Here is a 250121-nt window from a genome sequence, read left to right on the forward strand (position 1 = left end):
TAGCCTGGCCTCTTTAAATCTTTTATAATTCTGAAATAGTATGCCTTGATGTTGGATATCAGACATGGAAGAGGAGTTCCAGTCAAATATAACTAATGAAAAATATAACAATTTCAATAAACGGTTAAAATTTAAAGATTGTATATTTTTTTCTGATAGGCCTCACACTGCTCAGTGTGGCACAGAACAGCCCAAACACACAATATCAAGAGGTCAGAGTTCATGATAGAATTTTTTTCTGGGTGATGATTGGATCAGAACAAATTGTGAAGATCAGTAAGTGTCAAGCACTCATACAGAAGCCAGAGAGACAGAAAATATTTCAAAATATATTTGGGCAATACATTTCTTGATGGGCTATATAGTCGAGATTAATTTCCTGGAAGATCTAAAAATCTGTTCAAGGTAAACAGGGAGCAAGTGTGACGGGGTCCTGAATTACCCCTATGAACTGTGCTTTTGAAAAGAGAGTGAGCTGTGGAACACAGACACCTTGTTAAAAAGAGAGAGAAAGAAAGAAACTAAGAGAGAGAGGCGAAGACCGCTCACAGTTTGTTTATACTTTCTACAAGGACACGAGCAGATTCCATGTTCTTACAGAGAGAGAAGGGAGGAGCCACTTGATGGACAGCTAGTATTCAGCATGGTGAGATAAATAGGACAGCTGTTAGACCTACAGACACATGGTTTTGGACACTGAATGAGCTTTGTTGTGCCCACAGAAAAGGTGGGTTTTGGAGGATCGATCAATGGCTCTTGTAGTGTGAAAAGGGTGTGACGGGTGTGGAGTTATTCGTGTCCAACCCTTGCCCGGGTTGATAATTCCACCACAGAAGAACAGTCCCCTTTGTTGTGGTCAGTTGGTGACCTCTAAAGGAATTCAGAGGACAACGGGAAGATCGATGGCATCAGCTCACTCAAAGACTCAAATCTCTCTCTCTCTCTCTCACTACTCAACTCAATACCACGAACTGAACTGAACTTTACTCATCATTGTAAGACTATCTATTTACCCCTAGACTTGAAGAAGCTTGGTTTTCATATATTTCCACACTTATGTATAATCATTGCGAATCTGTTTGATTTATCTGTATTTATATTACTGTATTGTGTAGTTACTAATAAATACCATTAGTTAATAGCAATACGGACTCCGAAGTGTTTTCCATTTCTGCTGGTTCTTTAACCAGTCACGGGGTACGCGACACAAGAAATAAAGTGAAATTGAGGCTAAGATCTTATCAGCCTCAATCTATCTAAATGGTACGGGAAGCTTTAAGGAGCTTTTGGTCCACATATTCTCCTTTTAGTCTGCTCATTATTAATACAGTTGTGACTCAATCATTAGGATAATTACTTTGCTGTTAATAAAGCTGTGGAATCAACCCCTGCCTAAACCTTTAGCGAACAAGGACATATCCCTATGAGACCAAGTGAGTGCTGCATTAGTGATCATTTTAATCTGAGGAGCTAGACATCATTGAATTGACTCATAAATTTTATAGTATTTTCAAAGATTAGCAAGTTTTTCTTGTGTCTTCATTCTAAACTAGATACAATCACAGTAGTTCACAATGATTAATTGTTTCAGAGTTTTGTGTTTTCTTTTCAACCCTAAAAAAAAGTTTACTGGCAGGAAATATACTGCTGATAGAAACTTTAATAAAAAATAATTTCCTACATACACTGGTACAGCAGTTGTAAACAGATATTAAAAATGCATTATGGATACAGGATTCACAAAAACTTTAAAATAACAAAAGTAAAATCTTTGAAAATAAAGTTAGAAACGGCAACAAATACTTTATATATCAAGTTTGAACACAATAATTAGAATAGAGCTTTCAACATTAAACATTCATCTGGACAGTACGTTTGTGCAAGCGTGCTTTCACTCAATCAAACATACAGTATTCACTAAATTAAAGGCACTGAAGTATACTTGTACAAGTTAAACAAAAACAGGTTAAATATCTCTGTAAAACCAAATCAGAGCACACTAGATTGTCCCATTTTAGAATTCTTCTTCCAGAGAGTGCCTTTCTGTAAATATATTATTCCAAATGATCTTAAGAAACACTGCAAGATTTGTAGGTGTAAGATAAAAAACGTGGGATAGAATAAGGCACCAGATTTAAGTGTCACGAGGCAATTAAAAATAATAGATGAAAGTCAGAACTACATCAAGAGATCCAAATATTCCTATGTTTAGCCAGAAGTGGCTACTTTCAGCTCCCCATCACCGAATGAAGGTCATCCATTGATGAAAAGGCTCCAGAAAGAAATGAACAATAAATCAGTAATTCAAATTGCAGAGAAACAAACAGCATCAAGTATAACATAGAATATGTATGCTAGAGGGTCGTGAAACAGGAGTAAATGGATACACCATTATTTTCCTTAGATTCAGGGGCAGCATCACATCTACAATGACAAACTGGAAAATCATTTTGAAATTAAAACACAAGTACGCAAGCTTTATAAATGGATGCTGTAGAAGAAAGTAGCACATTTTTATTTTTTACCATAATCTTTAACAACCACTCCTACAATAGTAGGAAATTATTTGTGTTTATAACCATATAACCATATAACATATAGTCATAGTCATACTTTATTAATCCCGGGGGAAATTGGTTTTCATTACAGTTGCTCCATAAATAATAAATAGTAATAGAACCATAAATAGTTAAATAGTAATATGTAAATTATGCCAGTAAATTATGACATAAGTCCAGGACCAGCCTATTGGCTCAGGATGTCTGACCCTCCAAGGAAGGAGTTGTAAAGTTTGATGGCCACAGGCAGGAATAACTTCCTATGATGCTCAGTGCCGCATCTCAGTGGAATGAGTCTCTGGCTGAATGTACTCCTGTGCCCACCCAGTACATTATGTAGTGGATGGGAGACATTGACAATTACAGCACGGAAACAGGCCATCTCGGCCCTTCTAGTCCGTGCCGACCTCTTACTCTCACCTAGTCCCACCGACCTGCACTCAGCCCATAACCCTCCATTCCTTTCCTGTCCATATAGCTGTCCAATTTAACTTTAAACAACATCGAACCTGCCTCAACCACTTCTGCTGGAAGCTCATTCCAGACAGCTACCACTCCCTGAGTAAAGAAATTCCCCCTCATGTTACCCCTAAACTTTCGTCCTTTAACTCTCATGTCCTGTTTGAATCTTCCCCACTCTCAATGGAAAAAGCTTATCCACGTCAACTCTATCAATCCCCCTCATAATTTTAAACACCTCTATCAAGTCCCCCCTCAACCTTCTACACTCCAAAGAATAAGGACCTAACTTGTTCGACCTTTCTCTGTAACTTAGGAGATGAAACCCAGGCAACATTTTAGTAAACTTCCTCTGTACTCTCTCAATTTTATTGACATCTTTCCTATAATTCGGTGACCAGAACTGTACACAGTACTCCAAATTTGGCCTTACCAATGCCCTATACAATTTCAACATTACATCCCAACTCCTATACTCAGTGCTCTGATTAACAAAGACCAGCATACCAAAAGCTTTCTTCACCACCCTATCCACATGAGATTCCACCTTCAGGGAATTATGCACCATTATTCCTAGATCCCTCTGTTCTACTGCATTCTTCAATGCCCTACCATGTATGTCCTATTTTGATTAGTCCTACCAAAATGTAGCACCTCACATTTTTCAGCATTAAACTCCATCTGCCATCTTTCAGCCCACTCTTCTAACTGGCCTAAATCTCTCTGCAAGTTTTGAAAACCTCCCTCATCATCCACACCACCACCTATCTTAGTATCATCTGCATACTTACTAGTCCAATTTACTGCCTCATCATCCAGATCATTAATATATATGACAAACAACATTGGACCCAGTACAGATCACTGAGGAACACCGCTACACACCGTCCTCCAATCTGACACACAGTTATCCACCACTACTCTTTGGCGTCTCCCATATATCCACTGCTGAATCCACTTTACTACTTCTATATTAATGCCTAACAATTGAATCTTCCTAACTAACCTTCCATGTGGAACCTTGTCAAAGGCTTTATTGAAGTCCTTAAGGACAACATCCACCGCTTTACCCTCGTCAACTTTCCTAGTAACCTCATCAAAAAATTCAATAAGATTTGTCAAACATGACCTTCCATGCACAAATCCATGTTGACTGTTCCTAATCAGACCCTGTCTATCCAGATAATTATATATACCATCTCTAAGAATACTTTCCATCAATTTACCCACCAATGATGTCAAACTCACAGGCCAATAATTGCCAGGTTTACTCTTAGAACCCTTTTTAAACAATGGAACCACATGAGCAATACGCCAATCCTCCGGCACCATCCCCGTTTCTAATGACATTTGAAATATTTCTGTCAGAGCTCCTGCTATTTCTACACTAACTTCCCTCAAGGTCCTAGGGAATATCTTGTCTGGACCCAGAGACTTATCCACTTTTATATTCCTTAAAAGCGCCAGTACTACTTAAGTACGAAAACCTTTAAAGTAAGAAAATTAGGCAGAATTGAGAGCCCAGTTTCCTGGAATATACTTCCTGCAGAACACAAATCTATCTACTTAATAACATCTGTGGACTAAGCTAACGAGTTATACAAAACACTCTACTCCATGAACCATCATGTTGACTCTAATTTTGGAATTTTTATCAGAACAATTAACTCATTTTCCCAATTATTGATAATTAATCTGTTTCAGATTAAAAATGGAGCATAATGGATGATCCAATAACATTCCTCTCATCTGTACTTGAACATCAACATGCGGGACAGATTTAATAGACTCTACTGTCATTTACAAAAATTCAAAACAGTAATTGTATGACTAAATACTGAATGAAAATTAAGTTGTTCATATCAAGTGGACATGGACAATCTCAATTAACAAACTGCATGGGAAAGAATTGAAAACAATTAACTGAATCATGCAGGTTTCTAAAATGCATGTTAAGATTTTTTTTGAAGCAGAAGTATTTGACACAATCTCTTTTTGGATTTTTGTAGTGAATTACATCTTGCCTACCCCTTTAATGTTGAGGAAACACTGCTTATGGAAGGAAAATTCACCCAAGCCACCATAAAACAAAGTTAAGATTAAAAATGAGCCACTAAATATATGACACGATTTATTACTTAACAAATTTTAAGAGAAACCAATACAAAAGAACAAGTATTTTAGTGGTAATGCAACATAATACAATTTTAAAAAGTTAGTTCTATCTACATCAATCTGAAATGTTAACTGTTCTCTCTGTAGATGTTGCCTGACCTACTGAATTTTTCCAACATTTTATATTTCAAATTAAGTTGTTTCTTAAATACACTTCATTAATGTACATCACCACTTATAACTAATTCTCAATTGGTCCCAGTCGATCTTTTAACAGAGATACTTAATCTCATAAACCTAAAGAGATCATAACCAAGCTGGATTGTGTCCTCATCTAAAAGCAGCAGGAAACCTGGGTAATGTTCTTTCCCTTGGTCAAAGAGCATGGATTGCAGCATTCTTTCAGATATCATTGCTAAAGTCAACTAATTTTGGAGAAACAAATGCTCAAATCTGGGATCACTTGCTCTCTGTGATATTGGCAGTATTGCTTCAAGGACTTGCAAACTCCAGATGCATAACGATACAGCATGTTAAATTATCTATTTTTCAATTAATTCAAGGGGCTTGATTACTATCTTAATAGCAAGGTTATTACTTTTCTAGTTTCACAGAAACTGGGATTAACTATAAAAACTGAATTCCTACATTTGATTGCATGCAATAACAGCAACAATAGACTGAAATCAGTCACCATAAATCAGAACAAACTTACATGCTGTTTGATGACCAAGACGCCTCATTTCTGTGTGAAAACTCTGCAAACAATTATATAGAGCAGGTGCTTATCCACAGAAACAAGTTTTGAAATACACAACAAATGGTAATTTGTAGATAGAAATAGAAATGTTGTCAATTCAGTTGAAACCATCGGAGAAAAAGCAAAAAATTGGGAAACAGTCAAAGCACTTATAAACATATTACAGTAAATCAAATAATTGCGAAGAAAAACAACTTAGGAATAGAGGTAAATGTTAAATATGAAATAACATTATAATTACCTTTAAGATCGGCTACAGTATGAAGAGTTCACAAATCACATAATGAGAAATAACAGAGAATTAAATAAAAAAATGAAGTATGATGTACATGTATTGCCAACCAAGATAATTTCTAAAAGTATTTTCAACACTGTACTCATGGAAAAGCTTTTCTGTTCACACAGACTTCATTTAGTACTTCAGATTAAAGCAAGTCTGGGAAAGAAATTATTTAGAGCTGGTTCCAAAAAAAAGCCTCTCTTTGTCTTTATTTGGACAGAATGACAGACTGCTACATTTATAGCACGGGCTCTATTTTGATCTCCAAATCAATAGAATTTGCAGAAAGCAACAAAGATAATTACCAAGCCAACCAAAAAATAAGGGTAATAAAAATGGGTATATTCTACAGGGTCAGGGGAACGATCGTGCAATTGCAATCAAGAAGTTATTACCTTATCTACGTGATTTTCTATTTGGTTCTGTTAGGTTTCTAAAACTTAACAAATAACATTTATCTCCCAGGCATTAAGCCGAAGGAACCAAGCTCATCTCAATACTCATAAGTTGTTAGACCATTTGAATTTGAATTGTTTTTTTAATTATAAATAATTTGAGGTTACAAAGCATGGCATTTTGTTTCAAATGGAAAATGCAAAATTCAGATTTTCTAGAGTCAGTAAAAAGCAGCTAATTATTCAGTAGTATGGTATATTTGGCAATGTTTGTTTCTAATTTTGAACAGTTTCAAAAGATTGTACAACATAGGCCATAACTTCAACTATGATTAAAGAGAGATTGGAATGCATTTCTTCGCCAAGAAATCACATGGTATTATAAAATGAATTGCTTCTTCTATTTTCTCTGGTTACTTGATGGACTATCTCATATAGATCGTTCATGAGAAGTCAAGGAATACAATTCATTGTCACTCTGGGTAGGGTACTGGTCCATTTCAAATGAAGGTGTGCAGATAAAATTATACACTGCTCTGTAATCTCTGGATCAGCAACATTATATTTGGAAGGAGAAAACACTGTACAATATTCAGACTGAATGTCAGCCAACGAGGACTTTCTGCTCCAAAACAGAGCTGCAGGTTTTACTTGATTTATTTAGCAGCTATATGAAGAAAACCTGTTCTCTTTGCATGTCTGTTTCCTCAGAGATTTCTTTTCCACCTCATTTTCTCAGGAACGCTTTGCAACAAGCGATTCTCTGTTCATCTGGAGTGATTTAACTTGATAAATGTTTAGCCTCAGAAGCTAAGTTCAGACTTTCAAGTTTGGAAAGGGAATGAGATTACTTCAAATAGTTTGGTCCTGTCTGCCACCCTTGGGCTTCAAGTTCCTGCATTCACAATTCAACCACACCAGGTTGTTCTCAAATACTGTGAAGACTTTCACTGCTGGAGCTACAAGTCAAGCTTGAAGAATGAGTGGATGATGAGAGAGTTGCATAGATTTGCTGCTAATGTTCCTTAGGAGGAAACTAGAATTTTATTACTTGAGAAAACATCTACACCTTGCACATGTGCCAGCCATGAAATTAAAGCCATCACTGTGGCTTCAGCCAACATATTGTTCTCTATGTTCTCACAATCCTTTATATCTACACCACTGGTTTATACACAGTCATAATCAGGGAATCACTCTGTGGAAATACAGCTTTCCAGTTTTGAGAATTATGACTCTGCATATGTTTGTTTAGAGACCTTAGAGAAACTAACCTTTCCAACTCTTTGGTATGTTTCCTTACCAAGCTGGCCTTTAGAAGTTTGAGGATAGATTCTTGTTGCTGCTAAGTACCTTTGGATTTTTGATGTTTCCTTCTGGTTACATATCAGATTTTTAAAGTCATCCATTGGCTTGGTATTCTTAGTCTCATTACTGAAAGAATGAGCTCTCTCTCTTGATTATCCTCTATTAATTGTCTGCCTGCAACTACAAACTTGCAGTTCTCCATAATCCCTGCAGTGTTATCCTGTACATTTCCTAGAGATAAATCATTACTATTTCACATATGTAATTAATATTTTGCTTGTTTGTCAACCCTCAAATCTATTAAGAAGGGTTCTGATAGTCATGTCTACATGGATCTATTACTGGCAATTGTTTTAATAACTGGTGCCTTCCAGATTGTGAAGCCATATCAACAAAACATTCAGCTTGGAAGTCCTCAGTTCATTTTTTGTAGCTGTGATAAGTCTTTATTGTTTCTTGCTGTTCTCTTTGTTCTTAAAACTTCATCTGCTTCTGCAGCTCCATGGAATTGTGTTATTTCAAAAATGCATTAATGGCATCAGAACTAGAACTGAGAACCAGCGATTCTATAACGTAACATGGTTTTGCTTCATTGGGAATTCCACAAAAATCCAGAAGTACGGGACTCAATTTGCTGCATCTCCTTAGAGCTTGTGCCACATTCTTGTGCTGTATAAAAGTTTCTAGAATGGTCTTTGAATTGCTCACACGCAAGTTTATTTATGGAGTCTAAGCAGTCCAAAGTAAATTTATTAAGGGGTTTCACAGAGTTTGCCGTTTCATTAGTAGTAATAGCCTGGAATAAATTTAAAACATTGCATTGTTTAAAATTATTCAGAACGAATGAGAAAACAGTAGGTGAAAATGATGATTCATTACTCAACATTTCACAAATACATTTTAAAATAATGGGAATAAACTAAGGTGTTTTAATCTAAAGTACTATTAATACGTTTGTCCCAGGCAAAATAACCCAGCAAAATTAATATATCTAGAGATTCACAACTGCAGAGAAAATCTTCCTGGTCTTGGACAAAAAATAAAACCAGGGCTCCCACTACATTTGGAAGTTATGTTTGATTTTCCACTGAGGCAGCAGCCAGTAAATTCTAAATCTTTAGTTTTGGTGTCATCATGTCTCAAATATATTACCTCTATTATAAGAATGTAGGTACAGTATCTACAATTTTAAACACAAATCACATTCAACAATCCTCAACATGTTGCATTTTTTTGGGAAAATAATTGGGAGATGTTGAAGTCTCCATTTTGTCCCGTCTTTTAAGTACTGGTTCCAGAGGAAAATTATTGTTTGCTATACAGTAGCCTAATGAGTCATGTGACCTATCAGATCAATCAGTGTGGTAAATAGAGTGTTCTGTTTCTGAAATGAATGGTAGTGTTACAAAGAACAATGCTCCTTCAAATTTACTTTCCCACACCGAGAATTAGAGAGGACTCAATAGGGTTTGTAACATTTATGGGGATTATCAACTAAGACTGAAGAAGCTTTCTACAAGTACAGAATTCATTGATTAAGGATGTAGCCAAGTGTCAAAAATCACATTGAAATTGATGCAGCAACTTAAGTGGTAAAAATGCAGAACAGTAAATCATTCCAGATTTAAGTAAGGTCTGGGTTAAATTCCTGTTAGTCATAAGATATGAGTTCTAAGATCACACATGTAAAACCGAATGGCAAATTTTGTTACACAGGCTGGAGTATCAAGCCAGTTCGACTCACTGCCTTCTTCAGTGGGAGTTAATCATTTTTTTCCTAATATAATTAGGTTGCCAGAATTTTTTATACTCCTACAATCAAGATTTGCATTAAGATTGATATATATTCTTTCTGGATGACCATCACATTGCTTATCCATCTGCAGGCCAATAAACAATAAAAGTTTCAAACCCTCAACAAAAGATTTAGTTTCCGGCACTACAATTTAACTCTTCAGTTGTTATTTTTTATATAATTGAATGAATCTGATACTAAAATATAGTGTATCTAGTTCAGTGGTTCCCAACCTGCAGTCCTGATCAAGTTACACCTGAATCACCCTGTTTTATTACAAGTTCTTTATGGCCATTACTCAAGAGTTGTATGTGCAGTAATGGCCAAATAATACGCAGTGAGTGAAGAAGATGGTGGAGTACGAAAAGGGTTATCATCCTTTTATTATGCACACTTACTTCATCCCCTTCCAAAAACGTTCTTGCAGTATTGTTGTTATTGCTAGCATTGTCTTTATCAAGATGATTTTCAACAGTTACTGTCATGTCTGGCTCCTGTACATTTGTTAAATTTGAATCAGTCTCCAGGTTACTTTCTCTATTAGGTTCATTAAGTGCTATATGATTACCTTCAGTGTACACACTGAAGCCCAGGGCATTTTCATTTTCTTCTTCTGACTCTTCTACTGCTGTAAACATTAAGAAAGAACTTCCTTGCTGACTTTCACGGTTGTAAGGGTCCTGAAACTCAGATGACAGAAGTTCCTCAGTTTCACAGAAACTATCTGTGTGAATGAAATCTATGTTCATTCGATTTCCATCTCTTCTCACCTCAACTTGGATTTGATCCAGTTTCCTCTGCTGTTTAACATAGGCATTGTCTACAATGGGATCCAAATGACATCTTAAGAAGCAATTTGAATTATTTGGTTCACTTTTATTTTTGTTAGTTTCTATTGAATTCTGAGGTGGCTCAGTGCCATTTTTTTCCTGCTTTCCATATCTGTGACGATTTCCCTTATTAACACTGCTCAAATCACAGTGAGTAGATATTCTGGTGCTCTTGAACCATGGATCTCTCATAGTTTCCTCCAAGTTGCTTTCAGAATTACGCCGCCATAATCTATTATGTCAATGTTTACTGTTCAAAAAAAAGTGCGAGAAAGGTGTTAGCTATGGGATCAATATAAATAAAATAAAGCGTTTTGGCATGAGGAAAGATGAATAAAAATTTCCATCTAGTTTTGTTTTTACTTAGCTGATCCAAAATGTTTTACAGTTAATAATGTATTAGCCTGTATAGTAAATACCACAGCCAATTTACAAACATCATTCAGATAAATTGATCTCTCACTTAGAGAGAAGCAATTTCTTCAGTCAGAGCACAGTGAGTCTGTAGAATTCATTGCTACAGAGGCCAACCCATTGGGTATATTTAAGGGAGAGATTGATTGGTTCTTAATTGGTAAAGTGGTTAAGGGTTAGAGGAAGAAACTGGGCGAAAGGATTTTAAAAAATTAGTCCCAGTTGAATGATAGCACAGATAATGGGCTGAATAGCCTAATTCTACTCCTGTATCTTATGATCCTCCCGGGATCTTTTGCTAACACTTGTAATTTTTCTCATTGATCCTTGAAACATGTACTAATGAAATAGCTTCCATTTATACCAAGTGAGCTCTTTATCTTGTATCAGATATCCTCTCAACCTTTCCTCCAAAGAAAGCAAACTCACTGCAATTTGTAACTGAGATCTCTCAGCATCATTCATTTTGTAACTCTTATGCATACTTCTAAAGGACTTTCATTTCTTTTTCTAAATATGGTATCAAAATTGGGGGAACTACTCCAGTGTGACCTAACCAGCGTTTAAAAAGATTTGAAAAAAGAATGATGAAAGAGAGACATTAGAGGAGACTTTTGCCACTTGAGTCTGCTCCATATTCATGACAAATATGCCTGCTATTTTGCCTCTATACCACTTTCATGTAGTAACCTCATATCCCTTGATTCCTTCAATATCCAAAATTCTAAGAATCCAGCTGGAATAAATGCCAAAGCATCCACAGCCTTAAGAAAATGTTGAAGATTCACTCCTCCCTTCCCATACATCTCCTGAAGAGCCAATGCCTTGCTTTGAGACTACTCAACCAGGTAAAATAACATCCATGCTTCTATACTTCCAAGCCTTAATATATATTTTTTTGATTTCCATGAGATAAGCTCTCATTCTTCTAAAAAGGGAACAGGACTAATTGTTCCTCATTGGACAGACTCTACTACCCATCTGAGGAATCAACTTTTTAAAACGTTCATTGATCTGTTTTGCAGTATATCTCTTCTTGCAAAGGAATATCAGAGGTATACACAATAGTCACATGTGGCTTCACTTGGGCTCTATATATATATATACAAAATGTTCAATTGAGTATTTCTGCTATGAGGACCAACATTATGTTTGTCTTCCTACTTGCATACATACTAACTTTCACTGATTTGTGCAGGATAAGAAGATCCCTCAGTAGCAGCACCATTAAAAATTTTAAGAATTAACTATACTACAAAGGTGCAAAGGGACTTAGGAGTCCTTGTGCAAGACTCTCAGAAAGTTAATTCACAGTTTGAGTCTGTGGTAAAGAAGGCATTGCAAAGTAGTCATTTATTTCAAGGGGAAGAGAGTTTAAAAATAAGGAGATAATACTGAAGCTTTATAAGACACAAGTAAGGCCACACTTGGAGTATTGTCAATAATTTTGAGCCCCTTACCTCAGAAAGAATGTATTGTCATTGGAGAGAGTCCAGAGGAGGTTCACAAGGATGATTCTGAAAATGAAGGGGGGGGGGGTTAACATATGAGGAGTGCTTGGCAGCTTTGGCCCTGTACTCACTGGAATTTAGAAGAATGCCTGGGGATCTCATTGAAACCTATCGAATGTTGAAAGGACTAGATAAGGTGGATGTGGAGAGAATGTTCCTTCTGGTGGGGTATCCAGAACTAGAAGGCACAGCCTCAAAATTGAGGGGCGACATTTTAGACTGGAAGTAAGAATTTTTTTTAAGCTAAAGATTGGTGAATCTGTGGAATGCTCTGCCATAGGCTGCGGTGGAGGTCAATCTGGGTATATTTAAGGCAGAAGTAGTTAGATTCCTGATTGGTTGGGGCATCAAGGGATATGGTGACAGGACAGGTGTATGGGGTTGAATGGGATCGGGGATCAGCCATGATAAAATGGCGGAGTGGACTCGATCAGCTGAATGAACTAATTCTGCTCCTATGTCTTATGGTCTACCATGCTTTTCTATTTTGTTTACTAAATGGATGACCCAACATTTTCCATAGAATTCCATATTAAAATGTGCTCTTTCTCCAGCATCATTTTTTCAGATTTCCAACATAAACTTCCAAAATATAACGGCCTCCACCTCATCTGGAAAAAAAATACAAGGGTGGGTCAACCCATATAATTTGAATAATTCTAAGCATCAACCCACATAATTTGACTCATTGTCAGCAAGAAACTTTGACTACCAAATAAGGGGCTGATGACATTACCACCACTACTGTACTAACATTTAACAATTACATCAGTCACATCAAGTACTTAAATAATAGGCAAGAACATACAAAATAGGAACAGAAATGAGAAATGTGACTTTTTAAACATTCTCCACTATTTAAGATTATCATGACTGATCTGAGTATTAGTCTTCAAATACTATGCTGTTAATTCTTTCCTCATTGAGGGCAAATTATCCAGGTATTAGTCCAATAAACCTCTAAGCAGCTTCCAACGCATCAACATCTGGAAAACAATGCCAGAGAGGTAGTAATGGGAGACAACAAAATAGCTGATGAACTTAGTTGGCATCTTGCATCAGTCTTCACTGGTAGTATGGTGTAAGTTCCAGGTGTCGGGGGTCATGAAGTGTGTGAAGTTACCATCACTAGCAAGAAGGTTCTTGGGAAACTGAAAGGTCTGAAGGTAGGCCAGATGGACCCAATGGTGTACACCCCAGGGTTCTGAAAGACCTGGCTGGAGAGATCGTGAAGGCATTGTTAATGATCTTTCAAGAATCACTAGATCCTGGAATGGTTCCAGAAGACTGGAAAATTGCAAATATCACTCTGCTCCTTAAGAAGGGAGAGAGGTAGAATAAAGGGAACTATAGGCCAGTTAGTCTGACCTCAATGGTTGGGATGATGTTGGAGTTGATTACTAAAGTCTCAGGGTACTTGGCAGCACATGATAAAAATAGGCAGAGGTTGGTAGATTCTTGATTGGTCAGGGCATGAAGGGAAAGGGGAGAAGGCAGGAGATTGGGACTAAGAGGGAAAAGGGATCAGCCATGATGAAATGGCAGAGCAGACTCGATGGGCCAAATGACCTAATTCTGCTCCTATATCTTATGGTCTTATTTCTTCTGAAATATGGAGTACAAAGCTGAGCATTCAACTTCAGGTGTGGCCTGAATCCAAATTTCTCCCATCATTGGAATTCACTATTTTCCCATACAAAGTCAATAACCTCACAGCTCCCTATGTATGCATATGTCTTCTTATTTCATCTGTTTTTTTTATATTCTTTAAGATTTGTAATAAATCTGACAAAACTTTCTCTTTCATAATATCAGACTACGTAATTTTACTAACAATAGTAATAGCTTAAGGTTTCACATGGGGTGCGAGTAAATGGTTCAGTGGAAAATGAATCTGTTAAGAAAATTAAAGGAAAATAATATAATATTTTTGTCAGACCAGTAATCTCTCAACATTTCATGGCTTATTTTGGGTACAAAAAAGCCTTTGCTCTTCATACAAATACCCAGATTTTCCCAGCAGTCTGAATCAAATAACTTATTTACAAGGAAAATCTTAGCAATTTTGATACTTTACAATTAACATATTATTTTCCCATGTCCTAAATATATTCTCAACCCCCAACCTGTTACCTTGCAAAGAATGCACTAATGCTCCCCTCATGTATTATTTAAGCCCAGTCATTACATAGGCCAAGTACAAAGATTTGTGTTTACATCTCTCCCAGTTGGGCTCTCAAAATATGGTGAACATAAAGGCATAGGTTCACCTATGGTACAGAAGTTGAAAATTCATCAAATTGGGAGTTTCAGCAAATTTTCAATGATAGCAACTAAGCATGAATTAGAAATTCTACAGATCAACTATATAAATGAACTGGAGAGTGATATTAAAAATAGGAAAGAAGGGATATAAATACAGTGGATTTTGGTTAATTGGGCCATCAGTTAATCGGGGCAGCTGATTATTTAGCTGGGTTCCCTTCATTTATTTGGGACACTATGCTGCTTAGTTGGACTGAAGACTTGCTAAATAGTTTCTAACTAGTGTCAGTCACATGCAATTGTGTGGCCATTAGACACTACACAATGCTTAGAGCAAACAGTTTTTAAATAGCCTCAATTGTGTGTGCTTTTGTTCAAAACGCAGAGATTTTTGGCACCAATGGATGGCGAGAAATAAGCAGCTAGACAATTTAGAACTGTTTTGCTCACTGTGGATTCAAGCATTCAGGCTTGGAGATACAAGAATTGGGGAGTTGAAAATGAAATTATTTCACTGCTTCAACAAGATAGGAACTACAAAGACTTTGAAAGTATTAACAATCATCTTGAATGCTACGATGAAACTGAAAATTTGAAGGATGCAATCATCAAAATTATTATGAAGGCAGTTCATTTTCTGCACTAGGTGCTTGTGCATATTTATTTATTTTACTGTCAATCAAAAGCAAGCATACATGGCAGTGTACAGGTACAATGGATGAATTCCTCTGTCAGTAACTATTAGGAACTGAAACAGTTTTATGGTTTTATAGTAGCATTCATAACGTTCTAATTTGTTCTCAATTTAACTTAAAAACATAGAAAACCTACAGCACAATACAGGCCCTTCGGCCCACAAAGTTGTGCCCAACATTTCCTACCTTAGAAATTACTAGGGTTACCCATAGCCCTCTATTTTTCTAGGCTCCATGGACCTATCCAAAAGTCTCTAAAAAGACCCCATCATACCTGCCTCCACCACCGTTGCCAGCAGCCCATTCCACGCACTCACCACTCTCTGCGTAAAAAACTTACCCCGACATCTCCTCTGTACCTACTCCCAAGCACCTTAAACCTGTGCCCTCCTGTGGCAGCCATTTTAGCCCTGGGAAAAAGCCTCTGACTATCCACACAATCAATGCCTCTCATCATCTTATACACCTCTATCAGGTCACCTCTCATCCTCCGTCGCTCCAAGGAGAAACGGCCGAGTTCACTCAACCTGTTTTCAAAAGGAATGCTCCCCAATCCAGGCAACATCCTAGTAAATCTCCTCTGCAAACAACAGGAATTCTGCAGATGTTGGAAATTCAAGCAACACACATCAAAGTTGCTGGTGAACGCAGCAGGCCAGGCAGCATCTCTAGGAAGAGGTGCAGTCGACGTTTCAGGCCGAGACCCTTCGTCAGGACTAACTGAAGGAAGAGTGAGTAAGGGATCCAACTTTCAAATCCCTTACTCACTCTTCCTTCAGTTAGTCCTGACGAAGGGTCTCGGCCTGAAACATCGACTGCACGAAATCTCCTCTGCATCCTTTCTATGGTTTCCACATCCTTCCTGTAGTGAGGTGACCAGAACTGAGCACAGTACTCCAAGTGGGGTCTGACCAGGGTCCTATATAGCTTCAATATTACCTCTTGGCTCTTAAACTCAATCCCACGATTGATGAAAGCCAGTACACCATATGCCTTCTTAATCACAGAGTCAAAGCAGCTGCTTTGAGCGTCCTACAGACTCGGATCCCAAGATCCCTCTGATCCTCCACACTGCCAAGAGTCTTGCCATTAATACTATATTCTGCCATCATATTTGACCTACCAAAATGAACCACTTCACACTTATCTGGGCTGAACTTCATCTGCCACTTATCTGGGCTGAACTTCATCTGCCACTTCTCAGCCCAGTTTTGCATCCTATCAATGTCCAGCTGTAACCTCTGACAGCCCTCCACACTATCCACAACACCCCCAACCTTTGTGTCATCAGCAAACTTACTAACCCATCCCTCCACTTCCTCATCCAGGTCATTTATAAAAATCACGAAGAGTAAGGGTCCCAGAACAGATCCCTGAGGCACACCAAAGGTCACCGACCTCCATGCAGAATATGACCCGTCTACAACCACTCTTTGCCTTCTGTGGGCAAGCCAATTCTGGATCCACAAAGCAATGCCCCTTAGATCCCATGCCTCCTTACTTTCTCAATCAGCCTTGCATGGAGTACCTTGTCAAATGCCTTGATGAAATCTATATACACTACATCTACTGCTCTTCCTTCATCAATGTGTTTAGTCACATCCTCAAAAAATTCAATCAGGCTCGTAAGGCACGACCTGCCCTTGACAAAGCCATGCTGACTGTTCCTAATCATATTATACCTCTCTAAATGTTCATAAATCCTGCCCCTCAGGATCTTCTCCATCAACTTACCAACCACTGAAGTAAGACTCACTGGTCTTAAAAAACCATAACTTATTACTCAGTTAAATTGTAGCTTGGCCTTTTCATATCTTTTTAACTATCTCCATGAAACTTTGGCTAATTCAGGCAGCCGCTTAATTGGGCCAAGATTTACTGGTCCCAATGTGTCCAATTAACTGGAATCCATTGCATTATAAATTCTATTTTAGCAGCAGTGTCATTTCATGAAAATGTACTATTGATGATAATTGTGTTTACAGTTTGCTCCAGAATTAGCTATTTACCTAGCATCTAAAATGCCTTCATATTCTGCAAGCTGCTTCATGAACCCTGCATTTGGCTGTGTGATACTCCGTTTCTCTTTCACATATCTGTAGGCCTTTTCAAGTGACCACCTGTATTCCTTCATTGCATATGCAATGACAGTTGATGCAGACCGACTGACACCCATTTTGCAGTGCACCAGACACTTGGACCGGCTGTTCCTGAACACAAAAAAGGTTTAGTGTAAATAGCAGCTTAAGAAAAGTGCACAAATATTTACCACTTTAAACTACAATTGGTATAGGATAGAAGTCAATGAACACAGTGATGAACAGACAATAAATGATCAATAACATTAAACAGCAAGTTTCCGAATATTTTCTAATCATCAATATATACTTAATGTTGACTTTAAGAATAGTTTAATTTCTATATGATCACTACTTTTTAAATTATACTACCCGTAAACAAGTTAAGATCCAACTTCCAAGCAGCAAGAGTTACACAATACAGGTGTCCCCCACTTTTCAAACGTTTGCTTTACGAAACCTCACTGTTATGAAAGATCTACTTTAGTTCCCTGTTTTCGCTAACAGAAGGTGTTTTCACTGTTACAAAAAAAGGCAGCGCACTGAAAAGGTAGCGCGCAAAAAAAATCAGCACGCAATAAAAGGCAGCGCGCGCCCCGAGCAGCTGCTCTCCCTGGATTTGGAACTGCGTTCTTGCTGGCATTGCTTAAACACGTGCCTGTGAGCAGCTGTTTGCAAGATGAGTTCTAAGGTATCGGAAAAACCTAAGAGAGCTCGTAAGGGTGTTACACTTAGCGTAAAACTAGACATACTTAAGCATTTCAATCGTGGTGAACGAAGTAAGGACAAGGTGAGTTTGGCTTGTGGAAGTTGACAAAGATGATGTTGAAGAGGTTTTGGCTTCCCATGACCAAGAACTGATAGATGAAGAGCTGATGCAATTGCAAGAGGAAAGGATAACAATCAAAACCAAATGCAGTAGCGAAAGTGAAGTCGTCCAGGAACTGAACATGAGGCAACTGCGTGAGACTTTCGCTGCAATGATTAAGTATGACTTTAATTTTGAAAGGGTACGTCGGTTTAGAACATATTTGCAAGATGGTTTGAGTGCTTACAAATAACTATGACAGAAAAATGCGCGAGGCTCAGCAATCAAGCAAGCCTTCCACATCACCCACAGCAGACGATGAACCTCGACCTTCGACATTGAGGCAGGCAGACATAGGAGAAGATGACCTGCCTACCCTCATGGAAACAGACGACAAGATGACACCCCAGTGTCCCACCACCCCAAACCCCGAGCCACGGACAGATACCGATCTGCGGAGAATGCAGCAGCAGCTGGGAGGCACCCTGCACATCTTTAAGAAAAAAAGCCGAAATAAACAAGCTAATTAATGAGGTGCCGCCTGGCACGTAAATGTCAGCCCAGATCAGAGACGATTGCCGATTGCGTCGCCTCTGATCTGGGCCGACATTTACGTGCCGGGCGGCACCTAATTAATTAGCTTGTTTATTTCGGCTTTTTTCTTAAAGATGTGCTGAATGTGTCCCGGGCACCGCTGGACTGCTGTATCCTTCGCGGATCGGTATCAGTTTGCTGGCCGGAGGGTGGGGGTCACTGCATCGCCTCAACCTGCGACGACTCAGCCTAACACCCCATCATCAGTGTGCTCGCTGTCTTCCCGATTCCCGTGATACTACACTGTACATACATTATTTCTACTTTACATCGGCTGTGTATTTTTACATGTTATTTGGTATGATTTGGCAGCTTCATAGCTTAAAGGTTACTGGAGAGCGCTTGCACGTGTTTTTGCCAACAGCGCTTGCGTGAGATTTTCACTACAAGGAACAGTGCAGGCAATTATTGTAGAAAAGTATTTCTACTTTATATAGGCTGTGTATTCATCATATCATTCCTGCTTTTACTATATGTTACTGTTATTTTAAGTTTTATGTGTTATTTGGCACAATTTGGTTGGTTATTTTTGGGTCTGCGAATGCTCACAAATTTTCCCCATATAAATAAATGGTAATTGCTTCTTCACTTTACGACATTCCAGCTTACGAACCATTTCATAGGAATGCTCTACCTTTGGATGGCGGAGAAAACCTGTAGTTAACATGACAATAGGCATTTATTCAATCCTTACCGGTGGCATTTCACAAACCATATTATGATCATATTCTTTATAAGGCAACCTACTTCTTCAAAGTTCCACTCCAATTATACAAGAATATGTCCAGAAATATAATAATTGTTACAAACTGCTTCTACTCAGATGCATTTACACATGTCAAGTTTTTGGTGGTTTAAACTGGGCAGCACGATTCATCCGGACTAGTTGAACGCATTTTCTGCATAATCTCTGGAAATCCTCTAGATGCTTTTCTACTCCACAATCTTTTAAACAAATACAATTAACACCTTCAGGAAAGTGTGAAAACTCAACTCAAACACTGATTTACGTGATTTACACTAAACTTGTTTCCCTGTGAAATTTAAAGATTAAATGTTGTTAAAGCAGGAAGTGAACAACAGATGAATTATAGAATACAACAAATCACTCCATAATTCAGGAACCTTCAAATTATATTCCTTCCCCATCCCCAGTTTTAGAAAGAAGCCCTTAAGCTATTGTATTCAGTAATGAATCTATTTATCATCATCATGTGCTGTGTCATATGACATGGCGATTATGGTCTTTCCACGACCATGAATTTTTCTACTGAAGTGGCTTGCTACTGCCTTATTCTAGGCGGTGTCTTTACAAGATGGGTGACCCCAGCCATTCAGAGATTGTCTGCCTGCTGTCAGTGGTCGCATAAGTAGGACTTATAATATTCACCAGCTGCTCATATGACCATCCACCATCTGCTCCCATGGTTTCATGTGACCCTGATCAGGGGACTAAGCCCAAAGGTGACCTGTGGGCTGGCAGAGGGAAGGAGCACCTTACACTTCCTTTAGTAGGGATGTATCTCCATCCTGCCACTATTAATAGCTTTTCCAAATACTTGTTATTCACTGGTCTAAGAAGTAGTCTTAGAATTCACCAATAGTTCTCAAACCACAAAGTAAAATTTGTTATCAGAGTACATACACATCACCACATATAACCCTGAGATTATTTTTCTTTTTCTGCGGACATACTTGGCAAACCTATAGAACAGTAACTGTAAACAATGGACAACAAACTGAGCAAATGCAGATATAATAGCAATAAATACGCATGAATTAACAAGTTGAAAGAGTACTTAAATGAGTGTAGTTATCCCCTTTTGTTCAAGAGCCTGATGGTTGAGGATTAGTAACTGCTTTTGAACCTGGTGATGCCAATCCAGAGGCACTTGTACATTCTACCTGATGACAACAGCTAGAAAAGAACATGGCCTGAGATAGTGACACCCAGGAATTTAAAGTATTCGTCAAGGTATTTTTTGAGGTATTCTCACCTAATATCATGAATCTATTTTCATGTTTCCTCAACTACAGCAACTATTATTGCTTATAGTACACTGAATAATTGATAAATCCAAATTAGCTTTAACATGCACAAGCAACAGATTCACTAGTTACTTTGATCCTGTGATCTGTAATTGAATGATTATTTTTGCCATCATAAAAAATCTGATCTTCTACCTACTTGGCTTTTGTTATGAAGTGATACGTGTCATTCCAATATGCTAGTAAGTCTGTAGAGTCCTCGTCAAATACCCGTATATTGTGGTAACAGAACAATCCAGGAAAGAAGTTGTCTACTTCTCTGGTTACATTTAAGATGTACCCAACACTGCAAAGACCAGAAAAACTGTTGAGAAATTTCTGAATAATCATTTTGCTTCTAAACAATTGCTTCAATGAAGAACCAGCCACTTCACTGATACAGTGTGACATACAGCAATTACAAGTTTAGATACATTAGATCTTGAACCAAGATATCTAGAAAATGGGAACAGTACCAGCGTGTGACTACTCAGCAGATGGGATGGCACAGCAGCAAGGGGGTGGCATGGTATTGTAGCCGCTAGCGCAATGTTTTACAGAGTGCCAGCTGTAAGATGGAAGTTCCAAAGGCATACAGGTTAGGGTTAGGGAATTGTGGGCATGTTATATTGGCACCAGAAGCATGGCAACACTTGCAGGCTGCAATATTAGCTGATTCGACTTGATGTAAACAACACCGTTCACTGCATGTTTCGATGTACATACAACAAATAAAGCTAGTCTTTCTTCTTTATTCAGAATGCTGGACCTTCCTTTGTACATGCTCTAAATTTGCTGAACAGCTGTTTGTTGCTTACAATTACTTCAAATACCCTGTATGGGGGGGGGGGGGGGGAGAGAAATCAGGAGTTCCTACAAAGTTTGTATGTGATCGTGTATACAGTTAATGAATGTTCACTTATTGGATCTTTGTTAGTCTGAAGGATTTTGTTTCATAAAATTTGTCATGTGCTTCAGTGAAGGCGAGGGGACACATTTAGATTCTCTTTCACACACAGGCTCATGAAAACCAGTAACACTTAACAATCAGTTTGATTGAGTTAATGTAATCTGTCTAGTCAACAAGATACAATTGATTTAAAAATCTCCCAGGTCTCTGCATTCTGCCATTTTGAGACAATTGCTATTAGATGAACAATTTATAGCTTTCAGCTTATATAATTACATCTAGATGTTATAAGTATAGTTTAAAATTTATTTTTTTTACAGCATCTCTACTGAAAGGAGATTGACTATATTCTGACATGTTTTCTTCTAATGGTAATTGACATTGCCCATGAAAATCAAGGATTTATTCTACCTCCTGTTATATGAATTTTCACATAAAATACTTTCTTCAGGAAACTGACCCCTTTCTTAACCAGGGAGAGCTGTCATTCATTTGCAGATGGTAATGGTCTCTTATACAGGTAAAATGTGCAAGAACTATTGTATCTCTGATTCCCCACTGTTTTTAGTGTCAATTAATAGAAAAACCAAGTTTTAAGAGCTGATGCAGCAACTACAAAGTGAAACTTGAAAGTATCCTCTTTTTTTTTTGCCCTTACCCAGTAGCCTGAAGCTCCTCCAAATCTGAAGCATTCCACTCCGAACCCTAAAATGACAATGACTACAATCACTCTGAAATATAAGAATTATCTTCAAGAGAACTATTTTAATCATTGCACTAAGTCACAATGTTATTCAACAGATACTGTAAAAATATCAATACTCATTCCTGTAACTCAGTTAGCATTAGACATGCTAGAAGGTAATTTTTATAAATTAAGTTTTTCATTATAAAGTTCAAAGTAAAACTTATTATCAGAGTACCTACATGTCACCACATACAACCCTGAGATTCTTTTTCTGCAGGCATACTTAGCAAATTTATAGAACAGTAACTGTAAACAGGATCGGTAAACTGTAAACAAACTGCAAGTGCAGATATAAGTAAATAGCAATAAATATCAAGCATGAATTAACAATACAGAGTTCTTAAATAAGTGTAACTATCCTCTTTTGTTGAAGGGTAGTAACTGTTCTTGAACTTGGTGGTGCAAGTACTGAGGCACGTGTACCTTCAGACTGATGGCAGCAGTGAAAAAAAGAGCACGGCCTTGGAGCTGACGATCTTTGATGATCGATGCTGTTTTTCTACGGCAACATTTTGTGTAGATGTGCTCAATGGTTGGGAGGGTTTTACCCATGATGTACTGTGCAAAATCTACCAACTTTCGTAGGATTTTATGCTCAAAGGCATTGGTGATTCCATACCAAGCCATTATAGTGGCATTAGAAAATTTTCTTGCTTAAGAGTTTTATTATATTAAGGTAGTCATCAAACCTACACCTGGCTGCAATCCAGACAATGCAAGACATAGTTATTTAAATATCCTATTTCAGGAACACGTGCTAATAGCAGACACTCTTAAATGTATCAGTGTAAATGAATAATAATCCTTAAAGATTTCAGCATTTTTTGGCTCCTCCAATTGTTTAGATAAATATTGTTTTATTTAAATCAACCGAAGTACATATTATCATTAAACTCCACTCTTGTAATAAAAACTAGCACTGCTAAATCTGCTTTTCTCTACTTAATATTTCTGAGTGTGTGGTCAGGTGAATTCCTCCAAGATACCACTAAAATAACAATTTGCATTTATATAATGCCTTTAATATACTGAAATATCTCAGGATACTTCACAGCAGTGTTATTGTCAACTTTTGTTTCATAAGGTATGACAGGAGACATTCAGGTACAAAAAGTTCTAAGGAGCATCTTAAAGCAATAAAGACAGTGGCACTTGGAAACTGACTGATTACATTAATGTAATGGCAGGAGCAATATTTCAACATATTTTCCCCCACCAAAGCTAAACCTGGTGTAGGATGGAGTCCCCATTGTTGTTAATTTCTTAGCATTCAATAAGCAGAGAAAAAGTGCCTCAATATCAGGGCAGGTTACGAATACAATGTCTCCCCAAACAACTGACCTACACTTGCTGTTATGGTCTATTATTCATATTAATTGAGCATCAGTCCAATTATTCCCTGCCACTTCACCTAGTACTCCTGTACGTTTGCCAAAGTAACCTATATTTGATCCCATCAGGTTCTGTAGATAGCTGCTAGCCAACTGTAAGGTACTGCTCAGGACACCTCAAACATATGTGCAGTGTGATCAAACACTGAACTCTGAGATGAGATGGATGTCAGTTTTTTTGCTAGTGAGTTGAGGGGAGGGGGTGTGGGTGGAAGGACCAGATGCACTGAACTTCTGTCCCTTTGGCTTTACTCTAGGGTTGCTGGTGTAAGAACCACAACCTCATACACTTGAATGGGATTACAGAATTTGTGAAGAAAGGCAAGTGGAAGTAAGTGGTTTACTTAATATTTTAATTACTTCCTGACAATGGTCAAGCTTTTTTGATTTTTGACTCCCCCGCCCCACTACAATTACCAATTATTTTAATCTATATGAACTGTTTAGAAATGTCTTTGATTTCCTAAAATTGATGCAGTACTCAATGGTACAGAGGGGATTCTTGGTTGAGTCTCCATGTCTGGAAAAGGATGGTGTGGACAAGTGGTATAAATACATTTAAACAAAATCAGTTTACTTGTAACTTGTATTAGGCACTCAATGATTTTAACCACACATATGAACATGTTAATATGGTTGCATTTCCTAATACATTTGATGGATTCGCAACTGGTATCACTTGTTTCAACTTAGACAATTCTACATAATATCAGTAATTTGCAAAACTTATGAGAAAGACAGGCTCAGTTTTTGAACTTGCATAGTAGTACGTATTGATTCTAAAGATTTAAAAAGCTGTTATGGCAGAATGTGTGTGTGCGCAGCTTTAACTGTAGTGAGTTATAAATAGCTAAAGTTGATTCTTCATTCAGATGTTGACCAACCTTTCCAGTTTTTTCTAGATTTATCAATTGTTCATTCACATTCAGGAGCAGATATGATAGCCAAAGGACCTGTTCCTATGCTGTACTCTTCTGTTTTTGCTGAAGAGTGTAATTCTTGTAATTGGCATTTTTACAGGATCAGAAGATGAAGATTTTAATATAAATTTGAAACCACTCCCCTTATCATATGCTTGGTATCAACAACTATAATCAGAATTACTGTTCTTTGTGCTGGTTGGACTGGTGGACATATGTTATCAGCATACATTGAGCCATTTCTAATGGTCTAGTGCAGGGGCTGGCAAACCTTTTGCCTCTGTGGGCCGGATCACATACTAATGAGCGGACAGTAGGCCAGATAAATGCCATAAAAACTTGAAATATGGAAATTATCCATTTAAATACATCTAGTTATGTTTTGCCTCAAATTAATGAATAAGACATGCTAGAAAATCATTTCTGCTTAACCAAGGATGCCAATTAGTAATCAAAGAACCCAGTTTAGTTTTTCTGTCCCACCATTGCCGGTGCCCCATCAGTTGTGATGCCAATTAGCTTCGACACATTAAGTTTCATTTCTGACATCATTTTCAACAAAGCTTCAAAAATGTCTGCTCCAGTAACCGTGTCCTTCATAGGAGTTAATTGAATAAACTCTTCAAAAATTTGAAAAGTTGTGGTCACTCCTCGCACAAACACTGCAAGTTGAGCAGTGTCTCTCAAGTCTGTACTCTCATAAAGCGCAACTGAAAAAAAAAGCAATTCCTTGCAGGATTCCCTTAAACAACTTTTAACATCTGCTGACATTTCCTCAACTCGCCGTGTGATCGTTCTTGCTGACAGGCTGATAGATGCAAATAAAGATTTCTTCAGGACAAATAATATCCCCCACTGCCAGTAAACATTCTTTGACAAACTCTCCATTTGTAAAAGGTTACATCTTTTCTGCAATACGTTTTGAGACTTCGTAGCTGGCACGGGTATTTCCTTCATTTTCACTGCTTTTTTGGCACTCAGCGTCTACCTTCCTGCGTTTTGCATTCATTGCCATTGGAATTTTTTTCTTTGATTTTTATTTCGAAACGCGAGTTATTCAACAAATATTGTAGCACATGTAAGTATCTGGATTTAGCGTGGATTTCTTGTTAAAACACAGTGATACTGTTTCTGTTCACAAATTTGAACAATCCCATCTGAAAACCTGTGCGTGCACGAACAGTATCTAATACATATTAATAAGGTAGTCTGCCTTCCTGTCATTTGTATATACCAGTGTTTGGTTTGGAACAAAACGGAACCTGGGGCCAGTGTAACAAGACGCCATGCACGTCCATCAGTGTGGTCGCGTGAAACACTCAGAATAAGGAAAAATCGCTCACGGGCCAGTTAAGTATAGTATCTCAATATTTGCTCGTGATGGCCTGCCTAACCCTGGTCTAGTGAGTTCCTCCAGCATTTTGTGTGTGTTGCTCAGGTAGATGGATTTTATCTGCTTGTAAAGAGCACATTCAGCAATTCCATGGAATAAATCAGAATATTCTAGCTGTAAAACAACAAATTTCACATCATATAAGACAGCAATATTAAACATGATTCTGAAAATGAAAATGGGGCAAGAATAGCTTTTGGAAGGAGGGTAATAGTGGATATGCTGTGAAAAAGGGCACAAATAGTCACTTAAAATGAGTGGGGTGGCAGCAAGTATCTGAGGTAATTCATTATCGCTGGAAATATCAGAAATGTATTCTTCTAAAAGTGATTTGGTACTGAGGTAAACCTCTTGGCAATTAAGCAAATCTGCAGAATAGCCAAGGAAAATCCTTACCAAATAAAGATGATCAAATATTAGAGAAGCTTTATCCATTTGTCCTAAAATGATGAGCATTTCATTATCAATAAACCCTTTGTATTCTTTCAGGTTGCAATTCATTTGTTGTTCTAACTCATTCCGAATCTGGAAACAAAAATATTTGGTTACAGCTACCATAGAATAATATACATATTTCATTGTTTTGTTTGTTCTCACTCTCCTTCCTACCCCAACAATACCATTTCAAAGACTGACAAGCAGAAATTCTTTGTGCATGAATATAAAGCAATGAACTTAAATGTAGCGAGTAACCTCAGCTGAGCCCAAGTGGATCTTCACCATCCATTAGTTGTATACTTTCCACCTGAGTACTGTACTGTGATTACATTGGGCAATTGGATTGATTAGATCCCTTCTCCAGTGAAGATCACTGGAAGAAAACTGCCATGCCTAACTATTGTTCAAATGAAATCAGCACCCTCAGCAGAGACCAGAAATTAAGATTTACATCTTTGCATCTGTAAACTGTCTAAGTAACACACAAGGTCATTGAAACTTTACACGTAAAGTGTGCATTTTTTGTTTCAAGATTTAAGTCCTCCTTCTTTTTGAATCTGAAATACATGGAAACAATGCGCGCCCTGTGGTCTGCAATAGTTCTTTGATAGAACAATCACAAACCAATGTCGTTATCCTCTTTCTACATTTTCCTCCTTTCCAAATACTAATGTACTTAAGATGTTTCAATGGAAACTTTTTTCTAAATGTGCAGAAATTCCTCCAGAATAATTTTGTAAATTAATGTCAGTAACTTAATATTATGGCAAAATAATATTTCTGCAATTTGAAGAAATGTGTTTGTATCATTTAATTTCTTACTTCTTTAGAAGTGACATTTTCCAAATCTTTGGTCATCATTATGCATCTTAATTTGTTTGCTATTAATTGTTCTGTTGGTTCACTCTCCATTGGTCTGTAAAAGATGTATACAAGTAAACATTAAAACATCTATTTTGCATGCAATCCAAAATACAACATATTCCGAATGAAAACAGAACAGAGGTGTCACTGGGTGCTGTACTATATTATGTGGCATAGACTGTTTTCAGTTTTAATCCCAGTCTACCTATTTCAGCTTCATGGATAGGACAGTGAAAAACAAGCAGCATTGCCACTCCTAAAGTTACCCAATGGTGGTACAATTTCAACTAGACCACATAAAAATATTCAAGACTATTAACACTTTGAAGCTTAAATCTTCACTCACTTATCAATAAACATCAGGGGTGAATCAGCCCGCATGGACTGCAGATCTTGCATTGTATTCCATTCATTAATACAACTCTGCTCCGAGTTAATGCAGCTCTCATAGTAACTGGCCCAAGTCAAAGCAATTCCTGATGGATAATAATTGTACCTACGAGCTATTTCACAGGATTTGTGAAGAACCTGTAGTGTTGACCTTGAAAAGAAAGATAAAAGATGTGCTTTAAACTTTTAGCTCTGTAACTTTGAAAATACATGTTTTACAGAAGTCATCTTCATTCATAGCTGACTTAGAAAGGAAATCTTCCTATCCATGGTCCCTTGCAAAATAAAATTGAAGTCTTGTATCTCCTTAGAAATTATTCTATTACTGAGCTGTTCTATGTTAGCTTTATCCCCCTAAGAGTCAATGATAGGTTCAGATAAGTTACCAAGTTTAACAGTACAAAGAAATTGTTGCAGCTGTTCATCTGAGTGCTTTAGAAATTGTGCTAGTGCATCAGCTTTAATTTCTCCCTCAATCTGCTAAACTCTATAACCAAAAAAGTTATCCTTTTAGTAAGTACCAATATAGATTTGAAGTAAAGTAGATTCAAAATGAGAATCACATCAATTTTAAAGATTTTGCAGTTTACACAAATACATACAGTATAATTGGTTACAAGATGCATAGGCGAAAGTTTACTCAGGTTTTTCCCTTAAGTACACTAACTCTATCATGATAATGAATGCTATTCAGACTAAATCAAGTGTCTTTCCCTCTAATATCATTTAAAGTATCAGGCTAAAAAAATTTAACTGTATAATAGACTAATTTGCAGGACACCAGAAATGTCTAAGCACTTCCAGTTGTGTCTATGAAATGTTCCATCACCGGAGATACAAGGAACTAGGTCTTCCCAACTGTCTCTGGATTAGGATCACACAGTGAAGTATTTATCTTTCTTCATTTCGGTGAATTCCTATACTGCACTGACTGCCCCTGCTCACAATAACCTCCTCCCCACCCCCAACCAAATAATCTTAAGGCTAGTCTCCTAACCCTCTAACCTTAAGCAAAGGTGATCGGGCAATTTCTTTGATTCAGCACTGGTCAGGTTCCAAGGTTGCTTGATGAGAGATTTTCAGCCTGTATTACTTACCACATGGCTTGTACAGAGACTGGCTTGAAGATAGGAATACGGTCTGCTGTACTCACACTGAACCCACTGAAACAAAAAAAATTCATGAAACACTATCCAGATCTCATGGGATTTTATAAAACGCCCGAGTCAATCTTCAGAGTGTAATTTCTGAATTAGTTACTGTGAACAAATATATCAAAGTAAGTTTTCAGTCGTTTGTATGTATTCCTTTTGTACTTAAATGCAAAAAGCACAACTTTTATTGAAGTTATTCTAGTGTGAAACAAATGATTAGCCATTGAGCTCCCTTTTCTACATATCTGGTAGCCACCAGATGTTTTGCATTAAGTAAAACTGTGACTCTAAGTAAACGCTCAGCACACAATTTATGACCTTCTAAACAATACACCAGTAAGAATAACTTTGGTTAAAGCACTGAGATCAAGTTGTGGAGTAAACAGATTGACTTTAGACTTACAAACTATGGATAGTAGTGTTTTGCAGGAATGTGTGTTTTTGGCCTCCAGCTCTTTAGCAATTGAGATTAATCATTTGGGAAAAGGGACCAAAATACTTCCAGATTTGACCTGGGTTCAATCTTAACCTGTTTGAATTTCTCACATTTTGTTACGACTGTGTGGGTTTCTCCTGAGTAGTCTAGTCTCCTCCCACATCTTAGAGAACTTGGGAGTTGCCAGATTAATTGGCAATTATAAAGCATTCTTTATCTATTAGAGAATGGTAGAACTTCAGGGGAGTTGATGGGAATGTGGGGAGAATAGAATGGGATCAATGTAGGATTAGTACAAGTAGGCTTGGGTGCCTAATAGTCAGCATAGACTCTGTGAGCCAGAGGACTTGTTTCATGCTATATGTCTCTGTGACTCAAGGAAGTGTTCAAACAATAACAGCGTTAACATGGAATGATTAGATGTTAAGCAATGTTTCAAATTATTCAAGAGAAGGACAAAATCACACAAAATGAAAGCCACTCTACAAGATTTCCTTCTAGCTCTGAGATCTAAACTAGTTTTACAAATCAATAATGTTAACAGGGATAAATAGTTTCTGATCCTGACTGATCTCCTGGCCTCAAAATCATAACCAGGAGCTGAGATCTCAGTTGCCAGGTAGCCATCAAGGAAGATAGAGTTATACCTCAGCAAAACTTGGCAGTATTGATGTTACCTGAGAAACAGCTTTACTTATTAAAATTCTGAGTCCACTTGCAGCATCTCTGTAAGAAAATTCTCTCAGTTTCTGCATGTGTGGCCAATGGGGAAACTCAATCTTTCTTTCCCAGTTTTGAACATGCATCTTCGGCATGAAATGTTTATGTTTTCTCAGCATTTTGTACTTTTATACTGAGGTCCAGTGGTAGTCCTCTATCACAAAGATTAGAAATGCTCTTTAGGCCAAACTATTAAGTCAAATCTACAGCACAGGTTTATCTGATGGGAAAACATTTCAGGATTTTACAGATACTTTAAAAAGTTGATCAATAAAATATTGAGTGAATTTCAGTTCAGAAAATTCTGAGTAACGGAAGCATTTTTAAAATTACCCTCAAAACTGATGGAAACCACCAAAATAAAGCTAATAGATGAAGTACAAAGGAATTATTTATTTTTAAATGCAGAATTGTAGGTAAACAAGTGGATACCAATAATGCCATATTGAGTACACAATTAACGATTTCCATTATTTTCCTTGATCAATAACAAATCAGAAAACTAGTTCCTTACCCATCTCCATCCAAGTGAATTTTTGTATCACTCCAAAGAGGAAGGGTCATTCCTATTGTGCAAGTATTGCTGAAGAAAATTAATGACCACCGTTAAAATATTTTTAGTTTGCTGAGAATTAATGTATCTTGTTAGAATGTCCTTCTTAAGCTGTAGAAAGCATTTGTTTCAATGAGACAAACAACCTTAATGCAAATTGCTGTAGTGTTGCTGCACCAGAGACTAACTAGTTTCAAAGTATGTGCTACAGTTGACATCTCCCCAATCTTCCTTACAACCACACTGCGTATAAACTGAGGACATGTCTAAGATTAGGCAGCAGTTTGTTAATATAACCTCAATGAAGACACAAGAGACTGATGCTGGAATTGAGATGAAGACACAAAACACTCGAGGAACTTAGCATATTAGGTGTCATCTATGGACGGAAATGGACCATTGATGTTTTGTGTCGAGAATCTCATCTGGACTGCTGGATCCTTCATCGACTGTCCATTTTTTTCCCATTGATGCCCCCTGACCTGCTCAGTTTCTTCAGCACTTTGTGACTTGCTGAACTTCATTAATCCTTTATTCTTCTTTTCAGTACAGCAGTCAGAAAGAGAATAACGCACTCTGCAAACATCTTAAATCACAGAAGTTTGCAGCTTTTAACAAATATTGTATCCTTGGTACTACAGGACAGCCATCCAATACAAATCCTATTCCCTTGCACGTTTCACACACAGCTCTGTATTTTCTCTACTTCCAAAAGTCACCCAATTTCTTCTTATAAAATCTGTCTCGGTGATAAAGTATGATGGTCTAAGGTTGCCCTTGGTAGGCTTGTATATAGTACTTCAGGTACTTTTGAATGTAATGAGGACTTCTGTTTCCCTTGTCCTTTGGTAGGAAAAAAGAATCTTCAATTCCTTTCTAATCCTCAGTTAGCCAAACAACTTACTTAACAAAATATTAAAACACTTCGAAAGAAATATTCTCTTGGGTCTCATTAATCTCGTCCTTATTCTTTATCACCAATTGCACTGCCACCCATCCTCACCTCCTGCACAAGTACCTACTTCATACCTTTCTTTGCTTGCAAAATCAATTCCCAGAAGAATATTCTCCTCTGTATCCTGATGTCCATTTGTATACACAATCACCATATAACGGATTCGATCAGCTGACATGCTTTCCAGACGTACGGCCTGGGTAGAAAAAACATTTCCAGATGGTTTCACCAAGAGGTTGATTAAAGCAGCATTTACTGTATCCAATGTTCATCTGTTTTGGTCCCTCAAGCATTGTAAAATGTTGAGAAGTTATTTTAATATCACAACTGTATGGTTCACCAAGTTTAATAATATCTTCCCGAGCATTCGCATATTCTATTTGTGCCAGGAGTTACTAAATAGCACTCAGGTATAGGAAATTCAATCACAAACAAGAGAAAATCTTGTTTTTCTTGTTTGCAGATGCTGGAAATCCAGGCAACACACACAAAATGCTGGAGGAATTCAGTCAAAATGGTGACTGTACTTTTTTCCATAGATGCTGCCTGGCCTGCTGAATTCCAACAGCATTTTGGAATCAAACAAACTTTCCTAATCTGTATGGTTCATGAATTCGCTGTAAAAAGTGTCCCAAAGTGGTGGAGGCTCAACATTGGCAAAGCAAAAACGTAATGGTCCAAGAATCTAGTCCAGTGGCAGTTACAAACTAATGTTAAGAGGTTGAACAGCTCATTGGTTACTTAGAGACTTCTACTTTATTTACTTTATTTTTTTAAACAGATACCAGTACTGTGCAATCTAGGCACCCTAGATTTTTTTAATATGAAGTTTGTTTTGGATTTTTTTGTCTTCTGCTTTAGTGTCAGTAGAAAAGAGCAAATTTTAGATTTCCAAACATTCATTTTCCAAAAAATTAAATGTTACAGAAAAATATTTGCATTTTGTTAGAGGAAGTAACATGTAAGTAATAGAGCACTTTTCAATGTGGTTATTTTGTAGGCATGATTAAACAAAGATAACAAACAGGTGTTAATGATCAATGATGTAATGAGTCAAATGAACTAAACTGATCAACTGCAACAGAAATGGGTGCAGAAGGAATCAAACTGGGTGAAGGACAACAAAACTAAAAGCGTAGGTGTGGCAGTTGTGACAGTTTAACCTGCAAATCATCAATTCTTACACCAAGCCACGAGTGAGCATATCAACAAGGCATAAGGTGGTCATCCTGCATCAGCCAGGTTTCTCCCAAGAAGTTGTTTAGAGACAGACAGGAGTTTCAAGATGTGCCATGCAAGCTCTTCTGAAGAAGCACAAAGAAATGGGCAAGGTTGAGGACCAGAAATGCAGTGATCAGACACAGAAACTGAATGCAGCAAACAAGAGATGCATCAAATCGACATCCCTTCTAAATTGGAAGAAGTCCAGCACTGCTGTCAGCTCTGAACTCACAGAAACCACTGAAACTCAAGTACACCACTCTACAGTCCAGAGAAGTCTTGTCAGAAGTAGTCTTCATGGAAGAGTTGCTGACAAAAAGCCCATTCCTCCATGTGGAAACAAAGCCAGGAGATCCACCTATGTACAAAAACACAAGACTGCAATGCTGAACAATGGCAGCAAGTGCTCTGGACCGATGAGGCAGATTGTTCGTAGAAGAGCTAAGAGAACTACATGGATGAGTGTCTACAGTCAACAGTGAAGAACAGTGGAGGTTTCCTGCAGGTTTAGGGCTGCATTTCTGTAAATAAAGAGTTGGTGATCTGGTCAGAATTAATGGAATTCACAATGCTAAGAAATACAAGCAGATTCTCATCCATTATGCAATACCATCAGGGAGGTGTCTGATCAGTCCCAACTTCATTCTGCAGCAGCACAATGACACCAAGTACACGGCCAAGGACATAAAGAACCATCTTCGGTGAAAAGATCAGAGTTCTGCAACATATGGTATGGCTTCCACAGAGCCCTGATCGCAACATCATCAAGATTACATGGAGAGACAGAAGCAAATGAGACAGCCCAAGTCTGCAGAAGAATTGTGGCAAATTATCCAAGATGCTTTATAAGCTGATTTTCTTATAAAACTGCACAACAGTGTACCTAAGAGAATTGTACTTTTTACTGCTCTTTATTGTAATTTTTTGATACTTAGAAACTTTTTGTTTCATTATTTTTAAAAGCATCTTCGCTTTAGTTTTATTAACATGTGCCTAGGACAGTACATGTACATAATGAACATTGTACATAAAAAGCTATAAATGATGCTTGCTTTCATCTGCTGCACAAGAATTTCATGTCTAATCTTTCTGTTCATATTTCTAATCTTTCACTAAATAACCTTTCTTCCTTTTTTTTGCCAGATAACCTCACATTTAAGCATTTACCATACATTTGAACAATCAGTTAATCTGTCCAAAATCACCATGCAGCCTCTTTGAATCCTCCTCTCTCTCCCACTGAGCTTTGGTTGAGATATCATGTACAATTTCCTTATCTACATCATTAACATGTGCCATTTATCCCTTTGGCCCCAGTAATCAGTTAGCAGCTCTCTTACCAGCTTTATCCTGTCTTCAGGACGAAGATGGTTGATCATTACTTGAAGATGTAGCTGTAAATCTCCTGCTTCAAATAAAAAAAGCACTGAGAAATACATTTTCAGATATCTTTACTGACAATTTAAAATGGTGATACCTTTGAAAGAATAGCCACAAAAAGAAATGCCTTGATTACACCTTGAAAGTTATCAATCATGTGCAGACAACCTTTTCCCTACCAACTCTGAATTCATATACCTGCATCTCCTCCATTTCCCAAACATCCACACTTACCCCATCTTCTTGCCGCCTTAACAGTGATAGAGTTCCTCTTGTCCATAAGATAAGATACAGAAGCAGAATTAGGCCATTTGGCCCATCAAGTCTGCTCCAACATTCCATCATGGTTGATTTATTATCCTTCTCAACTCCATTCTCCTATTGCATTCTTCTATTGCTAAATAATGTTGAATTACCTTGTTATACACAGCCACTGGGAATACAGTGTTAGAAAAGTACAGCATAGGAACAGGCCATTTAAACTGCCTACTCCCATCGGCCTGCTCCAGGACCATAGCCCTCTAAACCCCTACCATCCATGTACCTATCTAAACTTCTCTTGCTCTTGAAATTGAGCTTGCATTCACCACTTGTGCTGGTAGCTCCTTCCATACTCTCATGGCCCTCTGAGTGAAGAAGTTCCCCCTCATGTTCCACTTACAGTGTTCACCCTTCACCCATGACCTCTACTTGCAGTCCCACCCAACCTCAGTGGAAAAAGCAAGTTTGTATTTACCCTATCTATACCCCTCATAATTTCGTATACCTTTATCAAATCTCCCCTCAATGTTATGTTCCAAGGAATAAAGTCCTTGGTCTGTTGTACATAAAGATGGCATTTCTTTGTAATTCTGATTTTTTAATTGACTTTCTTTTTCTTGATGACTACCATTATAAGACACTCTCTGTTACTGTATTAAATCAATGAACAATTACAAGTGTTACAAATCAGCAAAACAACCAACCCAGAACTGAGGCTGTCAATGAGAGTGTTTAAAAAGTAGAAAGATACACCAACCTCCCGATAAAATTGTGGATATTTTAAGTTAATTCTCATGTATAACTGAAATCTATCTACTGGCATCTATGAGAATTGAGAGCATAGAACTTTTCCCGATCAGAAAATTTCAAGATAAACGGAGCACATTACATCACATCAAAGTCTCATCTTTTCAAGTACATGTGCCTTGGCAGCTTTGGCCATTCCCACTCCAGAGACAGGCTTGTCGTCTTATCTGAAGCTCTTTCAACTTTCTGTGCAAGCAAGTTGACAAATGACAGAACAGTCTGCATTCTGAACAATCTTTCATGCTCATCCACAGAGCTAATTTCAGTTCCTCTATTGTCAGACCAAAATGTACCTTTGAAACAGATTTCTGAAGGGCTCTTGAGCAATTTGTAGAGTCATGGAGTACTACAGAACGGAAACTGGTCCTTTGGTCCAACTGGGCCATCTTTATCACAGCGCCCTCCCAGCTGCGTGTACTCAGCCTATAGCCCTCCAAGCCCCTCCCCTCCATGTATCTATCCAATGGTACCCACCTCGATGACTTCCTCTGGCGGTTCATTCCAGGTACTCCCTACCCTCTCTGTAAAGAAGGCAATGTCATGATAATCATTGGGAATTTTAACATAAAAGTGGATTGGGAAAACCAGGCCAATACTGTACCTCAAGAGAAAGAACTTGTAGAATGTCTAAGGGATGGTTTTTAGAACAGCTTGTTGTTGAGCCCACTAGGGGATTGGGCTGTTGTGCAATGATCTGAAGGTGATAAGAGAGCTTAAGGTTACCAACCCATAAGGTGCATCTTCTGAATCCAAAGCATCCAAGACATCGTCCACAACTTCTGAAAGGGAGCTACCACCAAACATATCTTTATCTCCCCTCCCCACTTTCCACAGAGAACACTCCCTCTGTGAATCCCTTTTCCATTCATCCCTACCCACTAACCTCCCTACCTGGCATTTATCCCTGCACGATGCCAAAGTGCTGCACCTCCCCATTCACCTCCTTCCGCACCTCCACTCAAGGCCCCAAACAGTCCTTCCAGGTGAGGCAACACTTCATGTGCAAATCTGCTGGTACCATCTACTGTGTCCGGTGCATGCAGCCTCTTCTACATTAGCGAGACCCATCACAAATTGGGGTACCGCTTTGTTGAGCATGTCCACTCCATCCGCAAAAAGTGGAACTTCCCAGTGGCCAAATTGCAATACATTGGTCCATGGCCTCCCCTTGTGCCAAGATGAGGTCACCCTCAGGGTGGAGAAGCAACACCTTATATTCTGACTGGATGACTGGATAGCCTCCAATCTGATGGCATGAATATCAATTTCTCCTTCCAATAAAAAAAATCCCCCCCCCTTCTATTCCTCACTCTGGCCTCTCACCCACCTATCTTATCCTCCTGCTCCTTCCCTTTCCCCTACAGTCCACTCGCCTCTCATATCAGATTTTACTTATCACCTTCTAGCTATCCTCCTCCTCCCCCCATCTTTTTATTCTGGCATCTTCCCCCTTCTTTTCCAGTCCTGAAGGAGTGTCTTGGCCCAAAACATCAACTATTTATTTCTTTCATTTTCAATTATGCCTGACCTGCTGAGTTCCTCCAGCATTTTGTGTGTTTCTCTGCTTCTTCCTTTCCTTTTCTCCTTTTCAGTTGCTAGGTCAATAACCAATATGCACTTCAAACCCAGTGACTCCTACAGCTAACTTAACTGCACCAGCTCTCAAACTTCCTGTAAGAGCTCCATTCCATTCTCCTGTTTTCACCAGCTCCATTATATCCATATTTGTGACCACACTGCATCCCAGATGTTTCCCTCTTCCATTCACCATTATCGAATCAGCATTCAATCATTTACACTCTCACCGACTCTCCTTCCGTAGCATAGGACTCTTCCTGCATCCTGAAGCAATTGTTTATTCCACAACTGCCTAACTCACTCATCTACCTCTACTAAAAAGCACTTCTTTTTATGCAATTGGAGGAGCTAGAGAGTGTGCAGAGTGATTCACAAGGATGTTGCCAGGACCGAAGAGCTTAAATTTGGAGAGATTAGATAGGTTGTAGGTCTGTTTTCCCTGGGATGAAGAAGACCGAGAGGTGACAAGATAGCGGCAAATACTAAAATTATAAGAACCAGGTAGATAACCATTGCCTGCTTTCCATGGTAGGGGAGTCTAAAATCTGAAGGCATAGGCTTAAGATACAAGGGGGGAGGTTTAAAGAGGATCTGACGAGTTTGTACCTGAAATGAGCTGCCAGAGATGGTTGAGGCAGAAAAAAAAACATTAAAGAAGCATCTGTACAGATACTTGAATGAGTGATGCTCAGAGGTACATGGAATTAATCCAGTCAAGTGGGATTGGTATTGACAGGCACAGTTATCAATAAAGATGCAGTACACGGAAGACCTGTTTCTATACTGTACAAATCCAAGTTATCCCCTACTGCAGGTTAATTTCACAATAGGTTAAAGGGGCATTGAAGATGTGTGAGAGAGAAAAAGTTGCAGGGGTATAGAAAGATTAGGAGAGGAGAAATGTCTAATGATAGAGCTCCCGAGAAATATTATGAGTCACCTGGCCTCCTTTCATGTGATTATAGGATATTGACTTAACAATAGGAAAAACATTGAAATCTATACATCTCCCACTGTGATGTATAAGCCATATTTCCATATTTGGAAAATCAAAGCTATTACATTTGGATCTTGCCACTGATTTCACTCATCTCCCTCACAAGTGTTTGAACCAGATGGCTTATAATATTTACATATATTCTACCTGATGCTGAGCTGAGATTCCAACTACAGATCTTTCCATTAAGATCAACTACAGCCACTTCCACTTTCTTTCCTGTTTTTCATAATCCATCCAGTGATGAATCTTCATTCTTTACCATCTTCTTTACCTTAAATGATAAATTTTCTTTACTATTAGGCATCTCTTTCAAACTTTATCCAAATGTCTACTACCTCTATCCCAACTTAACCATATAACAATTACAGCACGGAAACAGGCCATCTCGGCCCTTCTAGTCTGCGCTGAAATCTGACTCTCACTCTCATCTAGTCCCACCGACCTGCACTCGGCCCATAACCCTCCATTCCTTTCCTGTCCATATATATATATATATATATATATATATGTATATATATCGACAACATCGAACCTGCCTCAACCACTTCTGCTGAAAGCGTGTTCCACACAGCCACCACCCTCTGAGAAAAGAAGTTCCCCCTCATGTTACCCCTAAACTTTTGCCCTTTAACTCTCAACTCATGTCCTCTTGTTTGAATCTCCCCCTATCCACGTCAATTCTATCAATCCCCCTCATAATTTTAAACACCTCTATCAAGTCCCCCCTCAACATTCTACACTCCAAAGAATAAAGGACTAACTTGTTCAACCTTTCTCTGTAACTTAGGAGATGAAACCCAGGCAACATTTTAGTAGATCTCCTCTGTACTCTCTCAATTTTATTGACACCTTTCCTATAATTCAGTGACCAGAACTGTACACAATATTCCAAACTTGGCCTTACCAATGCCTTGTACAATTTCAACATTATGTCCCAACTCCTATACTCAATGCTCTGATTTATAAAGGCCAGCATACCAAAAGCTTTCTTCACCACCCTATCCACATGAGATTCCACCTTCAGGGAACTATGCACCATTATTCCTAGATCCCTCTGTACTACGGCATTCTTCAATGTCCTACCATTTACCATGTATGTCCTATTTTGATTAGTCCTAACAAAATGTAGCACCTCACATTTTTCAGCATTAAACTCCATCTGCCATCTTTCAGCCCACTCTTCTAACTGGCCTAAATCTCTCTGCAAGCTTTGAAAACCCACTTCATTATCCACAACGCCACCTATCTTAGTATCATCTGCATACTTACTAATCCAATTTACCACCCCATCATCCAGATCATTAATATATATGACAAACAACATTGGACGCAGTACAGATCCGTGAGGCACACCGCTACACATCATCCTCCAATCTGACACATAGTTATGCACCACTACTCTCTGGCGTCTCCCATCCAGCCACTGCTGAATCCATTTTATTACTTTGATATTAACACCTAACGATTGAACCTTCTGTGTGGAACCTTGTCAAAGGCCTTACTGAAGTCCATACAAACATCCACTGCTTTACCCTCGTCAACTTTCCTAGTAACCTCATCAAAAAATTCAATAAGATTTGTCAAACATGACCTTCCACGCACAAATCCGTGTTGACTGTTCCTTATCAGACCCTGTCTATCCAGATAATTATATATACCATCTGTATGAATACTTTCCATCAATTTACCCACCACTGACGTCAAACTCACAGGCCGATAATTGCTAGGTTTACTGTTAGAACCCTTTTTAGACAATGGAACCACATGAGCAATACGCCAATCCTCCGGCACCATCCCCGTTTCTAATGACATTTGAAATATTTCTGTCAGAGCCCCTGCCATTTCCACACTAACTTCCCTTAAGATCCTAGGGAATATCTTGTCCGGACCCGGAGACTTATCCACTTTTATATTCCTTAAAAGTGCCAGTACTTCCTCTTCTTTAATCGTCATACTTTCCATAACTACCCTTCTTGTTTCCTTTACTTTACACAATTCAATATCCTTCTCCTTAGTGAATACCGAAGAAAAGAAATTATTCAAAATCTCCCCCATCCCTTTTGGCTCCGCACATAGCCATCCACTCTGATTCTCTAAGGACCAATTTTATCCCTTACTATCCTTTTGCTATTAATATAACTGCAGAAACCCTTCGGATTTATTTTCACCTTACTTGCTAAAGCAGCCTCGTATCTTTTAGCTTTTCTAATTTCTTTCTTAAGATCCTTTTTACATTCTTTATATTCCTCGAGCACCTCATTAACTCCAAGCTGCCTATATTTATTGTAGATCCCTCTCTTTTTCCGAACCAAGTTTCCAATATCCCTTGAAAACCATGGCTCTCTCAAACTTGTAACCTTTCCTTTCAACCTAACAGGAACATAAAGATCCTATACCCTCAAAATTTCACCTTTAAATGACCTCCATTTCTCTATTACATCCTTCCCATAAAACAAATTGTCCCAATCCACTCCTTCTAAATCCTTTCGCATCTCCTCAAAGTTAGCCTTTCTTCAATCAAAAATCTCAACCCTGGGTCCAGTCCTATCCTTCTCCATAATTATATTGAAACTAATGGTATTGTGATCACTGGACCCGAAGTGCTCCCCAACACATACCTTCGTCACCTGCCCTATCTCATTCCCTAACAGGAGATCCAACACTGCCCCTTCTCTAGTTGTTACCTCTATGTATTGCTGTAAAAAACTATCTTGCACACATTTGACAAACTCCAAACCATCCTGCCCTTTTACAGAATGGGCTTCCCAGTCTATGTGTGGAAAATTAAAATCTCCAACAATCACAACTTTGTGCTTACTACAAATATCTGCCATCTCCTTACAAATTTGCTCCTCCAGTTCTTGGTCCCCATTAGGTGGTCTATAATACACCCCTATAAGCGTCACTACACCTTTCCTATTCCTCAATTCCACCCAAATAGCCTCCCTGGACGAGTCCACTAATCTATCCTGCCAGAGCACCGCCGTCGTATTTTCTCTGACAAGCAATGCAACACCTCCCCCTCTTGCTCCTCCTATTCTATCACATCTGAAGCAACGAAATCCTGGAATAGTTAGTTGTCAATCACACCCCTCCTGCAACCACGTTTCACTAATAGCTACAACATCATATTTCCAGGTATCAATCCATGCTCTAAACTCATCCACCTTTCTTACAATGCTCCTAGCATTAAAATAGGTGCATTTAAGAAACTCTCCACCTCTTACTCTCTGTTTATCCTTAATGGAGCAAACAACTTTCTTATCTTTTTCTTTCTTGTCCCCTACATCTTTGGTCTGAGTGCTCCTGATCTCTGTCCCCTGCCTATCCTCCCTCACACACTGTCTACCAGCTTTCTCTATTTGTGAACTAACCTCCTCTCTCCTAGTCTCTTTAATTTGATTCCCACCCCCCAACCTTTCTACAAACCCCATTTCCAGAAAAGTTGGGATATTTTCCAAAATGCAATAAAAACAAAAGTAAAATGTTAATTCACGTGAACCTTTATTTAACTGACAAAAGTACAAAGAAAAGATTTTCAATAGTTTTACTGACCAACTTAATTGTATTTTGTAAACATACACAAATTTCGAATCTGATGCCTGCAACACACTCAACAAAGGTTGGGATAGAGGCATGTTTACCATTGTGTTACATCACCATTCCTTTTAATAACACTTTTTAATCGTTTTGGAACTGAGGATACTAATTGTAGTAGATTTGCAATTGGAAATTTTGTCCATTCTTGCTTGATATAAGACTTCAGCTGCTCAACAGTCCGTGGTCTCCATTGTCTGATTCTCCTCTTCATGATGCGCCATACATTTTCAATAGGAGATAGATCTGGACTGGCAGCAGGCCAGTCAAGCACATGTACTCTGTGTCTACAAAGCCACGCTATTGTAGCCCGTGTAGAATGTGGTCTGGAATTGTCCTGCTGAAATAAGCATGACGTCCCGGGAAGAGACGTCGCCTTGATGGCAACATATGTCTCTCTAAAATCCTAATATACACTTCAGAGTCAATGGTACCTTCACATACATGCAACTCACCCATGCCGTGGGCACTGATGCACCCCCATACCATCACAGATGCTGGCTTTTGCGCCTTTCGCTGATAACAATCTGGATGGTCGTTTTCATCTTTGGCACGGAGAACTCGACGCCCATTTTTTCCGAAAACTAGCTGAAATGTAGACTCATCTGACCACAGCACACGGTTCCACAGTCTTTCAGTCCATCTGAGATGAGCTCGGGCCCAGAGAACTCGCCGGCGTTTCTGCATAGAGTTGATGCATGGCTTCCTCCTTGCGTAATACAGTTTCAAGTTGCATTTCTGGATGCAGCGACAGACTGCGTTGAGTGACAATGGCTTTCCAAAGTACTCCCCAGCCCAGGTGGCTATAATTGTCACAGTACCATGATGGTTTCTTAGGCAGTGCCGCCTGAGGGCGCGAAGATCACGTGCATTCAACAGTGGTTTCCGACCTTGCCCTTTACGCACTGAGATGTCTCTGAATTCTCTGAATCTTTTCACAATATTATATACTGTAGATGTTGAAAGACCTAAATTCTCTGCAATCTTGCGTTGAGAAATGTTCCTTTTGAACTGACAATTCTCTCACGAATTTTGGCACAAAGGGGTGAGCCACGACCCATCCTTGTTTGCAAAGACTGAGCCTTTGATGGACGCTACTTTTATACCCAGTCATGATACCTCACCTGCTACCGATTAGCCTGCTTAATGTGGGGTCTTCCAAACCAGTGTTACTTGAATATTCTGTGCACTTTTCAATCTTATTTTAACTCTGTCCCAACTTTTGTTGAGTGTGTTGCAGCCATCAAATTCTAAATTTGTGTATGTTTACAAAATACAATTAAGTTGGTCAGTAAAACTATTGAAAATCTTTTCTTTGTACTTTTGTCAGTTAAATAAAGGTTCACGTGAATTAACATATCACAGATTTTTGTTTTTATTGCATTTTGGAAAATATCCCAACTTTTCTGGAAATGGGATTTGTAGTTTAAAGTCACCTCAGTAGCCCTCACAAAACTCCCTACCAGGATATTGCTCCCCTTAGGATTCAAGTGTAACCCGTCCTTTTTGTACAGGTCACACCCGCGCCAAAAGAGGTCCCAATGATCCAAAAACTTGAATCCCTGCCCCCTGCTCCAGTCCCTCAGCCATGCATTTATCCTCCACCTCATTGCATTCTTACTCTCACTGTCGTGTAGCACAGGCAGTAATCCTGAGATTACCAACTTTGCAGTCCTTTTTCTCAACTCCCTTCCTAACTCCCTATATTCTCCTTTCAGGACCTCTCCCCTTTTCCTACCTATGTCATTGGTACCTGTATATTCCACGACCTCTGGCTCCTCTCCCTCCCACTTCAGGATATCTTGGACGCGATCAGAAACATCCCGGACCCTGGCACCAGGGAGGCAAACTACCACCCGGGTCTCCTGACTGCGTCCACAGAATCGCCTATCTGACCCCCTAACTATCGAGTCCCCTATTACTACTGTTTACTACTGCCCTCCTCTTCCTTTCCCTACCCTTCTGAGCTACATGGCCGGACTCTATGCTGGAGGCATGGCCACTGTTGCTTCCCCCAGGTAAGCTGTCCCCCCACAACAGTACTCAAACAGGAGTACTTATTGTCAAGGGGCACAGCCACCGGGGTACTCTGTAGTACCTGACACTTCCCCTTCCCCCTCTTAACCGTGACCCACTTGTCTGCCTCCCGTGGCCCCGGTGTGACCACCTGCCTGTAACTCCTCTCTATCAACTCCTCACTCTCCCTGACCAGACGAAGGTCATCGAGCTGCAGCTCCAGTTCCCTAACGCGGTCTCTTAGGAGCTGCATCTCGGCGCACCTGGCGCAGATGTGGACGTCCGGGAGGCTGGGAGACTCCACGACCTCCCACATCCAGCACTGAGAACAACAAGCTTCCCTCACACTCATACTTCCCCCCTCCTCAAATAACAACAAAAAATGAATACCAAACCTTCCTCGCCTCGCCCGTTTCCTTGCACCATTTCTGAGAAAAAGTATTGCACCAAATAAGAGTCACATATTTGTATTTGATAATTTGCAAAACATTGATGAACAGGTTAAAAAATGTTTGGTTTGTGAGCAAGCTGATTCCTTTTTACAAATTTTCAATATCATCACAATTTTGTGTCATGTCGCATAATGTGGGCGATCAGGATCTTGACCATGATTGTTCTTGCCAAACTTTTCTGCAGAAATGGTTTGTCATTGCCTTCTTCTGGGCAGAGCCTTTTTGGTGTCAGTGGTTGCATAATGACTTGTGATATGCACTCACTTCTCATATGACCATCCACCACCTGCTCCCATGGCTTTATATGGCACTGATTGGGGGTGGGGCTACACAGGTGCTACACCTGGCCCAGAGGTGACCTGCAGGTTAGCAGAGGGAAGGAGCGCCTTACATCTCCTTTGGTAGAAACATATCTCAATAAATTTTCATACAACCAGATTATAATTATCTGTACTGATCTGCTGCCTTGGGAATGTCAACATGGCTCTGGAATATAGAATTCAAATTCTTTACATTAAACCAGATTAATATCCAACTACAGGGCCAACTGTCTCACCTGGATCTAGTGCCATGGTAACATTGTTCTTGATAATATATTAGCTTTCATTTATTTAGCCAAAGTTTGTAATAATTCATACTAATACTTCTATGCTGCCAAAGTGCTTCTCCAAAAATGAATCACAACTTTATCAAGCTGAAGGAAACTAAAATTCCATTCTCCTCCCACAGATTCAGTACACTTCCTGCCTTTTTAGTCAAATGCAAATTTAGAAGTTCAGCAATCTGATCCGAAGCATTTGAAAATTAAATTAAATATCTTAACCAGATCTATACTATTTACACATCACGAAGAAAATATTTTTTCTGGCAAATCACAGTATTGGTAACTTAATAAACTAGCTGTCTTGTTTAACTAAAATAGGGCTTAGAAGAGTTAAGAGCTTGATTAACTTACCTGCATATTTATGATGATAGTGACATCGTGACACCTGTGTGCTGTTGCCCTGCTGTAAAAAAAGGGCTGCACCCTTAACTGTGAAGAAACTGTCACTGAGACTGAATAAGAAAAAGAATAAATAGATAACTGCATAAAATTTCATTACAAATTTTCACCACTCATTTCTTGAAGTTATCTAGTCCTGAAGGTGTACAGAACAAAGGGCTAGCTGCTAACTCTCAACATGCAGAAATAGATTTTGTTTGTCATCCTAAAATTGGGAGCAATAGTATTTTTTTGAATAGAGGAAGCAGCATATTGTTAATGCAGTAGTATTGTGATACATCTTACTTTTTGTAATTGGGCTATTGATGTTATTAATATTACAAAGCTACTTAAAACTGAAAACAAAATTTTGTGCCCTAGAACTCATTACTGTTCAGTAAAAAGCTAGCCTGCAATTGGGAACAAAATTGTCTAGAATAAAAAGAGTGATATAAAAAGGGTAAAGCTCTGGACTATACAAGGAGTTGCTTCCAAAGAAACTTCCAAAACTGCTGACAGCCGATTCAAAATAAAGCAATTAAAGACGAACACAAATCAAATGAAAAAGTCCAAAGAGTTACTCCGATGTTATCATCTCTGGGCTTAAAGTGCAATTACTAACACCTATCATGATCCAATACATAACTCCTTCATAACTTTTAACAGGAATAATATACAAAACTTGCTGTTGCCACAATGGTTATTGACATGCAATTTCACCTCACACTTTTCCAGAATGTATTAATCATAAACTTAATTTTATAGCTACAGACAAAAAATCCTGATATTAAACTGTTAAGCATCATTTGGAAGGGATTTTATTGGACCCATTTAAAATGTTTTTTTTTGACAGGAAACATATTTAACAAGTATGAACAACTCCTTCCAAATGGTAGCTATTTACAAACAACAGGAAAAAACCTCAACTACAGTGAAGTTTCCAAGAATATATTGCTTTGTTAAAGCCACTTGCAATTCATATATTAATGTAACTCATTACTGCATTATAATGGTAATACAGGCCCACAATCCCTTATCCAAAATTCTGAAATCCAAAAAGCTCCGAAAACCAAATCTGAAGTTTTTTTTGCCAACAGGTGACGTCACTCAGGTGTGACGTGGCAGCATTAGCAGAGGCCACCAGACATCAGCTGTGACTCAGCGCTCGTACTGGTTACACGTGCATTTGCTGTTCACTGATATTTTGTGTTCATTCAACACACATAAAAATTGCTGGTGAACGCAGCAGGCCGGGCAGCATCTCTAGGAAGAGGTACAGTCGATGTTTCGGGCCGAGCCCCTTCGGCAGGAATAACTGAAAGAAGAGATAGTAAGAGATTTGAAAGAGGGAGGGGGAGATGCGAAATGATAGAAGACAGGAGGGGGAGGGATGGAGCCAAGAGCTGGGAAGTTGATTGGCAAAAGGGATATTAGAGGATCATGGGACTGGAGGCCTAGGGAGAAAGAAAGGGGGAAGGGGGAAGCCCAGAGGATGGGCAAGGAGTATAGTGAGAGGGACAGAGGGAGAAAAAGGAGATAGAGATAAAAAAATTAATAATAATAAATAAATAAAAATGAATGACCACCTTGGGTTGATTTGGAATCGAAAGCTGTGAAACAATTTTACTCAACTTCCGTTATTAGGAGCTTCTTTACCTGCACAACTAGCCAAAACTTCTAATCTAAATTTATATCCTATGATTAAACAGTCATTACGAATTTGGTACCAGTTTCGTAACTTTTTTAATCTCAAAAAATTTAACCTTCTTAGCTTAATTTATCGAAATTATTTATTTAAACCTTCACTTAGTGATCCTCCCTTTTTTCTTTGGAGGAATAAAGGAGTCTATTCCTTTATGGATCTGTTTCAAGAAGGCCAATTGATGTCTTTTGAGAAATTAGTAACTAAATATTCTCTCTTGTACTCACATTTCTTGCAACATCTTCAGGTCAGACATTTCTTACAAGAATATTTAAGTAATTTTTCATATATACAAGATTCTGACCTGTTAGACATTATTTTAAAAGTGAATCCTTTAGTGAAAGGTTTTATTTGGAAAATTTATAATTTACTATTACAACAGTACAATTATCCTTTACTTAAGATTAAGCAAGATTGGGAAAGAGCGCTTAACATGACCTTGATAACAGAGGATTGGTTGCGAATTTTAAAGTTGGTTAACTCTTCTTCGATTTGTGCCAGTCACTCTTTAATTCAATTTAAAATTGTACATCATTACTATTTGACAAAGGAGAGACTGTCTAAAATATTTCCTAATGTTGATAGTCAGTGTGATAGATGTAAAACTGAGACAGCTGCATTGACACATATGTTTTGGTCGTGTTCTGTATTGAAACAGTTTTGGAAATCTATTTGCTCTACAATTTCTAAACCTTTAAAAGTTAATTTACAACCTAATAAATTGACAGTTTTGTTCGGTATAATCCCTCAATATAATCATGGTATTTCTATATTAGACCAACATGTAACTGCATTTGTTACATTATTGGCCAGAAGGGCTATTTTATTGAAATGGAAAGATGCCTCTGCTCCCACTTTGATACAATGGTTCTCTCAGGTGATGTTACGTCTTAGTTTGGAGAAAATCAGAAGTCAAACTTTTGATCCTCGATTTGACTTTGAGTAAAGGTGGGGTTCTTTGGCCTGCTACTATCATTTGATTTGAGTTAATTAAGATGGTCCCCTTCTGATTCTTGTTTAAATGGATTTGAGTTGGCGGATTGACGTTTTTCTTTTATGGAAGCTTGTATGGCGTATAGCTCCGGGGTTGTGCTCCCAATGGTTTTTTTTCCGTTTTATTTTCTGTTAGTAGGGTTTTTTTTGTTTCAGTTAGTAGGGGTTCTTTTTTCATTCTTTTTTCCAAAAAAATAGTTCTAACATACATAAATAATGGATGGGGTACGAAGAGGAGGTGGGGCATTAACAGAAGTTAGAGAAGTCAATGTTCATGCCATCAGGTTAGTATAGTATAGTCGTACTTTATTGATCCCGGGGGAAATTGGTTTTTGTTACAGTTGCACCATAAATAATAAATAGTAATAGAACTATAAATAGTTAAATAGTAATGTGTAAATTATGCCAGTAAATTATGAAATAAGTCCAGGACCAGCCTATCAGTACAGGGTGTTTGACCCTCCAAGGGAGGAGTTGTAAAGTTTGATGGCCACAGGCAGGAATGACTTCCTATGACGCTCTGTGTTGCATCTGGGTGGAATGAGTCTCTGGCTGAATGTACTCCTGTGCCCACCCAGTACATTATGTAGTGGATGGGAGACATTGTCCAAGATGGCATGCAACTTAGACAGCATCCTCTTTTCAGACACCACCGTGAGAGAGTCCAGTTCCATCCCCACAACATCACTGGCCTTACAGATAAGTTTGTTGATTCTGTTGGTGTCTGCTACCCTCAGCCTGCTGTCCCAGCACACAACAGCAAACATGATAGCACTGGCCAACACAGACTCGTAGAACATCCTCAGCATCGTCCGGCAGATGTTAAAGGACCTCAGTCTCCTCAGGAAATAGAGACGGCTCTGACCCTTCTTGTAGACAGCCTCAGTGTTCTTTGACCAGTCCAGTTTATTGTCAATTCGTATCCCCAGGTATTTGTAATTCTCCACCATGTCCACACTGACCCCCTGGAGGGAAACAGGGGTCACTGGTACCTTAGCTCTCCTCAGGTCTACCACCAGCTCCTTAGTCTTTTTCACATTAAGCTGCAGATAATTCTGCTCACACCATGTGACAAAGTTTCCTACCGTAGCCCTGTACTCAGCCTCATCTCCCTTGCTGATGCATCCAACTATGGCAGGTTGGAGGCTACCCAGACGGAATATAAGGTGTTGTTCCTCCAACCTGAGTGTGGCTTCATCTTGACAGTAGAGGAGGCCGTGGATAGACATATCAGAATGGGAATGGGACGTGGAATTAAAATGTGTGGCCACTGGCAGATCCTGCTTTCTCTAGCGGACAGAGCGTAGGTGTTCAGCGAAACGGTCTCCCAGCCTGCGTCCGGTCACGCCAATATACAGAAGGCCGCATCAGGAGCACCAGACGCAGTATATCACCCCAAGTGAAGTGTCGTCTCACCTGGAAGGACTGTCTGGGGTCCTGAATGGTGGTGAGAGAGGAAGTGTAAGGGCATATGTAGCACTTGTTCTGCTTACAAGGATAAGTGCCAGGAGGGAGATCGGTGGGAAGGGATGGGGAGGACGAATGGACAAGGGAGTTGCGTAGGGAGTGATCCCTGCGGAAAGCCGGGGGGGGGGCAGGGGGAGGGAAAGATGTGCTTAGTGGTGGAATCCCGTTGGAGGTGGCAGAAGTTACAGAGAATTATATGTTGGACCCGGAGGCTGGTGGGGTGGTAGGTGAGGACAAGTGGAACCCTATTCCTAGTGGGGTGGTGGGAGGATGGGGTGAGAGCAGATGTGCATGAAGTGGGAGAGATGCGTTTGAGAGCAGAGTTGATGGTGGAGGAAGGGAAGCCCCTTTCTTTAAAAAAAAGGACATCTCCTTCATCCTGGAATGAAAAGCCTCATTCTGAGAGCAGATGCGGCGGAGACGGAGGAATTACGAGAAGGGGATGGCATTTTTGCAAGAGACAGGGTGGGAAGAGGAATAGTCCAGGTAGCTGTGAGAGTCCGTAGGCTTATAGTAGACATCAGTAGATAAGCTGTCTCCAGAGATAGAAACAGAAAGATCAAGAAAGGGGAGGGAGGTGTCGGAAATGGACCAGGTAAACTTGAGGGCAGGGTGACAGTTGTGTTCACTGTTGACTTCGTGTTTAATTTCACTGTGAAAATGTTAAAAAGAGCTGCAGATACCCCTATGGGTAACAATGAGAAAAAGAGAAGGAAGCATCTATCATTATCAATAACGCAGAAAGTGGAGTTATTGCAGAAGCTTGATCGTGGTGTGTCTGCGGCGTCTTACTGAAGAATATGGTGTCGGAACTACCACTGTATATGATTTAAAGAAACAGAAAGACAAGTTACTTAAGTTTTATAGTGACAGTGACGTTCTACGTTTATTCCAATAAGTAATTTACCATGTGTTTGATTTGGTTCACTTGAAGCTGTATATTTTTATGTTTTAATGTTTTTGTTGAAATAATTTTTTTTTGTCATTATTCCCTAAACAATACAGTATAACAACTATTTACATAGCATTTATATTGTATTAGGTATTATAAGTAATCTAGAGATGATTTAAAGTATACGGGAGGATGTGCGTAGGTCTGGAGCTCCACTGGGTCCTAAAGTCCACCCGCACTGAGACAGATTAAATAAGGGACTTGAGCATATGTGTTTTTTGGTATCCGCGTGGGGTCCCGGAACCAATAAGGAGGGATTCAAAAATCCAAAAAATTCTGAATTCTGAAATGCAACTGGCCCCAAGGATTTTGGATAAGGGATTGTGGACCTGTATAGTACCTACCTTGATCATATCACGATATCACTCACCATTCTCCTTAATTATTTTGAAAAGTTATGGAACGACTGAATTATTTCATCACTTTAAATTTATGGAGGATGGTCATTAGGAGTAAACGTGTTAAGAAATAATTTCTTCTTCCTCCTAATATTGTGTATATTTCTTTGGTTTCAAAATGTAATATTTACTGTGGCTAAAATTCCATTTTCATTGCCGATATTAATTACATAGGATATACTTTTCTCAGGGGTGTAGGAGAAGGCAAAAAGAATATGTGAAAGACAACAGTTTACTCTTCTCATTTCAGGCCTATAAAATAAATAAATGACATTTTCTTCTTCTTCCCATATTTACCATACTCTGTCTTCATTTACTTCATCGGTAACATTTCACTTTTGTTAACTTCACTCATATCCTCCAATTTGAAACAGCATTGCTGAGTTCAACATGCAATTGTTACTACAACATTAAGACAAAAACCAACCTGAAAGTATTATTGACCATTGCCAGTTTTTAATCTTTTATTATATACATTGCAAGTATATTGTTTTCACGCGTGCAAGTAATTTATATGAAAGTTGCGCACATAGCAAGAATGGTTTTGCAGAAACACACCGGTCCATAATTTATATTGGAAAACACTGCATGAGAAAGCATCTGTGTCTGTGTCTCCACCTAGTGGCCAGAAGAAGAAATACATAAATTACACGAAGACGTAAATTAAATACACAGGGATGAGGTTCATCTAAAATATTTCAAGATGGCTGTACATGGGACAAAAGTGTAATTTAAGAAAAAGGATCCAGTGCTTTCCCAGTGTTTATGACGAATAAACTCTTTGAGCTTCCAGCCAGATACAGGTATCGATTTTAATCCCTTACTCACTCTTCCTTCAGTTAGTCCTGACGAAGGGTCTCGGCCTGAAACGTCGACTGCACCTCTTCCTAGAGATGCTGCCTGGCCTGCTGCGTTCACCAGCAACTTTGATGTATGTTGCTTGAATTTCCAGCATCTGCAGAATTTGTCATCAAAATGCTGGTTAAAAATCGATATCTGTACCTGCTGGAAGCCCGAAAATTTAATTTGTAATTTAAGAAATTCATGTTCATGGCTACAAGGCTCCTTTTAATAACCAAATAATTGTGTTATATGCTGAAGAATATGTAATTGGTAAATGGTACAAGATGCTCAGCAGAAGACTGAAAACAAAACATATGCATTTTCACTAGTCAACAATCAAATTAATAAATTATAGACAAATGAGATCATTTGTTCTGTACACATAAAATATTTCAAGCACAGCACCTGATTACATAGTAATTAACAACAAAAATCCATTCATGCATGTTAGTATAAATTAATTATTCAGGTTTTCATCTTCATGCACGCAAAACTGCATGTAGGCAAAATTTTACATACCAGCAAACCATATACTGAAATGTCATTAATGAAGCATTCCAGAAATAAATGGCTGGATTGTTATAAAGTACTGCGTAATGACCATTATGTATGTATAATTACTTACCTGGTTTATACCTCTGCAGTGCAATGAACCAATGTTAAAATTGATTTTCCTTCTGTGATCCAGCAGTACCAATACCCCTCGTCTCTGAACTAATTTCTTGCTTGATTCCTTTTTAAAAATGCAGCTTCCCATAAAACTATGATGGAGCTTTATGATTAAGACTGGAAATATATAACCTTTTTTTCAAATACAGTTATGTTTCAGAAGCAGTTAAGTTATCCACTTGGATTTCAGAAAGGAATTTATCATTGCCCTACACAGGCAGAAGTTTATTATGGATGGATGGGAACACATTAAAATTGACTGACAAACTGTTGGTTGATTGATGACAGTGAGTAGGAGCGCATGGACAAATATTTGTAGACATAGGAGAAGAATCAGGCCATTCAGCCCATCGAGTCTGCTCCGCCATTCCATCTTGGGTGATCCCAGATCCCAGATCCCACTCAACCCCATACATTTGTCTTTTCGCCATATCCTTTGATGCCCTGACTGATCAGGAAAATATCAACTTCTGCCTTAAATATACGCAAGGACTTGGCCTCCATCGCAATCCGTGGCAGAGCATTCCACAGATTCACCACACTTTGGCTAAAATAAATTCCTCCTCACCTCTCTTCTAAAGGATCACTCCTCAATTTTTAGTTCTGGATAGCCCCATCATAGGAAACATCCTCTCCACATCCATCTTATAGTCATAGTCATACTTTATTGATCCCGAGGGAAATTGATTATTTAGTCCTTTCAACATTTGATACGTTTCAATGAGATTCCTTGCATTCTTCTAAGTTCCAGTGAGTACAGACCCGAAGTTGCCAAATGCTCCTCATATGTTTAATCCCTTCATTCCCAGAAACATCCTTGTGAACTTCCACTGGACTCTCCAATGACAACACATCCTCTCTGTGATACGGGGCCCGAAACTGTTGATAATACTCCACGGGCAGCCTGACTAGTAACTTACTAACGTCCAGCATTATCTCCTTATTTGTATATTCTATTCCCCTTGAAATAAATGCCAACATTGCATTTGCCCTTGTGACAAGAATACACATAGATAAGATGTTAGCTGTCCTGTGTGATCAGCAGTTGGTCTGCCACCTGTCTTCAGGAGAGAGAGAGATAAGGAAAACAATGGAGCAGCATTTGGAGATGTGTAATGAAGGGACGGCAGAGAGAGTAACAGAAGGAGGGAGCTGTCAAGAGCGGCTCCTCCTTTGAACCCTGAACTGTTTGAAGTGATGGACAGGCGATACCCCAGCAGGGGGATAACAAGGGACAGGTTCGCTAAGGCAGACACACACGACACCCGAGGTAACAAGACCCTGGAAGCGGTGCGTCTCTCACAAGTCGGTGGGAAGTACCGGGCCATAAACGCACAGGGTGGAAAGGCACGATCGGCGGGAACCTGGTGTGTGTCCACCCTTGCCTGGGTGCCAGGTTCAGCGCAGGGAAACGATCGTATCTGGAAACGGAGGGGTCACGGTCGGTGACCTCAGATGACATCACAAAGGACTCGCCCGAAAGCTGACTGCAAAGGTCTGTCTGGAAACCTTGAATATTCATTCGTTTTGCTCTCTCTCTCCTTCCCCCCCACTGTCCATCTCCCACGGCCGCGATTACTGCGAACTGAACTGAACTAAATTGAACTGAACTTTGCGTCACTTTGAAACTGGTCATTTACCCCTAGACAACGATAGAGCTTGATTAATCCTGTTATCTTAATTCTGTGTACATGTGTGTTTATCATTGCTGAACTGTTGCATTTATTATCCTTTTGATTAGAGTACTGTGTTGCTTGTTTCTTTAATAAAACTTACTTAGTTCTAGTAATCCAGACTCCAACTGAGTAATCCATTTCTGCTGGTTTGGCAACCCAGTTACGGGGTATGTAACACCCTCTTTACCACAGATGCACCCCGTAACTTAACATTCTGGGAGTCTTGCATGACAACTCCCAAGTCCCTCTGCACCTCTGATGTTTGAACCTTCTCACCAATTAGATAATTGTCTGCACTATTGTTCCTTTTACTAAAATGCATTATCATACATTTCCCAACACTGTATTCCATCTGCCACTTTTTTGCCCATTTTGCCAATTTGTCTAAGTCCTGCTGCAACTGCATTGCTTCCTCAGCACTACCTATCCCTCCACCTACCTTTGTATCATCTGTAAACATTGCCACAAAGCCATCAATTCCATTATCCAAATTATTGACAAACAATGTGAAAAGTAGCAGTCCCAATACTTACCCCTGAGGAACACCACTAGTCACTGGCAGCCAACCAGGAAAGGCCCCTTTTATTCCCACTCAATACCTCCTACCTCCACTCAGCTATTCTGCCACCCATGCCAGTATCTCTCCTGTAATGCCACAGGATTTTATCTTGTTAAGCAGCCTCATGTGTGGCACCTTATCAAAAGTCTTCTGAAAATCCAATGACATGAACCGTCTGTCCTTTGTCCACCCTGTTTGTTACTTCCTGGAAGAACTCAAACAGATTTCAGGCACGATTTCCCTTTACAGAAACCATGCTGACTTTGACTTATTTTATTGCCAGTCTCCAAGTACCTCAAAACCTTATCTTTAATAATACACTACAATGCTTTCCCAACCACTGAGGTTAGGCTAACTGGCCTATAATTTCCTTTCTTTGCCTTCCTCCCTTCTTAAAGAGTGGTGTAACATTTGAAATCTTCCAGTCCTCCAGGACCATGCCAGAATCAAATGATTCTTGAAACATCATGATCAATGCATCCGTTATCTCTTTTGTAACCTCTCTCAGGACTCTGGGATGTAGTCCATCTGGTCCAGGAGACCTATTCACCTTAAGACCTTTGAGTTTCCCTAGCACTTTTTCCTTTGTAATAGCAATGGCACTCACTCCTGCTCCCTGACACTCACAGACCTCTGGCACACTGCTACTATCTTCCACAGTGAAGACAGATGTAAAGTACCTATTAAGTTCATCTGCCATTTCTTTGTTCCGCCATTACTACCTCACCAGCATCATTTTCCAGTGGTCCACTATCAGCCCTCACCCCACTTTTACTCTTTATATAACTGAAAAAGCTTTTGGTAACATGCTTTATATTATTGGCCAGTCTGCCCTCATATTTCATCTTTTCCCTTCTTATAGCTTTTCTAGTTGCCTTTTGTTGGATTTTAAAAGCTTCCCAGTCATCCAACTTCTCACTCACTTTTGCTACCTTATATGCCCTTCCCTGGGCTTTTATGCAGTCCTTAACTTCCCTTGTCAGCCACGATTGCCTAGCCCTGCCATTTGAGAACACGTTCTTCTGTGGGACATATCTATCCTGATTCTTGTGAACCATTCCCAGAAACTTCAGCCATCCCTACTGTGCTGTCATCCTTACCAGTATCCTCCTCCAATCCACCTGGGCAAGCTCCCCTCTCATGCCTGTTTAATTCCCTTGATTGCATTACGATACTGATACATGTGGGTTATGCTTCTCCCTCTCAATTTGCAGTATGAATTCAATCATATTATGATCACTGCCTCCTATGGGTTCCATTACATTAAGCTTCTTAATAAGATCTGGGTTATTACACAACACCCAATCTAAGATAGCCTTTCCCCTCGTAGGCTGAAGCACAAGCTGCTCTAAAAAGGTATCTCATAGGCATTCAACAAATTCCTTCTCTCGTGATCCGACACCAATCTGATTTTCCCAATCCCCTTGCATACTGAAGTTCCCCATTACGATTGTGACATTACCCTTATTACATACCTTTTCCAGCTTCCTTTGCAATCACAACCCCACATCTTGGCTACAATTTGGAGGCCTATATAAGATTCCCATTATGGTTTTTTCACCTTTGCAGTTTCTTAACTCCACCCACAAAGTTTCAATATTCCTTGACCCTCTGTCACATCTTTCTAAAGATGTAATTCCATCTTTTACCAACAGAGCCACACCACTGCCTATGCCTTCCTTTTGATACAAAGTATATCCTTTGATACTAAGCTCGCCACTATGGCTTTCTTTCAGCCACCACTCAGTGATGCCCGCAATGTCATACTGACCAATCTCTTATTGTGCCATGAGCTTGTCCACCTTATTCTGAATGCTATGCATATTTAAATACAACACCTTCAGTCCTGGATTCTTCACCCTTTTGAATTTTGCCTCTGAGGTACAATTAACTCTTTGCTCTATCCGTATTTGTCCCCAGTCATTGGCTGGTCCTTCCTTACATTCATGTAACACCCATCATCTACTTGTAAACCTGCTGGCTCATTCTCAGCTCTATCATACTGGTTCCCATCCCCTCTGCTGTATTAGTTTAAACCACTCCCAACAGCTCTAGTAAATCTGCCTGCAAAAATATTTGGTGTGAGTCACATAAAGGGTAGTCACAAAGTCGAATGCTAGTGTTGGTGATGTTTTGTTTGTTATAATTGACTAAGAGGAAGGAATTTATTCAAGCCACACACACTTCTGGTTTAAGATGGCTCTACCAAAGGCATGCAACAGCTTACTGGTAGTTTGAAAGGCAAGAGATCAGACTAAAAACATTACTTACAACATCTTTTCTGAGGCAAATTGTAGTGAACTATTGCCGCAGATAGTGAGGAGCCAGGTGGAGGCGAGGCTGGTTCGGGGGAATGAGCTGTGCTAGGGCATTGCAAAATGCAACATGTTCGAGCCAGGGTCGCAGACAGGGTTGGTATTGCTGCCAGGAATGGAGTGAGCAATTTGGAGAGAAGTTGATGCGGTAGTTTTGATGTCCATCCACCTAACCTGGGTGCGAGGTTGAATCACTCCAAATGCCGAGGCGATTTGGTGAGATTGAGAATGGCTTCGTGCTGGAAGCCCAAGTGTATTGTGGCACCAAGGTCCAGGTCCTAGAGCAAGGCACTACTTAGACAATTTAAATACCGGCATAGGTAGTCTGGAAGGCTGAGTGTCAGGAGCAGAGGCGGGGGTCAGGCTGATTTCACTTGCTCTCCCCTGTATGTTCATTCCTTTCTCAGTGGTGCCAAGTATGTGAATTAATCTGACTGCTATGCCTTTTTTGCCCCGCCGGTGTGATGAACTGGCACCATGGTTTGGGCCTACTCCGGCTGCTCTGGGAGTGGATCTGGGGACTCAATCTAGTTTGGAATGCTGTTGGCTTGCTTCTATTGTTTGCAAGATTTGTGCTTTTCTTCTCTCTCTCTCTCTCGCTCTCTCTCTGTCTGTCTCTGTCTCTGTGCAGTGGTTTTTGGACTTCCTTTTTTAAAAAAAAAATTGGATTATTTGGGTTTCTTGCTTTGTGGCCGTCTGTAAGCAGACAAATCTCAAAGAGTATAATTTATATATTCTTTGAACATACATACAGTGTGATACTGGGAGCAGTTCAAATAAAGGATGCCAATGTGTACAAATCAAAAAAATATTTACTCGCATTGATGGATACAATTTCATATGAAGAAATGTATCCTTGTAAGATTGGAAGAGGAGATGCTGATGTGAATATATGACTGAAGATTCAGAGTAGGTACCTAATATCAACCTTTCCAAGCGTTTAAAATAGCAAACAAAATGTTGACATGTATAGAGTGGCAAATCATACAAACCCTAGACGCAGAGATTCTGCAGATGCTGGAAATCTTGACAACACATACAAAATGCTGGAGGAACTCAGTAAGGCAGGTAGCAACAATAAAGGGAAATAGACTGTTGATGTTGCAGGCTGAGATTCTTCCAAAGATGCTGCCTGACTTGCTCAGCTCCTGCAGCATTTTGTTAGTATTGCATATAAATCCTATGGTATAGCTGTTATAGAGTTGCTGCTACAAAGCTACAGCAACCTGAGTTTGATCCCTATCCTTGGTGCCGGCCTGCACAGTTTGCATGTTCTCTCTGCGTCACATGGGTTTCCTTGTGTTGATCTATTTCCTTCCCCATCCAAAAATATGCTGACAAGTTAATTGGACTCTGTAACTTAATTGCTAGTGTGATGGGTAGTAAGCAGATCAAGGAGGATCTGTTGGACATGTGAAACAGAAAAGGCTTAAGGGAATAGGTTAAACGGGAATGTTTTAAAAAGAGGCAAAGACTTAATTGTCTGATTAACCTCCCTCTATGTCATGAGAAAATCTATTTCAAAGCTATACTTGGGCTTAGTGAGTAGCATGTGCTGTTTGTGAACCAATTTTAAAAAGGCCATTGGAGTGTCCTGAATCCAACAGTGAGGAAAGATTTAACTTAAAAAACAATGGACTACGGTAGAATTTTAAAGCTATGGAATGTTTAATTAAACTGGATCGAAGTTTTGCAAGTATATACTTCATAATTATCCTTCCCAGCTCAGTTCAGCATTGTCCACCCAATTTAAAATTTCCCTTTTAAGTGCACCTCTGAAAAACTTCAATATTGTCATGTAAAAGAACTGTATAGCCAATCTATGATAAAAGATAATCTATTGTTTACCCTTTTAATATCCATGAAACTCAACTTGTAGCATTGCAGATTTTGCTGTTTGTGGTTTAGAATTAAAATTATTTTATCTCCAAAATTAAAAAATGTTCATTATATGACTTTCCTAAAAAGGTGTGTGCTAGAATTTAAAACCATCAAGGCAAGCATGGCCTTACATCTGCTTGAAGGATGAGTAAACAGCAGATTAAGTATTGCTAGCAATTACTATTACTTTTAAACAAAGGAATAAGCAATTTGGTCAGACTACCAGTGAAATTGAACAAAATACAAATCAAATTTTTAAACAAATCTTCAAAAGAACTTAATTTGGGATTAGCTTTCCTCTGTAAAAGTTAAATGCTACACATACTGCTGAAATGTGACGATTCCAACATTCTACAATACTCACCTATGTTGTAATCTAGGATCACCATCACTTCCAACTTCCTATAAGAGAAGAAAACTATTCACAACCCTTGAATACCAAGGTTTATTTAAAATACTCTGATAGAACAGGATTGATATATCTCAGCCTTTCGTAAATACTACCTACTTATGCAAGCAGCTCTTTATATTATTGCACTTTCAGTTGAAACAATTTGTACCCAGATACTTTTCATATCTTAAATGTCCAGCTCCTGCTGACACATTGCGCCTCAGTCATTCCCTTTCACACTGAAGTCCATTTTTTGCCACATTACTTATTCTGTAATCTCAAAATGAGACTTTTCAGACTACAAAACAATGGATGGTTTGTGTTATAACATTGAACATTTGCAATAAATAGACAAAATAATTTTACAGTGCATCTTTATGAGTAACAGATTGAGAAAATTTCCATCTTGGATTTTCATCTTAACTTCCTGAAACAACATGTGTGAACATTTCTCAAAGGTTTTGAAAATTAATCCTGGTTTATCTTAAAAATTTAAATAGCTACCAAAATTATGTTTATGACTACAATAGATGTCTGAATAAATAAGAAAATACAGAATGATGATAATTTCAAGACCAAGGGCACATTGTGCATATTTAGAAGGCTGGCAAATGATACATTTCTAATAAGGTGCTTTTGTAACTTTTTTCTTTACAAGATTAACTTATTTATTTGCACACAGATGGAATTAATTATACAATTAAAACTTCAATACAAACACAAGTAAGAGTTGAATATGTACACAAGATGAAAAAAAATTCTATGATATACAGCTATCAGAGCCACCAAAACTTCACAACTTCTGAGCTTCTAGTTACCTATTAAGTGGAAGTTATAAAAATTCAGTTTTGAATTTCAGTTAGCACTGAAGGAGGAAAGTCCTTTAAAAACAAAAGCAGTTTATAATTATGAAAAAAGTTGCACACTTGTGCAGAAAGAGGAAGTGGAAGCTAGTTAACAGCTCATTCAGACTTACCACAAGCATTGATAGGTAGATAACTTCTTGTTGTATGATACTATAATTTAAAACACAAATGAAAATCTTACTTGAAAATTGACACCAAAATGCATCAGTGGAGAATGTTTCCGATCAATGACTCTTCACAACTAAGAAAAATTAGAAACCAACTTTTCCTGATTCAAGTGAAAGGTTGTAGATCTGAAATACCACAGGAACTCCCTGATCTCCAAAGCATTTCTAGAATTTTGCATTTTATTTCAGATTTCCAGTATCTGCACTTTTAATTTGCTTTTTAATATTGATAAAGTTGGGTGCAAAACTTCGTGCAAAAGGATCCAGCTTCAAAGTTGAAAATAAATTTATTATCAAGTACATATGTGTTACCTTTACAACCCTGAAGTTCATTTTCTTGTGGGCATACTCAGTAAATCTATCAATGAAAGACCGCACCAACTTGGGCATTCAACCAATGTGCAAAAGACAACAACCTGTGCAAATGCAAAAAGAAAGCAATAATAATAAATAAAATAAGCAATAAATATTGAGTACGAGATGAAGAGTCCTTGAAAATTAGTCCACTGGATGTACGAACATTTCAGTAATGAAATTGGGTGAAGCAAGTGAAGTTGAGTGAAGTTATCCCCTTTGCTTCAAGAGCCTGATGGTTGAGGGGTAGTAACTGTTCCTGAATCTAGTGGTGTGAGTCCTGAGGTTCCTGTACCTTCTTCAAAATGGTTGAGGGGTAATAACTGTTCCTGAACCTGGTGGTGAGAGTCCTGAGGCTCCTGTACCTCCTTCCTGATGGTTGAGGGGTAGTAACTGTTCCTGAACCTGGTGGTGTGAGTCCTGAGGTTCCTGTACCTTCTTCCTAATGGCAGCAGTGAGGAGACAGCATATCCTGGGTGGTGGGGGTCCTGATGATGGATGCTACTTTCCCGTGACAACACTGTGTAGACGTGCTCAATGGCGAGGAGGGTTTGACCCGTGATAGACTGGGCCGTATCCAATACTTTTTGAAGGATTTTCCATTCAAAGGCATTGGCGTTTCTATACCAGACTGTGATGCAGCCAGTCAATATACTCCCTACTGCTCACCTATAAGTTTGTCAACGCTTTAGATGTCATGCCAAATCTTCTAAGGAAGTAGAGGTGCTGCTGTGCTTTCTTTATAATTGCACTTATATGCTGGGGCCAGGACAGGTTCTCCAAAATAATAACAGAGGAATTTAAAGTTGCTGACTCTCCCCACCTCCGCTTTCCTGACGAGGACTGGCTCATGGACCTCTGGTTTCCTTCTTCGGAAGCTCCTTCGTCTTGCTGAAATTGAGAGGTTGTTGTTATAGACCACTCAGACATATTTTTCAATCTCCATTCCTACATACTGATTTGTCCCCACCTTTGATTCAGGCTATGACAGTGGTGTCGTCAGCAAACTTGATATGACATTGGAGCTGTGCTTAGCCACATGGTGATAAGTGTAAAGCAAGTTGAGCAGGGGCTAACTAATCACACAGGCTTTAAGTGCAATTGTGCTGATAGAAATCATGGAGGAGATGTTGTTGCTAATCTGAACTGACTGGAGCCTGCAAGTGAGGAATTTGAGGACCCAATTTCACAAAGAGGGATTGAAGCCAAGGACTTGGAGTTTATTGATTAGTTTTGAGGGGATGGTAATATTGAATGCAGAGTTGTAGTTGATAAAGAGCATCCTTACGTATGCATCTTTGCTGTCCAGATGTTCCAGGATTGAGTGAAGAGCAAATGAGATGGCATCTGCTGTGGACCTGTTGCTCTGGTAGGCAAATTGGAGCTAGATCCAATTCACTTTCCAGGCAGGGTTCATCAACCACCTCTTTATACCCTTCACCACTATGGATACAAGTACTACTGGATGATAGTTATTGAGGCAGATCACCAAAGTTCTTCTTCGACACCACTATAATTGAAGCCTGCGTGAAGCAGGTGAGTGTCTCAGACTGCCGAAGTGAGAGGTTAAGGATCTCAGTGAACACTCCAGCCAGTTGATCAGCACAGGTTTTTAGTACTGGGCCAGGTATCCCGTCTGAGCCGAACGCTTTTCGTGGATTCCCCCTCCTGAAGGCTGCTCGCACGTCAGCCTCAGAGACTGAAATCACAGGATCATCGGGGGCTGTGGGAGTTTGCTATAGTTCTTCCAAGTTTTGACAGTCGAAGTGAGCGTAGAAGTCATTGAGCTCAGCTGGAAGTGAACCCCTGTTGTCGCATATGTCGCCTGATTTTACTTTATAAGAGATGATAGCATTCAAGTCCTGCCACAACTGTTGAGCATCCTTCGTTGATTCAAGCTTAGTACGGAATTGCCACTTTGCCCATGAGATGGCTTTCCGGAGATCATACCTGGACCTCTTGTAACTTTTTAGTCACTGGACTTTAATACCTCAGATCTGATCCTCAGCAGATTGCGGATCTCATGGTTCCTGCAGGGCATCTAGTTGGGGAAGACTGAATGATTTTATGGGGATATATTTATCCACAGCTGTTTTAAGAAAGTCCATGAAAAGCATGGTGTATTCATTCAGATCCACAGATAATTCCTTGAACATGGCCCAGTCAACTGACTCAAAGCAATACCGTGGCTACTCCTCTGCCTCCCACGATCAAGTCTTTGCTGTCCTAATATCTGGAGCTTTTCCCTTCAGCCGCTGCCTGTACACAGGTGGAAGGACAGCCAAGTGATCAGATCTACCGAAATGCAGTCTGGGCATGGAGCGGTAGGCATTTTCTATCTTAGTATAACAGTGGTTGGGCAGCCAATATTCGTTGCCTTACTTTTTGGTCTTTCTTTCAAAATCAGTCTGACTGCCCAAAATGGGTGGCAATGGAGTTGAACTCCCACAAGGATTTCTCCATTTCCGCACTTCTTGGATCCGTACTTCCTTGTCATTTGCCTAAACTAATTGTTAATCCTTTCATTAGACATACTCTGAGAGTAAGGGCTCAGTTCAGAAAACAGTATGGTCTTTATGGTTTCTCCCTCTATAGTCCTATCTTTCATAATCATCTTTTCCGACCTTGGAGGGTCTGACACTCTGAGCCAATAGGCTGGTCCTGGATTTATTTCATAATTTACTGGCATAATTTACATATTACTATTTAACTGTTTATTACTATTTTTCTATTACTATTCTATTACTATTTATTATTTCCATGACTATTACTATTTACTACTAGTAGTATTACTATTACTATTTCTATTACTATTTATTATTTATGGTGCAACTGTAACAAAAACCAATTTCCCCCGGGATCAATAAAGCATGACTATGACTATGACTATGCAAGATTTAACATTTCATGTCTGGTACAGAAAGGGCATTAGGCGTTTTGAAGATCTTTTCATAGACAATTGTTTTGCAACATTTGAACAACTGTCTGCAAAGTTTGACCGATCTAATACTCATTTCTTTAATATCTTCAAATTAGACATTTTATTAACCCTTTAATACCAAATTTTCCTGAGATGCCCAGAAAAAATGTTGTGGACTTGTTTCTTTGTATAAACCCATTGGGTAAAAATTTAATATCTATTATTCATGATAAGTTAGTGACCTTGAGGCCTGCCCCCTTTGATAAAACTAGAACTGCCTGGGAGCATGATTTAAATATTTCTCTGTCCGACGAGATTTGGGATTTAATTCTTGAGTCAGTTAACTCAACTTCTTTATGTGCTCGCCACTGCCTTTTGCAGTTCAAGGTTGTACATAGGGCTCATATGTCTAAAGCCAAATCATCGCAGTTCTATTCTGATATTAGTCTCTTTTGTGACAAGTGTATAGTGGGCAAGGCTTCACTTATCCACATGTATTAGGCTTGTCCGAGTTTGGAGAAATTTTGGAGAGATGTCTTTTTAAACTTTATCCCATATCCTTCATTGCCACTTAGAACCTGACCCTTTGGTTGCTCTTCTTGGCATTTTGGATGAAGTTGACACGCGTTTGTGTCCGACTAAACGGCAAACATTATCCTTTGCCTCTCTTCTGGCTAGATATTTAGTTCTTCTTAGGTGGAGAGATGTTGCCCCACCCACCCATGCTCAATGGCTTAGAGACATTATGTCCTGCTTAGACCTTGAAAAGATTCATTATTCACTTCTTAATTCAGATATAAACTTCCATAAGGTGTGGGGACTTTTTCTTGATTATTTTCATAACTCATCTTCAGATTAAAGGTTTATCTTCCTTTTCCTTTCAGTGATTTAGTCCCTTACATCCAGCTTTCTTTTTTGGTTAACTTTTATGGTTTATTTTTATGATGTGAAATATCTTATAGTTTAGGTAGTAGGCAATACACTTTTTTTTATATTCACAGCTCTGTGGTGACAAAAGCTCTGATTAACTTTTCTTTATATCGTAATGGTTGGCTTGGAGTGCATAGTGGGAGGGTGGGGTGGAAACTAACTATATGATTTTATTTTGGGTGCTTTTTCTTTACTGTTATGAATTGTACATCAGACACGTTGGTTTTGCACTGTATAAATCTCCTTTCTGTTGGTGTTATTTTTGTTTCAATGTAGAAACTCATAAAAAATTAATAAAAGAAGTATAACAGTGGTCTCGGGTGTTGGGAACTCTGTTGCTACAGATTATATGCTGATGGTAATTGGGCAGGGATTTCTTCAAACAAGCCTGTTTGGAGTCTCTGACTACAAATTGAAATGCGCTGTTTCTTATTTGGAGATAGCATTGTGCAGTATCATGAATGCTTGATTATAATCGGCCACTGGTGATATGTAAGCAACGGTGAATCACAGATGAGAACTCCCTAGGTAAATAGAATGTATGGCATTTGACCATTAGGTGTTCCAAGTCAAGGGTTCAACAAAACCACCACATTAGAGCACCACCGAGAGTTTATCATGAAACACACACTTCTACCTTTTGCCTTTTCTGATTCAGCAGTTTGGTCCATTCTGTAAATCAAGAAACCTTTGGGTCTGATCGCTGTATCAGGTGAGATGGAAGAAAGCCAAGTTTCACTCAAACATAGAACATAAATATCTCTTATTTCCCTCTAATACAGCAATCTTGACCTCAGGTCCTCAATTTTGTTCTCCAACAACTGCACATTTGCTAACAAGATGCTAGGTAAGGTGGGGGGGGGGTCTCATCCCTCTGCATTTCAGCCTGGCTTGAAGACCCCAGCCTCCTGCCTTGCTTCCGGCCATGGCGACAAACTTTTGCCCTCTTAAAGGTGACACATCTGCTTGGTCCACCAAGCCCTTCAGAAGATTATGAAATCTGCATATCATTAAGTTAATTTAAAAGTACATTACATGCTACAGATTGCAGTGAGAGTAATTCAACCGTATATTTAGAAGTACTGTTCGTAATTCGCAGAATGTCGCCTTGGGTCACCAGCCCCATCTTGCTAAAACACCATGAAATTAAACACCACAGAAAGGAAAACTAGGAAGGAGAAATTTTTGAATGGAAAGATGGGAAAAGAAAAGAATAAAATAGAAAATGATTTTAATACAACTTCATACATTAATTCTCCTGGAACTCATAATACTTTACAACTCATGAGAGAGAAGCGAATAAAGCTAACGAGGAATTCTGCAGATGCTGGTAATTCAAGCTACACACATCAAAGATGCTGGTGAATGCAGCAGGCCAGGCAGCATCTCTAAAAAGAGGTACAGTCGATGTTTCGGGCCGAGACCCTTCGTCAGGACTAACTGAAAGAAGAGCTAGTAAGAGATTTGAAAGTGGGAGGGGGAGAGGGAGATCCAAAATGATAGGAGAAGACAGAAGGAGGAGGGATGGAGCCAAGAGCTGGATTGATTGACAAAAGGGACCTCCCCCTCGTAGCCCATCTATTATTTATTTATATACACACATTCTTTCTCTCTCTCCTTTTTCTCCCTCTGTCCCTCTCTCTATACCCCTTGCCCATCCTCTGGGTTTCCCCCCCTCCCCCTTTTCCTTCTCCCTGGGCCTCCTGTCCCATGATCCTTTCATATCCCTTTTGCCAATCAACTGTCCAGCTCTTGGCTCCATCCCTCCCCCTCCTATCTTCTCCTATCATTTTGAATCTCCCCCTCCCCCTCCCACTTTCAAATCTCTTACTAGCTCTTCTTTCAGTTAGTCCTGACGAAGGGTCTCAGCCCGAAACGTTGGCCGTACTTCTTTCTAGAGATGCTGCCTGGCCTGCTGCGTTCACCAGCAACTTTGGTGAGCGAATAAAGTTATGTTGTTTTAAGTAGTACAATTTAAATTTATTTAACAATGAGAAAAAATTACATCAGAATAGGCTCAATTCATAGAATGAAAAAAACCATAGTTGGATATGTTATTAATTAAAAGGAAGTGCTAATAGGAGTAAATCAAGTAGAAATCAAGAGAATGGGAGGAGAAAGAACGGATAGAAAACAGTAAGCCTTTGGAGAAATGGAGAAAAACAATTTTTCTTAATCTCAGTAAAGATTTCTTTTTTATACGTCAAAACAACATTGATTAGCTCAAATATGTGAAACGGAATTATGTCATTTACCAAAACAATTAGGTAAAGCCCATAAACCCTAACAACCAAGCCCTGGGTAATAACTATTAGCTCTCTGTGTACAAGAGAAACCACTTCAAGCTTGTTGGGCCCATCTCACATTTCCTTTGCGTTCTATGGAATTGCTTCACACTACCTTGGCAATCTTTCTTACCTTTCATCCCTCCACAAAATTCTGAATTCTTCCATACCACCTTACATGCTCCAATATTGTCAACAAGTCTCTCAGTAATTAGATTCTTCAGGAAATCACTCATGCCAACTATTTCTCCACATAATAGTTCAGGATTCCCACACAAGGGAATGGTTTGCAAAGTCCCAAATGCAAAAAGGTCCTAATCAAATCAAGTTTAATTATCATAGTCATACTTTATTGATCCCGGGGGAAATTGGCTTTCGTTACAGTTGCACCATAAATAATAAATAGTAATAGAATCATAAATAGTTAAATAGTAATATGTAAATTATGAAATAAATCCAGGACCAGCCTATTGGCTCAGGGTGTCTGACCCTCCAAGGGAGGAGTTGTAAAGTTTGATGGCCACAGGCAGGAATGACTTCCTATGACGCTCTGTGTTGCATCTCGGTGGAATGAGTCTCTGGCTGAATGTACTCCTGTGCCCACCCAGTACATTATGTAGTGGATGGGAGACATTGACCAAGATGGCATGCAACTTAGACAGCATCCTCTTTTCAGACACTACCGTGAGAGAGTCCAGTTCCATCCCCACAACATCACTGGCCTTACGAATGAGTTTGTTGCTTCTGTTGGTGTCTGCTACCCTCAGCCTGCTGCCCCAGCACACAACAGCAAGCATGATAGCACTGGCCACCACAGACTCATAGAACATCCTCAGTATCGTCTGGCAGATGTTAAAGGACCTCAGTCTCCTTTGACCAGTCCAGTTTATTGTCAATTCGTATCCCCAGGTATTTGTAATCCTCCACCATGTCCACACTGACCCCCTGGATGGAAACAGGGGTCACCGGTACCTTAGCTCTCCTCAGGTCTACCACCAGCTCCTTAGTCTTTTCCACATTAAGCTACAGATAATTCTGCTCACACCATGTGACAAAGTTTCCTACCGTAGCCCTGTACTCAGCCTCATCTCCCTTGCTGATGCATCCAACTATGGCAGAGTCATCCAAAAATTTCTGAAGATGACAAAACTCTGTGCAGTAGTTGAAGTCCGAGGTGTAAATGGTGAAGAGAAAGGGAGACAAGACAGTCCCCTGTGGAGCCCCAATGCTGCTGATCACTCTGTCGGACACACAGTGTTGCAAACACACGTACTGTGGTCTGTCAGTCAGGTAATCAAGAATCCATGATACCAGGGAAGCATCCACCTGCATCGCTGTCAGCTTCTCCCCCAGCAGAGCAGGGCGGATGGTGTTGAACGCACTGGAGAAGTCAAAAAACATGACCCTCACAGTGCTCGCTGACTCGTCCAGGTGGGCGCAGACACGGTTCAGCAGGAAGACGATGGCATCTCAACTCCTAGTCGGCGCTGGTAGGCGAGCTGGGGGGGTCTAAGTGTGGCCTGACCATAGGCCGGAGCAGCTCCAGAACAAGTCTCTCCAGGGTCTTCATGATGTGGGAGGTCAATGCCACCGGTCTGTAGTCATTGAGGCCGCTGGGGCGCGGCATCTTCGGCACAAGGACGAGGCAGGACGTCTTCCACAGTACAGGTACCCTGGCATAATTTACATATTACTATTTATGGTTCTATTACTATTTATTATTTATGGTGCAACTGTAACAAAAACCAATTTCCCCTGGGATCAATAAATTATGACTATGACTATTAATAATGATGACGTCCTGAATGCACTTCTCTATGTAGCCAGTCACAAATCTCACATATATTCATCAACGTTAATGTAATGGTCGTAGTAGTCGCCTCCCTGAACATGTTCCAGGACATAATCAAAGATCAAAGGTCAAAGGGAAGCACAGAAAGCAAGCCAGGAGAATGGAGACTGGGAGGAAATTGTTTTAGTGAACAAAAATGGAAAGGAGGAAGGCCATGACATGAGTTACGCTTGAGACACTAGATCAGGGACGGGCAACCTGTGGCGCATTGCACCCCAGTGATAATAATAAAAAAGTAAGCCTACTCATGCAAAAAGTATTAACCAAAAACCGATTTATAGAGAAAAAAATCTATAACAGGAATTCAAGTACTTCAGAGCTAGAAATGGGTTTTACTTAAAATAAATCTAAAACTTAACAATTATTTTTAGCGATTTTATTATTTCATGCAGATCTTTTCGTGTATGTTATCTTCTTTCCCGTTAATCTGTTTTCAATTTTAAAAAAATGTTAAATGAGTCAAACTAGGAAAGAAGGACTTTTGTTCTGCAGTCATTCCATAACTGTTCAATACATGCTTGATTCTGAGGTGCCAGACGTCTGTACCAGTGGTGCGTTGCAGATTTTTGCCAGTCAGTTTACAATTGAGACTCGTGCACTACGGAATTATGCTTTGTTCGTCCTTTGTGAACATTTGTAGTTTTGTACTTTTTTGAAAATTAAACCTTGTTTTTACACTCTGTTACCCATCACAGTGCAAAAAAAAGTGAGCAAAAGAAAAGCAGAAAGTGATAGTAAGCGTGAATTCAATAAACAGTGGGAAAATCAGTTCTTATTTATAGTGGGTCCATCAGGAAAACTGTTGTGCACTGTTTGTGAAAACACTTTCTCACATAATAGAAGACATGATCTTAATAGAGACTATAAAACACAACATCAGACTGAAATAGAAGGAAAACTGAAGCTACTGCTTGGGTCTGCGTTATGGAAAGAATATGTGATTTAAGAAAAAGGAAGAAATCTAAAGAAGATAAAATATATTTGTTAAAAGTCTCGTTAAGGTAAGTAATGTTTATCTTGTTTTTATACTAATTCAATATACAGGTCCACCTTCACTAATCCAACTACCTGTAATCCGGTTCCTTCGATAATCCGGCACTGATTATGCTTAATGTGATCCTTCTGTAATTTGGCATTTTCACTAATCCGGCACTCTTCAGGTCCCAATGGTGCTGGATTAGTGAAGGTCGACCTGTATCATGTAAAAGTGCTAAATATGTCTATATTAACATATTTTTACAAGAACTGAATAGGGGTACAAGAGTTGTATGGTGTATCTGAACTCGTGTGAAAAAATTGACGCATGGAATGTAAAAGGTTGGCCACCCCTGCACTAGATAATCTGAAGCTATTAATGAATAGCAAGGGCAGGAACAATGAATGCACAGAACTTGCCACATGAAGAAATATGAGAAATAGTAGTAAGCCACTTAGCCCTGCATATCTGCTCTATCATTCGATAAAATTGCAACTAATCGTTTACCTCAGCACTAATTTTCTGTATGAACCCTTTCTCAATACTCCAATATACACAAATACCTTTGAATCCATACCAAATGTACCCAGTACATAAGCCTCCACTGCCCTCCTGAATCACAAAGAAAACTGAGTTTATTATGAGTTTAAGTTTTCAGAGACTCCCATATAAATTCTTGGAAGAGGGGATTGCCTTGTTATGAGAGATTAAGCAGAGTGGGTGTAGACTATCTTTGTGAAATGATGAATGGCCTGCGATCTCAAACACAATAACCTCATGAGGCTTGATCTACAGATGCAGGCACAATTCGCCAGCTGAAAGCCTGGAACCAGGAGCCACAGTTTCAAAATAAACAATTAACCATTCAGAACTGAGATGAAAAGAATGTCTTCATTCAGTGGGTACTGAGCCTTTGGAATTCTCCACTGAAGCTTAGTCACTGAGTATACTCTTGCATCTATCTCATTTGTTTTTACGTAGTTGCCAAAAAGGGGCACTGGAATAGCCAAGTCTAAGGTGACAAAGGCTTTGACGTTAATGGGACATGGGCTATTGTAAGCATAAATGTGCAAGTACAGAATCTGTGACAGGAAGATATGGGTGTCAAACTTGGGATTAGAAACATAGAAAATAGGTGCAGGAGTAGGCCATTCGGCCCTTCGAGCCTGCACCGCCATTCAGTATGATCATGGCTGATCATCCAACTCAAATAGGATTGAAACTAAGGGAGACAATTCCCAAAAAAAAGTAAGTTTTTTTTTAAAGAATGAACTATTCACACTTCACGATTGAAATGCAATGGAGCGCACACAAACTCAACAAAAGCACAGGTTTAGTTCTTTCATTAAGAAGCACTCTAAATATGTCCACTTGTATTTAAACAATTATTTTAATAAACAGTAGATTCAAAATTTTAAGTAGAATATGCATGAAAAAGTGATTATATACAAATGAATATTAATCAATCGGAAGAGATTAATTTTTGCAATAGCTAATCTTCATTTGTTTTGGGAGTACCCCAACCAAATCAAATGTTGATAATTTATAACAAAACTCTTCAACTTTTTGCTACACAATTGTACATACTGTATCAATTATAGACTGGAACCTAGATTTTAAGAATGTAGAATATTTTATAATAAATATGAAGTAATATCTCAAAATTATTGCAAACACCAGCATTCCGTCCAAGGTTGGCATGATGTCAAAAAGAAAATCATCCAGTTATATTTATAGTGCAGCTGTCGAACATAACTGATGAAGTCGCTAGACTACACAGCCTTTTGCTATGGCATTTTAGAACTTATTACCCATAAAAAAATAGAAGCCTCATTTATGTAAAGGAAGTGGGCAGTTGTTTGTTCACAAGTTTGAGTGTTATTATAATGCATCATAATAAATATTATGTTGCGAGACATATGCAAAAATACAACAGGGACTCTACGAGCTTTGTTGTGGAGAGGGACCATGGCATACAAGTTCATCGCTTCCTGAAAATGGCAATACAGGTGTATAGGGTAGTGAAGAAGGCATAGGTAGGGATATTGAGTAGAAGAGTTAGGAGATCATGTTGCAACTGTACAAGGATGGTAGACCACACTTACAATATTGAATGCAATTCTGACAGCACGCTGTTGGAAATAATGTGGTAGTATCAAAAAGAGTGCAGAAGAGATTCACTAGGATGTTGCCTGGAGTAGAGGGCTGTAGTTATAAGGATCGGTGGGGATTGCTGCCGTTGAGAGTTTATAAAATACAGACAGTAGATAATCACAGTCTTACTCACCCGCCCAGTCCCCCAACCACAATGGTACAGAAATCTAAAACTAGAGGATATAGGTTTATGAAAAGATGAAAGATAGCTAAGTTACTACCCCCTGTCTCACACAGGATATCAGGTATTTGGAACATGCTGCAGAGGAACTGGTAGAAGCAGTTACAGTGCATTTAAAAAAACATCTGGACAGGTACCTAGATATAAATGTTATAAAGGGATATGGAACAAATGCAGGAAAATGCAATCAGCATACACAGGCATCTCAGTTAGCATGGATGAGTTGGATCGAAGGCCTGTTTCTGTGCTGTATGACTATGATTCTGCTACAGGTTGGGGACTTTATGGAGACATATAAGTATTTTGATATTTTATCGCTACACTGAGTTTAGGGATTTTTCCATTGTATTCTATTTGATGTTGGAAATGTTGAGAAATATGATAAAAATCCGTTGGAAACAAAATACCATTTAATAGTATGATTCCAGAGAGCACATACAATTACTTTTTCTATATAATAGAGAACTTGGAACACAATGTGGTCTTGGTGTTTTCAATCCTTCAAAATTTACCAACTACTAAATTATTACAATGTGTTTCCACCAGATGACGAATGGTCATCTAATTTCTACTTGAATGTTGTGCAAATAAGAACACAAGTACATGTACATATAATTTTAACATGCTTCACACGAAGTCTAAGAGAACAGTGGGTTAGCAAGAGAGCTGATTAAACGATCATTTTAATCTATAATGAGGCACTAAGTATTTCATTTCTTAAATTAACTCTGTAATCTCTCAGCAGCCCCCCAACATCTCCTTTATTTTTATCACTCTCTTAGAAACACCCACAGCCCTCAGAGGGGCGATATCACACACTTTGGGAACCACTGATTTTAAATAGTGTGCAATGCTTCTTAAACGCCAAAGAAGGAATCTTTATCTTTCCTTCTGGCCATGTACATCTGTTTCATTCCCAAGTTATCTGTTTCCTGCCCTCCTGAATAGGTAAGCAACATGGATTCATTGCTTTGAAAAATACAGATCTCTCTGTGCTTAAATTCCATTTTATAACTGTAGGTTATGTTCCAATGTTTACTAAAATCCCTGCTTTGTACTCAAGTTTGTTTGCCTGTTTATAAAAGAACAATATTTGGAGTCATTTAAGTTTCAATTCACTCTGTGGATGAAGTAATAATGAAATTACATTACTCCCATAGGTTCACTTCCAATTGATCTTTATTCATTGTTTCTTTATTATGGGTGTATGGTATATACAGGTGAAAAGAATGAAAGCCTTTGCAAGATTACTTTTAATCTGAACATGAATACCCTAGATACTATATTTCTTAATGAGTGAATGCCAATTATGTTCATGAAAATAACATGATTTCTTCAGTCCAGATTTCTCATGATATGCCAAATACAGAAGAGTCATATTGCTTTTCATGAGAAATCTGGACTGAAGAAATCATTTTATTTTCAGGCACATAATTGGCATTCACTACTATAGTACAGTGTTAGCTTGTATGATTCCCTATCTAATCGAGCAATGACACAGTTCCTGTGAATTAGGGTATGGCTTTCAAAGGGCATTCAATCTGCCCTTTCGAATGGTGTTGACCAAAATTCTCTGGCCCATGGCACAATTGAGATGTTGTGGCCCCAATTTATGTACCTTCAGGTAGAGAGTCAGGTTTTGCCTGAGCTATGATGATGTCATAATTTTCCCCTTTATTGACTGCACCACTTGAGGTTGGACTTAAAAACAATAGGCGACTGACCATGGTCATTAATTCATAACTAAAACGGCAATAGCAGACCAAATAAAAAAGTGTAGACAGTGTAGTGTGGAGTATCTGAAACACAGATTTACACCAGTACCAATTTAACTTTATACAATGACCAACTGCAAGCAAATACAACGTTTATAGATGAAATGTCTGAGAATGTGGAAGACATATTCATAAAAGATAAAAGTATGGTTTAAGTGTTTCTTGCAAGGGGACAAGACACAGACACACCCTATTCTCGTTACATGTGGATTCACAGTTATGCGAGGAACCTATTTCTACCAACGTCTCCTTATATGCATCCAAAACTCACACTTATGCGAGGGGCACTGCTTTCCTGCCAATACAAGTCACGTGCGCACACCTCACAGTCTCACCATTGGGATGAGAAGCACAGCTTTCCTGCCAATACAAGTCAGGTGCGCACGCCTCACAATATTGCTCCCACCAGTCTCGCATTGGTTTTGGCAAGGTGTGGATGCGCGATCTTGCGCTCTGAACCTTTTGCTGGTGTTACCTATGGTGCAGTGATTTTGTGTTTGAAATATTTAACTGTGCCTCCTAAGCGTCTGATGTCACGTCCTGGGCCATCAGCTGAGCGGCAGAGAACTGCTTTAACACTTGAAAAAAAGTTGGAAATTATAAACAGCGCGGCATCAGCTGAAGGGGGAGGAGAAGATGGCAGCGTGTGCAGCCGCTCCAAATGATACCGTATTTGTGAACTAGGATGCCGTGCACAATCCTGATTTGATGGTGTCACGAGCCCCGTGACGGGAATAAAGAACCAGCAGAGATGGAAAACACTTCAGAGTCCAGTATTGCTATAAACTAATAATATTTATTAGTAACTATGCAATACAGTAAAATAAATGAAGATAAATCATACAGATTAGCAATGACTACATATATAAGTATATCAGTAAGTGTGGAAATACATGTAAAAACCAAGCTTCTTCAAGTCTAGGGGTAAAAAGATACAGTCTTACGATGATGAGTAAAGTTCAGTTTGTGGCATTGAGTTGGAGAGGGAGAGGGAGAGAGAGAGAGAGATAGATAGATATTTGAGTCTTCAGTTGAGCTCACGCCGCCGATCCCCTCATTGTCCTTCGAAATCCTTTAAAAGTCACCGACTGTGACTTTAACAAAGGGGACCGGTTTTCTGTGGTGGAGCTGTCCCCCCAGGCGAGGGTAGGCACATGGACAACTCCCCACCAGTCAACCCTTTTCCTCTTTCCACTGCACGAGCGACGGATCGATCCTCCAAAACCCACATTTCCTGCGGGCACAACAATACTCATTCAGTATCCAGAACATGTGTCTGAGGTCTATCACCTGACCTCCTATTTTATCTTCCCGTGCTGAGCATCAACTGTCATTCAATTAACTCCTTCTTCCTCTCTCTGTGAAAGAAATGCAAGCAGGCAAAAGTCCTTGAAGAAGTATCAGCAACCTGCCAAAAATCATAACATCAATTGTCCATTTAATAATGCCCTCGGACACCATAGTAACTTATCAGCTGCTCGGTGCTATCTCCACTTCAGCAGAAATCCAACAGTTAACCAGTTCTTAAAGTGACAGTCCAACAGTTAGTCTTCGTCTCTCTCTCTCTCTCTTTTACAAACAAGTCGGTGTTAAATAACTCTCTTTCTCTCTTTTCAGAAGCACAGTTAATAGGGGTAATCGAGCACAGTTCATAGGGGTAATTCAGGACCCCGTCACACTCCCCTTCCTCAGAGAAAAAAAATTGACGAAGACTTTTTTTTTGTCAAAATGTACATTACAGAGTTTGAAGCAATACAGGTAAAAATCATTAGATGACAGAGCAAAAAAGTGTACAGTTTCCAACTTAATATCTGGATAAGCAATCAGTTATATTGTCAGTACCTTTCACATGTTTGATTTTTAAGTCACATTCTTGCAATATCAGACTCCAATTTAACAACCTTCCATTCTTATCCTTTATCTTAGTTAGAAATATCAACAGATTATAACCCATGTAAACCACATGTGGTCTCTGGACAACAGAGAGATTGAGGTATTTTTTTTAATATTGGCCTCAAAATGTTGTAAAACCAGAATAAGAGCTAGTAATTCCTTTTCAACAGTTGAATAATTTTTCTGGCGTACATTAAACTTATTTTAGAAATAAGCTACTGGATGGTCAAGGAAGTCATTCACTCCTTCCTGTAACAGTACTGCCCCAGCAGCTTCGTCACTAGCATCTGTGACTATAGAAAATGCTTTTGAAAAATCAGGTGCTTTGAGCACAGGATGATAACACAGTATGGTTTTCAGGTGTTCAAATGCCTCCTGGCAAAGGTCATTCCATACAAATCTTTCATTCTTCCCTCGGAGTTTTGTTAGGGGGAGAGCGATGTCAGCAAAGTTCTTACAAAACTTAAGATAATACCCAACCATTCCTAAAAACCTTCTTAAAACTTTCTTGCCAGTCAGATCAGGAACTTCAGCAATAGCATGCACTTTATCCAAAGGTCCAGGAACAGCACTTTTCCCATTATTTTCATTAACACTGACCGCACTAATTTCCACCTCTTCACCATCTTTTAAACCACAGTCTAATACAAGTGACTGAGAATCGTCACATTCCACTGGTACAAAGGTTAACCCCTTATTCACTGAACCAAGATCATCTGTCACACAAAAACTGCATTCCTTTTCAACCAAGTCAAACACTTCAGACTTTAACTCAGCCTTAACACAAGGTTCAGAACTCTGTGAATTCACAGGTACTTCCACAACCTGAACACATTCAATCGGGACAGCTGCCTCTTCTGGGCTGTCATCACTTGTCCCAGTTTCAAATTCAAGGTCACCCCAAACCTCCCAGCTATTCTCTGGCAAACTCTTTTCCGGAGTAAACTCAATCTAGTGGGTTAAAACTTCTTCGTCTGCTTTCTTATCAGACCCCTGCAGGGTAGCGGCATCCTCTGCATCTGGGTATGCTCTTACATCATCAAGAACACAACTTTTCAATTCATCACACAAAACAAGCCCTTCTGAGCTGCAAAAATCATCAGGGTCTGACATTAAACCTCTTTGCTGCGACCTCTCTATCTTTTCCAGCTCAAACCGCCTCTGCTTGTCTGTCATGTGATCTTCACGTTGCCACTTCTCCCCCTCGAGCTGTCTCTGTCTTTCTCCCTCTTCTCTCTGTCTTGCTGCCTCTCTAGCCTCTCTTTTGAATTGTTTTAATTTCAATTCATGCTCCATTCTTAATTTTTCCAACTGAAGCTGAAGATCATCCTCAGCAGATTCTCCTTCCACGAACAACTCTAACGCCTCCTCATCAAACGTTTCCTTATCTATATAATGCTGGGCTATTATCGTCTGCATCTGAGCTTTCCTCATTACAGTGGTCATCTTTAGTTTTAACTTCTGAGCAACTCCCAACAGTACAACCCTCGTAGCATCATCCAACACTTCCGGGGTTGGTTCCAACATAAACTCAACATTAACATCCATTTCTGCTGTATTTCCACACAACCAAATGAAAAGGAATTTTTCCCAATCAATTCAAACAAGCCTCCCAACCAATTTGTTCATATCGCGGACGCAGGCCCCAATTTTGTGAGGGACCCCGTGATGGGAATAAAGAACCAGCAGTGATGGAAAACACTTCAGAGTCCAGTATTGCTATAAACTAATAATATTTAGTAGTAACTATGCAATACAGTAAAATAAATGAAGATAAATCATACAGATTAGCAATGATTACATATATAAGTATATCAGTAAGTGTGGAAATATATGTAAAAACCAAGCTTCTTTAAGTGTAGGGGTAAAAAGATACAGTCTTACGATGATGAGTAAAGTTCAGTTCAGGGTATTGAGTTGGAGTGTGTGTGTGTGTGTGTGTGTGTGTGTGTGTGTGTGTGTGTGTGTGAGAGAGAGAGAGAGAGAGAGAGAGAGAGAGAGAGAGAGATAGATAGAGATTTGAGTCTTCAGGTGAGCTGACGCTGTCGATCTCCTCGTTGTCCTTTGAAATCCTTTAAAAGTCACCGACTGTGACTTTAACAAAGGAGACCAGTTTTCTGTGGTGGAGCTGTCCCCCCAGGCGAGGGTGGACACATGAACAACTCCCCACCAGTCAACCCTTTTCCTCTTTCCATTGCACGAGTGACAGATCGATCTGCCTGATCGATCCTCCAAAACCCACATTTCCTGCGGGCACAACAATGATCATTCAGTGTCCAGAACATGTGTCTGAAGTCTATCACCTGACCTATTTTATCTTCCCGTGCTGAGCATCAACTGTTATTCAAATAACTCCTCCGTCCGCTCTCTGTGAAAGAAATGCAAGCAGGCAAAATTCCTTGAAGAAGTATCAACAGCCTGCCAAAAATCATAACATCAATTGTCCATTTAGTAATGCCCTCGGTCACCATAGCAACTTACGAGCTGCTCGTTGCTATCTCCACTTCAGCAGAAATCCAACAGTTAGTCTTCGTCTCTCTCTCTCTCTTACAAACAAGTTGTCGGTGTTAAATAACTCTCTCTCTCTTTTCAAAAGCACAGTTATTAGGGGTAAACGAGTACAGTTCATAGGGCTAATTCAGGACCCCATCACAATGGAGACAGCCATGAGAAGCACAGAGGAACATCTGGAGAAACTTCTGAAATGCCTGCTTCACTGCCGCTGCTACTGTGCAATCAAGAATCTCCGGAGGGGAAGTGCCCCAAATCTTCGGCTTTGCCTATTGCCGGGGCCGGGGTCGAAGTGCTCGGCAGAGATGGTGCTCGGTGTCAGAGAGCTGGTTGGAGGCTTGAAGTTTTCGGACGGACTCGGAGTCGGACTGTGGTCGGGTTTTTCCAGGATGCTGCATCGGCAAGTTTGCGGCGCTGGAAGCTCATAGCAGGGAGAGTTTCTGCCTTCAACCGTCTGCGTGAGATGATGGGACTTTCGAGAGACTTTGAGACATTTTACCATCCCCATGGTCTGTTCTTCTATCAAATTACGGTATTGCTGCACTATTGTAACAATATGTTATAATCATGTGGTTTTTGTCAGTTTTTTTAGTCTTGGTTTGTCTTGTGTTTCTGTGATATCATTCTGGAGGAACAAGTTGTATCATTTCTTCATGCATGCATTACTAAATGACAATAAAAGAGGACTGCATGTCCTCATAATCTAATCAGCTGAAGGTAACACAGCTCTGGGACGCTACTGCTGGGAACAGAATCTTACCTTTAAAGTTCTTTTGTTGCTTGAGAATGCGCCAGCCCATCCTAAACATTTGGACAGCATTCATCCTAACATAACAGTGCGTTTCCTGCCGCCTAACACAACATTGCTGATTCAACCACTCGACCAAGGTGTGATCCACATTCAAGGCGTACGTATTTTTTTTAAAGCGAACTATCTCTCAGATGCTGCAAGCAACAGCTGATTTTGAAAATCCCGGGAGTTTACCAACGGTGAAGGAATAGTGGAAGTCGGAACACTTGGCACAAATGGCGATGGACATGAACCCAAGTTTAGAATGGAGTCAGCATTTCAGTTGGTCCCTGCCGTCAACTCTTCTTTCCTACAAGCAAATTTATGCTGAAAAACAAAATGCTGCCAAGCAAATAACCCTCACCACTTTCTTCAAATCGGTGTCACCTCCTGCTGCCGGCAGTTCTAAGAGTTCTGTGAGTCTTCCTTCAACCCTTGCTGTGCTTGATATGATCCTGACGACCACAGCCATCCACTTTATCCATGTAAAGCTGCCCGACACCACAACAACCACTCATCTTCCGGAGCGAACACGCCTGCCACTGTGGGTGAGTACTGTACACCCTAGGATGTTAACTTTCTATGATTTCTTACATTGAATATTACCTTAAATTGATTAAATATAATATAAATGTTGTTTTGTGGTACTGCTTTTGTGTCGTATTGGTATGAAAATGTGAATAAATTACAGATAGAACATATCTATGAAGCCCTCTGGAACGCATCTCTATTTTCTCTATTTAAATAATTACTCACATGATGCAATTTCACATTATGCGTCGACTGCGAGGAACGTATCCCCCGCATATAACGAGGATAGGGTGTACAAAGGGAGAATCAATATTTTGGATTGCTGAACAATTTTACAAAGAGAAGGACATTTCACTCACAATATTCTTGCTTGTGCAACAGATAAGACACCATCAATGACAGGTAATCCCAACATATTTACCATGCATTGTGCAATTCACAGACAACACTTCGTCACAAAAAGAACTAAGTGATCAGCTGCACAAATCATTAAAAACTGTTATCACAGCGGTAAATAAAATCAAGTCCCACGTTCTCAATTCTTGACTATTTTGAGAGCTTTGTATTGAGAATGATGAACAGTCTGAATGCTTGCAGTTACACACAGAAGTCAGATGGCTCTCAAAAGGAAATGGCCTGAGACTTTTTATTAATGTGGTGTTTGAAACTGTAATTAAAATTCATTGAAGACTCAAATACTCAACTCAAGAATATTAGGCATGACATTGCTTATGTCAGAATTATTCATAAAATTTAATTAAATCAATCTTCAATTCGAAGGAAATGATGTGAATCTTATTAAAGTTAAATCAGTCATTGCCACAATTTCCATCCAAGGTAATCTATTTAAATGCAACATCGGCCATTGTGCCCTTTTCCAATTTCTGAGTCTCTCTGAATTGGAAAGGAAAGAAAGAATACCAGATTATGTTCTTCAAGTATATTGTGCCCACCTGGGTGATCTGTATTGTGATATACCTCTAGGGTTCATTTTTTCTGTGGACTGTCACTTTAAAACACCGAGAGAATGAGACTGACTTTTGGGACACTGTTGGATTTCTACTGACTACAAAATTGCTTGGTTACTATAGTGAGAGAGGTGGAGTTATTTGATGGACAATGAATGTTTATGGTTTCTCGCGGCTTATTTGAATAAGCAAGGTCAGATGATCCTCTTACAGACACACACAGCTCAGTCAAGATGGTTTCGATCAATGAAAGACACCAGTGAGTGAGGTCGCTGGTTTAAACTTTCAGTATCCAAAAGCGGTGAGTTGAGATCGATCCAGAGTATTGATAATTGACTCTCACAAGTGCTGCAACTAGAAGTTGTTGTCAGAGAGGAGGGGAGAGGAAGGTTTGAAACAGAAGAAACCTAGTTACAAAGAGATCACTGTTTGGACTCTCTTCAAGTAGCCTGTAAGGTTGAGTTTGATTCCATTCGGTTACGAGAGTATGATTGTCACATAGTTAATCCACAGGAGTGGGTTCTCTGGTGAGGGGAAAACCTTTGTGAATACGTGTGTGGTAGTTCACAGAAGGAGGCACCCCTGTGGCAAATCACTGTTGGAGTTATTTCGTAGGTCTTGGAACTGGATAAGTGGCTATCACATTGTGTGTTTGGGGTAACTGTGTGGAATCTACCGGTGTGTCTACCCTTGCCTGGGTGGTGGTTCCCTTGGAGATGGTCCCCTTTGTGATAAGCTACTGTTGGTGATACCTTGTGTGTGGGGTGGAACAACTTCGGAAATAAAACCTGCAGCTATTGTTATTTTGTATTGCCGTCGTGGAATCTGTGGAATATTGATGTAATTGCCTTCTCACAACAGTTGCCTTTGGATTACAAATATATCACATTAATTAACCTGAGGATTGAACTGAACTTTCTTACATAACATTGTAAGACTGTAACTCTTGCCACCTGAGCTTGAATAAGTTTGGGAACTTTATCTATACACCTATATAGGCATAACACTGCTAACTCTTGGTTTACCTGGTTTAGGTTACTATATTCTGTAGTTACTAATGAAGATAGTGGATTTTAACATCAAAACGAGACTCCAGGTGTGTTCTATTGCTGCTGATACTTTTACAGTGTTGCGTGCATGTAACAGGTACTTTCCCCAGGGTTGCATGTACGTAACAGTATAAAGACATATCAGAGAGATTTTAGGATCTACTTTCAATCCAAATTCCATACTGGGTAATAAATCTATTCCTGAATATTTGTAATGAGGAATCAACAGGAAGGAGGAAGAACTGATCTTGCTACAAAACATCTATGAGCTGAAGCCAAGGTTCAAAAAAATCATATCAAGATTTTTGGTTGCAGAAAGAAATCTCTAAACCCTATTCTGCATTGTGGAAAAAGATAAAGATGTTCTCTATTGCCTTTTCAACATCGCATTTAGTGGAACATGGTTTCAGTGCAGTCGCCCGACTTCTTTCAAAGCAACAAAACAGACTGCAAATTAGTGAATGCAGAGATTTGAAACTTCTGAGTAGTGTTGAGAAGCTAATATCACTACACCAAGCCAATCCATCGCATAGAAAGGTGAAAAGGCAATGAGAGTGAACTACTAATGTATGCTCTAAAATTGATGAAAGCTGTTTAGACTCTAATTAAAATATTTTTATTTGTAGCTTTAAATAAATTTGAATAACATTTGTAAATATTTGTCACTGCTTTGAATTTGAATTTTATTTCACTATGCATCACAAATCAAAATTCTTTATAGTCTTTATGTAATGGTTGGAAAGAGAGCGCAGGGTGCTGGGGATGCGGTCTGGAAGCCAAGTGGGCAATAACCCAAAAAAGTTTGAGAACCACTGATTCAAAGGTCGCTCAATACCACAATAAGTGGCATATAGTTTACTACCTGTATTTCAAAACTTGAGCAAGATTGTTATATGCATTGTGGCAACCCTTATTCCGCAGCTACTTAAATACTAGATGTGGCCTCCCATTTGAATGGGAATTTTACCATGATCTTAATGCTGTACACAAAATGCCAGCACACCAACATGGAGTACATCACACCAATTTTATTGCATTTATGCCAGGTACCTGGAGGAAATTAAAACTATTCTCAAGTCCACTAATAATTTCAGTGCATACTCATTGTGTCTCTATTAATGATGGCCTTAGCAAAAGCAAATTACATTGCAAATAGTCAATGTTAATACAGTAATGAACTGGGCTTTGATAGGATAAAAAGTCAAAGTATAATAAATATTTTTGTATAAGTTCATTACAGCTTTAAAGTCCAGAAGTAAGCAGATTACCAAGCATTGGCTGCAGACCACATAAACACAGATGCCTGCAGTAAACTAACAACTGGATTAACTTTCTCAAAAAAATAACTACTGTATTAGAGCTGAAAACATCACTCCTACCGCTGCAAATTTTCCAATTATTTTCAGTTCTTTATACTAATTGGTTGGTAGCTGATAATGGAATTTATAATTAATATTTTGAGTAAATATTTGTAAACTGAAATATTGAAGCAAGAACGTGAAATGCTGGAACTTTCAACAGGTCAGGAGGGTTCAATGGAAAGAGAAACAGGTACTGCTTCAGATTAAAGGCCCTCTTATCAGAATTGTATGCTTCCACCATTTTCTGTTTCATTTTAGATTTCCAGCAACTCGAGATTTACTGGATTTGGGTAAGAATTTCATTTTATCCAGGCAGCTGTTGAAACCTGGAAAACAGTGCGTGAGAGGGAGTGGTTGTTGCTGGCATTGTCAGAACAGTTAGAAGTACTTAAGCACTTGAAACCCCATGACATTGGCCGAAGAGCTGGGAAATGGGATTTCTAGACAAAGGTATTTAATGGCTGACGTGAACCCAGTGGGCAGAAAGCATTGTTGTTGATTCTCACTGTATACTTTTTCAATATTTAACTGTAGACAGGATATATTCTTGAGAATGTTTTTTTCACAATGCTAATCTTATTATAAATAGTCCGTTCTACTGTTGTAAGGCATATTAATTTGATAATTAGCTGGTATTATATATGATCAGCGCGAGCGGATGGCACGTTACTTTTGCCCAATGAACGTAAATATTTCAGCTTTCAGGTCCCAAAGGAGGCTTTAACATGGTCTGGGAGCCAGCTATTCCCCTCAGGACACTGCTCACAGGTGGAAGACACTCACCGAAACGCTGGGACTAGGGCTGAGGCTGGAGGAGACGCTCGGAGTGGGGGAACGCTGCACCGTGACCATCCCGGTCGAGGAAAGGGTCTCGGCGGGCGCCAAGACCGAACCGGGCACCGGCCGCCGCCACCCGCACAACCGTCGAGGGGGCGGGGCAGAGTAGGCGCGCGAGAGGAGGGTCGGGGCGGGGCGGAGCGGAGCGGGCTCGCGAGAGGAGGGGGCGGGGCGGGGCGGAGCGGGCTCGCAAGAGGAGGGTCGGGGCGGGGTGGAGCGGAACGGGCTCGCGAGAGGAGGGGGCGGGGCGGGGCGGAGCGGACTCGCGAGAGGAGGGGGCGGGGCGGAGCGGGCTCGCGAGAGGAGGGGGCGGGGCGGAGCGGGCTCGCGAGAGGAGGGGGCGGGGCGTAGCGGAGCGGGCTCGCGAGAGCAGGGGGTCGGGTAGGGTCGGGCGCGCGCGCGTTTGGAGCCGTGCCGGGGGCGAAGGCGGCTGAGTGAGGTGCGCTGTTGCGTCTCACTGAAGACTACTGGAAAGCCCAATTCATTTAAGCCATAACCCGCGTTACGGAGGAGCCTCAAGTGTTTTGTTTGTTTTCCTCATCATTAAATGAATGGGTTAGACCCTGGCGGCTTCCACGAGTACGCGCCCAAAATGGTGGAATAGTATTCCTGGGGGCGATGGTGACGACGTGTAAATTTATCCGATTGGGAAGAGATAACCTTATTTTGTTCATGCATGTCTATTATCCAAATTGGGCCTTAGATTTTCCCGTTTTCTACTGACCAGTGCACGGTCTGGATCTTGCATTTCGGGAAGTCAGTGTGGAGGAATTAAAAGTGAGTATGCTGGAAAGATCAGATCACGCAGTTTCAGAAATCGATGGAGAGAAACTTTAGGATGCAAAGAAAGAAGGGCGGAAAGACAGAAGATTGGAGATTAGAGTGAATGGGCCCCTGAACCACTTCTCAGCGTAGCAAACATGAGTTGTTGGGAGGAACTCAGCGGGTCAGGTTGAGTCGCTGTGGAGAGGATTGGACAGTCAAAACAGTCTGGATTCATTTAGATCTCACCCACATCCCCTGGCTGCATACATTAGCCCTTTGGTCCTAAAGGGACCTCTCTTTCCCCAGCTACCCTGTCCACGGACCGCTTGTCCCACTCCCATCTGGGAAGAGGCTACTTGGTATCCACGCCAGGAGCACCAGACTCAAAAACAGTTACTTTCACCAAGCGGTAGGGCTGATCAACTCCTCCACTCACTAACCCACCCCAACCACTCCATTCAGAGCCACCTAGGTACAGACACTCCTGTGCTTGTCATCATTTTATGAATATACACGTCTGTAAGCTATCTTGCGTATTTATATTTAATGTTTTTATTATGATTGTTTATCTTATTGCCTTTTTTGTACTGCATCAGATTCAGGGTTACAATTATTTCATTCTCCCTTGTACGTGTACTGTAAATGACATTAAACAATCTTGTAAAAATGACGGGATTTTCCTTAATCTTACCTGCTAATGATATTTCATGATTCCTTTTGCCCTCCTCATGGCCCTATTGAGTACTATCCTACATCTTCAAGCTATTTTCTAGATAGTAGTTGCCTGTAAGTAGCTCCTTTTCTGTGTTGAAACCTTTAGTAACATATGTCAATGATTAACTCCCATGCATAGATATCTTAGTAGAACAGAAAGATAATTTTAGAATTGGGCCAATTTGGTACAACAACAGCTGATTCTTATGTAGGGGTAGAGAATGTGGGTATCGTTCTGATTACATGTTTTGCAGTTACCTTTACCAAAGAGGAGGGAGGATAGCTTAATATGAGTATGAAATATTGGATGGGGAAGATGAGCATAAAGAGGTTTAAGACCTTATGAGTGGATGAATTGCAGAGCCTGACTATATTTCAGAGTAATAAAAGGAATAGACTTTAACTACAAAATTTTAATCTGCCCCGACTTCAGGAGTGATGCTTGAGGATTGGAGGATCATTAACATTGTATGTTGTTTAGAAAGGAAGGGATAAACAAAGTATTTTTTTTAAAAAACCAAGCAGCAGTCAGCAAAATCAATGGAATCTTTCTTTGGGGAAAACAGAAATTAATCAGGATCAGTTAACATGGATTTGTAAAGGAAAGTTCTATCTCACAAATTGGTTGACTCTTTTGAGGTAACGAGGAGGATTAATGAGGCTTGTGTTTAGTGTAATTTGGATAGATTTCAGCAAAATTCCTGATAAGGTCCCTTAATGGCAAGCTACTCATAAAAAGAAATAAAGTTGACAAGCAAGGAAGAGGAACAAATTTGAACTCAAACTAAGGAGTAATGATTGTTAGGTGTTTTTCTGGGCTGGAAGACTGCTACCTGTGCAGTGTTTGGTCTTCCACTTAGGGCAGAGTATGTAAATGACTTAAATGTAACCATTTACAAAATAACCATTTGGTTGATGGTGTATTGGAATATTTTGTAACTTGTAGGAGGATTTTTATAGTTAGGTCAGTTGGAAAGGAAAGTGGCAAATTTACTTCAATGCAGAGAGGTGTGAGGTAAGACGGTATCCAACAACCAAGAGGAGAATCAAAGTATACAACTCTGATATTCTTCTTCTCCAGATGGGCACGAAACCAAGAAAGAAGAGAATGACAGCATGATCATCGATACCCAAATCCCTCCTCCACGCACAAAAAAATGAACAAAAAGGGAACAGGCACATCAACTCCAAAATTCCCTTCCCCTACACACACTAAAACAAGAAAGATCGGGTGAAGCACACAGAATATAAAATTGACTATAAGACTGACGAAAAAATCTACAGTCCAAGTCCATATCCAAAACGCAGAAATCCTTGGTAACTTTGTGCACAGCAGCAGGCCTTTACCTTCTTCCGGCGCAGAGCGGTCCCACCAGCAATCAAGAGGCAGTCTCCCCTCCCCAGTAGCAGAGCGGTCCCAGCAGCGACCAAAAACAGGCAGCTGGCGCTCTCCTACGTTTGCCTCAATGTTACAATCTCCCTTGTCACTTTAGTTGGCGAAATGGAGTCGAGCATCAGCTTGCACCCTGTCTGCGGTCTTCTTGCCATGAGGATCGTGCACGCTGTCTCTGCCTCCCAGAGGCTGCAGAGCGCTGAAACACCCCAATGATCTCCAGTCTGCAAGTCACAGGCTCCAACAGTTCCAGAGTCACATTCAAGATGAAAAACAAATGTAAAAGACATAAAAGAAGTGAACTATATGGTTTCATGACATTGACTGATGGAGCGTTGTATGCAGGCGTCATCTTGACCGGAAGATCGGGTACTAAGAGCGGAAAATGGAAGGAGCCATTAGATTCTTTATCGACGGATTCTTAAAATGTATCAGAATCAGGTTTAATATCACTGGCACATGTCTTGAAATGTTTTGTGGCAGCAGTACATTGCAGTATATAATAATTCAAAACTGCTCACCCTTTCCACTTCTGGATCCTCTATAAGGACTGGTGTGTGTTCCCTTCTCTTCCCATTCCTGAAGTTCACAATTGATATGTAGCAGAACACCAGTCAGTGTTTCACAAGGCACATAGGATAACTGAGGCCAAGATTATACCAACAGGTTATTTCCAGAACTATATACATAACATAAAAATAGACCTGGAAATGAATACTGTTCTGGTCTCCACATTACGAAAAGATAAGACTTTGTCTTTGGGAAATGTACGGGAGAGGATGCCGAGCAGATTCATGACTAAGTTGCCAGGTTCTACAATTGTTGATTGGTGGTAAAATGGGGTAAACTAGAAATGTTTCTGTGGGAGTGGAAAAGTTTGGGACAGACCTGTTTGTGACGTATAAAACAGTAGGTGAATAAGTAAAAAGAATCTACTTCCCTTGGCAGAGGGAAATCAAAAACCAAGATGGTATATTTATAGGCATTGGTGGAGAGGAGGAGTCTGGAATTGAAGATCTGCTAGAGGCAGAAAACTCAATTCCCCCCCCCCCCATATATTTGGATGTGTACTTAGTGACCCTTGAGCTTGAGAGTATAGATAATTAGCTATAGGATGTAATTGGGCTGGATGCCCAGTCACAATGGGCTGAACAGTGTTGTGAGTGAGATGTCATAAGTGCCTTAGAAATATAGAAATCATGACAGCAAATTGGTAGACAAATAGCAATGTAATCATCCACTTAATGATGTTACCTGCAGGATAAAATTTCACAGGACACCAGCAAAAAGTTCCCCTATTTTTCAGTGGGATTTGTACCTACAACTTCCTAACTCGGAGATAAGTCTAGTACCAGTGAACTACCGCTAACACCATGTAAGTGTCTAGAAACAGCCACAGGGTTTCAAATGCATGATGTTGCAAATGGGCTGGTTAATAATTAGCACAACAGTTACTTTCTTGTAGGGCTGAAGGTCAAAGACTATATTCTGATCACAGGAAGCTGTAATCAGTCTTCCAGCCATAAGTTTTGCAGTCAATCCGAGATTCATTTTCCTCTGTTTCTTTTCAGGATTTAGAAGGTTCATATTGTAGGACAAGAAATGCGTGTGGCAGTGATTGGAGCTGGAGTGATTGGTCTATCTTCAGCTCAGTGCATCATTAATTACACACGTCCCATAGCCACGCCACTGACCACCGTCGTCGTTTATGCAGATACTTTTACACCAGATACTACCAGCGATGGAGCTGCTGGGTTCTGGCAACCTTATGTTGTTGATCAGGGGAAACCGGAGGAAGTGTAAGAAGAATCATTTTGGAAATTATAAATAGAAATATACTAAATGAGTTAACAAACAGCAATGTGCAGTATTTTCTATGTTTTTTAAGTTTCTTTTATTTTCTCTTTTTTCACTGTTGTCTGTATATAAAGTCATGGGAGATGGGCGAGGTCTTAAACCAGGAGTTTCCCAATCTGGGGTCCATGGAGCCCTTGCTTAATTGTGTTGGTCCCAAGGATTGGGAACCCCAGTCTTACACAACTACATCCTGCCTGTTGTTACCACGGAGAAGCTCTTGGAAAATCAGGGAAGAGAAGAATAATGTCCTGAAACAACATACAGAACTCTGAGAATCAGGCGACATCTATAGAGGGAAATGTACAGAAATTAGGAAGTCTTGTTACAATTGTACAAAATGTTAATCAGGCCACACTTAGTGTATTTTGTGTTGTTTTGGTTGCTACACTACAGGAAGGATGTAGTTAAGCTCAAGAAAGTGAAGAAAAGAATCATGAGGGTGTTAGTTCAATTGGAAGGCTTGAATCAATAAGAAGTGATTGGAGTCCTGAAGTAGGATCTCAGCCGGAAACTTTGGCTGTTTATTCATTTCCATAGATGCTGCTCGACCTGCTGAGTTCCTCCAGCATTTTGTGTGTGTTGGTGAAGAGATTGGATAGGTTGGGTCTGTTTGCAAAGGAGGGATGACCTGACAGAAATGTGTAAAATTATAAGAGGCCTAGATAGGGTAAAAGCTTGTGTCTATTTCCCATGATAAGGCAATGTCCTCTGGTAACTGCTCTAGAGGACATAGTTTAAAAGGGATCTTGAGAGGTAGTTGTTAGAGAAGATGGTAGAGTGAGGAGGAACACCATTCAAGAGGCATCTGGCATCAACAGCATATAAAGCAGGGTTTCCCAAACTTTTTTATGCCATGGACCAATAACATTAGGTAAGGGGCCTGTGGATGTAGAGAGATACACCATTCTTGTTATACTATCACTATTTGCTTTTAAAGAGTACTGGCAAGCATCACTGGTTTTGTTAGTAACTGTCAGATACAATTTGGCTACCTCCAGAAAAAATTGTGATTTGAGAGTAATTATTGTAGAAGGATAAATTTTAATCAGCATGGGACATTTTATTGTGTTAATGTGATTCTACAACCAATTCCCAATGTCGATACTGTATGGACTCTCCCTGGTGCCTACTCTATTTGTATCATCAAACTAAAAAAACTTGAATATGGAAAAATCACATGTATAAACTTCTACATGTGGTTCGCTACATTAGTGTGCTGTGCTATCATTTTATGGATTCTAAAGTTCTATTTTGTACCAGTTTAGTATTAATATGTATTAAGTGAAAGGTAGATTTCTTCTTTCTACTTGCACATTACAGGTCACTACCGTCTGTTGTAGTAATAATAATGCAATAATTGTAGATAATATTTACTCTAGAGATTTCCCAGTTATTCTTATGTCATTTTGCCCCGTATTTTAATCCAGGAAATGGAACAAAGAAACATTTGATTACCTACTGAGTTACTTGCATTCACCTGATGCCAGTGAGATGGGTTTGTTTTTGCAGTCTGGGTACAACCTCTTCAAAGAGCCCGTGCCAGTAAGTATTTGTTTTGGATATAATGAAGTTTAAAGTGGCAGGTTGCTGTCTGTATTAATGAAGTTTACACCATGGGACTCTGTACAATTAACGCCTTGCTTCCCCACTTTTGCCCACTTAGTGTGTTTTCTATTCTAAATTTTACTTCCAATTCCAGATGTAATTGCCATCAGATTTAGTGTTATCTTCAAACACGATGAGGGCACAGTCCAGATCTCTGGGAAATTCAAGGCTCTACAGAGATAAAAACAATAAAATACTATACAGGAAATATAAAACTCAGTTATTGTGTGACTTTTTGTCATGTTAAAATGCACTGGATGTTATCACATTTCATCACAGCAAAGCTTTCTTAATCCTGTGGGTGGAGGGCTTTAGTAGTACCACTCTAGTAGATTTTCCAGATATTTGGATGTTAGTATATCTCAACACACTTGGAAATCACATTGATTTCGGAAATTGTGATGTAATATAATAAACCGTCCAGTGAACCTGGGAGCACAGGAAGCAGGCTGCTGACCAATTTCAAAGGCGCTTGGGAAACAGGGTCACTGAGAGTTTCAAAGGTGTGCAAGAAATGGAGCTCCACTGAATGTTGGAAGACAATGCCCCATTGAGGCACATGCCGAACTATTGAGATTTCTAAATTGTAGGATAGCAGAAGAACAGTTTTCTGTAGTTGATTTTGCATCTTATGTAGAAGAAATGAGAAGATTATGTTATTTCACAACATAATTCATTGGGTCCAGAATATTCTGAAGGGAGAGGGCGAGCAGACAGTTGTCTTGGTACATGTTGGTACCAATGACATTGATAGGAGAAGGGAGGAGGTCCTGAAGAGCGATTTCCGGCAGTTAGGGAGGGAGCTGAGAAGCAGGACCTCCAGGGTAGTAATCTCGGGATTGCTACCTGTGCCACGTGCTAGCGAGGGCAAGAATAGTAGGATCAGGCAGATGACTGCGTGGCTGAGAGACTGGTGCAGGGGGCAGGGCTTCAGATTTGTATCATTGGGATCTCTTCTGGGGGAAGTATGACCTGTTCAAAATGGACGGGTTACACCTGAACCCGAAAGGGACCAATATCCTGGCGGTAAGGTTTAATAGAGCTGTTAGGGAGGGTTTAAACTAATTTGGCAGGGAGATGGAAACCAGAATGATAGAGCGGAGGAAGGGGAAAACAGAAATAAATCTAAGATAGTGAGCAGTAAAGATGTCAGGAAAGACAGGCAGGTGATGGGGCAAATTTGCAGCCATTGGGATGAGTTGCAGTACAATTGAAGTAAAAAGTACCAAATACTGGTCTAAAGGTGTTATACTTAAATGCACACAGCATAAGGAATAAGGTGGATGATCTTGTTGTACAGCTACAGATTGGCGGGTATGATATTGTGGCCATCACTGAGACGTGGCTAAAGGATGCATGTCTCTGGGAGCTGAACGTCCAAGGATACACGGTGTATCGGAAGGATAGGCAGGCAGGCAGAGGGGGTGGCGTGGCTTTATTGGTAAGAAATGATATTAAATCATTAGAAAGAGGTGACATAGGATCGGAAGGTGCAGAATCTTTATGGGTTGAGCTAAGAAATCGCAGGGGTAGAAGGACCCTGATGGCAATTATATACAGGCCTCCTAACAGCTGCAGTGATGTGAACTACAAATTACAACAGAAAATAGAAAAGACTTGTCAGAAGGGCAATGTTATGACAATTGTGGGGGATTTTAACGTGCAAGTGGATTGAGAAAATCAGGTTGACACTGGATCTCAAGAGAGAGAATTTGTAGAATGTCTGCAAGATGGCTTTTTAGAACAACTTGTTGTTGAGCCCACCAGGGGATCGGCTGTACTGGATTGGGTATTGTGTAATGAACCGGAGGTGATTGGAGAGATTGAGGTGAAGGAACCCTTAGGAGGCAGTGATCATAACATGATTGAGTTTACTGTGAAATTTGAAAAAGAGAAGCCAAAATCTGATGTATCGGTATTACAGTGGAGTAAAGGAAATTACAGTGGCATGAGAGAGGAACTGGCCAAAGTTGACTGGAAAGGGACACTAGTGGGAAGGATGGCAGAGCAGCAGTGGCTGGAGTTTATGTGAGAAGTGAGGAAGGTGCAAGACAGATATATTCCAGAAAAAAAGAAATTTTCGAATGGAAAAAGGATGCAACCATGGCTGACAAGAGAAATCAAAGCCAAAGTTAAAGCAAATGAGAGGGCATACAAGGAAGCAAAAATTAGTGGGAAGACAGAGGATTGGGAAATTTTTAAAAGCTTACAAAAGGAAACTAAGAAGGTCATTAAGAGGGAAAAGATGAACTAGGAAAGGAAGCTAGCAAATAATATCAAAGAGGATACTAAAAGCTTTTTCAAGTATATAAAGAGTAAAAGACAGGTGAGAGTAGATATAGGACCGATAGAAAATGATGCTGGAGAAATTGTAATGGGCGATAAGGAAATGGCGGAGGAACTGAACGAGTATTTTGCATCAGTCTTCACTGAGGAAGACATCAGCAGTATACCGGACACTCAAGGGTGGCAGGGAAGAGAAGTGTGTGCAGTCACAATTACGACAGAGAAAGTACTCAGGAAGCTGAATAGTCTAAGGGTAGATAAATCTCCCGGACCAGATGGAATGCACCCTCGTGTTCTGAAGGATGTAGCTGTGAAGATTGCGGAGGCATTAGCAATGATCTTTCAAAAGTAGACAGATTCTGGCATGGTTCCGGAGGACTGGAAGATTGTAAATATCACTCCGCTATTTAAGAAGGGAGCAAGGAAGCAAAAAGAAGATTATAAACCTGTTAGCTTGACATCGGTGGTTGGGAAGTTGTTGGAGTCGATTGTCAAGGTGAGGTTACGGAGTACCTGGAGGCATATGACAAGATAGGCAGAACTCAGCATGGTTTCCTTAAAGGAAAATCCTGCCTGACAAACCTATTACAATTTTTTGAGGAAATTACAAGTAGGCTAGACAAGGGAGATGCAGTGGATGTTGTATATTTTAATTTTCAGAGGGCCTTTGACAAGCTGCCACACGTGAGGCCGCTTAACAAGATAAGAACCCATGGAATTATGGGAAAGTTACGTACGTGGATAGGGCATTGGCTGATTGGCAGGAAACAGAGAGTGGGAATAAAGGGATCCTATTCTGGTTGGCTGCCGGTTACCAGTGGTGTTCCACAGGGGTCCATGTTGGGGCCACTTTTTACGTTGTACATCAATGATTTGGATTATGGAATAGATGGCTTTGTGGCTAAGTTTGCTGATGATACAAAGATAGGTGGAGGGGCTGGTAGTGCTTAGGAAACGGAGAGTCTGCAGAGAGACTTGAATAGATTGGAAGAATGGGCAGAGAAGTGGCAAATGAAGTACAATGTTGGAAAGTGTATGGTTATGCACTTTGGCAGAAGGAATAAACGGGCAGACTATTATTTAAATGGGGAGAGAATTCAAAGTTCTGAGATGCAGTGGGACTTGGGAGTTCTTGTGCAGGATACCCTTAAAGTTAACCTCCAGGTTGAGTCAGCGGTGAAGAAGGCGAATGCAATGTTGGCATTCATTTCTAGAGGAATAGAGTATAGGAGCAGGAATGTGATGTTGAAGCTCTATAAGGCGCTGGTAAGACCTCACTTGGAGTACTGTGGGCAGTTTTGGTCTCCTTAATTTAAGAAAGGATGTGCTGACGTTGGAGAGGGTACAGAGGGGAGTCACTAGAATGATTCCGGGGATGAGAGGGTTAACATATGAGGAACGTTTGTCCGCTCTTGGACTGTATTCCTTGGAGTTTAGAAGAATGAGGGGAGACCTCATAGAAACATTTCTAATGTTGAAAGGCATGGACAGAGTGGATGTGGCAAATTGTTTCCCATGATGGGGGAGTCTAGTACGAGAGGGCATGACTTAAGGATTGAAGAGCGCCCATTCAGAACAGAAATGCGAAGAAATTTTTTTTAGCCAGAGGGTAATGAATCTATAGAATTTGTTGCCACGGGCAGCAGTGGAGGCCAAGTCATTGGGTGTATTTAAGGCAGAGATTGATAGGTATCTGAGTAGCCAGGGTATCAAAGGTTATGGTGAGAAGGCGGGGGAGTGGGACTAAATGGGAGAATGGATCAGCTCATGATAAAATGGCGGAGCAGACTCGATGGGCCGAATGGCTGACTTCTGCTCCTTTGTCTTATGGTCTTATGGTGTAATAAATGGTATAGGGGAGATATAGGCTTGAACGGCTGCAGATTCAAGTAACATTCAAGTCTAGTTTGACTCCTATAACAGGGCCAGCTTTTCTAATCAGTTTATTAAGACTATTAGCATCACCCGTGTTGATAATATCCTAATACCCCAGCAGGAAGGTTTGTTAATGTTGCCCTGTGGAGGTTCTCTGAAGGTTCATTTGCAGGTTGAGTCTGTAATATGGAAGGCATATACGATGTTAGCTTTCATTTCAAGAGGATTGGAATGTAAAAACAAGGATGTAATGTTGAGCCTTTATAAAGCACTGTTGAGGCCTCACTTGGAGTATCGTGAGCAGCAGTTTTGAGACCCATCTTAGAAAGGATGTGCTGAAATTAGAGAAGGTTCAAAGGAGGTTCACGAAAATGATTGCAGGATTGAATGGCTTGTCATATGAAGACAAGCTCTGGGCCTGTATTCACTAGAATTCAGAAGATTGAGGGGTTACCTATTTGAACCCAATCAAATGGTGAAAGGCCTTGATAGAGTGGATGTGGAAAGGATGTTTCCTCTGGTGGGAGATTCTAAGACCAGAGGGCTCAGCTTGAAAATAGAGGGGTGTCCTTTTAGAATGGAGATGATGAGTAATTTCTTTAGCCAGAGAGTGGTGAATATGTGGAACTTTTTGCCATAGGGGGCTGTGGAGGTCAAATTTTTAAGGCAGGGGTTGATAGATTCTTGATTGGTCAGGGCATGAAAGGTTACAGGGAGAAAGCAGGAGTTTGGGCTGAGAGGAAAATTGGATGAGTTGTGATGAAATGGCAGAGCAGACTCAATGGGCCAAATGGCCTAATTCTGTTCCTATGTCTTTTGGTCTTAGCTGACACGTATAGCTGAAAACTCCCTCATAATGAAGTTCTATTAAGTATCCAAGTAATCGACACTCTCAGATCATATTAAACATTCTTTAGAAGCTGATAAAAATTTTGTATCCTGAAAAGTATTTCAAATTAATGTTATTAATTATGAGCATAGATATAAATAACAAGGAAAGAATCTGTACTTTAAACTGCTTTTCACTTCCTTCATCTTGTCCTTGTCAGATAATGGAATGGACATCCCCATGATAAAGAGCACCATTAATTTCAGATGCAGCTGGACTGATAGTTGACTAAATAGGATGATGTCATGTTATCAACACTCACTTGTGTATCTGATACTTACACTGGCAAAAATCAAATAAAAATAATTCTTGTATTTTTGTTTTCCATTGTCTGAAAGAAATGGGAATAACCTTTTTTTTTCCATTTTGCCTCTTAGGATCCCTCCTGGAAAGACATTGTTTTGGGATTTAGACACTTGACAGCAAAAGAGCTCAAACTGTTTCCTGGATTTAGGTATTTTCTGCGCAATAATTTCTGGATGAAGTCTTCACAGGCAGTGATATCACATATTTCTGGAATGCAGAAATTCAGTCCAGATTTAAACCTTCATTAACTACCGTTGGATATGGGTGCACACATCTAGTTAAAGGAAATATTTCTAGCCACAAAGGGCCAGCAAAGAAATCTCAAATTGTTACACTAATCTACAAAAAACCCTTGAATGAATTTTTATATAGCCAGAATTAACGTAAATTGATAACTGTTAGGAAACAGATAAGGATCAAATGGAGCATTCCCACAGGGCCAATAGTGACTAATAAAGGGTTCAGATACTCACAATGCATATTGGTGATTTGGACGAGGGAACCAAATCTAACATTTCTGAAATAAAGGATTGGAAATAGCAGGTCATGTAGCATCCGTGGAAACAGAAACTTCAGATCTGAGGCTCTCCTTTTCTGGCATGTAAAAAACAACATAGTTTGCAGTAGCAGAGAACTGGGTGAGGGATGGGAAGATCAAAGGGAATATCTCTGATATGTTGAGTCCAATTGGGTTGATGTGGCATTTAGAATCAGTTCAAGTTTATTGTTATCTGACTGCACGTGTATACAGCCAAACAAAAATAAAGTTCCTCCAGGGGATGGTGCACCTGCAATACACATATCGCACACAGCACATAAAACAAAATATTATCACAAAAAGGTTAATAAAATATCATTCAAAATGCATGTACTGCACAGCACAAGTAAACAGTCAACAGCTCATTGTCCAATTGGCGAGACTTTGGTGGTGACAGGTATTCATTAGTGTCACAGCCTGATGGAAGAAGCTGTTATCCCGACTGTTAGTCCTAGTCCTGATGCTCCTGTACCTCCTTCCTGACGGTAGTGGGTCAAAGAGATTGTGAGATGGTTGGTAGGCATCCTCAACAATGCTTCGAGCCTTTCGTATACAACACTCCTGGTAAATGTCATAAATCGAGGGTCTGTCTTTTTCTGTGTGATGTGTTGCTAAAACTGAGCAGGCCAGGCTATATAATAGAGGTAAAAATAAAGGGCCAAAATCATAGAGTTAGACAACCTGGATGCAGGGAGGATGTTTCTTCTGACTGACAGGGTGCTAAAACAACAATTTACAATTTCAGGATACAGATTTAGATGTTTTCCACTCAAAATGTCTTCACCTGTAGAATTCTCTACCACAGAAACTGCAGAGGCCATTTCATAGAATATATTTAAGAAGGAAGGAAGTAGATTTCTAGATGCAAAACATTTAAAGAAGAATGATGAGAGATGGGCATATGATATTGAGAAACAGGGTTAACATAATTGTGTTGTTGAATGGTGAAACAGGTTAGAAGGACCAAATGACGAGATCCTACTTTTCACTTTTCCTTGTAAGTACCTGACAGGGGCGATACAGTAGTGGAGAGGTTAACACAATGCTTTACAGTACCGGTGACCTGGCTTCAATTCCTACAGCTGTCTGTAAGGAGTTTGTATGTTCTCCCTGTGGCCAAGTGGGTTTCCTCCCACAGTCCAAAGATGTACTGGCTGGTAGGTTAATTGTAAATTGTCAAGTGATTAGGCTATGGTTAAATCGAGGGTTGTTGGGTGGCACACCTCGAAGGGCCTGTTCTGTGCTGCTGTGCTGTAAGTAAGTAAATATAATGCAGTGATCAGTTGCACAAGTCCTTTACTACATTTACTGAATCACAAAAATGTTACAAATGGGGGCTATTTTCATGGTCAGAATCCTGGTATCTACAGGGGTGGATGCATTGACAGCAACGACATGAACAGATTCATGGAGACTGGAAGCTGGGCAGGAAAGCTTTGGAATAGTGGATTACACTAATAATAAAGGCATGAATGAAAGATCAGAATAGTTGCCTAGCTCGGGCAAAGGTACAGACGGATGTTGAATGCAGGATATCATTTTTTGAATTTTAAAGATAAAAAGCTAAAGGGTTTCAACTCGGAAGCTTGTTGAGTCATCTTTTTCAACCAGGCAGAAGGTTGACTGCATCTATGAGTGGATTAATTTGTTGGGATTTTAGCTTCTCATTGATATACACATGAAGGATGCCAGAAATGATTAGCTTGTGATATTGAGCAAGTACCCAATGGACTGGGATGAATAAAAGGGCACTATTCCCTCCTACTCTTACTTAGGGATCAAAGGGTAAAATGCCCTGGCAAATTTGCAGATTCTTTGAAAAGCAAGTTTTCCATGTAGACATTCCTTTATTTTAATATTTACATTTTAATAAGCCCAAGTACATCCATAAAGAGTGCTGTGGCAGAAGGAAAATTTCTTCTGTGCCCTTTTAAGTACGTTGCAAACTCTGTAGAATTAGTAAAATGTTTAAGCATTGTTACTTACAGCCAGATGCGCCGCTGGCGTTTGGGGCAGCAATGCAGACTCTCCAACTCTGATAGTGTGTAGGGCTTCCTTCATTGTGTTATTAGCTTGGTTTTCACTGCTGTCAGCCATAAGTCCTGCGTGGAGACTCGGGAATACCATCACACTCAGGTGTAGAAGGATTCTTTGTTGCTGTTTTCATAACAATTGTGTTTTACCAGTCAGGGTTGTTAGCCCTGAGCTGAACCCCTGAACCTGGAGGACCAGAGGACTGCTCTGACTCTGCCCTTTACCCTTTGACCTGCTTGGCATAGGTGACCCTACCAAGAGCCAAAGCATAAGGCCTTGACTCCAGGCCAGCATTGCTCTCCGGGTCAGTGAGACACGCAATGCTTGTCTTACAATAAGGTTGTGGCCCTCTTCGCGGTAAGCGTCGTTTGACATTGCTCCTCAGCCTACTCCCCATTTGTTAATGATATGATCCTCCAACCATCACAACAGATCAGCTTTTCATCAGACATTCTCTGTTTTTCAGCTACGGTTGGTTTAACACTTCACTGATGTTGGAGGGGAAGAGCTACCTACCATGGTTGATGGCAAAGTAAGCTATGGTATTTTATTTTTAATCCATGCTGTGGTTTTTGTCGTCTTTGGGTGGAAGGCAAAGAATCTTTGCAAACCATGAAGATTAAATGAAGGTTTTACATGAAATTGGGAAACCCATGCCTGGAATCAGCAGTGCTGGGGCCTGAGACAGCTCAATGGTACTGCATGGGCCACTGATGGTTCTAGTGCCTCCATAAATAGCTAAATAGCTGCTCTACCTGACTCTGCTTTGGACACTTTTAACTTGCACTGGACACTTATAACTGATTTTAACTGACATGTGGCTGTTGTGTTTTACTATTTGTTGTTATGTTTATTATTTAGTGTTGCGTTTGTTATGTTATGATTACACTGCCCCTGAGAAACGCTGTCTCATTCTGCCCTGCAGGGCTGATGTATAGTTAGAATGACAATAAAGTTTTTTGAATCTTTGAATCTTGAATAATGCTTCTGTTTTTGGGGTCCCTTGCATCTTGGGAGCTTTGCATGAAGAAGAAAAGATTAACAGGTTATGTTTAGTAGTGTTACATATTTTATTTCCTCTTCTTAAAGGTTAATGTGGCACATTGAGGTCAAATGAAAATATACTGCAGATTTTGATGATAAAGCTTACAAATATATTTCCTTTTATTTAGGTTAAAGGAACAGGGGGTCCAGTTTGTTAAAAAGAAAATTACTTCTTTCCAGGAGGTACCCTTGTCTAATTTTCATTATTGTAATTAATTTTATGGCAATTTAAAATTTTTGATTTTCTGTCTAGACTTATCCTATTAATCTATGTGCTGTTGATTTGATATATGAAGGTATGATTCTTACACTTGTTTAATGCTTCTAACTAAAACAGTTAGCCCCAGCCTTTGATGTGATTGTGAATTGTACAGGCATCCGAGCTCAAGAGCTGCAGCCAGACCCAGAGCTGAAGCCTGGTCGAGGACAGATCTTAAAGGTGAACATGTTTAATTAATAGTTTTTGCTTGTACTGTATGAAGAGAGGAAATTATTCTTCCCTTCCCATTTCATGAATTCTTCACAATAGTTCAAATCAGGTTAAAAGATATTTTATTTCTTTGAATCTTGATATGGTTTGTAAATTTGGGGTTAAGAATTAAACATTGATAGTGGGGTTCTAGAAATTGCTGTAATAATTTAATATCAGCTGCCAATATTATCCCAGTACCCATAATAAAAACAGTGGGAATAACAATTTGCACTGCTGTGACAGGCAATCAGACAACAAATGATTCAGTAAAATCATGCTATCAAATGAGCTTGTAAATAACTCTTTATACTTTTAAGTTAATTAGATCGATCAATAATTACTGAATAAATCAACTTTTTAGTTTTCTGAAATACAAATATACAAATTAGGGGCTGGAATCTACTACGCAGTTCTTCAAATCTGCTCTAGCATTTAATATGATAATTGTTGGTTTATTTTAACCTCAACACTGTGTTCATGTTGACCTGTATTAACCTTCCAGCTCCCCACTGTGTGTATTTAAAAACCCTTCCATTAAAAAAGATTCAACTCTGAGGGAGAAAGATTGCCTTATCTTTGCCTTTAAATGTGTGACCACTTATTTTTAAGTGGTGATACTTAGTACTAGCTTTTCCTGAAAGGAGAACTATCTTCTCCACATCTATCCTTCAGATTCTTTTCAGAAAGCCCACTCCTGCTCTTCTGAAGTCCAGCAGATAATATCTGATCAGTACAACATTTCCTCATAGATCATCCTGCCCATTGCAGACACTGGTAAATCTCTCTAAATTCCTTCATATTCATTACTTTTCTTAACTTACATAAATAATTGTTGCAATTGCTCTCTTTGAAGTTATCCTTTGGAAAACCAGATATCTCTAACTCTATCACATACCACATCCACTGGTTCTCCCCTATCCACTCTACTAGTTACATCCTCAAAAAATTCTGAGACCCGTCAGACATGATTTTCCTTTCACAAGTCCATGCTGACTTTGATGATTTCACCACTGTCCAAATGTGCTGTTATCACATCTTTGATAACTGACTCTAGCATTTTCCCCACCACCGATGTCAGACTAACCGGTCTATAATTCCCCGGTTTCTCTCTCCCTCCTTTTTTAAAAAGCGAGGTTACATCAGCCACCCTCCAATCCTCAGGAACTAATCCAGAATCTAAAGAGTTTTGAAAAATTATCACTAATGCATCCACTATTTCTTGGGCTACTTCCTTAAGCACTCTGGGATGCAGACCATCTGGCCCTGGGAATTTATCTGCCTTTAATCCCTTCAATTTACCTAACACCACTTCCCTACTAACATGTATTTCCCTCAGTTTCTCTATCTCACTAGACCCTCGGTCCCCTACTATTTCCGGAAGATTATTTATGTCCTCCTTAGTGAAGACAGAACCAAAGTAGTTATTCAGTTGGTCTGCCATGTCCTTGTTCCCCATGATCAATTCACCCATTTCTGACTGAAAGGGACCTACATTTGTCTTAAACCAATCTTTTTCTTTTCACATATCTATAAAAGCCTTTACAGTCAGTTTTTATGTTCCCTGCCAGCTTTCTCTCATAATCTTTTTTCCCTTTCCTAATTAAGCCCTTTGTCCTCCTCTGCTAGACTCTGAATTTCTCCCAGTCCTCAGGTGTGCTGCTTTTTCTGGCTAATTTGTATGTTTCTTCTTTGGAGTTGATACTATCCCTAATTTCCCTTGTCAGCCACGGGTGCACTACCTTCCCTGGTTTATTCTTTTGCCAAACTGAGATGAACAATTATTGTAGTTCATCCATGCGATCTTTAAATGCTTGCCATTGCATATCCACCGTCAACCCTTTAAGTATCATTTGCCAGTCTATCTTAGCTAATTCACATCTCGTACCTTCAAAGTTACCCTTCTTTAAGTTCAGAACTTTTGTTTCTGAATTAACTATGTCACTCTCCATCCTAATGAAGAATTCCACCATATTATGGTCACTCTTACCCAAGGGGCCTGACACGACAAGATTGCTAACTAACCCTTCCTCATTACTCAATACCCAGTCTAGAATGGCCTGCTCTCTAGTTGGTTCCTCGACATGTTGGTTCAGAAAACCATCCTGCATACATTCCAAGAAATCCTCTTCCTCAGCACCCTTACCAATTTGGTTCACCCAATCTATAGGTAGATTGAAGTCACCCATTATAACTGCTGTTCCTTTATTGCACGCATTTCTAACTTCCTGTTTAATGTCATCCCCAACCTCACTACTACTGTTAGGTGACCTGTACACAACTCCCACCAGCGTTTTCTGCCCCTTAGTGTTATGCAGCTCTACCCATATCGATTCCACATCCTCCAGGCTAATGTCCTTCCTTTCTATTGCGTTAATCTCCTCTCTAACCAGCAATGCTACCCCACCTCCTTTTCTTTCATGTCTATCCCTCCTGAATATTGAATATCCCTGACTGTTGAGCTCCCATCCTTGGTCACCCTGGAGCCATGTCTCTGTGATCCCAACTATATCATATTCATTAATAACTATCTGCACATTCAATTCATCCACCTTGTTATGAATGCTCCTTGCATTGACACACAAAGCCTTCAGGCTTGTTTTTACAAAACTCTGAGCCCTTATACAATTATGTTGAAAAGTGGCCCTTTTTGATTTTTGCTCTGGATTTGCCTGCCTGCCACTTTTACTTTTCACCTTACTACTTTTTGTTTCTACCCTCGTTTTACACCCCTCTGTCTCTCTGCACTTGTTCCCATCCCCCTGCCACATTTGTTTGAATCCTCCTGAACAACAGTAGCAAACGCTCCCCCTAGGACATAGGTTCCAGTCCAGCCCAGGTGCAGACCATCCTGTTTGCACCGGTTCCACCTCCTCCAGAACTGGTTCCAATGCCCCAGAAATTTGAATCCCTCCCTCTTGCACCATTTTTCAAGCCATGTATTCATCTGATATATCCTCCTATTTCTACTCTGACTAGCACGTGGCACTGGTAGTAATCCAGAGATTATTACCTTAGTGGTCCTACTTTTTAGTTTATCTCCTAACTCCCTAAATTCACCTTGTAGGACCTCATCCTGTGTTTTACCTATATTGTTGGTACCTGTGTGCACCATGACCACTGGCTGTTCACCCTCCCACTCCAGAATGTCCTGCAGCTGCTCAGAGACATCCTTGACCCTTGCACCAGGGAGGCAACATACCCTCCTGGAGTCTCATTTGCGGCCGCAGAAATGCCTATCTATTCCCCTTTCAGTCGAATCCCCTATCACTATAGCTCTCCCACTCCTTTTCCTTCCCTTCTGTGCCGCAGAGCCACCCATGGTGCCAGGAACTCGGCTGCTGCTGCCTTCCCCTGATGAGACATCTCCCCCAACGGTATCCCAAACAGTATATCTGTTTAGGAGGGAGATGACCCCAGGGGACTCCTGCGCTACCTGCCTACTGCTACGCTGTTTAGTGGCCATCCATTCCCTTTCTGCCTTTGTAGCCTTTACCTGTGGTGTGGCCAACTCACTGAACGTGCTATCCACGACTTTCTCAGCATCGCGGGTGCTCCAGTATGAAACCAGTCGCAGCCACAGCTGCTCAATGCGGTCTGCCAGAAGCTGCAGCTGGACACATTTCCTGCACACACACTGGAAGTATCCCTGATTTCCCACATGCTGCAGGATGAACAAACCACGGGGCCGATCTCAGCTGTCATGACCTACCCAATACGCTACAGCCTCGCCGCCTTCCTTGCTTCAGATAAAATACCGCTGCAGACCGTTCGCCTTTTAAAGGAACTTACCCAGCCTTACCTCACTTTGAGTGAAGCTCGTCCTCAGCCTCTGCTCGCTGAAGCCTCTCGAGACAAAGCTTTCCTACTCTGTCTCCCTCTACTCCATCGCCTGCTCCGTCAAACTGCTCTCTTTTAAATACTCCTGCTGCCTCACGGGCCGACTTACATGCGCTTGCGCAGTCCTGCCCTGTTCAACCACCGAAGAAAATCAAATGAGGGAATTAAACGCAGCATCTCCAAGTTTGCGGATGACATGAAGCTGGGCGGCAGTGTTAGCTGTGAGGAGGATGCTAAGAGGATGCAGAGTGACTTGGATAGGTTAGGTGAGTGGGCAAATTCATGGCAGATGCAATTTAATGTGGATAAATGTGAGCTTATCCACTTTGGTGGCAAGAACAGGAAAACAGATTATTATCTGAATGGTGGCCGATTAGGAAAAGGGGAGGTGCAACGAGACCTGGATGTCATTGTACACCAGTCATTGAAAGTGGTCATGCAGGTACAGTGGGCGGTGAAAAAGGCAAATGGTCTGTTGGCATTCATAGCAAGAGGATTCGAGTACAGGAGCAGGGAGATTCTACTGCAGTTGTACAAGGCCTTGGTGAGACCACACCTGGAGTATTGTGTGCAGTTTTGGTCGCCTAATCTGAGGAAAGACATTCTTGCCATAGAGGGAGTACAAAGAAGGTTCACCAGGTTGATTCCTGGGATGACAGGACTTTCATATGATAAAAGGCTGGATCGACTAGGCTTATACTCGCTGGAATTTAGAAGATTGAGGGGGGATATTATTGAAACGTATAAAATTCTAAGGGGATTAGACAGGCTAGATGCAGGAAGATTGTTCCCGATGTTGGGGAAGTCCAGAACGAGGGGGCACAGTTTAAGGATAAAGGGGAAGCCTTTTAGGACCGAGATGAGGAAAAACTTCTTCACACAGAGTGGAATTCTCTGCCACAGGAAACAGTTGAGGCCAGTTCATCGGCTATATTTAAGAGGGAGTTAGATATGGCCCTTGTGGCTAAAGGGATCAGGGGATATGGAGAGAAGGCAGGTACAGGGTTCTGAGTTGGATGATCAGCCATGATCGTACTGAATGGTGGTGCAGGCTCGAAGGGCCAAATGGCCTACTCCTGCACCTATCTTCTATGTTTCTGTCACAAGTGGCCATCTAGTTCAGTATCCAAAGTGAACCATTTCACAACTTTTCACATTCTACTCCATTTTCAAAATCTTTATGCCCTTTCACTTAACCTCTCTATATCACATTGTAGCTTCCTCATGTATTCTGTGTAACCTACTTTCCTACCTATTTTTGTATTATTTGCACTATTATCTAATCTGTTGCCTTTGTCCAAATCATTAATATAAATTCTAAAAAGTTGAGATTCTAGCATTGGTCTTTGTGTCCCACCAAACATTCTATTTGATCACCCAGAAAATGACCCTTTAATCTAGGGATTACTATTTTGCTACCATTTAAAAATATACAAAGTTAACATTTAACATTATCACTGCTCATGGACTATTTCCATTTCATGGTCATTTCAAAGTTCACAAATTACAAGCCCCATTTCCAGAAAAGTTGGGATATTTTCCAAAATGCAATAAAAACAAAAATCTGTGATATGTTAATTCACGTGAACCTTTATTTAACTGACAAAAGTACAAAGAAAAGATTTTCAATAGTTTTACTGACCAACTTGTATTTTGTAAACATACACAAATTTAGAATTTGATGCCTGCAACACACTCAACAAAAGTTGGGATAGAGGCATGTTTACCATTGTGTTACATCACCATTCCTTTTAATAACACTTTTTAATCGTTTTGGAACTGAGGATACTAATTGTAGTAGATTTGCAATTGGAAATTTTGTCCATTCTTGCTTGATATAAGACTTCAGCTGCTCAACAGTCCGTGGTCTCCGTTGTCTGATTCTCCTCTTCATGATGCGCCATACATTTTCAATAGGAGATAGATCTGGACTGGCAGCAGGCCAGTCAAGCACATGCACTCTGTGTGTACAAAGCCACGCTGTTGCAGCCCGTGCAGAATGTGGTCTGGCATTGTCCTGCTGAAATAAGCATGGACGTCCTGGGAAGAGACGTTGCCTTGATGGCAACATATGTCTCTCTAAAATCCTAATATATGCCTCAGAGTCAATGGTACCTTCACATACATGCAACTGACCCATGCCATGGGCACTGATGCACCCCCATACCATCACAGATGCTGGCTTTTGCACCTTTCGCTGATAACAATCTGGATAGTCGTTTTCATCTTTGGCACGGAGAACTCGACGCCCGTTTTTTCTGAAAACTAACTGAAATGTGGACTCATCTGACCACAGCACACAGTTCCACAGTCTTTCGGTCCATCCGAGATGAGCTTGGGCCCAGAGAACTTGCCAGCGTTTCTGCATAGAGTTGATGTATGGCTTCCTCCTTGCGTAATACAGTTTCAAGTTGCATTTCTGGATGCAGCGACGGACTGTGTTCAGTGGTGGTTTTCCAAAGTACTCCTGATCTTGCGTTGAGAAATGTTCCTTTTGAACTGACTAACAATTCTCTCACGAATTTTGGCACAAAGGGATGAGCCACGACCCATCCTTGCTTGCAAAGACTGAGCCTTTGATGGACGCTACTTTTATACCCAGTCATGATACCTCACCTGCTACCAATTAGCCTGCTTAATGTGCAATTTTCCAAACCAGTGTTACTTGAATATTGTGTGCACTTTCCAATCTTATTTTAGCTCTGTCCCAACTTTTGTTGAGTGTGTTGCAACCATCAAATTCTAAATTTGTGTATATTTACAAAATACAATTAAGTTGGCCAGTAAAACTATTGAAAATCTTTTCTTTGCATTTTTGTCAGTTAAATAAAGGTTCACGTGAATTAACATAGCACAGATTTTTGTTTTTATTGCATTTTGGAAAATATCCCAACTTTTCTGGAAATGGGGTTTGTACATTTTACTGTTCCTTTCAGTGCTATCTTTCTAAAAAATGATTTCCCTCTAGTAACTGTCTTTCCCTTCTTATAGCATTGTCCAGTTATAATCATTTCTGAGACAAATAATCCTGCTTTGGAAATTTGGTTAGGTGTGTCCTGTCAGAATTAATCCTTTCATGAAAGACCCATTTTTCACACTGAATGTGCATATGATAACATTATTCTTAACACAAAAATATTTTCCAGTATTGCTAGGATAAATTACTTCATATGGTTGTGCATTTGTTTTGGGCATGTTAATCCAATCATTTCATAATAGTCCTGTTTGCTCTACAGTGGCATGTTTTTTTTAGAGGAAGCCAGCTTAAGGTAATTGTTGCCTGATGCCTAGACCCTTGTTCAGGCGGGTGCCTTTAGCACATTCATTTATCTGTTATTTGGGCCAACATAATCCTATAACTAAGAGAAAAAGATGCTAGAGTAACTCTACAGGTCAAGTAGCATCTAAGGAATTGAGAATTTGGCTTGAGACCATTTGTCTGGACTGAAATACAGAGGAGAGATAGCCAACTTAATGCTTGACTTGTTGAGTTCATCCGGCATCTTGTTACTTACTCTGTTCTGCGCCCTCTCTTTTTTTGTTGCATCTGCGGTCTTTTGTGTCTCCATACTCCTGTAACTGTCAAGCTGGAGTTTGTTGATGGAAGTGAGAGGGGTTGTTTGCGGGCAGTACTTCATTACCTGTCCTCCAACCTCCTTCCATTCCATGGCACGAGTTGCCACAGACCTCTTTCCAGGCTCAGGCTTGACTGTTTTGCCCACTTCATGCTTTCAAATTCAAAAGAAAGGCCCTCTCTTTGTGTTAAAATAACCTAGCATGCAATGCTTGTGTTTTATCCTTTACTGGTTTTTAAAAAGGCAGGCCCACAGCTAAAATAATTAATGGTGCACTACCTGATAAACTTGTCATAAAGTCATAGAGATACAGGATAAAAACAGGTCCTTTGGTCATGAATCTATGCCAAGCAGCAAGCACTCATTTCTACATTAATTCCACCCTAATTCAACTATTCTCCTCACTTTCCCACCGACTCCACCACCTTCCTCGTGTTCTACTACTTTCCTATACATTAGGAGCAATTCAGATTAGTTAATTAAGCATAGGAGCATCTTGATGAAACTCGTACGGTGACAGAGAGAGCATGCAAACTCCACACAGACAGTAGTGCAGGTCAGACTTGAATCTGGGTTGCTGGAGCTGTGACTACTGGTGCCAGTGAGCTGCTGTTTCTAAAGTTTGCCAATGTTACTATAAATGGAGTTACTTAATTTAGGAGTTATTTCTCACCTGTGGAAGTTTTTCTTTTATCAGGTTCACGCACCATGGATGAAGCACTTTATTCTTTCACATGATATCAAAGCTGAGATTTATTCCACGCCATATATTTTACCAGGGTAAGAATGATAAAAGCACTTAACCGGTTTAATGCTATAAAGACAACCATGGTGAAGCTCTGTGATATGAATGCACAACATAAAAATGTCTTCCAGTTATTCTTGAGCCTTAAGTTGTTTAGATCTGTGTATTTTTTCCTCTCTGAGGCTGCACTAACTTTATAATCCTCTCTCTTTCTACTGCTGTACTCACCTCTACTGCTTTCTTGTTTTTTTTTAAGAAAGTATGCAGTGATTGGAAAATTTATTCACTAACTAATATATTTACAAATATACTAGTTGGTTCCGTAGGGCAAAATCATTTATTTTTACTCCCCATTTTTTATGTTGCACCAATTTCTTCACAGATATACATGAGTTTGCAGAATGAAGTTTTTTGCTTTGAAATTTGCCAAAAGCAGCTAAAGATCCCTCTTCCTCTCCCACTCAATCATTGCCTGTTGGGATTTGTCAGTCGTTTGCATCATGCATTTTCTTCTTCTTTTTTTTTTAATTTTATTTTTATTCGGATAAGGAATTCACAAATACCATGTACTTTTTTCACACATATAACCTTTTCCATTTTTTTATATGTATAAAACTAGAATTATTTATACATTTTTAAGTACACATTGAGATGATATAAAAGGAAAATAAACATTTAAATAGATAATTATGTACTGTGGTAAATCTAACCTATTAGGCTAAGTAATGGAATTAGTTGTTAAGAAAAATGGTAATTATAGTTTTCATATAACCCTTCTGGACCATTTCCACTGGTCCAAAATGTTGTATATAAGCCTATGTATCAACCATTGTAGGTGTTTATATCCTAATTTGTTCATGCTTGCTCCTGCCCGCAGACATAATTATCCAATCCCTATGTACTTATTTACTTAATTTTTTCATTTTTTTATCCCTTTCCCAAATCTTTCCCTTTACTTGTGTTAATTCTCTATTTTCCAAAAGAAAACAAAAAAAAACAAACATTTAGACTAGGGGTGCTTACGTTTGCAATATTACTGTGTTGATGAGAAGAGCAGTATAAATCATTAGGAGAGTCATCTAAAGTCTGCTCGCATTGGGATTATATATTCAATCCATTTATTCCAGATTTGATAAAATTTTTCTTTTTGAGTTCTCAGGGAGTAAGTCAACTTTTCCATTTTAAATATTTCCAAGATAATTTCGTACCAATCTTCTAATGTAGGTGGTATTGGATTTAGCCATTTTCTAGTGATTGATTTCTTACTTGCCGCTAAGAGGGCCTGCAGCAACTTTATATCTTCCTTCTGTTCAAGAAACAATACATGCCCCAAATAGAGCGTCTCAAAGTTCAGAGGTATCTGGGACCTAAGTACCTTAACTAATGTTCTATGAATACCTTCCCAAAATAGACTTAATTTAGGGCAATCCCAAAAAATATGAAAATGATTTGCCTCCTTGGAGCCGCACCTTCTCCAACACATCACATTTGTATCTTTATATTTTTCCTGATATGGGGTCTTGAAGTATCTTATAATGTTTTTCCAACAATGTTCTCTCCAAGTCAAAGAATTAGTCGAGGACCATTGAAAGCTGCAGATTTTCCCCCAAGCCTCCTCTGAAAGTACCAACCCCGCTTCTTTCTCCCACTTCCTTTAATATACAGTGTATTTACATTTTTAGTATGGGAGAGTGCATTATATAATCGAGAAACTGATTTACTAGGTATTGAACTGCAAGCCGAATTCAGAATCTTGAAAAATTCTAATTCTACTGTTGATAGGTCTGTATATCTACAACTCTGGTTAACATAGTTTCGTACTTGAAGGTACCTAAAAAAGTCATTATGTTCTAGGCCATGTTTGTCCTGCAGGATTTGGAAACTTTGTAATACTCTTTTATCTATAAATGAGAGGTAGGTTGTAAGACCTTTCTTTATCCATAGCTCACATCTTTTATCTCCTCTGTTGGGAAGGAATTCGGTATCATATGCACACCATCTAAAGAGTTTTAACATGTTATTAATTCCACATGAATTAACCACCTTCTGCCATACTTTTAATGTAAGATTTATCCAAGTGTTTTTAAATTTTTCCAACTGGGCCATCAATCCTTTGTCAGCTATTGAGGCCTGAAGAGGAAAACTGTCAACTAATCCAAATTCTATTTCCTTCCATCTAGCCTTATATTCCCTATTACACCAGTATAACAGAGGGGTTATCTGTGAGGCATAAAAATAATTTCTCAGGCAAGGAAGAACCATACCTCCTCCTTCCTTCCCTAACTGTAAGGTGTTATATCGAATTCTAGGTTTCTTTCCTTGCCAAATGAAGCGGGAAATCCATTTGTCCCATTCCCTGAATTGATTATCATCCACCTCCACCGGTAAAGTACGGAAAAGATACAATAACCGAGGAAGAATATTCATTTTTATAGTATTTATCCTTGAATTTAAACTTAAAAGGGGATAAGATTCCATCTATGCATATCTGCTTTTATCTCTGAGGTTAATGGCCCATAACTTACCTGTGACAGTGTTGAAAGATCCTTCGGCAGGGTTATTCCTAAATATTTTAATGACTTAGCTTCCCACTTAAGATCATATGTATCCTGCAATTTTTTGGATGGTGTATAATTTAGGGACATAACCTGCGTCTTCTTTACATTTATTTTATAACCTGATATTTTCCCAAAGTCATCCAACAGTGTAAACAATCCTATAAATGATTTTGCTGGTTCACTCAGATAGACCAAAACATCATCTGCGAATAACGCCACTTTCTGTTCAATCCCTGCCACCTTGATACCTTTTACGATTTCGCTCTGTCTTATTAGTTGGGCAAGCGGTTCAATATATAGCGCAAAAAGGAGAGGAGAAATTGGGCATCCCTGTCTAGTGCCTCTCTCTAAGATGAAGGAGCCAGAGAGGTCCCCATTTATCTTAATTCGGGCTGTAGGGCTGTCATATAGAGTCTGAATTACTTTAATAAACTTTTCTTGAAAGCCGAATCTTCCTAACACTCTGTATAGGAATGCCCAACTAACCGAATCAAAAGCTTTCTCAGCGTCCAATCCTACTACCATTGTCTCTGTCTCGTTCTTATTAACCTATTCTAATATGTGCAGAGTTCTCCTTATGTTGTCCTGTGTTTGTCTTTGTTGAATAAATCCAGTCTGGTCTAAGTGGATTAGGCCAGGTAAAAGCTTTTCCAATCTGCGCGCTAATATAGATGTAAATAGTTTGTAATCTAAATTAAGAAAACTAATTGGCCGATAATTGCCACATTCTAGTTTATCTTTACCCTCTTTAGGAATAACTGAAATAATCGCTTCTCTCCAGGAAGGTGGAGTTTCTCCTCTCTGCAAGATCCAATTAAAGGTGTTAAGTAGTAATGGGGCTAACTGTGTCTTCAGGGACTTGTACCACTCTGAGGTAAACCCATCTTTCCAGCCTTTAACCTAGAGATGGCCACGTTCAGTTCTTTGACAGTTACTGGTTCTAATAAACTTTCATTTTGTAAATCTGTAAGTTTAAGTAGATCTAAAAAATTCAATACACTGTCTATATAGGGCTCATTGGGGGCCCGGGGTTGGGAGTACAGCTCTTGATAATATGTTTCAAAACTCTCTTGAATTTTCCCTATTGTACTCTCCACAAGCTTTGTCTTTGGATTCTTTATTTTATGAATTGTATTGTCTGCTTGTTGTTTTCGTAATTTATATGTTAATAATCTAGCTGATTTACCTCCTACTTCATAATTCTTTTGTCTCAGGTAAAGAAAATTTCTTTGAGTTTCCAACGTATAAATATCGTCAATTTCACTTTGCAATTTCCTAATTTCCTGTTTTCCATTTGAATTACTTTTGTTGCTATCTACAACTTAAAGTTGTTTTAATTTTCCTTGAAGGTCTGCTAATTTTTGTGCATTGATTTTTTTCATGTGAGTGGTAATGGAAATAATTTTCCCTCTCAGTACAGCTTTCAATGTATCCCATAAAATCACTGGTGATGTTTCTCCCGTGTCATTAAGGTCTAGATATTCTTTGATTTCTCCCCTTAATCTCTCCATTACTTTCGGGTTATTGAGTATATGTGAGTTTAGCCTCCATAGCGTTTTCCTCATTTTCCTTTACAGGATTAGAGACATAGAGACTGGGCTATGATCCGACAGATCAATTGTTGCAATATTACAGTTTTTTATCCTGAGTCTATCTGTATTAAAGATAAAGAAATAGTCTATCCTTGAATAGGCTGAATGAGGGAAAGAGTAATATGTATAATCTTTACTAGTAGGGTGTAATTCCCTCCAGACATCTATAATTCCCAACTCCTCCATCAATGAATCCACTTTCCGAGTCAGAGGTTTATTCTGAGTAACTATTCTTGAAGAATCTAATATAGGATTTAATCTAATATTAAAATCCCCTCCACAAATTACTACCCCTTGAGAACTGACCATTAGGTCAAAAATATGTCTATAAAATGACCATTCACAACCTGGAGGAGCATAAACATTCAGCAATGTTATTTCTGTACCTTCTATTCTTCCTGTGATTTTTACGAACCGTCCTTCTTTGTCTCTAGTCTCTGAAATATCTTCATAATTAAGAGTACTTGATATTAAAGTAGCTACCCCTCTTTTGTGACTCAATTTATATGATGAATAAAATACATGCTTAAAGCCCATTCGTTTTAATTTTCCATGTTCAGATTGGCTGATATGTGTTTCCTGGAGGAAAGCTATTTGTGCCCTCTCTTTTTTCAATTTAGACATAATCTTATTTCTTTTAATTGGATTCAAAACCCCATTAACATTATAGGAAATTATTTTTACCAATTCAGTTTGCATTTTTCTCTAGTAGAAAAAAAACACTCTCCTTTTCTAACCAAACAGTAAGCAATCCCTTCTCAACAGTAAACCAAGACATATAACCACACCCTAGACATTTTTGAACGTGCAACATTTGAAGATTTTTCCCGACTTCCCACAGTGAGGCCTGAGCACCGACCCGCCTCAGTTCAGAGGGATAACCTCTATCTTCACCCTGTGTTAGAGGGCCCTCAGCAGTTTGAATAATCATAGAGAATTTTCTCCTATTTATGTCTCGACCATATTGCTATCATTCAAGTTATTCCGCCTAGTTTATTTTCAGTTACCAGTTTTCATTTTACCTTTAAGTCCGATTTACTCTTTTCAGTCATTTCTCTTAATTAATCTGTGTTCTCTGTACATTCGCGTCTGAATATTTGCAGCTTTTCCTTGTAGTTTGACACTCTGGTTCGTGTGGAGCGACCTCACCCCACTAACTGCCACGACTTCTGCCGAATCCTCTCCAGTAGCGACTCCGGTTGGGTGATAACTTTAATAGGTAGTCCCCGGTCCGCCAGGTCCAACGTTGCCTCCTCCACCGTAGCATAAGTTTTTGTCTCTTCGTCGTAAAAGACTCTCAGCCGAGCTGGATACAGGGTCTGGAATTTGATGTTGTTTTCCTTCAGGACTCTCCATGTTTCCATATATTCCTTCCGTCTGGCAAGAATCCCCGGTGCGTAGTCGTGGTCTAAACTGATTTTACAGTTGTTCCACATGAAACCTTTCTTTTGCCATGCCCTTTTAAGCACCTCTTCCTTCGTTCTGTAACTGAGAAATCTGACCAGAATCGATCTGGGCTGGGCGCCTGCTGGAGGCTGTGGTGCCAACGCGCGGTGAGCTCTTTCTATCTGTAGGTCTTTTGCGGCCGGTATATCAAGTTTCTCTCTAAGTAGCTTCTCCACGAAGGGAATCATCAATCCGGGTTTACCTTCAGTTCCTTCGGGAACTCCGTAAATCCTCACATTTTCCCTTCTCGAGCGGCCTTCTTGATCTATTAGTTTCCACTGGAGCTGGTCTTGCAGCTTCAGCATTTCTGCTATCACCTCCTCTGCGTTTTGTAGCTTCTCTTCAATTCCAACAATCCTCGCTTCGGCTTCATCTATCCGCGAGTTAGTTTTTACTATTTCTCCTTTAATATCTTCCAGCTGTTTGCTGTTATCTTGTCGGAACTCACGAATCTCTCCGAGAATCAAGGACAGAGTCACTGATTCCCCCTCATTATCTCCGTCCTGGCTTGTGTGGGGGAGCTAGGCCCGTCGCCTTGCTGCGTCTCTTTATGTTTATCAGCCTTCGGAGCGGACTTTTTAATCTTGTTCTTAGACATCATCCTTGCCCCTTTTATTAATATAGTTATGCAATATTAAGTATTTGTCTAAATTTGATTATGGGGCAGTTTACCTTCTTTTTTGTCGAGAGACCTTTTCCTTACGCCGCCATTCCTTTGATGACCCAGAAGTCCGCATCATGCATTTTCATGCTGAGCGAGTAAGACATACAATATTTGCTTTCGTGGTTCCTCTTGTAATGAGCTCTCTGCCAGCAAAAGGATCAGAGTGAAGACGGCACAGTTAAAGAGATGTGATATCTATATACTGCTAAAACTCTCACGCTCTGTCTGTTTGTGACCTCCAATTAGCGCAAACGGTGCATTACAGCACCATTTTTTTTGGCTAAATTGAATTAAAATGCGCTAACTTACAGAATGCAGGCAAAGTTCAGGGTTGTATATTCATATAAAATTGCTCATTCGCCAAAAATCAACAGGCTGGCTTTCACCCGAGACCCGATCGGCCATCATGGAAATCGGGATGCGACAGCCCGACGCATGTGCACAGCCAACCTCAGCAGTGACACCTACCGGAGCAAAAGGGCAGGGCAGCTCTATTTCGAGGGGTCCTATTCTGCTAATCACCATCAGCATGTGCAGGATTGGGACAGATCTAACTGACCCATCAATAAGAGATAATTAAATCTTATTGTAATGACGTACTTTGAGACACCCATAAAACCCTTTGCTGCAGTCAAAGGACAGCGGTGACTATATGATGTCCATTTAGGAGAGCGCCAACCACATCATCAAGAATAATCAGCATCCTTTGGTGTTAGTGCTTCGTATCTTCTATCCAGCATTGGAGTTAAAAAAAAAAAAAAAGGTCAGCCTAATTATGCCGCGTGGAAAGGGAAGGGGGACATTATGGTCAAGAGATGACGCCAAATGTCGTCGGGAAGTGGCAAGGAGAGGCCAGGGCCGCACGACTCCAGGATCAAAGAGTCAGGACAAAAAAAGATGAGAGGAGGAGAGGCATGCTCGTCTCCAGGATCAGAGACAAACAACAAACAGCAGAAGAGCTGAAGAGATTGGGGGGGGGGAGGTGTGAAAGAGCTGCACGTCTCCAGAATGACAAAAACAGGCACAGAAGGAGGAGAGAAGAAGAGACAAAGGAGCTGAGAAGTGCCCGTTTCCAGGATTAGAGACAAAGAACAAACAGCAGAAGAGATGAAGAGATGGGGGATGAAAGGCCTGCACATCTCCAGAATGACAACGAGAGGTACAAGGGTAGCAGATAAACCAGAAATGATGCCAACAAAAGTGTCCTTCATTAAACGAGGAGGAGCTATATTTGCTTTGCTACGCGTTCTTCTTTAATAAACTGAGGTTTTCTACTTCATTTTCCAAAGCAAAGCGATACCAATAGCATTCAGGAAAATTTAATGTCCGTTCTGGTCACATCAGACTGCACTACCCTTCTCTCAAAGGATGCCCCAACGGGTCATCCCGCTGTCTAGTTTCCTCTAAAATGGAATCGTATAAATGCAAAGGTGATGAAGGAAGGTCTAATTTACTGGCCACTTAATAACTAAGCAGCCTGCCAGCCCACAAACAAATAAGTAACAAAGATTCCTTGGCATTCAAGTTATTTGGCCAAGTACTGTGGATTCTGGTTAATTTGGATACATCATGACCAGTACATTTTGGCCCAGTTAAGCAGCTGCCCAAATTAGCCAGAATTTCATAGAAATAGTTAAAAGGTATATAGAAAAAAAGGAAAACTCCCATTTAACTGAGTAGCAATCTATCTATTTAAATGAAATGGGGAACAAGTTAGAACACTACCAATACCTCTACAGTACTATACAACTGTGTATTAGTTCCTAGTAGTTATCGATGACTAAATGAGCAAAACCAACACAGACACATCACGTAGATAATGGACCTCCTTCATAAAGTGTTATCAACGATTGCATCCGCCAAATATATATTTTCATTGTATTATTCAAGGTTATTGTTGATAGCTTCAGACTACTTGTTGTTCTTAGCTTTAAGTAGTGAAATCATTTCATTTGCACTTCTGACCGTTTCTGTCATCTTCAAGCCTGAATGTTGAAACCTCAGTGAGCAAAACAGTTCTGAATTGTCTTATTTCTCGACAACTATGAGTGTCAAAAATCACTGCTTTCTTAGCAGAAGCACACGCAACTGAAGCTGCTTAAAATCTGATTGCACTAGGCATGGTGTTGTGTCTAATGGCCAAGCAAGTGCACTCGACTGACGCTAGTTAGGAACTGTTACACAACAGTCCCCTTCCCCAATAAGCGGCGTAGTGTTCCAAATTTTCTCAATTTTTTGTTTTTTTAGAGTTGTCCCAAATAAATGGCTGCCTCGATTAACCGAAGGCCCAACTAACCGGAGTATACTCTATATTGTTAGTGATTGAAGAGAAAGTTCAGCAAAGCTTTATGTCAGCTTCAATCTAAATAATATATCACTGTTGTTACTGCACTTCCATTTTAGAAGCAAACTCGTAACCATGGGAGGAATCTTCCAACTTGGGAACTGGAATGAGGAGAACAACCCTGAAGACCACAAGAAAGTGTGGGAAGGTGGCTGCAAACTTGTACCTAGCCTGAAGGTTGTTTATAAGGATTTTACACCATTTTATGAGAAAAAATCACCATACAAATTAGTAAGCAGTACATGTTGCATTATGGAAGTAATTTGTTTTTTCATTAACTATTATACATCTTACAGAATGCCAGAATAGTGGAAGATTGGACTGGACTTCGACCTGTCCGTAGCAGGGTCCGCTTAGAACGACAGACGTTCAATTCAGGACCAAAGAAATTTGAGGTATGATATCAAAGCAAAAATAATACAGAGGATTCCGGTTAATAAAGACATACTGGGACCAGTACATTTTGGTCCACTGCCCGAATTAACTAAAGTTTCATGGAAATAGTTTAAAAGATATAAAAAAGGCAAACTACCTTTTAACTGAGTAACAAATTATGTATTTAGATGAGATACAGAACAAATTATATATAGGCATCCGTTAGTCTCATGAGACCATGGATTTGCACCTTGGAAAGTTTCCAGGGCGCAGGCCTGTGCAAGGTTGTATGGAAGACCAGCAGGTGCCCATGCTACAAGTCTGCCCTCTCCACGCCACCGATGTCGTCCAAGGCATTAGGACCCATACAGCTTGGCACTGGTGTCGTTGCAGAGCAATGTGTGGTTAAATGCCTTGGTCAAGGACACACATGCTGCCTCAGCCAAGGCTTGAACTAGCGACCTTCAGATCACTAGATGAACGCCTTAACCACTTGGCCACGTGCCAACAGAACAAATTAGAACACTATCAATACTACTACAGTGGTATAAAATTGTGTATTTGTTCCTAATTACTGGACTTTACAGTAAGATGACAGCATGCTCTGACACAGAGGCCTCTCGAGGCCCAACTAAGGGTATGACTGTTGGTACTGTGTTTTGCACCTTGGCAGCAGAGGAACGTTGTTTCATTTGCTTGTATATATGGGTATTCATGTGTGGTTGATAAATTGAACTTGAACTAATAGTTATCTTCAGAGGAATTCATCTAGTCAGTGCTGCCTTGTTCTTTTATAAATGAACAAAATCAGTGTAGATAATGGACTGCCTTCATATAATGCCTTCAACAGTTTCATCCTACAAATCTTCATCAAGATAATTGTCAATGCCTTCAAATTTTTCATAGTTCCTAACTTGTTGAAGTAGTGAAATTGTTCCATTTTCACTCCTAGACATTTCTGATATCTCCAAGCCTCAAAGCTTAAAACTGCAAATAGCAAAACAGTTCAGAATTGTCTCACTGCTTATTTCTTACCAACTATCAGTGACAAAAATACTGCTTTTTGAACACAAACACATACAACTGATGCTAGTTAAAAACTGTTGGCTCTAAGCACTGGGTAGTGTTTAATGGCCACATGACTGATACTAGTTAGAAACTATTCCGCAACAGTCTCCTGTCCCAATTAAGTGGCACAGTGTCCCAAATAAACGAAGGGAATACCGCCTATTTTCTTGATTAGCTTTTGTTCTTTGAGTTGTCCCAAATAAGTGGCTGTCTCGATGAATCAATGGCCCAATTAACTAGAATACACCATAATCTTTTTAAGTGATGGATATAAAATGAGGGAATGAAAATTACATAAAATTAATAATTTTCCCCCATTGACTACCTGAAGATGTATTTGAGTTTTTTTTTAAATTTTTCTTTAATTTGCTTAAATTCAAATGATGTTTCATGGTCTGGATTACTTACGTTTTAACCGCTAGAAAGCCTAAATTAAGTCCATTATTACTGGATTTCTAAATTACCCATTTTAAGTTTTCTTTAGCATTTCGGTCTTGGTATTAAAGTGAAAGGAAATAACTTTAATTATTATTGCGTCTTTCCATTTCTCAAGATGCCCCAGGACAATTTATAGCTAGTCAGTTACTTCTGAACTGTAGTTTTATGTGCAAGGAAGCAGCCAACTTGTACACAGTAAAAGTTCTTAAACAGCATAGTGATAACTAGGCAATGAGGATAAGCACTATATTTAAGTTTGCTGATAACACCATTGTCATTGGCCAAATCAAAGATGGCAATAAATCAGCATGTAGGGGGAAGATTGAAAATCTTGCTGAGTGGTGGCAAAACAACAACCTCTCACTCATTGTCAGTAAGACCAAGGAGCTGATTCCAGGAGGAGGAAACTAGAGGTTCATGAACCAGTCCTCATTGGGGATTCAGAGATAGAGAGCAACTGAAATTGCTCAGGTTTATCATTTCAGAAGATCTGTCCTGGATCCAGCATGTAAGTGCCTTTACAAAGAAAGCATAGCAGCACCTCTACTTTCTTTGAGGTTTGCAAAGATTTGGCATGTCATCTAACACTTTGACAAATATTCTATAGATGTAAGGTGAGAGTATATTGACTGGTTCCATCATGACCTGGTAAGAAATACACCAATGCCCTTAAACGGAAAAGCCTACAAAAAGTAACGATACAGCCCAGTCCATCATGCGTAAAGCCCTCCCAACTATTCAAAGTTCAAGTTCAAAGTACTCTTATTATCAAGATGTATAAATTATACAACCTTGAGATTTGTTTGCTAATAAGCAGCTACAAAGCAAGAAACCTGAAAGAGCTCAACTAAAAAAATACCAATGCCCGACGTGCAGAGACAAGGGGGAAAACACAAATCATGTAAGCAATAGAAGCAAGCAACAACATTTTGAACCAGAATGAGTCCTTCGATACAAAGCCCAGAGTGGGCCCAAGCTTCAATATCAGTCCATCATATTAGCAGGCATGGAGCACAGCAGCCGGGGTCTCTCTTCATAGCCTCAGTACCATGGAGGGAGGAGTGAACATCATGGGAGAGTAAGTGAAATTGGCCCTCAACTTCCGATCCCGACAGTCTTCCCAGTATTTCATTTAAATCGTCCAAACAGCATATTGTATCTCACAGTAGGACCCAGGCTCCGCTGAAGTGAAAGGCTCAGGGTTCCCTAGCCCAAAGCTGTTTTTAATTTCTCCAAATCTGCTTGGCGCCCAGAGCGATCCATCCTTGCAGAACTCCTGTGCCTCGACTTCTCTCTGAATGGCTCACTCCATCTGCGTCGATTCTGCAACATACCAGTGGGTTCATCCCTCAAATTCGCTTCGCCTTCGCTCACTTCTTTATTGTTAGTGGTGGTATTTTACTACAATTTATTCACTAAAGGTATTATTTGTGATGTTTTTAGTCAAACTGTTTTGCCTTTTGAACTGCCAGTGAGGTGCCACACGCGTTCGGTAGCACCATCCTAAACCAGAAGTCACCAGTGAAAATTGAGCACAGCTACACAGAGCGCTGTCACAGGACAGCAGCGTCCATTATCAAGGACCCCACCACCCAGGCTACGCTCTGTTCTCACTGCTGCCATCAGGAAGGTACAGGAGCATCAGAATCCACACCGCCAGATTCAGGAACAGTTATTACCCCTCAGTCATTAGACTTTTGATCCAGGGGGTACAACTTCACTCGCGCTAGCTCTGATTTGAACCTATTGACTCACTTACAAGGACTTTTCATCTCGTGTTTTCTATTTATTGCTTATTTATTTATTATTATTTTTCTATCTATATTTGCACAGTTCGTTGTCTTTTGCCCATTGATTGTCCTGTTGGATACAATCTTTCACTGATTCTGTTGTGTTTCTTGTATTTACTGTATGTTCCCACAAAAATGAATCTCAGGGTTGTAGATGGAGACGTGTGTACTCTGATAATAAATCTGCTTTGACTTATTTGACTGACTGTTTTAGGTGGAGGTGGTCGTGGGACAGATGTTGGCTCAAACAGATGCATTTTTCAAACTGTGTCAAAGGAGTTTTTACAGTAGGACTACAGAATCTGTAATTCAACATCCGTGACAACGTAACACTCTTTCAGTACTGCACTAAAGTCTCAGCCTAGATTACGTGCTCAAATCCTGTAGTAGAATTTGTGCCTGAAATCTAAAGTTGCATCACTGGGACAAAATGACCATAATATTGAGAAATATACACATTTCATTAACATTTAGTACAACTACCAAACAATTGGTTGACTTTCCTAACTTATTTTGATAGGAAGCAAAACATAAAGATGCAGCTTTCATAACTTCGAAGAAAATGTAGTTGTTTTAGTAAATTCATTACATTCAACTGATTCCCACCAATAATAAACAGTGAAAAGTACTTACTTTCGAATGAAGAATGCATGCTTTCAGATCTTTTGCATGTGTTACCTAGTAGGGCTTGGGATCAATACATGCATGATGCAAAGAAGTAAAAGTTACAGATGTTGAAGCCATTAAGAGGAGTGGCCTGCTGCTTTAAAACAATGCTTCCTTTCCAAGATCATGCACACTTTTTAAAAAATTCATTATTTTTAATGTTCTAACACACCCGATAGGACTTTTTCAATACAGGTGAAAATTATGAAATTGTCACCAGTTGTCAGAACACCATGAAAAATTCTTCGTGAGTTTTTCCAACTACAATATAGGGTCCAAAACTGACTTTGTTGCACTTGTCTCATGAATCTAAAATGGGTATATTTGTATTTGAATGTTCAGACCACTACTAGCTTAGTTAAGGCCTTTTACTAGATGACCCTGGTGGCTGCCTTAAATGAATGCAGATCTCATTTGATATTCAAATGAGTCTTCTGGACTCATTTCAGACACAGACTCCTAAATCTGTTTACCTTCTGCTATTTTGAGAATTAGAAGGATTAGGACAGTTACTTCGGACTTGCAGAACAATTACATGTTCCTTAAGTCGCTTACATTCACATAATTAACAGTGCTTTTCCATTTTCATGGATTTAGCTGAGTTTTAAGTATGGTCCAAAGTTCCTGAGGCTTTAACAGAAATTTATTACAGTGGCTTTGATTTGAGCCTGCAGTTTTCCTCTATTTCTGATGGTGATAGAAGAAACATCTGTATAGGGCACTGCTGAAATGGAGTTCAGATTGCAAATTTCTGTCTTGATGTTTCTGTGGTTAGAAACTGCCTGACAGATGGGTGAGGTGGGGTGAGACAGCGATGTTGCACTTTGTAAGCACAGAAAAGCAATGTGAAAGTAAAATAGATCTATCATCACCTGAATAGAGAAGATGTGAACATCCTCATTGTTGACCTCTATTACACGACCTGATGGAGTTGCTCTGTATTTTCTGTCCTAGCACTTAATTTTAATTTCCTTCATTGATGTCTTTGAGGCAAAATCTTCATCAGATTTAATCAGAGTGTTTGTCTTGTAGGTGATTCACAACTATGGTCATGGAGGCTATGGCCTGACTATCCACTGGGGCTGTGCCATGGAAGTATCAAACATCCTCAACAAGATCCAGCAGGAGACGAAGCCCAGTTGGAAAATGCCATCCCGACTGTAGTTAGTCTCAATCACACATACTGTTGTGTGATCGCATAAGACCATAAGACAAAGGAGAAGTAAGCCATTCAGCCCATCGAGTCTGCTCCGCCATTTTATCATGAGCTGATCCATTTTATCCTATTTAGTCCCACTGCCCCGCCTTCTCACCATAACCTTTGATGCCCTGGCTACTCAGATACCTATCAATCTCTGCCTTAAAGACACCCAATGACTTGGCCTCCACTGCTGCCCGTGGCAACAAATTCCATAGATTCACCACCCTCTGACTAAAAAAATTTTTTCGCATTTCTGTTCTGAAAGGGCGCCCTTCAATCCTGAAGTCATGCCCTCTCGTACTAGACTCCACCATCATGGGAAACAACTTTGCCACATCCACTCTGTCCATGCCTTTTAACATTCAAAATGTTTCTATGAGGTCTCCCCTCATTCTTCTAAACTCCAAGGAATACAGTCCAAGAGCGGACAAACGTTCCTCATATGTTAACCCTCTCATTCCCGGAATCATTCTAGTGAATCTTCTCTGTACCCTCTCCAACGTCAGCACATCCTTTCTTAAATAAGGAGACCAAAACTGCCCACAGTACTCCAAGTGAGGTCTCACCAGCGCCTTATAGAGCCTCAACATCACATCCTTGCTCCTATACTCTATTCCTCTAGAAATGAATGCCAACATTGCATTCACCCTCTTCACCACCGACTCAACCTGGAGGTTAACTTTGAGGGAATCCTGTATGAGGACTCCCAAGTTCCGTTGCATCTCAGAACTTTGAATTCTTTCCCCATTTAAATAATAGTCTGCCCGTTTATTTTTTCTGCCAAAGTGCATAACCATACACTTTCCAACATTGTACTTCATTTGCCACTTCTCTGCCCATTCTTCCAATCTATCCAAGTCTCTCTGCAGACTCTCCGTTTCCTCAGCACTACCGGCCCCTCCACCTATCTTCGTATCGTCAGCAAACTTAGCCACAAAGCCATCTATTCCATAATCCAAATCGTTGATGTACAATGTAAAAAGAAGCGGCCCCAACACTGGCCCCTGTGGAACACCACTGGTAACCGGCAGCCAGCCAGAATAGGATCCCTTTATTCCCACTCTCTGTTTCCTGCCAATCAGCCAACACTCTATCCAGGTATGTAACTTTCTTGTAATTCCATGGGCTCTTATCTTGTTAAGCAGCCTCATGCGTGGCACCTTGTCAAAGGCCTTCTGAAAATCCAAATATACAACATCCACTGCATCTCCCTTCTCTAGTGTACTGGTAATTTCCTGTAAAAATTGTAATAGGTTTGTCAGGCAGGATTTTCCTTTAAGGAATCCATGCTGAGTTCTGCCTATCTTGTCATATGCCTCCAGGTACTCTGTAACCTCATCCTTGACAATCGACTCCAACAGCTTCCCAACCACCGACGTCAAGCTAACAGGTCTATAATTTCCTTTTTGCTTCCTTGCCCCCTTCTTAAATAGCGGAGTGACATTTGCAATCTTCCAGGCCTCCGGAACCATGCCAGAATCTATCGACTTTTGAAAGATCATCGCTAATGCCTCCGCAATCTCCACAGCTACTTCCTTCAGAACATGAGGGTGCATTCCATCTGGTCCAGGAGATTTATCGACCTTTAGCCTATTCAACTTCCTGAGTACTTTCTCTGTCGTAATTGTGACTGCGCACACTTCTCTTCCCTGCCACCCTTGAGTGTCCGGTATCTTGCTGTCTTCCTCAGTGAAGACTGATGCAAAATACTTGTTCAGTTCCTCTGCCATCTCCTCATCCCCCATTAAAATTTCTCCAGTATCATTTTCTATTGGTCCTATATCTACTCTCACCTGTCTTTTACTCTTTATATACTTGAAAAAGCTTTTAGTATCCTCTTCGATATTATTTGCTAGCTTCCTTTCACAGTTAATCTTTTCTCTCTTAATGACCCTCTTGGTTTCCTTTTGTAAGGTTTTAAAGACTTCCCAATCCTCTGTCTTCCCACTAATTTTTCCTTCCTTGTATGCCCTCTCCTTAGCTTTAACTTTGGCTTTGACTTCTCTTGTCAACCACGGTTGCATCCTTTTTCCACTCAAAAATTTCTTCTTTTTTGGAATATACCTGTCTTGCACCTTCCTCACTTCTCACATAAACTCCAGCCACTGCTGCTCTGCCGTCTTTCCCGCCAGTGTCTCTTTCCAGTCAACTTTGGCCAGTTCCTCTCTCATGCCACTGTAGTTTCCTTTACTCCACTGAAACACTGACACATCAGATTTTGGCTTCTCTTTTTCTAATTTCACAGTGAACTCAATCATGATCATTGCCTCCTAAGGGTTCCTTCACCTCAATCTCTCCAATCACCTCCGGTTCATTACACAATACCCAATCCAGTACAGCCGATCCCCTAGTGGGCTCAACAACAAGCTGTTCTAAAAAGCCATCTCGCAGACATTCTACAAATTCTCTCTCTTGAGATCCAGTGCCGACCTGATTTTTCCAATCTACTCGCATGTTAAAATCCCCCACAATTATCATAACACTCTCCTTCTGACAAGCCTTTTCTATTTCCAGTTGTAATTTGTAGTCCACATCCCTGCAGCTGTTTGGAGGCCTATAAGTAACTGCCATCAGGGTCCTTTTACCCCTGATATTCCTTAGCTCAACCCATAAAGATTCTGCACCTTCCGATCCTATATCACCTCTTTCTAATGATTTAATATCATTTCTTACCAATAAAGCCACGCCTCCCCCTCTGCCTACCTTCCTATCCTTCCGATACACCGTGTATCCTTGGACGTTCAGCTCCCAGAGACATGCATCCTTTAGCCAGGTCTCAGTGATGGCCACAATATCATACCTGCCAATCTGTAGCTGTACAACAAGATCATCCACCTTATTATGCTGCGTGCATTTAAGTACAACACCTTAAGACCAGTATTTGATACTTTTTGCTTTGATTTCACTGCAACTTTATTGCACTGCAACTCATCCCAATGGCTACACATTTGCCCCATCACCTGCCTGTCTTTACTGCTCACTATCTTAGATTTATTTCTGTTTTCCTCTTCCTCCGCTCTATCATTCCGGTTCCCATCCCCCTGCCAAATTAGTTTAAACCCTCCCTAACAGCTCTATTAAACTTTCCCGCCAGGATATTGGTCCCCTTCGGGTTCAGGTGTAACCTGTCCTTTTTGAACAGGTCATACTTCCCCCAGAAGAGATCCCAATTATCCAAGAATCTGAAGCCCTGCCCCCTACACCAGTCTCTCAGCCAGGCATTCATCTGCCTGATCCGACTACTCTTGCCCTCGCTAGCACGTGGCACAGGTGGCAATCCCGAGATTTCTACCCTGGAGGTCCTGCTTCTCAGCTTCCTTCCTAACTCCTGGAAATCTCTCTTCAGGACCTCCTCCTTTGTCCTATCTATGTCATTGGTACCAACATGCACCAAGACAACTGGATGCTCACCCTCCCCCTTTAGAATATTCAGGACCCGATCCGAGACATCCTGTACCTGGCACCTGGGAGGCAACACACCATGTGGGTATCTCTATCAGGCTCACAGAATCTCCTGTCTGTTCCCCTGACTATGGAATCCCCCACGACTACCGCATTTCTCTTCACCCTCCTTCTCTCCTGCACAACAGCGCCAGGCTCAGTGCCAGAGACCCGGTCACCGTGGGCGTCCCCTGTCAGGTCATCCCCCTCAACAGCATCCAGAACAAGATATTTGTTGCTGAGGGGGACAGCCACAGGGGTGCTCTCCACTATCCGGGCATTTCCCTTCCCTCTCTTGACAGTGACCCAGTGTTCTGACCCCTGTAGCCTAGGGATGACTACCTCCCTGTAGCTCCTGTCTATCACCTCTTCACTTCACTTCACCTCTTCACTATCCCGTGGATATAATTTCTGTAGTGACGAGCTGATGAATAATGGCTGTACTTAGTGGTTATCAGCAAATATGTAATCCACTACAATCTCCAAAATTCCCAAACTCTGCTCCTCAAATGCTCTTCCAACTGTTGGTCTGCACCTAAGCATCTTTGTTCCAAATTTTTCCTCCCAACTATTCCTCAAATAATTCTGCAAATTTTAAAGGTTGACGTTTTTGTGGCTACAAAAATTTTTATTAATCCATTAAGTATTAATATTAAATTGATTATTTCTTTAAACCATTTTGAGAATCAAGATGTTTTTCATGGTGAAACAAAAGTAGTGAGCAACACCGCTGCATCTGTTCTGTCAAATCAGTCTTGCCTCTCCTCAGAGATCCTGACAAACCACGTCTGGAGAAATTAACAGCATAATTTAAAACAAATTTAGAGAAGTTTGTAACTTGCACTAATTTGAACATAAATTATTGTCCGACTTTCATCAGCTGCTTCACAACTTGGGTAAATTTGTGATTTTACAATTTTGTTCTTATTGTGTTAGCATCCAGTTACAGTATCTAAATTGAAATTTAAAACTATTAAACTAATGATTAAGACCTTATTGTCTCAAAAGTTATTCATCTAGAGTTAATTTAATAACCAGTAAAGAAGGAAATGAGTATGTACAGAATAAGGAACCAGTGACCTCAAAAATCTGTTAACAAAGATAATATTTTTACTGCACTTCTGACTGATCATTATAATAGTTTCATGAAATGTTTTAAATTTAATAAGTATACCATCTGTATGTTATCAAATTTTAAATGACTGAGGATTAAGGGTGGTGAACACCATTGAAATTGCTACTAATACACATTTACATTAGCAATAAATAATTGCCAGTTTTTTGGTAAAAGTAAATGCTATAATTGATTTGCCAGTTTTTCACAGCAACATGGAACCTCGTGTAATGGTATTGTTCGATTTGCTAAGGAATAACCTATCATCTAACATTTTTATAAATTTATAATTGATTCAATAAAATTGAAACTGAATTACAAAAAGAATCTTTATTAAATAGTGTTTTTTTATAATTTAAATGCAAACATTACTCTGAATAAGTACAATTTTGTTCTGGTAATTTGAAGTATCTTATTTACATCAATCAGAATAAGTTGTCTATTTGTGACAGGCTATCATGCAAATGCTGCATATTTGTAAACAATAACGTTCCAGTTCACCACGTATAGAACAAGTAAATACATTCAAGCACAAGACAGTCGTTACCTGATATACATAAGCATCTATCTGTAGGTGAACACTGAATATCAAAGCACAGTATATGCTGTGCATCCTCACGTTTGAACTCACACTGAACATGTTCTTACACTTTGTAGAAAAATGCGAACACAAGTCGTCCAGATAACAATGGACATATTTTGTAACAGGCAAATATTGATATCCACACCTTGGGCAGAAAGAACATGAGAGGCTCAGTCCTCCCAGACACTTGAAAGCCTTCATGGAGTTTAGAGATCACTGTTATGATGTTTTGCTTATGACTAAAAAGCAAAATAAGTTACTAGAGGTACACACATGAATCTGACTGCGGCTCAAATCTTATTTCTCAGAAAATGAGTGTTTGAACATAAGAGTCAATCATAATCCATTAGATAATATACCCAAATGTGCGTATTTCCAGTCTTCAAATTTGCATTTGCAAATGGGTGGTAATTGTGTATTTTAGTAACAAAGTCAAACTTTTGTTTGATTTCTTTAACACCTTTATGGAGGCCGATTTAAATCCAGTGAACTTAAAGGCTGCATATACAGTTACAAAAATAATTAGATCGTCTATTGGATAAAATAGTAAACAACCTCAATGACAACGCAAAGAGAAACACAAATCGAGAGTGAGTTTACAAGTGATCAGCTTATTGCTGGCCTCAGACAGTTACAACGTGAAATATAATAAGCATAATTTTCATGCTGCATTGCACTTACTGGGTTGACGTAGTTTATATAAATTACTGAAAGAAAGTTGCAGGCTAGAGTCTATTCAGGAATGTTGCCCTGAATCATGTGAAATTGAAAAGGGTATAAAAGTCATCTGAACTCTCAATTGTTTTTATTTATTATAAACTAATAGATTCCTTGTAATGTTGCTCATGAGTAGACCAGGATGCAGAGTGCAGATTTGGATGTTTACCACAGTCCTGTTCCAGGATCAACAGAAGTAGTTAGTCTATAGTGTAATGCAGAAACAGTACTTTACTGACAATATATCTCCATTACTTTTACACATTGAGAATGTAAAATACAGGCTTCACAATATACAGTACCAGTTTCTTATCATTATACAGACCTGTTTAATCAGCTCATTTTTTCTTAATTTCTACTATTATTTTACACAATGCAGATACCTTATTTTGTTGCAGACAATTCACAGTTTTAAAAACATTTGGTTTATTTATCTGATTAGAAAAAAAAGTTGTGCTTCTCTCTTTCTCGTTCCTCTTGCTGGAATTGATGTTGGCCCTCTACTGCCTTTTATTCATTATTGAATCTCCAATGATCTGTGTTTGATCAAACAGGCTCAGCTAAGCGACTAGATCTGGCCAACTAACTTCTGAGACGAGCATCACAGTATTTAATGGCAAAGTGTGAGGTAAACACTGTATCATTTAGCTTCTACTCATTTTATCTCTAGCCCTCTTTAATAGAAAAGCTTTTTTTTTTAATTGCTCGACTATAACTTGCTGAAAAACTATTAACCAAGAAGTATTTTGCCATAAAAGCAGAAAACGCTGGAAGGAAATGTGTGTGAAGAAAAGTACAAACCGAGCATTTCAGGTTCGTCACTTGACTTTAGAGAATCAGACCAACACCAGAATGGAATCAAAGTGGAACCATTTTATTATTACTGTTCTTACTAAACCAATTATTCTTTGTATTCACTTTATTCAAATCAATTAAATGCTAGAAGAAAAGTGATTAACCTGTAATGTTCACTGTTTCTATATTCATTGAAGCTACCTGACGTGCTGAATATTTCCAACATTTTCTGTTTTTTTTTTGCTTCTGCAACTTTTTCAAACTTGATTTCAACTCAGTCTCTGCACACTTACCACTAAGTTGACGTTCAAAGTACTTTTATACCAAGCATTGCCTTGTAAACTTCTCATACTTTTCTCTCAGACAATTTAAATACAAAAGTTACAGTTCATTGTCACAGATCACTGTGACATTAGGGAGAAATCAGAATCAAGTGAAAGTCTTTAACTTTGGTACCACTTGAACATCACAACATTAATAACCATGGCCATTTTGGTGTGGACATAAACTGACATCAAGGCCACACATGTTTTCCAGTCAACTGCAATTTATTTAAAGTACCCCCCCTCAAACCCCACTTTTAGCAGATGTTTCAACATACTTTAGCGTCTCCCACTGCATAGCTCATTTCTTTCTGTTTCAATTTTATGATCCAAGAATGGCACTGAGACATTTTTTTAATGTTACAAATGCAATATAAATGGTAATTATGATACAAACTGAGTATAGCAATCCTACGAAAATCGTGGTGAATCTAGGTCTCTCACAATGCCTCTAATGTACAGTAGAACCAAATTTAATAGTACTAAGGCCCAGGTGAAATTTAGAGTCCAGTATTTACAGTACCAGACAGAAGGACATATTAATGATGGAAACTTTTTAGATGAATAAGTAACATTAATAATATTTATGGATAGAAAAAAGTTTTTACAAATCTAAATGATACATCTTCCATCCTATTCCTTATTGTAGAGACACCCCCCCCAGATTTAAAGTGTGTGGGTTAATTCCTGTATTTCAGCATGAATTGGCTATGTTGATATTGCAGCATTAAGCAAATGCAGCACTTGCCATCTTTCAAATAAAACACGAGGCTGAGGTTCCAGCTAGCTGGCAGATTGACATTAAAGATCTCGATCTAATACTTTACAAAAGATCCTCCAAATGGATATGTCCAGAACACTAGAAGAAGGAGTTAAACTGCCATTTCTCTAAGGGTCCCAATGCTCCACTACTGGCGTTCCTCAATCTCAACACTATTATTTTATTCTCAGCAAGAGCAGGGTGTTTAGAAATGAGGAACAGAAAACCATGTCATTCATTTTATTGGAACCTGTGGAATTTTGCAGTGATCATACCTAAATTCTAAGTGCTATTGGATTTTTTTTTAGATTATTTCCATTTCAATACACAAGCAGCTTATGTTGAGCAAATGCAATCATAATTTGCAATTTAAATCCCAGACCAACTTAAACAATCATTCTTTATTCTCAGTTTTTCCCAATGATTACATGCAAGTTAGTGCCATGTTCGATTATATTTAATAAGATATTCTAGCATAATGTGTTGAGCATAACTTAACACAGTTGGCAGAGTTTGTAATATATTATTGATTTTTATTAAAAACCTAATAGCTCTTACCATGCCCATTACTTTGTCTTCAATCAGTTATTGTTTTTTCTCAGTGAAAGCGATCACAACTTCTTTTAGGAGTTGAGAGGAAACCAATTAGTAGATCCATAGGACACTTGGTTAGAGATTGTGATGGGGGTGAGGTCCTCTCTACATTTTTTTAAAATTGAGATACAGCATGAGTAGGCCCATTGGCCCTTCAAGCCACACTGCTCAGCAATCGACTTAACCCTAATCACGGGACAATTTACAATGGCCAATTCACCTACCAACCGGTATGTCTATCAGCTGTGGGATGAAACCAGAGCACCCGGAGAAAACCCAAGTGGTCATAGGGAGAACGTACATATTCCTTACAGGCAGCAGTGAGAATCAAACCTTTGATAAATACTATCGTATTATCCTTGTTGTATTACTGAAACACGGAAGGAAATACCGAAAGTTTGCATTAAAATTAAATAATTCTAACGTGGAAAATTGTTGGGATCTATTTATTTACTTACTGAGATACAGTACAGAATAGGTCCTTCGAGCTGTGCAGCCCAGCAATCCTGATTTAATCCTAGCCTAATCACAGGACAATTTACAATGACCAATTGGTCTATCACCACTACGTTTCACTTAAAACGTCAGTCTCTGTAGATTCACGTTAAGTCAGTCCTGATGGTATCATTTTAGCATCAGAGACCGGCCAATTCTGGCAATTGTCAACAAGGCATAATCAAGTTTAATATGGGATTAGCATCACAGAATGGCCTGTTGTGACAGATAAACAACAGGAGGTTGTTATTGTGAGACAGCTGACAAAAGCAGCAGGAGATGGCACTGCAGGATGTCATTGTTTCACTAGAGAAGAGTTATATTGGGACATTACCAGTTTAGCAGTACATCTGATTGAAGTTTAGCGCATGACTATAGTGTTACATTCATGTATCACATCGCAGTAAAAAAACTAAGATTCCCATAAAGAGGTGCAACCCCATACATTTTTATTGTTTTAAAGTGACAGGTTTATTAAGCAATCTCAGTGCGTGATACAGTATTACAGACAAACCTTGCTAATACAAACTGGCCTTCAATGGCATCTCTTGAGATTGTTCTAGTGGCATAGGGTTCCAGCAGCAGATGTACATACTGGAAACTATCTTTTTTAATTTGCTGTTCGCGTAGTGATAAAAAGGCAGCCTATTATCTGCACACACAATAACATCTCCAGAGGATTCATAGAGATGTTCTGAATACCATGCTTTCACATTTTCTGGTTACCGCTGCACAAATGAGTAACAACTCATTGAAAATGAGACTGAATGGTAAACTATAAGACATTGGTTAGACTAGTTTATTGAAATTTGTTGGATACATGTGGCAATGATATATTTTCTGTTACAAGTAATGATAGCAGTTTGTAAATAGCAAAGCTTGTCTGTATTACAGCTGGATAAATGGCTATGTATGAAAGGCAGGTCCCTCCCTTACATTCTATTTGTAATTCCATCTTTATATTCCAATCTTTTGTGGATGTCCTTTTATACAACATTGCAAAGTTACTGGAGGATTCTTTTCAATTTTTATGTATATGCGCAACATATTATATTTGATTCCCACCTCATACTCACGGAGTTATTAACCAGCCGAATGGGTACATACTAGTATGGTCACGATGTTGTCTGCTTCCTGTAAGGCCATTTCTTCTTTCTAGAGCTAATTTTTTCTTGTGATAAACGTGCGCTAGGTGCTCCTGTTTGAGCTGCTTGAATGATGCATTCTGCCCACCATTTCTTGACCCCATTCTTGCTGGCTCGATTCTTGAAGACCTCGTCCCATCGTCTCGATTGGTAAAAAGCAGGAAGCAAATGCTGCCAACAGGCAGCATCCACTGTATACTGAAAGCGTTAGATAGACTGAGGATTCCAACATGACCTGATTGGGAGTAAAAATAGATTCTTTAAACTAAAGCAGCTTCACTCCTGTATCGTTAGCAATGTCATCAAACTGTACGGTCGTTGTTTGCCCATGGGATGCAACGGTTGCAGAAGCTAAAAGCAAACTTAGAACTACTATTGCCAGAGATGATATTAAGTACAAGAGCTATCACAATGAGACGCAGTGTATTATTCATTCCCTTTGTGGAACACTGGTTAAAAATAGAAATTAACATGTAAACCTCTGCCCCTTAACTGCTCTGTGTCACTTTGCATTGGTCCTCTTGTACAATAAGATGACCCTTACCCTCACACTCCACCTTGACATGGTCTTGCACCATGTTGTTTGCTGGCAATGTGTATTCTCTGTACCTGTGACACTATATTCTGCATTCTTCTATTTTTTTTCTTGTATGACTTGGATGTACTGATGTGATGAAATGATCTGTACGATACATGTAGAAATAATAGACCAGTTATCATTGTACCTTTCAAGTATGTGTAATCATATATAATTATGGAGTTGTAATGAGATTATACACTTTGTAGGATCTCTATGTTTCCTAAACTTATTGGTTATATAAAGAGGAAGCTTCCGTTCCATTATCCTTGGTTGGAATTAAACAAAGATCTTAGAAGTGAAAGCTTGGTGTCTAATCTTCTACCTCACTCAGAAAGGGGAAACATGAACTTGTGAAAGATAACATCACTGAAAATGCTGGGAACCACTTTTTTTTAATAATAATAATAAAAAGGCTGAACAGATTCTTGAGACATGCAAACTTCCATAAAAGATAGAAGATTGGGTTGGGAGGTCAGAGTTTGGGAGGAGATACACGAAAGTCCAGGATTCTGATAGTAGAAAGGAAGGCTCCTACACAAACAGCTATTTACACTGTCTACCTGAGGATTCCACCGGTGCTATGTCAGAAGATGGCAGAATCAAGTTCAAGATTGCTTAATGCCATTTCCAGTACACAAGTGTAAAGGGGAACGAAATAATTGTTACTCCAGATCCAATGCAGCACAAAAAAAACACAATGATAAAGAACACAATAATAAAAAAACATGTAATTACACGACACAGCTTCTATACATAGATTGATTATATGTCCATAAAGTAATGCTCGGCACAGGAGTATCTGTACGCAAGGTGACTGACAAGAAATAATAAAGTAGTAGTGGTTGGGAGTGTGGAGGGGTGGGTTAGTGGGTGGAAGTGTTAATCAGTCTTACTACTTGGGGACAGTAACTGTTTATGAGTCTGGTGGTCCTGGCATGGATGCTATGTAGCCTCCTCCCTGATGGGAGTGGGACAAACAGTCCATGAGCAGTGTGGGTGGGATCCTTCATGACGTTACTAGCCCATTTCTGGCACTTTTCTGTGAAGGTCCATACAGCTTGAATGCCAATCCAACCCCGAGAGGAAACTCCTTGTGGATAATTGATGAAATGCAGTAATCTGGAGAATTATGTATGACCATCAGCCATAGAACCGCAGAAATGCACACGTGTGTCTGAGTGAATAAGCTGAGGGATCTGTGGATAGGTTGAATTATGACTTGCTGCAAAATGTGGGGCACCTACTCGCCATACCTGTGCAATGAAAGGAGTAATGAGTGCTCCCACGCGTGCCATCCCACTGCATGTCCCCAAGCCCAGTGCTCGAGTGGCAGTCGGGTAAACCTGAAGGGGTGAAAACAATGGCAATTGTGACTGCTCCAAGCGCCAGCACTATTCACAAGCAGATGAATGAAAGGGAAAAACATCAGAGAAGAGGAAATTGAATAGGTTTCAGGAACTTCATTTCAACTTTGTCGCCACTCTCAAGCGAAGGCCTTAATATAAAATTGCCTATTCAATCACATAAATTCAAGTTAGTTAGTAAACGGTTCCCATTCATGGAAGTCTGGAAACAAACTACTGGAAATCTGAAATTAAAAAAGAAAATTCCAACATTTTTTATTCCCAATTATCCCATAAAATTTTCCTTATTTAAATTTTGGTTTATTCATTCTTAGGAAGTTGGCCTCACAGGGAGGGATTTCATTATTCATTCCCAGCTGCTTTGAGGAGGGACCACCGTAGTGACCAGCTGAGTCCTTACAAAGGCAGCTAAATGTCACTTATGTTCAAGTGGGTCTGACCAAGGTCCCAGATCAGTGAAGGATATTAAAGAACCAGTCGTGCTTTCATAAGAGAATGTAGGGGAAACTTCCTCACTCAGAGGGTTGTGAAAGTGTGGAAGGAGCTGCCAGCACAAGTGGTGCATGCAAGCTCGATTTCAACATGTAAGGGGAATTTGGATAGGTACGTGGATGGTAGGGCATAGAGGGCTATAGGCCCAGTAGAGGTCAACAGGAATAGGCAGTTTAAATGTTTTTAGTATGGTGTAGATGGGCCAAAGGGCCTGTTTTGGTGTACATCTCTATGACAACCCAACAGCTTGTTAGTCACTTACGCTTCAAATTTATGGGTGGCAGGGTGGAGGTACGTTTCTACCAAAGGAGGTGTAAGGCACTCCTTCCCTCTGCTAGTCTGCAGGTCACCTTTGGACAAGGTGTATCACCTGCTTAGCCACTCCCCCCCGCCCCGATCAGGGTCATGTGAAGCCATAGGAGCAGGAAGTGGATGGTGGTTTGAGCAGCTGGTGCACATCACAAGTCCTGGTTATGTGACCACTGATGCCAGGCAGACAATCTCTGAAAAGTATTAGTAATGGCTGGGGGGGTGGGGGAGGTCACCCGGGTTGTAAAGACGCTGCCCAGAAGTAGCTAATGGCAAAGCACTTTTGTGGAACAATTCGCCAAGAACAATCATGGTCATGGAAAGACCATGATCACCCACATCATAAGACGTGGCACATAATGATCAAACTTCAAATTGTCCATTTGCTCTATTTATCCGCTGGATAAAGTCAGTGGATTACTGATCCAGTAACTCAAGCATTCTGCAAATACCTATTTGTTCTTACCTCGGGTGTATAGACATATGCAGCCTGAAAACCACCAGAGATGAATGCCCTGGCGATGAAGAGGAATACAGTGAGGGCAAACCTGCAAGAGAGAACCCAAGACACAGATAAGGGCGTAGAGTAAGGACATACCTACCAACAAATATGAAAAAAGCCTTGCAGCCAATATGATTCTTGATCTACATCATCACCATAACTCAGCCACATCTTAAAGAAATGGAAACACAAGGAAATCTGCAGATACTGGAATTTCAAGCAACGCACATAAAAGTTGCTGGTAAGCACAGCAGGCCAGGCAGACTGTACCTCTTCCTAGAGATGCTGCCTGGCCTGCTGCGTTCACCAGCAACTTTTATCTTAAAGAAACGGATTCCTTAGGCAGATTGATAATTGTCTCACTTCTGCCAACCTATAAAACCTTCTCGTTTTGTACAGCTGCTTCAGCGTCCTTCAAGAATCTAAGTATTCACCACCCTTTTCTTTCGCACTTACATGTTGACACTTGCAAAACATTTGAAAACACAGTAAAGTTTTGGAAAGTAATGGAAAATTGGGAGCTATTGCCATTGGTCCTGACAAACTCTCTTTCCTACCTTTCAATCGACTCCTCAAATCTGGCACCTAGATGAAATAGAATCTGAATGATGCACACCAAAGTATCTGCCCCATCACTGAGACCAACTTTTCCCACTGCTGTAACGTTACCCAGTGCTACTCCTGACCTCGGCTCATCTTCTAGTGAAAGATCTAGACTTGACTATTACAACAGTCCCTCACTCCACCCTTTGTAAATGCAAGACCCCATCCAAAACTTTGCTACACTCTCCTCAAATTTACAATAGCCCATTCACCTATAAACTTTGTATTTGCATTAATTCTCAGCTCAGTAACACATTCTTTCTAAAATCCTTTTTTTCCCCAAACCTCACATGGTCTAATGTTGTTGTCAATTAAATCTCCCATTGACTCCCATTGAGCTCTCCAATCCTATACTCTTGATCATGCAAACGTTTAGCCGCATTATTCTCAGGACCTCCGTAATTAAAGGCATACACATTTTCTCCTTAAGCCCTCCCTAGCTCTCGCCCTCTCTTTCCTCCTCAAAGATGCACCTTAAAACATGCATCTTTTGGTGACCTGGTTCAAAATAATTTTCTCACTTGGTATAATATTTTGCATAATAGTTCCATTATGTTTTTTGGGACAGGTTGTTTTTAAAATTAGACCACAAGTCATAGGAGCAGAAATAGAGAGAAATCAGAGCTGCAAAGTGACTTGGGAGACCTTGTGCAGGATTACCAAATCCCTTTGCACCTCTGATTTTTGACTTCTTTCCCCATTTATAAAATAGTCTACACCTTTATTCCTTCTACCACGTACATAACCATATACTATCCCACACGTGTGCAGACTCACATCAGTCTTCACTGTGGAAGACACTAGCAGTATGGTGGAAGTTCCAGGTGTCAGGGGGCATGAAGAGTGAAGTTACCACAACTAGAGAGAAGGTTCTTGGGAAACTGAAAGCTCTGAAGGTAGGTAAATCATCTGGACCAAACACTATACACCCCAGAGTTCTGAAAGAGATGGCTGAGGAGATTGTGGAGGTATTAGTAATGATCTTTCAAGAATCACCAGATTCGGGAATGGTGCTGAAACACTGGAAAATTGCAAATGTCACTTCACTCATCAAGAAGGAAGAAAGACAGAAGAAAGGAAACTAAAGTGAGTTAGTTTGACCTCAGTGGTTCAGAAGATGTTGGAGTCAATCATTAAGGATGTGGTCTCAGGGTACCTGGAGGCACGTGATAAAATAAGCGATGGTTTCATGTAAATGCAGCCAACATGTAAATGTGAAAGAAAAGGATGGTGATACTTAGTTACTTAGTTTCCTCAAGGGAAAATCTTGCTTGAAAATCTGTTGGAATTCTTTGAAGGAATAACAAGGGGCATAGACAAAAGAGAATCAGTTGATGTTGTGTACTTGGATTTTCTGAAGGCCTTTGACAAAGTGCCACACATGAGGCTGCTTAACAAGCTATAAGCCCGTGATGTTACGAGAAAATTCTAGCATGGATAAAACAGTGGCTGATTGGCAAGAGGCAAACAGTGAGAATAAAGGGAGCCTTTTCTGGCTGGCTGCCCGTGACTAGTGGTGTTCCACAGGGGTCTGTGTTGGGACCAATTCTTTTTATGTTATATGTCAATGATTTGGATGATGGAATTGATGGCTTTGTTGCAAAGATTACAGACAATATGAAGATAGGTGTAGAGGCATTTGCTTTTGAGGAAGTAGAGATGCTAGATGAGTAGAATGGGCAAAGAAATGGCAGATGGAATTCAGTGTCGGGAAGTGTGTGGTCAAGCACTTTGGTAGGAGAAATGAAAGGGGTGACTATTTTCAAAATATAGAGACAGTCCAAAAAACTGAGGTGCAAAGGGACTTAGGAGACCTTGCGCAGGATTCCTTGAAGGTTAATTTGCAGGTTGAGACTGTGGTGAAGGCAGCAATTGCAATGTTAGCATTTGTTCGAGTGGACTAGAATATAAAGGTAAGGATGTACCAGTGAGACTTTGTAAAAGCTGGTGAGGCCTCACTTGGAGTATTGTGAGCAGGTACAAGCCCCTCATCTTAGAAAGGATGCGCAGACACTGGAGAGGGTTCAAAGGAGGTTCACAAAAATGATTCCAGGATTGAATGGCTTGTCATATGAAGACCGTTTGATGGCTCTGGGCCTGTATTCACTGGAATTCAGAAGAATGAGGGGTGACCTCATCGAAACCCATCAAATGGTGAAAGGCCTTGAGAGAGTGAATGTGGAGAAGATGTTTCCTATAGTGGGAGAGTCTAAGATCAGAGGATACAGCCTCAGAACAGAGGAGCTCCAACTCCTTAACATGGTCTGTTAGAAGCTGCACCTGGATGCACTTCTCGCAGTTATAGTCGTCAGGGACACTGGAGGCCTCCCTGCCTTCCTACATTCGCAGGAGGAGTACTTCACTATCCTGCCTGGCATCTCTACTGTCCTAGCTGAACAGATACAAATAAGCGAAGGAAAAAGAAATTTCAGCTTTTCTTTCCTTTGCTTTCTCAGAGTGAAGCCTCTCTGCTGAAACCTTGAAGAGCTAACGCCTTAAGATCACAACTCTATGTCCACTCAGACAACGGCTGCTGCGTTTGCCTGTCTTTCTTTAACTTCTCTTACTAATCAATCCCAAACACCGATTGGTCACTGGTTAAAGCTCTACTCTGCTGCTGTGACCCGCTCCTGCCTCTTATCCTGGGGCAGTGGACCTGACTGAAGGCCCCTCCTCTCCAAACTTCCAATGTCCTGGTTGGCTGCTGGACTCCATCATCTTCCCAACCACTGAGGTCGGGCTAACTGGCCTATAATTTCCTTTCTTCTGCCTCCCTCTCTTCGAAGAGTGGAGTGATATTTGCAAATTTTCAGTACCCCGGAGCCATTCCAGAATCTAGTGATTCTAAAGGATCATTACTAATGCCTCCACGATCTCTTCAACCACCTCTTTCAGATCTCTGGGGTGTATCCCATCTGGTCTGGGTTTGACTAACCTACCCTCAGACCTTTCATCTTCTCAAGCACTTTCTCTTTAGTAATAGTAACTATACTCACTTCTGCCCACTGACTCTCGAATTTCGAGCATACTGCTAGTGTCTTCTGTGGTGAAGCCTGACGCAAAATACTTTTCCAGTTAGTCCGCTATTTCCTCGTCCCCCATTACTACCTCTCCAGCATCATTTTCCAGTGATCCAATATTCACTCTCACCTCTCTTCTACTCTTCCTATATTTATTTTTATTTATTTATGAATTGATACAGGCCGGAACAGGCCCTTCCAGACCTTTCAGCCACGCTGCCCAGCAACCCTACAATTCAACCCTGTCCTACTCAGGGGACAATTTACAATGACCAATTAATCTTCCAACTGGAGCGTCTTTGGACTGAGGAGGAAACAGAAGCATCTGGAGGAAACCCACGCGGTCACGGGGAGAATGTACAAAACCTTAGACGGTGGCGGGAATTGAACGCGGGTCGCTGGTAAATCGTTGGAATAACTGTAAGTGACAAACGTGCTGTTGGGTTGCCAGAGAGTCACAGAAAAGTACAGCACTGAAATAGGCCCTTTGGCCCATCTAGTGCATTCCCTCTCCCTCTTCTGATAGTCACCCAGGTATCTGCCTCCTGCAACTGATGGGTGACTACCTCCCTGTAGCTCCTATCACCCTCTCATTCTCCCGTACGAACCAACGGTCATCCAGCTGCAGCTCTAGTTCCTTAACACAGTCTCTAAGGTGCTGCAGCTCGGTGCACTTTGTACAGATGTAGTTATCAGGGAGACTGGAGGTCACCCACATTTCTCACATGGAACATAACACTAACTCTGGAGCCAGTTTCAGTGCATCAGCTATCGACAAACATAAAAAAAAACTTAGCAGAAACTTACTTAAAGCCTACATCTGTGCTTGCCCAAGCTGGTTCTTGCCTAAGCCTGTTGAGCCAAAGCCAGACCACTCTAAAACTGCCCCACTCTAACAATGGCCACTCCGTTTACACCTCCTTTCTTTTTATTGGCTCAAATAGGACTCACTCCTGATGAGCCTCCCACCCTGCGAGATGCCGCTCTCTCACTATTTCAAACAATGCAATACATGTTATTGCTGTTACATTTTAAAAATCATGGAATCTGTGCATTTTCAAATTTGCTCTGTGCCTGCAAAGAGGACTTTGAGTTGTGTGGACAACAGAGATGGAGCAATTTGAGGTGATGAATAAATAATATGACATAATAGGCATATCAGAGTCAGAATCAGATTTAATATCACTGGCAAATGGCTTGAAATTTGTTGTTTTGTATCAGTACACTGTAATACATAATCGATCTATCCATCACTCTAACAGTGGAAAGAGGAAAAAGGTTGACTGGTGGGGAATTGTTCATGTGTCCACCCTCGCCTGGGGGATAGCTCCACCACAGAAAACTGGTCTCCTTTGTTAAAGTCACAGTCGGTGACTTTTAAAGGATTTCGAAGGACAACGAGGAGATCGACAGCATCAGCTCACCTGAAGACTCAAATCTCTCTCTCTCTCCATCACTACTCAACTCAATACCACGAACTGAACTGAACTGAACATTATTCATCATCGTAAGGCTGTATCTTTTTACCCCTAGACTGAAAGAAGCTTGGTTTTTCATACATATATTTCCACACTTACTGATATACTTACTTATATATATATATAGTTATTGCTAACCTGTTTGATTTATCTACATTTACATTATTGTATTGCATAACACACAGAGGGGGATCACAAAGCCGAGGAAAGAGGACCGGGTCGAGACAACAGAGGCTTTTGGAGAAGAGGAGTTCCGTGGGTAATACTGTTCCCGCTGACCGGAAGTGCACCGAGAGCGGTAAGCGTGAGGGAGTGGGGTGCTTACTGATCTGGCTAACAACGGATGGTGCAATCTGGGGCATATTACGATCAGGGAACGTGTTTGAACTTTTTACTGTTGGACTTCAGCCACATTCCACCGTGATACAACACTTGGCGGCACGGGAGGTCGTTCCTGCCTGTGGCCATTGAACGTGCAGCTCCTCCTGTGGAGGGTCCGACACCCTGAGCCAATAGACTGGTCCTGGACTAATTCTCCATCTGGCATAGTTTGTATTTTGGTGTTTGATTGTTGGGATTTTTTGTATTGCTATATTTACGCTCTATTCTTGGTTGGTGCGGCTGTAATGAAACCAAATTTCCCTCGGGATTAATAAAGTATATCTATCTATCTATCTAGTTACTAATATATATTATTAGTTTATAGCAATACTGGACTCCAAAGTGTTTTCCATCCTGCTGGTTCTTTATTCATGTCACGGGGTACGTGACACACTGTCCATTCAGAAATCTGATGGAAGAGGGGTAGAAGCTGTTCCTGAATCGTCAATTGCATGTCTTCAGGCTCCTATACCCACTCTTTGAAGGCAACAATGAGAAGAGGGCATGTCCTGGGTGATGGGGGTCCTTAATGATGGATGCCACCTTTTTGAAGCATCACCTTTCGAAGGTGTCCTCGATGCCAAGGAGGCCAGTGCCCATGATGGAGCTGACTGAGTTTACAACTTGCTGCAGTTTTTTTCCAATCCTGTGCAGTGGCCCCTCCATACCAGACAGTGCTGCAACCAGTTAGAACCCTCTCCACTGTGCATCTGTAGAAACTTACAAGTGACTTTGGTGACATACCAATTCTCCTTGAACTCCTAAATGAAATATAGCCGCCGTCATGTCCTCTCTGTAACTGCATTGATGTACTGGGTCCAGGATAGATCTTCAGAGATGTTGACACCCAGGAACTCGAAACTGCTCACCCTTTCCACTTCTGATCCCTCGATGACCACTGGTGTGTGTTCCATCATCTTACCCATAATATTAACATACAGTGATAATAAAGATAACTATAGACCGTCCCATAGTGTAGTTCAAGTTGCTGCAGTGGACTTGAAATAGAGACATTGCATCCAAGTGCAACAACAGCTTGTCTCCTATTTTAGTCGATACCCTAATGTATTAAACCCACACATTATGTAATAAAATATTACACCCTTTACAGACATCAAGTGGTACAAGTAAAAGTTAAAGTCAAGTCAAAATAAATTCATTATCAAAGTATATATATGTTACCAGAGAGTGTATGCTTCCTTGAGATTCATTTTCTTGTAGGCATTTAGAGGAAAATAAAGAAGCACAATAAATGTATGAAAAGCTACACTTGCCTCATTACAAATCTTCTTGTTCTTTGTTCATCCCATTCCCTTTTATTTCCACTATTTACAGAATTAAATATTCTTCTACATTTGTGCAATTATAAAGATATATTGTTTTTCCACATTGGACAGTTCAAGGAGGATTTTGTCGCCTATTTCCCAAGGATCACTCATTGATTACTGGCTGTCTGCCAGGGCTTGAACCTGTTCCATCATCAGTTTTTCTCACCAAAGCCATTCAAATTAAGACTGCAGTTCTTAACTGCAGGGAAAAAAGAATATTTAACATTCTTGTGCAGCTTATACTTTGATTCACAGTAATAACTATGGTAAATATTAAGAGTTGTTCCTCCAAGTGCCAGGTCTATCCATAGCTCTTTGAATGAAGTTACAAACATGAAAAAAAAAACTTTTGAAAGTAAGTGCATAGAGGCAAACCTTTTAGTGTGAACTTTTCTGGGCTTGGTGAAGAGTTATTAACCTCCAGCTGTTTGTAGGCTGCCTGGAGTCAGAGCAGACCTCGTAGTCTAAAAATGAGTGGCTACTATGATAGTGATAGAATTACAGATCACAAGTTCACTGATGTAATACTCCTGGCCTCATGATACCTTAGGAGAATTAGCACTGATAAAACAAAAAGATTAGAAATCATCTCACCTCCCAACACATGCAAATAAGAGCAGGGCGAAGAATGAGAAGATGACGAAAGAGACGGCCATCGTCTTCTTACGGCCAATGCGATCAATGATCCACAAAGTCACTAAGACACCTGCAGAAAGATCAGGACAATCAATGTGAATGATGTTCCCAAACGTCGTCAGCTGCATCTTTACTATTCAGACAAGAAATGGTTCTCTCCAAATTGACGTTTCTTCATTTCATATTTTTCTCATGACTGAAATGATTGCACTCAATAAGGTGGGCATTTATTGTTTCAGCCATAATCTCTCTCTCACACACACACACACACGCATTGTGTACTTAATATTTCAGTAATGTTTGTGTAATACAGTAAGTATATTGATTGACTAAGCATTTTATTGTTTACATAAATCATTACAGCTTACATGTACAAGTGTGTGAATGACATATGTTACCATGCCCCCTCTGTTATAAGTGCACACCTCTCTTAAAAGAGAAAATTAAACTCAGACACACATCCCCACGTCTGCGTTTCTCTTCCAATTAGTTTATGTTTTGGAGTAAGAAAATACAACACCACAGGGTGCAGAAGCGGTTCATCAGACGCTGCCTATAACAGAAGTTATCAGCAATCAGGAGAGTTTGGACAAACTTGGGTTGTTTACTCTGGAGCCTCAGAGAACAAGGGGCAGCCTGATAGCAGCGTATGAAATAACTTGGACAGAGCAAGGGTAGATAATCAGATTTTGCCAGGGTGGAAATGCCAAACACAAGAGCCGCAGGTTTCAGGAAAGAGGGGGAAGGTTAAAAGAGATTTGCAAGGCAGGCTTTATTTTCATGCAAGCAGAGAATGGGATAGGTGACCGGAAGGCAAGAGGGAGAGGTAGATGCAACTGCAACCCTCAGGAACCATGGGCAGAGGACGGGGGGGGGGCAGGGAGAGGACCGGGAGGGGGGAGAAAGAGGATGGGGGGAGAAAGAAGACGGGGGGACGGGGGGAGAAGAGGACGGGGGGAGAAGAGGAGGGGGGGAGAAGAGGACGGGGGAGAGGACGGTGGGGGTGGGGAGGAGGATGGGTTATCTCCAAAGATATATGACCAAAACAGTGACATTTTGACCTGGTTACCTTCCTACTGAAGGAGGGGAAGAAAACCAATGATCTGCTCCACTACTATGAAGGAGAATAGATTCCAAGCCCTTACCTGGAAATTCTGACAATGTTGTCCAGAGAAGATCTTTGTAATCGGTGGCATTCAGGAACTTGCAGTCCAGTGAACACCTTCCCTCAGGCTTCCTCCCACCTGCCGTCACTTAAAAGATGAAAAAACAGAAAATAAATCCCCCTCACTCTCCAGTCACAACACCTCCAGTCTCCGTCTCTCCTCCCCCCCAGTCGGGGTTATGCCCCCTCCAGTCTCTGAGGGATATAGACAGGGTAAATGCAAGCAGCCTTTTCCTCCATTGAGGTTGTGTTCAGGGTGAAAGGTGAATGTTATGGGAACAGGAGTGGTGAACATCGTCACTCAGACGGTGGTGAGAGTGTGAAACGATGTGCCAGAGGGAGTGTTGGATGCCGATTTAGTTAAGTAAATGATGGGAGTGATACGGGATGGGTGACAACAAGGCAGAATAATAGTTCGGCATGGTCTAGATGGGCTGAAGAGCCTGTTTCTGTGCCACAGCATTCTGTGAATCTGTGACTGCTGTCTAAACTCGGAATCAGTTAACGTCGTGAAATTTGTTGTTTTGTGCCAGCAGTGATTACGAAGCTGAACCTGAACTGCAAACCTCCAAGCTGAAAGAACAAGGATGAATGGCAGAGTTGTTCCAACCGGATGAATCTCTGAAAATAATTGCACAGCTTCAGCCTTCTGTATTATTCATTAATTACAAAAATAGATCAGATGTGTAATTGTTGAATGTTAACTCGATTACTTTTGAATCATCAAGTACAGAGCCATGGTCCAAAAGGTAGGATGCTATGTTGTCAGCAGAAATCATTCATAAAACAACAGTTGAGATTCCAAAAGCTATAAATGGGAGGATCAAGGTAAATCCAAGAGAAAACAGTATCAACTAAATGTGGTTGAAATTATTATTCTCAGAATGAAAAAAAAGCTGAAATCTATCTTGGTATTAATTCAGAAAAGATCCACAGAACAAGAAGAAATGCAATGTTTAGAGTTCAGAGTAGAATGGAAATCTTCAAACCGCAAATAGAAGGCATCAGTAAATCTGTGACAAAATACCTTGGAACACTTAAGCCAAGAGCAGTGAAAAGTGTTAGTTTTCAGATGATGGAGCATTTCTTTTATAAAGTGAAACTTTACTAAGGGATAGTCAGATTGTCAAAGGAAACAGCCGTGTTTATGAAACTTTCAAGCCGTTCAAAATAAAAATATCCTTAAAAATCCTTACGTCAAAATGTAATGGCTGACTCACGTGGATCGTTTCAGTGCACAGAGTCAAGAGTTTAAGAGACAACGCCAGTACCTTGACCAATGTTCCCACTATTTTTTATTTTACAGCTGCACAGACCAACCATTGCTCTGAGCAGGAAATTTTTACCTGACCTGTAAACTGCCCGGCACTTTAAATGTGTTTTTTTATAATATGGATACTGTGAATATATAGAATGAAAATGGAAAAAGAATCACATAATTTTTGGTTTTATTAAAGGGCATGAAGTACAACACATAAAATCTTTCACGTTTCAAAGAACTTTTTCCTCGGTGTGTGGCAACAACAGCTATGTGCATGGAAGCATTTCAGTTACTGCGCAGCTGTGCACCCGATTAGTTTAGAGGGAACAGTGAATCTTGACTGAGATTTCCAGATGGCAACAGAACAAAGCATTGTGAAGGAGTGAGCAAGCATTTAGAAATGACACCAGCTGGTGGTGCAACGATATCGGCGCTGGATCTGGGAGCGGAGGTTCCCGTGTTCAAAACTAGTCAGGTCCGCCCCCAAGTACGCTTTCCATCCGTGCCGGATTGAGTGTCGAGACCGCAACTCGACCTCGTAAAAAAAAAAAACAAAAGGGAAAATACTGCAAAAATGTCTGTGTGAGGAGTGGCGCGCCACACAGTCTCTCTCTCTCGCTCCACACCTTGTAAAAAGACCATGAAAAATCCATCATCACGGATGCACGCACATGTAGAGACTCGCCAAAACAAAAAGAAACAAATGACACAGCAGTTCAGAATGCATCTTAGAATAACCAGTTTGGTCCCAAATGATTGCCACTAAACACAAAATCAATTTCAGTTTCTGGGGAGATCAGTCTCCTAAATATTGGCTTATTCTGTTAGTCTATTAAAGCTACTTTGAAATCAATAGTCAATGTGGAATTGCCCTCTCCTCCCCTATCACAAGGCTAGTAAATTAGGAAGATATACTTACTGCTGCACACATCGCCTTCCTGGAAAAGCTCTGTGGTTAACAAAACCAATCCATAATAGGAGAACGCATTGGAAAACCTGGAGGCAGACACACATACCTCAGCGTTACTATTCCCAATTACTCAGATTCATTACCGTTCCTCTCAACGTTATGAGCCAGGGTTAACATTAGCTTTCATTATTCTAGCAAAGTGAATTGAGATTTATTTAATCAAAATAATATATGCATGTTCTATTGTAAGATTTTTCCATTTTCCGTATTTTTCAAGTATCTCTTGATAATCTGAACAGATTTGTTGAGTTATGCATATCTGAGCAGAAACACACTCTATCATCACAAATCAGTGAGTTGTTTTGTTATGTCTTCCCTCTCACTGTGAAATGATACACCTCTTTTTGGTGGGGGGGTGGAGGGATGGGGCGAAGGGACCCGGGGGGGACGGGAGGGGCCGCCTTGACGGGACGGGGGGGAGGGGGGGAATGGTCGTTGCTTTGCTGTTGATTGTGCATGGAAGAGGGTGTCCTTGGGGGCTCTAACACTTTTACTGTCACTCATTCTTTGGGGTACTCTCCTGTTTTTGTGAATGTCTACGAAGAACAAGAATTTCAGGATGTATATTGCATACATTTCTCCTTTATTAAATGGGACTACTAAACTCTTGAAATAGAGTTGTCTGGGATTAAACAAATATTGCTGATATTCAGAATGTTAACTGATACAAAAAGCCAGGGAATGCACTGAAACAATAAAGGGATTTATTGTTTCAATGCATTTCTTAGCTTTATTGCCTGGATTTATTGTCACATGGGAAGACAGCAGCATGAAACAATATACCCACAACTAAGGGCTGTAAGAGATGAGAGAGTATTGGGTGATGACACCTCCCCTAAACAGCATTGGTGAATCAGATTGATGTTACAACAATCCAGGAGTTCCATGGTCACTATTATTGTTATTAGTCTTTTAATTCACAGAGCTCTCTTGATCCTGGAGTACAAATCACCGATAATTCCGGAAATGCATTTATGTAGTGTTGTCCTGTAAAGGGTATCCAAGTTAGATTAAAAAAGTACACTCAGTGGCCACTTTATTAGGTAAATTTGCTCGATAATGCAAATATCTAATCAGCCAATCACGTGGCAGCAACTCAATGCATAAAAACATGCAGACATGGTCAAGAAGTTGTTGTTTAGACTAAACATCAGAATAGGGAACAAAATTAGCTCTAAGTGACTTTAACCATGGAATGACTGTTGGCGACGGATGGGATGGTTTGAGTATCTCAGAAACTGCTGATCTCTGGGAATTTTCACACACAACAGTCTCTAGAGTTGATAAACAAAAAAAAAATACAGTGAACAGCAGTTCTGTGAGCGAAAATGCCTTGCTCATGAGAGAGGTCAGAGGAGAATGGCCAGACTGGTTCAAGCTGACAGGGAGGTGACAGTAACTCAATTAACCATGTGTTCCATGGTGTGCAGACGAGCATCTCTGAACGCACAACACTTCGAACCTTGAACTGGATGGGCGGGTTCCACTCCTGTGACCTCTTTATTAGGTACATTCCTGTACTAAGTAATGAGGCCAATGAGTGTATTTTACCTGTAATTTGACGTCTAATGTGACGGATATTTACAGATCTTACCTGGACTGTGTACAGTATTTTAAAAAAAACATTAGAAAAAGACATTTTGAATCGAAAGAACTTCGCCGTTTCAAAATCTGCCTTACCAAATGAACCATAACAGGATAGTGGTCATTCGAAACTCTGGAGTGAAGAGGTCCCGGATACGACCACGGTCCTCCTGTCTCAAAGAAACATTTCACCAGATTTAGTCTAATGGTGGCTGAGGGAACATTTCATTCATTTCACCATCATCAACTTCCTCACTACTATAGCCAAGATTATGGTACCATGAAACTAATGAAGTGCATAAGTAATACATTTTAAAGATTACAATGCCAATTTACTTACTTTCTCCTTAGATATAGTCCCACTGGGGAATAGGAACGGAAGGGCAAGGAGAAGAACGAAGCTATCAGATCAGTATTCATGGGCCTGTGCCCGTGAAAGACGTGCCTGACGTCCAGTTCCCAGAGAGGCCTAGTTGCTACGTCGGCACTCAGCAGCAGGTCATTTTCAATGTCAGAACTGCAGATGTATCACAAAATCTTCTCAAACACGAGGAAATCTGCAGATGCTGGAATTCCAAGCAACACACATAGAAGTTGCCCAGGCAGCATCTGTAGGAAGAGGTGCAGTCGATGTTTCAGGCTGAGACCCTTCGTCAGGACTAACTGAAGGAAGAGCTAGTAAGAGATTTGAAAGTGGGAGGGGGAGATCCAAAATGATAGGAGAAGACAGGAGGGGGAGGGATGGAGCCAAGAGCTGGACAGTTGATTGGCTAAAGGGATATGAGTGAGAGGGACTGAGGGAGAAAAAGGAGAGAAAGAAAAAGAATATATATAATTAAATAAATAATTAATCAACAGATGGGGTACGAGGGGGAGGAGGGGCATTAATGGAAGTTAGAGAAGTCAATGTTCATGCCATCAGGTTGGAGGCTACCCAGACGGAATATAAGGTGTTGTTCCTCCAACCTGAGTGTGGCTTCATCTTTACAGTAGAGGAGGCCGTGGATAGACATGTCAGAATGGGAATGGGATGTGGAATTAAAATGTGTGGCCACTGGGAGATCCTGCTTTCTCTGGCGGACAGAGCGTAGGTGTTCAGCAAAGCGGTCTCCCAGTCTGTGTCGGGTCTCGCCAATATATAGAAGGCCACATCGGGAGCACCGGACGCAGTATATCACCCCAGCCAACTCACAGGTGAAGTGTCGCCTCACCTGGAAGGACTGTCTGGGGCCCTGAATGGTGGTAAGGGAAGAAGTGTAAGGGCATGTGTAGCACTTGTTCCGCTTACAAGGATAAGTGCAGGGAAGGGGATCAGTGGGGAGGGATGAGGAGGACGAATTGACAAGAGAGTCGCGTAGGGAGCGATCCCTGTGGAAAGCAGAGAGAGAGGGGGAGGGAAAGATGTGCTTAGTGGTGGGATCCCGTTGGAGGTGGCAGAAGTTATGGAGAATTATATGTTGGACCCAGAGGCTGGTGGGGTGGTAGGTGAGGACAAGGGGAACCCTATTCCTAGTGGGGTGGTGGGAGGATGGGGTGAGAGCAGATGTGCGTGAAATGGGAGAAATGCGTTCGAGAGCAGAGTTGATGGGGGGAGGAAGGGAAGCCCCTTTCTTTAAAAAAGGACATCTCCCTCGTCCTGGATTGAAAAGCCTCATCCTGAGAGCAGATGCAGTGGAGACGGAGGAATTGCAAGAAGGGGATGGCATTTTTGCAAGAGGCAGGGTGAGAAGAGGAATAGTCTAGATAGCTGTGAGAGGTCAGTAGGCTTATAGTAGACATCAGTAGATAAGCTGTCTCCAGAGATATAGAGAGAAAGATCTAGAAAGGGGAGGGAGGTGTTGGAAGTGGACCAGGTAAACTTGAGGGCAGGGTGAAAGTTGGAGGCAAAGTTAATGAAGTCAACGCTTATATTCTGTCTTGGTAGCCTCCAACCTGATGGCATGAACATTGACTTCTCTAACTTCCGCCTCTCTCTCCTTTTTCTCCCTCTGTCCCTCTCACTATACTCCTTGCCCATCCTCTGGGCTTCACCCCTCCCCCTTTCTTTCTCCCTGGGCCTCCTGTCCCATGATCCTCTCATGTCCCTTTTGCCAATCACCTGTCCAGCTCTTGGCTCCATCCCTCCCCTCCTGTCTTCTCCTATCATTTCGGGTCTCCCCCTCCCCCTCCCACTTTCAAATCTCTTACTAGCTCTTCTTTCAGTTAGTCCTGACGAAGGGTCTCGGCCTGAAACGTTGACTGTACCTCTTCCTAGAGATGCTGCCTGGCCTGCTGCATTCACCAGCAACTTTTATGTGTGTCACATAATCTTCTGTCTGCCACTACATAATTCACACAGGGTATGACATTACTACAATTTCTGAAAGATAATGAGATTGCACTATGCATACGTGTATAGTCTGGAGCCTTTAATACAGGGAAAACATTACTTTCTCTAATGGTCCACTCTCCCCTCCTATTAGATTCCTTCTTCACCAGCCCTTTGTCTTTCCCACCCGCCTGGCTTCACCCATCACCTTACAGCTAGCCTCTTTCCCCTACTCCCACCTTTTAACTCTGGCGTCTTTCCCCTTCCTTTCCAGTCCTGATAAGAGGTCTCGGCCCGAAACATTGACTGTTTATTCATTTCCATAGGTGCTGCCTGACTGGCTGAGTTCCTCCAGCATTTTGTGTGTGTATTATTTCCAAGTGTAGTGAGGCCAGGCAATGATTTGGGTTCTTAACCACATATTAATCATGAGAGGCAGACAGTATTATAATCAACTTCAAAAAAAAATAAAAACACAGTATCTTTCATTTCTATGGGGCAGATTTACCAACAGGAATTACTGAATTTGCAAAGAGAAGCTTTCCTAATAACATTTGTTGGTGTCCAGGGATAGGAGCACAATCGTCCTTGTCCTCAAATGCTCAGCAAATACCCACCAACACTTCTAAACTAAATTCCTGGTCCGTTAAAGCTGGTATCTCATCTTAGCTAATCATTAAGACATTTAAAAAATTTTTCTAAGTGTTATTTTTTTACTCTTTCTTTGGACTTTCTCCCCCTACTTCGTCACAAGTCAAGTTCATTCCCAGGTCTGCCATTTCTAATTTTCAGCAGACAAGTCAGCATTGTACATGCCACAGCAGAATGAGCCTGTTCTTCCTGTCTGCCTTGGTCTTCCATAAAAGTATTTATCCCATAATGGCCAGGCTGAAGATGGCTGGGCACATACCTGTAGGATTAAGAAGTGAAATAGTACACCACATCGGTGAAAGATTAACATTTCTCCCCCTTCACACTCACAGATGTGTCGATTAACAGTTCACACTTCCTTCCACACACGTGTGCAAGATTAACGGTTCTCACTTTCCTTTATAGAGATGGTTAAGAGTTTAAGTAGGCAGCACAAATGGACTGAAGAGACCTCTAGAATATATCTGAATATATCCAAGATCCATCTCCTGGCATTTATGCTCCAGAACAGGTAGCTGTGCAGTGAGCTGCAAGAGCCACAAGCTTTGGAATTTCTACCCTGAACACCACTTTTTCCCCTTTTTAATTACCAGTCCTAATATCCAAGGTTATGGTTAGAGTAAGATCAAACCTGTGAGGTGTCTGTACTCAATAAAAATCAGACTTTACAACTTACTGGAAGACTGGGAAAAGAATACAACGTAAAGTAGATGACGCAATTCTGGAAGCCGCACTGAAAATGAGTGATCTGGGCAAATGTGCAAAAATCACATGGATGGCAGTGTGGTTTAACAACACTATTCAACCTGCAGTTCTTTCCAGGGTGTGAGGAATGGTGGAGTAGAGTTGGAAATTAGGATTTGAATAGGATCTGACACTTGATGGACTGCTCTTACAGTTTGCTGGCAGATACTCAGTGGGCTGAATGGCCTGATCCCGTGCTGTATCTTTTCTGAGAGTATGTAAATAACCAGGAATCATTTTGCCCTTACAGGAAATAATGAACAAGAAGGATCCATCTTGTTGAAATAATCCCGTATTTTCCAAAATACAACACTTTTGTTCGAATTTCAGCAGCTATATTTTAATACTCATGGCTATCCCTTACCTGCCTGGCAACTATCAGTTTTCCAAGTGGCATCGGTGCTCCGTTTTCTGTGGCAATGCGCTTTAACGTCGCAAGAGCTTTCTCTTGATTCCCAGACAGTACGTCATAACGTGCACTCTCCGGAAGCCACTGCAAGAAATAAAGAATATCTGACACATTCGGTATTCCCACAGAACAGTAATGCAAAGGCTGGACATGCCTTCCTTACTGTCTTATTAGTTAAGTTAATTAACACAATTAATTTAAAATTAATTGCTCTGTTATCAACCATAAAAAATCTACACGATGTCACATGAAATTTCAATTAACACACACACACAGTCCTGTGCAAAACTCTTAGGTGCATATATAGCTAGAGTGCCAAGGATTTTTGCCAAGTACTGCAGTAATTTTGTGTATTGGACTGTACTGCTGCCACAGAAACACAAATTTCATGGCATATGTGAGTGTTGATAAACCTAATTCTAATATGGGTCTGTATTGTGGACTGAGAGTGGGAAGGGGACAAGGAGAGGGGAATCATGGTTGGGAAAAGGAGAAGGGAGAGGGGAGGGAACAGGAAGCACAAGAGATGTTCTGTAACGATCAATAAACCAATTATTTAGAATCAAATGACATTGCCTGCTGTCTCAGGGCTAGATGAGTCTACACCCATGCCATACCTCACTCTTTTTCTGTCACCTGTCTCACACCCCTCCTGCTCCACCCTTACCATTCCCAACAGTCTTTGCTCCCACCTGATTTACAAACTCACCCTCTGCTACACATTGACAAATACAGTACTGTGCAGATGTTTTACACATGTATAGCTCTGGTGGCTCAGACCTTTGCAGGGAGATATATACACGAGTTAGAACATAGAACATAGAAACTCTATAGCATATTACAGGCCTTTCGGCCCACAATGTTGTGTTGACCATGTAACCTACACTAGAAGCTGCCTAGAGTTAATTCAAATGGGACCAGTACAATTTGGCCCAATTAAGAAGCTGCCAAAATTTCATAGAAATAGTTAAAACAATGTATAAGACAGACAAACTGGGTAGCAAATTGTGTACTTAGATGAAAGACAGAAATCAGAATGCTATCAATACTATTTACAGTACTATAAAAACTGTACTAGTTCCTAATAGTTCTCAATAGAACTCATCCAGTGTGTGCAATGAAGAAAATCACTGCAGACGCTTAGTGCAGATGCCTTCATACAATGCTATCAACCATTACAGCCTCCAAATCTCCATTTTCATTGTAATATTCAAGATGATTGCTGATATCTTCAAATTCTTCATAGTTCCTAACTTGAAGTAATGAAATCTTCATTTTCACTCCCTGCCATCTCTCACCAACTATCAGCGACAAAAATCACTGCTTTTTGAACGCAAACACATGCAACCAACACTATTTAAAAACTGTTTGCTCTAAGAACAGTGTAGCATCTAACAACCACATGACTAACACTAGTTAGAGAACCGGTTTGGCACCAATCTCATGTTTCAATTAAGTGGCATAGTGCCCCAATTAAAATAAGGGAATCCCAGCAATTTTCTGAATTAATTTTCATTCTTTCAGTGTTATCCTAAATAAGCAGCTGCCCTGATTGGCTTAATCCAAAGTACTGTATATACAGTGCCTTGAAAAAGTATTCAGTCCCCACAAGTATTTTCACAGTCTCATTTCCTAAATTTAATACATAATGAAGTAGCATTTTTTGAGCTAATCTACAAAAGCACAAACTTAATCCACAAAAGTTGAGTAAATATCAAAAGCCAGAATTGTGAGACTGAACAAGTATTCGTCCCCTTTGTCATTACTGTGTTAACTTTCCTCAGGCAAGACTTCAAGATTCCTGTCCACTGCCACTCCCCAACTAACCTGGCACAGCTTCAGCAATTTTGCAGGGAGGAACGGGCAAATCTTGGTCCATCATGTTGTGCAAAGCTGATGGAGACTGATCCAAAAAAACTACTGGCTATAATAACTGAGAGAGGTGGCTCGACTCAGTACAGGAGGGTGGGGGGAATGAATACTTTTGAATGGCTGACACTTTGTTTTTAAATCTTTAGTTTTTCATGCTTTATAATTTTCTGCTTTTGGGCTCTACTGTGAATAAAAGGAACATGTGATCAACAAATAAAAATTCTCAGTTAAATTGATCAAAATCACTGGTTCTAATACTCATTTGTGACAACAGGGGGTTGGGGGCTGAGTACTTTTACAAGGCACTGTATAATATACTGTCAACACACACAAAATGCTGGTGGAACACAGCAGGCCAGGCAGCATCTATAGGAAAAAACACAGTCGACGTTTCGGGTCGAGGCTAAACGTCGACTGTACTTCTTCCTATAGATGTTGCCCAGTCTGCAGCGTTCCACCAGCATTTTGTGTATGTTGGTGGAATTTCCAGCATCTGCAGATTTCCTCGTGTTTGCGTATAATATACTGTGTACGTTCCAAAAGCTCAAACCAATTTTTTTTTAGTTCCAATGCAAAACAGAAACTTTAGTGAGAAAACATAATATCTGATAGTGACTTAAACCTGCTGTTTGATCACTTCATCCATCTACCGTTTATGTCAGGTAACTAAACTGGGAATTTTTGGGGACTTTGAGGTTCATGTTTCATGGATTCAGGTTACTTTTTTTTCCACTGTTTTTGAGTGGGATGATCAATATGGACCAGGGTGCTTTGGCAAACAATGGCCCTGAATTGGCTCGCAGAGTGGCACTAAACTGAATACTACTAGTCTGATGTTTGATATTCTAGGTGTTATTCACTCGCTTATTGCCATTTGTTCTTTTCTTTTCCCCTCCACACACACTGGGCGTTTGATGTTTTCTTGAACGGTTCCATGGTGTTTCTTTGTTTCGTGGCTGCCTGTGGGAAGATGAATCTCAGGGTTGTCGTCTGTATACACACTTTGATAATAAATGTACTTTGCATTGATGACATTTGCTTACTGAGTCCAACAGTTCATCCAGAAATCCACTGCTGAAGTCATTGTCCCCCTCTTGTATAATAACAGGAAATGCCTTCTTATTTTCTTTTTTTAAACAGTGTCTAGCATCCCAATGTAATGGATAAAGGACCTGCTCAGGTCTTTCTCAGCTGGTCCAAAAACTAGGGAGGCCGGCCCTGTACCGAGAGCCCACTCTGTACCTAAACTGCCTTGGGAGTTTCTCTTTCACACGACAGACCTAGTCTCTTGCTCATGTTCAAATTGCAACCTCACCCTGAGGATTCATGGCATCAAATTCTTACACAGCCGGTTCATTATTTGCATTCCTCCCCACCACACCCAAATTAGCCATTTACTTTTTAATTCAAATTTAACTCTCAATGGAAATACCTACAAAACACAAGGCGGCAAAAATCATAAGAGGCACTGCAGAAAGAATGAGCAACCAGCGCCATCCTAATGTAGGCATCACCACCACTGCCAGCAGTACTTCAAACACTGTCCCAAAGGCCCAGAACACCTGAAATGAAGAGACTTTCAATTAAACACAATCCACAAGTCCTCAGGAAAGAAGTAAGCACAAAATTATTAATTGCTCTTTTCTTCTTTTCTATCCATTCGCCTGTCTGCCTCCCTTCCCCACTCACTCACTCCCCTACTTTCTTACTCCCCACCAATCCCTATAAAACTGCTCCTCTCTCCCCTCTCCCATCCCCACATATATTTTGAACTTTGCTGATATCAATGCTTCTCAGAAATGTTCTTGGCTGGGGTTAACATTGCCTGCCTTTGCTTAGTAAGAGACAGTGTTATTTTGCATCACTCCTACACTCCATTTGACTTCAACAGTTAGAGTAATTAATTCTTTTCTTTCTAATTCATACAAAATCATACAAGAGCTTAAAATAATGATTTAAGTAAAGCAATGCTCAATTTTAAACGCATACATTATGAAATTTGGGAGAGATTGTCAGAACACATTGGGCAGAGAATTATCTTGTATCAGGTTAGTGATGCATATGGACTTTGTTAATACTCTTGTCCAATAATTGGAAGTTCCCAACAGAAACAACTTTCAGTTGTTACACGGAAGAATTTATTTTTGTCGAAGTGAGCTTGAATTTAAAGCAGCTCCCACAGCAAAACAGTCCACTCACCTCTATTAGTAAGATACACTTTGCTCTCGATTTCATTGGAAGAAATTCTGCATATAACGTTACTCTGTGTGGGGCAACCAAGACTGAAAATCAGTTATTCAATAAGTTAGTACATAAAAGCTCAAAAAGAAATATTGAAGGATGCACTCACGATTGTGGAACACCTCCAATCCCGAAGCCTACCAAGCCTCTGAGGACAAGTATCCAGCTGTAGACTGGTGAGAAGGCACTCAGTATTCCATAGTACAGTGTCCAGATTACGCTAACTTTCAGACCCTTGAATTAACACACAGAAGCATTGACAGTTAAACTGAGCCTCTAACAGTGTATCAGCCCCTAGCTAGTTCACAAGGCAAAGATTCCTAGTCTGAAGCCAAGAAACTGGACTTACACTGCAGTACCATACTCTGGAAGTCACAAAGCAATATTGAGTTCCAATCTTTATATGAGATAATAAACTGAGGTTGTCTTAGACATTGAGGCATAAAATGCTGGAATCGGAAGCAATACACAAGAAGCTGGAGGAACTCAGCACGTCAGACAGAAGCCGTGGAGGAAAATGGTCGGTCAATGTTTTGCATCAAGACTCTTCACATGGGCTGGCTTTGAGTTGAAACCTCTGAAGAGACTTGATGAGAAACATCTACTGTCCATCTGCCTCCACAGAGTCTGCTGAGTTCTTCCAGTTTCTTATTCCCTTGGACATAACTTGGTCCAACACAAACTCAGGGAACAGGTTCTAACCTCTCAACATGAAGGGATGGCATTGGTGACAAGCTGCATTTGACAGGTGATGGCTACACAGAGTGGGGATGATAGAACCATCAAGGGAATTCCTGTCTCCACATATTGCAAATAACCGAGAGAGGAGAATGAAGACTACACCGGAGAGAAGGAGAAATGGGTACTCTACATCAATGAGAAAGGGGAAAGATGCAGAGGCTGAAACATGGCAAATGGGCAGGGTCCTGGAGGAGGGGGTTCTGGCTGAAAGGGCAAGGGGATTTCTGGGACTCAGATCTCAAAACAAATTGAAATAGGTTATTGCATGAGAAGAAGTTTGTTTTATTTTCCACTTAAGATTCTTAATCCTCTTAACACAACTTCCCCACATTTTTTGTTCTGTAGCATCTAACAGCTCCCTGTTAATTTGCTTCTAAGTCACTGAACCACTGACTTCCATTTGTTTGGAGCAGTCTTTGCTTCATACGCACTTCGTGTTTTCAGTAAGTTCGGAGAACATATCTTCAGCTTCTGATGTTTGGTTCCCAACTAATGGTTATTTTCCAAGCATCCTCCCCCCTATAGGTGACTTGTGAACCCAGAATTTCCTGGTTTATTTAGAGGTACAACATGGTAACAGGTCCTTCCAGCCCAATAAGCCTGCGCCTCCCAGTTACAGCCATTGGCCAATCAAGCCATAAGCCTGTACATTTTTGGAATGCTGGTGGAAACTGGAGCATCCAGAAGAAACCCATGTAGTCACAGGGAGAAGATACAAGCTCCTCAAGGACAACAACAGAATTGAGCTCAGGACACTGGCAATGTAATGATCGTGATGTATGTTGGAAGCCAAGTGCAGGGAAAAGACAGGCTTCAATGTAGAGACGGCAACCAGAAGTTTTTTTCAGAAGAATTCTAATAATTCCAACAGAACATTGGTGGCTCAGCTGAGCTTCACCGTGAGATGTAACATTCTCAAAACTAGGACCCCGCAATTAGCGCTAATCAGGCGGCCTCTTAAATAATAAGTTACACGGAATTTCCGAAGCCTAAATAAGTTTAAAGAGAAAGCACCAGAAGACATTATGAAGAGTGAGTTGCTTAAAAACACAAGGAACTCTAAACGAGTAACGACTCTTGTTAAACAATTAACCAAACAGGTGCTCTGAAAACTTCAGCGCACAATGCTGTCCACCTCACCGCACAGGCCCGAAGAGCTCATTACAGTAACTGCTACGCTACTGTGATGCTCCTGGTTTTAGTTCAGGTACTTGGCACTCACAGGGTTTATTGCTTTTAAGTTGTTCTTCACTGATTTTGGAGCACTCTATACCTACCCTGGCTGCTTGAAATGAAAAGTGCTTCCCCACTCCTGAAGAAGGGTCCTGGCCAGAAACGTCGACTGTTTACTCTTTCCCACAGATGCTGCCTGGCCTGCTGAGTTCCTCCAGCATTTTGCATGTGTTGCTTTGAATTTCCAGCATCTGCAGATTTTCTTGTGCTTGTTGACGTCTGAACTGACCTGCAGGAAAGCCACGTGCCTGTCCTCTCCTCCTCAAACGAGTGCTTCACTCAATAGTGGAGAGCACTGTCCAATACTTGTATTCACCCTCCAAACATCCAGTGCCAATGAAATCGTTGGGATTGAATGTACAATGAGCAGCCAATGATTTTCCATGCATTTAGTGCTGACAATTTTTCCACTTGAGACTCCAGCTTTGAGGCCCTCTGTTACCTGGGGTGGACGAGGGATAATGCACCCCTGCTATCTACATGATGTGCAAGTTAGGCCAGAAAATATGGAGAGCAAGTTGTTTGCCATGCAGAAGGCTCCTCCTCTCCACGCAGCTGATGAATCCAAAGGCACGTCAGAGACCGACAGTTTGGCAGCAGTGGCACGCAGTAGTACTGCCTCAGGGTTAGCTCCTGAAGCCTTCCCCATGAGTGGGTATAGCCGCAAGTCAGTGGAGGTTTGAGATCAGAGTTTTCCTTCTCCTGGATGACCTGCCAACCACGGCTAATCAGCCCCATTGGCCTAGAACGACTGGTTTTAAGGTGCCAGTAACCCACCTTTGCCCCTTCGCCTGTCAGTAGAAACATTTCTGCCCCGCTTAGTAGCTAAGCCACATGTGACGGCCAGGAGGTAAGAGTTGGCTGTCAGAGTCTATTCGAGACACACGTCACCGGAGCATCGAACAGGTAGTGGCAGCTTATCCCCACTACCTCCCCCAGCTATAACAACCTTTAGGAACCTCAGCTTACATTAAAAAAACATTCAAATATTCAACACTTCAGACTGTTAAGGCTGATTTATACCTGTGCGTACCAGCTTATGCCGTAGACTACGCAAGTGGGCTACACCGTTGTGAGCATTGATACTTGTGTGTTTGTGTGTCTGCGTCGCTCTGCAGTTCAGGCATGTACACACATGTGCACATCACGTATTCGCACATCACGCATGCGCACACACCTGCCCGTGCAACGCTTCATGGTCATGGTAGTCTTTCTCAGGGTAAACAAGTTTAAAGCAAGCGTCTTTTTTCGTAAAAGCGAAATGTGTCCTCCGTAATTTCGGAGGTCTGTAGAACTTTATGGAAAGCATTGCAGCCAGAGTTCCTTCCCTGCCCTTCAGTCGCCCATTGCGAAGCTATTGCAGCGTAGGAGGATGCTACCAAGTGGACCAATCACAGTTGTTAGGGTCTGCATTGCCGCGACGTGTAGTTATATTTTGGGAGAGGTGCGCGTCAGGTTACGGCATAGGGATCCACATAGGCACTGCGTAGGATTCGCGGCTACACTGTACCTACGGTGTCGATTTGACGCACAAGTATAAATCAGCCTTTACTTGTAATCAGTAAGAATATGCTATCAATAGAAGACTGTACTTTCTAGCTATAATAGACGGTGAACTCATTGGACACACCATATCCAGTCTACTATGGGAACAGCTGAAGTGTGGACAGCATTTGTAAGTAAAAGCAATGCACCTTGAAATCTACAGAACTTGACCAGATGAACCTCTGACTAGAGATCTCACTGACGTCGCAGGGAGCAGGAGATACGTTACTAAATAGTGAACACGAAGTCAGACCATTTATACTCTGTTTTTAACCTGATTCTAATGTGTTCACCTAAACCTTTGATTCAAGCTGTCAATCTGTTGAAAGAGTGAGCAGTTTCAAGTGTCTGAATGTCAACCTCTCTGAGGATCTACATATCCTGGGCCCAACATATCGATGCAGTTACACAGCAAGCAGGAGAGCGGATACTTTTCATTAGGGGTTTGAAGAGATTTAGTATGTCAGCAAAGACACACAAATTCCTACAGATGTACCATGGATAGCATTCTAACTGGCTGCATCACCGTCTGGTATGGACGGGGTGGTCTACTGCACAGGATCAAAATAAACTTCAGAAAGTTTAAACTCAGTCAGCTCCATCATGGGCACTGGCCTCTGTAGTAGCCAGGACATCTTCAAGGAGCGATGTCTCAAAAAGGTGGCATCCATCATTAAGGACCCCCATCACCCAGGACATGCCCTCTCCTCATTGCTACCATCAGGGAGGAGGTAGAGGAGCCTGAAGACACCCACTTCAGGAACAGCTTCTTCCCCTCTGCCATCAGGTTTCTGGGTGGACATTGAACCCTCAGACACTACTTCACTACCTTTTTTGTTTCCCCTTATTTCATTTAACTTTTAAAACATTTATAATACACTCTTGTGATACTTCAGTTTTAACTTTGTATTGCAATGTACACAAAAACAAATTTCATGACGCAGGCCGGTGACAGTAAACCTGAATCTAATTAGATATCTGCATTAATAAGCAGGTGTACAGGTATACCTGATACTATTCCACCACACCTGTCTGGAGGTTATCCAAATGGTTTGAGTGAATGCATCAGATGGTGTGACACTAAGGTCACAGGTTTTTTTAAAAATTGAGATACAGCACTTCGAGGCACACTGCCCAGCAATGTTACCCTAGTCACAGGACAATTTACAATGACCAATAAACCTACGGGCCAGTACGCCTTTGGACTGTGGGAGGAAACGGGAGCACCCGGAGGAAACCCAGGTGGTCACGGGGAGAATGTTAAACTCCTTAAGGCAGCAGCAGGAATTGAACCCGGGTTGCCTGTACTGTAAAGCATTGTGCTAACCACTACGCTACCGCGCCTCCGTTTGATCATTGGTCACCGTCTCATTCATCTGTCAAATAACAACAGGAATGGATTTGGACCGCACATACTTCACTGGCAATATCCCCAGACTCTCAGTGAATTGGTACACTCTGATGATTCAGGTGAGCAACTAGACCGATGTCAATGATCAGCAAGATTCAGGGGTTGAAGGGAGAATTTTCTGGGTATCAGCATGAATTCAGTCAGCCCCACCATGGGCAATAGCCTGCATGGCACTCAGGACATCACCAAGGAGCGACGCCTCAAAAAGGCGGCATCCATCGTTAAGGACCCCCACCACCCGGGATGTGCCTCTTCTCATCGCTACCCTCAGGAAGGAGGTACAGCAGCCTGAGGGCAAAAACACGATTCAGAAACAGCTTCTTCCCCTTGGCCATCAGATTTCTGAACGGCCACTGAACCCATGAACGCCACCTCAATAATTTTCTTTTTTCTATTTTTGCACTACTTAATTTAACAATTTACAGTTCCCCCCCCTCTATTATTATGTACTGCAGCCGCAAAGTTAACAAATTTTACGACATACGCCGGTGATATTTAACTCGATTCTGATTCGGAAGTGAGGACGCCGACAGCATCATTGATACTCACCGTCTTTCTGCCATACTGATCTGATATGTTCCCCCAGAGCGATGAGCTAGACATCATTCCAATAAACACCACCTGCAGTGGTAGGTGAGAGGGAGAAAGCACAAGAGGAAGATCAATATGGAAATGGCACAATTTCATAACACTGACTCATAAGACCATTCACTGGGCCGCGGGGCCACTCGTTTACACTTCAATGAAGTTATCCTACCGAGGTTAGAAAGGCAACTTGCCAGCTTGGCAATCTCCACTCGCAGTGCAGTTGAGGTGCCAGTATACTTAGGATCATCATCTCCATGGCATCTGCCATCTGAAACAAGTCAACACGTTTAGCAACAAGTCAACACGTTTAGCAACACAGAACTACAGCAAGTAACAAATACAAAAGTAGGAAAACCCAGAATGATAAATCTATTCCTTCCATGGAAATACAAATCTGCTCTTTCCAAACCAGTGATCATCTGTATCTAAAGAAAATGCAATTAAAAGATGGAATTTGTTCGTTTGTTATGTGCTGCATCGTATGATGTGGGTGATCATGGTCTTTCCATGACCATGATTGTTCTTGGCAAATTTTTTCTACAGAAGTGGTTTGCCATCGCCTTCTTCTGGGCAGTGTCTTTACAAGATGGGTGACCCCAGCCATCATCAATACTCTTCAGAGATTGTCTGCCTGGTGTCAGTAGAACTTGTGATGTGCACCGGATGCTCATATGACCATCCACCACCTGCTCCCATGGGTTCACGTGACTCTGATCAGGCAGCCGGTGGGGGGGGGGGGGGGGAAGCTAAGTAGCTGCTACACTTTGGCCAAAGGGTGACACATCTCTATCCCACCACCCTAAAGAGGAAGTAACTAAAATACTGAATTTCCTTTCATAAAACATTCTTATCTGGATACATTTTTTCCACAGTTTTATCTGATTTGAGGTAATCCACTAATCTTTAGGGTGACAGGTTGGAAATACGTCTCTACCAAAGGAGGTGTCAGTGCTCCTTCCCTCCGCTAGCCTGCAGGTCACCCTTGGGCAAGGTGTAGCACCTGCTTAGCCTCCCCACCGCACCACTGATCAGGGTCAGGTGAAACCAGGGCAGGTGGTAGACGGTCGTATGAGCATCTGGTGCATATCACATCCTGGTTATGTGACCACTGACACCAGGGAGACAATCTCTGAAGAGTATTGATAATGGCTGGGGTCACCCACCTGGTAAAGACACTGCCCAGAAAAAGGCAATTGCAAAATTGCTTCTGTAGGAAACCTTGCCAAGAACAAACATGGTCATGCATGGGGAGGAGGGTGAGGCATTGGCGAGGGGGTGGGGGTGAAGTTGGGTAGGGGGTTTTCCCCACAGTTAATGATCCCTCACTATTTCTCAGGTTAAAGACAGACGGAAGACCACGGTCGCTCACGTCATACAACATGGCACATAATGATGATGATTAATCTTTTTTTCTCCCCATCCTCAAAATATGATTACTTTGTCAAAGTGACACATTGTCTGGTTTATCTGGAAATATTCATCCAATTTAGTTGTCTACTAGGGATCTGCTTCTTATCTTGTACAAAGATCAGTCCTTGGTCTCCTTTCCAATCTTCCTTCATTACTTTTGCAACAATAAATCAAAGTAAATTTATTATCAAAGCACATATACTACAAACCACTTTCAGATTCATTATCTTCCAAGCATTTACAAGAAATACAATAGAATTTATGAAAACTACACTGAAGTGCAGAGGAGATTTACAAGGATGTTGCCCAGAATGGAGGGCATACCTTATGAGAATAGGTTCAGTGTATTTGGCTTTTACCCATTGGAGTGAAGGAGGACAAGAGGTGCCCTGATCAAGATGTATAAGATGATGAGGGCATTGATCATGTGGATAGTCAGAGGCTTTTTCCCGGGGCTGAAATGGCTAACACGAGGGGGCATAGTTTTAAGGTGCTTGGAAATAGGCACCGAGGGAATGTCAGGGGTAAGTTTTTCCACACAGTGAGTGGTGGGGCATGGAATGTACTGCCAGTGGCAGTGGTGGGAGCAGATACAATAGGGTCTTTTAAGAGCCTCTTAGATGGGTACATGGAGCTTAGAAAAATAGAGGGCTATGCAGTAGGGAAATTCTAGGCAGACTCTGGAGTAGGTGACATGGTTGGCACAACATTGTGGGCTGAAGGGCCTGTAATGTGCTGTAGATTTCTATGTTCTATAAAGACTAACAAACAACCAACATACAAAAGGCAACAAATTGCACAAGTAAAATATAAATAAATACCACTGATAACACGTGCTCTACGTGGACAAATGAGACGATGAGAAAAGAAAATAAGTGAGTACTACTAACCCATGCCAATCCTGTAAGGACCGAGAGCTTCCACTGAAACTTTCCAAATCCAATGGCTTCGACCGCATCCTCCACCATGAACACATCTAAGAAACAAGAGGGATGGTTGAAAGCTGCACGCCATTTCTTCCAAGCAGTTTGTTATTTTAATCTTCATTCTCTCCTTTATCCTTTCAACTGTCTGATGGGTGGGTTTCATTAGTGTCGGTGTCCTCTCTCTACATGTGAAAGGACACTTCTCAAGCAGCTCCACAGAGGCTGGTTTGACTTCATTAAACTGTGGACTCTCTATATTTCTGCTAGTTATTCTCTGATCTTATGCACAGCTGAATCCAACCTGCTTAAATGGTCAACATAATCCCTTTATTGAATATAAATATCATTCATATGGAAGTTGCAATGTCATCGGTTGAGATCATTACCAATTCAGAAATAAAGTTAGGTCTTCCAAGTTATTATGGGTTACAGATTATCTGTAGCATACAAATGATACTCTATGGAACTCTTACCAAATATAGTGAACCTGAGTTTAATAATGAATAAACTCTTCTCGGGCTTCCAGACGGGTATAGGTATTGATTATAAACGATGCTTTGAAGATAAACTTTGCCATCGTCATCAGGGATGATGCCTGTACAAGTCTAGTCTGGTGGTATTTATACCCCTGTATTCCGTCCGTCCCCCCCCGAATGGTTAGTCCTCATCCAATCAGGTTTCCGCTCTCCTACCTTGTTTACAATCGAATTCCAGTTCTCAGAGCGAGACCTTTGTCTTTGTTAAAATTCTTTCCCTCTAGTTTTATTTCAACTGCTTCCTTTACCAAGCGGTCTCGAAAGCCACTGGCGTGGCACAGTAGTTTTGTGCCGTTGAAGACAATCCTATGGCTATTGAGAATGCAATGTTCTGCTACCGCTGTTTACTCAGAATAATCCAAAAGGATACACCTCTGGGGCTCCTTGATGCGGGTTTCCACCGTGTGTCCCGTCTGGCTGATACGTGTTGCTGCGCGTTCACAGGGAATCCTGTAAACGCCAGCTGTCTTGTCCCAGGTCATCTTTGACCTGCGTAAGCTGTGATTTGAGCTTCCTTCAGGGTTTGTGGATGGTACTAATCCAATATTTCTTCAGGATCCTGGCGATCCTTCCAGAAACTGCAGCAGTATAGGGTCAAGGGAAAAACCAGGACACCTAACAAGGAGGAACCTGTTGCTACCCCCTGTCTTTCCTATACTTCCACAGTTTCTGGAAGGATCACCAGGATACTGAAGAAGTACCAGATTAATACCATCCGCAAACCCGTAAGGAACCTCAAATCATAGTTTATGTGGGTCAAAGATGACCTGGGACTCAAGGTGTTTACGGAATTTCCTGTGAGTGCACAGCAGAGAATATCAGCCAGAAGGGACACGTGGTGGAAACCCACATCAAGGGACACAGGAAGTGTATCTATTCGTGGGTTACCCGGAGAAATCGGCGGTAGCAGAACATTGCACTTACAATGGCCAAGGGATTGTCTTCGACGGCACTAAACTACTGATGGCTTTAATATACACAAATGGACCACTTGGAAGCCATTGAAATAAAACGAGGAGAAGAATTTTGACAAAGACAAAGGTCTGGCTCTGAGAACTGGAATTTGATTGTAAACAAGGTGGGAGAGCAGAAACCTGACTGGATGAGGACTAACCAATGGGGAGGAGGGGCTACTGGGGTATAAATATCACCAGATTAGCGTCATCCCTGATGAAGATGGCAGAGTTTGTCATGGAAACGTTGGTACACCTGTACGGGGCAGGAAATGGGGAAGAGTTTATTCATCATATACGCTGGGAAAGCACTAGATCCAGTGTTTAATAACATTATGCACTTTACCATCTGTAGGATTTGCAAAATCTTTGGGGACAGTGGCTCCATCCCCCAGTTCAACTTGCTCCAGTTCCGATCGGACCCCTTCTATCTCAATCTCATGTTCTCCAGAACAGGTATCATCTTCTGACCTTGCACTTTCACCCGTACGACGGAACTTCACCACTCTGAAAAAAAATAGAGTCAAAAGATATCAGCGGTATTTTAACAGGCGGATTTGTCACTGGGAAAGTCATCATTGTGCTGGTTTTCAACAACAAGCTTCACTGCTAAAGAGGAAACCAGTGTTTCTTTTCATTTTTAAAGTTCGAAGTACATTTATTGTCAAAGTAGATACACATATTACCTTGAGATTTGTCTCTCAACAGGCAGCCATGAATCAAAGAAACCCAAAAGAGCCCGTTAATAAAGACCGTCGAAAACCCAGAGAGGGAAAAAAATAGAGGATGCACCCAATAAGCACAAGCAAATAGCGTTCCGGGATGAAGTCCGCAAAGAGTGTCCGAGACCCATTGTCCAGCGGAGAGCCAAGGAAACGTCGCGGAGCGGCAGCACCGAGCTGAACCGAACCGGCCCGTCCCTCGCCTCGGTCCCCGACACCCTGACCTTTCCGATTCGGCAAATTGATCTCCAGACATCGGGTTCAGTCGCTTCGATGCACTTTCGGGTTTGCGATGATCGTTTGCCTGAAATAGTTTGACTGGCAAACGATTTAGTTAAACTTCTTTCGTTCGCCTGCAGCTAGAAGTCGCTCTGATTCACCAGCATCATTTTAAACCAGAAGCTTTTGGATTGAATGATATTAAAACTTTTAAAGGTGAAAATATATGTCTTGAACTGATATTATCGAGGAATTTGCCTATCCCCAACCCTGGTTAAAACACGTTTGTTTAAACACTTCTTCTAAAATTAGATCTGTTAATTGGAGAACAAACAAGGAAATTCATTTGGCCTGTATAAAAGAGTGTTAATTTAATACGCAGCTCAATGAATTGCTGAAGCCCCCAGACAAATAACTATTGGCTAATTATTCTCACCTCTGAGTTTGCCGTGCTCTCCGTCCTTGAAACCGGACTACAGTACAACCCGACTTCCCACCAACCAGTGGTGAACCGCAAGTGAGATGTTCTGCAGGTCTGTCTGGCTCACAACCAAAGTACTGTGTCTTGAAATTAATTCCCGAGTCCCGGCGTGGACGGCATGCTCAGATTGCAAGAGGAATGAAAGAGGAGGATTGGCCATGATAAGAGGCCAGTTGATTGGAGTTTAAATGTCCAGGGAAGCTCCATTATTTGTATTTTAAAGACCATGATTTTGAATCCAATGCAATTTCAACAGCAAAGCTGTGGTTATGTGCAATTCAAAGTGCAGAGGACATTCATTGTCCACTGCCACATACGCAAGGGCCTTAATGTCTCAGGCTCACCTCTGGACATTGAGGTAAATGTATATGAATGACAGTAATAGGAGCAGGAGTAGGCCATTCAGCCCCTCAAGGCTGCACTATTTTTCAATAAGTTCATGACTGAACCAATTATGGTTCACTGCTTTTCGAGACTGGTTTCCCAAACCCTTTCATTTTCTGGTCATTTAAGACTATAAGATATAGGAGCAGAATTAGGCCATATGGCCCATCGAGTTTTCTCCACCATTTGATCATGGCTGATCCATTTTCCCTCTCAACCCCAATTTCCTGCCTTCTACCTACATTCCTTCATGCCCTGAATAATCAAGAATCTCTCAATCTCTGTCTTAATCAATCTCTACATAAAGACTTGGCCTCCACGGCTGTGCCTGTGGCAATATATTCCACAGATTCACCACTCTCTGGCTAAAGAATTTCCTCCTCATCTACGTTCTTAAACGATATCCCTCTATTCTGAGACTGTGTCCTCCGGCCCTAGATTCTCGCACCATCGGAAACATCCTCTCCACTTCCACTCTACTGAGGCCCTCCAACATTTGATAGGTTTTATTGACGTCTCCTCTCATTCTTCTGAATTCCAGTGAATACAGGCCTAGAGCCATCAAACTTTCTTTGTATGACTAGCTGTTCAATCTTGGAATCATTTTTGTGAACATCTTTTGAACCATCTCCAGTGTCAGCACATCCTTTCTCAGAGAAGTTTCTGCCTGTGTCCACCCTGAATATTTGTAATGAGTCCACTCCCCAGTTTATTACAGAAGAAAGTTCCAAGGGTTCATGACTGCTTTGGAGAAGGAATTCTTCCTTACCCCAATCGGAAATGGGATTTGAAACAATACCTCTACATCTAATTACTTGCACAAGGGAAACACCCTCTCAGTCCCACTCACATTTCAATAAGATCACCTCTCTCATTCTGCTAACTTGGATGAGAAAAGGCGCAACCTTTTCAACACTTTACATCTGTCAAACCATTTATCCCAGGAGCCAAACTTCTAAGCCTTCTCCACACTGCCTCACTTGCAAGCAAGCATTTTCCTTCCATAAATATGAAAAACAAACCTATCTGCAGTGCCCCAGGAGCAATCTCAGCAATGCCTCGCAAAGTTGCATCAAAAGCTTTGTTTCTTTATATTCTGTAGAAATATTGAGACACACACCCAACTCTAGGGATTAAAAGTAACATTAGCAAATTTGCAGATGACACAAAGCTGGGTGGCAGTGTGAAATGTGAGGAGGCAAAGGAAACATGTTAGAGGCAGGAAAGTGGACATGCTAGAGGCAGAAAACATGTTCCCAATGTTGGGGGAGTCCAGAACCAGAGGCCACAGTTTAAGAATAAGGGGTAGACCATTTAGAACGGAGTTGAGGAAAAACTTTTTCACACAGAGGGTTGTGGTTCTGTGGAATGCTCTGCCTCAGAAGGCAGTGGAGGCCAATTCTCTGGATTCTTTCAGAAAAGAATTAGATAGAGCTCTTAAAGATAGCGGAGCGAAGGGATATTGGGAGAAGGCAGGAAAAGGGTACTGATTGTGGATGATCAGCCATGATCATAGTGAATGGTGGTGCTGGCTCGAAGGGCTGAATGGCCTACTCCTGCACCTATTGTCTATTGTCTAAAATGCTGGGGGGCACAGCAAGTCCGGAAGCATTGGAAGAGAGCAATAGACAGCTGGTGTTTTTGGCTGAGACCTTTCTTCAAGGCTGGAAAGGAAAGGGGAAGAAACCAGAACAAGGGGGGGGGAGGGGGATGTACAAGTTGGCTGGTGATTTGTGAGACCAGGTGGGGGGGAAGTTGGAGGGTGGGGTGATAAAGTAAGAAACTCCTTCCTCCATTTCTCCCATGGTCCACTGTCCTCTCTATTAGATTCCTTCTTCTTCAGCCTGTTACCTCTTCTTCCCAGCCCTGATGAAGGGTCTGTTTATTTCCCTCCATAGATGCTGCCCTACTTGTTGAGTTCCTCCAGCACTTTATGTGTACTCGTTATATATTCTATGCCCCTTTGCAATGAAGGCGAACATTCCATTAACCTTCCCAATTACATGCAGTACCTGAGTGCCAAATTAAGTGTTTCCTGTACTTGTACCCCAGCTCTCCTCTGTCACCATGTTCGTAGTCTCACTCTATTTAAGTAATCATTTGCTTTTGCATTCTTCCTTTCAAACTGAGCAGCCTTACATTTTCCAACATTATATTCCACCTGGCAGCTCCTTGCCCGCAGCCAATTGGCAGGCATCTGCAGGATGCTTGTATTCTAACCAATTACTAACCACTTACCTTTGTGTCATCAGTAAATTTGATTGCGGTTCAAATTTCCAAGTCTTCGCCCCAGCAGTGAAAGCCATGACACACCATTAGCCACTGATTGGCAATCAAAGAACCTTTCATCCCAACTCTCTGGAGATCTTGCCAATATAGTGATGTATATTTCTGACGATGGTACACTTGTCACTTTGGACACTTTCCTGTGCTTGTTAACTGGGCACAGTTCAATTTAAAACTCCCTTCACAAACTGATGCATCCCAGCACCAAATACTGCTTAGCTGTACTGGTTTAAAAAAAAACAGAAGCAGACAAATGAAACTTATGAAAATATTTTTCTATCTAATTTTAATAGGAAGATCTATTGGGCCACACAGTTCTATCTGTAATGTATACTCCCTCTTTGCTTTAAGCTGGGGGTCGGCAACCTTTTTGCCTCTGTGGGCCAGATCACGTATTAATGAGCAGACGATGGGCCAGATAGATGCCATAACAATTTGAAATATGGGAATTATCCATTTAGATTAGATTAGATTATGACACACAGTCCTCTTTTATTGTCATTTAGTAATGCATGAATTAAGAAATGATACAATGTTTTTCCAGAATGATATCACAGAAACACATGACAAACCGACTTAAAAACTGACAAAGACCACATAATTATAACATATAGTTACAACAGTGCAAAGCAATACCTTATTTTGATAAGAACAGATCATGGGCACGGTAAAAAGTTTTAAAGTCTCTCGAAAGTCCCACCATCTCACGCAGACGGTAAACCTCCAGCACCGCAAGCTTGCCAATGCAGCATCCCGGAAGCATCCGACCACAGTCCGACTCCGAGTCCGTCCGAAAACTCCGAGCCTCCGACCAGCTCTCTGACACCGAGCACCGAGCACCATCTCTGCCGAGTTCTTCGACCTCAGCCTCGGCAATAGGCAAAGCCGGGGATTTGGGTCCTTCCCCTCTGGAGATTCTCGATCGCACAGTAGCAGCGGCAGCGAAGCGGGCATTTCAGAAGTTTCTCCAGATGTTCCTCTGTGCTTCTCACGGCTGTCTCCATCAAATCAGGATTGTGCACGGCCCCCCTAGTTAACACTAGTTGTGTTTTGCCTCAAATTAATGAATAACGCATGCTAGAAAATCATTTGTGCTTAAGGTTGCCTACCCCTGCTTTAAGCCGTTGGTTTGATGTGATTCACCAGAGGAACAATTTCTTCATGAGACGTTCCCACTGACCTTCAGGGTGTCAGCAATCACTTATAGCAGGTACGTTGTGCTCGGGGTCAATTATTCTGCCAGCAAGGAATCTGTCATCTTTAGTTTATGAAACATGTTCCATTGATATTAGTTAATAATTGACTAGCTAATTAGATAATTGACAGCAACCATTTATAAGGAGTTTAGGTCAAACAGAGTGGCCATTAGGCTCGGTTACAGTCGGAAGTTTGGTTTTGGTTGGCTGCTGCCTGAGACGACGGGTGGCTCGAGTGGTGTTTGGTGTTTGGTGTTTGCTGGTGCTGGCTGTGAATGGTGTGGGGACGTTGGGAAATAGTCTAGGCTGGGAATCTGGGAAGGAACCGCAAATGAAGAGCTCGGGTGAGGGTGGGTTGGCGGGAGGAGGTTTGAATCAAGTTGAATCCAGATCTGGAAAATGGAAAAAGAAAGATAATATTAGAATGATTTCAAATGATGGAGAGGAAGGCATTGATAGTTTGAAAAAAAGGAAAGAAGACTTCAAGGCTCCATCAATCCCGTTAAATTAACTAAAAGCGGTCATGGGGAAAATAGACTGTGCTCATACTTTAAGCGGAGGGGAGGTGTTAATTGTGTGTAAGAAGGCATTATGATTGAAGACCTTACTTGGCGAAAAGATGGTACCTATTTTGCCAAATGAAAATAGAGGTGTTAGGGGTGTTATAACAGGTATTCTGGTAGAGATTTCGACAGCAGAGGTTAAATGAGGCAAGGTTGAGGAAGTAAAGAGATTGCAAGTAGTCAGAAATGAGGAAAGGATGGGAATTTATCTATACTGATATGTTTTGATGAAGTGAAGCTCCCTGATAGAGTTAGTTTGGGATATGTTGGTTATAATGTTCGAACTCACTTAGATGTTACAAATGTCAGCGGTTTGGGTATGTAGCGGCAGTATGTCATGGGAAACTCAGATGTCGTAAGTGTGGTGGGAAACATAAATATGAAAATTGTGAAGGTGTAAAGTTTAGTTGTTGTAATTGCAGAGGAGAACATAGTGCAGCTTATGCAGGATGTGAAGTGCTTAAGAAGGCAGTCGAAGTTCCAAATGTTGATAAAGTATTACCAGTTAGAGAACAGACTGTGAAGTCACAGGCTATATGTCAGCATCATACTTCTCTTACTCAAGATAATCTGTTGTTGTTCGCCCATCGTTGACGACGATGAAGATCTCGACACCATTACAGGTTTCCCCCGCCATCCGAAGGTAGAGCATTCCTATGAAACGGTTCGTAAGCCGAAATGTCGTAAAGCGAAGAAGCAATTACCATTTACTTATATGAGAAAATTTTGTGAGCATTCGCAGACCCAAAAATAACCTACCAAGTCATGCCAAATAACACATAAAACCTAAAATAACAGTAACATATAGTAAAAGCAGGCATGATATGATAAATACACAGCCTATTTAAAGTAGAAATACTTTTCCACAATCATTCCCGCATTGTTCTGGGCAGAAAATCTCACACCAGCGCTGTTGGCAAGAACACTCTCTCCAGTAACCTTTAAGCTATGAAGCTGCCGAATCATACCAAATAACACATAAAAATACACAGCCGATATAAAATAGAAATAATGTATGTACAGTGTAGTATCACTTACGGGAATCGGGAAGACAGCGAGCACACTGATGATGGTGTGTTAGACTAAGTCGTCGGAGGATAGGGTGGTGCAGTGGCCCCCACCCTCCGGGCAGCGAACCGATACCGATCTGCGAATCATGCAGGGATGCAGGGGTACAGTGGTAGTCAGGATGCACACAGCACATCTTTAAGAAACAGGCCAAAATAAACATGCTAATTAATTAGGTGCTGCCCGGCATGTAAATGTCGGCTCAGATCAGAGGCGACGCAATTGGCAATCACCTCTAATCTGGGCCGACATCTACGTGCCGGGCGGCACCTAATTAATTAGCATGTTTATTTCGTCTTTTTCCTTAAAGATGTGCTGTGTGCCTCCCGTCTACTGCTGCATTCTCCGCAAATTGGTATCTATCTGCGGCCTGGGGGTTGGGGTGGTGAGACACTGGGGTGTTGTCTGTTTCCGTTAGGGCAGGCAGCTCATCTACTCTTATGACTGCCTGCCTAGATGTCGAAGGTCGAGGTTCGTCGTCTGCTGTGGCTGATGTGGAAGGCTTGCTTGACTGCTTAGCCTGGCGCGTTTTTCTACCATACAGTTCTTTGTAAGCACTCAAACCATCCTGCAAATATGCCCTAGACCAATGTACCCGTTCAAATTTAAAGTTGTTCTTTATCATTGCAGCGAAAATCTCATGCAGTTGCTTCACGTTCAGTTCCTGGACGACATCACTTTCACTACTGAATTCGGTTTCGATTGTTATCCTTTCCTCTTCTAATTGCATCTGCTCTTCATCTATCAGTTCTTGGTCATGGGATGCCAAAACCTCTTCAACATCATCTTCGTCAGCTTCCACAAGCCAAACTCACTTTGTCCTTGCTTTGTTCACCACGATCAAAAGGCTTAATTATGTCTAGTTTTACGCTAAGTGTAACACCATTATGAGCTCTTTTAGGCTTTTCCGATACCTTAGAACTCACCTTGCACACGTGTTTAAACAATGCCAGTGAGAATGCCGCTCCGAATCTGGGGGAGAGCGGCTGCTCGGGGCACAAGCTGCCTTTTTATCGGGCGCTGATTTTTATTGCGCGCTGTTTTTTTTTGTAACAGTGAAAACACCTTCTGTTAGCGAAAACAGGGAACTAAAGTAGGTCTTTCGTAACAGTGAGGTTTCGTAAAGCAAACGTTTGAAAAGCAGGGGACACCTGTAGTCACTTTGAGACTGGATGCGGTGTGTCTGAAGATGACTGGTCAGGCCAATTCGGGCACGGAATGTCCTGGCACACGTTGGGCTGACATGCATAGGCACTGCAGTTGTTGCACTGGTGGCTCTGGACTTGCGCAGCTCGTGCTTATGTTGCGTTTCAGCAGTGCGCCTTGCTTCGTAAGCTTGACAGCCCTTGTGGGTGACGCCGCGCCAGGTAGGGCAGTTTTGTGCCAGTGTTTCCCAGGTGGTCGTGTCAATGTCAAACGACTTCAGGGAGGCCTTTAGTGCGTCTTTGTAACGTTTCTTCTGCCCTCCTTGCGAGCATCTTCCAGCAGAGAGTTCCCCAAAAAGGAGCTGCTTGTGTATGCGCTCGTCCGGCATGCGGATGACATGACCTGCCCACCGGGACTGTGCTCTCATCAGCAGTGTGTGGACTGATGGTAGACTTGCTCCAGAGAGAACTTCAGTGTCTGGTACTTTATCTTGCCATCTGATGCCTAATGTTCTGCGAAGACAAGTCATGTGGAAATGGTTGAGCTGTCTTGCATGCCTTTGACACACAGTCCACGTTTCACAGGCATACAGGAGGGTAGTGAGTACCACGGCTCTGTAGACCTTCAGTTTTGTTGCTAGACTGATTCCTCAGCGTTCCCATACAGTGGAGCGCAGTCTACCGAAAGCAGAACTTGCCTTTGCTATTCTGCAGTTAACTTCTGTATCAATAGTCACTGCTCGGGAGAGGGTGCTGCCAAGGTCAGTAAACTGGTCAACTGCCTGTAGTTTCTGTCCTTTGACTGTGATTTTCGGTTCTGTGTACGGTGCATGAGGAGCAGGCTGATGGATGACTTCGGTCTTTTTGATGTTGATGATGAGTCCAAAGTTGTCACCAGCCGTGGAGAATTTGTCTATATTGAATTGCTTCTCTGGCTCCGAGCCAGCATACAGGGCGCAGTCATTGGCAAAGAGGAAGTCTTTCAGAACAGTCTCCCTCACTTTGGTAACACACACAAAATGCTGGTGAACACAGCAGGCCAGGCAGCATCTATAGGAAGAAGTACGGTCGACGTTTCGGGTCGAGACCCTTCGTCAGGACTAACTGAAGGAAGAGTTAGTAAGAGATTTGAAAGTGGGAGGGGGAGGGAGAGATCCGAAATGATAGGAGAAGACAGGAGGGGGAGGGATGAAGCCAAGAGCTGGGAAGTTGATTGGCAAAAGGGATACAAGGCTGGAGAAGGGGGAATATCATGGGACGGAAGGCCTTGGAAGAAGGAAAGGGGGAGGGGAGCACCAGAGGAAGATGGAGAACAGGCAAGTAGTATTTGTGAGAGGGAAAGAGAGAGAGAAAGAAAGAATAAATTAGGGATGGGGTAAGAAGGGGAGGAGGGGCATTAACAGAAGTTAAAGAAATCAAGTAACTGCCAGGAGGGAGGTGACACTTCACCTGTGAGTCTGCTGGTGTGATATACTGAGTCCAGTGCTCCCGGTGTGGCCTTCTTTATATTGGTGAGACCCAACGCAGACTGGGAGACAGTTTCGCTGAACACCTACGCTCTGTCCGCCAGAGGAAGCAGGATCTCCCAGTAGCCACACATTTTAATTCCATGTCCCATTCCCATTCTGACATGTCTATCCACGGCCTCCTCTACTGTCAAGATGAAGCCACACTCAGGTTGGAGAAACAACACCTTATATTCCGTCATTGATTTTTCTAACTTCCGTTAATGCCCCTCCTCACCTTCTTACCCCATCCATAATTTTTTCTGTCTCTCTGTCTCTCTTTCCCTCTCACAAATACTACTTGCCTGTTCTCCATGTTCCTCTGGTGCTCCCCGCCCCGTCTCTTTCTTCCAAGGCCTCCCGTCCCATGATACTCCCCCTTCTCCAGCCTTGTATCCCTTTTGCCAATCATCTGTCCAACTCTTGGCTCCATCCTTCCTCCTCCTGTCTTCTCCTATCATTTTGGGTCTCCCCCTCCCTCTCCCACTTTCAAATCTCTTACTATCTCTTTTTTCCGTTAATCCTGACGAAGGGTCTCGACCCAAAACGTCAACTGTACCCCTTCCTCTAGATGCTGCCTGGCCTGCTGCGTTCACCAGCATTTTGTGTGTGTTGCTTGAATTTCCAGCATCTGCAGGTTTTCTCGTGTTTGCGTCCTTCACTCTGGTAATAGCTTGAAGTCTCCTCAGGCTGAAGAGCTTCCCATTCACTCTGTACTTGAGGCTGATTCCAGCATCACTGTCCTGGAAGGCATCATTCAGCATGGCAGTAAACATCATGCTGAATGGAGTGGGTGCGAGCACACAGCCCTGTTTGACACCACTGGTGACTGGGAACACCTCAGAGGATTCTCCGCCGTTCAGCACTCTGGCCATCATGCCATCATGGAACTGGCGTACCATCTGCATGAATTTGGCGGGGCAGTCGAACGTTGACATGATCCTCCACAGGCCTTGTCGGCAGACAGTGTCGAAGGCTTTCGTGAGGTCAACAAAAGTTGTGTAGAGGTCGCGATTCTGCTCCTGACACTTCTCCTGAAGTTGGCACGGCAAAAATCATGTCAACAGTCCCACGACCTTTGCGAAAGCCACACTGTGACTCTGGCAGCAGGCCCAGCTCCAGATGAGTGACCAGATGATTTAGCAGGACTCTTGCAAGGGTTTTTCCTGCGATGGAGAGCAGCGAGATTCCTCGGTGGTTGTCGCATACTTGTCGATTGCCCTTCCTCTTCTAGAGGTATAAGATGGATGCATCTTTAAGTTCCTGAGGAATGGGTCCTTGCTGCAAAAAAGACTGGAACAACTTGGTGAGCTTCTCTATAAGTACAGGACTACCGGCTTTGTAGATCTCTGCAGGTATGGATCTGCCCCTGGACTGGATAGCTGGCTGACAGCTTCCGTGACTTCGGCTACTACTGGTGGGTCATCCATGGTGCTGTTGATGTCAACCTGGGGAATCCTGTCTATTGCCTCATCGTTAATAGATGATGGTCGGTTGAGGACGGCTTCAAAGTGTTTAGCCCATCTCTGCGGGATCTGAGCCTTCTCTGTAATGAGAGGTGTACCATCTATACTCAGGAGGGCGGATCTCCCGGGAAACTGAGGTCTGTAGAGAGTGTTGAGGGCTTCATAGAATCGTTTCAAGTCGTTTCTGTCAGCGTATCCCTGTATTTCATCTGCCTTGGTGCTCAGCCAGGCATCTTGCATTTTACGCAGTTTATTCTGGACTGTCCTGCGAGCACTGGTAAAGGTGTTTCTCTTGGCAGCTGATGATGGGCTGTTCTGATGTGCGTGATGAAGGTGGTGCTTTTCAACAAGTAGAGCCTGTATCTCCTCGTCGTTCTCATCGAACCTGTCACGCTGCTTGCGGGTAGAGAGCCCTAGCATCTTCAGTGCAGATGAATGGACAGCATCCCTGAAGCGATCCCAGTCGTCCACAGCACTGCCTACAAGGCGTAGGTCAGCAATCTTGGTTTCTAAATCTTCGGCCAGTGCTGGAGTTCTTCAGCCTGGCCACATTGAATCTTTTCATAGCCTTGCTTCCTTGTGGTCGCCTCTTGGGTCTGATGCGGAGCTTCATTTTGGAGACAATGAGCCTGTGATCTGTCCAGCAGTCAGTGCCACACACGGCCTTGGTCACTCTGACATCCTGCCTGTCTTTTCTCCTGACAATGACATAGTCGATAATTTACTAGTTGATCAAATGAAGTTTGTGATGTTCGTAACAGATGTGGTAAATTGTACTGCTCAGACATCTAGTCATACTGAGAAAATTTAAATTATTGTGAAAGCTGCTGAGAAGTATCTGAGAATGACAGGCTGTAAATGAAGCTCTGCTGGGTGCAGTATCTGTATTTCTGTCTCCTAGTGAAGGTACATAATTTGCATAAGAATATTGCAGTGGAACGCAAGAAGCCTGATTTCTAATAGCCAAGACTTTAAGAAGTTTGTTTCTGATTTATCAAATCCACCTGATGTTATATGTACTCAGGAAACCTGGTTGTTAACACATTTAAGTTTTTCTTTGCAGGATTATATTGAAATTAGGCATGATAGGTTAGTCGGTAGAAGGGGTTGTTTTGCAAGTTTTATAAGGAAAGGGATGGGACATAAGTTGTGGATGTAAATGAAGTATATGAGGCAGTTGTAGAAGTATTTGATTCAACAGGTAGGTACATTTTTATAACTGTTGTGGAAAGCTCTCGATTGATTTGTTGGAAAGCATATGTAGCCCTAACTCGCTAAGGGTTGTATGGTGTGGGGATGTTAATGCACATAGTTCACTGTGGGGTTGTTCACAGAATGATGGCAATGGTTTGATTGTGGAAGAATTTTTAGATATTTCACATCTTTTGTGTCTTAATGATGAGAGGGCCATGAGGTTTAATGTTCATAATAGTCCTGAACCTGCTAAGATTTAACTTTAGTTTTGAACATTCTGGCTGGAGTGAGTCAGTGGGATGTCATGGGAGATGAAACATTGGGAACTGATCATTTTCCTATATTTTTAAACTTGGGTGTGGATTTATATAGGGGACAGAAGGCCACTTTTAGGAGGTGGAATTTTGGTAAAGCAAACTGGGAGAGCTTTAAGATTTCATGTGATGAATGTCTATCAGGGCTGAATGCTGAGGATGACATGGATTTCTGTAATGAAAGGTTACTCACATTATTCATTAAACTATGGTGGAAGTGCTTCCTATTAAAAAGGGCATTAATAGGAGAAAGGCTGTACCATGGTGGTCTGAGGGGTGCGCAGATGCAATTAGGGATAGAAATAAGGTGTTCAGGAAAGTTAGGAAGTATCACTCTTTGAGTGACCTTATTAAGTATAAAAGGACACAGGCCGTGGAGAGAAAAGTAGTGAAAGTTGTGAGAAAGTCTTACTGGAGGTCATATTGTGATAGTGTTGCAAGGGGTATTAAGGCTGATTTATACTTGTGCATATGGGCTACACCTTAGCTTACGCCGTAGCCTACGCTGTTGTGAGCATTTATACTTGTGCGTTGGTGTGTCTGCGTCGCTCTGCAATTCACCACCAAAATGCTAGCTGGCGGTGGGGTTTCTATGCCACTGTGTTGAGTTTCTTCCTGTACTTCAAACAATGGCGATTGAAACAGAGCACATCATGTTGGAGTTGGAGCTAATAAATGTTGAACAAGGGTTTCTTCTCTCTCAATTCTGAAATGCCGGAGAAGAAAAAGCAATCGGAAATGCGTAGGAGGAAACGCGATGCTACCAAGCGGACCAATCACAGTTGTTACGGTCTGCGTCGCTGCGACATGTAGTTACATTTTGGGAGAGGTGCGCGTTAGGCTATGGTGTAGGGTTCGGCGTAGAGTACAGTGTAGGGTATGCGGCTACGCCGTACCTACAGCGTACATTTGACACAGTATAAATTGGGCTTTAGGGGTTCTACACGAAAATCTCTGTTGACTTTATATATTTGTTTAATTAGGTCGGTACTTGATTATGGCTGTACGGCTTATGGATCTTCAAATTTAAAATGTTTGGATGTGATACAAGCACAGGCTTTAAGACTGTATTGTGGTGCAGTGAGGTCGTCTCCTGTTTCAGCTTTACTGGTTGAAATCGGACAATTATCCTTACAGTTGCGGAGGATGAAGTTGTTGTTAACGTACTGGGTTAACTTGAGGGGGCAGAACAATGATCACCCTGTTAAAAGTGTGTTGGAAGACTGTTGCAAACATTGCAAGGAGAGTGTTTTTAGTTTTAGGTGACTGGGCTCTCATCATGCTAGGAGTATGGGTTTGCTGGATTATGTAATTCATCCCACTGGTCAGAAGGACACATTCGTCCCAAGGTCAGAAGAAGAAGAAGAAGAGTGGTCATTACAGTATAGAGCAGTGATTCTCAACCTTTTTCTGCCTGTGGCCCACTTGTGACTTTCATTTACCTTTGCCACCCTGCATAGTTTCCATTAGTTGTTAATTTCTTTTTGGTCACTGTACTAATTGTTCAAATATATAATCAATATTTATGTTTGCAGTTTGTGTGCAGTTTTGGTCCCCTAATCTGAGGAAAGACATTCTTGCCATAGAGGGAGTACAAAGAAGGTTCACCAGATTGATTCCTGGGATGGCAGGACTTTCATATGATGAAAGACTGGATCGACTAGGCTTATACTCGCTGGAATTTAGAAGATTGAGGGGGATCTTATTGAAACATATAAAATTCTAAAGGGATTGGACAGGCTAGATGCAGAAAGATTGTTCCCAATGTCGGGGAAGTCCAGAACGAGGGGTCACAGTTTGAGGATAAAGGGGAAGCCTTTTAGGACCGAGATGAGGAAAAACTTCTTCACACAGAGAGTGGTGAATCTGTGGAATTCTCTGCCACAGGAAACAGTTGAGGCCAGTTCATTGGCTGTATTTAAGAGGGAGTTAGATATGGCCCTTGTGGCTAAAGGGATCGGGGGTATGGAGGGAAGGCTGGTACAGGGTTCTGAGTTGGATGATCAGCCATGATCATACTGAATGGCGGTGCAGGCTCGAAGGGCCGAATGGCCTACTCCTGCACCTATTTTCTAGGTTTCCATGTTTCTATGTTTTTAACAGGATCTAGGTATTGTATGTTAAATATGATGTTACAGGTATACAGCATATAAAAATAAAACTTTTAAAGCTCTGAATACGATACTTTATTTTTAATATATATTCTTCCAAACAACAACTAAAAAGTGCTTAATTAATAACCTTAATAGGCATCCGTTAGTCTCGTGAGACCATGGATTTGCGCCTTGGAATGTTTCCAGGGCACAGGCCTGGGCAAGGTTGTATGGAAGACCAGCAATTGCCCATGCTGCAAGTCTCCCCTCTCCACGCCACCGATGTTGTCCAAGGGAAGGGCATTAGGACCCATACAGCTTGGCACCGGTGTCGTCGCAGAGCAATGTGTGGTTAAGTGCCTTGTTCAAAGACACATGCACTACCTCAGCCAAGGCTCGAACTAGCGACCTTCAAATCACTAGACGAACGCCTTAACCACTTGGCCAGACGATGAAATACAGTCTCATCCCTTCTTTCAGTTGGTTCTGACGAAGGGTCTCGGTCCGAAACGTCGACTGTACCTCTTCCTAGAGATGCTGCCTGACCTGCTGCATTCCACCAGCATTTTGTGTGTGTGTTTCTTGAATTCCCAGCGCCTGCAGATTTCCTCGTGTTTGCAATCTTGACGTGCATTTGATTTGGTGATGCTGACTGGTGAAGCAATCTGAAGTTAACTCCTGCTACATCCTTGCTGAGTGGCCTTGCTGCAGGCAGTCCCCATCCGATGGGTGGCTTGTGACTTGGGGGTGGATATATATAAGCTGCAGCGGGGATAATGATTGACGTGTCTCCTCCCCCCCCATGTACACAGGAGAAGCTGTCTTGTTGCCTCATTTGCATCATCTAGCATATTTTCCCCTTCACTTTATTTAGGATTCCAACAAAATTACATATATTAATTTCTTTCATATTTTACTAATATTTCTTTAGACAGTAATATTTACTAATATTTCATAGAGCCATAGTACACTACAGAACAGAAAACAGGCCACTTGACCCTTCTAGTGTGTGGCAAAACTTTATTCCGCTGGTCCCGTTGACCTGCACCCAGTCCATAACCCTCCATACCTCTCCCATCCATGTATCTATCCAATTTATGGATGGGAGATCATGGCCCATTTAGAAACTCCTATGGCCTCTAGTTTCTTATTTTTACTCGTGGCCCCTATGAGCTTTGACAAACTTTCAGGGATGTGTAGTAGAGAGTATACTGACTGGCTACATCACCAATGCCCTCGAATGGAAAATCCTACTAAAAGTATTAGTCCGTTACAGGTAAGCCCTCCCCACCAATAAGCACATCTACACGGAGCATTATTGCAGGAAAACAGCATCCATCATCAGGGATGATGCTTCTCACTGCTGCCATCAGGAAGAAGGTACAAGAGCCCCAGGACTCACACCACCAGGTTCAGGAACAATTATTACTCCTCAGCCATCAGGTTTCTGAACCAGAGGGGACAACTTCACTGGCCCCATCATTGAAATGTTCCCACAACCAGTGGGCACACCTTCAAAGATTCTTCACCGCACGTTCTTGATATTTATTGCTGATTTATTTATTTATTGTTACAATTCCTTTCTTTTTGTATTTTCACAGTTTTTTGTCTTTTGCACACTGGTTGGACGTCCCAGTTGGTACGGTCTGTCATTGATTCTGTTGTGGTTATTATTCTCTAGATTTATTACATATACCCACAAAGAATGAATCTTAGTTTGTGTTTGGTAACATACATGTACAGCAGTTTGATCACAAATTTACTTTGAACTTTGAAATCCGGCCTGGTCCCCTGGCCATGTGGGCCCACATTGAGAACCACTGGAGTAGACTGGAGTACAGTGCTTAGGCCATTGCTCTTCTCCCTCTCCACCCACGACTTCGGCCACTCCTCTACGTTCTCTACACCCACGATTGTGTGGCTGGCTGGGCACAGCTCAAATTCCATCTACAGTATAAATTTGCCAATGATGCAACTATTGTTGGGAGAATTTCAGATGGTAGTGAGGAGGCATACAGGAGTGAGATAGATCATCTGGTTGAGTGGTGTCACAATAATGACCTTGCACTCAATGTCAATAAGACCAAGGAATTGACTGTGGACTTCAGGAAGGAGAAGTCAAGGGAACACACACCAGTCCTCATTGAGGGATCAGCAGTGAGAAAGGGAGAGCAGTTGCAAGTTTCTGGGTGTCAACAGCTGTGAGGATCTTTTCTTGGCCCAATATATAGGTGCAACGATAAAGAAGGCCCAACTTCATTAGGAGTTTGAGGAGACATGGTGTATGACCAGAGACACTTGCAGTTTTGTACAGATGGAGACCATTCTAACTGGTTGCATCACTGTTGGGTGTGGAGGGGCCACTGAGCAGGACCAGAAAAAAACAGCCAACTCAGTCAGCTCCATACTGGACACTGGTCTCACCAGCATCAGGACATCTTCAAGAGGTGATGCGTCAGAAAGGCAGCTTCCATCATTTAGACCCCATGTCACCAGGACGTGCCCTCTTCAAGGTTCAAAGTAAATTTATTATCAAAGTATGTACTGTATATATCACCATATATGACCGTGAGATTCATTATTTTGTGCGGGCATTTGCGGTAAATACAACAAACACAATAGACTGCACCCAAAAGGACAAACAGCCAGTGTGCAAAAGACAACAAACTGTTCAAATATAAAAAGGAAGAAAGAATAATAATAAATAAGCAAAAAATATTGACAATATGAGATGAAGGGTTCTTGAAAGTGAATTCATAGGCTTTGGGAACAATTCAGTGATGGCGCAAATGATATTGAGTGAAGTTATCCCCTCTGATGATTGAGGGGTATAGCTGTTCCTAAAACTGGTGGTGTGGGTCCTGAAGCTCCTGTACCTTCCTCCTGATGGCAGCAGTGAGAAGAGAGCATGTCCTGGGTGGTGGGAGTCCTAATGGATGTTGCTTTCCTGTGACAACTCCTCCTGTAGATGTGCTTAATGGTGTGGAGGGCTTTAGTCATGATGGACTGGACCGTAACCACTACTTCTTGTAGGCTTTCCCATTCAAGGGCATTGGTGTTTCCATAGACAACCAGTCTATATACTCTCCACCACACATTTATAGAGGTTTGTCTAAGTTTTAGATGACATGCCAAAGCTGCAGTGCCTCCTTCATAAAGGCTCTTATGTGCTGGACCCAGAAGAGATCCCCTGAAATGATAACACTGAGGAATTTAAAGTTGCTGACCCTCTAATCCCCCAATGAGGACTGGCTCATGGAGCTCCAGTTTCCTCCTTCTAAAGTCAATAATCAACTGCTTGGTCTTGCTGACATTGAGTGAGAGGTTATTGTTATGGCACCACCCAGCCAGGTTTTCAATCTCCCTCCTATATGCTGATCCATCACCACCTTTGGGTTGGCCAGTGACAGTGGTGTGGTCAGCAAACTTAAATATGGTTTTGGAGCTGTGCTTAGCCACATTGTCATAAGTGTAAAGCAAGTAGGGCCTTGTGATGCACCTGTCCTGATGGAGATTGTGGAGGAGATGTTCTTGCCAATCTACACTGACTGGGGTCTGCAAATGAGGAATTCGAAGATCCAGTTACACAAGGAGGTATTGAGGCTGAGGTCTTTAAGTTTATTGATTAGTTTTGAAGGGATGATAGTATTGACTGCAGAGCTGTAGTTGGTAGAGAGCATCCTGATGTACGCATCTTTGCTGTTCAGATGTTCCAGGGTTCAGTGAAGAGGCAATGGAATGGTATCTGTTGTTGACCTGTTGTGATGGTAGGCAAATTGGAGTGGATCTAAGTCGCTTCTCAGGCAGGAGTTGATATTTTTCATCACGAACCTCTCAAAGCACATCATCATAGTGGATATAAGTGCTGCAGGACCATAGTCACTGAGGCAGGGTTCCACGTTCTTCTTGGGCACCAGTATGTCTGAAGCCTGCTTATAGCAGGTGGGTACCTCAGACTGCCAAAGTGATAGGTTAAAGATATCGGTGAATATTCCAGCCCGTTGATCAGCACAAGCCTTCAGTAGTCAGCCAGACACCCTGTCTGTACTTCAGTACTCGGCCAGACACCCCGTCTGTGCTTCAGTACTCGGCCAGACACCCCATCTGTGCTTCAGTACTCAGCCAGACACCCTGTCTGTGCTTCAGTACCCGGCCAGACACCCCGTCTGTGCTTCAGTGCTCGGCCAGACACCCCGTCTGTGCTTCAGTACTCGGCCAGACACCCCATCTGTACCTCAGTGCTCAACCAGACACCCCGTCTGTGCTTCAGTACTCGGCCAGACACCCCGTCTGTACTTCAGTACTCAGCCAGACACCCCGTCTGTGCTTCAGTACTCGGCCAGACACCCCGTCTGTGCCGGATGCTTTCTGTGTGTCCGCCCTTCTGAAGGATGGTCTCACACTGGCCTCAGAGACTGAAATCATGGCGCCATCAGGGGCTTTGGGAGTTTGTGAACGTGCCTCCATATTTAGGCAGTTGAACCGAGCATAGAAGGCACTGAGCTCATGTGGAGCAAAGCCTTGTTTTCTCATTGCTACAATCAAGAAGGAGGTACAGGAGCCTGAAGATACAAACTCAATGTTTCAGGAATAGTTTCTGCCCCATTGCCGTCAGATTTCTGAATGGATATTGAACCTATGAACTCTACCTCAGTATTTTTTCTTTTTTTTTGCTCTCTTTTTGCACTACTAATTTAATTTGCTTTCATATATACAAACCTATATTTCTTATTGTGATTTATAGTTTTTAACAATTATGTATTGCAATGTTATGGCGGCAGAGTAGAAATACGTCTCTACCAAAGGAGGTGTAAGGTGCTCCTTCCCTCTGTTAGCCTGCAGGTCACCCTCGGCAAGGTGTAACACCTGCTTAGCTCCCCCACCCTCCTCAACCCCAGATCAGGGTCATGTGAACCCATGGGAGCAGCTGGTGCACATCACAAGTCTTGGTTATGTGACCACTGACACAGACAGACAATCTCTGAAGAGTATTGATCATGGCTGGGGTCACCCATCTTGTAAAGACACTGTCCAAAAGAAGGCAATGGCAAAGAAAAATTACCTAGAACGATCATGGTCATGGAAAGACCGTGATCGCCCATGTCATACGGCAGGGCACATGATGACTGAACAAACAATTAGAATGTACTGCTGCCACAAAGCAACATATTTCACAACAAGTGCCAGTGACGTAAAACCTGATTCTAATTCCGACTGCACCTTGGAGTGGTCAAAGTGACAGTGAGCCAGTGTGAGAGTGGGGAGGTGAAGCGTCACCTCAGGACACTTCAGAGTGAAGGGGTGGAATATGTGCCCCTGGTGTTGGGAGAGAGAGCAAAACTTTGAAAAGGCTTCAGTGAGAAGGCACAGGCAAGAACAGATAAGGTTTTATCTGTTGTTGGTCCTTAGCTCTTGATTCAGTGTAGGTACAATGCAGTTAGGGTAGTAGAACGGTCAGGGAACCTCACAGTTTCCCAGATGTCAACACCAAGCTGCAGCTCCCGACAGTGGTTGAGCTGCGTATGACTGCAGCATTTGTGAGGTATTCAGATAGGTAGATCGAGGGGAGCAGCTTGGAGGGTTAGGGACTGACGTGGGCAGCTTGAATGAGCAGGTAGGATGCTGTGGACGGCATGAATCGGTTGGGCCAAAGGCCTGTTCCCATGGCACATTACTCTTTGACTCTGTAATCTTTACTAATGATTAAACCATCAAGCATTAGTGCAAATTATTCAAAATGTTGGTGAAAATAGAGAATGCTGGAAAGTACTCTGATGGTGGGTCTATGTCTGATTTGCATCTGCTTTGCTATTCAAACTCCAGACACAGTCAGAATGGATTCTGCCATCCAAACAGCCTCTACTTCAGACCAGAACAATATATTGTGTTTGCAAGGCACAGAGAGCTGAATGATTATAGTTACCAATGGATTCACCTTTGGCTTTTAATGGCAAGGGGATTAAAGGAAAAGAACAGTCCTTTAGAAGTAACTACTTACAGATCGTATGTGGTAACTTGTAGAGCTTTTGGTCTAAGCTATCACCAGTAAAATGTAGCCCCTAAGAGGAAGGGAGGGTATAGAGGGGGCACTGACTGCCCTACCACATTGCCCTGTGATTAATCTGCAATTTTATTGACTGATAATAACCAGCTCACTCCTGCAAATCCTACTGTACTATGCCGAAGACTTTTGCACAGGGCTGTATTTGTCAACATAGAGTGGAGAGCAAGTTTGTAAAACTGGCAGGAGCAAAGGATTGTGGGAATGTTGAGGATGGAGCACGTGGGAGGGGTGTGGGGTAGGTGGCAGTGCCAGGGGTGGGAGATGGCACAGGTGCAGACACCCCCAGCCCTGAGACACCAGGCAAAGTCATTTGATTCCAAACGATTGGTTTATTGATAGCTACAAAAAGTCTCCCTGATGCTTCCCGCTCCCTCCCCCTTTTCCCAACCATGATTCCCCTCTCCCTGCCCCTTTCCCACTCTCAGTTCACAATAGTTTGTCATCACTCACATGTCATGAAATTTGATTTTTTTTTGCACAGTACTGCATTTCCAGAGGAAATTAGTCCTTAGAAAAATGAATTATTAATTTTGGAAGGAGGTTATCCTGGAGATGTACCAGGTCTGTCAGTGGAACAAAGACAAACACCCTCATGAAACTGCAATGAGTAGAGTTTGAAGTTTAAAGGCTCCGGGCCTGTACTTGCTGGAGTTTAGAAAAATGAGCGGAGATCTCATTGAAGCCTATTGAATACTGAAAGGCCAGGTAGAGTGGACATGGAGAGGATGTTTCCAATAGTGGGAGAGTCAACGACCAGAGGGCACAGCCTCAGAATAAAAGGAAATCCCTTTAGAGCAGAGATGAGAAGGAAATGCTTTAGCCAGAGTGGTGAATCTTTGGAATTTATTGCACAGACAGCTGTGGAGACCAAGTCGTTGGGTATATTTAAAGTAGAGTTTGACTGGGTTGTGATTTGAAAGGATGTCAAAGGGAAAAGGTGAGAGTGAGATTGAGAGGGAAAATGGGTTGGCCATAATTCAGACTCAATGGGTGGGCTGAACGATTTAATTCTCATCCCTTGTTTAATAATCTTAAATTAATAAGACTATAAGATACAGGAGCAGAATTAGACTATTTGGCCCATTGAGTCTGCTCTGCCAGTTCATCATGGCTGATCCAATTTCCCTCTCAGCCCCACTCTCCTGCCTTCTCCCCATATCCCTTCAAGCTCTGACTAATCAAGAATCTATCAGCCTCTATCTTAAATATACCCAATGACTTAGCCTCTGCAGCCACCTGTGGTAACGAATTCCACAGATTCACCACTCTCTGGCTAAAGAAATTCCTCCTCATCTCCGCCCTAAAAGGACGCCCCTCTGTTCTGAGGCTGTGTCCTCTGGTCTTAGACTCTCCCACCATAGGAAACATCCTCCCCACATCCACTCTATCATGGCCTTTCACCATTCGATAGGCTTCAATGAAGTCACCCCTCACTCTTCTGAGAGTAGAGGCCCAGAGTCATCAAATGCTCCTCATATGATAAGACTCTCAATCCCAGAAATCGTTTTCATGAACCTCCTTTGAACCCTCTCCAATGTCAGCATATTCCTTCTTAGATAAGGAGCCCAAAACTGCTCACAGTATTACAAAGCTTCAACATTGCATCCTTGGATTTATATTCTAGTCCTCTCAAAATGAATGCCAACATTGCATTTGCTTTCCTCACCACCAGCTCAACCTGCAAATTACCCTTCAGCGTATCGTGTCTGAGGACTCCCAAGCCCTCTGCACCTCAGTTAATGACCTGTATCTGTTAATAACCCTGGACAGGTAGATTGCTTGGCACCAGTAAGAACTAAAAACCAATATACAGAACACTGGATGTAACCAGAAGAAAATAAGCATGTCAATTTAAAAGAAATATGATTTAAATTTTTTTCTTTTCATATTATATATGAAATAGGAGCAGGAGAAGACTGCTGAACCATTGAACCTGCTCGAAGGCAAGACAGCGGATATACTTTATTGGGAGTTTAAAGAGATTTGGCATGTCAACAACTACACTCAAAAACTTCTATAGTTGCACCATGGAGAGCATTCTGACAGGCTGCATCACTGTCTGGTACGGAGGGGCTACTGCACAGGACCGAAAGAAGCTGCAGGAGGTTGTAAATCTAGTCAGCTCCATCTTGGGTACTAGCCTACAAAGTACCCAGGACATCTTTAGGGAGCGGTGTCTCAGAAAGGCAGCGTTCGTTGTTAAGGACCTCCAGCGCCCAGGACATGCCCTGTTCTCACTGTTACCATCAGGTAGGAGATACAGAAGCCTGAAGGCACACAGTCAGTGATTCAGGAACAGCTTCTTCCCCTCTGCCATCCGATTCCTAAATGGACATTGAAGCTTTGAACACTACCTCATTTTTTTTAATATACAGTATTTCTGTTTTTGCACATTAAAAAAAATCTATTCAATATATGTAATTGACTTACTTGTTTATTTATTACGTTTTATTTTATTTATTATTATTTTTCTCTCCCTGCTAGATTATGTATTGCATTGAACTGCTGCTGTTAAGTTAACAAATTTCACGTCACGTGCCGGTGATAATGAACCTGATTCTGATGAGATCGGGGCTTTCTGACATAGTAAAGGATGGATCATTTGGAAAGAGTTTAGACTTGCACCTGCCTCTGGAAAGGTCCTTGAGGATGGACATATCAAGTCAAGTCAAGTCAAGTCAAGTTTTTTGTCACTTCGACCATAAGCTGCTGGCACAGCACACAGTAAAAATGAAACAATGTTCCTCCAGGACCCTGGTGCTACATGAAACAATACAAAACTACACTAGACTGTGAGACAGCATAAGGCTACACTAGACTACGTAAAACAACATAAAAACTGCACTAGACTACAGACCTGCACAGGACTACATAAAGTGCACAAAACAGTCAGTACAGGGCAGTACAATAATTAATAAACAAGACAATAGGCACAGTAGAGGACAAATTACAATATAATAATAAATGATGTAGATGTCAGTCTAGACTCTGAGTACTGTATTGAGGAGTCTGATGGCTTGGGGGAAGAAACTGTTACACAGTCTGGTCGTGACAGCCTGAATGCTTCGGTACCTTTTGCCAGATGGCAGGAGGGAGAAGAGTTTGTGTGAGGGGTGTGTAGGGTCCTTCACAATACTGTTAGCTTTGTGAGTGCAGCGTGTGGTGTAAATGTCTGTAATGGCGGGAAGAGGGACCCTGATGATCTTCTCAGCTGACCTCACTATACGCTGCAGGGTCTTGCGATCTGAGACTGTGCAATTCCCAAACCAGGCAGTGATGCAGCTGCTCAGGATGCTCTCGATACATCCTCTGTAGAATGTGGTGAGGATGGGGTTTGGGAGATGAACTTTTCTCAGCCTTCACAGAAAACAGAGATGCTGCTGAGCTTTCTTGGCTATGGAGCTGGTGTTGAGGGACCAGGTGAGATTCTCCGCCAGGTGAACACCAAGAAATTTGGTGCTCTTAACGATCTCAACGGAGGAGCCGTCAATCGTCAATGTTCAGTGGAGAGTGGTCACTCCATGCTCTCCTGAAGTCAACAACCATCTCTTTTGTTTTGTTCGCATTCAGAGACAGGTTGTTGGCTCTGCACCAGTCTGTTAGCTGCTGCACCTCCTCTCTGTATGCTGACTCATCATTCTTGCTGATGAGACCCACCACGGTCGTGTCATCGGTGAACTTGATGATGTGGTTTGAGCTGTGTGTTGCAGCACAGTCGTGGGTCAGCAGAGTGAACAGCAGTGGACTGAGCATACAGCCCTGGGGGGCCCCCATGCTCAGTGTGATGGTGTTGGAGATGCTGCTCCCGATCCGGACAGACTGAGGTCTCCCAGTCAGGAAGTCTAGGATCTAGTTGCAGAGGGAGGTGTTCAGGCCCAGCAGTTTCAGCTTTTCAATCAGGTGCTGAGGAATGATTGTGTTGAATGCTGAAATGAAGTCTATGAACAGCATTCAAATGTATATGTCTTTTTTGTCCAGGTGGGTGAGGGCCAGGTGGAGGGTGACTATTGGGTGAACCATGGTAAATTACGTAATGAACCCTCCAGGAATATATCTTGTGACAGCTGGCAGCTGTTCTTTCAAGGCAGATCAGTCTGATTTGAAAAATAAATGTCATCAGTTCCCACCTATCCATCAACTACACACAAATTGGTAAATACTTTGTCAGAGTCGGTCTGAATTTCTTACTCTTCTGTACGTTCTTTGCTGGATATTTTTTAATCAGATTGGGCAACCTCAATGATAACAAATGTATAAGGACAGGGTCTCAATGTTGATGGTGCATTTTCAGACGGTTCCTTCAGGGGACATGGTGATTGCAGAATTTGCCAACATTTATGGTGGCCATTTCAGAGGGCAGCCAACCACATTACAGGGAAGCCATTTCCTTTCCTAAAGAAAATTAGTTTCATGGCCACCGTAACTGAGATTGTGCCAGAATTTGAGCTTTCAGGTCAGTAACCTATAGATACACATTAAGTTCCTTAACCACCGTTCTATCATACTTGAAAATAGATCACACTGATGGAATTGAATGAATTCTAATCCTCTACGATTGCAGGCATAAAATAAAGCTTAATGATGTGTATCAAGTCTTGGCTTACCAAATATTTTGTACAATCTACCTTCAGGGAGAGTTGAGGAGCTCCCAGCTGGTAGAAACAGATATCCACTTCAAATCATAAAGGCTGTAACAGTTGCATCTTTGTGTTGTGTTTACAGGGGCAACTCTGAGCTCTGAACCTGAGGAGAATCTAAGGAATATCCAAATTATTAACAAGCAGGAGAAAATCTGCAGATGCTGGAAATCCAAGCAACACACACAAAATGCTGGAGGGATTCAGCAGGCCGGGCATCATCTTTGGGGAAAAAAAAGGACAGTTGACCTTTTGGCCTGAGACCCTTCATCAGTACTGGAGGAAAAAAAGATAAAGAGTCAGAACAAAAAGGTCCGGGGAGGGGAGGAAGGAACACAAGGTGATAGTTGAAACCGGGAGGTGGGGGAGGGGTGAAGTAAAAGAGCTGTGAAGTTGATTGGTGAAAGAGATACAGGGCTCTTCCCACTTCCCATTCCCATTCCGACATGTCAGTCCATGACCTCCTCTACTGTTGTGATGAGGCTACACTTAGGTTGGAGTAGCCTCCAACCTGATACCATGAACATTGATTTCTCAAACTTCCGGTAACGCCTCCCTTCACCATTCCCCATCCCCTTTTCCCTCTCTCACCTTATCTCCTTATCTGCCCATCACCTCCTTTGGTGCTCCTCCCCCTTTTCCTTCTTCCATGGCCTTTTGTCCTCTCCTATTAGATTCCCACTTCTCTAGCCCTGTATCTCTTTCACCAATCAACTTCCCAGCTCTTTACTTTACCACCCCCCCTCCCGGTTTTACCTATCACCTCCCCTCCCCCCACCTTCTTACTCTGACTCCTCATCTGATTCTCCCCAGTCCTGCTGAAGGGTCTCGGCCTGAACCGTCGTCTGTACTCTTTTCTGTAGATGCTGCCTGGCCTGCCGAGTTCCTCCAGCATTGTGTGTGTGTGTTGTCTGAATTATCAACAGTATTTATTGAGCTAATGCAAGATTTCCGCTTTGCCCACTATTTGCTTCTATGATATCTGAGCGCGAGGTCACCTGCACAATGCTTAATTAATAGAACATACTTCACGAGATCAAATCACCATTAATCCAGTATCTTCAAACCAAAAAGTTAGAATTAATTGCCAATGTGGATTTCAATATTTCAGTTCCATATATGGACTGTTTCCACGGCAGGTTTGTCCTGGTGAGATGACTGAGACCAATGTGGCAGAGGGTGATTTAGTGGTGTGGGTAAATTGTGAGATGTTGCCCATTTATTTCTCTTTACACAGGTCTTCTGCTTGCTCATAATACATGGATTCCAGGCTCCCAATACAATATGAAATGCTCCTACTCTAAAAATTAAAGATCAGCTTTATTTATCACATGCCACGTACATCAAAATATACAATGAAATGGGTCATTTGGCTTTCAAATGTGCTGGGGGGAGCCCCCAAATGTCACCATGCTTCTGGCACTAACAGAGTATGCCCACAACTTACTAACCTTAACCCATACATCTGGAATTTAAAAAGAAACTGGAGCACCTAGAGGAAACCCATGAGGTAACAGAGTGAATGTACAAATACCGTATGGACCACTGTTCCCTCTGTGCTGTGTGGGAGTACAGCCAGGCTGTAACTGAAATGCCCCCAAGCACATAGCCTTTGTTGCCACGCCGCTGGGATTTTATTTTATATAATGTTAATATAATTTTGAAATTATGCTAATATAGTTTTGAAATCTACAAATGTTAATATATTTGTAAAATACCCTGTAATTAATTATGTAAATATAATTCATAAATGAACATTCCCTCTAAATTATTGCAGCCATGCTGTGATTTCAAATTTGTCACTTCTGAGAAAGTTGAGACGGTTTCAATTAAGATGTTTACTGGGATGTTGTACTATGCGCTAAGAAACAAATAATTTGAAGAACTGTCAATTCTTGTTGACACCGTCGGAACATTTCAAGCTTCTAGTGCTGTCTGCAAACATGGATCCAGTCTTATGAATTCAATCAAATGTAAATCCAGAAATAGACTGGAAGTGGAACATTTGGATGACCTAATGAGGATGCAAAATTAATCTGGACAGTGTTCATAGACAATGAATTTGTAATAAAGACAGGCGAGATAAAGTTTATGAAATGTGAAAGATTTCTTTGTTGTACTGTATTTCATGATATCCTTCAATTAATAAATTAATAAAATTCAGTCGCTAAGTATAAATTGGATTAGACATTGGCTCGATGGAAGAAGCCAGAGAGTGGTGGTAGAGAATTGCTTCTCTGAGTGGAGGCCTGTGACTAGTGGTGTGCCACAGGGATCAGTGCTGGGTCCATTGTTATTTGTCATCTATATCAATGATCTGGATGATAATGTGGTAAATTGGATCAGCAAATTTGCTGATGATACAAAGATTGGAGGTGTAGTAGACAGTGAGGAAGGTTTTCAGAGCCTGCAGAGGGACTTGGACCAGCTGGAAAAATGGGCTGAAAAATGGCAGATGGAGTTTAATACAGACAAGTGTGAGGTATCGCATGTTGGAAGGACAAACCAAGGTAGAACATACGGGGTTAATGGTAAGGCACTGAGGATTGCAGTGGAACAGAGTGATCTGGGAATACAGATACAAAATTCCCTAAAAGTGGCATCACAGGTAGATAGGGTCGTAAAGACAGCTTTTGGTACATTTGGCCTTTATTAATCAAAGTATTGAGTATAAGAGCTGGAATGTTATGATGAGGCTGTATAAGGCATTGATGAGGCCAAATCTGGAGAATTGTGTTCAGATTTGGTCACCAAATTACAGGAAGGATATAAATAAGGTTGAAAGAGTGCAGAGAAGGTTTACAAGGATGTTGCCAGGACTTGAGAAACTGAGTTACAGAGAAAGGTCGAATGGGTTAGGACTTTATTCCCTGGAGCGTAGAAGAATGAGGGGAGATTTGATAGAGGTATATAAAATTATGATGGGTATAGATAGAGTGAATGCAAGCAGGCTTTTTCCACTGAGACAAGGGGAGAAAAAAACCAGAGGACATGGGTTAAGGGTGAGGGGGGAAAAGTTTAAAGGGAACATTAGGGGGGGCTTCTTCATACAGAGAGTGGTGGGAGTATGGAATGAGCTGCCAGACGAGGTGGTAAATGCGGGGTCTTTTTTAACATTTAAGAATAAATTGGACAGATACATGGATGGGATGTGTATGGAGGGATATGGTCCGTGTGCAGGTCAGTGGGACTAGGCAGAAAATGGTTCGGCACAGCCAAGAAGGGTCAAAAGGCCTGCTTCTGTGTTGTAGTTTCTATGGTTTAAAATCAAAAGTATGTGATTTTGCACTTTTCATTCTAAATATTTATATAATGCAAATTACAAAAAAAAATTAAGTGCCATGCAGTTTTCAGGCTGCATAAAAATTTCCTGCTCAGAGCAATGTTTGGTCTACACAGCTGTTAAAAAAAGTTAAAGGGACTATGTTGCAGACAGCAGGAGGAATTGAAGCCCAGTCACTGACTGCTAGCACTGCAAACTATTACGCTAACCACTATACTACCATGCTTTTGAATAGTCATGAGCAAAAGATCACAACATTTATGGTGATGTTGCACTTTTGGAAGCAAGCTTTAAGTAATTATTTCCACTATCTGTCCGATTGTCTCTTCCCATGACAGAGATCACAACAGTATCTCTCATGGGAGTCTGATATCGGGCATGTGAGTGGCCTGGATTGCCCAATCTACCCAGTTATCTCAGGCCACAATGCAGGGAATACTGAACTGGGAGAGGACAAGGGCATTGGTCACATATCCTTCCAGCCAATTTAGAGGATTTTGTGGACACAGCATTGATGGGTATGTTTCCCACATGTGAGGCACTCATTGTAGATAGTCCAGGTCTCAGCACTTAGAGGGGCAGTGATTAATGCTGCCAAGTAGACCATAAGTTTTCTACTCTACAAGCATTCTTCCTCAATCAGCCAAACACTGTATTGGTGCACTGAAAGCAATGATAAAGATAATTATCGATGTCTGCTTTTGCTGGGTGATAGCTCCCAAAATATGTTTTCTAGGACCTCATAAACTTTTATGCTCAGAGGGAAGTGTTGTGAAATGGGATGGGTTGGTAGAGAATCTTTATACCAAGGATGTTGAGTATAAACACAATCCTCTTAGATGCTTCAACTTGGTGTAAAGACTAGCTCTAAGTTCTCAGAAATTCAAGCTTTGTATACATATGATTTGAATTCTCAGGTGCAGGTGACTTTGGGTTTGGAGTGTATCCTCTGCAGGTCGAACAGCTTCCTTTTATTTCTGTAGAATAGCCCTACTTCCGCAGGAGTTGGGATGTAAAATTGCGGCAAGAAAGATTGAGAAAAATGTTGGGGCAGTGATATAGACTTGATTGTCACCAACGACATTGTGAGCCAAACACAATAAAGATATTGAAGAACATCTTCCACAGACCCCCTGTTTGTTGGAGTCAGTGAGGATGATATACAGCATATCTGTTAGTTAATGTGACTCCTACATAACCCCTGAGCCTGTACTCACTGGAGTTTAGAAGAATGGGGGAGGGGAGCTCATTCAAACCTACTGAATATTGAAAGGCCCAGATGGAGTAAATGTGGAGAGGATGTTTTCAATAGTGGGATAGTTCATGACCAGAGAGCACACCTCAGAATAGAAGAATGTCCCTTTAGATCAGATGAGGAGGAATTTCTTTGGTGGTGAATCCATGGAATTCATTGCCACAGTCATTGGGTATATTTAAAGCTGAGGTAGATAGGTTCTTGATTAGTCAGGGCATCAAAGAATACAGAGAAAAGGCAGGAGAATGGGGTTGAGAGAGAAAATAAATCAGCCATGATGGAATGGTAGAGCAGGCTCAATGGGCCAAATGGCCTAACTGTGCTCCGATGTTTTATGGTCCTATTTTTTGGAATTGGTGAAATGTGCCTCTAGACCGATGGAAACCAGATGGTGGGAGCTCTTTGTACTGTGGAGGCAGCTGAGGTGGCTCTGGCAACGACTCTCTCTCTGTCAGATAGTAGGAAGATCTCCCTGCAGTTATCGCAGTCAGACTTGTCACCTTGCCTGAAGGTCATGATCATGGCACTTGTGCTTCTCCTGGTATATCCTGTGACGTGGATTTGTCAATGAAGTTCTTCATCACTGAATTTTACAAATTCATTGGAGATACCATCTGCTCCTGTGGTCACTCTGCAGCTGCTATAGGTTGGGAGTCAACTGGTTTCCTGAGAGGCGCCATCTGAGAAAAACTAGATTAGTACGGTCCTTGAGGGCTCTGGCATTGGCCTCCTTGCCACATTGGTTCTGTCACGTTTTTGGAGGCTGACAGTAGAGTGGGCAGCGGCCAGTCCAGCCGTCAGAGCTACTTAGCGTGATTGCAGCTGATGTGGAAGTTTTACAGCCCCTTGCTTAAGCATGACGGTATCTAATGAGTGCCTACGCTTGTACCAGGGGTGCTACTATGATGTCATATGCAGGCCTTTGACATGGGCAATAACTCTGATAAGATCATGCTCTTGCATTTTGTCATGAGAACTACCATATTGAAGTTTAACTTCCTTAATCCTTCCTTGCCAATCACACCGCCAGATACAATTGATTACAATCAGATCAGCTAGGATTTTATTAAATGTCAGAACAAGCCTGAGAGACCACTCATGTTCCTAGTTCATATATATATTTGTTGGTCTTTCGCCTACTAAGCTATCGAAATAGTCCAGGATGTCAGACTGATTTTTCTGCATTGTAGTACTATGGTTGTCTTTTTGTTTCGTCCCAACAGAATCTGTTTCACTGAATGCTTGGCTGTCAGAGTTAAAGTAGTTTTGTCCTCATTGCTCATGAGTAGCAAGGGACCTGTGGTTATTTCCTGATTACTGCAGTCTGCAACAACGCGGTACGTTATCTGAAGGACAAGGCAATAACCATGACCTATTTCAGGATCAGCTTTAATATCACTGGCACATGTCGTGATACTTGTTTTGCAGCAGCAGTACATTGCAATGCATAATAATAAACACTGAATTAAAGTATATATATTTAAAAAGTTAAATTAAATAAATAGTGAGAAAGAGAGAAAATAAAGTAGTGAGGTGGTTTTCATGGGTTCAATGCCCATTCAGAAATCTGATGGCTAAAGGAAAGAAGCTGTTCCTGAGTCACTGAGATGCAGTCCTCCCTCCTACATTACCATATGTCCTTTGTCTTTTTTTCCAAACTTAGATGCAATTTTTTCCATAGTCATTAAAACACCTTTTTCCTAAATGCTTTTATATTTTGCATTTTGATTAAAAAATGAAAGCATCTCATTTGTTTTCCTCTCCCAGAAAGTTACGGAACTATTTTTCTTCCCTGGTTCTTGCCGTCCTCCTCCCAAAGCTGTTTTATAACTCTTTGTAACTTTGCTTTTGGTCCCTCAGAGCACTGTGTCGGTGCTCACTTTTCTCAACTCGGAAGCACCTAGCATTTAAACCGATAGTCATTCCTTATGCTCTGCCTCTGACTTGTGGACCATCTCTAGGCACAATATCAACAAAGAGCATCGAGTCACCTCACCAATTCATCCTACGGTTCTGTAGATGCCAAACCTCAGCAACACAAACGAAAACCTCATCTCGTGTAAAGTGGAGGTTCAGCAGTTTCCTGCTGAAAATAATTCATTAATTTATATTTTAAAAAGTATTTTTAAATATTTGTTTATTTTTATTGCAATTTTCTCTTGCATACTTCCTAATTGTCATTTATAATTTTCATCAAAATGAAATTCACGTGTTATACTAAGAAACTGATCAATTGGAACTGATATGGCTCCAATTATGGACAATACTCTATGCTAGAACCTCTTCCATCCACATACAAGACCATAAGATTAGAAAACATAGCAGCAGAATGAGGCCATTCAGCCCATCAAGCCTTCTTCACCATTCTATCATAGCTGATTTATAATCTCTTTCAACCCCATTCTCCTGCCTTTTCCCCATAATCTTTAATGCCCGGACTAATCAAGAACCTATCAATCACCACTTTAAACATACTCAATGACATTGCCTTCACAGTCATCTCTGGTTATGCATTCCACAGATTCACCACCCTCTAGCTAAAGAAATTCTTCCTCATCTTTGTTCTAAAGAGGCGTCATTGTACTCTGAAGCTGTGTCCTCTGGTCCTAGACTCCCCCCACTATAGGAAATATCCTCTTCATGTTCAGTTTATCTAGGCCTTCCAATATTTGAAAGGTTTCAATGAGATGCCCTCTCATTCTTCTAAACTCCAGCAAGTACACGCCCAGAGCCATATCATTATGTCTAGCCTACTCTTTTCTATCATCAATTGTCCCAGGCATTCCATTAACATAGTTCACCTCATCACTCTGGTGAGCACATACTATGGTCTTACAAACCCTTTTAATTTGGGGCACAGAAAATTATATGTGGCCTATATGTAACTGGATTTATTATACCTTCTTTGTTCTATGCCTTGACTAAAAAGATGCCTAATGCCTTTCCTTTTTGTTTAAAATTATGGTTGTGTTTACTTGCACATGCATTTTCAAGAATTTTGCCCTTGAAAGCCACTTTCTCCCCTTTCAGCATCTTTCAGACTGAATTAAACTCTGGAATGTAGTTCAGATCCACAAACCTCTGACCCAAGAAAAAGAGCACTAACAGCTGAGGCAACTTGAACAGAAAAATACTGTATCTCCATTAGAATGAGGCTGAATCATGAGGCATAACGTTATGGGTCAACAATGGTCACCTTATAACTGAAGGTATTTTATAACATGACATCACCAGCTGAAACACATTCATCTGTTCTATTAAACAGACAAATTGGGTCTTTGACTAAGAAATATGTTCATTTTATTTATGAAATAATTAATTTGAAATCAGTTTGCATTGCTGTATTTTACTGCAGTGATGAGTTATTAAATGATCAATATATTTAAATTGCAAATATTTAGCTAAAATAATATACAATATAATGTAATAAGACACACAAGGCATAGGAGCTGAGTTAGGCCTTGCAGTTCATGGAGTCTGTTCTGCTATTTGATCATGGGAAATGTATTTCCCCTCTCAACCCCATTCTCCTTCTCCCCATAACCTTTCACATCCTTATTAACCAAGTACCCATCTATCAACCCCCACCTTAACTATATAATAATGGAAGGGAATGAAATATATTTGCATACTCAGTATCAGTTAAATCCCACTATTGCCCAAAAACTACACATGGTTTTCTGTGCAGAGTACTGAGGGCATTATCTAGACTTTTTAAGATCATACAATCCTCAAATGAACAATGGAGTGTTGATGTCATTTACATGTCTTTAATTTTCTCACTTTGCAATCAAGCCCAGTAACACTTTCTTTGGCTGTAAATACACTACATAGCTTTGGAATTTGAATAAGGTCAATCTTTTATTCTCGACTTGCAACTTCGTATACTGTTTAATCTCAAGCTTATCATGCTTTAGAGTGCAGTTCTTATGCTTGACAAGTGTCATAACTGACTAGGTAACTTCTTCAGTTCTAACTTTCCTCACGCTATGAGATATGCCAACTAGTGGAATGGTGTCGCAGCAACAACCTGGCACTCAACGTCAGTAAGATGAAAGAGCTGATTGTAGACTTCAGGAAGGGTAAGATGAAGGAACACATACCAATCCTCATAGAGGGATCAGAAGTGCAGAGAATGAGCAGCTTCAAGTTCCTGGGTGTCAAGATCTCTGAGGATCTAACCTGGTCCCAACATATCGATGTAGTTATAAACAAGGCAATTCAGCAGCTTTACTTTATTAGGAGTTTGAAGCGATTTGGCATGTCAACATATACGCTCAAAAACTTTATAGATGTACCGTGGAGAGCATTCTGACAGGCTGCATCACTGTCTGGTATGGAGGGGCTACTGCACAGGACCGAAAGAAGCTGCGGAAGGTTGTAAATCTAGTCAGCTCCATCTTGGGCACTAGCCTACAAAGTATCCAGGACATTTTTAGGGAGCAGAGTCTCAGAAAGGCAGCGGCCGTTATTAAAAACCTCCAGCACCCAGGGCATGCCCGTTTCTCACTGTTACCATCGGGTAGGAGATACAGAAGCCTGAAGGCACACATTCAACATTTCAGAAGCAGCTTCTTCCCCTCTGCCATCCGATTTCTAAATGGACTTTGAAGCTTTGGACACTACCTCACTTTTTAAATATACAGTATTTCTGGTTTTACACATTTTAAAAAATCTATTCAATGTATGTAATTGATTTATTTGTTTATTTGTTATTATTATGTTTTATTTTTTTCTCTGCTAGATTTTATATTGCATTGAACTGCTGCTGCTAAGTTAACAAATTTCACGTCACATGCCGGTGATAATAAACCTGATTCTGATTCTGATTCTGAAGTGGGCTGAGGAAAATTTCAGGTTGGAATTTGTTCTGCATGGTTTACACATTGTGAATACTACTTGCTAAAACTTTGATTTCATGTGTTTCGGCAACAGATAAACACCTAACGCCTTGCTTCAAGCCATCTCCAAATCGGTGCTTTTTTCAGTCAATGGAAGACTGTGCTCAAATGGAGCAGGCTGAGGGAAATAGGATGCGATTATCAATATCAGCATCAATAATAAGGTGGTGGGCCATCTTACCAACAGGATACATTATAGATTTTAACATCTGGACTGTGCAAATAATAAATTTATGACTGCATTTTTTAAAGTACTGAATTCGCAAAAATGAAAAGTGCATGGCTATGCTCTTTTACAGGACCATATGTGAACAGATGGCAATAGCAAAGGAAAATTCCTCTGTTTTTATTTTCATTGCAAGGGGAGAAGCCTTATAAGTCCTGTGAATAGGAACTAATGTACAAAAACAGAGAGCCACAATGATTAAAGGAAGACTCAAATTGACAACTGGAGATAATTAAGATGTTTTTCGGAGTTTGAATTTCTTACGGCAGGCAGGAAAGGGAAGATGAAGCAGTTATAATTAAAATATTTGAAATTCTGAAAGGAACAACCAGAATAATTACATTTTTTTCTTCTCCCTGAGAATGGAGGACATGCCCAGCCTGATCTGCCAGGCAGGTTTTACAGCTCTGCATTTCACAACTCTTACATTCTTTTCTCCATGTTCTTTACTCTATGTTCTCACTGCCAAACTCATTGACCAGATACCCTGGTTTTCAGCTTATCCCCATGGTCACCCTGGTTTTACCCTTTAAGAGACACCCTGTTCCCCACCTTCTCTGCAGCTCATGAGCTTCTATTCTGTCCTTCCCAGTTCTGGCTAAAAATATTGACTGTGTTTCTTGTCCCATGGATATAACCAGACTTGCTGAGTATTTACAGTATTTTCTGTATTGCAAAGCATTCTCTGATACTATCTGGAGGCAGCAATCAATCAAGGGACAAGTTAACACATTGCAGAATAATTCAGAGATGATTATAAATTATGACAAAGGAATGACAAAGGATTTGGATGAATAAATCTTAGACTGAAAAAGTTTAAATTGTCTTGGGCCTACGAAGAGTCTTAAAAATAAAAATAATCGATTGGAGCCTCATTTTATGCAGTCCTCTTTTGTGTTGTAATTACCAAATCTTCAAATCAAATAATTAAGAATTAAACTAATAGATAATTAGCCCAAGAAACAGAAGGGTAAGTTATGTCTGATTTCTGCCTCCTTAGTCATAATGGGGCATAGAAGTTAGGGGAGGGAATAATCTGATTTACTTTGCCAAATGATTCCAAAGCTGAATGGTATCTCTCTGGAATCAAAGGCAAGCTCTACCAGAGATATAATCAAGGGCAAATACATATTGTTCCTGCCTTATCCTGGATGCACTAGCAGGTAGATAATATGTGATGCACCACCACTCAAACAGAAATCACTGAACAAATCTAACATGAACAAAATAAATGCTTAATGTCATTTCAGAAATGTGTTGATCATATATAGTGTCAATGTATCAAGATCCAAAAAACCAATTGGATTGGATTCCATTTTCCCAAAACAAGAAGAATATCTAAAAATGTTAGATTATGGTCATGCAGTTCTATAAATCTGGATTAGTGATTGCATTTTTTTTTCAAAAAACATTATCAGTTAACTACCTGAAATTTGGTGCTTTGCAATATTAAACTCTTTTTAAAAATACTTAGTCTTATTTCCAAATGAAGCACTGTTTATTTAACAATGTGAACATGAGACTCATGCTTACTCTTTGTTTGTCACCCAGCAGCTAAGATTTTCAATTATTTGATGTTCAAATTAGACCATAAGACCATAAGGCAAAGGAGCAGAAGCCGGCCATTTGGCCCATCAAGTCTGCTCCACCGTTTTATTATGAACTGATCCATTCTCCCATTTAGTCCCACTCCCCTGCCTTCTCACCATAACCCTTGATGCCCTGGCTACTCAGATACCTATCAATCTCTGCCTTAAATACACCCAATGACTTGGCCTCCACTGCCGCCCATGGCAACAAATTCCACAGATTCACCACCCTCTGGCTAAAAAAATTTCCTCACATCTCTGTTCTGAATGGGTGCCCTTCAATCCTTAAGTCATGCCCTCTCGTACTAGAATCCCCCACCATGGGAAACAATTTGCCACATCCACTCTGTCCATGCCTTTCAACATTCGAAATGTTTCTATGAGGTCCCCCCTCATTCTTCTAAACTCCAAGGAATACAGTCCAACATTCCTCATATGTTAACCCTCTCATTCCCGTTGAAAGAATGTGAAATATACTTTCAACAAAACAAGATATAGTTATCTCTTATAGTGTATTAAACATAATGCTTACAAGCCTGACTGTCATGCACACAGTCACAACACAAAGAAATAAAAGCAAGAGTAGGCCACTTTGTCCTCAAGCCTGCCCTGCCATTCAATGTCACTGTAGCTCGTCAGGTATTTAACATTATGCCTGAAGACCGACACAGAAAGCTAAACTGGTCCTTGTTTTAAAAGAGATGTAACTAATTTCATATTTAATTTAAATTAATAAAATATTTAAGTGTAAAGCTAATGAAGGATCTCTATTTGCTAGTTTTCATTAACAAAGTACATGGCTTGTATCAATATTTAGATAATTAACTCTGTGAATCAATAAGATGTTCAAAGAGACAGGGACTGTTTTGACTTGGCTGTGTCTGTACCTGCAAGTTAAACCACAGCAACTATTATTAATTCAAGAAGTAACCACATGGTTTGTGTTGTCCTTGCTCACAAGATAAATAGCAGAATTAATTCCATTAGTGAGCTGCAATAACTGTGTCCCAGAGAAATTATTAAAAATGGTGCTATTAATTTACCAAGTATCTTCAGAAAAAACAATTGTAAGTAGAAATAGAAGAAAGACTAAATACCCAATAATACAAATTAAAGTAATTATTAAATAGCATATTTTTGAATGGGGGAAGCAGATTGTCACATTTCCAGAAGGATATAAGACGACTAAGTGATGCTTTAAACCAGCAAGTAACAAACTGTATAGCAGGCACATAAATGTCTTTAATTTTCAAATGAAAAGCTGATTAACATTTTTCGAAAACTCACTGGCAGCTGTCACTCATCATCACCATTGCAGATTTTCAAATATGATTAAAGAATTTGTAAACAAAAAGTGATCCTGAATGATTAATTGAATTTCAGTCGATGCTATTTAAGGTACCTGTGACCCCTATTTATATAATCGTGGCCGGTGAACATAGCCTGAATGGGAGCTTGATATTTCAGGCTAGGTGGGTGTTGCACAGGCCCAGTGCCTGTCTGTATCGCACAGACTTGTTCGTGTGGGTGAATAAGAGGTGTGCGTCTACTCACGGTAGATGCCGAAGCTGAAAGAGGTCTTCGTCCATGATGATGAGGTGCAGATAGCGTATTCCCCGGTCTCATCGCTCAGCGAGTGGCAGCGAGAGCGATCGCCGTTTACATTCTCACTAGTCGGAAGATTGACGGTGAAGAAAGCGCAGAGAGTCTGAAGCTGCTCCAGTTCATACACAGACTCCACAGCGCCGGATAGCGGCGTTATTCAGCATCACAGCACCAGGAATTAGAAAAGGAATTCAGCACCGCAGCACTGGACAGCGACACCGGGAAGCGCCAAAGCGATGCAGCGGATTCAGCACCGCAGCGCTGGACAGCGCCGGAGTTCCTCCTTGAGTGTAGCAATTAAACTCCGTCGCCAAGGTGACAGAAGCTGCAGCAACTTGGGTTTAAGAACGAAAATATGAACAGGGATAAATTACAAAGAAATAATTAATTACTAGTATTTTGCAAATCATTTCTATTTTCATGCTAACAAATAGAATAGAATCCAATCGCACCATATCAACAAGAAGCTTCAAAATTCCATGATTCATGATCTGCATACGCTGTGTACATACATGATGTTAACATACACAATCAAATTTAATAGCCTGCTCAAATTCAGATTAGGTACGGCATTATACATGCAGACAGTAATGTGCAAAATGACAAACAAGGGCCAAATTGAGATTTTTTTGGGAAGCAAAATTTAGATTTTCAGGTTAGCAGGCATTTGAAAGTGAGCAAAAAAAAAAAGATTTGTTTACTTAGTGGATTATTATTTCTTATTTAACAAAATCCTGAGCTGTGGCACCGCCATGCAATGGTGGCTTTTCTTTTCTGTCATAACGCACTGCATGGCTCTACTGTTCTGTTGGAAAGAAGTTGCAAGATTTAACACAGTTATGAAAAATAGTCAGCAATCAAGTAAAAGCATGAATTCTGGTTCATTGCAAATCCACAAATTATCTGGGCTTTCCACATTTTCAGTTGTATTTTGACTTTGCATCATTAATTGTACGGAGTAGGTGTGTTGGAGCAGGATCTACCTGGGTGGATTGACCTGACCTGGCACTGTGGGCCCCAGGGCTCCTGGATTAAGAGGGGGAAACTAGAGTACTTCAGCTGTTCTGGGATAACTCTGTGTGCAAGTGGATGTCAGAGCAGTGCCCTGATTAGCAGAGAGTAGCTTAATAGAGCTCACTGTTTTGGCTTACTTTCGAAGGAAGACCTCTTGGATAAAGATTAGATTAGATTAGATTAGATTCAACTTTATTGTCATCGTGCCGAGTACAGATACAAAGCCAATGAAATGCAGTTAGCATCTGACCAGAAATGCAAGGAGTAGTGTTATTTACAAAATAACTGCGAATAAAAAGTAAATGCTACAGCACATAAATATAAAAGTACTGAGACAGTACAATATGGGTGCAATACTGCTTAGTGCTGTGATGTGAGGTTCAGCAGGGTTAGAGCCTCAGGGAAGAAGGTCTTTCTGTGCTTGCTGGTGCGGGAGTGGAGGCTCCTGTAGTGTCTACTGGATGGGAGGAGAGTAAAAAGTCCATGGGTAGGGTGAGATGCATCCTTGATAATGCTTTTCACTCTGCCCAGGCAGTGTTTATGGTAGATGCTCTCAATGGTGGGCAATTGGATGCCGATAATCCACTGGGCAGTTTTCACCACATGCTGGAGTGCTTTGTGGTCCGATATGGGACAAATGCCATACTACACTGAGATGCAGTTGGTGAGTATGCTCTCAATGGTACAGCAGTAAAAGTCCATCAGTATCCTGGGACAGAGGTGAGTTTTCTTGATGCTCTGCAGGAAATAAAGGTGCTGTTGTGCCTTTTTGACCAGGATGGAGGAGTTCATGGACCAGGTGAGATCCTTGGAAATGTGGATACCAAGGAACTTGAAGCTTGATACATGCTCCACTATAGCTCCATTGGTGTAGGTGGCGACATGAGTGTGACTCCTAGCATGCCTGAAGTCCACAATGATCTGCTTAGTCTTCTGGGCGTTAAGGGCCAGGTTGTTGTCAGCACACCACGCGGCCAGGTGCTGGACCTCATCCCTGTAGGCCGTCTCGTCATCCCCTCTGATCAGACCAACCACCGTGGTGTCGTCTGCGAACTTGATTATGGAGTTAGAACCATGTACAGGAATGCAGTCATAGGTGAAAAGGGAGTACAGAAGAGGGCTCAGCACACAGCCTTGAGGCATGCTGGTGTTCAGGGTGAGAGTGGAGGAGGAGAGGTTGTCTAACTTAACTGATTGGGGTCTGTTAGTCAGAAAATCCAAAGTCCAATTGCAGAGGGATGAGCTGATACTAAGTTGGCGAAGTTTGGCGGGGATCACAGTACTGAATGCTGAACTAAAGTCAATGAACAGCATTCTGATGTAAGAGTCGGGGCTGTCCAGGTGGGTCAGGGCAGAGTGAAGTGCCGTGGAGATGGATCCTCTGTTGACCTATTGGTATGATAGGCAAATTGATGGGGGTCCAGGGTAGAGGGCAGACAGGATTTCAGATGTGATAGAACCAGTCTCTCAAAGCACTTTGCAATGATGGAGGTGAGTGCAACTGGGTAGAAGTTATTAAGGCCTGTGGCAGTGGAATGCTTCAGCACTGGCACAGTGGTGGTGATCTTGAAGCTTGTGGGGACAACTGCCTGGGCCAGGGACAGATTAAAAATGTCCTTGAAGACCCCGGCCAACTGCCCTGCACAGACTCTGAGCACACGGCCAGGTATTCCATCCGGACCAGCTGCCTTCCGTACATTTACCCTGCTCATCGGAGGTGGAAAGTGAGAAAGGCAGTTCACCAGGTGGGAGATCCGCTTTGAGAGTGACCTCCTTGTTCTCTCGGTCAAAGCAAGCGTAGAAGTAATTGAGCTCATCAGGGAGGGAAGCAGAGCTGGAAGGGGGCACAGTACTAGGTGGTTTGAAGTCTGTAATGACCTGTGTGCCATGCCACATACACCGGGGGTCCGAGGAGTTGAAATGCTTGATTCTCTGTTTGTATACGTGTTCAGCCTGAGAGATTCCCCTCCTCAGGTTGGCCCTGGCTGAGCTGTAAGCCTCCCGGTCTCCAGACCTGAAGGCTGAATCTCTGGCTTTGAGCAAGAGGCGAACTTCTCTGTTGGAGAAATGATCCAGCAGCAATGGAATAAATTGCTGCATGAACTTGTGCCACCTGTAGAGAAAGAATTGAGGAAATTTAGTCAATACAGAATTATATAGGTAAAGAAATTGCAGAGTGACAAAAAAAAACATGAAAAATGTTAGATCTATAAAGTAAACAATATTCATAAGATACTAATGAGAACATGCTCTCAAATGAATATACTGTAGTGGCAATGGAGAAATACTGGTGAGTATGGAACTATCAAATATTACGGGTCTTACACCAGAGCCTAAATATATTCATTTTTATTGCAAATACAATCAAACTTTTGATGTTTATAATGTGGAAGCTGAGGGATATTTTGTGAATAGACAAAAAACAAGGAAGTATTGGACCTGAATTATGGCCAAGCATATGTTAAATAGTATTTTTCATAATACTGTAATTATTTTACCTAATCCCATACACAATGTAAATATTTCACCATCCTCTGAGTTGTTTGCAGCTGCTGTTCATCCATTGGTCTTAATTGTGAATGAATTTCAGCAAGAATTTCTTGGTTCTAAAGAGCACCTGGGTATCCTGCCAATGCATTTTTGTCTCTTTTAATTTAATATTTAATAACAAGATTGGTGGCAAATACTAGAGAAGTTATGTCACAGGATTTTTTTAAGAAAATGGACAAGCCCAGTGATGGGAGAATACTATCACCTCCTGGTCATGTGTCTTTCTATACAAAGTGAATTTACAGAAAAGACTACTTTAAGTGTTGCATGGGCACTTATAATGATTTCTTCATCATCGTTTAAGCAGAGTTCACAAACTGAGATCCTGGTGGAGACCACACGCTGGATCATTGCAGACACACTGACACTTCAAAGCAAAATTCTGTGACTATATTCCAATATAATTTTCAGCTTCAGACTCCTCTGACAGAAGAGTAATGACTAGAAACTAATAAGTGATTACTCAGAGATAGCACTACTGGACATATAACTCATTTCTCTATTTCCAGTTTTTAAAGTCCAATTGTTTCAGTAGGATGTTCAATTTAACATATCTTTATGTTTTATTTACTGACATAAGTGAAATTTACTGATGCAGAAATTAAACTCAGTTGCTATTTGAGTATGATGCACTTGTCTGCATCATAGTCCAGTTCTGTGTACAACCATTCTAGCCAGCTGCACTTCCCTACCCTCTTCCCTTAGCTTAACAAGCTCTTTCCTTTCAGATACTTATCCAGCTCCCTTCTAAATGTTATAATCATAATACCTATGCCTTTCATCATCTTAAATTAAATCCCCTCACCACCTTTTCCATTCCTAGAGGAATAATTTCAACTTCTCCAATCCATCTCTATAAGCAAACTATTTTAATATTGAATTATCTCAGGAAATCTCTTCTGCACCCTCTTGAAAGCCCGAATGTCTTTCCGAAATATAGGAACCCACAGAACTGAACACAATACTCCAGTTGTGGTTGAGCAGATGTTTTCTAAAGGTTTCACTTTAAAATTTTATTGCTCTTGTAATCTGCATTTCTAATTTTAACTTTCTGAATGGACAATGAAACCATGACCACTACCTTGCAGTTTTTGCTCTCTTTTTGCATTACTTGTGAAAAAAGTAATTCTTTTTTATTTTTAATATATATCCCTTTTTGTAATTTATGGTGTATTTATGTATTACAGAGTATTGATGTTAGGAAACAACAAATTTCATGACATATGGCAGTGATAATAATGTTATTCTGATTCTGGAACTAATTTCCCAGCTTGTTCTCTGAATCAGAATCAGGTTTATTATCACCGGCATGTGACGTGAAATTTGTCTCCCACTTTTAATAGGCTATATACATTCTCACCCCAGATCTCTCCATTCCAGTAGCCCTTTTAATTCAAGAGAGTTGCCCATGAAATATTTTCATGCACCTCTTACTAATGTGATTAATGTGATGGGCAATAGAACATTAGGTGGAGGGGTTGATGCTGGTATATGTGAAGTTACGAAAAGCAGATGGCGAGTTAATACACCAGTCTCAAACAACACAGAGAAGCTGCAGGGAAGCAACAGGTTCAATAGATGGCACCAGTCTACTTCCCAGCAGTAGAAATTGCTCCATTTATTCATAGTGAGGAATTCAGCAACATTACAAATATTTCAAATTGCTTTTACAATAATAAATGTAATAATGTTTTAAAAATGCCCTCTTTTCCACTTGTAGGATTGCCTCTTGTGCCTCATTTCTCCTGGATCTTCATCTCTATATCCTTGTGGCTTGGAAAGTAAAGATCCGTCTCTGTGAGGCAGCTGGAACCTCTCTCTTTCCCCTTGGAGTGGTTCTTTTTTTTTAAGCTATGTCCACAGAAAGTGTGGTTGTTCTCCTTGGAAAAGAGGAGGTCATGGCAGGAGATATGATGTAACTATTTCAGGTCATGAACTCTGTGGAGAAGTTGATGGAGAGAAATGTTTTCCGTGGGTGATAAGGTGAAGAGGTAGAGGACAAGGAATGAAGGTGATTGACAAAATAAATCAAAGTCAGAGTCAAGTTTATTGTCATATGCGCAGGCACAAATACACACAGGTGCAATGAAAGAAATGACTTACAGCAGCGTCACAGGCATATAGCATGAGGTAAGTAGCAATCACGGTAAAAATATAAATTATACACATTTTCAATGAGAAAGAACACAAAATATAAGTGCATGGAAGTGCAAAGTGGTCAAGGTGATCACGGTGTTGGTATGTTGAGGAAGTGATTAGAGTTGTGCAGGTTGGTTGGAGAATCGCATGAAGTAGATGAACCTGGTGGCGTGGGACTTCAGGCTTCTGTATCTCCTGCATGATGGGCAGCTGTGAGGAGATGGCATGGCCAGGACAGTGGGAACCTTTGATGATAAATATTGTCCTATGTACTGTAGATAAAAGCGATGGTGGGAAGAACAGTCTAACTAGTAACTACACATTACCAAAAACACCGATATTGTGGAAACCCTTGCCAAGTGCAATGATTGCAAATGGATTTCAAGGGCAAGCTGTGACCTTCACTCATTCCCAGTTCTGATGAAGGGTCTCAAACATGTAACACTAGCTGTTCCTCTTTCCGCTGATGGCATCTGTCTCGTTAAGAGTTTCCAGCATCTTCTGTATTTATTTCACATTTTCAGTTATACAGTTTTTATTTGTGGTAGCATCAAGGACACTCATGTCAGGAACAGAGCCACGGTCGAGTTCCTTGAAGAATTTCTTCCACAGGCACTGAATGCCTCTCTTGATAAGTTCACCTCTGTTCTTAGCTCTAGGTTGGGTGAGCCCGTGGGTATTTAAGCTGCAGATTGCAGCTGTTTCTTTCCCTGAGAGTCACTGAGTTTGCAATCCAGGAACAGCTTGCATTAACTCCTGGATCTCCTGGTCATTTTCATCAAATTTGACCTGATGGAGAAATGCAGAGTTTTGTTTGCAGGAGTTCATTGTTTTATAGCAGGACAGCGCAAAATCTATGAACACAGGGTTGGAATTATCAGGGTGCCTGTGAGATACTGTCTAGGAAGAGCTTCTTTGGAGGGGCCCTTGAGCATTAATTTTTTGTGGCAATTGATAACTCTGATGGTATTATACGGGCTTAAGGCATGGTAAGTAGGAGGTAGCCAGCTCCAAGAACAAGGAGCTGCACCCACCTTCTGAAAGGAAGAGAAATGTTGCATTCATGAGTTGGATTTGCTGTCACAAATAAACCATTGTGATGTCTCAGTAACTCAATCAGTGGGGCAGGTGAACACCTTTTGGCCCTTCAGCGTGTTCGAGTAAAGAACCATCATTAGTGCATCCTTCTCAACCCAGAAGGCTATGGAAATGTTGAAGTTGTTCCTCTTTGCCAAACCCTGGGCAGTATCCAGAGGGGATCAAAGTGATCTATATAGCTGATCTCAGGTGTCAGAAAATATACAATCCTCTGACAAGAAGCTATCTCCAAAGGAGACCTCCTCATGACAAAGACTTCCAAGTTATCGGTAAATACAAATCAAAACAAAAAAAAAACAAATCACCCCTCTAATCTCTCTGTCTGTGGCTTCTTGTTCTATTCAACAAAACTTAATGGAAACTCACTGCAAAGTAGCTCATCTTCCAGCCGGACGTGTTGCATCATTTCCAGGTTGAACAATGAATTCTCTAACTTCAGATAAAGCTTTCTTTCTTCCTACTGTACCTATACCAGAATCATTTCCACCTTTGTTCTTTCTTCTTTTCCGTTGTGTGTATGGTCTGCTCATGTCCACTATGGCAGAACTACATCAGTCATGATACGGTTATGTAGCCACACTGCTTTCTCCTTCTGTCGTATCCAATCGCCCTAGTGGAAAAAATTGTTTGCTTCACCTACCGTTCACTACTCCTCCATCAGGTCAAGTCAAGTCAAGTCAAGTTTATTGTCATTTAGCTATATCCATATATATAATGTTTAAAACCATATAACGTATATAGAAATGAGACGATGTTTCTTCAAAGCAGGGTGTAAAGCACAGTAGTACACATAACACACAACAACTTATGAAGGTAAGGATAAAATCTACAGATGAATCATGATAAATAACAAACTAAAGTGCATTAATATTAAATATTGTAACGTATGGAACAGGTTAACCGGTGACACTTCAAATATGATGGGGCAGGGTGTTCAGAAGCCTAATGGCCAGGGGGAATAAACCGTTCCTCATCTTGACCATTCTTGTTTTCATGTATCAGAGTCTCCTGCTTGATGGTAGAAAGTCAAAGAGGATGCTGGATGTATGGGTGGGATCCTTAATAATACTACTCAGGGCTCTGCGTACACAGCGCTCCTGATAAATATCCTCGATAGTTGGTAGAGGGACCCCTATGATCCCCTCAGCTGTTCTCACAGTCCTTTGTAGAGACTTCTGGTCCGATACTCGACTGCTCCCGTACCAGATGGAGATGCAACTTGTCAGGACGCTCTCAATGGTGGTCCTGTAAAACACAGTTAAGATGGGGGGGGGGTGGGAGTCTCGCTTTCCTCAATCTTCTCAGGAAGTGGAGGCACTGCTGTGTGTTCTTGTTCAGGGAGGTGATATTAAGGGACAAGGTGAGGTCATCCGTGATGTGAACTCCCAGGAACTGGGTGCAGTTAACTCTCTTTATGGAGGAGTCATGTATTCGCAGAGGGGAATGGTTTGTTTGTAACTCCCTGAAGTCCACAATGCTTTCCTTTGTCTTCTCCACATTCATACTTGGGTTGCTCTTAGCTAGATGATCTTAGCTCTGTTTCTTGAGTCGTCTGAAATATTAACTGCTTCTCTTTCCACAGATGCTACCAAGACCTACTTAAATTTTCCTGTGTGTCCTTTTTCTGTATTTATCCCATATCCCACAGATATCAGTCCTTAAGGTTGTTATAACTGGGGGGTGGTAATGGTGACAAGCTCTCCTACCAATGAAATGTTCCCAATGGCATGCACCTCATATAGCCTCTGACAACCAAGTCCAGCTCCTGGCCTTCACAGGTGGCTTAGCTACTAAACCCAGCAGAACCATTTCTACTGATGAGAGAAGGGGCAAAGGCAGTTTACTGGTGCCTTAAAATGAGTCACTGCGGGCCAATGGAGCTCATGAGCCGTTGCTGACAGCTCAAATATGAGAAGGAAAACTTTGATCTCAAGCTTCCGCCTCCTTGCAGCGATACCCACTTCTGGGGAAGGCTTCGGAAGTAAGTCCCACGTCTGGATCTACAGTCCCCAAGGCAGTCCTACATTGAGTTCAATGCCAACCAGCAACGCCAATGTCCCCAAGGCAGTCCTACATTGAGTTCAATGCCAACCAGCAACGCCAATGTCCCCAAGGCAGTCCTACATTGAGTTCAATGCCAACCAGCAATGCCAATGTCCCCAAGGCAGTCCTACATTGAGTTCAATGCCAACCAGCAACACCAATGTCCCCAAGGCAGTCCTACATTGAGTTCAATGGCAACCGGCAACGCCAATGTCCCCAAGGCAGTCCTACATTGAGTTCAATACCAACCGGCAATGCCAGTGTCCCCAAGGCAGTCCTACATTGAGTTCAATACCAACCGGCAACGCCAGTGTCCCCAAGGCAGTCCTACATTGAGTTCAATGCCAACCAGCAATGCCAGTGTCCTCAAGGCAGTCCTACATTGAGTTCAATGCCGACTGGCAACGCCAGAGTCCCCAAGGCAGTCCTACATTGAGTTCAATGCCAACCAGCAACGCCAGGGTCCCCAAGGCAGTCCTACATTGAGTTCAATGCCAACCAGCAACGCCAGAGTCCCCAAGGCAGTCCTACATTGAGTTCCATGCTGACTGGCAACTCCTGCGATGTTTCTGGTACCAAACTGCATCAGTCTCTGCCATTTCATCAGATGCATGGAAGGTGGTACTTGCTACATGGGCAACAGCTTTCTCTTCATATTGTACTGGCCAGGCTTGCGTACCTGGACGACCAGACACAACATCCATAGTCGACCCTGACTGACGGAGGTCTCACAAGTCCATCCACCTGACCATTAACAATATATTGTACTGACCCAGTAGCTCAATATGATGATAACTATCCCCTATTGATCCATTTTGATTTATCCTATTACAGACATGCCTTCCACTTTCCCTCCTAAAATGCAGTGGTATGGAACGTCAGGTTTCTGTATCTCCTGCCCAATGGCAGTTGCAAGAAGATGGCATGGCCTGGATGGCTTTATTATGGACCTCTATCAGGTCACTCCTCAACCTCCTTAATTCCAGGGTAAACAAGCCCAGCCTATCGATGTCCTATGCAGTCTGTCACCTCTGACTGAAAGCCTACTTGAAGTTCTTTCTTTTCCATGTCTGATGAAGGATCACAGACCAAAAACAATGACTGTTTCTCCTCCCATTCGATGCTGCCTGACATGCTGAGGTTTTTTGCAGCGATTCCTATTCTCGTTCCAAAATCCTTATTCCCCCTTTGCAAATATCTCCACGTTTCTGTTCTATCCTTCTTCTGTAAACATTAATCGTCAAATTCTGATCTCCATTGCTCAATTATTGGTTATAGAATTTTAATCAACTTAAACAAGCTCTTGTACCCTCCTACCAGAACTCCTGACTTGAGACAATGGTTAAGCTCCGCTCCACATAATGAGCAATTTATACTTTGACATATGGCGTGCTGAAGAGGGTTGAAGCACAGACTATAGGAGCTGGGGCATTATGAGGCAACTTTATGAATTCTGGTGAGGCCACGCTTGCAATATTGTGCACACACAACAAAAGGACACGATTACACTGGAAAGAGTTCAAAGTTAATTCTTACCTAGATTGTGGGACTGCAGTTATGGGGCGATTTCGCTGGAATTGAGGTTAAGGGGTAACCTGACAAATCCATCAACAAAAATCCCCACTATCCAGGCCATTCCATCTTCTCCCAGCAGGATACAGAGAAGCCTGAAGTCCCTTACTAACAGGTTCAAGAATGGCTATTTCCCTTCAACCATTTGGTTCTTGAACCAGCAGCCAAAGTCCTAATCACTGCAATTTAGCAACATTATGATTACTTTGATCACTTTTCATTAAAATGCATTTTGTTTGTTATGATTATATTCTTTCTTGTAAATATTATGGTTAATTTATGAATGTTGCTTATATGATTCCATGTGCCTGTGATGCTGATGCTAGTAAGTCTTTCATTGCACCAGTCCTAGATATTGTATATCTGTGCACAGAACAATAAACATGACTTTGACTTTAGCATTAGAGAGGCATAGGTCAAGGAAACAGTCAAAATCTTTTTCTTATCGTATGGGTATCAAAACCAAAACAGTACAGTTTTAAGATGAGCAGAAGCAGACTTAAAGAGGATCTTCAGAGTAAGTTTTTTTACAGGGAGTGGTTGCTGGCTGGGACATCCTGGAAGGAACACAACCCCAAATGCCAAAGCACTATTACTAGATATTCTCAATAGGCTCTGTTGGGCAAGATGCTTTACTGGTAGGCCGTGGGGGTGGGGGGGATGCCACTTTCTAAAGTGGATGCCTCATTCCATGCTCTGTCACGGCAGGAAATCATTGGGTGGACAGATCAAGGATATCTTCAAAGCCTCCTTGGAAAATGTCCTACGACCCTCCTGACCTGCAGCTATTCAAAATGAAGGACAAACCTTCAGGAGGACATTGAGAAACCCAAGCCCGTTTGTTGGGAGAATGCAGAAGCCTAGTGGAAAGAATGCACTACTTCCACAATCTGCCTGCCCCGCCAACAGTGTCCTACCCCAGCTGAGATGAGGTGGGTACCTCAGTACCCACAGCTGCAGTGAAAGCAAGACATTTCTAAATCAGGGAACTCACTTCAAAGAATAATAGGCACAGACGTGAAATAAAATGAACAGCGATATGCCACGAATATGAAGGTAAATGCCCAGCGTTCAGAAGACCTTTCGCAAGGGCAATAACTGAGGGTATTTCCATGCCTATTCCTTCTGAATCTTCACAATTGTCAGTCTCCTCTTCACTCCAGGAAAAGTAACATCTGATTGACAGCAACTCTGCCACACGCTAAGCACAGCAATTTAACAGCCTGTCTCTTTCCATCAGTCAATGATTGGGAAATGGGACACAGATAACAGAGGCAAGGCCATTGCTAGGCTTACCTAGACCGCCTCAACTTACACTGTTGAAAGATTTTGGTTAAAGTCAGGTAAGGTGCCATTAAATTAAATGGAAATAAAAATCTGGAACTCAATGGAAATTAAAATCTGGAGAAATCAGAAATCTAATGCAAAGGAGTTACAGGCTCAGAAATAGCTACTTTCCTATCACCACCCTGGGGATAGGGCCTCTGAAACACTTCACTCCCAGTCCAGACAACCTCTGGACCTGAGGGGATGGGGGTGCAGGGGGGTCAGCCTTCCACTCCTGAGCTAGGTAGGAGTGCGTGTGCTCAGACTATGGTCTGGCCACAAAGATATTCTCACTAACTGGTGCACAGTGACAAACCAACATATCTCAGATGAGTAGTTGAGCTTTCAGTGTATTTTTGTTGTGTTTAAAGAACAACATTATTTCACATTGAGTATAAACTAAAATTAAAGTAACACACGCAATGCTGGAGGAACTCAGCAGGTCAGGCAGCATCAATGGAAGAGAGTACAGTCGACGTTTTGGGCCGAAACTCTTCAGCAGAATTGGCGAATAAAAGATGAGGAGACAGAATTAGAAGTTGGGGGGAGGGGAGGAAGAAACACACGGTGATAGATGAAACCGGGAGAGGGGTGGGGTGAATTAAAGAGCCAGGAATCTGATTAGTGAAAGTGGTACAGGGCAGGAGAAGGGGGAATCTGACAGGGCAGGACAGAAGGAAGGGAAGAAGAAGGAGGACCAGAGGGAGGCAATGGGCAGGCAAGGAGACGAGGTGAGAGAGGGAAATAGGGGTGGGGAATAGAGAAAGTCGTGGGGGGGCATTACTGGAACCTGGAGAAATTGATGTTCATACCATCAGGCTGGAGGCTACCCGGATGGAATACAAGGTTTTGTTCCTCCGACCTGAGTCAGGCCTCATTGCAACAGTAGAGGAGGACATGGATGGACATGTCATCATGGGAATGGGAAGAGGAATTAAAATGGGTGGCCACTGGGAGATCTCGCTTTTCCCACTAAACTAAAATTAGTTTTGTACTCACCACCACCTGGTTATACTAGACACTACGTGCTCTGTCTCCAGGAACGCTGAGGCGTGAGTGTGGCCTCAGAAGGTGGCAGACAGTCAGGATGACCGCATTGCTGAGGGGAAACTGTGAATACCCTGGACCCAGCACTCTCTGACGACAGAGTCTGATTTCTCCTTCAGCCCGCATTTCCATCAGTCGTGTCGCTTTTCTTGTGCCACGTTTGCATTCGTACCTTACCGTTGAACTTCACAGCTCCGGTTCTGTGAATCCCAAACAAATCTGATGCAGGCTGAGAATGAGATCATCCAAAATTCCCAACCCTGAAACCTCATGAATAGTCGTCTCTGTGGCTCAGTGAGAAGGTTGTACCACAGTAAGATAGACATACAGCTGTCATAAGACAGAGGCCAGGAAGCATAAAATGTTACATGCCAAAGGAAACACAACAGACGATTAAGTCATCCTGACATACAAAGTTTTGCGAACAACACTGAAAATGATGGAGGAAATCAGCAGGTCAGGCAGCATCTGTGAAAAGGAATAAAGAATCAACGTTTCAGGCCGAGATCCTTCATCAGGACTAGAATGAAAGGGGGAAGAAGCCAGGGTAAGAAGGTGGGGGGAGGTGAAGAAGGACAATCTAGAAGGTGAAAGGTGAGAGCAGGCAAGGTGGAAATGGATTTTGCGCAACTCCACCTGTAGATTATGACCCTGGAGAAAATGTAGCTAAAATATGAGCAATGTCTTCAATAGTATAATTAATATTATTTATACAGAATATAAACACTTAGATACAATTAACATGCACAAAAAATGCTGGTGAATGCAGCAGGCCAGGCAGCATCTCTAGGAAGAGGTACAGTCAAAGTTTCGGGCCGAGACCCTTCATCAGGACTAACTGAAAGAAGAGTTAATAAGAGATTTGTAAGTGGGAGGGGGAGGGGGGAGATCCAAAATGATAGGAGAAGACAGGAGGGGGAGGGATGGAGCCAAGAGCTGGAAAGTTGATTGGCAAAGGGAACCGAGGCTGGAGAAGGGAGAGGATCATGGGACGGGAGGCCTAGGGAGAAAGAAGTGGGGGGGGGAAGCCCAGAGGATGGGCAAAGAGATACAGTGAGAGGGACAGAGGGAGAAAAAAAGAGGAAAAAAAGGGGGGAAAGAAAGCAAGTAAATAAATAAATAAGGGATGGGGTACAAAGGGGAGGAGGGGCATTAACGAAACTTAGAGAAGTCAATGTTCATGCCATCAGGTTGGAGGCTACCCAGACGGAATATAAGGTGTTGTTCCTCCAACCTGAGTGTGGCTTCATCTTTACAGTAGAGGAGGCCGTGAAGAGACATATCAGAATGGGAATGGGACGTGGAATTAAAATGTGTGGCCACTGGGAGATCCTGCTTTCTCTGGCAGACAGAGTGTAGGTGTTCAACAAAACGATCTCTCAGTCTGCTTCAGGTCTTGCCAATATATAGAAGGCCGCATCGGGAGCACCGGACGCAGTATATCACCCCAGCTGACTCACAGGTGAAGTGTCGCCTCACCTGAAAGGACTGTCTGGGGCCCTGAATGGTGGTAAGGGAGGAAGTGTAAGGGCATGTGTAGCACTTGTTCCGCTTACAAGGATAAGTGCCGGGAGGGAGATCAGTGGGGAGAGATGGGGGGGACAAATGGACAAGGGAGTTGCGTAGGGAGCGATCCCCGTGGAAAGCAGAGGGGGGAAGGGAAAGATGTGCTTAGTGGTGGGATCCCGTTGGAACTTAAATACAATTGCCTACCTCAGAAAGAATGGCAACACTGCCGTAAGAAGCCACTTTTTAAAGATTTTCCGTCACTAACATTGGCTGATATTACCTCAGCCATTACACTGTGATGGAGCACTCTCTGCATCAACAGAATTGATTTCATTGCCACTCCGCTCGGCAGATGATCACGGCAACAAGTGATCGACATTGCTGCCTTTCTCCAGCTCCTTTGTAATGCCCGTCCTCCAATCCCTTCCTGTCATTGCAGTCGGCCTGAGCTCAGCCAACTGGACTCACATTACTGGCATTCCTCCCTGTATCGCCCCACCTTTCCACCCCACCCTCTCCCTTTAAAACCACGTCTTGGGCCACATTTCCATCTTCCCATTCATATCATTCTCTCCCTGACCCAATAACACATTTGTTTGTCTGATTGTACCATCAGAACTTGTACTAAAAGTGCTGCACATTGCAAGTTTATTTCAAGAGGACTTCTGAGGTCGAGCCAGCTTTTAAATGCCCATACATAATCGCCCTTGGCAAGGTAGCGCAAGCTGCCTTCTTGAACAGCTGCAGTGCTTGAGGTGTGAGAATATACCCACAGTCTGGAGGGAGTGAAGGAACAGTAAAATAGTTCTACTCCAGGATGGTGTATGGCTCAGAGGAAGCTCCCAGGTGACGATGTTTTTGCTGTCCTTGTCCTCCTAACCGGTAGTGGACGTGGTTTTGGAAGGTGCGATCTAGGGAGTCTTGGTGAGTTTCTGCAGTGCGTCCAGCAGATAGTACTGGCTGTGTTGTTACTGTTGTACTGTTCAAATACTGTGTATAATTTTGACTCAATGATTAAGGGTCAACAAAAGTGGTTTCAGTTCTGCTGTTTTATTGATAACATGGTAGAAATGGAAACTGCTTTTATCTGCTTCAGTGTGTTTCTAATCAGTTCGTAAATAACAAATCAATTAGATTCATTACGCAAATTACATTGTAAAGTCTGCCTTCGATTGCCTATACAATTAAATCACCATTTGTTAATTCCATCAGATATCTGAGTTAATTACGCCTTTTTAAAAAAAACTGAACGCAACCAAGGAATTATTGAACTCGCCTGCCAAGCTGGACTTTAAATGAATACCTATTTTACTCAAATTGTGTTTTGAGAGCCATGATTATTTTTCAGGGAAAGAATCACCTGTCAGAGGGAAGAGCAACTACCATCATAGATTTAAACGGTTTACTGATCCTTGTTCAACCCATTCTGACAGCTGTTCACAGATAAAGGGCCACTTAATTAGGAGAAGTAGTGAACTCTTTCGAGACTCTCTTTCTCAGTTGTTCAGTCGTAAGGCTCATCTGGAAAGTTGAGAATCTTTCAGCTTGAGTGCTAACCCTAACTGAGAATCACAATCAAGCTTAATATTACTGGGATACAGCATGGAATATGTTGTTGTGCAACACACAAGGAACAGGAAAAGAAATATATAATAATGTATAAAAATAAGAAAAATAAAATTACATACAGTAAGCCGTGCAAAAAGAGAGCAAATGAAAGAGAATTCTCAGAGGAAGGTAGTGTACATTGGTTCATTGATTATTTAGTAATCTGATGGCGGAGGGGAGGAAATTGTTCTTGAAATATTGACTGTACCCCCTCTTGACGGTAGCAATGAGAAGGGGGCATGTCCTGGGTGCTGGGGGGCCTTAATGACAGGCGTTTTGAGGCCTGTTTGAGGCATTGCCTTTTGAAGATACTAATCGTGTCCAGGACATCTTCTAGTAGCGATGCCTCAAAAAGGCGGCGTCTGTCATTAAGGACCCCCACCACCCAGGATGTGTCCTCTTCTCATTGCTACTGTCAGGAAGGAGGTACAGAAACCTAAAGACACACAGCCAGCTATTTAGAAACAGCTTCTTCCCCTCTGTCATCCGATTTCTGAATGGACGTTAAACCCATGACTACTACCTCACTACTTTTTTATTTCTATTTTTGCACTACTTATTTAATTTTACTATTTAATATATATAGGCATCCTTTAGTCTCGTGAGACCATGCATTTGCGCCTTGGAAGGTTTCCAGGACACAGGCCTGGGCAAGGTTGTATGGAAGACCGGCAGTTGCCCATGCTGCAAGTCTCCCCTCTCCACGCCACCGATGTTGTCCAAGGGAAGGGCATTAGGACCCATGCAGCTTGGCACCGGTGTCGTCGCAGAGCAAAGTGTGGTTAAGTGCCTTGCTCAAGGACACAACACGCTGCCTCAGCTGAGGCTTGAACTAGCGACCTTCAGATCACTAGACCGAAGCCTTAACCACTTGGCCATGTGCCAACACTATTTAATTCAATATATATACTTAGGGTAATTCAGCTTTTTTCTATTATTATGTATTGCATTGTACTGCTGCTGTAAAGAGAACAAATTTCACAAAATATGCCGGTGATGTTAAACCTGATAACCTGATCCTGATTAGTTTTTATCATTTCAAGATTGTTTGTTTTCTGGTTTCTTAATAAGGGATCGAACATATTCTTTGCCTTTGGATCTTTGTTATTGAATGGAAAGTGCTTCATATAGTATCAACCCTCCCCCCCCCACCCCCCCCCCCCCCGCGTTTAGTCTCTGAGCAGTTTGGGGTTCTTTTCTAGTAACCGTTATTCGCTTTATTTATCACATGTACATTGGAACATCAAAACATACAGGGAACTGTGTTCTTTGCATTGAGGATGTGCTGGGGTTAGCACCAACATTGCATGCCCACAACTTACCAACCCTAACTTGTACATCCAAAGTCAATGAAATTGCCTTTTCTTTAGCGTAGAGTTTAGGAAGCCTTCCTATTACAGCGGTGGGGCATAGTGGAGATTTGCAACAGCAGCCTGTACTGGTGCTGGTGCTCAGATGATGAGGGTGGCTGTGATCCCAACTCCTGTGGACAAAGGGTGTGAGCTTATATCTGCCTTCTATAGGAGGTTAAAGATCCTATTAGGAACAAAGTGTATAGCATTAGTACTGGCACTTTAACAGTGTTTAAGGCAGCAAAGAGTTAATATCTTCTGGCTGTTTTGTTTTCACGTCAGTGAGGATGAAAATCTCAGTGCAATTGAACTTTCTGTGTTGCACCCAAAGAGATGCTGATCAGAATAAGCATCCACTGGAAAACTAAAGGGACAAATCTCCCAATGGGCACTGGATCCCAGAAAAATTGCTCTGGCATAGCAATGCCAGATTTTCAACAATACAGCAGAGTTTATTTCAGGGTGAGAGTGGACTTGTACCTCCGAACTTCATCCTTCTGCTTTTCTGTCTAAATCTTGGAATTCTCAATATTGGATCTCCATTCCAGGATTTCCATTTCAGGGTGCTAATAGTCACCAAGGAAATTAAGCAGAATTGTGGAGCACTACAGAGAGGAAGAAATTGGCAACAAAAAATGAGGCTATAGATGTGTAAGACCTCCCAGCAGACCACAACCTTGTCGTAGTTTGGAGGCTTGTGTGTCTCAATAACCAGGAGGGCTATGCTGGCAGGAGTCAAGACTTTATCCTTTGGCTCTCGGTCAGGTCACCCATGCCAAACAGGTCAAAGGGTGGAGGAGAGACTAAGAGTGGTCCACCGGTCCTCCAGGTTCGGGGGTTCAGCTCAAAGTCAACAACCCTGACTGGTAAAACAAAACTGTTACAGAAACAGCAATGAAGAATCATTTTACACCTGAGTGTGACGGTATTCCTGAGTGTCCACCCGGAACTTGCATGACTGACAGTAGTGTAAACCAAGAGAAAGCCACTGACATGATGAAAGAAGCCCTGAACACTGCCTGAGATGGAGGACTTTCACTGCTGTCCTAAATGCCAGTGGCATAACAGGCAGTAAGTAAGTAAGGTTTGTAGGAGAAAAGGCAAACAGAATTGCTAGAGAAGGATGAAAGCACAGAAGTTTTAAACAAATATTCTCCTTACAACTTTAAGTGAACAGATAAGCAACGCAGATCAAGTGTGCCAACTCGCAGTGGTTTCTCTCACCGATCTGACATTTACAGAATGAATTTAGTGGGGGTGAGTGCGTTGGCATTGAACTGCCTGTGGGCACTGTGGTTGGCTGGCACTGTGCTGTATGAAAAGTGGGTCAGAACTCCAAAATTCACTTGATTGATCGTTAACTGACAGCAACTTGCTCCAGGATCAGACCTGTCAGAACCTGTGCTCTGATGAGATAATGTGGAGTGACATTGGGGGATCTTCTGGCCAGACTGAACGGCATTGAACTCAAAGAAAAGTTCCAAAGCTCGCTCAACAAAGATCTTCACAATCTCCAAGTTAACTTTTGCAGGTCTGTAATAAGTCTGTGAAAAGTGTACATTTGTGCATCTTTAGATCTGCCTGTATCGGAAGCAGATTGAGAATCACTGGCATCTGTCATGATATATGTTGCCATGCAGCAGCAGTGCATAACAGGACTGTGAATTTCAGTAAGTATATGTACCATATAAAGTTATATTAAATACGTGGTGCAATAAAAAAAGTACTGAGGTAGTGGTCATGGGTTCAGCATCCAGTCAGAAATTGGATGGATGGCAGAGGGGAAGAAGCTGTTACTGAATCGTTGAGTGTGTTCCTTCAGGCTCCTGTATCTCTTTCCTGATGGTACCAATGAGAAGAGGGCAGGACCTGGATGATGGGGGTCCTTAATGATGGATGCTGCCTTTTTGAAGCTATCCTGGATGCTGGGGAGGCTACTACCCATGATGAAGTTGACTGACTTTACAACTGTCCATAAGAGCATTAGACATAGGAGAAGAATTAGGCCATTTGGCCCATCGAGTCTGCTCCACCTTTTTATCATGGCAGATCCTTTTTTCCCCTCCTCAGCCCCACTCCCTGGCCTTCTCTCTGTAACGTTTGATGCCATGTCCTATCAAAAACCTATCAATCTCTGCCTTAAATACACCCAACAACCTGGCCTCCACAGCTACATGTGGTAACAAATATGACAAATTCATCACCCCCGGCTAAAGATATTTCCATGCATCTCTGTTTTAAATGGATGCCCCTCTATCCTGAGGCTGTGTCCTCTTGTCCTAGACTCCCCCACCATGGGAAACATTCTTTCCACATCTACCTTGTCCAGGCCTTTCAACATTCAAAAGGTTTCAATGAGATCCCCCCTCATGATTCTGAATTCCAGTGAGTACAGACCCAGAGCCATCAAACGTTCCTGTATGATAACCCTTTCATTCCTGGAATCATCCTTGTGAACCTCCTCTGGACCCTCTCCAAAGCCAGCACATCTCTTCTAAGATGAGGGGCCCAAAACTGTTCATAATATTCAAGGTGAGGTCTCATCACTGCCTTATAAACCCTCAGCATCACATCCTTGCTCTTGTATTCTAGACCTCTTGAAATGAATGGTAACATTGCATTTGCCTTTCTCACCACTGACTCAACCTGCAAGTTAACCTTTAGTATGTTCTGCACAAAGACTCCCAAGTCCCTTTACATCTCAGATTTTTTGTTTTTCTCCACACATATAAAATAGTCTGCACATTTATTTCTCCTACAAAAGTGCATGGCCATGCATTTTCCAACATTGTATTGCATTTGCCACTTTTTTGCTCATTCTCCTAATGTGTCTAAGTCTTTCTGCGTCCTGCCTGTTTCCTCAACACTACTTGCCCCTCCATCAATCTTTGTATCATCTGCAAACTTGGCACAAAGCCATCTATTCCATCATCTAAATCATTGATATACAGCATAAAAAGAAGTGGTCCCAGCACTGATCCCTGTGGAACTCCACTAGTCACTAGCAGCCAACCAGACAAGAATCCTTTTATTCCCACTCACTGCCTCCTACCAGTCAGCTAATGCTCTAACCATGCTAGTAACTTTCCTGTAATGCTTTTAACTTGGTAAGCAGCCTCGTGTGTGGTACCTTGTCAAAGGCCTTCTGAAAGTCCAAATATACAACATTCCCTATATCCCCTTTATCTATCCTACATGTAATCTCCTCAAAGAAGTCCAACACAGTTTCCCTTAAGGAAACTTTGTCCTATCTTGTTCTGTGTCACCAAGTACTCCAGAACCTCATGCTTAACAATTGACTCCAATATTTTCCCAACCACTGAGGTCAGGCTAACTGGTCTATAATTTCCTTTCTGCTGCCTTCCTCCTTTCTTAAAGAGTGGGGTGACATTTGCAATCTTCCAAGAGTCCAAAGATATTTGAAAGATTATTTCTAATGCCTCCACAATCTATACCACTACCTCCTTTCAGAACCCGAGGCTTCCGTTCATCTGGTCCGGGTGACTTATGTACCCTTAGGTCTTTCAGCTTTTTGAGCACCTTCTCCTTGGTAATAGTAATTGCCCTCATTTCTCTTCCCTCACACCCTTTCATCTGGCACACAGCTAGTGTCTTCCACAGTGTAGGCTGAGGCAAAATATTCATTTAGTTCATCTGCCATCTCGTTGTCCCCTGTTATTTTTTTTTCTACCTCATTTTCTAACGGTCCTATATCCACTCTCATCTCTCTTTATTTTTTACATACTTGAAAAAGCTTTTACTATCCACTTCGATATTGCTTGCTAGCTTGCTTTCACATTTCATCTTTTCCCTTCTCATGATTCTTCTAGTTGCTCTCTGTAGGTTTTTAAAAGTTTCCAAATCCTTTATCTCCTGCTAACTTTTGCTTTGTTGCATGCCTTCTCTTTTGTCTTTTCATTAGCTTTGACTAATGTAAAATTCTGTGGACATGAATGGGACACCCGGATGGTCTGCTGCCTCCCAGGTGCCAGGGTCAGGGATGTCTCAGATCGCATCCACAGCATTTTGGAGAGGGAGGGAGAGCAGCCAGATGTCTTGGTACATATTGGTACCAATGACATAGGAAGGAAAAGCAATGAGGTCCTGAAAAGAAAATTTAGAGAGCTAGGTAGAAAGTTGAGAAGCAGGACCTTCCAAGTAGTAATTTCTGGATTGCTGCCTGTGCCAGGTGCTGGTGAGGGTAGAAACAGGATGATTTGGCAGATAAATGTGTGGCTGAGAAGCTGGTGCTGGGGGCAGGGCTTCAGGTTCTTGGATCATTGGGATCTCTTCTGGGGGAGGTATGACCTGTTCAAAAGTGACGGGTTGCACCTGAACCCGAGGGGGACCAATATTCTCACGGGCAGGTTTGTCAGAGCTGTTGGGGAGGGTTTAAACTAATTTGGCAGGGGAGTGGGAACTGGAGTGAAGGGACTCAGGATAGAATAGATGGTAAAAAAAATAAGGACAGCATGCAGTCAGACTGTCAGGAAGGGCAGGCAGGTGAGGGGACTTAGCTAAAGCCAACAGGCTGAGTATCAAATCATTAGGGATGCAGAATCAGAGAGGACAGCAAATACGGAACTCAAGGTGTTGTATCTAAATGCGCGTAGTATAAGAAACACGGTGGATGATCTTGTTGTACTATTACAGATTGCCAGGCACGATGTTGTGGTCATCACTGAATCGTGGCTGAAGGATGGTTGTAGTTGGGAACTGAATGTCCAAGGTTACACGTTATATCGGAGGGATAGGAAGGTAGGCAGAGGGGGTGGTGTGGCTCTGTTGGTAAAGAATGGCATCAAATCTGTAGAAAGATATGACATAGGATCAGAAGATTTGAATCCTTGTGGGTTGAGTCAAGAAACTGCAAGGGTAAAAGGACATTGATAGGAGTTATATACAGGCCTCCCAACAGTGGCTGGGAGGTGGACCACAGGATACAACAGGAAATAGAAAAGGTGAGTCAAAGGGTCAATATTATGGTCGTCATGGAAGATTTTAACTTGCAGGTCAATTGCGAAAATCAGGTTGGTAATGGACCTCAAGAGAGTGAGTTTGTTGAATGCCTATGAGATGCTTTTTAGAGCAGTTTGTCGTTGAGCCTACTAGGGGATCAGCTATACTGGATTGGGTGTTAGGTAATGAACCAGAGGCGATTAGGGAGCTTAAGGTAAAAGAACCCTTAGGAATCAGTGATCACAGTATGATTGAGTTCAACTTGAAATTTGATAGAGAGAAAGTAAAGTCTGATGTAGCAGTATTTCAGTGGAGTAAGGGAAATTACAGTGGTGTGAGAGATCAGTTGGCCAAAGTAAATCAGAATGAGCTGCTGGCAGGGATGCCAGCAGAGCAGCAATGGTGTGCGTTTCTGGGGAAAATTAGGAAAGTGCAGGACCCATGTTCTCCAAAAAAGAGGAAATACTCAAATGGTAACATAATACAACTGTGGCAGACAAGGGAAGTAGAAACCATTGTAAAAGCAAAAGAGAGGCCATACAGCAAAGCAAAAATTAATGGGAAGATAGAGGATTGGGAAGTTTTTAAAAACCTACAGAGAGCAACTAAAAAAATCATTAGAAGGGAAAAAATGAAATATGAAAGCAAGCTAGCAAATAATATCAAAGTGGATAGTGAAAGTTTTTTCAAGTATGTTAAAAATAAAAGAGAAATGGGAGTGGATTTAGGACCACTAGAAGTTGAGGCAGGAGAAATAATAATGGGGGACAAGGAGATGGCTGATGAACTAAATGAGTATTTTGCATCACCCTTCACTGTGGAGGACACTAGCAGTGTGCCTAATGTTGTAGTGTGTGAAGGAAGGCAGTGTGTGTAGGTGCAGTTGCTATTACAAGAGAGAAGGTGCTCAAAAAGCTGAAAGGCCTAAAGGTACATAAGTCACCCAGACCAGATGAACCGCACCCTAGGGTTCTGAAAGAGGTAGTGTTAAAGATTGTGGTGGCATTAGAAATGATCTTTCAGAAATCATTGGACTCTGACATGGTGCCAGAGGACTGGACAATTGCAAATGTCACTCCACTGTTTAAGAAAGGAGGAAGGCAGCAGAAAGGAAATTATAGACCAGTTAGCCTGACCTCAGTGGTTGGGAAGATGTGAGAGTCAATTGTAAGGATGAGGTGATGGAGTACTTGGTGACACAAGACAAGATAGGACAAAGTCAGCATGGTACCCTTCAGGGAAAATCTTGCCTGGTGAACCTGTTGGAATTCTTTGAGGAGATTACAAGTAAAATAGATAAAGGGGATGGTAGGAGGCAGCAAGTAAGAATAAAAGGATTCTTTTGGTTGGCTGCCAGTGTCTGGTGGTGTTCTGCAGGGGTCGATGTTGGGACCGCTTCTTTTTGTGCTGTATATACATGATTTAGATGATGGAATAGATAGCTTTGTTGCCAAGTTTGGTGGAGGGGCAGGTAGTGTTGAGGAAACAGGTAGGATGCAGAAAGACTTAGACAGATTAAGGGAATGAGCAAGAAAGTGGCAAATGAAATACAATGTTGGAAGATGCATGGTCATGCATTTTGGTAGTAGAAATAAATGTGCAGACTACTTTCAAAATAGGGAGATAATCCAGGAATCCGAGATACAAAGGGACTTAGGAGTCCTTGTGCAGAACACCCTGAAGGTTAACTTGCAGGTTGAATCGGTGGTGAGGAAGGCAAATGCCATGTTAGTATTCATTTCAAGAGGTTTAGAATACAAGAGCAAGGATGTGATGCTGAGGCTTTATAAGGCACTGGTGAGTCCTCACCTTGAGTATTATGAACAGTTTTAGGCCCCTCATCTTAGAAAAGATGTGCTAGCATTGGAGAGGGTCCAGAGGAGGTTCACAAGGATGATTCCAGGAATGAAAGGGTTATCATACGAGGAACATTTGATGGCTCTGGGTTTGTACTCGCTGCAATTCAGAAGGCTGAAGGGTGATCTCATTGAGACCTTTCAAATGTTGAAAGGTAAAGTAAAGTAGATGTGGAAAGAATGTTTCCCATGGTGGGAGAGTCTAGGACAAGAGGGCATAGCGTCAGGATAGATGGGCATCCATTCAAAACAGAGATACGGAGAAATTTCTTTAGCCAAAGGGTGGTGAATTTGTGGAATTTGTTGCCACATGCAACTGTGCAGGCCAGGTTGTTGGGTGTATTTAAGGCAGAGATTGATAGGTTCTTGATTGGACATGGCATCAAAAGTTACAGTGAGAAGGCCTGGAACTGGGGTTGAGGAGGAAAAAAAAAGGATCAGCCATGATTGAATGGTGGAGCAGACTCGATGGGCCAGATGGCCTAATTCTGCTCCTATGTCTTATGGTCTTATGGATTAGCCACAGTTGTACTATTTTGTCATTTGAGTATTTCTTTGTTTTTGGAACACATCTATCCTGCACCTTCTTAATTTTTCCCAGAACCTCACACCATTGTTGCTGCTCTGCTGTCATCCCTGCCAGTATCTCCTTCCAATTTACATTGGCCAACTGCTCTCTCATACCACCGTAATTTCCTTTACTCCACTGAAATACTGCTATGTCAGACTTTACTTTCTCCCTATCAAATTTCAAGTTGAACTCAATCATATTGTGATCACTGCCTCCTAAGGGTTCTTTTACCTCCGTAATCACCTCCGCTTCATTACATAACACCCAATCCAGCATAGCTGATCTCCTAGTAGGCTCAATGACATTCTGCTCTAAAAAAACCATCTCACAGGCATTCAACAAACTCATTCTCTTAAGATCCATTTCCAGCTTGATTTTCCCAATCGACCTGCATGTTAAAATCTCCCATGACTATCATACAATTGCCTTTCGATCCTGTGCAGTTCTCCCCACCCCACGGATGGTGATGCAGCCAGTAAAGAAGATAAAGGTAAGCTTTATTGTACATTGAAACATCAAAAAAAGAACCATGAAATGCATCATTTGTGCCAACGACCAGCGCAGTCTGAGGATGTGCTTGGAACAGCTCGTGTCACCATGCTTCTGACACCATTGTAGCATGCCCACAACTTACTAACCCTAACCCGTATGTCTTTGGAATGTGGGAGGAAACCAGAGAATTCGGAGGAAACCCATGTGATCACAGGGAGAATGCACAAAACTCCTTACAGAAAGTGGCAGGAACTGAACTCCAGTCACCAACACTATAAAAAAAATTATGAAAACCAGTATGCTTAGGTCCAATAAGATCTACTCGATACTCTAATCCTTTCCTATTTTTGAATAATTTAATACAATAAGCAATGGAATATTCTGTCTTTCTTGTTGCCATCTGGTGTGATTTGTGATTTGTTTTGTGGGGGGTGCAGGGTGGGAGGGTGGACGCTTTTCTCCAAATGACTCCCATTGTTTTCTCTGTGTCATGGCTCTCTGATTAAGACAAATCTCAGAGTTGTATACTGCATACATATTCTGATAATAAATGAACCTTTGAACCTTTGAAAGAGGATCGATGCACAACTTTGTTTCCTTGAAATTCCTTTTGGTGTATGTTACCAATCATTCATATGTCAGAAATTTACCGCAGAGTCAGAAAGGAAATGGGCTGATGTATCCCAGCTGAGTCATTTCATTCCCATGAATTGCCTTTAGAAATGAATCTAAAATGAAAAATAAAAATCAACCCTGGAATAAAACTGCATCACATTTTTGAAGCATTTTTCTTTTCTTTTTGAATTTCTCTTGAAGATGTTGACAGTATTCTTCAAGTATGATTTTGTAGTAGGTTCTAGATGACTTTTTGACCATAATTTGCATTATTGTCACGTCCCTCTCTATTATTCACACATATGCCTTTCCCAGCTTTGGGAGTAGAAATTTCCCAACTTTCCCTTTCCATGGGAAAATGACAAGGGGAACACGAATGTCTTTGAATGGAAAATCCACCTATTGGTAGTGGATTTGGGCCGGTACCTAATGGGTAAAACCCTCCCAACCACTGAGCACATGTACGTGAAAGACTGTCGTAGAAAAGCAGCATCTGTCATCAAAGGTCCTCACCACCTCTAAGCCATGATCTTTCCTCACTGCTGTCAGCAGGCAGAAGATACAAAAGCCTCAGGACTCACACCAGCTGGTTCAAGAATAGTTACTATCCCTCAACCATCAGGCTCTTGAACAAAAGATGATCTCATCTATTGAAATGTTCCCACAACCAATCTCACTTTAAGGACTTGTTATTTCATGTTCTGGATATTTATTGCCATTTATTTATAGTTGCATTTCAACAGTTTGTTGTCCTATATGCTCTCGCTCTTTCATTGATCCTGTTTACAGTTACTTTCTACAGATTTGCTGATCATGCCCACAGGAAAAAAGAATCTCGGGGTTGCATGCAGTGACATGCATGTACTCTGATAATACATTTTACTTTGAACTTTGAACTATCACACTCCTATTTACTAAGATTGGCTGAAGTTTACTAATCCAACTCAGATAAAGCATCAAACCTGACTTACCCACCCAGGCCATGCTCTCTTCTCACTGCTGCCATCAGGAAGAAGGTACAGGAGCCTCAGGGCTCACACCACCAGGTTCAGGAACAGATATTACCCCTCAACCATCAGGCTCTTAAACCAAAGACAATAACTTCACTCAACTTCACTTGCCCCATCATTGAAATGTTCTCACAACCTATGGATTCACTTTCAAGGACTCATGTTCTCAATATTTATTGATTTATTTATTATTATTGTTATTGCTTTCTTTTTGTATTTGCACAGTTTGCTGTTTTTCAACACTGGTTAAATGTCCAAGTTGGTGCAATCTTTCATTGATTTTATCATGATTATTATTCTATTATGGATTTATTGAGTATTGACTATTATGGAAAATTGATCTCAGGGTTGTATATACTGACATATATGTATTTTAATCATAAATTTACTTTGAACTTTTTCATATAACGTTCTTTAGACTGAATACCATCAATACGCATCAAAATGAATGAGGGAATTTCTCCCAGTATCTCTTTAATCTGGCCCTATGGCCCATCTGGTCTACACTGACCATCGATCACCTCTTTTATGTGAATTGTACATTAATCTCATTTTCTTTAACTATCCTACTTTTTCATCAATTCTTCCTAGATTTTTTTAGTCAGCTACACACTAGATGGGTGGTGGGGAGGAGATGCATCTTTACCAAAGGAGGTGTAAGATGCTCCTTCCCTCTGCTGGCCTACAGGTCACCCTTGGGCAAGGTGTAGCTCCTGCTTAGCCCCAACCCGCCATCCCGATCAGGGTCACGTGAACCCACGGGGGCAGGTGGTGGATGGTCGTATGAGCAGCTGGTGCACATCACAAGTCCTGGTTAAGTGACCACTGACACCAGGCAGACAATCTCTGAAGAGTATTGATAATGGCTGGGCTCACCCGTCTTGTGAAGACGCTGTCCAGAAGAAGGCAATAGCAAACCGCTTCTGTAGAAAAATTTGCCAAGAACAATCATGGTGGTGGATAAAGAGAAGACCATGATCACCCACGTCGTACGGCACGGCACAGAGTGATGATGATGATAATTTAGAGCGGCCGGTTAAGCTATCAGCTTGCACAACCTGGCATTTGGGAGGAAATCCACATGATTACCGAGAGAACGTACAAACTCCACACAGACCGCACCAAAGTTCAGGACTAAAACCGTGCCTCTGCACATTCCATTGGCCTAGATGTGGCAGAAAAAGTGGGGACACACATTTATGTGAGTGCTGGCACCAACCAACGAGGTGACAATATTATGCAATACATCACAGCTTATCAAAAAGCCATCACTCCAGTCCGGATGGGAGCGGTCACCATATACGGGGCCACATTTAGTTGCAGCACCGCCTGTAAGGAGTGTGTACATTCTTCCCGCAAACGCCTGGGCTTCACCCGGGTGAGTCCTGAAGAAGGGTCTCAGCCCGAAACGGTGATCCACAGATGCTGCCTGACCTGCCTAGTTCCTCCAGCATTTTGGGTATGTGGCTTTCATCCAGGTGCTGTGGTTTCACCCCACAGTCCAAAGACATACAGTACCTGTTAGGAGGTAATTGATCATTGTAAATGGCCTGTGAATAAGCTCGTGTTAAATAGGTCATTTGCTGGGCAGTGCAAGCTGTTGGGTCAGAACAACTGGCTCTGCACTCTATCTCTAAGTAAAATAAATAACTTTCAGTCAAGGGGCTAACCATCAACAATAATTTGACTGTTATGAATCTACTCTAAGGAATCCATATGCCTTTTAACTGGAAAGGCTTCTAATGCTACTGAAGGTAGTAAAAGAAATGAAACATACCTTCTGGAAGCTGGAACTATATCCTACGTGATAAAACGCCAGGAAAGTTTATTTCTTGCTCCCTTACTGAGCCACTGGACCATATTGCCATCACACAAAGGAGCTGGATGAGGCTATTTGGCCTCTTGAGTCTGCCCCACCATCTGAATCAGCTATTATCCATAAACTGGTTGAGTAGAATTTTGGGAGGTTGATCGGGATCTACCCCTTTTTGCAGAGCATTCAGTTTTCTCCCTGAGCTGGGGACAAATGGATAGATGAACATGTTTCTCTAAGATGTAAATGGTGTGAATGTATTACATGTCTATTCTCATGCCAGGGTGGCGGGTGCAGATACATCTCTACCAAAGGAAGTATAAGGTACTGCTTCCCATTGTGAGCCTGCAGGCACCATTGGGCAGGTGAAGCACCTGCTTAGCACTCCCCCCTCCCTCCTTCCCTCCTTCCCCTCAACAGGGGCAACTTGAAGCCACGGGAGCAGGTGGTGGATGGTTGTATGAGCAGCTGGTGCATATCACAAGTCCTGGTTATGCGACCACTGATGCCAGGCAGACAATCTCTGAAGAGTATTGATCATGGCTGGGGTCACCCGTCTTGCAAAAACACTGCCCTTAAGAAGGCAATGGCAAACCACTTCTGTAGAAAAATTTGCCAAGAACAATAAAGGCCAGGGATAGAGATGGAAGACCATGATCACCCGTGTCACACAACATGACACATAATGATGATGATAATTCTCAGGATATGGACTCATAGAAGAGACATTTCTGCCAAGACTTGACAGATCTGGAGTAATTTATGAGGTTGTCACATTTAATGCTGATGGACTCTTGCCCTGTGCCCTGTGTTGTATTAATCAACTATTCTAAAGGCTTCAAATTAGTCAACAATAAAATCTTACGATAACTTTGGTTCTATAAGTCTGTAGATTTGTTTTTTTCCTTCAATGGATATATTATTAATTTCTAAAAACTGCTGTTTCCTCAGACCATTTGGAAATGGCAGAATTTGAAAACACCGTTCGATCCAATTAACACAATAACAAATGACAATATTTATACATAAAAACATTTTGCTAGAAGCCCAGAGATCATCAGTAGAAGTCTCCGGATACAGTTGTTTTAGTTGTGGACAAATAAGGCACCAAGATGTTGCTAGCTAAAGGGGTGGGCAATTAGCTAGAACTTCCAAAACACTATCCAGTGATTCTTCCTAAAAATGTCATGCGTGCTCTTAAACTTGAGATGTGCTATGTTGAGTCCCCATTACCCTCATATACTGTATAAAGAAGGATGAATATGTCAATGTACTGAGTCTTTATAAGGTGATGATCAGATCACATTTGGAGTATTGTGAACAGTTTTGGACCCTAATCTGGAAAAAGGATATACTGCTGTTGGAAAGGGTCCAGAAAAGGGACGAGGAAGACTTCCTTTAGCCAGAGGATGGTGAATCTGTGGAAGTCATTGCCACAGACAGCTGTGGAGGCCAAGTCATTGGGTATATTTAAAGTGGAGGTTGATAGGTTCGTGGCTAATAAGGGCATCAAAGATTATGGGAAAAGGTAGGAGAATGGGGTTGAGAGGGATAACAGATCAGCCATGATGGAATGGTGGAGCAGACTCGACAGGCCGAATGGCCTAATTCTGCTCCTATGTCTTATGTCTCATGATCTTATCATATGTGAAAGAGTTCTTACACTCAAAGGGAAAAACAGAAATGTGGATATAGCATAAATAATATTTGCAAAAGAAATGACTTTATATGAAACAAAAACCTGTTCGACAGGCCTATCACTCTAACCACAGTCTCTCTGTGCCTGGTTTCCCGTGAATGTGAATCTTTGGTAGATATTTCCATCGATGAAATAAATCCTTTCTCTGTCAGGAAACAGGCAAGATTTGTTCAGCTGGCAAATGGCAAACAGCTTTGGGAAGTGCCATCAGATTAAAAATAGCAGAACAGCGGATTATATAATGTAATTATTTGTTCATTAGCTACTTTGTCATCGAAGAGCTCAGCTGCAGTGATTTCAACACCCCTGTGAATGTCTCATTGTCCCGTTTACCTCTTACAGCTGCTTAATGTACTCATGTCATGGAAATTGGTTTCATTTCTGGACTCCTATAGTGGAGAACGAGTCTCTCCTCAAAGGTGACACACGTATAGTATTGTGCAAAAGTCTTAAGCACAAAAACTGATGGGAATTGGAGATCTTACTGCACTGCAAATCCAGTGAATATTCTACTTTATTTTATACATACAGTACCGTGCAAAAGCCTTGGTCTATATGCTGTATATACGTATATAGCTAGGGTAGCTAAGACTTTTACACAGCAACACATGCAAAATGCTAGAGGAACTCAGAAGGCCAGACGGCATCAATGGAAAAAAGTACAGTCGATGTTTCAGGCCTAAACCCTTTGGCAATACTGTATTTGTCAACATGGAGGGAGAGTGAGTTTGTAAGTCTGGCAGGAGCAAAGGAGGTTGGGAATGGTAAGGGTGGAGCGCTGTGGGGGTGTGTGGTACGGGTGGGCGGGACGGAGTGCCAAGGGTGGTCGGTGGTATGTGTGCAGACACACCCAGCCCTGAGACACCAGGCAAGGTAATTTGATTCCAAACAATTGGTTTATTGATCATTACAGAATGTCTCTCTGGTGCTTCCCACTCCCTCCCCTCTCCCTTCCCCTTTTCCCAACCATGATTCCGCTCTCCCTGTCCCCTTCCCTCTCTCAGTCCACAAAAGAGACCCATATCAGAATCAGGTTCATCATCACACACATATGTCATGAAATTGTTTTTCCTTTTGTGGCAGCAGTACAGTGCAATACATAAAATCACTTCAGTGTTGTGCAAAAGTCTTAGGCTCCTAGCTATCCATATGTGCCTACGACTTTTGCACAGTACTGTATATTGGTATAAAATGAACAAAAGGACCTTTTAGTTTAGATTTAGATTATGAGGACAGGCAGTCCTCTTTTATTGTCATTTAGTAATGCATGCATTAAGAAATGATATAATTTGTTCCTCCAGAATGATATCACAGAAACACAAGACAAACCAAGACTAAAAAAAACTGACAAAAACCACATAATTATAACATATAGTTACAACAGTGCAAAGCAATACCGTAATTTGATGAAGAACAAACCATGGGCACGGTAAAAAAAAGTCTCAAAGTCTCTCGAAAGTCCCATCATCTCACACAGACGGTTGAAGGGAGAAACTCTCCCTGCCATGAGCTTCCAGCGCCGCAAACTTGCCGATGCAGTATCCTGGAAGCACCTGACCACAGTCGGACTCTGAGTCTGTCCGAAAACTTCGAGCCTCCGACCAGCCCTCCGACACCGAGCACCGAGCACCATCTCTGCCGAGTGCTTCGACCCCGGCCCCGGCAACAGGCAATAGGCAAAGCCGAGGATTTGGGGCCTTCCCCTCCGGAGATTCTCGATTGCACAGTAGCAGCGGCAGCGAAGCAGGCATTTCAGAAGTTTCTCTAGATGTTCCTCCATGCTTCTCACGTCTGTCTCCATCAAATCAGGATTGTGCACGGCCCCTACTTAACAAATACGATATCAATTTGGAGTGGCCGCGCGCGCTGCGTCGCGCCGCCATCTTCTCCTCCCCTCCTTTTGAATTCATCACCAGTGCTGCCCTCAGCCTGTAGAAATGTAGGGAGCACCGAGTGGCTGTTTTGAACGGATGAACTGGCAGGTGTTCAACGATGGTGCCACAAATGGAGAAGACGCAGACCTCGAGGAGTGTGCCTCATCTTTCATCAGCTGGTCATCTCAAAGCCGAAGTCCTGGCTGAACGCAGAGGTGTGCTCCCTACTAAAAATCCCGGGACAGTGCCCTCGAGTCCTGTGACACAACAGCTTTCAGGGCAGCCAGGAGAACTTCATCTTAGACATCAAGAGGGCAAAGACCATCTACGCACAAAAAATTCAGGCCAGACACCATCCCAAGCCGAGTGTGCACCCAGCTCACGGACATCTTCAGCACTTCACTCATCCAGGCTGCTGTCCCCATATGCTTCAAATTAGCAACCATCATCCCTGCACCAAAGAACTCCACATCTTCAGAACTAAATGACTACTGCCCGGTGGCACTGATGCCAATGATCATGAGGTGCTTTGAACAGTTGGTAATGGCACATATCAACATCTCCATTCTTGCCACACTGGGCACTCACCAACACGCTTACCAACAGAACCGCTATGGCATCCGTCTTGCACTTGACCCTGACACACCTCGAAAACAAGGACACTTACGTCAGAATTCTGTTTCGGGATTTCATTTTGGTATTCGACAGGATTGTCCCACAGACCTTGGTGAACAAGCTCCTACTCATCAGTCTAAATACATCACTGTGTAACTGGGTGTTGGACTTCCTAACCAACAGACCTCAGATAGTCAGGGTGCACAACCCCTCCTCCCTCCCCGTCATCCTCAGCACTGGTGCCCCCACTGCTGTACACGCTCTCTGCTCATTAACGACTGCACAGCCAAACACCTGAGTAATCACATTGTCAAGTTCACTGATGACACGACAGTGGTGGGGTTATTCACCAACAACAATGAGATGGCCCACAGAGAGGAGGGGAAGAGATCGAGACCTGGTGCCAGGCAAATAACCTCTTCCTCAATGTCAACAAGACAAAGGAGATGGTTACCGACTTCAGAGAACTCGCAGCACGCACGGGGTCTTTACATCAGCAGCACAGCAGCGGAAACTGTGAGCAGTTTCAACCTCCTGGAAGGGCACATCTCAAACAAACTCTGGTGGTCCCAGAACATAGTCTGCGTGATCAGGAAAGCTCACCAACACCTCTGCTTTCTGAGGAGTCTGAAGAGAGCTGGACTCTGCACATCCATACTAATTACACTCAACAGATTTACTGTAGAGAGTATCCAAACGAGCTACATCTCTGCATGGTCCAGAAACTGCACTGGGGCAGGCAGGAAGACCACAATGGGTAGTCAAAACTGCCCGATGCATCACCAATACCAGCCAACCCTTGATCAAGGATATAGACACAGAAGTGTGCTGGAAAATGGTCAGTACCACCCACCCTGCTCATGGATTCCCATAAAGGAGGGGGCTAGACTTTTGCAAATGAAACAACGTGAGATGTTTTGTGTTTAAGAAAAACTGTGACAACACATTTATTGAACTCCAAAACCTGAACACAAAGTGCACTGAAGGTCCTTTACGTAATTATGTCATCACACCAGATCAGCCTCTGAAAGTGAGCTCGGTGTCGGTGCCTGTGAATTACGTACTGTACATTTCCACCAATTACCTTACCCTACGGCATCCTCACCAGGATCACCAGACTCAAAACCAGTTACTTTCCCCAAGCAGTAAGGCCAATCAACACCTGCACTCACTAACCCGCCCTTCCACCACTACTTTATCATTTCCTGTCAGTCACCTTGTGTACAGACACTCCAGTGTCCAGTGTTACATATGGACATACATTCTGCCTATGTATATAAGCTATTTTATGTATCTATATTTATTGTGTTTTTTTTATTATTGTGTTCTTTATCTTAATGTGTTTTTTGTGCTGCATCGGATCTGAAGTAACAATTATTTTGTTCTCCTTTACACTTGTGTACCAGAAATGACATTAAACAATATAATTGGAAATTAATCCCTGGCAAACTTATGATCTTAGTAGGATTGTTGAAGATGTGTAAAGCTTTTGGGGTGGTGGGGGGAAGAGACAAGAAACAAGGATTTGAAATCAGCTCTCATTAACAGGGAGAAAGGGCTGAACATGGGAGCGGAGGCCCCTCTGTCTCTGAGGGAGGTGGGTTAGAGGCAGACAAATGGTGATGCAGCATCAAGCAAGGTGCATGCTGTTCCTTTGTATCTGTCCGTGTGCTCATTCTGGGACTCTGGGCAGAATGGTAGTACAATGCTATTACAGTGCCAGGGACCCGGGTTCAATTGCCCGTGACCGCGCGGCTTTCCTCCAGGTGCCCTGGTCTCCTCCCTCATTGTAACTGGGAGGGGCAGGCTCTCTGGGCTGGAAGGGGAGTTACTGAGCTGTCCCAAGCCCCGTGGCCCTGTGCATCTGTGTTTGTTTGTTGTCTTCTCTAGAGTTGTTAAGCCCTTGTGCTTTCTGTTTAATCTTGCCGAGTTTATTTTGACTGGCACAGGTCTTCCATGCACGGTGGATATTTAAAGTGGACTCCCAATTGGTGCTTATTGCGGGGTCCTTGTGTTTTTGAGAATGATTTGTCCCGAAGCGTTACTCAGTCAAGCCACTGATATTCAGTTGGAATTCTTTGTTTCAGTCTCTATATGGGAGTCTGTCATTCCACTGCAGCTGGGAGCAGCCAGCACGCACCATGACATAGAGTCACAAAAAAGCACAGCTCAGAAACAGGCCCTTCGGCCCATCCAGACCATGCTGAGCCATTTTGACTGCCCACTGCCATCGACCTGCACTGGGACCATAGCCCTCCATACTCCTACCATCCGTGCACCTACCCAAACCTCTCTGAAACATTGAAGTACAGGGAGGAGAAGATGGCAGCGCAACGCAGCTCGCAGCGGCCACTCCGGTGATGATATCTGTTATTTGTCAAGTAGGATGCCGTGCACAATCCTGATTTGATGGAGACAGACATGAGAGCATGGAGGAACATCTGGTGAAACTTCTGAAATGCCCGCTTTGCTGCTGCTGCTACTGTGTGGTCCAGAATCTCCGGGGGGAAGGCCCCGAGTCCTCGGCTTTGCTTGTTGCTCGGCCGCCGGGGCAAGGTTGAAGTGCTCGGAAGAGATGGTGCTCAGTGTCGGAGGGCTGGTCGGAGGCTCGAAGTTTTCGGACGGACTCAGAGTTGGCTGAAGCCGGGTGCTCCAATGTATCGGCAAGATTGCAGCACTTCCGTCTGCATGACATGATGAGTCTATCGGGACTTGAGACTTTTTTTACCGTGCCCATGGTCTGCTCTTTATCAAATTATGGTATTGCTTTGCACTGTTATAACTATATGTTATAATTATGTGGTTTTGTCAGTTAGTCTTGGTTTATCCTGTGTTTCTGTGATATCTTTCTGGGAACATCGTATCATTTTTTAATGCATGCATTTCTAAATGACAATAAACGAGGACCGAGTGTCCTCATAATCTAATCGAGCTCATATGTACTTCTTGCACTGGCAGCTCATTCCACATTCTCACGACCCTCTGAGTAAAGAAGTTTCCCCTCATGTTCCTCTTAAACTTTTCCATCTTTCACCCTTAACCCATGACTTCTGATTGCAGTCCCACCAAACCTCAGTGGAAAAAATCTGTTTGCATTTACCCTATCTATACCCCTCATAATTTTATATATCTCTTTCAAATCTCCTCTAAATCTTCTTTGTTCCAAGGAATAAAGTTTTAACCTATTCAATCTTTCCTTATAAGTTAGGTCCTTGTAAACTTTCTCTGCACTCTTTCAAACTTATTTACATCTTTCCTGTAGGTTGGTGACCAGAACAGCAGACCATACTCCAACTTAGGCCTCATCAAAGTCTTATACAACTTCAACATAACATCCCATCTCCTGTATTCAATATCTGATTTATGAAGGCCACTGTGCCAAAAGGTTTCTTGATGACCCTATCAACCTGTGACGACACTTTCAATGAATTATGAACCTGTATTACCAGATCCCATTGTACTAATGCACTCCTCACTGTGTAAGACCTACCCTGGTGAGATTACTACCTCATCCTGAATGCAGAGCGATTGAACTTTCTTGACCAGCCTCCCATGTGGGACCTTGTCAAATGCCTTGCAAAAGTCCATACAGACAATATCCATGCCTTGCCTTCATCCACTTTCCTGGTAACTTCCTTGAAAAACTTGAATTGGATAGCCATGACCTACCACGCACAAGCCTTGCTGACTATCCTTAATCAGTCCATGTCTATCCAAATACTTATATATCCAGTCCCTTAGAATATCTTCCAATAACTTTCCCACTACCGATGTCAGACTCACCGGCCTATAACTTCCTGCTTTATTTTTAGAGGCTTTCTTAAACAGCAGAACAATATTGACTCTCCTTCAATCCTCTGGTACTTCTTCAGTCCCTGAGGATGATTTAAATATCTCTGCTAGGGTCCCGGCAATTTCTGCACTTGCCTCCTGCAAGGTCTGAGGGAACACTTTGTCAGGTCCTTGGGATTTTTCTGATCTAATTTGCTTCAAGACAGCAAACATCTCCTCCTCTGTAATCTGTATAGAGTCCATAAAGTTGATGTCATTTTGCCTCACTTTTATAGACTCTGTGAATATATTCTGAGTAAATATAGATGCAAAAAAATGCATTTAAAGTCTCTCCCATCTCTCTAGGCTCCACACATGGATTGCCATTCTGATCTTCCAGAGGGCCAACTTTGCCCCTCGCAATTCTTTTGCTCTTAACATATCTATAGTATTCCTTAGGATTCTCCCTCACCTTGTCTGCTAAAGCAACCTCATGCCTTCTTTTAGCCCTCCTGATTTCTTTCTTAAGTGTTCTCTTGCACTTCTTATACTTCAAAAGCACCTCATTTGTTCCTCCCTGCCTTTACCTGTGATGTACCTCCTTTTTTTTAACCAGGGCCTCAATATCTCCTGAAAACCAGGGTTCCCTGCACCTTTTATTCTGATAGGCACAATCAAGACTTGTACTCTCAAAATTTCACTTTTAAAGTCCTCCCACTTACCAAGTACACCTTTGTCAGAAAACTACCTGTTCCAGTCCACAACTGCCAGATGCTTTCCAATACCATCAAAACTGGCCTTTCTCCACTTTAGAATCTTAAACACAAAATAATCTGCGGATGCTGTGATCAAAGCAACACTTTCAGTACGCTGGATGAACTCAGCAGGTCGGGCAGCATCAGTTAGAAACGATGAGTCGACATTTCGGGCCGGAACCCTTCGTCAGGACTGAAGAATGAAAGATAGGGAAGGACTTGAAGAAAGCTTGTAGCTTCAGTTGAAAGACCAGTAATTTGAAAGACAAAGGGGTGGGGGAGGGGAAACATTGACGTCATGAAAACAATGGGTAGTAGAAGAAGGAGGCGGAACCAACTGCTACATTTTTACTATGGATGTCCAATCCTTATACACCTCCATTCCCCATCAAGAAGGCCTCAAAACCCTCCGCTACCTCCTGGATAATAGACCTCACCAGTTCCCCACCACCACTACCCTCCTCCGTCTGGCGGAACTGGTTCTCACACTTAATAACTTTTCGTTTAGCTCTTCCCACTTTTTTCAGACTAAGGATGTAGCTATAGGCACCCGCATGGGACCCAGCTACGCCTGCCTCTTCGTTGGCTATGCGGAACAGTCTGTGCTCCAAATCTATTCTGGTACTGCTACCCAACTTTTCCTTCACTATATTGATGACTACATTGGTGCTGCTTCCTGTACCCATGCTGAGCTCATCAATTTCATCGACTTTACTTCTAACTTCCACCCAGCCCTCAAATTCACTTGGTCTATCTCAGACTCTCCTCTCCCCTTTCTCGATCTCTCGGTCTCTATCTCTGGAGACAGACTGTCCACTGACATCATCTACAAGCCCACTGACTCTCATAGTTACCTCGACTATACCTCTTCCCACCCTGCCACATGCAAAAATGCCATTCCCTATTCCCAGTTCCTCCGTCTTGGCCACATCTGCTCCCAGGATGAGGCTTTCCATTCCAGGACATCTCAAATGTCCTCTTTCTTTAAGGATCATGGTTTTCCTTCTGCCGTCATCAATGATGCCCTCACCCACATCTCCTCCATTTCCTGCACTCGGCCCTCACCCCATCCTCCCGCCACCACAACAGGGACAGAGTTCCCCTTGTCCTCACCTACCACCCCACCAGCCTCCGGATCCAGCACATTATCCTCCGCAACTTCCGCCACCTTCAACAGGACCCGACCACTAAGCACATCTTTCTCTCACCACTCCTCTCCACTTTCCACAGGGATGGGTCCCTCCGCGACTCCCTGGTCCACATGTCCCTCCCCACGGATCTCCCACCCAGCACTTATCCCTGTAAGTGTAAGTGATACACCTGTCCCTACACCTCCTCTCTCACCACCATTCAGGGCCCCGAACAGTCCTTTCAGGTGAGACAACACTTCACTTGTGAGTCTGTTGGGGTCATCTATTGCATCCGGTGCTCCCGGTGCGGCCTCCTCTACATCGGTGAAACCCGACGCAGATTGGGGGACCGCTTCGTCGAGCACCTCTGCTCCGTCCGCCACAACAGACAGGATCTCCCAGTAGCCACCCACTTCAACTCTGCTTCCCATTCCCATTCAGATATGTCCATACATGGCCTCCTCTACTGCCATGATGAGGCTAAACTCAGGTTGGAGGAGCAACACCTCATATATCATCTAGGTAGTCTCCAGCCCCTTGGTATGAACATAGAATTCTCCTATTTCCGGTAATTCCTTCTCCCTCCCTTCCTCTATCCCTATTTCACTCTACCCCCTCCCCCAGCTCCCTCATGGTTCCACTTCCTCCTTCTACTACCCATTGTTTCAAGCTACGATGTCAATGATTCCCCTCCCCCACCCCTTTGTCTTTCAAATTACTGGTCTTTCAACTGAAGCTACAAGCATTCTTCAAATCCTTCCCCATCTTTCATTCTTCAGTCCTGACGAAGGGTTCCGGCCCGAAACGTCGACTCATCATTTCTAACTGATGCTGCCCAACCTGCTGAGTTCATCCAGCGTACTGAAAGTGTTGCTTAGAATTTTAACCCACTGACCAGACCTACCTTTTTGCATATTTACTTTGAAACTAATGGGATTGAGATCTCTCGATGCGAAGTGTCCACCTACACAAACTTCTGTCACTTGCCCTATTTCATTCCCTAACAGAAAACCAAGTATCTCATTGGGACTTCTATGTACTTTCCTGAACACATTTGACAAACACTATCCCAATCTAGTACTTTTACAGTATGGGAGTCCCAGTCAAGATGTGAAAGGTAAAAATCAGCTACAATAACTGTGCTGTATCTCTAGACAAAAAACATTTAAAAATCAACAGGATAGGAGTGATTTTGCCTCAGTTCATCATGGACTTTCAGTCTGCAGCAGGTCTTTATGATTCAATGTCTACACCCAGTCCCTTAAAATTTAAAATACTTAAAAAGTAAGATACTAAATAATTGCAATGTATTTTTCTTTCAGAAAAGAGGCATCAAATAATAAAAGGATCAGAAATGAAAAGTTTGGAATCAGGGATCTTACAGCACTTTAATATCCCTGGTTCCGAAATGGACATTGAACACATAAACACTACCTCACTCTTTAAAAATATATTCTTTCTGATTTTAAACTATTTTTAATTTAATTATTTAATATATATACCTACTGTGATTGACATTTATTTTTTCTCTATATTATCGTGTATTGCATTGTACGGTTGCCACTAAGTTAACAAATTTCATGACATATCCTGGTGATATTAAACCTGATTCTCTTCTGTAAATCCACTGAACATCCAGGTTTATTTTATACATACAGTACAGTGCAAGATTCTTAGGCATGCTAGATTTTACATGGTTTCAGATGGTATGACCTCCATAGATCTCTGATTGAGGCTGTCTGGGATCACCTGGAGAGACAGAAGCAAGCAATGCAGCCAAAGTCTGCAGAAGAACCATGGCAAGTTCTCCACGATGCTTGGAACAACCTACCAGCTGAATTTCTTATAAAACTGCATGACAGTGTACCTCAGAGAACTGATGCAGTTTTAAAGCCAAAGGGTGGTCACAACAAATATTGATGAGATTTAGTTTTTTTTTACTGTTTACTGCTCTTTATAGTAAATGTTCTGATATTTAGAAACTTTTCATTTCATTACTTTTGAAAGCATCTTCGCTTTATAGAATTTTTTACGCGCCTCAGACTTTTGCACTGTGCTGTACATCGAAACAACATTACAATTGTTTCTTCAGCAAAATCAATTTTGAAATGGCATGAATATTATTTAGCTCATAACCCTCTAACCGATTTCCTTGCTGCTCAAAACCCCTAGACAAACTGCAGAGATGCATTTGTTGCCTGAGTTCAAGTTTTATTCAAAAAATTGCCTTGAGTGAATGCCAGGAGATGACGAACTGAAAATTTGATGCTTGACAATACTTACATTGGAGTGTTAATGGGAACAATTTGTTATATTTATTAACAATTGATTTGCAATTTATCATCAGTAATTTGCCAAAATATAACTTAATCATTGTAAATATTAATAAGTAAACCCTATGAATTTGTGCTGTAGTACATTACAGAATACTGTCTTTTTCTGCAGGCAGGCAAGGTACCTAGAGCTCAGCAGGTTAGGAACCAATCAAGGGTCTTGGGCCGAAACATCCACTCTTTATTCTTTTCCATATATGCTACCTGACCTGCAAAGTTCCTCCAGCTTTGTGTGTGTCTTGGTCCAGTCTGTGAAGTCCGTATTCCGGTTCACGGTCCAGTCCATCAACCCTTGCTCCAGGTTTTCCTGTCTACCCTGTTTCTGTTCTTGTTGAGCTCTAATTGAGGCAGCTGATGCTCATTGGGGCTGGCTGCATAAATACCTTCAGAGACCAGGGCGTGTCTGCTGGATTATTCTTGTCCTTACTCCTTGTATCCCTTCCTCTGCCTTCTGTTTCCTCACCTGAAGCTTTGCCTTGTCTTGCTGGTAACTCTCACCTTGCCTGAAGTTCTCGTTTCGCCTTGCATTGCCTGAAGCCTTGCCTTGTCTTGCTGGTAACTCTCACCTCGTCTCACCTGCAGTCTTGTCCTGGAGCCACCCCGTACCTTGCTCCCTTCCTGTCCCTTGCCTCTGCTGGGTAAGCCAGGCCGTATTGCCGTTACCTACAGTTGGTTCTGTCCCTTCCTAACCCTTGCCTCCATCGGGTAGAGAACTGCACCCTGCCCAGGGGAACTGTGCCCTGCCCAGGATGTGCCTCCAGCCCCAAGCCTCGCTCAAGTCTCCTGCCTCCAGCCTCCTGCCAAGCCTCGCCTCGTCTCCTGCCTCCAGCCTCTTGCCAAGCCTCATCTCAAGTCTCCAGCCAAGCCTCAAGTCTCCTGCCAAGCTTCGCCTCGTCTCCTGCCTCCAGCCTCAAGCCTGAAGACTCCAGCCTCCTGCCAAGTCTCGCCTCTAGCTTCCAGCCTCAAGCCTGAAGACTCCAGCCTCCTGCCAAGTCTCGCCTCTAGCCTCAACCCTGAAGACTCCAGCCTCCTGCCTCCTGCCAAGCCTCGCCTCTAGCCTCAAGACTGAGGACTCCAGCCTCGTCCTGCCTGCCAGCCAAGCCTTGTCCTTGCCTAGTTCTGGGGTCCAAGCCAGAGGCAAGACCCAGGTACTGGGTCCTGGTCCAGTCTCTGGCTCGGAGTCCAAGCTCGGGCTCCTAGCTCTCTTGTCCAGTCCTGTTCCGGGTTCCCGGTTTTCGTGTCCATGTCCTTGCCCTCACTCTGTATCCTAGTCCTGTCCCTAGTACTTCAGTGTCTGTGTCTTGCACTTGGGTCCGTTCCCATCCACCTCCTTATGATAGTATGTGTGTTACTGTGGATTTACAGGATCTGCAGAATCTGTTATGTTTAGGTAAGGTACATAGACTTGTCGCCAATTCATCTTTCTGTACTTCCCTTATCTTAAGAGTAATTTGCTGTTTTATTGGGATGGGAGGGTTAGACCTGGACTGTGAATGTGTCACAGTAAGTGAGTGAAGATTATTAATGTCAGTTAATCATTCTGTGCAAAAATATCTCATCCTCCCCCTCCCCTCCCCCCATTATTTATTAGGTACTCCTGCTTGTTAATGCAAATATCTAATCAACCTATCATGTGGCAGCAAATCAATGCACAAAAGCATGCGGGCATGGCCAAAAGGTTCATTTGTTGTTCAGTATCAGAGAACGGCCAGACTGGTCCAAGATGACAAGAAGAGGACAGTAACTCAGATGACCACCAGTTCAACAGCGGTGTGAAGAGGAGCAACTCCGTACGCACAAAATGTCAAACCTTGAAGTGGATGGGCTACAGCAGCAGAAGATCATGAACATACACTCAGTGGCCACTTTATCAGGTAGAGGAGGAACCTAATAAAGTGCCCATTGACTACCCGTACTCGTCTTTTTGCTCTATAGTTCTCTCTTATTTAAATGATTTAGTACTGACTCACATTGGTTATCCAAGCCGAGGCTTCTTCCACATCCTTCACCTAATATTTGTTCCGTTGGGCGTTGTGTAGACAGTATTTTACTGCGAATCCACATGGCGCGGTTCGGTTTTGAGCTGATCTATGTCCACCTTGTTTGGCCTTGAATGAGTGAGCGAGCCAGGAAGTGGAGCAATGCCGGGATTGGCCAGTCGCTCGTGCACTTCACCACACACACTCAACACTCACACTCACACTCACACACAATTCAGGTTTAGTAAACATAATCAGCGACTTAAAAGCGTTTTTCAGATCTGGTGAAGAACTTGAGCTGCCAGCGGTTCCCAACCCTTTTTAAGCCATTAACCATGAATCCCAGATTGGGAATGCTGATGTGACATTGTTCACATAATTTCCGAACAAGGTGGTTTACCTGATTGCTCACAGCGCTCTAATTTAACATAGAACGCTTGACATCAGACAGAATGTCTACTTTCCTGGTCCATGGCATAAAAAGGTTTGGGACCCCTGTCCCTCCAGTTAATTTCCTCTTTGGGCTGTTCCCCTCACATTCCACCATCCACATACATTGACGGAATTCACGGTAGGTTTGGTAACTTAGCAGCACGCCTGGCCTTAGGGCGGATGGCCTAATGTTTAAAGGAATTAGAGGAATTCTGAGCACTCAGAGAAAACGTACGAACTCCACGCTGACAGCGCTGTAAATCGGGATTGAGCCGGAGACGCTGGAACTGGGAGGCAGCGGTTCCATCAGCCGTGTCACTGGTACATTTATCCACCCTCCCTTCCGCCTGTCACCCCTACTGGGATAGCGACCGCCGATAGCAGCTCGCCAGAGTGCCCTGTCCTGGGCCAGGCTTTCAAATCGTCCCCAGGAGTAGTCCATCTTCTCCTTCCCATCCCAAGGATGAGGTCCTTGGAGTTTCTCCTGGCGGTCCTGCAGCTCTGGGTCTTTACAGGCTGGGGTTGATAGCCCCACGTCCAGCCCACTTTTCGCCACCGAGCTAGGGACTGTCCATGGCAGAGTTACTGATACAGTTGAACAGCCATACAAACAAGAAAAATAAAAATCCAAGTATTTTCAAACTTCAGTGATCTGCAATGCGGGTCTAACGTTAGGGAAGAACCTCGTATTTCGCATTGTATTCTTTGTACGTTTGCGTTATTAGTGACTTGCCACGTGCATACATTTAGTGTCAGTCACGGCAAAAGCCGGCTGAAGGAACCAAAACACGAGCAAACCTGCAGATGCTGGAATTTCAAGCAACACACTTCAAAGTTGCTTTGGCAGCAGGCCAGGTAGCATCTCTAGGAAGAGGTACAGTCGAGGTTTCGGGCCGAGACCCTTCGTCAGGACTAACTGAAAGAAGAGATAGTAAGAGATTTGAAAGTGGGAGGGGGAGGGGAGATCCAAAATGATAGGAGAAGACAGGAGGGGGAGGGATGGAGCCAAGAGCTGGACAGGTGATTGGCAAAAGGGATATGAGAGGATCATGGGACAGGAGGCCTAGGGAGAAAGAAAGCGGGAGGGAGGAAGCCCAGAGGATGGGCAATAATGGATGGGGTACGAGGGGAAGGTGGGGCATTAACGGAAGTTAGAGAAGTCAATGTTCATGTCATCAGGTTGGAGGCTACCCAGACGGAATATAAGGTGTTGTTCCTCCAACCTGAGTGTGGCTTCATCTTTACAGTAGAGGAGGCCGTGGATAGACATATCAGAATGGGAATGGGACGTGGAATTAAAATGTGTGGCCACTGGGAGATCCTGCTTTCTCTGGCGGACAAAGTTTGATTAAGCAATGATTCCCTGTCACGCTGCATCTTCCGAGCCAAGCGCAGGATCAAAGGCTCAGGAGGGTTAAACAAAACTAGGAATTTTATTGACAAAACAAAACAGTAGGATTTACAAGGTCTTGGATAACTCGGCCACAACTTCACTAGGCAAGGATCAGGACGGCCAAGACCCGAGGGATTAGTCCTGCTCCTTTAAATACACTCCAGCTTATTAAAACTCCAGACTCTTTGCAAGATTACTAGCAACCATTCTGATAAGAGAAAAAAATGCCGAAGGATACTTAACTGGATACCTGCAAAGTCTCGAGGAGGATTAATTGGAAGTATCCAAGGACAATTGCAACTTAAAAGTAAACCAGAGAAGACCCAACAATAGCACATAAAAACTCGAAGCTCAACAATACATTATAATATAATTAATAAAATGCAGAGAATATAAAAAAGTAAAAAATAAAATATCAGAGCCCTCAGAATACTCTACCGATGACCTGAGGTTGTGGCGTTCCCTTCTTGATAGTGGTGACATATGAGTGAGACAATGGATATTTAATCAGAACATAAATGACCAGAATCCAGGGCCGCTGTACATCGGACACAAAACAAAAAAAAAATGCAGAGAAATGCAGTCTTGTCAGAATTTGGGGTACAAACACTTCATGGGAAGATTTCCCCAGATATCTACTGTCAGCTGGCGGGCGAACCCCCCCCCCCCCCGCCGCCCCAGCTTTAAGGGCGCAGTGTGGGGCTTACTTTATTGCTTTAATTTCTTCTTCTTCTTGGGCCCTGAGCTCCAAGGCCATCGATGACCTCCGGTCTCCATCGCCCTCTGAAGTCGATGGTAGGGTTGGAGTTCATCAATGTTTCTGATCTATTGTATCCACTGTACAGAGGTTGGCCTGTACAGCTTCACCAGAGCCCTGTTGGCCGGCCTTACCCGTTTGCACCTCTCACCATAGGGACGTAGGGTTGGACTTTGGTTGGTCTTGCACTAAGTAGTTGAGTTAAAAGCACTACTTGGAGTTTAGAATTGGTAATTAGTTTGTTATGTCGCATGTACCTAGATACAGTACAGTGAAAAACATTTTGTATATACCTGCATGCACTTTTGTTTATGTTTGGTTCCTTAAAGTTGCCATAGCGCGTGGTGATAGTGGGGATAAGCTCCCACTACCTATTAAATCCTTCCAATGACGTGCGTCTCAGACAGCCTCTGACAACCATGTCCCGCTCCTGGCCTTCACGTGTGGCTTAGCTACTAAGTCCGGCGAACCGTTTCTACTGACAGGAATAGGAGCAAAGGTGGGTTACTGGCGCCTTAAAGCCAGTCGCTTCGGGCAGATGGGGCTCATCAGCCGTGGTTGGCAGCTCATCCAGGCGAAGGAAAATTCTAATCTTAAACTTCTGCCGCCTTGCGGAGGCTTCGGGAGTAAACCCTGTGTAAACAGTTGGAGCTGGCGTCCCTAAGCAGTCCTATGTTGAGTTCAACGCTGTCAACTCCTGCGTCGCCCCCGGTGCCAAAATGTATCGGTCTCTGCTGTTCCTCATAGGGAGGGTTAGCCTACAACGTGGGCAACAGCGTGCTCTTCATATCGTACTGTCCTGGCTTGCGTATCACGTAGACAGCTGGGGCACTACATACACGGTCGACTCCCACCAACGGGGGCGCCCTTCTTCAACTTGTGTCTATATTGATATGTCTGGATGACACGCAAAACAAAGTTCGTGACTGTATCTCGGTACCTGCGGACACCAACACACCTATTAGCAGAGCGGTGGCTCTTCCTGGCTGCAACGGCTGGGTGGTCTGGAGATCTGTGGGTTAGGTCCGTTATTATGAGTCCAGTGGGAACGAAAGGTGAACAATTTTGCAGACCGAGAGACAATACTAACACGCTCCCAATGCTCACAAGAAAAGTCAACGCCAAGGATGAGTGCCTGGGATGAATGAATTGAATAAATGACACAGGAGCCTTGTAACAATACAAGTATCTATACTTAGGGCACAACCTAACAAGTGGTCAGGGTTTGATTGTAGCCCGCTTTGTTGCGGGCACATAGGGACAACAGTTACCCACTGTGACACAAAGGGTTAAGTATGGCCACACCGAATGAGACGAAGAGCGGTTTCGGCATACGAATACCCATTTAAGGAGGTTTGTTGGCTCACCAAATTGTGTTCATCTTCGACAGGTTAAATTCACTCAAGTTAGCCGTACAGCTCTGCGTATTATGCGAATTTCAATATATTTCCGATAAATGATGTAATTAAAATGTACCAGATTAGATATTTTAGCCTGTCAATTTATTAGATTTAGAGGCATTGGGTAGTACAGGAGATATCTTAGGCTGGGTGTAATGGGGACTGTGATTTGGATTGCGACAACGTGAATACATTGAACTTAACTTTTGAGAATATGAAATATTGTTTCCCAGGAACAGAAATGCACTTGCACTTAAGTAAACGTTCGACACCACACTAGAAATGGCGAGAGCAGCATTTCTTAATACAGCCGCACAGGTCACAAATCCCTCAGAACTGTTTCTTTTTAACAATGAAAACCGATGAAAGCGGTTATATATATATATTTTAGAATTGAGGGAGTGATGCGTGAGATTTGACAGGAAGGAAATTTGGGATAGACAAATTTAAATGGTTAGTACACATGCATATTTTACTTAGCACCAGCGATATAAAATTCAATATGTGTTTTTTTTAAATTTCTGAAATACTGAAATTTCTGGAATGTCTAATGACTGGTAAATTCTAAGAACTGTATTCGGACTTATTCTTGTCTATTTTCCTTGTCCTGGCTGCTTCGAGCA

The 250121-nt window shown here is 41.6% G+C and overlaps 3 protein-coding genes across 5 annotated transcripts; 1 reads left to right on the forward strand and 2 right to left on the reverse strand.

Moving 5' to 3' along the window:
* Window positions 1–7827: 7827 nt before the first annotated feature.
* On the reverse strand, window positions 7828–83407 carry ssh1a (slingshot protein phosphatase 1a). The gene is given in 16 exon segments (XM_072247438.1): window positions 7828–8671; window positions 10069–10350; window positions 10441–10750; window positions 17395–17595; window positions 21054–21200; window positions 22462–22508; window positions 26652–26780; window positions 27516–27609; window positions 27904–28098; window positions 29045–29110; window positions 30772–30840; window positions 31840–31961; window positions 34327–34391; window positions 45033–45133; window positions 58879–58916; window positions 83252–83407. Coding segments are annotated over 16 exon segments (2142 nt in total). The 5' UTR covers window positions 83321–83407; the 3' UTR covers window positions 7828–8464.
* LOC140190673 (D-amino-acid oxidase-like) lies at window positions 24217–125664 on the forward strand. Of its 3 annotated transcripts, XM_072247441.1 has the most exons (12): window positions 83691–84082; window positions 85866–86605; window positions 87749–87976; window positions 89462–89576; window positions 95067–95143; window positions 98034–98099; window positions 98740–98794; window positions 98949–99050; window positions 107193–107275; window positions 115904–116021; window positions 116141–116239; window positions 121214–125664. In XM_072247441.1, exons 3-12 carry the CDS (start codon window positions 87780–87782, stop codon window positions 121343–121345), a joined length of 1044 nt encoding a protein of 347 aa, XP_072103542.1. In that variant the 5' UTR covers window positions 83691–84082; window positions 85866–86605; window positions 87749–87779; the 3' UTR covers window positions 121346–125664. The 3 variants fall into 3 exon arrangements, with proteins under 3 accessions (XP_072103543.1, XP_072103542.1, XP_072103541.1); XM_072247442.1 differs by lacking the exons at window positions 83691–84082; window positions 85866–86605 and adding an exon at window positions 24217–24273; XM_072247440.1 differs by lacking the exon at window positions 85866–86605.
* Window positions 125665–131270: 5606 nt separating this feature from the next.
* On the reverse strand, window positions 131271–202840 carry svopa (SV2 related protein a). The gene is made up of 16 exons (XM_072247583.1): window positions 202736–202840; window positions 164937–165097; window positions 163066–163151; window positions 160935–161033; window positions 160727–160798; window positions 155357–155481; window positions 155206–155269; window positions 154443–154568; window positions 151090–151218; window positions 147119–147192; window positions 145388–145464; window positions 143188–143295; window positions 142001–142112; window positions 134561–134642; window positions 133183–133272; window positions 131271–131584 (listed from the first exon to the last, which is right to left on the reverse strand). Exons 1-16 carry the CDS (start codon window positions 202768–202770, stop codon window positions 131393–131395), a joined length of 1632 nt encoding a protein of 543 aa, XP_072103684.1. The 5' UTR covers window positions 202771–202840; the 3' UTR covers window positions 131271–131392.
* Window positions 202841–250121: the final 47281 nt, after the last annotated feature.

The sequence above is a fragment of the Mobula birostris genome, chromosome 31, assembly GCF_030028105.1.
Source record: "Mobula birostris isolate sMobBir1 chromosome 31, sMobBir1.hap1, whole genome shotgun sequence".
Classification (NCBI taxonomy): Eukaryota; Metazoa; Chordata; class Chondrichthyes; order Myliobatiformes; family Myliobatidae; genus Mobula; species Mobula birostris.

What these genes read in the sequence shown, in the direction of transcription:
- LOC140190673 (XM_072247442.1), top strand. Translation starts at nt 87,780, where the DNA reads ATGCGTGTGGCAGTGATTGGAGCTGGAGTGATTGGTCTATCTTCAGCT. An exon ending in CAGGGGAAACCGGAGGAAGT is followed by an intron (nt 87,977 to 89,461) that starts GTAAGAAGAATC and finishes ATTTTAATCCAG; the next exon opens with GAAATGGAACAAAGAAACAT. An exon ending in AAACTGTTTCCTGGATTTAG is followed by an intron (nt 95,144 to 98,033) that starts GTATTTTCTGCG and finishes TCTGTTTTTCAG; the next exon opens with CTACGGTTGGTTTAACACTT.
- svopa (XM_072247583.1), bottom strand. Translation starts at nt 202,770, where the DNA reads ATGGACGAAGACCTCTTTCAGCTTCGGCATCTACC. An exon ending in AGTGTATCTTACTAATAGAG is followed by an intron (nt 154,569 to 155,205) that starts GTGAGTGGACTG and finishes TCTTCATTTCAG; the next exon opens with GTGTTCTGGGCCTTTGGGAC. An exon ending in CATATGTCTATACACCCGAG is followed by an intron (nt 133,273 to 134,560) that starts GTAAGAACAAAT and finishes TCACCCCTTCAG; the next exon opens with GTTTACCCGACTGCCACTCG.